The sequence below is a fragment of the Carassius gibelio genome, chromosome A3 (assembly GCF_023724105.1).
Source record: "Carassius gibelio isolate Cgi1373 ecotype wild population from Czech Republic chromosome A3, carGib1.2-hapl.c, whole genome shotgun sequence".
Taxonomy (NCBI): domain Eukaryota; kingdom Metazoa; phylum Chordata; class Actinopteri; order Cypriniformes; family Cyprinidae; genus Carassius; species Carassius gibelio.
The window spans coordinates 16,017,752-16,306,109 of NC_068373.1; the positions used below are offsets into that span (position 1 = coordinate 16,017,752).

The following is a 288,358-nucleotide window of genomic DNA, read 5'->3' on the forward strand; positions in this document are numbered from 1 at the left end:
GTGGTAACCACAGCAACAGTATGCTTTTCTTAAGATCAGTATTATACAAAATCTTGTATCTTTTTACATTAATATATTTATTTACTTTATTCAATATTATTTATACAAATACAAAAATCTGTTTTTAAAAAGTCAACTTAATGATAGTTGACAATTAGCAACGTGATCTTGTGTAGATTTCCTGCAGGCTGTTTTAAAATGCAACGTGGCCTATTACAAGAAAAAAAGAAATTTCTGTCAAAAACTTGATTACATAATCCACATAACATGTATTCTGAAACAACCCAGCGCCTTTAGTCATCATTTCATCGATTCGAACCACTATATTCGTTCAAGAACATGAGTTAATATCTGTATGTTTCGCTCTGTTTAAATAAGAGTTTTAACTGCAGCCTTTTCTGTCGCCGCACATCCCTTCCCTGTTGTATAATTCTCTCTCTCGCTCGCTCTCTCTCTCTCGCTCGCTCTCTCTCTCTCTCAGCCACCGCACGCCTGCCTACATACATCTCCCAAATCTTCACTAGCACACTAGCAAAGGGGACAGAAGCAGACCCGTATCCTCCTTTCCCAGCACACCACGTTCCTCATTCTCAGGTCTTTTTGTCTTTTACATGGCGCAAGGGCTCTGCAAGCGGGACGGTTCTGGGTGCGAGAAAGCCAGCGCGGATCTGGATAAGCGAGCATCAGTGGCGGGTGTAGAACACAGCAGTTCCGGTGCCTCCGCCTTCTCGGTCTCTTCTAGCCGGCTCTATGTCGAGTAATGGTCGGCTCGTTCTGCTGGAAGCTCCCTGCTCTAACCGGATCTTCGACGGCACCATATTCAACAGCAGATTGCCATTTTCGGAAGAGACCTTCATAGAGCTAGGATATACATATGGAAACTGGGGATCAGAATTTTAGGAAAAAGGATATATAGTAGTGCTTTATTTTATTATACCATCTTGCTAATTTATTTTTCATTCTCGATTAGTTTTCTCATTCCATCGTGACTGACTTGATTTTTCAAATTGATGCGAGAGCGGCAGCAGATTTAGATTCACCTGGACATTCTTTTTGTTGGTTTTAAACTGGACTATTCTGGCCATCCATCCATCTATCCTATATTTTTTTCTGTTTCTGCACTTCAATAGAGCTTTTCTTGTGCACCCCCCCCCCCCCCCCTCTCTCTACGTTGATTATAACAGACTAGGGTTTTCTTAGCCATATTAAGAGAGGACATCTTGTTTGTAAAGCAGCTACGTAGGTCAACAGTTGTTGTAACACATCGAATTGATATATATTATATATACATTACGATCCGAAGCAAAGCCTTCCATTACTCCATCAATACCAGTCTGAATCTCACATTCTTCCTAAACCAGTATTTATCCTCATTTCCTAACACATCAAATCTAAGCGACTAAATTGTCATAATCAAAACCGAGTATTGTTCAACGTTGGCTTAATAGCTGTGGCGTTTGAATGGCATACTCAGGCCATTATTAAAGGCCTCGGCAATTAATTATCTTTAATTAGTGGCTTTGCAGCGTGAATGTTCGTGTAAGTTTAAGCTGTAGCACTAGCTGCTGCATATCTTACCTTGTTTAGAAAGACAAGGACAAACGATTTAGAACGGTAAATTGCTCTTTGTTGGAACAGTGCGGAAAGCGTACCGTTCCACTCCGAAAACAAACGAAAAAGCCAGAAAGGCTCACCTATTTCTTCCTTAATCGGTTCTCACCCAAACGCAACCATAAGGTTCCTACCGCATCCTCCCTCTTCCCCCTCCTTTCGCTCAAGTATATCCCATTTTTTTAATTTGGTTTGGTCCCGTAAATTTTCAAATATTTATTTCCTATACATCAAGAGGAAAGGGGGTCCCCCTTTCATGGAATGCGGCAACATGGGTGTGTTTGACCGCGGAGTTCAGATGCTATTGACCACGGTGGGCGCGTTCGCCGCCTTCAGTCTCATGACCATCGCGGTCGGCACGGACTACTGGCTGTACTCGCGCGGCGTGTGTAAGATCAAGAGCAACAACGAGAACGAGACCAGCAAGAAAAACGAAGAGGTGATGACCCATTCGGGACTGTGGAGGACATGTTGCTTGGAAGGTAAGACAAGTCTCATGCTCTCTTTCATTCACCAAATGACATTAAGCGGTCCCCCATTTGCATTAGAGGGTCCATCTCAGCATGTGCACACGTGTTCCTGTCGGTTGATACGGAAACGCAACTTAGGCCTGCTTCTCTCATGAGGGTTTAGCGACTCAGCATTCAGGACCACGGACAGCGACAGCGGCGCACAATCATACAACTCAGGCGTACTTTGCCAGATAGTCCAAACACAAGGACACAGGACGTTTTGTAATAAGACAGAACTAATTAACATATTTCTTGTTTGTCTAAGAAACCCATGTTCTAAAAGCCGCTTTGAACGCATTAATCTATAGTATTAACTCACATTAGCTTGTTGTATATATTCCTGCTGCTGCTCATGACCAACTTCGACCAGCTAGAAACCATCTACCAGGAATACCAGCTTTTTTGGGTTCAACCAAAAATAAAAACATTTTCATCATATGCTCACCCTCAGGTCATTCCACACGACTTTCTTTCCGTTTCCTTGAAAAATGTTTTTGTCCATACAGTGGCAACACATATGCTCTTTGTATGGACAAAAAGTACTTTTTCAAAATATCTTATTTTGTGTTCTGCAGAGGTCAGTCATTCATACAGGTTTAAAATGAACATTTAAAAAAAAACATAAAGGTATTTTATTGGAATCTATGGTTCCTTGAAGAATATGGGGTGTGGGGTTCTTCTAGTGCATTGCTGTGAAAACCCCCTATTGGAACCATAATTTTTAAGAATGGATGAGTAAATGATGACAAAAGTAACACTGAGTTTAACTACCACTTTAAGATAGATTTAAGCGCAGGGGGAAAGTTGGATGTAAAAGCAGATAAACGCATGTGTGCACTACTGGAACCTCCACTGGGGGAAACCTGGGGAAAATCGCTACTCATATATGCACCATGTTCAGAAAGGCTCTCTGTCAGGTCAACATACACTGACTGTTGATTGCCTGTCATGCCTCAGTGGCTGCACTGACTGTTGAATTTGGCCTAGCAATGTCACCTTGTGAGGTCACAGAGCATAACATACAAGATGGCCTGGGTCTGTGAGGCACATGGCCAAATGCTATCTATACACGTCCTTTGCTGAATCTAAAGCATAGGAAGAATTATGGAAGAAAATCTATGTAGCATTATATACGGTCAAATGAGTTAAAATACAAGGCATATAGACAAGAGAGACTGGGTGCTAACCTTGATCATCATTATGACAGCATGAGTTCTCATAGCCATATGTTGACTAAGGCAAGATGAGTGACTGACCACATCTGTGAGCGTATCCTTAACATCGGCTCTTTCATTTTGTCTGTCAGTTTAAGATTTGACTGCCAAAATGACCTGAAAGGCTCAAGGCTTACAACCTTAATGTGCAGGAATCTCTTGGATCAAAAGGTGCTTCATGAGAACCATCCAAGTGGGGCCTGATGAACATTTCCATGTAAAATAGCTCTTAATAGCTTCTTTTGTAGTGCCCCTGTGTGTCATTGGCACCACAAAATTCCACATGGTAGTCAGTCATTTGTAATTTGTGATTCATTTTAGCTCTCAGTTACACAGATAAAGCAGACCGAGGTCAAATTCTTTGGAATAGCAATGCGGTTTAATTCAGTTCAGCTAATAAACTGATAGTACGCTAGTAGAATTAAACTCTGAAGAATGAAACATTTGCCTCTTTGTGTGTCACAAAATAAATCTAACCGTTTATGAACAGGCAAAATGATCTCTGGATAAACAGCACACTTAAATAGTAGAACTTAAACTTAAATTGTCGATTACAGCCAGCTCATTTGCAGAATTAGGTGTAGATCTATGATAAGTTTTAATTAGAAGAGGACTGTGCTGCTTAAATGTGAAACATCTATTCCTCCTGTTATCAGTTCAGGCTCACACAGATCTCACGCTCAGACTACGACAAAAGCAATTAGCTGCAACAGTAAATAACACTTATCCCTCAACCTACACGGTTGTATCCATCAACCAGGTACTGCCTCTCAGAGCCCGTCTTGCACTGCCATCTCATAGACTGTGTGTTGGCAGGCCAGGATGTAAATCTCAGTGGTCTGTGCAGAAGATGATTTGCTGGGGAGGAATAGATTTACAGCATGCAGGTGGGCAAGAGTGTTATAGTGTAATCTGTCCCTGGAGTGCTCCAAACTGATGAGAGAGGGAAAACACCCTCACTGGACTGTTCTCAGCAATATTAGCAATGCTTCAGATATTTAAGATCTACTCCCCCACCCACCCACGTATTAAGTACACTATAGACCAATTCAGAGAATCACACCTACAAAAAGACGTACATATCTTGAACAGCTTGGCTCAATCAGATGCATTATAATTTCCTGAGCAACAGAAAAGAACTAATGTATATTACACTATCTACATGAAAAAGTTATTTTCCAATTGGTGTCATTATTTGGAAAGCATCTTTATAGTATTTTTGGTTTACTTAAAAAACATGGGGTCGGTAAGTAGTGTTTTTGAAAAATGTCTCTCATTATATATTGTGTAGTATTATTACAATGTACAACAACTGTTTCATATTTTAATATATGTTAATATGTAAAGTATCTCTGCATATGGTGTTCATTTTCAGCTTGACATTTATGTGGAATATATTTTTTTCAGGATTCTTTGATGAGTAGAAATTTCAAAAGAACAGCATTTATTTAAAATTTATTTAAAATTAACATATGTTTCTTATGTCAGCCGATCTACTTTGTTCTTCATTAACTTGAAGAAAATAAACATGATAAAATTGTTTTAATTGATAATATAATAGACACAGACACAAATGTACTCTGCAGAGAAATTATTAATATCCTGTTAGAAAATTAACAGTACATTTCCATTAAGATTTCCTTTATTTACAGGGTACAATGGGCCTTTTCTTTTGAGTGTCAAAGCTTAGTTGTCAAACTAAGTGGATTATGTTTATAGTTAATGTAATGAACTACACCCGTGGTTAATCTTGAGCTAAACTGACAGAAAATGATAAATTACTATGAAACCAGCTGATTAAAAGTAATTTTTTATAGTAAGAAATGAGAAGTTATTCCTGCAGAAAAAAAGCATCATTTGTTTGCAGATGCCACTTAGTTTGACATCTTGTTATCTAATACAATTCATAAACTTTTAAACCAGGCTTAAATGTCTAAATACTTTTAATGGCCACTGCAAATTTTTAACTTAGGACTTTTTTATTTCCACAAAGGAAAACATTTTTTTTTATCAGATAATTAGGGCAAAGTTTCTAAAAAAAATGTACAACACAAAAGCAAAGCACAATGCACTTGCTGTTATCGCTCCTCTCAGTGAAAGATGACAGCTTGTTAAGGTCTTGTTCTGGACACCCACAGAGCCATTATAGTGCCACTGCAGATTAGAATGTGCTCCTATAGTGAGTGGAAGCAAATATGAATCAGCATGACATTGCAGTACATGCATGTACACAAGAACAAACATTGCCATGATAGAACACAAGCAGGTATAAGGTGGGCCGTCATAACCATAGTGACTCAGACCCAAGAGTACTTCAGCAGAACTACAGGTAATCTGTGTTTTAAATCTTCATTACGCTAACAATGAATGTTAGGGTACAGCACAGCAAGAACACAGCAACAGCGCAGCAAAGTGACAAAGGAGATGCAGTTATATTCCTCGCACACCCAACACTTATCATTCTGAATCTCTGTGACAGCAACTTTCCTAACAAGACTGATCATTCTCCTGAATGCTTTGAGTCGTTGTGAATATTTGCTGGGCCACAGCGGGCTGCTGCTAATGAATGGACTTCCTGTGCAAGTTTGCCATTTGCATGTGGCCAAAGTGTGTGTTTGAAGACATAACCAGCGCTGTCTCAGCAGGAGGGGTGAAAAATACTCTTGCATTTTTCTCACCTCTCGCTAGTTCATGCTTGCAAATCTGCTCTTTGTAATCAAGTGTGTGTGTGGTCTCATACCTGGCGTTCATCCAGTTCGACTGAACCAGTGTGGCAGCATTGTGCTGCTATTTGTAAATCATATTTTGGGAACCTGTGTGATCAAAATGATTACATGTGAGACTTTTTGGTTTAAAATTTGATATTTTTATATGTATACGTGTGATATAGACAGACAAGCTGTGGGTCTTCGTCGTGTCTGTATAGAGATGGATTACACTCATAAATTGATCAGATAAGGATTACCAGCCTGGCATGGATCTGTCCAGCTAATGACACAAGTCCAGAGTGGCATTGCACAGTATTACAACACTACTGCATGATTCAGTTCAATCACACAGGCCTCTGGCCGCAAAACAATCTCAGTTCAGCTTAACACTTACCAAAGGAAAAATCCAACCATTTTTTCTTTGGCATACCCACTCTCTATAGCACTTTACTACTATGATCCACTTATCCTATAAACACCAGGGATGTGATGAACAGCAAGGAACAAAAACATCCTGGAAGCCAGCATATACACTGCCAAAACACCCTTCAGGTTAACCTACAGTATAACAGAAGAACGGCTTCATTCAATGCCTTTTCTCATTGCCTTGTCAGATGATCATTAGAGATTTGAGGTGACATAATTCTTGCTTGATATATTCAGCTGTGATTTTAAAGGGATTTTCAAAGTGAATAAATGATGATAGTTGATAAAATAATAAAAGTTATCACTGGAGAAGATAGCAAGGATTTGTTGAATTGAACAGCGTGATACAGAAAAGACATTTACATTGCTATAAAAAGTAAAGACATTCATGTTGTTCTAGGATCATGTGACACTGAAGCCTGCAATAACGGCTACTGAAAATTCAGCTTTACAGGAAAGAATTACATTTTTAAACATTACAATAGAAATCAGTAATACTATTTCACAATATTATATCAGTTTCAAATAACTCGTGCAGTATGTTCCAATTCTTTTGGAGCCAGATGATGGTTTACATTTGCATTTATTTGTTTAATAATTAGAGAAGTGCAGCTCTAACATTCTGCTATAAATATCTCTTTTTGAGTTCCAGAGAAAAAAGAAAGTCATATGGGTGACATAAGAGTGAGTAAATGATGACAGAACTTAAATTTTCTGTCATTTCTGGGTGCACTGTCCATTTAAGGAATGATAGAAGCCATTTATTTAGAAGAATAATGATCTAATTTATAGCTAATGTACTGGCAAGCCGGTTCTCATTTTGAACTTCTCAAATGCAGGACATGTATTCAAAAAAAAATTTTTTGTATTTTTTTTAGAGACATCTAGACAACCTCTGCCAGAATCAGAGGACAAAATTCTGCTCTGCCGCTCAGACAGGAAGGAACATAATGAGGGTCTCAGGGGCATATTAATATTGGATTGGGAGAAGGCCCAGGTGGAATACCACTTGAATCATCCTCATTCTGATCCAGCTCTGAAAGCAGGTTGAATGTGACGGTCGTGATCAGAGTGTGACAGAACAGTCTGTTCCACATCTCATTTCTCACCTTCTCTCTTCTCTATCGCTTTCTTTCTCTCTCCTGCTTTTCCTTCTTTCTACCTGAACGCTGGCAGGTGCGTGTGTAGGAGTACTCTTGCTATTCTGGAGCTTCTGTCTCCTCCACTCAGATGACCCTCTACTGGGGATGCACATCTGCATTAGTAATATCCTTTTTAAGAGCTTTCCTGCATTACTTTTATTTTGGTTCCTTCTTTGCAAACTCTAAGGGAATGCTAAATGATCACAGAGTCCCTGCAATAAACTATACATGGCGTGGTGAAATTAGAAAGGATCATAAATGTAACTCTTTGTCGGTCCTGTCGGGGGTAGGAGGAGCCGAGTGGTGTTATTCATCATTCCTCCAATCATCTTCTCCAGAGCTGCAGGCTGCCTTCATCAGGGGAATGATTGAGTGACACAGGCTTCCTGGTTGCTTTCGGTCCTGGCGCACTGTGTGATTTTCTCTGCACTTTGACCCAGGAAACAGATCAATAGAGGAAGATCCCAGGATCTGTGTGTGGGGAGGTCCACAATATAGTGTAACATCACTGATTATAACTGATGAATGAATGCAACTTCAGATAAGTGGAGGCACATTGAGTTAAAAAGAGATGTTCAACATATAACATTTTGAGCTACATAGCATGTATGCCTTTCTTTCCTCTGTGCAACACAAAAGGAAGATGTTTAGCAGAGTTTTGAGGCTGCTATTTTCCATTCATTGAAAGTCAGTGATAAGAAACACCATAGAAATGGGTCACCTGACTTGTGCGCTAGACATATGCTAGGTTTTTGTTGTTTGTTTTGGTGAGGAAGAGAAACATATGTTACATTATATATTAAGACATAGTACATATCATACTAAAATGATATACGTACAACTAACATTTAAAAGTTTGGGGTGACTAAGATTTATCTTTTCTTTTCTTTTTTTTAATTTTCATTCATTTAATAACAAATCAGCAAAATCAGTGATATTGTGAAATATTATTTAGATAGTTTAAACTGTTTTCTGTTTTAAAATGTAGTTTATTCCAGTGATGGCAACATTGAATTGTCAGCATCATTATTCCAGTCTTCAGTGTCACATCATCCTTCAGAAATCAATCTAATATGACGATTTGCTGCTCAAGAAATTTTTATTATTATCAATTTTGAAAACAGTTGTGTTGCTTTTTTGTAAAAACTAAACATTTTAGGATTTGATTAATAAAACGTTCATAATTTATTTGAAATATAATTTATTTTAACGATGTAAAGTCTTTACTTACTATTAATTAATTGAATGCATCATTGGTTAGTATAATTATTAATCTCCTTGAAACAATACAATCTTACTGAAGCGAAACTTCTGAATGGTAGTCTATATTTGATCTAGTTATGCTTCTTTTTAATGCATTAAAATATATTCAAATGTGGTGCATCAAAACATCTTATGATGCTCTTAGAATTAGACATTGAGATTTAAGCCCAAAGGTGTAAGAGAAGATTTGTCTGTGTGTTCATCACTGATCTCATCACTTCAGAAGACCTGGGATATAAATTATATAGATTATTTTAATGGTACTTTTTGTAAAGAACCAGAGATTAAGAGCCTTTGGTCTCCGTCTAATAATTGTATTGAATAGACCATCATGAATTTCCTTCTTATATGATGTACTGAAGAAAAAAAAAAAAAATGGGTTTGAAATGGCATGGTGAGAAAAATGGTAGAATTTCATTTTTGGGTGAACTATCCCTTTAAAGAGATTCTGTCTACAGCACATAGTAAAGAGTAGTTTTGTTTGAAATGTTTGGTAAAGATGCAAAAAGGATTTGATTATATCGCAGCTCATTTCATGTCTCCAATTACCACAAACCTCTTTTTGCCATGCAAAACTCGACATGCACATCTACACAAAGAGGTCTGTGGTGATTTAGAAATTCACTCTCTCGCATTCAGTGGCAAAATCTCTGTCATACTATTATACTGAGCAAAACCAATTATATAGAATTGATCTCATTTCCACTGTTGTAGACTTTGCAGTCGGCATTAGGCCAATTCTGTGATAACGTTTAAAGGGGATCATTCATTTATCCCCCACGCCCCTTTCTCTGATGGCCATTTTGCAGATTTAAAGCAGTGAGAGGAAATCCCACCATAAATGCTGATTAACTCTATATCTGCTCCATTCATTTTAAGTCAAAGCGTTTTGCTGTTTTTCCCCTGAAAGCAGCAGTGGAATCTGCGGCCCTCTCAGGTGTGATGAATTGGTGGTGTCCTTGGCACAGTTCATTTGCAATCCATTACAGCGCATTAGCTTTGTGTCAGAGAGGAACCCAAACACCATGCATCAGTAAAGTGAGGGGATGCAATCAGATACCCCAGCTTACACCCACATAACATCGATTTGCAAAACACGTTTGAATTTCAATTTGTTTTTATAAAGTATGTTGAAATTAGGCCAGAACTGTTTAAAGGAATTGTGAAATATATAGAATAAATAAATAAATAATGCTCAAAAAGTCACTCATTTATAGTTTAGGAAATTTAATGGAGATTTAATTGATGTGTCATCTAAGTATCACCTTTGTCTTTGACTTTAGGAAACAAGTGATATTATTTTTGACTTATAAAGAAAAGTATATACAGTATAGTATATTATATATACTGTAGTATAGAGAGAGTATATACTCCAAATATATACAGTACAGTTAAAAACTGTATGGTCTGTAAAGTAGTTTTTTTTATGCTTCGAAAATAATATTTTATGCACAACAAGGCTACATTTGATCAACAATATATTACTAAACCACAGTAAAAACATGAATATTATTAGAATTCAAATTTTCTTTTTTAATTTGTTTTCTTTTTATTACATTTTCAGCAGTCATTACTCCAGTCTTCAGTGTCACATGATCCTTCAGAAATCATTCTTATATGCTGATTCATTTTTATGTATGCATATATAGTGCTCAGCAGATGCTGCTATACATATGCATATTATCTGCTTAGTACTATTTTTCTCAATTTTTGTCTTGTTCATCCATCCATACATACATATATACACAAAATACTCATATACTGTTATTGCATTTAACAATTTTTATTTTTTTTTCTATTTTGTGTAAATGTATATGTGCGTGTGACAATCTCAGCGCAGTGTGTGACATTTAAATCTCTTGTGAGTCTCTAAAGGAGATGTGAGATTACTTGAGTCTTTTACTCAAGAGAGCAATTTAAGAAGCAGTAGACTCCATTTGCTCTCCATTTTCTCTTATTGCCGTTGAATCTCATTGCTGTCAATTGAGAAGTTAATGAGATCTTTTTTTCTATCCTATGGGTGAGTCTCATCTTGGAGAAGATCATATCTTAGCACATGCTGCTTAGCGTTTGCTTCAGTCCTGATATATTACAGGTCTCAAGTGTAATGTTTCATATAGAACAACACTCCGACAGTCCATTTAGATGTCCCTAAACATTATCGTCTGCAATGTAATGTTAATTTATTTATGTTCTTATACGCCATGGGTCCCCACGTAATGAGCATGTGTCTTTTCTGGCTCTGTGGAGGATGTACTGAGATGTTTCAACCTCTGCAGACCCTGGTGAGGTAGCAGTAACAATAACAGCCCAGCCTCACGTTGCATTCCCTTGTCCCTCTTGAATCTGAAACCACATGACCAAGTGCACTTAGTTAAATTATGCGCTTGTTTAGAAATGAATTACCAAAACTACAAGATGCGCAATCTGGTATCTGGTTTCATACAAATATATAGTCATCTTACTCATATTTCCTTTCCTTCTCTAGGTGGGAGATCAGGTATAACGGTTCACATTGTGACTGTATTGATTCCAGCTCTGTTAGGGACTTTGAAGACTATTGATGAGAAGTAAATGGTGCCCTGTGTCTCATTCTGATGGAACGAGCATCTCCTCCCCCATCGTTTTTGAGTGTGTGTGTGTGTGTGTGTGTGTCCCACATTGTCTTTTTCTCTCGGGTAATAACACCCAATTCAGTGCTGAAATTTTAGTAGCAATTCTCAAAGCCATTGTATGGTGATCTAGGTTCAAAGGGGCAAAGCAGTGCTGTGGTTGAGCAGAGCTGATCAGATGGCTGTGTTTACATCAGGCACCAGTGCTGGCAAAGCTTCCAGTCACAGCAAATGGTGCTGTTGGCTAAACATACTGCTGTCAGGAGACTCCCACTGTCAACTTCATCTGGAAGAATTCAGCAAGACTGGCTATCTCAGGGAAGCCAAAGTCTTGCGGTGCACTATATATTTCAATGCTCAGCCTAAAAATCAAGCTTATATCTTTAGACTGAAGGTTTTCAGAAGAATATCCTATATAGATGTATATATTTGTGATTGGTATGGAAGTTTGAGTTGCATTGAACGTGTTGCTTTTGTAGTATTTCTTTTGTAAATGTAGTTTTCGTTTGTAAATTTCTATGTGGTTGCTAAACTTTTATGGTATTTTTGAGTCATTCTGTGTGGTTGCTTAGGTGTTCTGAGTGGTTTAGAATGTTTCTATGTGGTTACTAAGGCTTTTGGGGTGTTTTTAACAGGTTTAATTTGGTTTCTAAGGTGCTCTGAGTATTTATGCATCTTTGCATGATGTAGACATATGTAAAAAAAAAGAAAAAATAAACTTTATCTTTTTTTATTTTATTTTTTATTTTACATATACAGTATGTGTTTGTATTTATATGTTTGTGTGTGTGTGTGTGTGTGTGTGTGTTTGTGCATAGTTGAGTGCATAAATCATTAGAAGAGTATAAAACCAACACCATGAAATCAGAAAATAAACAGTTAATTGGCATGAAGAACATTCATTTGATGTCACTCTGAAATCAGAAGCTGTTCTGAGTTTATAGCAGGAAATGATGTGCACCTGGCATCATCATTTTGCAGACATCAAATAATTCATGTGTAAAAAACTATTCAGTGCTCCGTATGTGCCAGGACCCAAAGGTTAACGCTTGCAAAAATAGCTTACCAGAAACCTGTCTTCTGAAGATAACCTCAGGAACAGGTTGCATGAGATGTAGAAAGAGACTGCTGTTGTAATAAGTAGATACGATAAGATATGCAGTTTGGGTCATGGAGCTCATTCTACATCTATCAGCTGTGTCATTCTTCGCCCTCATACGCCCACGTTTCTCCACCCGTCTTGGATCTCTGCTGGGTTCTGAACTTGGAATAGGCCTTTGTGTGTGTGTGTGTTCCTGTTTTTTTCTTAGCGTAATAAGGAACAATATACATTTTTAATGAAGAGCAGCATGGCTTCTCTTTACTCTCTCAGATCACTGACAAGGAGTCTCTAATCTTCACATTGCCTGTATGTATGTGAATGCATATGTGAATGCATTCACAAGCTCAAGAGTCAACACAGACTGTGGATCTTAAATTTGAGGCATGTCATAATACATTCAACTATCCCGGTTCAATGTGCAGAGTCAGCTATAAGCCATTCATATACTGATTTCCTGAAAAATATAAATACAGTGGCTCAGAAGTATAGAGCACAATAGGGTATTTTTCTCCAGAGGCATTTCAAAAACTTCAATAACAAGCAAATACCACAACATTTGATGCAAAGTTGAAAACTATTTGAAAATGTTAAATAAAAGATGAAAGATATTCAACGAGCACATAGCGGGACCAGCACAACCTATTTCAAAGCTGAATTTTTGAGTCTTCAGTGTCCCAAGATCCTCATTAAATCATTGCAATATGTTGATTTGCTACTCAAGAAACATTTCTTATTATTATCAGTGCTGAAAACAGTTGTGCTGCTTAATGTTTTTGAGGAAATGGTGATGCATTTTATCATGATTTTTTAATAAATAGGAAGTTCAAAAGAACAGCATTTATTTAAATTAGGAATCTTTTGTTACATTATAAATGTCCTTACCGTCACAAATGATTAATTTAATGCATACTTACTGTATTTGCTCTGATTTGTGGATCTGTAGTTAGTTTAGCTCTTCCTCTTGTAACTAAGTAATTAAAAATAATAATAATAAAGCTGAAACCACACTAACTTATGGCTTCAATTCTTGCTTAGTCATGGCACTCATAGTTTTGTCCAGAAGGCTTTATACTTAATTTTCAGCATAGATTGTTTTTGTTTGTTTGGTTTTTTGTGCAGAATGTAGCTACTTCTGAAAGGCTTCTGTCAATCTGTGCTGGGAGAGGAATAGGAAGTCAAAGGCAGATGTAACAGGGGTCCAGGGACACTGACCTCTGACTGTCCACAGTGCTTCTAGATGCAGTGCATCTCTGCTCAGCCCTGCATGAGCCTAATTAAAGCAATTAATCAGCTGAATTATGCTGAGATCACACACACCACTCCACCAGCAGCTCCCTGGGGTCCTCTAGAGAGACCAGAGCTAGCATGGAAGTAAACCGCTGCTTCACTGAAATCAGGCTTTTTTGGGGGGTTAAAAGTAATGAGGCATTCTGAGTGAATGTTTTACAAATCGAAACACGAACACATCCATAGAAATGTCGGGCAGTGTAGTGTAGTGTAGTGTAGTAGAGCACTAAGGCTTGAGAGACAGGCAGCCATCTTGGATTCATATCTTTCTCTATTACGCTCTCATATTTGCTCAATCTCTCGCAGCCCCACAGCCGTACACATGGACCCAGACACAAATGCTCTGAGGGTCACAGTGGCGGCACTGACACAACACATTCTAATCTCAATACTCAGTTTGTGTGCGTTGTGTCTCTGCGTGACTTAGACATTGTGTCTCTATGTTTTGGGGGGGGGGGGCAATGGTAGACACACTAAGTCAAGCTGCTTTGTGTCACTATCAGGAAGTGATAAGATAAGTTGACAGCATCACAAGTCATGGGCTCATAGCAACAGTAAGAAGACAGACAGAGAGAGGAGGGAAGGGGGGAGAGAGGGAGAAAGGGAGTGGGGAAGATGGTTTGAGAATGAATTAACACCTTTAACGACAGCAGCCTATTAAGACTGCAGAAAAGCAGACAGCCACAAAGAAAGAGAGAGGGAGATTGAGACACAGCGTAATGATGGATGAAACATGCATACTGATAGTAGTGTAGAAAATTGTACAGCATATGTATGGCAGATGTGGGGTGGCTTTTTGCAATGCAAATCTATGCATGCAATGCAACACATACATCAGAAAGACGTCTATTTGACATCTGCAAGATGTATTTTTTAGAGCATTTCCTCATCTGCAGTACGTCTATAGGACATGTCCCGTCAGACGTTAAACAGACAGCTAGAAAATGTCTTCAAGATGTTTATGATTTAGAATGTATGTAATACTGACATCTTAAAGGCATTTATCAGATGTTTTTACACAGCAGATTATTTCTAGATGAAGTGATCTTAACAGACATCTTGCAGACATACTTGTGATGGGTTATGTCTGAGTTTAGTTAAAAAATAAATGTAACAAGTTACAATAAGGTCCCATTAGTTTATGTTGCTTAATGCATTAAATAATGTTACTACTGGTGTGTTAATGTTATTAAAAGATATATCTTTTATTTTAATAAAGTATAACTAAATTTCCAAATGAACAAATGAAAATGAATTCATATTGTAGGACTATTTTTAACTAATGTTAACAGATGAAACCTCATTATAAAGTGTTGCCACATTAAAATCACTGCATTTTATAATACTGAACTATTATTTTTAAAGTCTAATATCTTATCTAATATTAAAATTATTATTACAGTTATTATATCCACCTTTCTCCTGAGTAACAGATGAGCGCTGGCATGATGGATTCTGACTTCCATTTGGATGCTCTCATGTTCTGGTCTCCATAGAAGTCAATGTTAAAACGGGGTAAAAAGATTGAATTAATTAATTAAACTGAAACTCTTTAAATATAACTAAATATAAAAATGTGCGCATGGTAAACTGTGCTGTTGGTGGCTGCCCCAGTAACAGCAATAAACCTAAGGAATTCCCATAAAGTACTTATTTTGTGCACTGAATTGGGGAAAAAAGGCATTTCAATTTATTGCTCCCTTTGCCTGGAATAATTTGCAAGTTTAGTTGCATCTTAGGGAGCTAGTTTCATTGGACGTCTTTTAAAAAGATTTTAAACAATTTGTAGACAGAAACATCAGGTTGCAGATGTTCTGACTAGTTATGTTTTGATATTCCTTTTTCATTGAACAATTTATTTTGGAATTTGTTTTTAACTTCCTTGTGTGTAAACGTATGGATGGATGTTATCTTTTAAACCCACGTGAGCTGTGTTGCTGTCAATCTTGGTCAGGACAGTCTTGTAAAATTCATTTTTAATCTCAGTGGGCTTCTTTTCCAGGTACAAAATAAAGGTTAGAACTAGCAAATCAATCTGTGTTCATTATATTATCGCTTGAAAAATATGTTTATTTGACTAGAAACATCAGAGACAGGAAATGTAAAGGATCGTTCCAGTATAAATCAGGTGAGAATTCCATGTCAGGAAAAAGGTGGATATATATATATATGATATTAACTATTATAAATATGTGTGTTAATGTGTTAACATATTTTTAAAAATCTTAGAATATAGATAAAAAAATTAAACCACATTAGCAAATAGTTTTTTTCCTTGTATTCAGCATTAAACTAGCCAAATGTAGTGAGATTTATTGTTAAAATCTATTGGCATAGGTTCAACAATTTGCAGATGACCTTTGCACTGTTGGTGTAGACGATTATATGAAATCTGAGAATTTCCAGTTGCCAAAAAAGTGAAAAAAAGAGTGTTCAAAGGGGAAATATGGATAAAAGGAGGTAGGAGAAAGTGGAGTGGAGAAGAGAAAGGCAGAGGGGAGGTGGTTTGACGCATCCAGACTGCAACCATTGGCTTTTTTCTTCATTGGGGATCAAAGAAAAGAAAAAACTGCAGCGAAGCAGTGCTCTGAATCCTGGATACATTCATCTCTCTGTACTTCTATTAATTCTTCACACCCATCCATGCACATCCATCTACTGTCATGACTAACATTTTCATTTCTTTGACTCTGTCTTTGTCTTGTTCTTTCAGCCCCCTATTTCTCTTTACACACTCCTTAGATAGTTCATCAAAAAAAAAAAAAGTGAACATTCTGTCATCATATACTGTACCCACCCTCATGTCATTTCAAATCGGTATCTTTATGGCTCTGTTTGAAATCCTAGTGAGCTGTTTAAATATGCAAGTTAGTAAGATTAAGCTTGTTTAGACCAATTTCTAAGGCCAAAACAAATGTCCCCATGCAGAATTCAGAGTGGAATGGAAATATATATATCCAAAAGCAAAAATATAACTTGTAACTTGAGAACTTTTGGAACACTGTGTTCTTTGTGAGACACTGCAACAGTTATGAGCACAATGATCCAAGATGTCCATCTAGCAAATGTTTGCATTCCTGTTCTGAGTGAACATCCCATTAGAAGTGAACTGCCTATGTAGGCAGCAAAGTAGCACACTAGGTTTTGGAACAGAGATTCTTTCATCTTACATCCACCTTACAAGTGGATGGGGATCGTCTCGGTTATGTATGGTAACCCTCATTCCCTGAAAGAGGGAACGGAGACATTGCGTCAGTGACTGATGAATTGGGATCTCACTAGAGAGACAAATCACCTTCGAGTGTTAACAAAACAAGCCAATGAATGTTGGTGTACAAGATTTGAATCACACACTACGCCCCGCAGCGCGGGTATATAAGGAAAGTGCGTGCAGTCGCACATTCAGTTTTACACTGAGGAGCCGTGACAGTGTGCCTCGGCCGTACAGCGGTGGTACAGCAACTGTGGTTACCATACGTAACCGAGACGAAATGGTGTCCATATGGAAAACGCCATTATTGCTGACACCCTCCACCCTCCAAAATCCCCCTACACCAGTTGGGGCAGAAGATAGGACAGGGCTTAAGCAGGGGAACCCGCCACTGCTGTTCTGTACAGTAAGATATGGATAACACTGGGAAAGAGTACCCAAGTAGGGGAACGCTACAGAGCCACATCCTGCGTATAGGAGGTAACGTGGAAATCACATATATGGACTGGTAACAGGGCAGTGCTACATATGGAAGTCCCTGCGGTAGACTCAGCCTGTCTGGGGTGAGATCACTACCTAGCAGAGATGGCAGAGAGATCAGGGAAAGACATGGGCTTACCGTGATGGACGCCGTACCTTGGAGGAATACACATGTGGGATCACCCGAAGGGGGAATCACTACACACGGGCACTTAGCCCAGCACAAGGGCTAACCATGGGCATACACACAAGTGCTGGACCTGGCATCTGGTGCTCCACCACACTTGACTACGGAGGGTGAGGGAGGAACTTTAACAGTGTTCGCCAAAGGGAAACTGAGAAGCACTCAGGTGCACATATCCAGTCACTGAGCGAGTCTGGAGCTACTGACCACCTAAGGTTCTACATGCTCAAAAGCAGACAAAGAGCTGGTCTGAGGTCCTGAAGCTCTGCGTGCGGTCCATGTAAATGCACAAGGCGCGAACAGAACAGAGCAGAGCAATGGCTGGGTCTGCCTCCTCCCGGGGCAGCACATGGAAGTTGGCCCGAATTTAAGGCATGTATCATTGACTGAAAATGCTTGCAGGTCCCAGACCCTCTTGGCTGAAGCCAATGCAGTGAGGAGCACTGTCCTTAGTGACAGAAACTTCTCATCATTCAGCATCGATTGAGAGCGCTCTAACGAGAGATGCATGTCAAATGCCATACTGAGAAAAGAGATCATCTGCACAGAAGACAGTTTGCTCTTTTCCCGGTTGACCTGAAGCCCCAACCGGCTGAGATGACTGAGTACCACATCCCTGTGTTTGCATAACTGAGCTTGGGACTGGGCCAATATGAACCAGTCGTAGAGGAAGTTGAGAATGCGAATGCCTTCTTCCCTCAATGAACAATGAAGTAGGGACTGTAAAACCCGGACTTCATCTCCGCTGGAGGGACCGGCTCTATTGCGTCCTTTGCCAGCAGGACTGGGATTTCTGCTTGCAAGATGGGAGCATCTTTGTCCTGCACAGAGGTGAACCAAATACCCCTGAACTTGGGAGGATGTCGGGCGAACTGAATCGCATCGCCGAGTCTGAGGGTTCTCGTGAGCCAGCTAGACAGTTTGGGGAGTGCTAGCCAGGCCCCCAGAAACCAAATAAGTGGAACTAGGGGTACCACCGACGTACCCAAAGTGAGGCAGCAAGGTGTAGCAAAGGGACTCGACCAGGAAGGCACAGTATCCCGGAGTGGGGTCTGAGGGACTGTTGAGGCTGTGTCTTGTGCACTGCCATCCTGGCCCTCTTGAGACCCATAGAAACAGGAAACTGCTCTTTTACTGAATGTTTGGGTACCGCTGGCTCCCCAAAACAAGACTAAACTAAAAGAAACACAAGATTCTCCACCCTGCCCTCCTCATTCTCCGGGTCGCCCGTCTCAGGGGCACCGCTGGCACTTTACGGGCTGCGCCCGTTTCCTGGTGCCAGCTCCACGCCACAGCCAGTCTGAAGGCTGCTGCTGTGGCCAGGCTGGAGCGGAGGTGGAGGTGGAGAGAGCAGGAGGGTGCCCTCAGTGATGAGAAGGCAGAGGGGCTGTAGCCGGCGGCGAGGTGACGGCAGAAGCGGGCCGCTGGGACAGGATGTGCTTAATCACCCCCATCTGCTTCTGTGCGGCAGAGAACTGTTGGGCAAAGCTCTCCACAGCATCGCCGAACAAGCCAGCCTGGGAGATTGGAGAGTCCAAGAAGCGGTGCTTGTCGGACTCCCTCATATCTGCCAGGGTAAGCCAGAGGTGGCATTCCTGGACCACCAAAAAAGACACCGTCTGACCCTTGACAAGGTCTGTCGCAGTGCACAGCTCCTGGATCACACCTGGGTCAGAACTACCTTTGTGCAACTGCTTTAGTGCCTTGGCCTGGTAAATCTGCAGGAGGGCCATGGCATGCAGGGCAGAGGGGGCTTGTCCAGAAATTCCTTAAGCCTTGGCCATCAGAGTGGGTGAGAATTTACAGGCTCTGAATGGGAGGCATGGATTATCCCTCTAGGCAGCGGCACTCTGCGGGCAAAGCTGCATCACAATAGCATGCACGACTGGGGGGATCTCCAGCTACTCCTTAGCCACCCCGCCATCGAGGGTAGTGAGGACGGAGGAGGCACTAGATCTGCCCTCCAGGACCTTGTAACCTCCTCATGCACCTCCGGGAAGAATGAAACCAGAAGTGGCTGCCGGCAATCAGCGTGTCGCATTTCCAGGAATCACCCCCGAATCCTAATCTCCAGAGCCTAGCTCATCCCCGATTCAGTGATCGACATCTCGTTATCTGCTGGTGGACTGGATGAAGTGCTGGGCCCCGCCCTGTCCGACGCCTCAGCATCCGCATTCCGGTATACCAGAGGGTACGTTGAGCTGGAAGAGTGAGGGGCCCATGGAGACTTGCTCGGCGGGGAAGCCCTCACTGTAATCCTCAGATCAGCCTGGCCATGAGCCAAACTAGTCCGGGGCATGGAGAGGGAGACTTCTCCTCGTTTGATGAAGAGGAGCCATGATCACAACATCGCAATGGTCATATTCCCGCAGGGAGAACATGACTCATCCAAGAACACTGCCTGCACGTGCTCGAGGCCCAGGCATGCTATGCATCGCTCGTAACCATCAGATGTAGCCAGAAAACTACCTCACCCAGAAACGCACGAGTGGAAGGCCATCTTTAAAAGCTCTTTTAGTTAATTGCTCTTTTAGTGAAAACACTGAAGAGTTGAAGTGCCCAGGAAGAGTTGCAGCATGACCGCAGAATGGGAAGTTGCAGCACGCTGAGATCAAAGCACCACTGTCAACCCCCGCTGACATGCCGTAACATCAACACTCACAGTTTACTTGGCTGTCTTGAAGAAACTCATGCTTGGCAGCTGAAAGGCTCGGCTACGAAGTGAAAAGCTGAATGTGCGACTGCACATGCTCTACCTATATACCCGCGCTGCAGGGCAGGGTGCGCAATGCAAATCTCGCACGCCAACATTCATTGGCTTGTTTTGTTAACACTCAAAGGTGATTCGTCTCTAGTGAGATCCTGTTGAATCAGTCTGACTTAACATCAAACGTGACTGAATGAAAAGGAAAAAGCACAGTCATGGTGGTTAAAGTGGTCTCTTCTATTGCAAGAAAAACACAAAAGAAATTGATATGACTTTGAATGACATAAACTGATAGAATTTTCCTTTTTGAGTTAACTATCCCTTTGATATCTCCATTGTCTTCTCATACCTGTACATCTCACACACAGTCTCTCTTTAACTTGTCAGTCATTCCCGAGTCACTGTCTGTTTCTCTGCTTCCCTCACATACATGCATACAGACTCTATGTGCTCCCTTGGTCACTCTCTCGGCTCAGGAAGAGAAATCAATAGCAACAAATTAATCATTCTGCCTAAGGCAATCCAGTAGAAAGGGGAGGGTTGGAGAGGTGTGCATGTGATTGAGTGAGTGAGTATGTGTTGCTGAGGAAAAATTGTAAGTAGTACATGTTCTAACAATTGATTTAAGTTCTCCTTATGGCTAAACCAACATTATTTCATATTGGGGGTGGAACTGATACTGTTACCCTAATGGTTATTTTGCTTGCTGTGGTGTTTTGTTATTGAGCTCATTTTTCTTGTTCTGTTCAGATCATTTCAGTCGGCATTATTTACAAATGCAGGAACCTGTAAGAAAGGACAGGATACTTTGTTTTTTGTTTGCTTATTTCCCAGTTTGGTCTGATCTGCTACTTTTTAAAGGGTTTTGGCAAGCCAATTTAGGAGATTAGTTTGAGCACACTAAGGCAAAAAAAAAAAAAATATTATAAAAATAATAATTATAATAAATAAATTTAAAAAAGGGTGCAAATACAGCTTGACAGCTTGTCACTTGGCATTAGTTGGCAGTACTCTTAAAATACAACCTTACAACTTATCCACCCCTAAAAGGTGCACATTAGTAACTTAATGTACACTGGTTAAAAGAAATGGATATAATCTCATAATTAGCAAACTATAAAATCTAAATATTGAAAGCCAGTTTTAAGTAAATGAGATATAAACTAAACAAGATACAAGAAGAAACAATGAAGGGAAAAAATAGCTTTTGTGTTTTTCATTTAAAAATGATTAGTAAATATAAATAATTAGAAAGAAACTGCAAGTGAATTTGCAAGTAATTTTGAAATAGAATGACTGAAGTAGTATTTTCGGTAACACTTTCTATGAAGCCTGTATTTATGATATATTATAAGGGTATTCTTAAAGCATTATAAAAAACCTTATAATATGTTTTATCAACAATTATAATACATCATAATACTTACATATATGTGGTTATAAGTTTAAGAGTATGATTATTTATAAAACACAATGAACGCCATATTACAGTAAGTCTACTTCATACAGTATAATGGACTGTATCATATCTTGACATTGTTCAAGATCTTACTACAGCTTGTGAGTGGTTAGATGTTGAGTGTTATTTGAGTGTTTCTGTGAAGCTAATGTTAATTAACTGATGTGAGCTTAATACCCCAACTGAAAAAAATTCAAAGTTTTATATGGTTACATTTTATTTTGATGGTCCCCTTAATCAATCGATTATAATAAGGCTTATTATAAATAAAGGCTTCATAGAAAGTGTTACCATATTTTCTTTTAAAATGTACTCCAATAATGTTTTATTTACAACTTCAATAAAAACAATTTTACAATGTAGAAATATGTAACCATAAGGTACTGTTATGAACATTTTAGTGGTAAATAAGGTACAGGTTGGTTTTCAGAAGTGATGGGGGTGGGGGTGGTATTATATAAGTATATAGCAGGTAAGGTTTCCACAACTAATAATTTTTACTAGTCATCCAGAAAAGAGTCTGACGCTCAGTATTTTCTGTCTGTAAATAACTTATCATATACCATGCAACATCACTGGCCTTTGCTGTTTCTGGTAAGTCTGTTAATGGAGAGTGTGTGAGTGGAGAGAATGAGATGAGAAACAGAAACATTCATATCTTCACTGCCAGATTCATTCTGCTTCCACTGTCATAAACAGAGTAAAAAGTCATATCCCACTTATAGTTTCTGTCAGGTTGTGGGCGACACTTGATTAGTTTCAGAGCAGTTTGCAAGAATTTTGGCTTGTATGTGTATGTGAACACTTTAACTTCTGTCCACAGCCCACATGTGCGGGATCCTCATAATGTGCTTTGTGAACTCAAAGAATTACAGGTTTACTCTATTTTCACTTCTGCGTAACTCCAAACATAAAAACAACAACAACAATAATAATAATAGTATTATTATTATCATTATTATTATTAGCATCATCATCATCAATGGGTTCACACAGGGATAAAAAAGAGATGATGAGTTATTATGATATATTATGATATATTATTATTATTATTATTATTATTATTATTATTATTATTATTATTATTATTATTATTATTATTATTATTATTATTATTATTATTATTATAGAACAAATTTTCCAGTCAATACATCCAGCATTTCTTTCTCATCATCATCTCTTTTTTGATCCCTGTTTGTGATCCCATGAACTATATTTTTTTCCTATAGGTAACACCTATTAGTTGCTTATAAGCATGCATATTACTAGAATATGAGCCATGTATTAGTGCTAATTAAGAACATATTAATGCCTTATTCTACTTGACCTTATTCTACATCTCTAATCGTACCCAATACCTAAACCTAACAACTACCTTACTAACTATTAATAAGCAGCAAATTAAGAATGTATTGAGAGAAATGTCGTAGATAATAGTTAACAAGTGTTACCTGTTCTAAAGTGTTACCGATATTATTTATGGGTATTACTAAATGAGTGACATCATACAACACTCATATCTGTGTGTAGACACTGTAAAATTGTACAGTACATTTTACAGTAAAATGTGGTTAAATGTACAGTTGAGGGAAGTTTTTTCAATGAGGAATCATAAACTGACAAATTTATGGTTTTGCATAGGAATGAATGAATGATTATTGTTGTTGTTATTGTACATATACACTACGGTTTTATGTTATATGATACGTTGTTTTATGCTGTTATATTCATTTTTATTGCATTATTTTAATGTCACGTGTGTTATTATGATAGCTTGTGGAAAAGCTTGTTATGCATTTGATTAATCATGTGTCTGTCTTCACCACCTGTGTTTTAATAAGGTTGTGAGGTAATGAAATATACTTTTTTTTACTTTAAGGACAACCTACAAAGTTTAAAATGCTGCTACTGTATTGTTTACAGTGAAGTTCTGGCAACCACAGCTGTTGGTTTTACTGAGGATATGTATATATTGTGATGTATAGTACTATAATCAATGTCTGCTCTACAAGAGGAGGACTCTTAATTTGTGTTGCTGCTTTAATGGCAGTGGTCCTTTCCTTGCACAGGTTCATTTATAGGATATGATTTAATGAGCTTTTGAATTGATTAGAAATTACTGGCACATTTGTATCTGTAAGTTTGAACTCCAGGCTCATGTCAGTGATTGAATTACTGCTAAAATAAAGTAACTTTTGTGAAATGTGTGTGTTTGTAGTAAATGTACACTAATGTAATTAATTATAATTAATACACAAGCTCACAGGTTACAGCAATTGCATGTGAAAAAGTTAAACACGTTCCACTTTAAAAGCGCTGTGATGTAAAAGTGAAAGATGGCAAATTAGGTATTCTACCTGAGAGAATTACACAGGAGGCATAAGAGCAGATATTATTGATTCCTCTCTAGCCCTCCCTCCCTTCTTTCTCATTCACACTTGCATGATTTTTCCCTTTGCCCCTTTTCCCTCTACTCCTCTTTTTCTCTGGGCATCTGCTTTTTACAGTAAACTTTATAATCTGGGGACAAAGCCACATCGATTGCCTTTGATTTGTGATCTTTTATGGTCACTATTGCAAGCAGTCCAGCAGATCCATGCTCCAGCATACACCTGCTGCTATTAAAAGAGGGCTAGATATCCAGCTGATTTACATGTGAGTAGAGTCCTCTGTGTGATCCAAGGATTGCTGTTTGAAATGGCAATTTATGGTACAAAGTTGGCGCCTGTGCTAACTGTGCACATTTTAACGATGATAGCTCAAGCTATTCCTCACCAATATGGTGTATATCAATATTTGTAATGGCCGCAGAGATTCCTAATGCTTCCAGCACTGTATGGAAATGCTTTCAGAGGCTGATTTTAATGAATGGAGCATTAGGTACTCAATCTCTTCTTCATTGCAGGACAATCAGTGTTATTTTACTGAAATAAAAATAAAAACACTCCAGTTACTAATGTAATCTCAGTTCCCTGAGATAAGGGAATGAGTGTTGTGTTGACATTCTTATTGGCAAACTCCTGTTTACTCTGATCCCAGACAGCAAGCAGTTTCGGCCCAGAACCTGCCCACATCTGGCCCTCATGGATTTCACGCGGGCCAGATGCGGGCCGGTTCTGGGCTGAAACTTCTTGTTGTCTGGGATAAAGCCTGATTTGATCACATTCATGTAGCTGCATGAACCAATGGTGCTTCAACCCACCAAAACGGGAGGAGCTGACCGCTATATAAGTTGGCTCTGAGTGGCATTTTGTCCGAATATTTCAACTAAAGCGACAGTCATCGATTTGCGTGCAGCCTTATAGCAGCCTACGCAATCCTTGTTCCATTATCTCAGAGAACCAACATTACGTTAGTAACTGGAGCATTCCCTTTTGAACAGTCTCCTGTTGCTCTTCCAGAGGGGGGAACTTGCTATAACCTATTTTTCAGTGCCATCAACAGTGGTGAGAGTAGAGGGATTAACACACCGAGTAGGGGGTGAGCCACGTCCTGGTGAGTCCCTCATCATTTACTGGCAGGATTGGAACGGGCCATTGGTGGGATGAATGTTGACATCATCCCTTTAGGTACCACTCATCTAGAAGGCCATGGATGGGCTCGAGGCGGAGATACAACATGAATCAGCTTGCTGTCTAAGTTGAGCCATGTTGTTTGTGTCAGAGGCATGGTTTCGGGCTCTTTGCTTGAACATGCCGACTGGATGACTCCAGTCTTCCTCCTCAGATGCTGGTAGCCAATGAGGGGTGCTGATCCTTGCATATGAAGCATATCGAGGAATTGGGGAGAAAGTGAAGCATGTAGGAGCTGCGCCGACCTGAGTTCACTTTAACCTGTTGTTAAAACCCCGCTGCTCTGCTGTTGGGAAATGTGAGAGCAAAGTGAGGAGGCAAGACTCATGCTCTCACAGTGAAACCATTCGAAAGGGAACTAGTGTAATGGGAGAAACTGAAACCAAACTATGCATTCCCAATAGGTTGGTTAGATTTTTTTTATATATTTTTGAAAGAAGATGTTTATGTTCATCATGGCTGCATTTATTTGGCCAAAAATACATTAAAAACAGTAATATTGTTAAATATTATTGTGACGAGTGGGGCGGGGCTGAGAGCCGTGGGAACGGAGCGAGTGATTGGAAATGAACAACACCTGTGACACTCACTGCATTTGAGTCCCACGGAGGAGATTGGAAGGATACAAAAGAGGAGCGACAACAGTGAAGGACGTGAGAGGACAAGGCCTGGGCTTTATTTTGTGTTTGGTTTTTATTTGTCATCCGCGAGGGGCTGTCGCGCTGTTTGTGGTTATTTTGGTAATTAAAGTCTTTTTTTGATTGTCTGCCGGTTCCCGCCTCCGTCTTCCCGATGATCATGAAGTTTGTACTGCGTTACACTGGTGCCGAAACCCGGGAACCGGCGGACATTCAAATAACAACTTTAATTATAAAATAAACACAAAACAGCGCAACAGCCCCTCACAGACGACGGTCGTGCACAAATTAAAACCAAACACAAAATAAAGCCCAGGCCTGGTCCTCTCTCATCCTTCATTGTCGTCGCTCCTCTTTTGTATCCTTCCAATCTCCTCCGTGGGACTCGAGACCAGTTCATTTCCAATCACTCCACCGGCCTCACTCCATTCCCACGGCTTTCAGCCCCGCCCCACTCGTCACAATAATATTTCAATAGTCCTGTAATTTTGTACTTGAATATATTTTAAAATGTAATTCATTTCTGTGATGGCAAAGCTTAATCTTCAGTGTCACATGATTATTAGTATTATCAATGTTGAAAACTGTTCTGCTTTTTTTTTACAATCACGCCCTGCTCATATAAAAAAAAAAAATGCAAAAGTTAAGCAAAATAACGTAATGCATTACTTTCCATAAAAAGTAACTACTGTAAGTAATGTAATTTGTTACTTTTTTAGGTAGCAACACACTGTAATGCATTACTTTTAAAAGTAACTTTCCCCTAACACTGGATATTTTCTTGTTCGAAAAAGTTTAAAAAGGGAGGCCATTATAATAGGTGTTATTTATTCAGGTCCGTAAATGTGTAAGCATATTATTTTATATTGCCTGTGTATTTGTGATATTAGAATAGAGGAGCAGGTTTGACGGCCTGTGTCTCAGTGGTACAGGAATGGCTGCTGTGAGCTAAATCAAATTAGCACCTGGTCTGTGAGGATTTTTGGCTGGTCAGTGGTTGTGTTAATGAGAGCAGCCTAGCCTCAGTCACTCTGTGGGTTTTACAAAGCATGCACCACAGTGAGCCTGCACACACGTGCACACATACTGTGCAATGGAAGTGTGAACACCCCCCCACCACCACCACCACCATGAATCGTGTATTTGAAGAGCTATGCATGTGTTTTTTTTTCTTTGGCTGTCTCACATCTGCATTACAAAAATATAATATTACATGTTTCTGTAGAAAAAGAATAGATGGTGTTATGTGCAAATATCAATTACAGTGAGTATAAGATAGTACTGAATTTATATTCCTCAAACATTGTGGTAAGAGTTGTGTGAAGTGTGAAACCTCAATTAATTCAGGCCATTTTGCAAAGAGACTTTTGTTTCATAGCAGATTTTTTGCCTTTTTCTGTTTTAATTTTTCCATAAATTTTTTACTATTCAAGATGTATTGACAGATTATTGATAGTAGACATTCAAAATGTAGCCAACAGAGTCACCATAATATTGCCATACTGAATTCCTATTAGTCTTTTATTCTACTGCTATTTGCATGCTTAAAGTATAACTGATTCATGATTAAAGTAAAGCTGATTCCTCATACATTTTTTTATAAAAAATACATAACATAAACTTAAAATACCTAAGATTACTTATCTCATTTTTTTTACTCTCTTTTTTTTTTTTTTAGCAATTCGTAGTTTGTATTTCAAAGTTACGAATTTTAACCTTGTAAAAATGTGAAATATAAAGTCAGAATTGTGAGATATAATCTCACAATTGCGAGAGAAAAAATGCCATTGTTGTGAGACAAAAAGCAGCAATGACCTTTTTAATTTTTTATTCTGGTGTGAGGTGAATAAATTAATAAGATAAGTGCAATTTCATATCTCACAATTCTTAATTCTAAGAACAATTCTCAGATCTATGTGGAAAAAAGAAAAAAGAAAAAAGTTGCAATTACCTTATTTATTTGTTTGTTTGTTTACTTCTATCTATCTAGCTATCTATTTATTTATTTATTTATTTATTTATTTATTTATTAATTATCCTATAGCGGAAATGGTATGCCATATTAAAGGGACAGTGCACACAAAAATGAAAATTTCAAGAAAACAATTGTCTTTGTAGTCGTGGCCTAATGGTTAGAGAGTTTGACTCCTAACCCTAAGGTTGTGGGTTTGAGTCTTGGACCAGCAATTCCATGACTGAGGTACCCTTGAACAAGACACTGAACCCCAACTGAGCCCTGGGTGCTGCAGCATAAATGACTGCCCACTGCTCTGGGTGCTTGTTCACAGTGTGTGTGCACTTTGGATGGGTTAAATGTAGGGGTGCTCCGATCATGATCGGCCGATCGTTATGCGCATCTCGTCAGTAAAGCCGGTTCTCTAATCAGCTGTTAATTCCATCAGGTGCGTGATTTCACATAGAGCAGCTGTTACTACACAGAGCCATTGTTAATAGAGAAGATGCGCAAATCCACTTCATTTTCAGCATTTTTTGGCGCATCTTCTCAGTTAACAACGGCTCTGTGTAGTAACAGCTGCTCTATGTGAAATCACGCACCTGATGGAATTAACCGCTGATTAGAGAACCGGCTTTACTGACGAGATGCGCATTAACGATCGGCCGATCGTGATCGGAGCACCTCTAGTTAAATGCAGAGCATGAATTCTGAGTATGGGTCATTATACTTGGCTGTATATCACTTTCACTTCACATTTAATCGCAGTTTTTAAAAATATGTGATTTTCCTTCTTCTGTGAAGGTTTGGTCTGGTCTGGTCTGGTCCAACAAATGTTTTAGTTTTTTTGTGTCTCTGTGTTTCTCAAAACAGAATATAAGGGTATGTAAATGATGCAGAACCAGAAAATAAAACAAACTAGCTAAAAGTAAGGTATTCCCTCAACGAAATGTAAAAGATATATCACATAGATGATCATTGATCAAGTACAGATTTAAAGTTTGATCAATTAAAGCCTACATGACTTGTCACATCATTCTTCTTGTTGGCACAGTCAAAATTCAGAAATATGATGAATCAGGACTTGTGTAATGTGCTGCAAAAAAAAAATTCTTAATCAGCATCAAAAGCAAAGCTGGATGAGATATTTGCATGCATTTGCATAAATTTAAGGAAATTTGTGTGATTTATTCTTAAAACAAGAAAAAAAAATCCTTTGGAGAAAGGAAAAAAAATATATACTTAGCTCAAGATTTAGTTTCAACCAAATGTATTTTGTTTTAAGGAGGTTAAGATGTGTTTACTGGAAAACAAGACAAAAATACAGATTAAGAAAATATCGTTTTTCTAGTGTGTATGTGGGATTAAACACCTATCAGGCGACATGAACATGGTGTGCCACAGCCTGATATAGATACTGAGAGACGGAGAAAGAGAAGAGAGAGGCGAGAAAAGAACAGCACATGCAGATCTTTGACCAGCTGTTTTTAGAACGCCCTCCAGTCCTCATTCCTCACATCTCTATCCTCCTTTTCCTCTCTCTCCATGTGCTCATTCACATGTTTTAACCCCGTCACCCCTCACCCTTTTTACTGTGTATTGTCTTTCCCATAGTTTGTTGAAGAACCATTATAGTCAATGCCTACTGCCCTCTTTCCATGCGCTGTCAAGGAAACAAACTTTTGCACTACTTTACCTTTTATTCGGTCTCATTCACATGTGTGGGTCCTGTGGTCCTTTGTTTAAAGAATCTGTCCATATCATTCATTTGGAGTTCTGTTCTGTTCTCTGCGCTTTTCTTGAAGGTGAAAAATTAATCGAGGATGACCCAAAAAAAAGTTTGCCTGGAAACTAGGATAAGAACAACTGTTGTCCTACTAGTGACACCATGTGCGGTAAATAGACAGGGTGACATCTAAAGTGTAAGCTACTCACAGTTCCCACTTCCCTTATTTTTATTTATGTTCAGAAGAAACAGAAAGAAATACGGTGGCTTAGGAGTCACTGACCAGTGACACAGTTCACGTGCCTATTTTTGAGGGGCACCAGTGACCACCCTGGCTCACTTGGTACCCTACATGAGAGGAGAATTGGAAAAATCACTAGAGTTTTACCATAAAAGAACGACTGTTCATATTCTGCAAGCAAGCAAACCCATATTTAAACATGTTTTTATAATATGATCAAATAAACATTTATATTATTGTTTTTTTTAATAATATATGTACACACGGTACATTATATTAATAACAACAACAAATGTACTATATCATTTGTTCATTTATTTAAATTATAATTAATTTAAAAGATTATATATTAAAGAAATATTTATGATAATAAAAAATATAATGTAATATTTATTTATAATATACAACAGATAGATATACTATTATTATTATTATTATTATAGCTGTGTGCTATATAATTTTATTATACAAGTAAAAAATATAATGTATTTGGGCACATCCCGCCAGTTTATGTGGGAATGACTACAGTTGACTACTCCCTTGACACTGATTGTCATCTTTCATTTGTGAGATCTTTTTTACTTTTCCCACTTTGTCTTTTGCTCTCTGCCATCCAGTCTAGCATACTCTTCTCATAAACATTCTTTCCATCTCTCATTCTCTGGCCATCCTGTCAGTTCTGATGACCTGGTTCTTGGTAACGGTCTGGAGTCTTAGATTAGCTCTCCAGTGGAGGGAAAGAGTGAAGGATCATCTCTATAGCTTTGCTGTGAATTTTCAGCTGGGTCAGATACTCTTGACTGTAGTCTCAGAGTAGCCCGTTTTGTATTTGCTGGACAGCGGTACCAAAGGCATAACATTTTAGGAATTTATGAGCTTTGGTTAAGATAGAACATCAGCAATTCACACACTTCATACGCTGAGAGAAAGCTGATATAAGTGACATAACTGAAAACCAAAGGAAGGAAAAGATTTTTTAAAAAGAGGTCATATGAGAAAGTTCTGTCAGGGTAAGGGGGATGGGTAGACAGAGAAAGAGGTGATGTGTGTGTGTGTGTGTGTGTGTGTGTGTGTGCTCTTGTTTTTGTGACATATCAGGACACAACCCTATATAATGACATGGGTATGACAAAGGTATTACAAGGAGAGGGTGACTTATGAGGACATGACCCATGTCTCCATTTTTCAAAATGCTTATAAATCATACAGAATGAGTTTTTTTGAGAAAGTAAAAATGCACAAAGTTTCCTGTGAGGGTTAGGGTTAGGTGCAGGGTTGGTGAAGGGCGATAAAATATACAGTTTGTACAGTATAAAAAACATTACGCCTATGGGATGAACACACTTTTCACAAAAACAAACATAATAAAAAACATATATAATTATTACAGTAGTCGATTTAAAAAAACAGAATGGCAGGATGAAGGGAGAAAAAGACCCATTTAATATTTTTTAACCGTGAAACAAAAAGAACATGAAACTTGCTACAGTGGCCAAAGATGTCAATTTGCATGTATGCAGAGATGAACAATTTATAAAAATAAAAAAATATAGGAATACAACATGGTGCCCTGTCTGAAGTCTAGTTTAAGAAAGTTTAAGCTCTGTTCTGGAACCTTGTATGGTCCAAAACACACACCACCTTTACACCAATCTAGCATCATTAGTTATGCCAGGGCTCATGCACACACATACAGAGCACCTGCTGAGAATGGTGTGAGCAGAGCTCTCCTGGCGATTTACTCCAGCGTGTACCTCACCAGCAAGATTATTGAGATTGATAACCTGTGATTATTAAAATGAATACACCGATTATGTCTGTTGTGCCTTATGCTGCCACTATCGTTAATTAAGGCCAAATCGTAAGCAGACCACCGGCAGATACTAACCCCATACCCATCCATCCCCATCACTGAGGGCAACAGTAACCACAAATTTTTCTCTACACCTCATTGTGGTTTTGGTATAAAGTATGTGGTTATAAAGACACAGTACCAACATTAGAGGCACTTTAGCCAAAACAACACACTATTTAAAATTGTTCAGTAGCTTCCCTGCTGACAAAAACATCCTCAAACCAGCCTAAGATGGTTAGATGGTCTCCCTGCCTGGGCATGCTGGTTAGTTTTGAAGGTTGTAGACAGGCTGAGAGCCAGCTATACATGCTAAATACTAGTTTGGAAGAATAACCCTAGCTTGACCTGTATAAGACAGTGCTGGGTAGTAACTGATTACATGTAATCTGCATTACATAATCAGATTCCCAAAATTGTCTTGTAATTAGGTTATATTACATTTTTAAATACTTATCAGATTACAGATTATTTGATTATGCGATTGCATAATATTGACACAATAGCAATAAATAATTCATAATTTATTGATTCTTCCTAATTATAATTCTTCTTTTTTATAATTTATATTTTTCTTTTGAAAAGCATGTGGCTTATATATATATATATATATATATATGTAATTTCATTATTTATATGGGACATCTGTTTTTTCTCATGTTAGGCTTATACATCCATTTGATATAACCATCCAATAGGCCTAAACTGTAACCATGGAAACTAATAATGCATGGCTCACGAGGCTGCTGGTAAACTTTCTGAATCTATTACACCCACCTGCAGCAGGCTAGTAAAAATGATGCGATTGGGAGGAGTTTGCTGGAAAAGCCAAGCTTTCCCTCTCGCAGAGAAAAAATCTGGCCTACTCCTCCACGGTGCTGAACTGAGCTGATTGACACCCCCTACACATTCATTCACACACACACACACACACACACACAAATCCATCAAATACATACACACATTAACCCTCTTCAGCTCTGTCTTTAACTGTGTGGGCAACAGTATTGATTTTCTCTTGAGCTGAAGGGATGACATCACTGTTACAGGGGAGCAGCATGTGGGCAGTTGCTCACATGCCTGTCTTTAGTTGAGTGGACAATGATAGGACAATGGCCGCAGAGGGTTTGAGGACTGTGTAAATATCCTTGTCCAGCAAGAGAGAAAGAGAGCTTTGAAAGGGGTCAGTTATTGTTTTTCCAACCATTAACGCATACATGCTCACATAGCGTAAGCGAGAAGGGCTGTGTAGTGACACTGACTTAATAGGGAAGGCGACTTCAGATGAGCTGCATGAAGGGTGGAGATGAGAAGAGAGGAGGACTGCAGGAGAATGCTCCCAATTATTTTTAATAATCCCTCTGTAATCTTTCACACTGAATGGAAATTGTGCAGAAGGTAAAAGCATGGGAAGATAAAGATTACAGTGAAAGTAACAAATCATTTTTTTTTTCATGCAGTAATCTGCCATCGTTAGGCAATGAGCTTCATGGTTTTTCTGTGGTCATTCATCTCTGAGAAGCTGAAAGAAATAAAAGGGAGAATGAAATAATGAGGCCAAAAGAGGGAGGACAGGTACCAAAGTTGGGTACAACGCGGTACGCAGTGACGTATTCTAATTACTTTTCCTGATAATGTAGTAATGTAATGCGTTGCATTTTTAATTTATGTAATTTGATTATAGTTAGGGATACTGATGTCAATAAAATTACGGTACTTAAAATACAAATGCAGTGTTAAGAAAGGAATATGAAGTAAAGGGATTTTAAAATCATGTTTTGCACGTCAATATGTCCTTGACATGATCAAATCACCAGAGAATGCAAGCTAAAATGCAGACGAGTCAAAGAACATTTAGATGCAATGAAATGTTGCCTATTATATTTCAAAATGTTTTACTCGATTTCACATATTTTAGTCTGCCATTATAGATTGTTTTCTTTATTTGACAACAAATTATTCTTTTGTGTGATTGTACTCAAATAAAAGCAGACCAGTTTCAAATGATGTATTACTCTTATCTGTACCTTATGATCAAAAATGACAATACATTTTAGATTATTCAGTAAAAAAATTTGATCGTTGAAGTTGCTGTTTTGATAGGTCTTTTTTTTCAATATTAAATTACTAAAAGAACTATGAGTTTCACTTCGTAGTATATTTTTAAGTTTTATATTTTTTTTATTAAAAAGTAAAATGAAGGTAAAGTAATTAGTAATCTAATTACTTGTTAAATGCAGTAATCAGTAATGTAATCAAATTACAATTTTAAAGTAGTAATTAATCATTTGTAGTGCATTACTTACCCAACACTGACACCTACTATAGATATACATATAGTTACTGACTTGATATTTTTTCAGTAGACATCCTGAAAAGACCAGCTTTAATCTGGTTAATGTTGGTTAGTGATGGTCCAACATGTGGCAATACTTAGTTGGCGAAGCTGGTTTATAAGCATGGCTTTACAAATGATACTGGTTGACCGAAGATGTCATATAAATGCCTTAAGGCTTAGTAGCATACCAGGTCATATCAGACCATACTTGTCTGCTCAAGCAAAACTGCCTTAGCAGTTGTGTATGTATATATATATATATATATATACATTTTTAAGAAATTTGTAAACCTTTATTTTGAACTGAATTGAACTCTTTTGAATTAAATGAGTATAACTGAGAGAAAGGGGAAGAAAAAGTGAAGAAATGAATAGCGAGGAGTTTCAGCAGGGAGAAATTGTCCCACTTTAACCAGCAGTAAATCCCACGCAGCACAGCCTTACAATCCAGCATTTACTCAGAGAGACGGATGAGAGAAGACTGGGGGGAAGGTGCGTAAATGCTCCAATGGCCTGAGCACAGAATGAAAACATTGCTGTAGGGAATTAACTTCACATCTCAACATCAACTGTGTTCATTAATAAAAATGCATAATCTCTTCATCTCTTTTTTGACATCCAAAACAAATTTTATTTATGTGTGTTTCTTCAGCTATCTGCCCTTATCCTGTGTACCCAAAAAATGCCTTTTACACTCTCACTAGTTAAGTTTAATTTGTCCACTAGCAATATCAAATAGTTGATGTGAATAGACCATTAAAGGAGAATTTTCTTTTTCTTTTTTTTTCGATTAGCAAATTATGGATTTTGGATTTAAAAAATGGATTAAATTGGCAGACATTTTTGTATGCTAAAGCAAATTACATAGCTAGCTCTTCGTGTATCCTAAATACAACTATAATTGCAATATTTTTCTACAATTTGGGAACATGTAGTTTGACTGGAAATCTGCACAAATCTACACAATAAAACAACAGTGTCCACAAATTATATTCTCCCAAATTTTTATTTTATTCCTTTAATATAATAATATTTCCTCTCAATAATTAATACAATAAAAAAAATACAACTGGGACAAAATTGTCATGGATGGATAGATGGAATATTTGTATTTAACATTTTGTTTCGATTATTATAATTTGAAAAATGTAATTATGATGCAATATATAATTATGTAATACTTATTTTAAATTGGAAAGTCATATTTACGGCTTAAATTGTGGGTCTGGGACAAGAGTAAAATAAATAATTTCTATATAAAAAATTGCATTTGGAAAATAATAAAAAATAAATCCATGATGAAGTTTTCAAGATGGTTACTGTTACAAAATATCTGATATTGTAATATAAATCCACCTCTGGGACATAAAAGTGCATGCAGTTGAAGAAACACCCACATACATGTGATTGTTCCCAAGCAGCCTCAGTTCTCAGGCAGTGTCTATGGAAACGAATATCCACTGACATGAACAGAGAGAAATAGCTAGGAAATAGAGAACACAAGACACGGAGGTTCATCGACTGATGGTGACTGGGAAAGCCTGGTGTGTGGGCTGAGCGGGGGTTTCTGCCGCACAAACACTCATAAATTTGCTGTCTTCCCTCCATACCAATCCCTCTCTCTCTCTCCTCCCTTCTTTCCTGACCCCCTCTCCTTAAGCATAATCATAATTGCATACTTTATGAGGAACTGAAACAGGAGGGCAATGCATAGCTCATCTACACGTCACGTGATGGGATGGGTATCACAAACCCTCTCAGCCATTACAGTGATTAAATAAGACAGACTCTGTCCCTATATCAGTGATGCAGATTTTGGGCTTCTTCAGCCCTTGATACAGGAAGGTGAATAGATTCAACTTTACTTCACCATATGTATGCATTTAGCAGATGCTTTTATCCAAAGCGACTTACATTGCATTCAGGAGAACAATTTTCTGCATACAATGTTAATTGCACCAGGCAAATAGCAAATATAATTTATAAAACTTTGATTGTGTGTTTTGTGAAGTCACAGTCTTTAATGTGCCCTAATTTATGCACAAAATGGGTGTGTTTGCCTTGAATACAATAACTTAATTTAAATAGACCACAGTGCATTTTCAGCACATAGTAATAGCACTGTGAGTGGCATGTAAATAAGATGCAGATATTTATAGTTGGCATACCATATGCAAAAGTGGTGAAACCATTTCATGAATTTCCCCATTTGTCATTATACTCCAGTACTGCAAAAACATGTCTAAATATGTCTAAACATTCATCGATAAAGACAAAAGCAAAATGACTTAAGATGAATTAAGCTTAAAGTAAGAAAGAAAATATATTGCTAAAGGTTAGAAAAATAAATTTTATTCAAAGGGAAAGGAAGTTTATTAATGTGACCCCATTGACATTCTTATTTTGAGCTTAACATTTGACAGAAAACAAGATTTAATATATTATGACATTTTGTTTCTCAAATATATCTTGATTTAACAAACTTGATTTAAGTTTAGAGATTTGCACTGGAAAACAGGTACAACTGTTTTTTTTTAAGTGAACATTTTTCTATGTGAAAGACACAAGCATAGCTGAATTGGAAAATATGAAAATGTTTTAAAACTCTGAAAAAGTCATATTTTCAAGTTTCTCTTCTGATATTAAAGTTGTGGAATTTGAATATAATGGAACTATATTATCATATGTATTTGGGCACAAATAACCTACAGTACAGAACATTGCAGACATTAAACATTTGTACTTTTGAGATATAACTGTTTACATTATCAATACACACTGTATCGTATTCTCTGTTTTACCTTAAGGATACATTTTCCCTTTCATTCTATGTTTGTTATCTTTGTTTGGTTCATCCTTCTCTGTCCTGTTCTCCCCTTTTATCTTCACCTTCTGTCTCTCTCTCTCTCTTCTCCCACACCTGCTCCAGCTAATTGCCGCAGAGCTCACTGATAGAAATCAATGTGCAATGTCTGATTTTGAGCCAAAGCACAGGAAGGTGAGGTAGAGGAATGGACATCATAAATACACAAATATACATACTCAACACTTGCGTATCTGTTCCTCGAATGATTAAGAGGTGTCTCACACAACACTGTGTATTGGGCTTCCCACAGATCCCAGGACTAAAGCCCCGAATCAGTCTGACCATAATAACATTAACTATATATGATCATACATATTATTCATTTATTGCCTTAAAGTGAACCCCAAATGGCTTTGACTAATAAATAACTAACAAATTCAACAGAGTAAAAGAGACTGGTACTGCTATGAAAATCTATCAGCAAACCTTTTCAGCCTTTTTACATTGAGGATAGTTCACCTGAAAACTGTCATTCTCTCATCATTTACTTGCCATTATATCCTTCCAAACCTGTATGAGTTTCCTTCTTCTGTAGAAACAAAAGACAATATTTCTAGAATATCTCGATGTTGTATTTGACTTCAGTGACTTTCACTATATGGACAAAAACAGATAATCATCAATCAGATTTGTAATGACTTTGAATGTGGATGAGTAACAGCATGAAAATGTATCCTTTATGGATGAAAATAATTCTCATCCTTATGGGAAAAAAATGATTAAATCAATGAGGAGGTCAGGGTTCACTTCCAAGGGGCCTGCAGTATGAAGTATAATTATTTTAATTAATTATTAAATGAATTACCAATTTAAAAAAATATATTATTAATATTACTTTTAATAAACTGAAAGAACATAACAAATGTTATAATGCCAAAAAAGCATAAAACCTATTATTTCATTATTTCCCCCTCAAGTTTCCCAGTTTCTATTTATAAAAATTGCTTTTGAATATTGAAGGGGAGGGGTCAAAAAGGTTAAGAACGACTTACTTGTCATCTTATTGCAGTTAGTTAGTCTAACACAGTGCAGAATTTTTTTTTTAAATAAATAAGCAAAAGCAAACATTATAGAATAGAATAGAATAGAATAGGTAATCACTGTATTAACTGGTCATGTGCTGTTAAAATAATATAAGTCTTTATCTCTTTATCTCATTGAGATGTCCCTGCTCTAATAGTAAGGGTTTGATTTTCCTATTGTTGCATAAGGGAAATCTACAGGACCGGGCCGTTGTACCAATATGATCTGTGAGGCTTAAATTATCATCAATCACAACTACAAGGTTCCTGGCTGCCCTGTAAGGAGTTATGGTTGAAGAACCTAGCTGTATAAAGAAGTTGTGATTAAGTACTAGGTTGGCTAAGACCATGAGAAGTTCTATCTTAGCAAGGTTAATTTTAAGGTGATGGTCTTTCATCCAGCCAGATATGTCTATCAGACAGGCTGCAATGTGAACAGCTACCCTTAAAGCATCTGGTTGGAATAAAAAGTAAATTTGAGTGTCATCAGCATAGCAGTGATCGGAAAAGCCATGTTTCTGAATGACAGATCCTAATGATGGCATGTAGATGGAGAAGAGAAGTGGTCCAAGCACGGAGCCCTGAGGAACGCCACTAGAAAGAAGTTGTTACTTACAGTAGAAACCAGGAGGTTGTACTGTGTGAGAAACATAGATAATTGATTGAACACCACATGTTCAAGTGTCTTTGCAATGAATAGAAGAAGGGATAGGAATTTATAGAGTGTTTATTAAGTAGTGAGTTTACACAATCCTGCTTAAATGCTGTGGGAAATGTACCAATGTGAAGAGAGGTGTTGATAATGTGAGTGAGTGCAGGTATAACTGAAGAAGAAATGGTCTGAAGGACATGAGTGGGAATAGAATCAAGAGGACAGGTGGTAGGATTTTTTGAAAAGGATAAGATTGGAAACATCTGCCTCTGGGAGTGGACAGAAGGAGAGGAGAGTGTGTGTATTTATTGCTATGATGTGTTTGTCAGTTTGTGGTGTGGACAATTGGCCACTGATGGTTCTTGTTCTATTTATGAAGAATATTGCAAAGTCATAAGCTGTAAGAGTTGATGAAGGAGGGAAGGAGGAGGACAAAGAAGAGAAGGTTTTGAAAAGTGTGCGAGAGTCAGAGCAATTTTGTTGTGGTAGTTTGCCATTTAGAGAAATTTGCAGAGAAAGAAGAGAGTAGTAATTGATACAAACTAAGGTCATTAGAGTTTTTTTTATTTGCACCACTTCCTCTCTGCAGTCCTGAGCCTAGAGCCATGTTCACAGAAAACATTGGACACTGAGGGGACAGAGGTTTGGTGTGTGCTAGTCTTGATGAAAGGTGGCAAAAGTTATCCAAGCAAGATGTTAGAGTGGAGCAAAGAGTGTCCGTAGCATGTTAGTGTTAGTGTCCAGTGCTAAAAACTGAAAGGATGGAGGAAGTGAGAATAGGCGAGAGGGAGAGAGTGAGCGTAGGTTACGCCAATAGGTGACCTGCGGAGGAGTGTGTGTTGTGTCAGGAGTCAGTTTGTGGTTAAAAGTGATGAGGAAGTGGACTGGGGTGTGCAATGGAGTAACTAAAGTGTTTTCAGTGGAGCAGTATTGTCCAATTGGTTACCTGATTTGTGAGTAGCCGTAGTAGACACTTGCTTGAAGTCAAATGAGGCAAGCAGAGTGTTGAAGTCAGCAGCCTGGGGTTTTTCTATGTGGACTCCTCCAAGAAGTTACCCAGATGGCTCAAGGGATGATAAACAACTACAAAGTGGATTTTAATAGGGTGGGTAATAGTAATTGCATGTGATTCAAATGAACTGTTGCCAGTAAGAGATAGTAAAAGATCAAATTTCCATTCATTTCAGATAAGTAGACCAGTACCTCCATTCCTCCCAATCGGTGTGGGGAAAAAGAATTAATGGAGAGGGCTGAAGGAGTGGCAGTGTCCTCAGGTTTGATTCAAGCCCCAGTAAGGGCCATGAGGCTGAGACTTGAATGAGTAGCAATAGATGAAATAAAGTCTTTAGATTTGACTAAAACATGTAGCTGAGAACAAAATGTATAAAAATTAAGAAGGGGGGGCGGTGTCAATATTCAAGTGTCTTTTCTGTGTCCTTGATAGGTTGAGTCGTGCAGGTAGAGTCGCTGGTCTTTACAATTGTCGGTCTCCACACGGGGAGGGCTTCGCACGAAGGCAACCACGGTGATACTAACCAATTATATCCTCACCTGATACCTCGTTATTAAATTCAGCACGCCAAGACTTACTGCTTAGCAAAGCAAAATCAGAAAGTGACGCAATACATTCGAGAACAAACATAACTTATGGACACGTTTAACAAAGTAAGGAAAACAATGTTATAGCAATGACAACCACACTAAAATTTGAAAATTGAGAAAAGAAACAAAACTCTGTAGCTATAGTCAGTGTTCAACCAGTGACCAATTCTTTTTGAAGACCCCACCACTCAGGACAGTCACTAGTAAAGGATATGTGACTGTGCACATTCTTGTGCTGCCTTCAGCCAATCAGCATCGTCATGAAGTTTTTGTTGTTGTTTTTTCTTTGTTTGTTTGTTTGTTTGTTTTTTCAGTTCTACTGTGATTAGTCACATGACATTTTAAAACTTAAGTGATTGCTCATGCCTGCTCAGTTCGGGATGCAATTGTTTTTGCAGATTTTAAATCGCAAACTTTCAGCCCCAGCTAATAAGCAACCATTGAGATGAACAGCAATGCTAATGGATTGCTTTCTCAAGGTATTACGGATCTGCTCATTTTGACAACAGTCATTACGCTTGGCACAGAAATTACACACTTCACCTCTAAGTATTCTTTTACAATGCATTATTCTATTATCTTTAAGCCAAAGCTGTCATCTTGAACAACAAAACGGAAACCAAAAATGACAGCCAAAAAAAAGACCCCTAATAGACTAGCCCTATAAAAGCAGAAGGTACTGCTTGCCTGGTGAAACAGACTGCATGGAGCAGAGAGACTAGTGTAAATCTGTCTCCTACATGAAAGTGTCTTTGATAGGCCTCTACTCTCATCTCATCTCCACAAGCATGCCACTAATGTTCTGCCTCCCAGCCAAAATATCCCTAGCAACACCTGGCACCATGAAGCAGAAAAAAAAAACTAATTAAATCATTAGAGAAACACATGGGAGGATGGAAAAGAGAGAGTGGGAGAGCAAAGAGGTAACGGGGGAGGGATGAACAACTTCATAAGCTTGGCACTGCGATCCTGGTGTCGTGCCCATTGTTCATGTCCACACACATCAAAGGCTGCAGTAATCGCTGCTGTTTGTGGGCCCACATCTCCAGTTCACCTTGCCTGGCCTGTTGTATGCCACAGGCAAGAGCAGTGCTGGAGGATGGCATTCCTCGCTGAGCAGGCCAAGAAGTGCGTGAACCTGGGAATTAGAACCCCTGTACGCCCAATGAATGAACGTTAGGAGATGAGCTTCTCATTACAACAGCATTCGGAACTCTTGTTTACAAGCCACCGCTTGCTGGTGGAGTGGCCTCATGACAAGAAGAATGTGGAAATGTAGTGTTTGAAATCACAAACCTAACTCTGCAACTATGTTTCTCTGTTACAGGAAACTTCAAAGGAATGTGTAAGCAGATAGATCACTTTCCAGAAGACACAGATTATGAAGCAGATGCCTCAGAGTACTTCTTACGTGAGTGCCTCCTTAGTGTTTCCGTGACAGTATTCATGTTCTCACCATCTTGTTCTTTCTTGTTCAATCTGTGAGGCATTTCAAGTAGTACCAGATATGCTATTTTTGCCCAAGTGCTGTTACTGCTGAAACAGTTTGGATAAGGTCATCACCAGGCCTGCAGAACTCTGCAGATATCCCATTATTCATAAAGTTTTACACATTCTTTGCTAATAAGTAAAATATTAAAAGGAGATATAAATTGTCCCTTGATCTTTTGACATATAATAGTCAGTGTTCTAAAAAAACATCCTGTAAGTTTCAAAACTCGAAACTTTCTCATTAGTTTAAAAGCAGCTTTTATTGAAACCAAGCTCAGAAAACTTTTTCAAATGTGCCACATTATAACATGATATTGTGGCTAAGCTCCACCTCCACAGGAGAAGAGCCTGCTTCTGCATCACTGCCTCTTTAGCTCCGCCCACTGATAAATGCCAGTAGAAGGAGGGGAAATACTAGAGAGGCAAACACAGGATAACTCCATCAACAGAACCATACGGATGACATTAAAAGATTACAATACACTGCATATACAATACAATACAATACACATAGTGTAAGTTGGGAAAAATAGTCTTTGAATTGCCTTTCTTTTCCTAACACATCTAGATTGGATGTGAGCACATTTTGCATCACGTTACAAATAAATTTTTCTTTCAGGTCAGATGCAGCGTGGATGCTTGAATGTCAGAAATAGAGCAGGACATCAGTTTACTTTTGGAGATTATTTATGTCAATCCAGTATCCAGTGTAGACAGAATCATCGATTATAATGGGTTCTGTTGTCTATAGTTGCGTTGCACTGCTTGCGTCTGATGTAAACACGGGGTCAAATTAGCAAGAGCACTAGATCACATCAGTGAAACACTTTTTGTTTGCTTGCTTTACTTTGCTTTGGATTTGACTCTGGTTTTAAACAAGACAGTGATGCAGGCTTTTCAGAGAGACTGTAAGTAAATGATGATGCAGTGCTGAGTCTGACTAGAGTGGATCTAACAGTAATGTCGCAACACATAAGTGTGAGTAAACATGCTTTTACAATTAGATTAGATTAGATTCAACTTTATTGTCATTGCACGTGTAAAATAAAAGGCAAATAAATGCGGTTAGCATCTAACCAGTAGTTCAATAAGCAGTAAGTACAGAATATAAGGTGTCTACAATATGTTATAAATGTAGAATAAATGTACAGATAAGGCAGTACTATGGTGTTGAGTGTGATGGTGGTGGAGCAGGTGTGGCCTGACCTAACATGTTGAGGTCTGTTGGTCAGAAAGTCCATAGTCCAGTTGCAAAAGTAGCTGTTAATGTCCAGGTCTCCAAGTTTTGTGGTCAGCTTGGAGGGAATTTCAGTGTTAAATATTGAGCTGAAATCAACAAACTACATCTGTACATATGTGTTGTTATTGTCCAAGTGTGTGAGTAACAAGTGCAGCACTCTGCATACTGCATCCTCTGTGCTCCTATTGTTATTGTAGTTAAATTGGTGTGGCTCCAGTGTGGGTTGGAGGCAGTCCTTGAGGTGTGCTAGCACCAGTCGCTCAAAGCACTTCATAACAATAGATGTGAGTGCTAAGGGCCAGTAGTCATTCAGGCACATCTGGGAGGAGTGTTTCAGGACTGGCACAATGGATGTTGACTTAAAGCATGTTGGGAAAGTTGCTTGGGTGAGGGACAGGTTGACCATGTCTGTGAAGACCCCTGCTAGCTGCTCTGCACATGCCCTAAGCACAAACTCAGGAATGCCATTGGGGCCAGCAGCCTTGCATGCGTTGTTCCGGCTCAATGCAATGTAGACATCTGTGAAGGTGTTTTTTAGGGATAGGTGGTCTGCTGAGAGTGTGATATTGGTGGCCCTCTCCTTGCTGTCACTGTTGAAGCGAGCATAAAGTAATTTAGCCTGTTAAGGAAGGAGACGTCTGAGACCGTTGGAGTGGAGTTGCTTGACTTGTAGTCATTTATGACTTGGATGCTCTGCCATATGCATCAGGAATCAAAGTTGGAAATGTGTTCCTCTACCTTTAGCTTGTAGCAGTACTTTGCCTTTTTGTTGCAGCTTCTCAAGTTAGCCCGCAGTTATAATGGTGGAAGTGAACTCCTGTGGCAGATAAACAGGTCTACACTTAACCAAGAGAAACTCTTGCAAAGCAAGCTTTGTTGACATGAACGCACAATCTGCCGCCTCTGGTCTTGCTGGAGTCATGTGCTGTACTATCTGCCCGGAGCGTGCAGCGTCCGGCTAGCTCAATAGCATTATTGGGTACATCTCTGTGTAGTCATGTTTCTGTGAAAACCATGACATTGCAATTTAATTTTTAATTAAAACTGCAATCAATTATAAAAATAAGAACAGATAATGAAAAGTAAAAAATATTGTGGTTTGTTTTACCTATCAGTTACAAATAGAAATGTTATACTCTAACCACTGTTTAAATGAATAGTTATTCTTTACTTTTTTATGTAAAACTTTAATAAAATATACACATTTTTATAATAATAAAAAATACTAAATATTGTGGGCATTTTTAGATTTTAACTAATGTAGAAATGTAGTGCTGTTTATAAAGAATTATTCTTTATCTTGTAATGAAAATGTAATATAAGTGTTGTATTAATAATAAAAAATATGAAATAAGAATGAGATTTTATACACATTTTACAATGTTTACTGTAAATTATTTTTAGAAAATTCAGCAGATTTTCTCTAAAATAAAAAAAGGCAAAAAGAATAAAGGAATTGAAAAAAAAAAACTCTTACACTAAATGAATACAACAGAGCTGTATTTCTAGTAATCCCCTAGTCTTTACTTTGTTCAACCTATCTTTGGTTTTCTCACACTGTTCAGCTGTGTAAGGATGGTCTGTTGTCTCTGCGGGAGGGTGTGAATGTTTCCTCACTCTGTTTAGACTCTCAGCAGCGGCAGACTCTCTAGTTCGTACAGTACGGCTCAACTAGGCCCGATTACAGTACACTGGCTCTCTCATAAACACATAGCATTGATTTCCACTCTTTTTTCGTCTGCGCAAGCAGAACCGGGAAGTGAGTGTCAAACAAGTCACATGCATCAGTCCTAAACTCACAAGCAGGACTATCAGTTACTGTCATCAATACAAGGGCCTGAATTGACCAGAAACAACAAGGTAACAATCAACAGTAATTAAAGATTCTGAAACCATTGCGAAGGGAAAAAATGGCAGGAGAGAGAAGGAAAATTTGTCTAAAGCCTCATTTATACAAATTACATCTTGGTTTTTGGATTGTTTAAAAACATACTGCAGCTGTGTTAATGTCATCAGTGAAATGACTGACGAACAATAATGAAGACAAAAAAAATTACAATGCATCATGATAATAATTCCTCGATTTTTAATTAAAACATATCCACTTTTTTCTTCAATGCGGAAGTAAGCCTATGGGTGAGACTTCCGGTTCATGAGCCGCTTATAGGTAAATAACGAGGAGAATAACAACGTGCAGTAAACATAAGAACAGTTTGCAGTACAAACCAGTATGCTCATTATTAAGATCATATATTAAAATTAGGGCAATTAAAATGTGTATTCTAATTAATTACATGATGAGGTGATTAATTAATCTAATTAATCGCACATCAGATTTGGAAAAATTAACTCTGAAAAGATAATTTAAAGTCATTGTTGTGCAAAGCATCAAACAGAGATTACAAAAAGTAGGTTCATCAAGAAATATTTTGTTTGATAAAATTTATTACATACTCTTTTGGACCATGTGAGTAAATGATGACAGAACTGTCATTTTTGGTTTGGTGAACTATAACTTTAATCATTTATTTTCTTCATTTTATTATTATTACTATGAAAATATAAAATTATTTCTTTAATGAAATGATACTCTAAATAATAAACTAAAACTGTCAGTAGGTGGTGTTAAATGTCTTATTGATTAAGTCATCGAGTCATTTATTAATTCATTTGATTCGTTCAAATGCCTGATTCATTCAGGAGTGAAGTAAATGGTTCTTTATGAATGGTTCATTGAACAGTTAGGCTTGTTCAACTTGAAGCGGGTCATCACCATCAGACCGATCGGTGTGTGACATCAAAGTACCCCAAGCAGAGCAGACGACTCCTTGTGCTTTTGAATCGCTCTCGTGGTAATTTGATGTAATACACCGATCGGTCTGTGCAGCGCCACTTCAAAGCCAACGCATATGCCAAACTGCCAATGGTTCAACACGCAAAAAGGTTCACCAAATTCGTTCAAAACATGGATTAAAGAAATGAAATTCCGCCGTGGGATGCTCAGTTATGACACAATCTCAAACTGCCGTTTTGCCTCATATCTTGAATTTTAGGGGACATTTTCTAGGCTCCATCATGCAGTGAGTTGTTGCCCTGCCTCATATTAGTCATCAATCGACATTATGAAATGGCAGATGATCCACATAGGTCAGGGAGGGGCAAGTGCGTTAATAATTTTAACATGTTATTTTTCTCCATAATTAATTAATCGAATTAACACGTTAAATCACCAGCCCTAATTAAAATAATATGATAAGACACACCAACTTTCAATATCAAGCAGCAAAACTAACTGTTTTGGTCAGCTAACTTACTGGACGGAGTGCAGTATACCCATTTTTACGACAAGAAAAAGGTGGATATGTCGGTCCTCTTAGCAGCATGACAAAGACACAAAAGAACCACTAGGTTTAAATCAGCACAGCCAGCAGTATCAAACGCAACTCTTTTGAAGAGCGCACCTTTTTAACAACCTGAAAATGGCTGTCGTTGTCTGTTGAGGAAGTACAGACATTCCTCTCGTTGATAGCAGAGGAGCGGATCCAGTGAGAGCTTCATAGGGCGATGCGGAATGAAAAAGTTTTAATAAAGAGGCAGCGCAACTGTAAAGACATATGAATAATCCCGCCCAATCTAATGCGGTACTAAACGGCAGTGGAAACTAATAACTAGCCGAGTCGAGCCATGCTGTACTATACTGTACTGAGCCGTACTGAGCCAAGTCGCACCATGCAGTGAAAAAACTGCCATAAGTGATGTTGTTGAGATCTCTTTTAAAGCTTTAAAGGAGACCATTGTGAGATTTGAGAAGCCAGGAGACCAGTTTGAGAAGCAAGAGACTCCATTCAATCTTAAAGTAACCTAATTTCTGTTTAGGATAAATATTTGAGACGTTAAAGAGATTGAATCAGCTCAGACTTTAACATTTATCAGTAATATGTTCAGCCAAAAGTCTTAGAATCACAGCTAAGGAATCAGGCTTATCCTTCACAGCATTTGCCCATCCTGTCAGAACCGTTTAAAACTACTTAACCAAACACCCATTGTTAAGATGATGATATCAGATAAAAGACCATACAATTATCCCAGTATAGATCCTTCTTCGGTATTAAAGCTTCATGCATCACCCCAAACAGGTGGCTGACCTGCTGTAATAGACTATTCACTGAGTCTGTGATTATAGCTCACATGGTTAAACAGCGAAGGTTATGCAGTTATGTGGCAGCACTGACCCCATTGCGGTTCATTGTTAATTGGCACTGTCATTATGATGCATTTGATTTCTGAGCACCCAGGCCTCAGTCTGAACGACTGAGTCGGAGCTGTTCAAGTGTTTCTCACAATTTGGGCTGCTAGGTGGGTGCTGAGCCGGTTACATTGCGTGCAAACTTCACAGATAAAGCCTTGCCAGTGGGTCTTGATGCTTTGAGCACTTGAGCTGTCGCATATGCAGCAATAAAGACAGCTATAGTAACAAGCTCAAACTGCTCAGAGAATAACACCCAGACAAAAAAGGCTCTGACACTGGGACTAATGGACTAGCCAGGTCATAGAACTACAGCAAACCTCACAATTTAAGTGTGTGCACACATATATGAACGAATGTGTGTTTGTCCTTTTCCTGAGCTGCGATTGGACGAATAGGCCACAACGCTCCCAGTGGCTTGTAAATTAGGACATTCACTTCCATAAATATTTCAGCCTCTTTCTTATATAGGTCAGCTTTCTGTCTCTCGCACTTTTTCTCCTCTTCTTCCTACTTCTCTTCTCTTATACTCTCAGACATCTGTTCTGTAATACATTGGTCACCAACTGTGTTCCAGGTTAAATTCGAGTGATAGGAGATCTGCGGAGTGAGCAGATAGAGTGACATAGGTTTCAATGGGAAAAAAAAATCTGTTTTTGTTTTATCCAGCTTTATTTACCCAGTACAACTTAGAACATCCAAGTGAAAGATATAACACTAACATGTCATAAAAAAACAATAAAAAAAACAGAATCACTGAGTTAGAAAAAGGATCAGCTCCTAAAAATGACTTGTAAACTCAATCAATTTCATGCAGAGCTGATCAAAATGAACACATTTGACTCACATTTCGAACACATTTTGATCAGCTCAGCATGAAAATAGTTTTCCTGGAGCATTTCAGTCCTTGGTAGTGCAACTGAAGCAAACAATCAACTATGGGTGGCAAGAGACTAACAAAAGATCTCCAGGATAAAGTAGTGGACAGGCACAAGTCAGGAGATGGATAAAAAAAAGTTTCAAAGGCTTTATCAATGTGTGCATATGACAACATCACAAATTGTCTGTAAATGTGGCTTGTATGTGAGGACTGAATGAAAAAAGCCACTCCTCAAGAAAGACCATGTGCAGTCATGACTGAATCTGCTAAATCTGCAAGAAAGTTGTCAATGGGAAGAAGGTTTAACTTCCAACATGACAAAGATCCAAAGCACACAGGTCGAAGGAGAAAAAGGTGAATGTCCTTGCATGACCTAGTCAGCGCCCAGACTCAAACTCTAATGAAAAAATCTGTGGAAGACTGCAGTCCACCAACGCTCATCAAATTTACCTGAACTTGAGCAGTTCTGCAAAGAAGAGTGAGCAAATAAAGCAGTGTGCATAGTAGAGACATATCACAGTATTTCAACAAATACTGACACAAGGGGTGATCTTTATATATACAGTATATAATATATGTAATTTAAAAGACATTAATAGTTAACTTTTTTTAGTTAACTTTTTGTAATGTTTAAGACTAAAGCCCTATTAGCACGGGATTAGTATTACCTGGTGACCTCCAGTCATTTGTAATAATTGCGGAGGTTTAATCCCGTCCATATTGGCCATGTCTGTAATTTGTAAAGTAAAAATTCCCCCGCAAATGACCTACCATTTTTCGACGAACACAGAGGTCCTGTGATAATATTAGTCCCATGCGAATCGATATCTCTGTGATTTGGCAAGTATTTGTATATCTTTTTATCCATCTTTCGTGAAGAATGGAGCTGCATTGTAGTGTTTGATAAGATTTTGGGTGCTGTCATATTGCAACACCATACAATTTGCAGAAAGAGAAAGCTGAAAAGGTTTTGAGGTTCATGTATTACAAATAAATCAAGTGTAAAGCTTGAGATATTATTTTAACCTGGTGAAATGTAAATGACACAGCGCACTAGGCTATATTAGTTTCTTTTTTTAAATCCATCTAACCGGACCATAGAACGGGACTCTCAAAGTCAGTAAAATCGAGTAAAATCACAGGCTTTGCTTGTCCCGTGCGAATGCACCACACAAAATTCAGATGTGGGGGGTAATTTCAAAATCACACAAGTTCCCAAGATAATACTAACCCCATGCGAATGGGGCTTATTGCTGAATTCGGAATAGCACACTACTGTTATTGATTCTGCAATATTTACACTTATATTTAGTAGACACTTTTATTCAAAGTGACTTACAAATGAGAAACATAACAAACAATTTGTCATAAGCTCCAATATCTGTAGTACACGACCCAATGGCAGACATAGTAAGAGTACTATACATGTAAGCTATTCAGCCAGAATACAAGTTAAAGTGATTTCCTGTCATTTCTAATCATGCAAGTATCCATAAAAAGTTGCGTCAGCCAATAGAGAAAAAGGAATATGCCTTTGAGGGGGAGAACGCCATCTCATACAAAAGTCTTGTCAACAATACTCCCTCTTGCATACATTTGGGGATCTACAGTACGCCTATGAGCAAATATACAAAGAAAGGCTGGAGATTTCAGACTAATTCTGAATAGGAGGGGTTTATATGCACCTCACATATATGTTAGTATCATGCTTTAGTAGACACTGTGGTTTGGATGCTCTCATCTCCACCACCAGTAAAAGAGTTATGTAAGAATTCTGAGCCTCGACCGAGGAGCCACATTAGTGAAGTGACACATAAGTGATGTCATAGAGAGCGTCATACAGTTCAGTGATACACCAAAGAATTGACTTATATTGAAAATACACACCACTCTAATGAAGATACAGGAAAAACCAGGGGAAATAAAAACAGGTCGGCATTTACATCCGTTCTAACAACTGCACATAAAAGGGTATGTATATTCATGCCTGTATTTTTAGAACCAATCATTTGCATACTTGCATGCAAAATTACTGTATGGATTCATGCACATTTGAATATAAAGGAAATTGCAGGCTGATTCTCAAGCACCCTAAGGCATTCGCTCACAGAGGGTTATATATGAAAAGAAATAAATATGAAGTAGTAACAGCACATCATCTGCATGCACAAACACACATGCATGCACACACATTCACACAGGCCCTATCAGTGGAAGGCTTCTCTTTTTTACTGGAGTGATCACGGGTTGAATCAGGCAGTTCACACATCCACACACAGTTATATAAGAGTTCTGAAGCATTCTGAAGCGCCAGTGGGTTTTTAGATCATGCCGTGTCAGAGCTGAAATCTTCCACAGAGCTACTGAGGTCCAAACAATGCTGGGAGAGGGGGAGGGGAGGATGAAAAAGCAGGAATAAGAGGGACTGAGAGAATGAGATAGAGAGAAATTTTAAAAAGAGAGCCTTGGAATATGTTGGAAGAGAAAGACGTTGGTATAATAAGATTAAAAACAATAAAAGAGATAATAGCTAAATTCATTTCACATGTATTTTTATTATGCCCTTTATTAGTTCCTTTCCTCTTTATCGCTGCGATTTTGTTTTGCCTTCATCCAGCTACTGGGAGCCACAGCATTAGCAATTCACTTTTAAAATACACTAGTAACAAACACTGACCCTGACCAGTGTGTAATGATTTTTTTTTTTTTTAATGTAAAATATATTTTTACGTCTACCCAATGTAACACGCAAATTTCATACGTATATATGTATGTATGTATGTATGTATGTATATATATATATATATATATATATATATATAAATTTCAGTGTAGCCTTGGTGAGCATAGAAGACTTTTTTCAAAAATATTTAAAAAATGTTCCCAACCCCAGAGTTCTGAACTTTAGTGTGTGTGTGTGTGTTCATCTCAGATAAACTGTTTTAAAGTTTGAAAACACCTGCTCTGACTTAAACAAATAAAGTTTATATATTCAAAGCCATGTATCAGCAGTTTGAATGAGAATGACACTTCTGCATTAAAATACACTGACTAAAATATTTAAATGTATCACAACAACAGTACACCACAGAATTTCACACAAGAGACACAAACATTTCATAAAGACAAAGAGTTTGCAAGTTTCAAAAACAATGTGTTTTGTAGTTGTCATAGATGGTGAGCTCTGAACAACATGTCGACTCTAACCAGGTGCTCTGGAGTATGAGTGTCTGTACGGCTCTTACCCTCATGGGCACGTGGTGTGGCCAAAACTGGCTGTGAATGGATGACTCAGACACACACACACAGACACACACATTCCGAAACGCTGGCCGATAAAATCAATGAGACTGGCCGAACAGCAACGGGTTTGCATGTGCAGAGGCTGCAGGAGGTTAGCTCAAGGCAGAGGGTGGACTGATGCGATAGTAGACAGCAATAAAAGAGCAAGACACCGTACGGCATCACAGCATATAGCCTGATTGCTGGGACAAGCGGGGATTTAGTGAATCATCAGTCCCTCGCCACCTCTTGTTCAGCCACTCTCTCTTCCAGTCACTATCTCTCTCTCATTTTCTTAGTCCAAACATGACAATCCATCATAGGGCTGGCAGGGGGGAGGTGGGGGGGGGGGGGGTCACATGCCACTGAAGCCTGAGGCAGTAGGGATAGAGCACATATACACAAACACACACATGCACACACACATGAGAGTCCCGGCCACTAACTGTGTCACCTGATATGACATCGCTTAGCCTATAGAGAGGCCACACACCCAGGCGAATGGCCCACGATCATAATAGCAAAGGTCATGCTGGGCATTATTGATATATTTAGACCACAGTTGTCCTGTAGTTCATGTGAATTGCATCACTGTGTACTGTACAGGTAGCTAAGCAAGACCTGCTCCTGGATCAGCATCTTTTGATGATCCTGGATCAACATTACTGTCCAAAAATACAGATTTAACCCAATACCTACCCTAAACCTAACCCGACCCATAATTCATATTCCTAAAATCAGAGGGAAATGATAGCTGATTAACAAGGTTGTAAAAGCACCTAATCCTGGTTTCAAGCCTAAAACAGATATTTTCTGAAAATGTATATCTCAAATCTGATTGGTTGATTGGAATGTTGTTCCAGGATCAACAAGGATGTTGATCTAGGAACATGTTGTACTTGGTGAGATCACCAAGCTTGAGAGGGGTGAAATATATGGGACGATCCTGCATATTGTGATACAGATCAGTGGAGCTCAATGGGAACAGGTGAAGGCTTTTGTAATAATTTTGTAAAGGAGACTTAAATTATGTATAGTGCGCAATTTGAAATTATATGGGTGTTGTAAATCATAAGTGGAAATGTAAAGGTCTTGGATGGACAGATAAAACACTTTATAACTGAAAGAGGTAAACAAACAGGATATGATTGTGACAGGGGCTTAAAGTAATTCCAAGTTTATCTATTAATTTAATGAATACTAGGCTAGTAATGAGAAAAAAAAAAGCTCTGTAAGGCCCGTTTCACACTAGCCATGTTAGCAGCACATTTTTTCACTGCAGTGTCTATTTTTGCTGGCCTGTTTATGCTGAATTAATGTGACAGTGCATTGTTCATGGTCAAAATAAACATGGTTGACAAAAGAGGAGCAATTTCACCATGAAAAGTATGTAAGGGAAGTCTACTGTGATTCACAGTCACCATATGCATGAAGAGAGAAAAAAAGTACGGTGACTGAGAGACCTCAACGCACTGCAAATGAAAAAACACATCAATATAGAAAATCTTCATCAATTTGACAACACACGCGCTGCAAATGCTTACAACACAAACAAATAAAGAAACCTACTGCAAATACTCACCGCACAACCAAATAAAGAAACATAATGCGTTGAAATGAAAAACACATGCAAATAGAAAAAATACCTGCAAATTAAGAAAACATCTTCAACAATTTGACAACACACATGCTGCAAATGCTCACAACGCAAACAAATAAAGAAACGTGCTTCAAATAGGCACAGACCACATCGGAAATGTTTAAGAGAAATTCAAAGTGATGAACATGGCTGGGACATATTTAGTAATGTTTGCTCTGAAAGGTGAGATTGTTTATTTTAACATCCTGATCATAAGATTCCTTTGCTTCTTTTATTATTTTTTATTATTATTTGCCTAAAGAAGCTGAAGAAATACACAATTACGCAAGAATTAATCATATTGTTTTACTATTAAAATTAATTAATAAATACATTTATTATGTAAAAAAAAAAAGGTTACTATAGTTATACAACTGTGGTTATACAAATGGTAATCAATACAAAAATAAAAATAAAAAAACAAGGTTAATTTTCATTTTGTTGGGGACTGTACTTTCGTAGTCTGTACTTGCGTTTCTGTATTTGGTTGTGGTGTGAGTATTTGCAGCGTGTTTCTGCAGTGAGTTTCTTTTATTTGGTTGTGTTGTGAGCATTTGCAGTGTATTTTTGTATTTGATTGTGTTGCGAGTATTTGCAGCCCATGTGCTGTCAAACTGATGAAGATGTTTTCTTAATTTGCTTGTGCTTTTTTATTTCCATGTGTTTTCTGCAGTTCCAGTGCATTGAGCTCTTGCGGACACCGTACAAAAGGCACTATTGTACCAGTAGTAGCAAAACTCATAAAAGCATGTTTAAATGATTTAAACTACAAGTACAGCTTAAGCTGAAGACCTGTATTCACATACAAACTACTACTTAGTGGTTCTCAGCTGTTGGCTTGTGACCCAAACATGGATCACAGCTCTGTTTAATAGCTGGGGGAAAATAATGCTAAATGCAAATAATAAAATATAGCTACCATATGACAACATAAAAAGGCTTTCAAAAGGAAGAAGAAACTGCTTCCAAAATATTTTATTGCTAATGTCACTGACAATGCATCAAATCAAACTCTGGTATTTTGCTGAAAATTTGTGTCTGAAAATAACATACATTTTATTATTTTAAATTATTTTGTAAAATTATTTTGAGAAGATTACCAAACAGTCAAATTTATACAGTAACGTGAAAGTTGAAAATACAATTAATTATATTAATAGTAAGTCATGGCATGGAGCACAGGTTCCCGAAAATGACCATGCATGAAGCACATTTTAATAGCATTTATTGATGTTTTTGGTACTACTGGCAGGGACCAGTAGATTGTGGACCAGATCACGTGATATAGAGCTGAGTGATGTCAACATGCATACAGGGACTACAGATGCACATCAGCTTCTGGAGCTGTTACCCTCATGTGCAGTGTGTAGTGGGTTGTCTTGCAAGCTCATAATTGAGATAGTTCCTAAAGGGTTTTCACTATAATTGTGCTTTCTCAAGTAATTCTCACCGCTTGTTTAAAATGAACTGAAGTGTGGACTCCTTTAATGCACAAGTACTGTCACTGTGATTGTATCTATTCGCACTTACTCAGAAATAATTGTGACAAGAGCTTAAGCTGTGTTGAGACAAATTGCACGTTCAATGACAAGAGATTTTTCTATTATATATATATATATATATATATATATATATATATATATACCTGAATGCACTAAGTTGCTTTGTATAAAAGTGTCTGCTAAATGCATAAAATTAAATTTTTATTTTATTTTATATATATATATATATATATATATATATATATATATATATATATATATATATATATATATATATATATATATCTATATATCTATATATATATATATATATATATATATCTATATATATATATATATATATATATATATATATATATATATATATGAAAGATTTAAAGAGTTTTATGTCCAAAGTACATCAAAGCTAAAGCACAATATGCACACTACAATCCCATACAGCACATCTTAAAATAATCATCATCATCAAAATAATATCACAATAGACTAAGTATACAACCAACATGACTCATCTATCTTCTCCTAATCCATCTATCTTCTCCAAACAAATCTTAACATTTTTTGCTTTTGTTTTTTGTTTTTGAGTGTCGTGCCACAAACATTGCAGGCTATTTCAAGTTAAAAACAGTCCATATTTTTAAAATCCAGTCCCAAAATCCATGATTTATGTTCCCCTCTACTGTAACCTTTCTAGATGCTACTGAATGCAAACCATTCAGGCCCATTTAGGTTCAGATGAACCCAAAATCTACCTAATTATAGAGTCCTGCCTTAAGACTGATTCATTAACTAGTTTTAGAAAACCCACAGACTAGTTTTAAAAAATATGTAATTTTGCTCACCGTTAATAGGTAGATGGGTGACGATCGCACTGCAGTGTGTGTGTGTGTGTGTGTGTGTGTGTGTGTGTGTTTGTGGAGAGAGGGCAAGATGCTGGGGCAGGGCTGGATTAATAAGCGTTTGTAGTATTCAATCAATGTGCCTGCAAGCTAAAGCACCTGATTAGCATGACCCTGTCCTGCACATCAGCACATTCAAGCCTGTGGGAGGCTGATTAAGTGTGAATGCTAATTTTCTTCCACAATGCTGTCAATGAGCATGAGAGAGAGAGTGAAGGAAAGACCGAGAGCAACGGATAGAATGAAAATTCAAAGACATCCACTGTCAAGAATCACTTTGTGATTCATGTGAATGTGAGAGAGCACTGTATATGCCCCATGTGTAGCAGCTCAAGCAGTTGGACACATATTTCATACATGCAGCATTATGAAATCATATCCGTGAGCTGGTGGGTTAAGCTGCATTCAAGGGATAAAAGTTTGATTGTTCAGCATAACCCAGTTTACCCCTGTAAAATATCAGACCTTGATGTGAATGGGAAATAAATAGCTTTCAAAACAGAAAGTTAAACCTGAAGTCCTGTGCTTAAAAAGCTGCTCATCGTCATGTGTTAGGCATGTCTCTGAACAGATCTCCCTCTCTTGACTGATATGGGACAAGAACTTCTGTTCACACCCTCTCATCCTCGCTAGCCATTAGCAGGACAAGATTATAAACACATTTTATTAGACTGTTATGAGACATTCGGAACTGAATTGAAATGAAATTGAAACTGAAATGAAAAGAAATTGTAATGACCTTTTTTTTTTTTTTTTGTGGCCAAACTTTCAATGCTGGCATGACAAAGCCTTGTTTGAAAGTAAAAAAAAATAATAATCATAATAATTTATTAGGACAGGTGGATAGGCAGATAGAAAAACACATGGATAAACGAAAGACGGATGGATGGTCACCGTGGTATTTTCTGATAGCACACAGCTCAGGCCCAGTACTTTTTTTATAAGTGCCGATTCATTTTTACAGTGACCACTTTGAAAAGCATAAATTAAAGAAAATGGACTGGTAATATAACTTAAGCAATAGCAGCTCTGAGACTGAGAACAGCCTCTGATAAAAGCCCCAGTTCACCAACACAGCGCGCTAATAGAAGACAGCTTAACAAAAAACCCTTTCCTCTCTTTTCCTTGCTTCAGGCTTGACTTGCCCCTGACTCCTCTCTTCTCTTTGCCTGTTCCACCATGTTAATAACAACCCCGCAGGCAGTGTTTCTGCCCCTGACAGACCCTCAAACGCTACACAGGGCTTGTGTGAAAATTTCCTTGTGCTCCTTGCCAGTGTCATGCCTGGGGAGTCTGGGCAGATTGCCGAAAGAGACACGCTTACCCTGGGGCATCATTATCAGTCCAGCTCCCCAAGAAACCTCCATCCTAAAGCCCTCGGTTCACATAGCCTCACAGACTCACGTGCAGAGTGTAGATGACAAAGAAAATGCACATATTCATACATACTGTAAACTGAGAAGCCAATGCCAAAGCCAAAGCCAAAGCCACAACAAATGTGAAACATGCAGTGGATCACAGACAAAAAAATATATGCATTACCAGGATTAAACAAATATTCACAGGGCTAAATTGTAATGAAATCCACCCCTTTAAACAAGGTGGCACTGATGCAAAAATACATTTTGTCATACAACACGTACATGCACCTTTCAGCATAGGGAATTTCAAAGCGAACATTAACATGCCTAATGGAATTATTTTAATACCTGTGAAAAATACGCAAGATTACCTCCATAAATTGCTGGAAAACTGATTATCTTAATTGCTGCAGATATACACTTCCCATGCAGGGGAACATGAGCACTTGCAGGAAACATCTCTGTCTGGTATTTTTTAATTCAATGCATTTATTACTTACACTATTTATACCATTTAAAACCTTGGGGTTGGTAACAATTTTTAACACTCTAATGTTTTTTAAGTTATTATCACTAAGTCTGCATTTATTTGACAGTAAAAACTGTAATATTGTACTATCAGTTATTACAATTTTATAAAACTTCTAACTCTAATATATTTTAAAATGTAATTTATTTGTTTAATGGCAAAACTTAATTACTCCAGTGTCACAGGATCCTTCAGAAATCATTCTAATATACTGATTTGCTGCTCAGGAAACATTTCTTATTATTATCAATAGATTTTTCCAGTATTTGATGAATAGAAAATTTGAGAACATTTATTTGCAATAGATTCTTTGTAACAATGTAAAGTCTTGTCACTTTTGATCAATTTAGCTCCTTGCATAATAAAAAATATATATATATTATTGACTGGTAGTGTATATCAGCAAACTTTGAAAAGAAACCAGGTTTACAAAGCGTTCATGAAATCCAGCAGAAAGTCAGTTGCAACTGTTCTACATCAAAAGCACATATTTCATTGGTCAGTCTTTTTTCTTTAATGGACTAACCCCCTAAAAACGTTTCATGACTGACGAATGTTTGTGCATTATGTAGCATATAAACCCATTGTATCTATTCAGTATCTTGTTTGCAGTGTAAATTTGCCAACAAATGTTGGGTCTGTGTGTGAAAAGCCCTCAGGCTGGTCAGTCTCCGGCTATGATCAGTGCAGGCAGCCCGGGGAGAATCTGCTAAACTCTCTTCCTCCTCCAGAGCCTCTGCAGCCAGTGATACAGCGCTGCTGCCTGATCTGAGAGCTCAAAGCCAAGGTCACAGAGCTGCGAGTGTGCCGGCTGAGATTTTTATGAGTGAAAGCATGTCTCTATGTGCCCACGTGTGTCCACAGGGCTGATTAAGAATGTATGAAGTCTGTGTGCGAGATTCACTCCATTTCTAGGAACATCTACAACCTGTCCATCTCGGCCTCCCAATGACTGTACAGATGTCTTACTCTAAGAACATATTACAGATTATTATAAGTATTCTGTTATTTATGTAAAGCATATTCTGTCTATTGAAAATATCTGTCACCTTAAAGCATGAAAATGATAGATGAGACTCTCATTCACAGCAGATGAAAATCAACACAGCATCCTGGTCTCTGAGGACGCTTCTGTCCCCTTCAAGCCTGTCGTTTTAAACGCTTGTGTTAACAATCAATAGATTTAGGTTGTTATCTTTTCCTTTCCCACTTTCATATCCTTTCCTGCCCCCTTTCCTCTTGCCTTTTGGTGTCTCTGTGAATGAGGCCGACGGATGAGGAGTGGTGCGTCCTCTCTGTGCTGTGACTGGTCATGTCAGTATCCCCGGGTTAATGTTAGATTGGGGAGAATGTGTGTGTTTGTAAGAGAGAAAGAGAGAGATTTGCGAGAAGGTTGTTAGAGGGCAAGAGGACCGGGGTCAGCCCCCAGCACACCTTAATATTTAATCAGACCATTCCCAGCAACTCTACACCCTACAGAGAGAGGGATGAGAAAAAGAGAGGAAGACAGGATCAGGAGAACTCGCAAGGACATCCATCTAAAAAAAATCCACCTTTATTTAGTTGCAGATAGGGTCCAAAATTAACCTTTCTGCCAATGGCAACGGAATAGAGAAAATTTACCAGCCATGAAATTCAAATGCTGTCAGCTGATTGAAATTGTAATCAATGCAACTGGATTAATAAAATAATATCCTGATGGGTTTATCAAATCAATCACAGTTAATTCCATATAGTGATATTTGCTAAGCCTAAGCATCCAAATAAAGCCAATTTAAAAGCATTACCTCATTTTGGCATAGAAGTAAAATTTACAATAAATATTACAGAGTATTTATTAAGTTTATACACTCAATATATTTCTATTCAACTAAAAAAGCGTCATACCTAAAAGGTATGAAGATAACTAATTTTAGGAAGTAATATGAAGTATGCAGATGTTCACTATTGTTATTTGTATGCCTAATATTTTACAAATGCAAAATTATTTCTTGTCTCATCAAATTCAGTTATGACTTAAATAAATCATGTTCCTCCTAGCATTGTTTACATTTTAAATGATGAAATTTAAGGGGAGGGAAAAAAAGTCTAGTAGTTTGTAAAACAACATCCTTCCTCACACTGTCTCTGTTAAAACTGAAGCACTGCACTCGACTCAACAGTAAACAGTAACACCAGCCTTCTTTGACATGATAGACCAGCTTGGTGTAGATGTCACAGTCACCTCGCTTGCAGCTGCATGTGCATTGTGGTGGCACTGGTAACAAGTGGTGGGAAACAGGTACAATCCTTGGAATAAGATAATCTTTTTTATTGTGCAACGGGAATGGGAATGCAAATCACTTGGAATACTGTCATCAAAGACACCATTTGAAGTTCAACACAGACTATGGATGAAACCTGCTATGATTACCCTATTTCTAAGGCCTGAATTTGATTTAAACAACAGGTCTACATAATATTCACATGTGCAGTTCATTCGGGACATATTGTATTAGCTACAGTTACAGCATAAAATACTATTTAAACCTATAACAATTTACATAGCACTTACCTAGTTAATCTCACAATTCAGACCTTTTTCTTGCAAATACACGTTTGCATCTCATAGTTCGGACTTCATAACTCGATTTAACTCAACAATTGCTAGTTTGTCAATTCTGAAGGGAAAAAAAGTCATGAAACAAGTGTGGGATATCAAGTCATGATTCTGGGCCCAGGGGAAAAGAGAGAATGATGATTTTTATTTATTTTTTATCAGCATTGTGAGATATAATCTCGAAAATGTGTTGGAAAAAAAAGTCAGAATTTTGAAATATCAACTCAAAATTACCTTTTTTTATTATTTTATTTAATGGATTGAACAGACTGCTACTCTAAAATTGTCATTTTCTGCCGCCAAATAGGCTCCGCCCACATAAACATCATCATTGTTTGTAAACATCGAAATTGGTCTATCTACATGTCATACATTTTGACATTGATGAGTACTGATAGACCACTGAGGCAGACCGACCGAAAATGTAGTAATGTTCCATTTACGGTGATTGTTTTAAACCAAATTCTTATCTGAGGTATCATATATTCTGTGGGTTATGGTGTTTGTATGGGCATATTTTTTATATATATATATTTTTGTTGTTGTTGTTTTAAATGATTATTATGACAGATGTGATCTATTATTGTTGTATGTTTCTCATGCCAATGTTAAATATACATTTCTGTCCAGGAAAACTTCAAATATAAATAAAGTAAAGTAATGTAGTGTAGCAGAGCAGTAATATCAGAAATATCCAATATGGCACTTTGTACCTTTCTTCTGAGTGTGTGTTTATATATACACACTCAGAAAAAGGGTATATATATAAAATAAGTCTATCACTGACTACGTTTACAAGCTGTTAAAATTCGGGTTATGGTCGGGTTAAGGTCACTATTTGGGTTTCTGAAACATTCGGGATAACCCGTTTACATGCGTGAGCAGAGAGAGTTACTCCTGTATACATAGAATGTGTAATCAGTCGCCAATATCCCCATGTAAACAGCGACGCACGGTTAGCGTCTGGACGTAAGACGCAATTACCAAGATTCCTTGCGAATAGAACATGCGCAGAACACACATTTTGATGGGGATATGCCGAATTGCGTTTACAAGAGCAAATATTCGGGTTAAAAAAGGGGTACCCCAGGTATAATATCCCGGTTTTTGCCGGTGTTTACATGGCCGTGCGCGACCGGGTTATTGCTAATATCCCGGTTTTGAACGGGTTATTGGCTGCATGTAAACGTAGTCACTGACTTCTACCAAATTTGTCAGTCCATATTCACTATTTTCTCTTGCATAGCTGTTACAAACAAACCATTCTCAGAATGGACCTTTGCTTTGGTAGTAAAGGAAGTGATCACAAACAGATTTAGATGTACAATTCCTGGCCTCATATGGTTTTACTAGTGGAACATCATGGAGGGAAAAGATAGCTGAGAATTAGGGACTAGATTGAGTGAATAGAGAGAAAAACAGAGAGAAAGTGACCGATAAGAGAGGATGGAGCAGAGCGCAAGAAAATTAAAATGCTGTTCATCACTTGAAGTGAAGTTTCATTTAGGTTTCACAGAGAGGAAGAGAAGAACTGCAGCAAGTAACCTTATCTGCAGTAACATGCAGCATATGAGATATTGTCATTTAGCACAGTGCATATTCAGTGCATTTACAAAGTTAACATTTTCATAAATTAACAGGGCTGAAATTCAGCATAGTTGTTTTTGCTGTGAAACAAGCACTTTTGTGGCAGCTTGACTTTGGCTTCTCATGTGATCTGCAGCAAATGGCACAAGTGCAGTGGATTTAGGGTGGAGGTGAGGGCAGGACAGGAGGGCAGATGACCCTCTCAGGGGGTAACTTCACTCCCCACTTTAGCCAGCAAGAGTTCACAGTACTGTCGTGCTGTCCACACATCAGCGTTTACTGCACAGCCGGGAAAGACAGAGTAAAGCGAGAGAGAAAAAACTGCTGAGCTTGCACACTAGAAAGAGTGGTGAAAATTTAACTAGCCTGATGAAAGCATAACTTTCCATGAGAAGTGTTTTAAAAGAGAAAGAGAGAGATTAAGGAGGAGAGGTAAGAGATGAGTAAGCAATAAGAATTGAGAAAGACTGGTAATAGGAAAAGGACAGGAGAAAATGACGAGACTACTATATAATGGGAGCAGAGTAAAGTTTAAAGTGTACTTCAATTCTGACATGAACACAGTATGCGTACTGCCTTTCAAAGCATTCTCCATGAACACAAGCACTCGATACGTGGAAAGTTTCAAATTTTTCTGAATTTCTTAAGCACTTGTGTCAATGCAGGTGTCTTTTGTTGTTGCCATTCCTAGTAGTTTGTTGTTGTTCTTTGTATAGATAGAAAAATTTGTCTGCAAACATACAGTATGGGTGTACTGTGCCATGATGAAATTACGTAGCATACACTTTAGGCTTGAAATGGAAAGTTGGAAAAGCCTTTCCTGCTTTGAAATGAGTTAAAAGGCCAAAGTTTGAGCAGCTACTAAAAATGTTCCTCTAATCATGTCAACTTAGAAATAATAATATGGCCCCCCAACATCGCAGCCCAGAATATAGGCATCATATTTGAGTCTTATGATACTGACAGTATTAACGGGATTGTTCACTCAAAAAATTATTATATATATATATATATATATATATATATATATATATATAGTATTTCTAACCCATGTCATTCCAAAATGATCTGATGTTGATCACAAAAGGAGATATTTTGAGAATATTTCTACCAAGTAAAACATTAGCCTGCACCATGTTTGATTCTAAACACCAATAAACACATGTCAGCACTATGGCAGAGGAAAGATTGCAAATGAAACGTGTTTGTAATTTCAAACTCACACAAGGTTACTGCATAGCTTTATAAGAATTGGAATAAAGTAATAACAACAATAATAATAATAATAAAAAGCAGGAAAAGTAAGAAGATTGGAACATTGGTGGTACTTTTATGGATTTTTATTTTTTTTATTTTTGTTCATTATAGCTTTCCTGTAGCTCAGGAAAAATCGAGGAAGAAGCAGAGCATGGTGATATATGCCAATGTCATGAGTTCAATTCAATTCCCATGAGAAAGCATGAAAATGCACACCTTGCCTAATGTAAATATAAAAAAGTAAATTTGGAGCTTGACACCTTCAAGTCACTCTGTGCTTTCAATGTATGGAAAAGATCTGCATTAACATTCTGCAAAATATCTCCTTTTGTGTTCCACAGAAGAAGGAAAACAGGTCTAGAAAGACACGAGGATGAGACAATTATAACAGAATTATCATTTTTGTGTGAACTATCCCTTTAAGCTACACAAACATCGAGTTGAAGAACTAATTGGTGAGTTGAAGGCTCGGCAGTCTGTCCTAAAAACATTCATTAACACGTTCACTTGTCATTTCATGGCTCGAATGAAGCCAGCTCTTCTTGAGGTCTCACTAGGAACATATTTTGTTAAAGCGTGTGAATGGCAGCATCTGTAAATGTCTCTGGTCCTGTTTATTCTTGGAGTACACAAGTGTTTGGTGAGACTCTTGCCCTGGGATTGCTCTTTTAAAGGGTGTGGGAGCTGTTTACTCTCCTGGAAAAGTGTTGATAGGCTGTACTCCGTGTGCTCAGAGAACAGCTGCTACAATCACCACAAATGACAGCTTTCTTCATCCATCTCGTTCCCTCTCTTTACACAGATTCATTCAACAAGTAACAGTCTGGAACTCAAAACATCTTATACTCATCCCACCTTCTCTCTGTCTCTCTCTCTCCATCTGTAGGAGCCGTACGAGCATCTAGTATCTTCCCCATCCTCAGCGTCATCCTGCTCTTCATGGGTGGCCTGTGTATAGCTGCCAGCGAGTTCTACAAGTCCCGTCACAATATCATCCTCAGTGCAGGAATCCTCTTTGTGTCTGCAGGTGAGTCTATGGAATGAAGGAAAGAAGAGATACAAAAGTCCAAGTAAACATGTAAGACCCAGATTTTTGTCGTTGTTGTTGTTGTTTGCTATGCAAATACCTTGTACACCTGATTTCTACTAAAGCATTCTGATTTATTATCATTTCTGAGCAGTATTTTACCAGTAAATTTCTCCTTGCCTGCCATTTAATAATCTTGAAATAACAGTTTCTTATTTTAATATATTCAAAAATGTAATTTATTTATGTGATGCAAAGCTGAATTTCCAGCAGCCATTACTCCAGTCTTCAGTGTCACATGGTCTTTTAGAAATCATTCAAATATGATGATATGGTGCTCATTTTGTAGTATTATAAACATTGAAAAGCTTTGCTGCTTAATATTTTTGTAAAAACTGTCATAATTTTTTTCAGTATTCTTTGATGAACAAAGTTCAAAAGAATAGAATTTAACATAGAAATCTTTTGTAACATTATAATGTCTTTACTGTCACTTTTTTAAATTCTAATGCACCCCTGCTGAATAAAAGGATTAATTTCTTATAAAAAATAAACTTACTGACTACCTAAGTGTGTGTGTGTGTGTGTGTGTGTGTATATATATATATATATATATATATATATATATATATATATATATATATATATATATATATATATATATATATATATATATATATAGTTTTCTTTAAAGATAAAGTTTGCATTAGTTGTTGGAAATTATACAGTTACACAGAAATTCCTAAAACATTGAGAATTCATAAACATTGTCAGAATATAATGGTATACCTGGAAAAACTAATTCGTTTGTCATTTTCAAACCCGTTTTACTCAAGCTACCCCAGATTATTTTTAACCTCATTTAGCCTGTCAGTTTTACCAAGGTTACGAGTTGACAATCAGAATTTGCAACTAAATGTAAAAGAAAACCTGATGTTTAGGTTTGGAAGACATAATTCATGCACATGATCAAACTGATTAAGGTGATGTGCTGATCCAATAGAGTTAAGTGACAGTTCAGTCAACTAACATAAAAATCTCTTACAAGGGTCTCAGTATTGTTTAGCAGTGCAATTCAGTAGAAGAAACATTTTCTGAAACCAACAGCTTTGGCCTTGATGCCCAGATCAGCACAGTATCACTTAGACACACCTAGCCTTGCACAATACTTGTTTTTGCCTCAGTGCTATACAGTAGCCAGTTAGCAAGTCGATTTCTTTTTCTCTGTATCTCTTCGGTCCTGATTCTGTTGCTAGGCTTAGAGGGGCCATTTGGGATTAAACTCTAAAAATATGGTGTCCCTGACACACTTTCCCAGTGATCCATCATGGTGGTTTCACTCTGTCACAGACAACTTCAGCAGAGTGTGACTGAAGTCAGCAGTGAGCCACAGATCATGTTCCTGTGAGGTCACCCACTCCAGTCTCTGTTAGAAGCTCACTTCTTCACTCCTATCTCCTCATTTACTTGCTCACTCTGACAAATTAAAGCACTCAGCATTTAGTTTATGGCTAAGGGGTTAAGGATATTGTGAAACTGGCTGTGTTAACCTTACCATTTAGAGGGCAGTTACACTTTATTTTGTAAGGCATAGAGATGACAGTAAAGTTCTGTCATCCTCAGCTACATCCAGGGTCTAAAATGAACTTTTTGCCAGTCAATAGAGAATTAATCAGCTGTGAAAATGTATTTCCATGCTATAATTATATATTTGTTTCTTATTCAATTTAGCTAAATTAAGCAATTTCATCAGTTTCGTCCACAGTGCAGATCACAGAAAGATAAAGTCTGATGATAAACTTAGAGGTTTAATCTAAGACACACAATGTATTTTAATGTTTTCCTAGAAAACAGTTTATGTATCTTTATATGACTTAAAACATGTATGATACTGCAAAATCTTAAGACCTATTCAAAATCACAAAGCATGCATACCAACATAAACAATTAATTCAAATTAATTTCGAGAAAATTAATTGTTAAATCTTCAAAATTGTGAACACAAAAAGCTTATTTGTCTTTTTTTTAACTCAGTGAACAGCTCCCATTAACCTTAGTCAGGGACTTTTTATTGTTGTAAAATGATGCCATTTTTAGCAAATTTTTATAAAGGGCAGATGACGTGTTGCATTCCCTAAAAAAATGTATTGTTATTTTTTAATTTCTTTTTAAAGCTGTCACTGTGGCAGTAACCTTTCAAGATTATGGGATTCAAATATCTCCTCTCTTCCCCACAGGCCTCAGTAACATCATTGGCATGATCGTGTACATATCAGCCAATGCGGGGGATCCTTCAAAGAGCGACTCCAAGAAGAACAGCTACTCGTATGGCTGGAGTTTCTACTTTGGTGCTTTGTCCTTTATCATGGCTGAAATGGTGGGTGTGCTGGCCGTGCACATGTTCATCGACCGGCACCGGGAGCTGCGGGTGGGAGCACGGGCCGCAGATTACCTGCAGGGCTCAGCTATCACACGCATCCCCAGCTACCGGTACCGCTACCGGCGCCGCTCCCGCTCCTCATCCCGCTCCACAGACCCCTCACACTCCCGCGACGCATCGCCGGTGGGCTTGAAGGGTTTCGGGGCTCTGCCTTCCACCGAGATCTCCATGTACACACTCACCCGTGGGGGCGACACCCTAAAGGGTGGCCACGGCACTCCCACCACCACCTACAATTCAGAGAGGGACCACAACTTCCTGCAGGTCCACAACTGCATCCAGAAGGACCTGAAAGACTCATCTCATTCTAACACAGCCAACCGACGCACCACCCCCGTATGAGGCACAACCTCCACAGTTAGCAGAGGGGGCGGAGGCCCAAAATATTACAGATCAAACTTCATGTACCATGCGTTTTCACGATTTGGAGGATTTTTTACGCTTCGATCAAAGACTACACATGTATGCACGATTTTGCCATTGACAAAATGAGGCTGGTTTTTAAATGGAGAGAGGCTATAAAGGTATGCAGAAGGGTTCTTTTGGCCCGTGACACAGGAGCTGTAGCTTGTGGGATTGATTTGACATATTTTTGTTAAGGACGCATTTCACCACCCTTCGGTCGACATGGATCAGCAAGCTACTGCTCCCTCATAAGTCTTCTTCCTCTCTTCACTATATTCATTGTATTTATTTATTTGTTCATTTGTTATTTGCATTTTAAAAAAAACTGTGAACTACTGCAGCAAGGTATTCAGTAAGAAATAGCCCGGTCTGCAATCTCTTACTAAAGGTACTATATATATATATATATATATATATATATACACACACATACATATATATGTATGTATGTATATATTAATTTTATAACTAAATTAACTTAATAATCAAGATTTTTCTGAGGCCAAAAAGTGAAACCGCTGTTTGCTGGGTAATGATCTGTTGGAAAAGAGACTCTGTGTCGCTGAACTGTGACTGTAGCCAGACGATGGATGAAATCACAGAGAATCTTCACTGCAAAGCTGCTGTAACACGAGACTGACAAAGACGTTCAACCTTAGACAAAATTTTATTCTTTTAAAAGAACCTTCTCATCTTTTTCTCAGTCCGTTTGCTTCCTTTTTTTCTCTCTACTCTCGCATTCGGTTGATATGAGTGCGAACGACAGAAAAACTAACGCAAACCCCTTCACTGGCACGAGCGACAAAAAGGGGTCAGAGTTCACTGAAAGACTTCAGAAATGACTGCCAAGATGGGAGGAGGGGGGAGGAAAAGAAGAGGATGCTGAACTCTAAATAAATACTTGCAAAAATGCAAGCGACAAATAAAGTACGAAATATTACAAGAAGCGAAGCTAAGTGACTCACGAATACAAAGATTAAATGCATGCTATAAATTAACAGCAAACCTGCTCTTGAAACTTAAGTTTTAAAAGATAATGATAATTATAAAGGGAAAAGCAATGTTAAGAAAAAAAGTTAAATATTAATGTTTTGTGTACTCTTTCTGTTTTGGGTTTTATTACTATTAATTATTATTATAATTAATCATTATAATAATATATTTGGGTGATAAACCAAGCAAACAAATAATGACAAAACTGCTTATTTAATTCTGAGTTGTTTCTTTGCCTCCACCTGTATTTCTTTTGCTCAGTTTTCTCAGAATCACACGCCTTAGCCATTTCGTATTTCTTTGGATTCATTTGAAACCTGTCGTTTTATTTGAAATGAAATCTAAAGGTGCCAAAACAGAATGATCCTAAACTTGGATGCATTAAGTCCTGATGAATAAACAGACCAACCCAAGGGGGAACGAACTCGCTGCTTCTCTGTGTTTGCAAACCCTCACGCACCTGACGAAGTCTCGAGCGCCATTCAAACCAGCAGGAAAGCAGGCTGTGTTGTGAGGCTTTCCAAATGAGTCAGACGTGAGTAAGTAACAGTAGGGAAGTGAAGCAAGAGGCCACGTAATTACTCATCTGTTCCAGGCTCATCTATATGTGGGAAACGGTCTCTTAAGTGTGTAATGTATCTGTTGCGCTAATAATGAGTGTGAGTGACTCGGCATGTTTTGCTCTGCTCTGATGGAGCGAACCCAAAAAAATGGAGGGAAAAAAAGGATGTGGTGGGAAAGTGTGCCATGCACCAGAGAAACAGAACACAGGTTTTGTAATAAAACCTGTGACCTACTCAACTGTTCTTCTACAACGAGCATACTAAAAGCATCACTTTCTCTCCTGAAGACCTACACGTAACAGCTTCAGAGAGCAGTAAAGGGCTTGAGTCTTACTTTGGGAATTAGTTCATATAAGCATAAATTCATGCTCAATAAGAGAATGTGTCAATCTAGAACAACAAACGTTCCAATGAGAAATTAATTTTCTCTGGCCGAGCAGTTTTTGCTGCTTTGCATATTGGATTCATGCTTTCTTAAAATATTTTGAAATCTTGACTCGCCGTCTATAAGCAAAAGCCATTTTGTGAGTCTTCGCTTGACCAAGGAGGCAGGGAGAGTATGAAATTACAACCACACACAAGCAGTGTTTATGCCTTTTTCAGTTCTCTGAATTAAAATGCTTCCCTCATTCTCCCACTTCATGTATTCCCTCATCCATCTCCCTACGTCTTGTTGGGCCAAAATGCTTGTCCTTAATTTGCCTCCCCTGCACAATCTTTCGTTTTTCCCTCCCTCTGTGAATCATCTACTTGCATGCTACACCCCTCCCCCCATCTTTCGCTCTTGCTTCTTTCTTTTCCTCTCGCTCTCTACTACATCTATCCTCCTCTCCATTACACATTCATCACTCGCTCTGTCCTTTTTCTCCTTCACCGCAGTCCGACGTCTCTCGCATCAACTTCCCCATCCTTCTCATCCGACAAATCAAATTCTACCCCCCAGCTCCCTCTCTCCTCATTACAATATTGTGGTGAAAGGCGAAAAAAAATCAACAGATTTAAACAGACAAATCAATCACCAGGTAATAGTCTCTTCGTCCCTGAGATCAAGATTTCTAGTTTCCTCTAAATGAGCCGCTGTCTCACAAACTATGCAATGGCTATACATATTGAAGCAGCATGCTAGCTGCCCCTGCTCATTATTTATTCTGTGCTTAACATATTTGTGTTTAGACAGATATTAGTTCTCAACCGAGGGGTAGGGAGCCAATAGGGGAATAAGAAAACATCCAAGGAGGCAGCAGAATTTAATCAAACAACCACAGTCATGGGGCCGTTGAATATTGTTGTGGACAATTAGGGGCTATGGAGTCAATAAGTTTGAGAACCACTGGATTAATATCTATTACAGTTTATGTGAGTTATATTTTAGTGACACTACACAAACTATAGAACCAACTTACTAATTTTTCTCCTAAAATTTCCTTAATACAAATAGAATTATGACACAAATTAAATGACATGTAAAAAAAAAGAATGTGGCATTATTTATATCTATTTGTTCTAGAAGAATATGATGAGAAATAATCAAGAAAATATGAGACATATCTATATAATTTATTATTTTTTAAAAACAACTGAGACATTAGAGGGGAGCTCAGTACATTTTGTTACTGGCCTTTAATGGATTTTTCAAAAGGATACTTCTTTTTGTATGGTCTTTTTTTTTTTTAATGAGGACTTACTGAACTCATACATTTGATTTATTTTTCGGGGGTGGGGGGTTGGATTTTACATACACAATGCAAAATTAAGGTCTGTGTGTGTGGACATTGGTGCTGTGGCGCTGGCATACAGTGAGACCTACATTTCCCTCTCCAGTGATCCTCATCTGTAGCTGGGAGGCACAAACTGTCAGCCCTTAAAAAGAGTATTAAAAAGAAGGAGAGATATTCCATGTCTAAAGTGTGTCTTTTCCCCCCTCTATATCAACCTTACAGAGAATTAAAGCAACTAGTGAACAGAAGTTGTTTATTTTGAATGATCCTTTTCTAATTCATGAAGGAACAGTCCACCCACTGAATGCAAAATCATATTTTAGTAAATTGCATATATTTATATTGTAAAGGATATTTTGCCAGTTTTGGGAGGGCTTTTAAAGGAACAATTCACCCAAAAATGTGAATTCTGTCATCATATGCTCATCCTCATGTTGTTCCAAACCTGTATGAGTTTCTTCTGTTGAACACAAAAGATGTTTTGAATGTTGGAAACAGTTCTGTTTGCCATTGACTTCCATTGTATGGACAAAAAAATACCCTGGACGGCAATGGGAGCCAAAACTTTTTGGAATGACATGAGGGTAAATAAAGGATGGCAGAATTAAAATTTTCAGGTTGACTATCCCTTTTACAGTATTTCTCTGTTCTATATGATTCGTCTCTGCCCACATATGTCACAGGTACAGAAGGAGAAGACTCGGAAGTAACGTCAACAACAAAGTCACAAGTAATTTATATAATTCACTGAAGATAGATAGCACTTAGCTTGAGCATAAGCAGTACTTTGTTTGTTGCATGTGCTGGTGGGTGTGCAGTGAAGGCTTAGTGAAGACTGGACACTACAGGATTTAATCCCGATTTGCAAGTCAAAGAGCTCGCAGACAGGTTGGGCTGTGAAAAATAAAAATAAACATTAGCGGTTGATCAGCGCTCCGCAATCTTAATGTGTGAACTACTCAACGATGCATCAAAGAGGGTCGCAGATGCCAAACAAATATCTAGCATGCTAAATATCTGGACTGGTCGGCTGAAACAACATCACGTGATGTCAGGTGTCTCAACAAGTTACAGCCAATGATAAGAGAGCAATGCATGGTTTGAGATCAGTGGAAGAGAATCAGCAGTAGCAATGTGGCTTTAAGTAAAGTTTGGACAAGAAATGGAGCTAATCTTTTCACTTCAGATCATCACACAAACAGCTTGCAGCACTAATTTCTTCCTGACGTTCATTTTCATTTGTTGTTTTTAGTCATTCACTTTCAACTTCTTGTGCGTGTTTTTGTGACAAAACATGGTTTGAGGACCATGTAGAGTCATTGGGTGCCAGAGTTGTTGTCAGCTTGTGTAGCGTGTGACCCCCTGTTGCAGATCGTTTACATAATGTCACACAATGTGAACACCATTACAACTTCAAGACACACAGCAAGTCATGTAGTCTGAACAGCACAGCGATCTGCCGACGTTTAAAGTCGTGTAGTGTGAACTTGGATTAAGTATCCAAGGAAGTGGCCGGGTAAATCCTCACAAGTGGAGAGACGAGACCACTCAAGGTAGTGTTTGGGTTTGAAGAGATCATCTGTGGCAGGTGTTGACCAGAAGGGATGCTGGGAAATGTAGTTCCCAGTGGACTGGGCTGGTGATGAATAGTGAATGGACTGGTGACTGTGATAGAGGATAGAGGAAAGAGCTGTGAATGGACTGGCATAGGTGTAAAGCGTGCCTGAAAACCATACTTGAGTATGGATATCTAACAGTAAAAATGACTCCATTACAAGTTACAAGTCACCAATTTTAAACCAACTTGAGTAAAAGTCTTAGAGTATCTTAAGTATTTTACTTATACTAAATATAGGCTCAGAGATGCACTAGTCAAAGAGAAATGCCAGTGAAAACAAGAAATAGTTGATTAGTTAGTAAAGCAATCACAAATATTATTTAAACCCCCCCAAAAAAATCCTTCAAAAAGGTCTCTTCAGTATAACAAATAAATAAAATAATGTTATTTGTTGCTTGATTTTTTTACTGAACTTTTACAAGAATAACAGGAGAAGAATACAGGAGAATACTGAAAAAATAAGTCAAATTAAAAAGGCCAAGCTTTCTTGCACTGGTTTCAGAACTTGCATTCTCGTAAAGTAGCCTTGTTGACAAGTTTGGTTGAATAAGGGCAAGATATTGTATTTTCAGTGCCCTGCAGTTGCTGATATCCCATGAATCGCTTTTGTAACTGAAATAAACTGCTGCAGAAAAAGCTAGGTGCCATTAGGGCTGGGACAATGCGTCGAGGTCATCGATGACGTCGATGCAAAATATGCGCATCAATTTGTCGACCTGTTTTTATTTCTCTAAAAAATGTTTACCTTATGTGAGCTGAATATATGCGATGGCCAGATCAACATTCTGTCCAATGTTATATAACCAATCCAGGGGTTTTGCTGCATTGATCTCTTTTTTTTTGGCGGCTGATCGGTGAGTGATGTAGAATAGAATGACTGCTGTGCCTGACAGCAGGGCGTGTACGAGAGACAGCCCCGGCTGCGCACTCACAGTCTTCAAACAACACGAGCGCTTCTTGCTCTCTCTCTCTCCCTCGTGCATATTAACCAAAATCATGAGACACGATAGAAAAAGGGCGGAATGCCAAAGTTTCACGTGGAGCATTCAGAGATATTTTTCTCCATGACAGGCTGCTGGCTTGAATGCTAGACATCAAGTTGTTGTTATTTTGATCTGAAAGAAGAACTTTTTTTCAGTAAGCTAGGCCCTATGTGTTCGGTAAGCTTGTTTCAGTAAGCTATGTGTATTCAAGACTTCAAGGTTTTATTGAACGCTATCTCTATCTCTATACAAGTGCAAAGTAATGCATTGTCAGTCTTTTATTTTGTCATTTTAAGAGCAATAAACGTATATTGCAATGTTAAGGAATTCAGTTTTTTTCATTCAGATATGAAAATCAACATGTTGTTAGTAGTCAATTAATGGGGAGATAATCGAAATCAAATCGGTCTGAAAAAATGAATCGTTAGATTAATTGATGCATCGATAAAATAATCGCTAGATTAATCGTTTAAAAAATAATCGTTTATCCCAGCTCTGTGGACTGATGACTGGGAATTGTGACAACATATAGAAACCATGTCACAAAGTTTTATTTTTGTTTATAAAATGATAACTGTTCAACTACTCCACCAAATGATGCATTATTCACTGCTGCAATTTATATACAGTTTTTTTATGCAAAAAGTTAATATCTAGTAGAAAGAAAAAAAAAACATTTTTAAGAGCAGTAAATTTGCTTTCCGTCAGGACCACTTGTTAATGTCAGAATATTGTAGAGGTCTTGAACTTATGTTTGGCGAAAGGCTTGGCTCTGAAGGGTTCAGATTCTGAGCTATCCGCAGGCAAAACCTCACTGAGGTTTGAACCCCCTGAAGCCTGAACAATTTCCAGATATTTTTATATGCACAGTTATATGCCAGTAGAGTAAATCTGTTCTGTGAAAATATTGAACAATCTGAGCAACATGAGCTGGATAGATGATATATCTCTGTGGCGAGCAGTTAGAGAACATGTATCTGCAAAGGAGTAGCTGGGTTTGGAGGAGGGTAAGTGTGTGTCTGTGCGACAGAACTCAAGGCGGACTAGTGCATGTCTGTGCGACAGACTGGCAAGTGTGAGTACGGATGGTCTTACAGTATATAGCTCATTAATTGTAGTGGGAGGAGTTATGCTCAGTTCTGCCTGAACTACATTGAGCTCCATTCGTCGCTCAAACTTCATTTGTGGTCATCAAAAGCTATGGCCAGTTATACAGCCCTCCAGCAAGAAACAACAGCGACTTATTGACCTCCAGCAATAAAATCACTTTCAGTATAAATGAGGATTAAATCTGCAAATATTGCTTTAGCATCAGATCTGTTTTGGATCCATCTCTCTCTTTCTCTTACCCAAGTGTCAATATCTGCATCTTGCTGTGAGACATGATGTTAGGTATTAGCCCCTTGCTGTGTACCTGTCAGTCTCTGTCTACCCATCTCCAGCCTTCTCTTTCCTGCTACCTCCCCATCTGACACCTTGCTCTGTCTCTTCTCTCTGTCCATTCTTATTCCCCATCAGTCTGTGTGTCTCTCTACTCGTATCTGTTTCCTTTCTCTCTCCCTCCTCCTCTCTCTCCTGTTGTGGTGATCAAACATGCCTTGTGTGTCTCTCTGCAGTGCTGTTTGATCAGAGTGGAGAGAGAGAGAGAGAGAGAGAGAGAGAGAGAGAGACTGTGTGTGTGGTTGGTTTCTCAGAGACCCGAGGAACATGCTGTCCCCTTCTGGCTGGGAATACTAAAGGCCCGATCCCACAGCTGCTGCCTTTGTGTCTCCAGCCCCTGACCACACTTATATAAGCCCAGGCCACACAGCCAACTGTCCAGTAAGCATAAAATTCTGTGTATCTCTACCATCCTTTCAAACAGTAGGCAGGGATGACATGTGACACAGAGCTGTGTTGTGTCTGTTTTTGGGGGGTATCTCAAGCTTGTGATGCTCACCTGGGATCTGAGCTCAGCTGACTTCACCCGGGTCAGGCAAAGTTTAGAATAAAATAAGACTTGAAGTCTGAAACAGAAAAAAAGAGTGGTATACTGCCTTGAACTGTAACTGAAGCCTTTTTTAAGTATTGGTGATTATATATACAGTACAGACCAAAAGTTTGGAAACATTACTATTGTTAATGTTTTTGAAAGAAGTTTCTTCTGCTCATCAAGCCTGCATTTATTTGATCAATAATACAGAAAGAAAATGTAATATTGTGATATATTATTAAAATTTAAAATAATTGTTTTTAAATTTATTATGCAGTACTTTAAATTATCATTTATTTCTGTGATGCAAAGCTGAATTTTTAGGATCATTATTACATGATCCTTTATAAATCATTCTAATATGATGATTCATTATCAAAGTTGGAAACAGTTCTATATATATATATATATATATATATATATATATATATATATATATATATATATATATATATATATATATATATATATATATATATTGGCTGTGTGTGTGTGTGTGTGTGTGTGTGAGGCCTGTAATTTTAATGCACGGTTCCCTACGCAGAGTGCATTAAAATAATTTAATTCACAGATAGCCGGTCATTATCCTGCTTATATGGTCATTTGCCAGCATTGACAAGTTAAAGCTGTTAAAGATGTTGCAGCGTGGTCAACGTGTTTCTGTGCTCTTTAATGTTTCTGTGTGTGTGCAGCTCCATCTCAAACATCAGAAGCAGCACATTCATTAATATAAAATAGTGCTTAAAATGACTTGGAATTAGCTGTGCATTATTTTTCTAATAATGCAATGGAACATTTGTCAGCAGATCAGATTCAAGTTTTCAACGGCCCGGTAGTATAATACAAAATACTCGCCCTTTTATCATTTACTGTTATTAAGAGCTTTTGCTTATCTTTAAATTAAACTGAAAGCACTTGCAGACTAATGCAAACCATTCGGATGAAGGGTCATTCTTCAATAGCGGTGACAAGTGGTGTCCCTCTACTTTACTACAGTTGAATTAACTTTAAATACCAATAAATTAAAAAAAGTTTACATATCTGTATTCAACACAATTTGTGCACTATTAATAGTTAACTTTTAGTTTTAAAATACATATTTAATTCAGTTTGGGAGATTGCATTTGTAACAAAATATGCATGTTCCCAGCATACCTTAGAGCGGTATCATGGATAACACAAATAAGGTGGTTATAATGTGGATAACACAAATAAAGTGGTTATAATGTGAATATAGGTTTTATTTAACGTACAATTTAAAAAAAAATACATATTTTGTTTTATTTAAGAAAAAAGTTGTGTCCCCCAAATTCATTTTTGTGGTGTTACCACAATGGATTTTGCCCTTTTAAGAAAAGGGGGAAATCTATTTAGACTACTTCCAGTGTGCAAAGGTCACTGCAGGTGCTGGTTGATCTGAGGGGTGCATGGGGAGTACATTCTGTCTTATTAATTTTCTTAAAGTCAGCTTAATGTCTGGCAATTTCAGGTGTCGTACTTGATTAGTGTCTGTGGTGTTATGTTAATAACTTGCATATTTTTACATATTTTAATCAAAAACTTGATAAATACATACTTATTAATATTTGCAAAATGTCCCCTGATCTTGAAAACATCATGATTGCAGCCTCCATTTTAGAAAAGTCTGGATTTAGGCTGATTTGCCTTTGGTGTTACTGTCTTCTTCTGGTAACACCACAGAGCCTATGGTAACTTGCAATATAAAGTCTGTGGTGTTACTTCAAAATGACATAGACATAAGTGGCTGTGTCACCAGTGTTTGATTGAAATCATTTAAAAATCTTTTGTTTTTGTTTTTCATTTTAATTGATATCACATTAAACTAATTTGAAATGCATAGCAATATATTTTATTAGAAAAAAACAAACAAGCATTTTTATAAATTCTGCCTCTCATTTGCCACCCCAACTGAAGAATGACCCTGAAAACCGCGAGGCAAAGAAACTCTGCGAATGACAACTGAACTGGCTAATGAGCTAATGAGGCACTGCTCATGTAATAAGAGACTTTGACAATGTAATGAATGTAAATTATGACACAACACCAAGAAATTCTGCTCTCTCACTCACAAAAATGCTCAGCGCGATGACCAACCATTTCCCTGCGCCCCTTGCCTTTCCACGTGCAGACAGACGGTGGCCTGTACTGCACCGCCACTCGCCCTCTAGTGGTTAGTTGAGAAAGCGCGTGCTGGGCCTGTCTTCGGCCCAGGAGTCTGTCTGGTGATGCTGTTGCTGCCTTTTAGAATGCTGTGTCCATAGGAACCAGTTCAGAATACTGATTCCACAGTGCAGCACTTGTGCATCAGAGGGCTGCAGTCAGGCAGATTCTAAGGACTGTCCACTGTCTCTACCCTGTCTCTCTTAAAAAATAAATTAAATAAAATAAAAAATACAAAAAACAATGCATGTGTATTATTTTCTGCAATCATAAATGGCAACATAAGTTTTTTTTTTCATACTGTGCTGTTTTAATGCAGTCTAAAAAGGATATGCACAAATAAATAAATAAATAAATAAATATAGAAATGGCTGCCTTAGACTATAAAAACATGTATTTTAACAGTATTGCAGTTTTCTTTACATTTAAGTTTTTCCTCCATATTTTTATTTATTTAAAACATAATAAAGAACAAAAATAGTAGTCAAATAAGAGTTATAAATACAAATAAATAATAATGAAATACATAAATATAATATTTTATTATTACTATTATTATTAATTCATAAAATGTCCAGAGCTTGTTTCTGCACATATGCTCTTGTCCTTAACAAAACATCTGTGCACTTTATGACGCTACAAGGTGCATTTGGGCATTATATTATCCTCCTGAAATCTAAACCAAGACAGTCAATGAATAACATTTGTTAAATATATAATAATATGTATAAAAAAATAAAATAAAAAAAAAACTATCCTTAAACATGAATCATACACTATAGAAGCAATGGTATCAGTGAGTGTGTTAACTGACTGTAGCATGTTTAGATAGCATGGATGAGGGGTGGAGAGGAGAAGATAGGATAGTGTGGGGAATAGCTATGCCCTGCCAGAGATCCTTATGTAAGTGCACAGCACAGAGAGGAGACCAACACAGACTCGCCCTTCAGCCACAATGACATACCGCTTCGGCCCTTTAATCCCTTCCAATCTCTCTTTTCCTGCACACTCCATTTTTATAATTGAACAATGTTACATTGTTCTTTTAAAAACTGAAAAATCATGTAATTGCATTAAAGATTGTTGTAAAAACATGTAGGATGAATTCGGGTTATCTGGGACACTGTTTGCAATTTTGAATTTTGTGATTTATTTCAGTATCGATCTAACACATTAGATTGGACATTAGACTTTTCCGAAATCCCTAAGATTTTTTCTAATCACACCAGAAGAAAGAATGTATAATATTCCCAGTGGGCACATGCCACACCTATTAGTGGTTTTGTGCAACAAAAAATTTTTAACAAAATTATTAATAAATATATAAATTCTGCCTGGGATATGGGACAGGTCACTTTATAATCTGGGACATATGTATTAGTCCTTAAAAAGCCTATTACAATCAGGACCACTTCCGTCAAGTATATTTATGACAATTATAATTGCATACAGTTAGTGTTGGCGGTATGGTTATGTTCTGGGCAACAGTCCACACGCCTGTCCATGCAGCCATGCTGGGACGGGGCGGGGAGAGCAGCAAGACAAACCCCCCTGGGGTACAGAACAGAACCATTATAAGCATACATAATTACAATTCACAATTACATGAGTTGTAAACAAAATGTGATAGAGACTGCTTCCTATGAAGAGACTGTAAAGAAAGAACAAAGTTAGATCGGATTACAGGTTCAGTTGGTGGAGTTGGGGTTGGAGGAGGGAGTTAATTGCAAGCAGTTTAAATGGACCGCAGGTGATAGGTGTCAAGACTGGATTGGTACACGTCAGGAACAGCTGACTGTCAGCTGATGCAAGCGTGACTAACGTGGCCTGACTGAACTAACGTGATGCCCGATATTCACCATACTTTATTCATGCTAAACACAATATCACAACTTTTTTTTAAAGCATCATGAAAAAAATTACAAGCGCAGAAATCTCAATAAGAAAATGTATATACCAAATATCGGAACAATTATTTCTATCTCTACACAATATTAACGATCTACTGTGTTAATTCATTTAACTTAATTTAAAACTCTATTAAAATTGTTTAACATTGTATTAACGCACATCTACCGGAATTCAACCAATCTGATGATGACTTTAACATTCTTTAACATTCCTGAATAGTTTGCACTTTTGGGAAAAATGTGCATCCAACATTTTTCCAACAGTCCGTGGGCATGACATCTGATGTTAACACATTTATGCATTTAGCAGACACTTTTATCCAAAGTAACTTACAGTTCATTCAGACTATACCTCTTTTTTTTTTTTACCATTATGTGTGTTCCTTGGGAATTGAACCAACAACCTTTTTGTGCTGTTAACCCAATGTTCTACCACTGAGCCACAGGAACATACTTTGCTTGCCATTGGAGTATGTTTCCCAGATTCCATCTCTGTAGCATCTCTGGTTTATCTACCTGCCAGCTACTGTGAACTTATGCTGATGTTATAACCTCCAGTAGTCCACATTAACACCCATTTCTCATTATGGCATATATTAGCCCGTGTCATTTCGTGGCAAAATTTAAATCAACTCTCATCAGCATAAGAGACAGACTCATTCTCAGGTATAATTAAAAAGAAAGCTTTTATTCTTTGCAAAGAAGGTCAGACAGTCATACAGCAACACTGAGTTCCTGCAAAGTGAAACCTACCCAGGAGGAGGGCAGTCCTCCACCTTATATCCCTTTGCTGCATCAAGGTTACAGAGTCTTAGCAGCTGTAAATTTCCACACATAACAAGGAACACTCTCTATGGGCTGTTTCTCACACATTTAGGACTTAGGTGACCCCTTCAGGTCATCGTCGGGCCTCGTTCCCCCACTAAATGGCCCAATGACCCTCTCAGGTCATACTCAGACATCTGTTTCCCCCCCAGGTGTCGCTCTTCTGAACCCACACAGCAATTCTAATAAAACACACGCATATAGGTATACAGAAGCAATGTTCAATTAATTTTTCCACCACAGTCATTAGACTTATAAAGTCCCTTAAATGTACATTTCCTCCATCTGAACCGTCTGTTCCAGATTACCCAAAGCATGCTGTCCCACATTTTCAATCATATCTGATAATGTGAAGAAAAACAAATTTTTGGAAGACAAAAAAAAACTCTTTGGAAGAGAAAACACATTTTCAACACTTTAATACATACTTTGTTGCTAGAATAGATCACAAACATAATTTGACAACAATTAGTCTTATTTATGACAGATTTATGCCCTTAACATTAATCTAGTCAGAATCCAATGTCACTGACCTTGTCATGCAATTCCCAGAGGAGCTTCTTGATTGACAAGTGCCCCGCCCCTTTCTGTGGAATCGTGACATATAGATGACATACATGCTAAAATTATAGCAAAAAATTATAGCAAAAATCCTGTTGACTAACCCTGCATTCCATTCTGAAGGGCTCATCCCTATGCCCTAATCCCTTCAAAGGGTTAACCCTCTGGAGTAAGAGCTTCGAAGGGATGAAGAGTGTAGGGGACCAAACAACTGTTTCTTGAACTGCCCTTCTGCGTCATAATCACGTGCACACACAGAGACGCCGTCATCATGCACAAGGGATCATAAGAGCCCTAAGTGTCCATCAGTTTGAAGTGGCCAGTTTTGAGCACTTTGGTTTGGAACAATCCTTCAATATGGTGGCCATGATTGTTTCCACTCCGAAGTGCCCTTCAAAGGCTGATATATCCCGTTTAGAATGCATAGTACCTTTTGTTAGAACAGGAAATGAACACAATTGAGTTTATGTGTCCCATTCACCTTACATAGTATATTAACTAAACTATCAGGCAAACCAGTGGTTGGTTGCATAAACTGAGACTAGTCTTAAAAAGTTAGTTATCAATTTTTTTTTTCAATACTGCTCATAACATTTTAAAGTCAGTCAAATTAGGCATTTAGAAAAAGTCTCAGCATAGTGCCTATGATTATGCAGCTGGATCAAAGTAATCTTTACACTATGATATTAAGTAAGCTAACTAAAACATCAATGATTCTTATAATGTAGTTTAACCTCCAAATAGAACTTTTAGGAACTGTAATCAGGGACTAGACATAGCACCTATTAAAAGGTACTTCTTTGAGCCAATGGGATCGCTCCTAATGCAAACCCAGTGGCAAGGGGGGATCCAAATTGTCATGACACAAGTACAAAAAATTACCATCTTTGCTAATCTAATAAAACTACATACCTCAGCTGCCATGTCATCAAGCTTCATTGAAGGTCGCTTCAATTTAAAGTTTCCTTGGAAAGCAACATTGTTTTCATGTCCTTTGATCACTGTATTTTGAAGAATGCATCAAGTGTATAATTTGTGTCCTCCTATCACTCACGATTCTTTACACACATTCCAATTCATGAAAAAAAAATGAGTCGGCAATGAATGTCTAATTTCATTCTAAAAGTATCTATGTACATCTTCAGTAATACATTTTTGTTCAAAGGACCCTGAACTCTGCATTTTTTGGTGTGCATATTCCTTTATATATATATATATATAAACAAAAACAAAAAAAAATTATATATATATATATATATATATATATATATATATATATATATATATATATATATATATATATATATATATATATTGCCAGAAGGATGGTGGGTGAGGGGTGAAGGGATTCTACAGTGCGAGGAGGAAGAAAGGCCTAAACGGTGTTTAAATGGTTCTTACGATGTGAAATGGTGGGGGAAGCAGTTTTGCAATGAGTCAGTAAGGACAAAGAGTCTTAATTAGATGAGTTCCCATCAGACTATCGTAAACAAAAGCCTCAATCAGAACTTAATGCCCCCAATGCTCAGAGGGATGCTCGGCTCTCAAAGACAGAAACTAGAGGCATTGGGAAGCTTTAACCATTGTTGCTTGAGATTGCTACAGCAACATTTACACATGAAGAGATCAGGCAGAGTGCAATGAAAGTCCTCTGTGGTCCTCGTCCAACTCTGACGTAATGGTTGGATGGGGTGGGAGGCTAGAGGGAGTGGTGAACCAGCTGTTTCTTTGGTATGGACATCTGGTCATGAGTGCTGTGGGGTGTTGCGGTTGGACGGATGAACATGAACAGGGAAAATGGGTAGAATTCCTGACACTGCCCTCGTTAGTCCTATCATCCCTCATTACAATGAAACTGCCTTCAGATTGTGAGCTAATTAGAGCTATTTGAGAAATAAAGTAATTTAACAGAATATTATATGAGAATTGTGGACTAAACAGTAGCACATATAAGCGTTTTGAGATTACGGTGGACTTTCGTTTTCTGCAATGTACTTTTGCTCTAGAAGTCTCTTGAAGTGCCTTGTGAATGTACAGTACCTAAGGTATACAGTAATAATAATTTGAAGTTGTCCTAAGACAAGAAAGGGTATTGTTCAAAATTAATGTACAAGTATGCTATTAATCAATGTTGTCATCAATGGAATTTCATGCCTCATCACTTTTGATGGAGCCCAGACATGATCGTTTGTCACAAGGTGTGAAGTGTCTTGTCACATTAGTGAAGACAAGAGTGCATCAAAAGACTTGTTCACCTCTGACTCTAATCAGACTAGCATCCCGTGTGCGTGCTTGAAATTAGGTTTTGGATATTCTGTTGAGGGATGGCTTGGGGTTTGCAAATCCACATGGGTTTCTTGAGGGACCTGGCGTGCTTGCACTCTTGGCTGTAGCTGCTCCCAAATGTGTTCAAAGGGGTCCAAGTCAGGTGACCGGGCTGGCCACTCCATCCTTAAGATCACCAAGCTTCATTGATATTGGCTGACACGGTCATCCATAATGACAAAATCTTGCCATATTACAACAGGTCAGAATCCCGCAGTCCCACTCAATCGATTTTCTATACTTTCTGACCTCAAGTGAAGCTTTCAGAGTCCTGAAAGAGTAGTTCTCAATTACAGACACTTGTGCTGACAGGGCAATTAGTACCCAATGACAAACAATCATGTCTCTGATGATTATCAAAAAAAAGTATACGGATGACATTTCATTAATGACAACATTGACTAATAACACCTCCATGATATGCATAAATTGCGAAAAACACATTTTGGTTTTAGAACAACCAATGAAAGGTTTGGATCCACTTCAAATGTTGACTAGTGTATGCAGCATTCATTAAATCAACCAAACACCTGTAATCCAGGATTTTTACTTAGTCAGGGGAATCTACAAGACTGCCATTGATCCGATTCCTGCAGCATTGCTTTCCTGAAGCAACCTTTCCACAGAGGTCATGCACACATTAGACCATGTTTCTTAAACCATTTGGGTTCAATCTATACATGCAAGATTAGGGTGACTTAATTGTATAATTTGGTTTCAGTTTTGATGTACACATTTTGTAAGCAGTTGACAACTTATATTTTTAGTTACTCAAATTATGTACAAACTGTAAAGTCTTTATTTTTCAATCCAGCAAACAGCCAAATGACTGAACGTATGCATCGCAATCAATGTAACCCTAACACTTTAGGGGGGGGGGGGGGGGGGACACAGGTTGAGAACCAATGCAACAATTACTTATTACTCATGTTTATATATTGTAGCTTAACATCAGCCTGCCCAGGGACTATGGGTGAAAATTAGCTCTTGAGCTAAAACCTGGTACTACGCATCTCCCCCTTTGAGGTTAATGTTTATTGTACACTGTGTCCCGGTTTCTTTAAATAAACCAATGAGGATTAAGAATAGTCTTCTATTCTGAAATGCAGAAAAAAAACGCATTGAGAGTTCATTTTGTTAATTTTTATTAAATCAAGCCGCAGTACTGCATGACAACACCAGACAGAGCAGTGGCATAGTAAAATTATGAAGTCTCCTTGGCAAGGCGGTCTTTCTTGAGGGGCCCCTGTTGAAAGAAAAGATTGGTTATTAACCGATTTAACGGACTACACACACACAAAAAAAAAAAAAAAAAAAAAAAAAAAAAAAAAAAAAAAGTGATGTCATCAGAGAGTGAACAGGGAGAAAGCACAAGAGAGGCACCACTCCCCTGCCTCACTGTTTTTTTTTATCTTGCACTGGAATGGAACCCAAATCTCAGATTGATAGGCTGAAACAGGTTACGAACAGTGCACTGATCTGCAGAGGCAGAACCCACCAAAGCAGCTGTGCACTCACCATGAAGCTTTTCTTTTCCTCGATGGTCTGGAAACGTCCGTGACCGAATTTGGATGTGGTGTCGATGAATTTGAGGTCGATCTTCTCCTGGGCACGGCGACTGGTCTGGACCAGAAGAGATTTGCGTAGAGTCAAAACCCTCTTCCTGGTTCCGACCACACAGCCTTTCAGCATGACGAAGTCGTTGGTCACTTGACCATAGTGTACAAAGCCACCCTAATGTGAGAAAAAAAAAAAAAAACAAGTCCATTAAAAACCTTAAAGACTACACAGCCTGAAGTCACTGAAAAGCACATAAGGCAGGCATCTGCACACTCACCAGGGGGTTGATGCTCTTGTTGGACAGATCGTATTCAGTAGAGGCATTGTTCATAACTACTTTTCCATCCTTTGTGTGATAGCCAGCACCAATCTTGTAGATCTAAAAGGCAAAATATCATGAGAAACAAGACTCCAGGAGGAAAGAAACGCTTAACACCAGTCTTCCAGGAAAGCTTGGGTCTAATTCAGAGGCCTCTTACCTTCTTGTTGATCTCAGTGCGGTGGTGGTAGCCCTTCTGACCAGCACGAGCCACAGAGAAAGCCACACGAGCAGGATGCCAGGCTCCAATACAGGCCACCTTACGCAGACCACGATGGGTCTTACGGGGCAGCTTCTTTGTGTGCCAACGGCTTGTCACACCTACAGTAAAAAAGTTTTTGATCAGAAAGTGCACTTAGAAGCTCATTAGACTAAAATATGGCAAGTGTGCTGTCAGAAGGAAGGCAGCATGGGAAATTTCCTCATGTGTTTCGGGCGCCATGCCTGACGCGATTAATCCATGTCTTTCATCATTATGTGCACAATGCTTGTCAAGATTCATAAAAGACGGGTTGAACAAAAAGCCATCCACTTACCCTTGTACCCATGACCCTTGGTAACACCAATAACGTCAATCATCTCATCCTGACCAAAGACGTTAACGATGGGAATGGCCTGCTCAAGCTTCTCTCTGGCCCAGTCAACCTTATCAGCAATAGAGCCTCCATTCAGCTGAATCTCCATCAAGTGAGACTTCTTTTGTCTGAGGGGCAGCAGGCGCATCTACAGAAAGTTGATAGTTAGTAAAGCTCTATTAGAAAAAAAAGCCTAAGTATACATTAGAAAACACACAAGCCATACAACCAATATTTATGCATAAACCATACTGTATACAAGTCATTTTGTACACTGCATGGACAGTGCAATTGTGTAAAATAGTTATTAGATTGTCAGTGTCTCATTATGAATTTTAAGGATAAGACATGTGACAAGTTACAGAAACCACTTTGATAAATTTGTAATTGTGAAAGTTTCTGAAAGTTATTCCAGGAAAAGAATTTATAGAGGACTGAAAAAATATGGAATTTCTTCACAGGACCCAAAATTAAAAGCAAAGTCTGTGTTGACTTGTAATCAAGTCACTTACATTCATATTTTCCATCAGAACATGTGGAATGAACTTGCTTTATTAAATGGCTAAAACCAATAAAGTGACATTCTGAATGAGACGTCCATAATCTCCCAGCCTTTCCAACACACAAAGTGGTCACCGAAGCCCACACTTCTGTGAGATGCAGCTTGTAAGCTCACCTGCGTGTGGGCAATGATGCGAATGATCTGGCAGTACTTCTTCATGGAGGCAAAGTCTTTCTCCAGCTGCTTCTTGCCCTCTTCATCTTGCCACCTCTTGCAGTACTTGGTAAAAGCCTTCTTCTTGGATTTGTACCTTAAATTGGAAGATGGGGGCACAAAGAAAGGTTGGCACAGTTCCTTCATAGCCCAGCAGGCCAGTGGAAGGAGACTGGGCATGGCTGCTTGCCCATCCTCATGATAAAGGGGAGGCGTCAACAGCACAAGGTCATTTCGGCTCATGGCATGGTTTCTAAGGAGCCCTTTCCACCAGCCAGAGGAGCCCGGAGCTCATCAGGGCACTAGGCACCTGAGCGGAGCTGCACCACACCGACACGTTAGACTGGCTCAGAGAAACATGACAGTTCAATCTGGCCAGCAACTATCAGCTCCAGACTAAACATGCAACCAATCACAAGTCATCAAAACCAGGCCTTACCAGTTCTTATAGAAGCGACGCTTGCACTCATCACTAATGTGCTCAGCAAAGATGGTCTTGAAAGAGCGCAGGCCACGAGGAGTCATGACGTAACCAACAACACCCACCACAATCATGGGAGGAGTCTCCACAACAGTCACGGCCTCAACCACCTCCTTTTTGTTGACCTCTGTTAAGCACAAGCAGCACAAGTTAGAATAAAAACCCAGAATGCAGGTTTAGGACCAGGAATTTATGAAACTGCACTCAGAACTCGACATTCAGCAAGGGCTAAAGGCCCAAATATGTCCGCCCGTCGAGGATATCATCACTGGCAGACACTCTAAACTTTAACAGATTTTACATTTCTACATGCAACAAAATCAGAATGCTTAAAACTTTAACTTACTTGAGCCAGGTCTGTCAACCTCACGGACAATGTGGGTCATGCCAGCCTTGTAGCCAAGGAAAGCAGTCAGGTGAACGGGCTTGCTGGGATCATCTTTAGGGAAACTCTTCACCTTGCCACGATGGCGTTTGCACCTCTTGCGGGGCAGGAAGCCCAGAGAGCCGTGGCGTGGGGCCGAAAATTTACGGTGAGACTACACACAAAATTTCAGATTATTAATCTACTCTTCTTTTGTAACAATGTAATATTGTGTAAGAGAAAACTTGTTAACTTCACATTAACCTATAGGTTACCACAACTTTAGTAACAAACTAAAAAAATAAAAAATAAAAGTAAGATTCAAGTTGCAACTCCTAACAGAAAAACACTAATGAACAAGAAAGTACCAAAAAAAGTTAATGGGTTAAGTTACTCTAACGGTACTTAAGGTGAGACACTGCAGGCAAAAACACTTTAAGCACCTGTCAATTTTGAGATTTTGGTTTTTCATAAAGTGCTTTTTCAAACTAGTGGAAGGAAAACATCCAAAAGACACTGTTAAGTGTTTCTTTTATAGCACTTTATCTGTTTGTGTCAATAGATTTCAATAACAATACATATTTTTAAAGGCCATTTTCTCAAAATTAGTTTCTTCAACACTGACCCATAAATCTCCACTTCAGTAGCACTTAAACACCAAACTTGACATTTTTATTCCGGTCTATATTCTGAAGGTTTTTACAGAGGGATTTGTTCATATAACGTTATATTTTCCTTGATTATAAACATTTTATTCCCCCCAAAATTGTGAAAATATATTGTTTTCTGGCTATTCACAGTATTTTCTGTATTATGGAGTGATCAAAAAAGATAACCAGAATTCACTCTGTAAAAACATAGGACTCTAAAGTCAAAAAAAGGTAACAAATTTTGAAACGGACTTCATCTAGTATTTTTGTACTAGACATTTGTGCAAATTAGCACATATTTCATTAAATAATGCCTCATTTGCATATTTAAACATAACATTTTTGAAAGCTTGTAATACAAAAAATGTTTGCAATAATCAGTGTAATCAATCAACTAGGCAAGTGTTTTTTTTTTTTCCTTTTTTTTTGCCCCATTCACCTGCAGTGTCTCGCCTTGTGTGGCCTAAGTTGCATACAAGATGTTTTCTTGCACGTGTAAAGTTCTCTCGGTAACTTGAACCAAAAAGAGGTCAAGTCAACTTACAGTTAAACGGGTCGCCACATGTTAAGGCATGCCGGACAGCATAAAAACGACTAACGTTAACGTTGGCCCTTTTTCTAGCGTTTAATTCTAGTGTAAAGTTGAACTTCCTACACTTCACGTGATAGGCCGTAAAAATACGTGCAAGCATCGTTCATAGCGATACTAAAAACAAAAACAAAAACCACAATTTGACAGCCATAATGGCTATAATATCTTACTTCGATCTTTGTGCTTTCTAAAATGCATTTAAAATCGTTTCTGTGTGTTAAGATCTCAAAGCCGAGCAGAACGTTGTCATTTTCTCACGCGCCATGCGTTAAAATACTCAGACGCGGCGGTTACACTCCATAACCACAGCAAAACACTTGTTTACCATCTATGTCTAACATACAGATTATTATACATTTAAAATCATATGGATGACTCTGATTTAGATTGGATTGTGAAAGAGAGTCGACCACTCACCATTTTGTCCCCAGACCGATTGAAAGAGAGCGACTGAAGGGCGGCCCTTCCTTATAAAGCAACATGCGCGTCACCGCACACGTCACACGTACGTGATCCTGTAGTGGCGTCGCCCTCCATTCGATCTCGTGCTCTTTCTTTTCTCTATCTCGTTAATTCATTTGAATTAATCTAACAAATATAATCTTCGCCCTACTTTATTTCACTAAGGAATTCTACCTCTAACAAGCTGTATAAAATAGCATACCAAATGAAAATCCGTTATCCGTAAGATTTTGAGCTACAAAACATCCATGGCAGCCGTTTTACATGCTGGCAAATGGACACTCGACGTGAATTGTATAAATCATTTTAAAAGCACGGCCATTCAAAACCCAAGGATCTATGTGCCAGCACTCACAATCATTTTGGGCGAGAATTATGAAAAAACAGATATCGCTGGGTACCAGTCGTGTCAAAATTGAAGGTAAACAGACGGGCCAAAAAAATCAGATATGGTCAGAAGATTGGATCTGTGCATTATGACGTGCACTAATGATTGTACTCCACGTGTAGCTTAAGACATGATAAATATTAAATCTTCCACTGTTTCAAGATAAATGTCAGGTACATGTGTAAAATACTTTTGTAAATCTAAGATATGGAAGTTAAATAGAAGTCATTTTAATCTTAATGTCTCGTTTCTATTAACATTTTTCTTATTATAATTATTGATAATGAATGGCAAGTCTGAACACAGAATCGAATCAGTAAATAATATGCAAGTTCAAATAAGTTATAAAATGTAACCCACCAAACCAAGAATAAGAAATATGCATGCTGATGTTTATATAATATTTATTTAAATGTTTCTTACTTTCAAGTGTTATAAATTACACATAAAAAATAAATCATAACACACGTAATATTACAAATAATTACAAACAATCAAACAAACAAAAAAGTTTGCAACTAATTTCTGTATATGCTTCTTGTATAATGTGGTGATGCACATAAAGTTGTCTTAAAATTAAACTTCTTAGATGAAGATCTTTTTTAAATGTCTTTTATTTAATAAAATCTGAGAACTGTCTAATAATTTCAAGTCAGCATTAAGTTTTGCAGCAGTTCATATCTGAATTAAATGCAGTGAACGTGTAGATAACAGGACAAGATTTGACTAGAACAATCCTTGCCTTAAAAAGGGGCCTTACATTCTCAATGCACAAAACTTAAAATAAAAATGGCTTTTCCTAAGTTCAGTGGCCACACAAATGACAAGTCATATACTTTAGGTGAATCAACTATTTGCAAAAAAGAACACAACTGAATAAAATACAAGTTTTTTTGTTACTTGCTGAAAATGAAGACAGTAAAGCTCAGTTTTGAGCAGTTTATCCGTTCAGTCTGAGGTTTCAACATGAACAGCAGAGGGCAGCACTGTGTCTTTAATAAAAGGGACTTAAGTCATGCACTGCAGATACTACAACCTGGAAGTCACGGTCAACCGGCAGCCATTTCACTGAGTGGGGCATTATGGGGAGGTAGTGTTTCTGCCAGCATGCTTTGGTACTGTTCTTTAAGGCATCACAGGGTTTTTGGGGAAACTGCATTTATTGATGCATCATAACGGAAGTCTTTCATCTCAAGTAGTGGTTTACGTCTCACAGCTTTTATTCCTTGTGTCAGTCAGTGGACACCTCACCCAACAATCATAGTTTCTTTTTCCCCCAGAGAGCTAACTCAAAGCTTTGTTAAAGTCCTCTGTGTTGGCAAGGAGTCTCTCTCAGCTTCCTCATTATCCTGGACAAACCTCTGTTCCTCCCGCTCATCTCAAAGTCCACATCTGGCCCGATTCAGATTACGCTCCTGAAAGAAAGTCTTCCCGAACTCATAAGTGCTGATCATGACAGCACAGGCGGGAGCAACTTTGATCACTCTTGGAAGAAAACCTGAAAAAAGCAAAGCAGTTACCTGAATGTATACAACATTACTGACTGTTTAAACAATAAAAAGGCTATAGTCTGTAATTTCAGATCCAGCTTGGGCCTACACAAATCTTACAACACCGTTCTATGCATGCAATATATTATATGTCCAAAAGATTACCATAAACTATAATATTATATGACTATAAACTATTGCGTTTATTAATCCAGACTAAGACAGCATGATATAAGAAAAACTGACATCACAATATTAAGATTTTCTGTGCTATATTGTGATATGTAAAGGTAGAGGAATTTTACTCCAGATGATGGAAGTAGCTATATTTGGAAAGAATGACTAGGGTGATTATTTGGAGAGTGCATAAAAACATACCACTACACTTTACCGTACATTTACAATACTAATAGTTACGACTTAATTTGTTAATTTTCAAATGGTAAGCCATCAAGCTTTTAATTTGGACAGAAATACAAACAAAAATATGTGCGGCCAGCTCCAGGACGCGCTGCTGAACATGAATTGCACGAGTATAAATGCCGCACTTCACTCTGAAACCAGTAGTGCATATGTTTACTGAAATAGCAGTCTGTGCGATTTGACAATCACAATATTGTTAAATAGATCACAATATATATAGATTTATTTCAATGTATCGTGCAGCCCTAATCCTGACCATAACAAACAGGTCTCTTTTAACTGATGTCAATTTCTAGTTTGGCAAGCTGAAGTTACATAACTACTCTGACGTCACTATAACTAGATGTTAGAGCTTACCTGCAAACAAACCCCTGTATCCCATGTCAATCCAGATATTCCTCATCATGTTCCATGTGGAGGATGGTTTCTTCACAGAGACTGCTGCCAAAGGTCAAAATGTCATGAAATCAGATGCCTGATAAATGTAATTAAATCTAGCTTAAGTGATCAGCCCCAGATTGTTTTTAACAGTGAGCCGTCACCTAATGACATCATATGTCACTCAACATGCAGGCTGTATTACTTCACTCTTTCTGACGTGTTAACAGGTGAAACTACAGAAGCTGCTGTACCTCCAAGAGCCTCCATTTCTCCTAACTGGATTTGCTTGCGTGTTTTCACCACATCAAATGGCAGGGTCAGAATTGCAGCAATCTGTGTAAAAAATAAATGTATATATATATTTCTGATAACCTAGGATGGTATGAAAGACATTCATTTTTTTATTAATATATTTTTTAACCAGGTTTTAAACCACATTTAAAAATGTCAGTAAATACATGCATGTCATATAAAAAAATAAAAGAAAAAAATTCAAATAAATGCTGTTCTTTTGAATTTTCAATTAAAAATAAATATCTATCTATATATATATATATGTGTGTGTGTGTGTATCAAAATTTCCACAAATATTAATTTCAACATGATATTCCTTGTGCAGCATATCTGAATGATTTCTGAAGGATCACGTGACACTGAAGACTGAAGAAATTACTGGTGAAAATTCTGATTTGCATCACAGAAATAAATTATATTTGACAATATATTCAAAGTGAAAACAGATTGTAGTAATATTTCACAACATTACTATTCATTATTGAGTTACGGTTTTTACTGATACTTCTTGTAGAAAAGAACAAACAAAAACTGTCCTTAAACATTCTATATATAATTAATTGTACACTTAATGATTATTCAGTTGTTTTATATTCACAAATCAATTCTATTTCCACTGCAGAACCAATTCATTTCAGTAACGCAGTAATGTTATGTAGTTAGAATGTACAAAGATCAACTTGACCATTAGTTAGATTTCAGCTCAATTCTACTCATGTCCTAAATTCATCTGGGACAGAAGCTGACCCAGCATTTGTTCTCATGCACAACGCCCTTATTGATAAACAGTCAGGCCAGATAAGGTTTCACGCTCTATTTGTTCACACTGTTATTTCTAACCATAGCATAATGTAATCATTCATAACCTCCTCTATATTAAATTAAAGCCATCAAATTCCTTCTTTTAATGCATCACTTAAAGTAAAAGTCATCAGTTATATTTGGCTTTTGTGAGTATAGGCTACTCACTGCTCCTGAGACGGCCCCTGCTGTAAAACTGATGCTGAATGAGGTCTGTGGTGCCCTGTACTGCTCACACAGCTGTGCCTTCACTAGCTCATAGTTAAACCAGTACAGGGCTGAGGGGAAAGAAAACATAAAAACAGTCAAACATTGCATCTGGGGAACATCAGTTCACCATCACGCCGCCAGAGAGTGTACGGGTCACTGACCGGAAAAGGGCACGTCCCGAAGAACAGTGGGTCCCCAGCCTCTCCAAAGAGATAACCAGCCGTCCTGAGCCACAGCCGAGCGGATACACACCATCAGCTCGCTGTACGGGAGCTTGCGGGACTGCATCTTAGTCCGAACTAACTCCAGAGGGCTGATCACAGACACCGCTCCCACTGAGCAACACAGAGACGTCAATAACTTGACAACAGAGATCACACCACAGCAGAAACGATCGAACAGTACACTGGGAAAAGTACAACAAAAGTATGGATGCACTGATATTAACATTTAGCTTTTTTTTTTTTGACTAAATGCATTTAAAATAAAATTTAAATCAATCTTTCTAAATACTAGAAGTGGATTTAGAAAAATATATTTTCATTTTGAGATTTGCAAAAGATAAAGTGTATACACGACCGTTCAAATGTTTAGGGTCAGTAAGATTTTTCTTGAAAGAAATTCATTCTGAATACTTCTATTCAGCAAGTTTTAAACTGACCAAAGTGACAGTAAAACATTAATAATATAAAAAAAAGAATGATAAATTATTTTCACCTTTCTATTCAGTATTCAATTGTTTCCAAAAAAAAAAACGAAGCAGCACAACTATTTTAAACATGTCAGTATATTAGAATGATTTCTGAAGGATCATGTGACACTGAAGACTGGAGAAATGACTGCAAAAATTTGCCATCACATGAATAAATTACACATGAGATATTCATAATATATTCAAATAGAAAACAGATTTATATTTACTAATTTATTAGACGCTTTTATCCAAAGTGACTTACAAATGAGGACAATGGAAGCAATCAAAATGCAAAAGTGAAATGTTTTCAAATATAATAATTTTACATAATTAATAACTGCTTTAATGTATTTTGTTCAAATAAATGCAGCTTCAGTGATCATTAAAGAATTCTTTCAAAAATATTAAGATATCGGTCTGAGCCCAAATGTTTGTGTACATATGTACTAGCTAAAAATGTTAATATAATATATAATATATCTACAAATGAGTGTTAGATAGCAGCAAATGTAAATGTCAAATCAGGAGAAATGAGAACCCAATTTATATCCAAAGCTGAGTGATACATTAAATCAAACACCTCTACTTTCAACCAATAACCAATATCGTATCCATGTATTCTGTGGTTTTCAGAGTTATGTTTAGGGACACATGTAATATTCTTATAAGATCTTCATAATACACAGTACAATGCAGCAGTTTTGTGAAAGATGCTTGGATGAGACAGGACGTATAAGTTAATACTCACATCTTGCTAACCCTCCCGCTATGAGGGGGATATAGTCCCCCTGATAGCCCATGCTGTAGCGCAGGAAGTCTCGCAGCTGGTCATAACAGGTGAAATAGATGACTGTGGCAGGAACCGCCATCACCCTTCAAACACAAGGGTGAGTTGAAAATAACTTTTGATTTTGCACCAATTACAAATGTGTGTCTTTTCAAAGATTCCCATTTATTCTCATTTGCTGTTTTGTCAGGCCATGCGCTCAAGGGATCTGACCCCAAAAAAAGATTACAGTGAACTTGATCCAGACGTTCAATCATTAACATGTTATTTATACATTTACAAAGACAAAGGGTCATTTGCTTGGACAGTAAACAGCATGAGTACGGTTTTCTTACTGACATATAATGACCCATATGCGATAGATCGCTTCAATACACCCGAGTCATCTGTCTGAATCAGTCTACCGAATCCTTCAATCAGTGATCTTTGAATCTATCAAATAACTTAATGATCTACAAGTCATTACTTTCAGAAAAACACTAAGAATCAAAGTCGAGAGTAACAGTGCACACTTCATGAACAGACACACACATAAAAGGACTAGACTAGATATGTTAGCACCTGTTATAACTGTACACTGGTATTATGATGCTGGACTTACAGTGTGGGAGGAAGTCCGCTCCACAGAGACCTGAGCCCCTCATTACGAGTAATCTTTACAAATGCATCCTGACAAACAAGAAGTGAGTTTATAATCAGTTGTGTGATTACAAAAACTTGGATTCCCAGTTTGGAAAGATGCAAATGATTTCTCACCACGGTCCCGCTGAAGTGGGTAGGGGTTTTATACCAGCTGGAGCAGCTTGACATATTCTGACACACATAGACGTGCTCCATCAGCCCGTTACAATAGAGGAAGCATTTCCCTAAAAAGACAGACAAAATGCAGTAGCATGAATCTAATTTGTAATACTTTTCCACATGTTTTTTCAATGGCCACAAGCACCCAAACTACGTAATTGACTGCAGTGATCAATTGTGAAAAAAAAAAGATAATTTCTTTGTGAACGTTTATTTTAGATTTCAAAACACTTGATTTTTAAACCGTGCAACTGATTATAATAGAATAGGTTAAAGTTGTACACCATACATATTGTATGGGTTAAAGTCAGCATGAAATGACAAATTCATATATGTTCTTAATGCATTCTATTGAACAATTCATCCATCCATAAGTGCCTTTTTAAAGTTGCTATCTTCCAGAGAAGCACCAGTTTTCTCTTTGGTGGGTTAGGGCTAGTTTTCTCTGATCATGTAGTGCTCTTGTAAGCCCTGTCCCTTTCTAACACAGAAAGCTTGCATTCAGATCTGCCTCCATCTAATAAAAAAACGATGAACAGTCAATGAATTGTCACCACCCTACATATGTCACAATGTAGCAAGAAAAAGATCCATCACTACTTCTGTTAGCTTGCAACACTACCACAATATGGTTTCAAAAAGCAAAAGGAAAAAGAAACAAATTGCACCCTTAATAATCTTGGATTGTTGTTTTTACACACCTACAGTATAGCAACCATGTGATGCTTTGACATCGGGGGTTTTCCAATAATTTAAAAGGATTTAGTGATTAGGACTGAGGTCTTAGATAAGAGGTTCTATAAATATTAGTGACCATGGCATTGACCGTGCTGTGAATCCAGCTTTGGCATAAACAAGCAGTCTTCCTACTATTTCTGGATAGTACACAAGACAGGTTCAAGGTAGGTCTACCTGGCATGGATTTTAGTTTGTCCCAATGAGTTCTTTTAATGGTTGTCTGCTATAAACATGCTGAATAAATATTTATATACAGCAGAGCAGACCTCTGAAATGCATTTACTGAAAGCATTTTTTTTCAACTTGTGGTATTTAGTGCACATTTGTCATGTCTGTTTGCAATGTGACCTTGTGTTTAGCCCTTCAGAGACATGAGCCAAGATGTTGTCCACACTATGTGACTTAGTTGTTTTGCAGAATGTGTTTGTAATTCTTGTGGTAGTTAGTTAGTGTTAATGAAGCGAACTGCTTGGTTTTGGATGGGGACTATGAGCTCAGATGACAGTTCATGCAGTTCACATACTCACATTTTGAAGGGCGGATGACCCCAGCCCAGGGCCTTGACTCTGGTCCTAGGGCTACGAGAGAGAGAGAGAGAGAGAGAGACAGCTCATAGGTCTTGTGCTGCATTTTGCATTTGCTATGTGTGTACTGAACTAAACTATACAAATATTTCACAATATTACTGTTTCGTAAAAAAAAAAAAAAAAAAAAAAAAAATTATCAAATAAATACAGCCTTAATGAGACTTCTTTCAAATACATTAAAAACATCTTAAGAATCTGAATGACAGTATAGCTTCATTCTTGCTGGTATGACAGCTGAAATAGATCAAATTATGCCAGCGTGTACGTCAATGTCCTAAAAACATTTAAACACTGTAGTGCCATAAAAACTTTGCTTTGCTTGGATAATGACCAACTCAACGCACAACTAGTGCAATACGTTTAGGGGAAGCACTGGAAAACAAGGGTGTTTTTAAGAAACCTGTTTGGAACCAGTCACTATTTTTGCTATTCTGGTGATGCTATTAGCACAAAAAAAAATCTTCATTTTACCTTCAAGAGACATATTTCAGCTAAAAACTTAATGGGAGCAGTACAAAAAAAACAAGGATGTTGAACTGGTGTGACTTGTATCATGTCTAGGATAAATGCAAGATGTTCACAGTTCAATCATCTTTCATTCTGTCTGTGAAAACTGAATAATTTAATATCTGAACCATAGGCTTGCGGCGATAGATGGTGCTGACGGTGATACCGGTGTTAAGCCACAACACCGGTTACGTCACTTGCCCACCGCAGCACCGACCCCCACCCTCGTTTTGATCATTTCTCCAGTGAGGAAGAGTGAAGTAAGACAGACAAGAACATGCAGGATCATTTCGTTTTAAAACTAAATGCAAAAGCACCTGTTTGCCAATATTTTGGATTTTGAAAAGCCTGTTGACTTTTGCCATTTATCTAAGGTGATTTTGGATGTTTTTTAAACATATTTTTCTTTTTTAATTGGTTCCACATTGTTTGCTGATTTTTACGTCATTTAACATTAAGGTGTTTGCCGTGGCTCCAAGCTTTCTTACTCGTTTTGCTAATAAACGTTCTACATTTCTTATTTATTTGGTTATATATTATACATGTTTACTAATCCTATTTTCAGTTTTGTATACCGATTTAAACTTTATGCAAGTTATTTGTTATTTTATACTAGGCAAAGCCTGCCCTATAGCATGGTGTATTTTTATTTGTTTTGTAAAAAGTTCTTTGTTTTATACATAGGCTAAAGTAAGTTTGACATTGTATTTTGTTGTTCCGGTCAAGCAATTGACACTTAACTGCCGTTAATCTGAAAATAAAAGAGGGAACGCCCCCACCCCCGCGGTGATACGGGTATCACCGGTTTTGTCACACATCGATTAACCAGTGGGAAAATGTCCTCAGCGTCCTCAACTGACCTTGATAGAGGGAAGTTTGCTGGGCTTGAAGTCTGATCTTCACTACATCCAGTGGTGTGACTGAAGAAAGAGAGAGAGAGAGAGAAAGAGACACATTTTCCAATGTCAAATTAAACTAAGTTACTTTATGATCACATAATTATATTCCTGACATTCAGCATCGTACCAAAGTTTTTTTTATGTTTTTGAAAGTCATCACTTAAGCTTACCGAAAGTCATCACTTAAGCTTACCAAATAAAACAATATTAAAAACAATAATATTGTGAAATATTAATACAATTTAAAACAACTCAAGAAACATTTAAATTTAAATGCATCTTTGATGAAAACAACTGATTAACCCCATACTTGAAGGGTAGTGTGTGTGCATTAAAAAGAATCACATTATTTGTTTTCCCACACACACACACACACAAAAGAACATTATGCTAAAATCACACAAATGCAGGGAAGATATTACAAAAATTTATTTTTAATTAAAACTGAAATGATGACATGATGGTGCTGATTTTTTTCCTCACCAAAAAGAGATGTTAGTACAGCCCCGGTGCCAGACGCAAGCATCTGCTGCACAGGTGTAATAGCAGCTGAAGGCCCTTCCCCCATCCTGCCGGTCCACCTGAAAAACAGAAAAAACAGGTCTACTGCAGACATCAGTATAGACACAGATGTCTAGGTCAGAATTATTTTCACCAGGGAGACCTGCTGACCACCTCGTCATCTGAATGACAACCTAATGCAATCTGCTCTTCAATAATGACATTTATGCAAACATGGATGCAGATATTAAAAGAAAGCAACCGCTAGAAGTGGTGATGATCATAATGGCTAAGCACAGCGTTCTGATAACTTATCTATTGAGCACCAGCTGTGGGTGGGTCACCCTCCTCGTACCCTACACTAGTCCTGCAGAAGCCAGCAAACTACTTTACAAAAACAATTCAGCGTGAGACTGACCGACACAAAGAGTGCAGTTTGGATGCATTCAGTATATGCATAAAACATATACATAAAAACAGGATTTTTGAGACATTGGGGGGGGGGGTAGGTTTTTTTTTTTTTTTTTTACAATATCCACTTTGTCTAATCATAATTTCTAACCTTTTTCCCCCCTTATCCTCCAATATCAAAATATTTTACAAAATAAAATTTCAAGCATATTAGATAACTTTTACATTTTTAATTTTAAAATTTAGGAATAATTATATGCATGAAAATGTTATGACTACTATCTTTAAGCCAAGAAAAACAGCAACAATTAAAAAACAAAGAACAAAACGTGCTGTCAAACACTAATGACGGAAGTTGATCAAATCATGGGTAGCTACAATTTTGCCTGTCCAGAAAAACAGAAAATAACTGGCCTGGTTACTACTATAAGTTACAAATAAAATTAAACGATTGTACAACATGGCGATCAGATATCCCTCGATTATCTGTGCGGTAACGACTCTCTGCCATCAGTCTAGTTTCAATAGCTGTACGCTGATCGTTTAACGCATGGCGCAAGAAGGCACATTGTTATACACGGAGCAGTGATATAAATTCAGTGCTTTTGAGGGTAATGGAGCAGAAAGGGTAGGGTCATTAAGCAGTAATAGGGCAGATAACTCACCTTTCTAAATCGGAGGTTTTTCGTGCATCGGTTGTGTTCGTTTCATTGTGAAGTGAGACTCTCCTCTCCTCCGCCGACCGAGCAGAGCGTCTCAATCCCCCAGAACCGCAGCGCAGCGGGGCTACATCAAAAACACTGCGCCCCTGGCGGACGATCAGAGGGCAAACGGTTGTTTTTGTCAGGAAGAGAGTCTATGGAAACAAGTGGCAAGTGGTGTCACGTTTTACTGAAGTTGCCCTAGTCTAGGCAGAGATAACTATATAATAGAAGTGGTTAGATGTAAATTTAACGCACTTATTTAAATTTAAGGATGTATCAACTGAAAACAGACAGCATACACCGACAGAAACATGATATATATATATATATATATATATATATATATATATATATATATATATATATATATATATATATATATATATATATATATATATAAACGTAAGATATATAAAGTAAATATTTCTTTACTATATACATGTATGTGTGTTTGTGTGTGTCCACACATATATTATGTAAACACAAACTTATTTTGGATGTGATTAATCGATTACACAGCACTATAGAAAGATAGATAGATAGTTCCCCATACTGTAAGCCCACTGAGGTGTTTGTCAGGGCGATAGCATCCACTATCCAGCAAGATAGTCTTTGTTTCGTAACCGACAGTTCTTTAGAGCTGCCTCGGAGTACACAAAGAAAATGAGTGTCTAAACAAGCCAGAGCTCTCGACATACACTCAGAGCCAGCACCGGGCAGAGTGGATTGGGAAAATGCTCTTCCTCTGAATTGGGAAGAGCTATAAGAGTGATGACTTGCTCTAAATAGAGCTTGCACATAGCCGTGTCTTGGTTTGAGGACAACTCTACAGTCATTAGGCCCAAACTCAAGGCATGAAGCACTGACTGAAAGTTCTTGCAAGTCACAGACTCACTTGACCAACACTAAAGCCAAAATGAGGGTGGTCTTCAGTGAGAGGGGATGTAAATCATCTGACTGGAGTGCCTAAAAGGACTATAGATGAGTCCCATAGCACAGTATGAGGACAAGGTGGATTCAATCTCCGAGCTCCCCAACGACAAGGTCATTTCTGTCAACTGACTGCCCAGCCACAAGAGCATGATTCACCGCGATGGCTTCCACATACACTTTGAGCCTTGGAAGGGGTGCGCCCCTTGTCCAGCAGCTCTTGTAGAAAGGTTAGCACAAAGGACACGTCACAAGAGGACAGGTCCTCGTTCTGTGCTGCACACCACCCAGAGAAGGGTGTAGGTGTCTCGTAAATGGGGCTCTAGCCTCACACTCGCAAGGAGTTACTGTAGAAAGACACCTGGCAAGGAGCCAAACATGAAGGCTCCACTGCTCTGGATGTCAAATCATGCCTCTCACTTGAGAAAGGTGGTCTGTCTTCAGTGGTATCGACCAGGGGTCAACTTGGGGAACCATGGAGGCCACCAGGAGGACCAAACATCATGAACGTGAACAAATCAGTCTTCAGTATTAGAGTAAACAGGAGTTTACCCCATTAGCATGTAATGCAACACTCTTTCCCTCATCTCAGAGAAGGTTACTAGTAACCAGAGCGCTCCTTTTATAATCACTAAAAAAACTCAGTCGCTTCAGTTTATCATGATGGCGCAAAGTTCCATTACAATATTCAGTGAAACTCTCTACACCGCACAATGAATCTCTTATTTGCATTGTGTCTATGTTTACACTTTGTTTCAATAAGAGGATTTACAAATGTGCAGGAAAAATATCCGGCGTTTTGATGGGTGAGTGAATTGGCCAATCAGAAGTCTTCAAGAAATCAACAGATATGTCTGTGTGTGATTGTCTATGATTCTCAACAGTGCAAAACACATTGTAAAGACACTTTTCATGCTTTCAGGAGCAAAAATGCAAATAAGCACTGCCATTTACCAAATCTGTTTTGCCAGTATCATATTATTAGTTTCAACTGAGGGTGCTCTTGATTAATTTGAGGGTGCTTTTCACATTTTTTTTCTTCTTCTTCTGCTTATTAGTATGCCTATGCCTAAAATATTGTTTGTTTATTAGTACTTATAGCAAATTCTGCATGACCATATTCTACATCCTTAATCCTACCCGAAACCTAAAACAGAACTACTATTAATAAGCTGCAAATTAGGAGTTTATTTATTTATTAATCTAAATCCATGACTCATTACTCGAGTGTTACCTTGTCAGTCCACAGGAACTACTAGTGATCTGGACCATTATTTTAAAGTGAAAAACATGTTAACACCTCAACATGTCACTCAGCAAGAAATATATACAACATTGACTGACAAGGTAACACTTGAGTAATTCGTCAGGAGTTAACTTGTTTTTCACTTTAAAATAATGGTCCAGATCACTAGTAGTTCCTGTGGACTGACAAGGTAACACTCGAGTAATGAGTCATGGATTTCACAAGTAATTTACAATAAAATTATCTGACACATACTGTACATATATTTCTGTGAGGAACTAGTGATATTCTACCAGACATTGTAATCTGGAAGATGTTGTTTTGTGCTTAACACTATAAAGGCAGTCAATGTTTTCATGAAGGATGCAAATATGTTTTGACAAGAGAACATCATTATTTATTGTCACATCCTAAAGAGAAGCCCTCCCCAGCATAATATCACTAACGTTAAAGTTATTAGACATTGAGTTATTGGAGACATTGAACTTAATGGAGCTCATAAAATATATCATATGGATAGGCGATATATATATATATATATATATATATATATATATATATATATATATATATATATATATATATATATATATATATATACATATATATATATATACACGTTTCCATAAAGAAGCTAATGGTTCACTTTATAGACGTAGCTGTTGTGATTAGTAATTAATTGGTTATTCTTCATTAGTTGGCCATAGTTCCAAAGTAGTTCTCAATGACGATATTTTTCTTTAGTAATTATCAAATTCCTAATAAGGAACTACTTATGTCCTAAATGAGCTATTACTTACTGCTTAGTTAATCTTGCTTCTATATTAGTTAATAGTATTAAGTTAAGTGTTAATGTAGTACTACCTATTACTTCCTGCGTAGTTACTTATTAATAATGGACCATTATTTTAAAGTGTTACCATAATATGCTTCCCCCTCGCAGTTTCCCCAAACACAATAAGAACATTTTTACCAAACTGTGAGATTCATTGCTTTGTTAATAGATCATTTTGTTGGAAAAATCCTTAATAGTTTTCTATAAATGTTGTTTGCCTTTCCATATCCCTCTTATGAAATCTGGCACCCCACTTCAGATTTTTCAAGGAGACCAATGCCATCCCAGACCAAGGTCCTTGACCAAAGTTGTCAAAACTTTAGGGTCTAGTAAAAACTACATATTTTTATAGACTGGCAATTCAAAGTAGGGCTGCACGATTATGACAAAAATCATAATTGTTTATTCCCTTGAAATTGTAATGTTTGTATCATTGTTTAAAACAACTGCATGCCATATTTTTGAATAAGCTGAAAACAGACCAACTGAATTTTTTTAGTGCTTTTCTATACTAAAGCCTCAAACGTCAACCATACATCGGATTGGGTTATTCTTTAAATTATATACATATAAAAAAGTAAAAATATGAATGGTATTATAGTGTTATACTAAAACTCAAATTAAAACAATGGAAAAACACTTAAGATAACATGAAGGGAAAAAATGCATATTAAGCATACAGAATAGCATAAGTGGACTTTGATATTTAAATTCAGTTACAACCCATCAAAATACACAGAACAGAGACAAAGGCTTGTTTTCAGTCATGCAACCTCAAGAGGTTTATTAAAAGGTTTCCCTCTAAAGTCCCTAAAGATTACTTCCCTCACACTAGCATGCAGTAAACTCATTAACATTATAAGCTTGTCTTGTTTTTAAACACAGAGAGCAATCACAATACAGAATTCCAGAAAGGAGGTTTAATATACTCAGAGTTAAAACTTGAACTCAGAGTAGACTTACCCTGAGATAGGAAACTCTTGAGTTTTCAGTTTAAGAACAGAATTAGTTCATTCAACTCTGAGTAGACTGCCTTGGAGTTAACCACGACTATGAAAAGCCATCATCAGAGGATCTCTGAAATTACAATTAACCATTGCAACAACACCAAAGACTTTATACAATACACCCAACAAAAAGATTGCATACTTCTGATTCAATATGTAACTTTAATTCTTAATCACCGTGACTGTTATAATATCAGAGATGAAAATTGGCAGAATGGTAAGTTATCGAACTAATGGTATCCTACAGGCAAAATAAATTAAAATAGAATGTGGCTGCAGAAAAATTGAAATATAAAAACATAATTCAATGAGGAAGCTTCAAGCTCTTTTCACATAAACATTCTCCAATCCAAAATGTTGCATTTCATAATTAGAGTAATACACACAGACAAACTTCTTTGCAAATATTTTTGTGACCTCTGAGAAATAAATTGTATAATACTTTTGAGCTGTATTTTGATGAGGATCTCTGTCATCGTTGTATCTAGAGTGATGAAATTAACATTCGACTTCAACTCAACCAATAGCAAGAAGACTTCGCAAAATAATGAAGAACAGAAAAAGGACACAATACCAAGTATTGAAAGAATATTAGAATCCAACTGAATAAAAATGATAACTGTTGCTTATGTACCGTTTTTCCAGGAAATAAAGATGACCAAGTTAATTTAACAGCTGTGTGGGTGGTTATGGCATATATCTCAAACTACCCTTCCATTCCATACAGTAATCAGATTCATTTTAGATGGGTGGGTGGTGTCCTTGATGATGTTGCAAGCCCATTTGCAGATAATATTTTTTTTTTGGTATATGGCCCAAAAAAAAAAAAAAAAAAAGTGAGTTTGGTTCGTTATCTGGCTCGGCTCGGCGTTCATCTTCAGTTCTCTCTTCACAGCAGTTCAGTCAGTGTACTGTTTGAGTAAATAAATTACTCCGAGATATTGGTTTGTTTGAACTCAGAGGGAGTGTCAGCCACATTAAAAAAGTTAACAGCTTAAGTTATTTGTAGATTAATGATTATTGGAGACACGAACCGTTTAAAACGATTCAGTTCGATTTGGTGAACTGGTTCCATCGAATGATTCGTTCGCGAACCGGATATCAGTAAACTGCTTTGTTTTGAACTCTCTCACAACAGACACAGAAGAGAAGACAATGCTGAAGACGTAGTTTTTGCTATTTTTGGACCAAAATATATTTTCAATGCTTTAAAAAATTCAAATGGACTACTGATGTCATGACTACTTTGATGTTTTTCTTACCTTTCGGGACATGGACAGTATACCATACACACACTTTCAATGGAGTGACTGAGAGCTCTCAGGCTAAATCTAAAATATCTTAAACTGTGTTCCGAAGATGAACGGAGGGCTTACGGGTTTGGAACAACATGAGGGTGAGTCATTAATGACATAATTTTGCTATTTGGGAGAACTATCCCTTAACCGTCTGGGTCTGCAGTACCTCTTGGCTGTTTATTGTAGCACTTATACAGTTGCTAATATGGTTTACAAATGGGTGAAAAATGAGTGATGCTATCAATTCAAAAATTAATATGATGTCTCAAGTAATAATAAAAGATACCAAAGCCAACAGAAATAAGGCAAGGACCACCTAGTGAGATTTTTACAGATTTATTTGCGCAAACAATGAAAGCTTAGAATCGGAGCTTCTGGAAGAACCACTTGTTCTTGCCTGTCTTGTACCTATAAAAGAAAACATTCACTATCATCAATGTATCACCACATGTAGGACAATACATGCTTTTCTTATTGAGTGCATCAAAGAAAACAATGTCCAGTGCCCAACAAGATCAAATTTTTACTACAATCATCTCTGAACAGAAGCTGAAGTCAGCAAGACTGTGAGTAAACTTTCCATGATCTGCATCAAATTTATGGCTACACTAAAAGCACATTATAATCTAGCTTTTAACGTAACATGCAAGCATTAACAATCAACAACGTACAATTTAATTGTAAAATGAAGTATTTGAGATCTGGTGACAAAAACATACCTCTCCTCGAACTTAACCTTGGCCTCTCTCCTGGCCTTGCGCTTCAGAGCAGGATCTCTGAACACATCCTTGTTGACAACAGTTTTGTCGAGAGGAATGTCAACAGAGTATCTGAGGAAAGATGATGCACTTATTAGACAAATGTGCATAATTAAACCCTGCTGTTTTAAAGTGGTCAAATTAAACCCTTAATTTATAAAAACAAAAATCAATACAGGGCACCAAATAAGCATCTATTAATTAGTATCTGCAACTGGATAAGTTCCATTAAGAAAGCACCCCATACACAAAACTGTGTCACTCTGGGTATCCTAAGACAAGTATAACCATAATTCAATCTGAATCAGTCATCAAAAGTTGTGTCTATCCACTACTGTACAAAAATTAAGGGTCAGCAGGGCGTTCTTTGGAAAAGTGATTTTATTCTCCATGTTCTCAATTCATCCAATCACAGTAAAGACCTTCATAATATTAGGAAAGATTTGTTTCAAACAAATACTGCTTACTTTCCATTCATCAAACAAATAATAAAAAAAAAACCCAGCACAACTATTTCCAAAACTAACAAGAATTGATTCATGAGCAGCAAAATGATTTCTAAACGATCATGTGACACTGAAGACTGGAGTAATGATGCTGAAGATTAAAATTTACCATCATAGGATTAAATTGTATTTTAATGTTACAGTAGTAAACTGTTCTTTTACATTTTAGCAGTATTTCACAATATTTACATTTTTACTGCATTTCTGATCGAATAAATTGAGCCTTGGTGAACGTAAGAGGACTTGTGTCAATAGACAGCAAATGTTTCCTCTGAAAACATTAGTCAATAACAAGAGAGACCCTGAGTTAATTCGTGCTCTCTGACTGTTCAGGCTCTGCATACCTGGTTGGCATCAGATGGTTGTAGTTGAACACCTTCACAAATGCCTTGATCTTGGACCTCTTGGCAATCTTCTTCTTGCCCATGGTTGTGGTGACTTTACGAGGATAGCGATCGATGCCTGCGACCAGAGCGTGGCTGTAAGGACGGTCCGAGGTGCCATCATCAATGTTCTGAAGAGACCAACACAGCACAACACGGTCAATATACCAACACTCAACGTGTTATACTCAAACATCATCTCCTTGATACTGTGAAACATGAACAATACCTTGACGATCACAGCCTTGCGTCCGGCATAACGTCCAGCCAGGACCATCACCACCTTACCAGGTTTCATAAACTTGCCCATCTCTGAAAAACACGAGTTTGAGCATTACATTAGCTCCAAAAACAAAACCAGAATACAAGACACCAGTAGCACAATACACTCAATTAATGTAGCCAAACATTACAGTGAGAAAAACAATAATAACGCAACATAATAACTTGTCGTAGGTAAAAAGTAGTGATATAAGTTGTTTCTTCTGGGCAGCACGTTTATTAAACAAGATCCATCTAGGCATAGCACTGTGCTAACTCGTAATTATACCGCTGTATTACAACGTTCAAGTCGGAATAAATAGCCTAGCCCTTCCGCAACGGAACTTTATTCACATATTACGGTTTCTTGCACACGTGTAATAATAACCGTTGCTCCTCATCTATCGTGGACGAACAAGAAAGCAACAGGGACGGAGCGAACTATAAACCCATTATCTTTCAAAACATAGGACATATTTAGACAATAAACACTTTAGATAGTCGTCAGGGGTACTTTCTCTGTAAACAACATGAAAGGAATCCAGCAAGCCTTATTTCTTTATCGATGTTCATGGATTATTTTCTCGTGTGTGAAACTTACTGATGGTGCTCAATGGCCGACGATAACGGGAAAGGAAGTAGAAAGAGCGAGCGTGACCCTTGACACCGACAGCCAGTGACGTATTTCCGTCGATTTGTTAGTAGACTGAATCAAACTGTCTCTGACTGAATGTACCACACGAGACAGTAAAATATGTAATAAATAAATATTAATAAACATAAATATTTATGTCTATGGAATGTAGCCTTCTACTGCAGAGTCTGTGAGCAACGCGTTAAAGTTTCGCATATGCGGTCACGTGTATTCAGGTTTGGCAAAAAAAAAAAAAACTCCTTGTAGTTCGTTTGTGCTATTATGTTGCTTTAAAATGACAGAAAAAAATTTATTCAGTAATTAAGTTTAAATTCGGACGACTTCAACAAAAAAATAATAAATAAATAAAATTAAATAAACCATAGCAAAGGTGTTTCTTAATGCACCAATATACCCACCATAATATTTTCAGAAAACTTAAATATTGTTTAAATGGAATTGTTTTACTGTAATTTATTGAATCTGTAAATACCTTATGTGTATGATAAAGTGTATGGACTATTTATAATAAAAATATAATTATAAAAAAAATAAAGTTTTTCATACGCTATGTACTTTTGTGAATTTCTTGTCATTTTGTTCTATTTTAATTATAGCTGCTTAATTTTAAACTCAATTTACAGTTCTACACTGTGCTACCACAATTCAAATTCAGAACTGAAATCGGAATTTCTCTTCATTCTACTTCCTTAAGTTTACATTCAATTTGCAGTTTACAGAAATTCAAAAACTGAAATGGAATTCAATTTGATAGAAGATATTTCTCTATCTAATTACTATAATGAATACTAATCTGTAAATCATACATATATTAATTCAATTACATTGTTTAATAGAAAGAGCTGATGAGAAGTGAGAAAATATGACTGCTTTATATACACAGACCATCCAGTATATTTAATCCATGAAATCACTGAAGTGAGACCATCATTACATCCAAAAATGATGGCACACATTTTATAAAAAGTAGTGTTATTGACACTGATTTGAAATCACCACTGAAATAACCGAAAGTCTTTTTCTTCCCAAGAAGAGGTACAAAGAAAATAATAATTTCTTAAATAGATAAGATAGGACAAAACAAACGGACATCAAAATATGCCAAGCATATATATATATATATATATATGTTTGTGTGTGTTTGTATATATACATATATATACACATATATATATATATATATACATATATATATATATATATACATATATATACATATATATATATATATATATATATATATATATATATATATATATATATATATATATATATATATATTAATATAAGAGAAAAAAGCAAGTGAGAAAAAAAATACATTAAACAAGGGCTAATAAATGCATCACAACCATTCCTTCATGTTCTAATGGTGCAGAGAAATACACTGAATGCTGAATCCATTTCCATGATGTAGTAACAAACAACAGGGTGGTTTAATGAATCAGAACAGATACAGTAACATGGATACAGTTTCTTGGATTGTACATTCAATATTTCAGAGCAGTAAACAAGGATCGACAAGACGGAAACAGCAGGTATTCAAGCAGAGTCTCTGAATGCTGGCATAGCATAACAGGCCATAAATAATTCAGCCAGTGCCGATGCACAGCATATCAAACTCATATTCAGCAAATATGCTGAATGACCTCAATTTAATTCAGTTCACTCGCTGTGCATTTCCTTCTGCAGCAGCAGCGAATGAGCAGCACTTACACAAGATACAGTATTCTACAATCATTTTTAAGGTGTGAACTGGCTGTGGAAAGGAGTTAGAGGATAGAAGTGGTTTTCCAGTGGTTTACAAACACCAATAAGCATGTCTTTGTTTGTTCAGAATGACCTGAGTGTGTTGACTAACCTAAGTGAGGTCTCACCAGCATGCATGGTCTCCTCAGAAAGCGATACAAATGCACAGAGCAGCACAGACCAGGACATGATATGCACTATATCCCAGTGTTTGAAATGTAATGACCCTTAATAAATATCTTAAACGAAAAACACCTTTTGATTTGTCTGTAAACCGCTGTACAAAAATGTAGAGCAAGCTCAGAAAATGAGTGCACTTGGCTACATAGGTTTATAACAAATAATGCAAGTAAACCATTATGTCAATGTTTTGTAACTACCCGTATTTTTCGGACTATAAGTCGCACCTGAGTAGAAGTCGCATCAGTCCAAAAATACGTCAGGATGAGGAAAAAACATATATAAGTCGCACTGGACTATAAGTCGAATTTATTTAGAACCAAGAACCAAGAGAAAACATTACCATCTACAGCCGCGAGAGGGCGCTCTATGTCTTCAGTGTAGACTACAGGAGCACTAAGCAGCATAGAGGGCCCTCTCGCGCTGGAGACAGTGATGTTTTCTCTTGGTTCATGTCAAATTGATTTTGATAAATAAGTCGCACCTGACTCTAAGTCACAGGACCAGCCAAACTATGAAAAAAAGTGCGACTTATAGTCCGGAAAATACGGTATATAGTAGTGCATCTCAATCAAAAGGAATGGCCCTTGAAAATATTTCAAGTAATAAATCATTTTTCTACATAGTGGTTGATTTTGGTAAAAGCTTAAAAGGAAAAATCCCCTCAAAGGTTATGTGGAGGCAGTTACACGCTCAGGGTCACTAAACTGAGCACATTTCCTTTAAGTTGTGACCAGTGCAGCATATTAAAACCTGAAAAGGCTCATCATCATCCTCTTCAGTTTAGAGACAAGACCCAACAGCAACACAGAGTCTCTAGAAAGTGCAGGAGTTTCCTCATTTCAGATTTTTTAATTCCAGTGGACTTGTTGATTTGGGAGTATCTTTTAATTTGATTTAAACTTTGTGTCAAGCTATATATTAGTATTATATTGTAATTATTGTTTTTTTTTTTTATCCCAATTTATGGATTATGAGGATTGGGAGGGTTCCCTTTTTTCCTCAACCTGCCAAAATGCCCATAATTTCATTCTGTTTAGAAAGCATCTTGGATATTTTTAAGCTGCCTGACAGCCAGGTCTACAGGAAGGCTGAATTTGAGATGGCTGAGGTGGCCCAGGATGCGCAGGGCACCTTCAAAGCCTGTTTGGGCCATGTAGCTCCAGGGCTGGTAGTGTGAGTGGATGAGCGTCCCAGACTTACACAGCAGGTTGAGCCAGGACACAAGCCTCTGCTCATTGAGTGCCATGCACACTAAGGCCTTAAACTCAGAGTCCGCGCTACGCTTGAATCGTGCATGCTCTTTGAGAACTGTATGGATGGCCCATAACAGAGACTGCTTGGGAGTGACCGTCACAGGACCGTCCCCTACAGGTAAACTGAAGGATTGAGAGAGCTGCCGAGCGGGCGATTCTACAAATGCCCGGCCATTTTTGGAATGATAGTAGTTGATGAAAAGTTCCCAGGGATGCAGAGTCTGAGGAGAAGAGCTGAAGGGCAGCAGGCAGGAAATGGGGGCAAGGACCAAGCTCATACCCTGGGAAGGAGCATACAGTCCATGGGCTAGCAGGTCCCGGAGTGCCAAAGCCAGTTCTTTACGCACAGAAGAGGTGAGTTCATCCCGATGTCCTCCAGGCAACAGGCAGGTAGAGTAACTGACCACGTGTTCCTCCTGAGAGTTTGGTTGCTGGAAGGAGGCTTCCCGACGTACGTGCTCCACGGCTCCTTCGAGTTTCTGCAGCAAGGGGGCGTAATCTTGAGCCTCGCCACCCTGAGACCACAGGTTCTGGGGAATGTGGCCCGCAGCGCAGCCAAACTGACTCAGTGCAAAGATCTGGAGCACCGCTAAGGCTTTCTGGATCAGCTGAAGCCCGGTTTCCCGCATCCTCTGGGCCTGTTCGGGATCCACTTTGGACAGAGAGAAGGGATTTAGCTATAAAATTCAAGAAAAAAAGGTATTATGAAGCATAATTACCTCGCTTCATCCCTCCTGTGGCTCCAGTGTTTGGTCCGGTAGCATGGGCCTGCTGGCTCTTCACACCATCATTTAACAGAGGGTTCCCCACTTCATCTGAGATGAGCAAGATCAGGATGGTAATCTAAATATATTTAAACTCAAAACTTCAAACTCAAAAGGTGACAGATGAGATATTATGCACAGTAAACTAGTACAGTGGGCTCTGCAGATAGTGGCATATCACTGATAACCACTACTGTTCAAAAGTTTGGGGTTAGTAGGATTTTTCTAAAAGACATTTTTTTTATTATACTGACACTTTTATTCAGCAAAGATACATTAAATTGATTAAAAAATAAAAAAAACGTACTATTTAATGAAGAATCCTGTAATAAAATGCATCGGTTTTCACAAAAAAAAAAAAAAAAAATTAATAATATAACATAATAATATGTTTCCAGAGCACCAAATCAGCATTTAAGAATGATTTCTGAAGGATCATGCCAATTTATATTCAGAAAATATTACTGATCTGACTGTACATACACTATCAAGAACACAAACAGCTGAGACGTTTCATAATTGATGAACTTTGCAACACTGTCATTGTTATTAAACTGAATTGATTCAACACTGAATCTGAATAAAGCTGGACAATGACACTATTATCTGCTGTAGAGCTGAATTAGAGCTGAAGCTGAATGTGCTCCATAATTAATGAACATTAACACTGTTATTTTCCTGGTTATTACTGTGATGCTGCTTTGAAACAATCTGTATTGCATAAAGTACTATTTAATACATAAGACTTGACTAAAGACTGGAGTAAAGCTGCAATTCAGCTTTGACATCACAGGAATAAATTATATTTTAAAACATAATAAAACAAACTGTAACTGTTAAATTGCAATAACATTACATTTACTGTATTTGATCAAATAAATGCAGCCTTGGTGAGAATAAATTTTTTTCAATGATTTGCATCCCATCATTGACCCATAAGCAGAGCTCCTCACCCTGTATGAAGTTAATGAACATCTCCAGGTCTCTGATTTGGGTCTTGAGCTGCTCCACCAGCTGCTCTTTGACTCGAGCCGGGTTGACTATCTGAGCTATAGCGGTGTCCACTCTCTGTCGCAGCTCCTCTGGAGTCAGGTTCCCAATGTCTTCATTCAGATTCACATCCAGCTTCTTAATCAGCTCATCAATGATCACCTACAGCATTCAGGTGGACAGACACTAAATCAAATGCCCCAACAATGGTTTTAAGAGTAATTAGACCATTACATCTTTAAATGACTTTCAGACTAATGTCAACAGCACGAGAGTATATTATCAGATGTACCCTCTGTCTCTCCATCACCACAGACTGAGGCAGGGAGTCATAGCTGCCCTCCTGGTAGGCGAAGCGCTCCAGGTCATCAAGCTGAGTCTTCAGCTGGAGAATCAGCTCCTTCTGCTTGTTTCTCTGAGCTTCCAAGCGTTCCCTCTTCTCTCTTTCATTCTGGATATTATAAAAGCACAATCAGACAATCAAATGAACAGAACCCAGGGACTGCAGATGCAAATTAGCTTTATAGCTAACTCTGGCACAACACTGTTGTTGTGCGTTGTCCCTGTACAAATAAACAAACAAATAAATAAATAATAAATAAACTTAAAAAACCTAAAGCCAAACTTAAAATATCCACATATTTGCACATGCTCTGGTAAAGGATAAGTTTGCTTCATTTGGTTTAGCTTTGCTTATATTATTATTGAAATGCAAAGCAATTCTGGATAGACATTGCTATACACACAACATGGCTATAGTTTGACTATATTCTTGCAAAGATTTTATATTTAATAGTCTCTGGGAAACACAAATGTAACCGATTAATATCAAAAAGAAAAAAAGAGACCATACAAAACAAAATCAAGTATGAACTCAGTCGTATCAGGAATACTTAACAAGGGTCATGCTCATAGTACTCACCAATTCATCCTGAAAGCAAAGAGTGCAGAGGAAAGAAAAGGAAATTAACGCATTTTAATGACAGCAACAAGATACTCCAGCAGGAAGAAATACAGGGAAAGAGTGACTTTCAGATGTTACTTGTATAGAGTTTACTGTAATTTGTGTGACTATACTGTGTTGATTATTTTTAAGAGGGTGTTGATTAGTTACTTGAATGACACAAAAACATGCCTTTCAACAATAAAGATACAGACAAATTGAATGCTGATTCCTGAGGGCATCACACAGGGATATTGTATAGGCTGATCATGTGTAAATGAAAGGGGGTTTGTGTTATAATGGGTGGGTGTCACAGGTGCATATTGTTACAGGAACTATTGAAGACTGTTGAAGCAGGCCTACTGAAAACAAAATAACACTGATGACCCTGTAGATCAGAGGTTTTCAAACTGGGGTCCACTGAAAAGTTCAGAAAAACAGCATAAAAAATGTGAAAAATGTATAATTAATAAAAGAAATAAGATAACAAATAAATAACTAAAAACTAGATTAGAACAGAATAGAAAAAAATAAGTAAATAAATAATAAATATAAAAGTACAGGACTATATCAAGTAGGAAACAAATTATAATGTAACTTAATAAAAAAAAATATATTTTCCCAAATAATAACTTAGACACATTTATAATAATAATTTGTCCACAGTGTAATTTGGGTCTTTATACAAGAGATGACATAAACGTCTTTCAAATTTAGGATGGGGTCCTTCACACAAGGATGCTCATATTTAGGGCCCATGGTGTCTAAAAGATTGAAAAGCCCTCCTGTATATTACATGTATTAGAAACGGTTTCATGCCACTCTCCTACAAGCACTTGTTTAGAGTCATATCTAAGCTGGACCTCAGTGTGGCCAGGCTGGTATTTAGATGGATTGCCAGCTGGTTCTTGGGAGATCTTGGGTTGGTTTACTACGTTATATTATTATTATTATTATTATTATTATTATTATTATTCCCTACAGGGTAGAGATCACTACTACAGAAAACAATGAAACTCACAGAGTTTTCCATAATCTGAGCATCCTGTGCCCTGCAGCCTATAACATGAGGGCATCCTTTGAAGGCAAACTCTTCCAGCTCTAGCAGCATCCGCTCTTTCTCGTCGCTCTGCGCGTGGACGATCTGTTTCAGCCGAAACTGCACTTGAGCGAAGTGAGACGTTAACGCGAGGAGCGACGAGTTCAGCTGCTCCTGCTCATCCTGCAGCTTCCTCAGCCTGGATACCAGGTCTGGATCGCTGGACGAGACAGAGCCAGCTCGCGTGCCCCTCTTCAACCGCTCATCCTCCGGGCTGGCCACGGCTCCCACCGGCGCCCAGCGCTCCCCGGCTCCCGCGATGGCAGCCTCGCTGTCGGAAGTGGACAGATCCTCCGTCGACATGTGATTGGTAGCTGAGGCAGACAGCCTGGCTGTCCTTTAACTGAAAACGACCTCGACCGACTCAACTGATGCGCAGTTTTAACGTAAACTCACGCAACCACCGCTTTAGCAGGTGCAGCGCAGAGTAACACTTGCGCCTTCGGAAAACATTGCAACGTAATAGAAACGACTAAGATCTTGAGATAATATGGAACCAACGCACCACAACACAAACAAACGCGCGTTCCATCAAAATGTTCTATGTATCAACGAACGAATGAATGTGTGGGCAGGATGTTGTTTACGTTACTGCGTAATGACGTCAGAGAAACGCTCTTAAATCGACGGCTTTACAGTTTGTTAAGCGTTTCTGTACATATTTACGCTTCCTTCCGTTCTCTGTGTGTTTGTTTTATATTTTCCATAAGTGTCAGTGGCTTGGACTGCGTGCAAAAGACACCATGGGGCTGTTCTGGCCCAGCAGAGATTTTTATTTGCACCATCGACCGACCAGGGGTACTTTTCTAAAAAGCATTGTTAGATAACTATGGTTGCAAGTTCCATTGAATTCTATTGGTAAACTATCAGTTTTGTTTTGGGAAACGCACCCCATGTTGATTTGGTAGATCCCAGCTGCAGCAACAGTTTGAAGGGTTCTTTGTTCTCTGTGTTCTGCTGCCCTCTGCCTGTGACTGTAGTGTCTCTGAACAGGTGAGACCAAGTGTGTCCTAAAAAGAGTAGGCCTCTCCATGTAATGTAATGGGACCTGAGACAAACTAATCAGTCAAATTACACTTCAAATGTATTTGAACGGTTACTTCTTTTCCCAAAGACATTTTCTGTCATCTTAGGAAGTTCTTAAAATGCTGATGTATGTTCAAGATTACCAACACCTAAAATTTTTACTTTCTTATATACAAAATTGATACACATACCTTCATTTTTGGAAAAAATGTGTACCTATTTGTAATTATTATATATCTTTATAAAATAAATATTACTTTTTCTAACAATTGTACACTATATAAATTTGAAATGCATTTAATACATTTGAATTTGGATCAATTTGAAAGTGAAAAGAAGGTTCAAAAGACAGACCATTTTCATTTCTCTCATTTATTTCTTTATTAGAGCTGTCAAGGTTTCAGATTGGTCACATTTTTACTTAAGATATCTTTTAGTTGTCTTTCACAATGCTCTATCAACATAACTGTTAAAAAACCAGCACTTAAATCAATAAAGAAGACAATTACACAACTAATGGTAAAGAGCTGCAATAAGGAAGTTAAACAGAAAAGGTGATGTTCGTTATCTAAAGAAGACCAATTTGATATGTGCTCATAATCATGAGACACAAGATCACGTGATGTCAAGTCTGAAAAAATTTAACCTGTAAACCATAGAGAGAGGCCTGTGATATTTGTACATGACAAGTTAAAATGACAGAAGTGTGAGTTAAAACTAGAGATAATCTATGCATATGTGTTTCATATTTTCATCATTGCATAATCAAATTATTCTTCAGATAAACTGAGCAGTTACCAAAACCAAATATTATGACCAGTTTACACTTATAATGATCCATTCTTAAAATGGACAGTATTAGTGTAAATGTACAGTGTAAAATGGCTCCGTTGATAAAATGTAGTTGGTATTACTGATGATAGACAATGGGAACAGATATTAACCATCACATACAGCCCTAATGAAACTTTCTCCTACAAATAAAACATCTGAGTGTTTCAGATTATTACTTTGATAAATTATTTTTTTTCTTAAAATCTGACACTGTAGGTAGTTTTGGCCATTAACCCCACTGAGTGGGAACAACCCAGGTGTTTTTTTTTTTTGTTTTTTTTTTGTTTAAAGAGTACTAGCTCGTTTCTTCTTGGAGAAGAACACCCTCCAGTTGTTCCAGTTGTTCCAGTTGTTCCAGTTAAAGCCTAAGACTGAAGTACAAATTCCGCCCTCGCCGCATTTGTATCCAGCAGGGCAGCAGTGTTTCATATCATCACAGCACTCCGCCTTCACAGAGAGCAATAACAAAGGGAAGAGAGGAGTGAGGGAGAGTACAAGAACAAAAACTGGAACCTGACTAAGATAAACCTTTACAATTTGACTGTCATTTGAATATACATAAAAGTCAATAGAACTAAGATCACAAGACAGTGTGGCCATTAACATTCGAAGGAAATGTATTGTTTGATGCAGCTTTTATTCACTGGAACATCTTCAAACCATTTCCATGAATTTAAACTTTGAGGATATAGCGTTACATGTAATATTTAAAGTGATAGTTCACTAAGAAATGTAAATACTGTCATTATTTACTCATCCTTATGTTGTTTCAAACATGCACGATTAAAAAAGATACCCCAATGGTTTTTATTGTATGAATAAAAAAATACAGATGGAAAGAAAATTCTTCTTTCGTGTTCCACAGCTGAAAGAAACTTTGGAACAACATGGATGCAAGTAAATGATGACACATTTTTTACCTTTCTATCCATATAAGTATGACAAAGCTAAGTAATTTAGAATAAATGTGTAATTTTTGGGTGAAGTATTGTTTTAAGGTTTAACGCATTACCTTTGGAGATGGGCAACAGCCCCAGGTGGTCTGGGAGGTTGGACAACAGGTCTCACTGTCTTTGCAACTATATCCATCTCCACACTGAATGTCCTTTTCTGAGATGCTCGACTGTAGTGTTTGGCTGCCAATGTGGGCCAATGGGACTATTTCCACATGCAGCCAGGTGGTTTTAATGCAGGAGCGTCTACGCAGATCACACTTGTAGCCTTTGGGACAGCAATGCTCCTGGTCTGGGCAGCAAACAGCCTATGGCATATAAGAGGTGTATTAAATATATTTAATGTTAATAGATTTTTTGTAGCCAGTCCATTTACACATATTCTTACCTCAGGAAGAGGGCAGCAGCCCCATTCTGCCATGGATAGATAACAGCAGGTTGAATCTGCAGAGCAGCTTGACTCCTTGTCACACTCAACAGCACCGAGATCCAAGCTTGGAGCCGGTGTGCTTAGAGCAGAAATTTTATTGTACCAGGGGATCACCACATCTCCCTTGATGCAAGACACCCTGGTCACATCACACTTATAGTTAACCGGACAGCAGTGTTCACCATCTGTGCAACATACAGCCTGTGGAAAAAAACAAAAGAGAAAAATATACGAGCTGAAAACTTATGGGGTATCTGACCTTCACAACATGCTCCTTTAAAACTAGATTTGTTTAAAAATTGCAAAACAAATTTCATACCATTTGAAAAAAAAAAATGGTCTGCAATATTTTTTTATGTTTTTAAAATAAGTTTCCTATTCTCACCAAGACTGCATTTATTTGAACAAAAAAAAAATTACAAGCAAAAGTTTCAATTACTTAAACAAAATACCTGTAGCAAAAAAAAAAAAAAAAAAAAAAAATATATATATATATATATATATATATATATATATATATATATATATATATATACACACACACAAGCTTTATCTATTGAGTTTAATAAATCTAATATAAAAGTAATGAGGTTTAATGTTTAAAAAAGACAAAAACTAACTTAATTACATACACTACTGTTTAAAAGTTTGGGGTAATTTGTTTTTTTAGAAATTAACCAAAAGTGTCAGGAAATAAATGTATATTTTTACTAAAATTTTCAGTTTCAAATAAATGCTGCTTTATTTTTTTGGACTTTCTATTCAAAGGATCCTTTAAATATTTTATCAATGGTTTCCATTAAAATATTAAGTAGCACAAATATTTCTAAAGTGCCAAATCCACATATTAATATGATTTCTGAAGGATCATGTGACGCTGATGCCTGGAAAAATCAGCTTTGCCATAACAGGAATAAATGACATTTTAAATTACTGTATATCAAAATAAAATTAAATAAACAGTTATTTAAATTTTTATAATATTATTATACAATTAATATTCCACAATAGTACTGTTTTACTTATTTTTGATCAAATAAAGGCATCCTTGCTGAGTAAAAGAGGCAATAGGGTAATTCTCTGATAAGAGGTCTTACACATTTGGGTTTCTCAATAAAATTTTGCTGAACACTTGAAGGACATCATTGTGAAAGAGGGACTGAGGGATATCACCAGAGTAATAAAATTCAAAGTTGTAAGTGCAGTGTGTATTTTCTCATTTGGTTACTCATGCAAGATTAGATAGAAACATTTCTCCTCTGAGATATCCTGTACCTCAGGCAAAGGACAGCAGCTCCAGTCTCCATCGGTGTTCTTACAGCAAGTGCTGGAGTCAGGACAAACGTGGCTAGAGTCACACTTCACTTTCCCAGGTGACCTCTGACCTGCTTTAGGGAGAGCAGGCACCTTCTCCAGCCAAGGCTTAGAGCCGGAAGACCCATCACAAGACCCGGCAGAAACATTACATGTCGTACCATGAGGACAGCAGTGGATGAAGTCTTCACAACACACGGCCTACAGAGAAAATGAACACACCGCTTTAACTTAACTCAAAACACAACTCTGCATCAGGGTTGGTTAGTGTCAGTGGGTGACTTACCTGTGGTAGAGGACAGCAGGCCCATTCTCCTTCTTGAGTTATACAGCATGTGCTTCCATCTTGACAGGCCGCAGTGTCATTGCACAGAACATCACAGGCTGAATGAACAGAAGGCACTAACAAAAACCATTTAAGAAGTGTTATTATTTATATGCACATAAAAAACATGTATGCATTTACAAATGTGCACATACTCTCTGGGACTGCACTAGCCAGTGTAGTCATTTGGATGCCAGCAGTAGTGATTTGTCTGTTTGTGGTGGGTTCAGCTTCAGCCCTTATTTCTGCAGCTTTTGAAGAATAGGGACAAAGAAAGAAAATGCTGAAATATATCAGTGAAGGTTTTAAGAAAATGAATAACTCCCTCGGACAATAGCCTACGTTTGTGATCTTCCCATTCAGCTCTAAGACGAGCAGGGAACTTGGCCCACATTGGCAGCTCCTGATTGGTGGACATACATTTGGAGCCTTCAACATCACAGACACTGTCCTCAGGACAACAGTGGATTTTATCATCACAACATACAGCCTACAGAAAGCACAAAGGACACAGAGAGGAATGCAAGCCAATACATTCATAAATAAATTAAGAAAATAATAATTTTATTCAACAATGATTCCATAATTTGATCAATATTTCTATACTATTTATTTATTTATTTTTAAATAAATTGATAAAAATGCCTAATATAGAAGAAATTCAGTTTCAAAAATGCATATCGATTTAAATATGTTTCTTTGATTGTGAAAAAAACTGCTTCATTTTCTGAACTGAGAACTGTGTCTGCATGTCTCTGCACATATTACTGTATTTGAACTGTGCCGCTACCTTTGGCATGGGGCAGCATGCCCACTGACCATCTTCTGTCTCACAGCATGTGGTGTCCACGGGACACTCTGAGGTCCCATTTCCACAGAGAACAGTCTCGACTGGTTCTAAGAACAATCACAGGACAACACCATGAACTACATGTATATCCTATCATAATGAATACAGTTAGTGTTACTACTGTAAACCGGTAATACATTTATATGGGATCTCCTTTAAATAAAGGAATGAAAGTCTCTAGTCCGCTTTCATTCCTTCAGACTCTTCCATACCTTTTAGTTTGACACACAAACTGCTGTCTGCACTGCATTCGTGGTCTTTTGGGCAGCAGTGTTTCCCGTCTGAGCACACAAGGCCCTGAAAAAGAGAAGAACATAGTATATATTCTCATAACAAAAAAAGTATAGAAAAGTATATATCTCGAAGGGTCTATGTTTTAGCAGCATCACGCTTCTTTTGTGACCAGGTGAGAGGTCATTCAATACACCATGTCATGGACAAGAAGCTGGTGGTTTTGGGCCGATATTCCTGTGATAATGTAACTTACCTGTGCTACGGGACAACAGCCATATGATGAAGCCATCAGCAGACAGGAGAACTCGGCAGGACAGAAGGAGCCATCAGGACAGGTGATGTCGTCTTCACTTGCAGGTAATGAGGGAATCATTCTGAACGACTGAGGAACAAGGGACAGTTCACCCAAAATAAAAATTCTCTCATCATTTACTCACCCTCATTTTTCATAGTATGGAAAAAAAATCCTCAATGGCTACCACTTTGGATGGGGGGGGGTTAATTATTACAGAATTTCTCAATTTTTAGGTGAACTTTATATCATAACAAACCACTACTACAAGTACTATTATTTAGACACTATTATTTAGACACTTTTTATCATTTCTCACTTTGGGAAGGTCGGTCTGTTTAGCCGGTATCCTCTCCTCTAATGGCAGTGTATGTGTGCTGTTTATACACGTGGAGTCCACAACACTACACAGCATGCCTTCAGGACAGCAGTGCAGGTGGTCCTCACAGCACTCTCCCTACACACACACACACACATACACAAATAAATATACACATGTATGTAGACCTGTCGCAGTAATCAATATATCGACTTATCTTGCAATATATGTACATGACATCAATAATTTTGGGTGACACAATACATTGCCCATTATATTTACTTAAACATTTGTCACCATGTTTTGGACATTCCACTTTTGCTTGTGTCTTTTGCAGCTTCTTGTACATAGCATGGTATAGTCATGAGTGAGGTGCTAGTTCAAATTAAAAAAATGCTTCTACAAAACAAAAAGTTTCATCTGCAGATATGGTCGTGTTTAGGGTCCTGTGCCTTTGTGCATAGACATCTGCTGAGTAGTTATTGTGTTTTTCAGCAAAAGTGTGCACCCTTAATTTACAGAGAAAAGAAGATCAGGGTAAGATCTGTAGATGGAAAAATCTCCATTCAAGTTCTCATTCAATGCATTTGTATTTTTTTCTACTTGTTACTTTGCTATTTTTGTAAGAAAATGCTTACTTACTATTTAATCAGGTTTTATAAGGTATCTAGTATTTTGATACTTAATGTCCATGATCTAAATATTCTTAAAATTAAAAGTTGGTTGTCATTTTTAAGTGTGTAGGCCTTCTTGCATTATTATGCTTTTACATGATGATTTTATATTTAAAATGGTCTTTAAAAAGACAATAATATCGCTTATTACTATTATTTCTGGGGCAATATATCGCACAACAAGAAGTTGTTATCGTGACAGGCCTACATGTATGAGCTGATTATTCACACAAACATACTGTAAACTGTTCATTGACCAATACTGAAGCTGGACATTTGACACAACCTCCTGCATACAGCTTCATTTCTTTAAGCTCTTTGAATAGCAAAGTCATCAAAGAGCAATTTGCATGTTGATACTATACAAGTGCCTTATCATAACGCTTAGTACATGAACTGACAGTGTGAATGTGTCTAAAAAAAAGGGTGCTATTAAGGAATATCTGACAGAGCATAAAAAACCAGTGACCACGGAACAGTCTTCCATATCAGTTTACAATTTACCTTCTCTTGTCTTGTCTGATCTACTTTCTACAACCTTTATTATATTTATAGAGGAGTACCTGGCACTATACTCTGAAATGAAACTGTCTTTATGTTTCTGTCACTAGTTTAGTTGCTCACGTGATGGTAAGGACAGCAGCTGAAGTCTCCGGTGGGATCCTGGCAGCATGTCTGGCCCGCATCACAGACTTCATTGTTGGGACACTGCGAGCAAGCAACCAGAGTCACCAGAGCGAGGCCTAATGTCACTTTCAACATCTGGATGGAAAGACAGAGAGTTATGTGAAAAGTGTCTCAGGTGTTTAAGCAGAAAATGCAAATTCTAACTTTCATTAATTTGGAATACTGTTAGCATCAGACCTTCACGTCTCAGATGCAGGGTCACAATTTAACAAACCTTTTCAGATGTATAAATCACTGTATTGTAGAGCTACAACAGTGCAAGTTTATAATTTTACTTAGTGTACCACTTCCTCTTCCACATATAGAAATTTGAAGCAAAAGCTTTCCAGATAAACTACGCTGACCCCAGAAACAATAACTAAAACTCAGGTTTATAAATGTTTGAGAAAAAAAGAGTTTCAAAGCCAGCAAAAGAAGTGTTGTTATACAGTTGGTGTGTGTCTTATTTTCTTATTTCTGACTGAGGGCACACCAAGGGCACCAGTTAATTTAAAGTGTGCCATGTCCTTATGAATTCCAAGCCACATTGTGACTGATAGACTGGTTTTAGCACCTAAACTTCCATTTAACAAAAAGGGGTAACTGTGAATGTGGTACTTTAAATTTTTTTTTTTTTTTACTCACTGATTAATTTATTTAGCTATTTCCAACTGAGAATAATGCTCAAATTAATTAATTTCAGAAACAATAAACCTCTTCTAAAGTAAAAGAAAGAGAGAGGATGCACTTCAATTCAACTTACTCTGAAATGTTTAATGAACAGGTGGATTTGTGGATCCGTGGGCTCCAAGTTACAAATCTGTCAAAAGAACATTTTAGATCAAAATAAAATAATTGAGAAACTTATTAAATTCATCATTCCATTTAATTCTCTTTTACAGTTTATTAACATTAAATGCACAACATAAAAGTGAGTAAGTTCATTATACGAAAAAAAAGTGACAAAAAAGGGCGTCTGAAATGAATTATGGAAATACAAGACCTACCGTGCTCCCTGGCAACTTTCTTGAACTGCTGGAGTTAATATGTTTGCCTCTTAAATATAGAGTTCTCTCAAACTCCGCCTACATTAGAGGACAGCATTATGATAATGTAACTGTCCGTTAATACGAGGCGTCATCCGTGTTTGATTCCTTGGAAATGTAAATGGCATCTTTTTCCGTCAGAAAATAAATGAATAAATAATATATATATATATATATATATATATATATATATGACCATTCTATATGAAAGTTGTATAAGATGTCAAGTTTTGATACATTTCTGAATATGAAAAAAAGGAAACCTGGCACCTGAACACATTACTTAAACAACGTTTTGGATAACCTAGTCCCGTAGAAAACAATATTCGACTTTTGGCGCCATAGTAAAAACAAAAGACAAAAAACGTCCCTTTCTCCAAGAGCCTAAGTATGCATGCAACTGCTAAACTGTCCTTAAGATTTAGGTCTCAGAGTTATAGGCATACTTTAAGACAGATTTTTCTAACTCCGAAAAATACCAAAGATGCCCAGAGTCCCGATGACCTGCACCTGCCATTGACCCGCTGCAGGGAAGGACTGCATGTAGCCAGAGCAAAATGGCGATGTTTGAAATGTAAATAACTGAATACATAATTGTACATAGGCTAATTATTGGTCCCAGTTAGGAAATAAGCTTATAAATCATACAGAATATTCTTTTTTGGGAATCAAAAATTGCAGAAAGTTTTGTGTGCGGTATAGGTTTAGGGGTAGGGTAAGGTATAGAAAATACAATTTAGCCTACAGTGTAGCCTAATGTCCCCATAAAACATGGACACCCAACGTGTGTTAAAGAAACCTTGCCAGAGGCTACTATCGACGCCACCACTGTGAACATATAGGCCTAGTAAATAGATCACATCATACTTGAAACGAAAGCGAAACTTATTACTACGTGTTGCTTCGTCACGGTATGTATTTGTCTCATCTGTTGATTTAGTAATATTTGGAAATAAATGAACATGACAAAACAAAAAAGTATAAAGTGGTTGCTACTAAAAGTTATAGTCACGGAAGTCGCTTTATGGTTTGTTGTTAAAGTGGTTTGTTGTTAAAAAAAAAAGTTGTTGGGACAGGCGCAACGTAGGCTATATGACAAGTGAAAGTGTTTAAAGTCAACATATTCCTCAACATTTTACAAAACGAACAAAACAAATAGTTAACACAACAAAAACGTGTCTGCTGGCTTTAATACATGGTTGAATATTTTTTCTATAAAGCAACTTTTTGCGACGTTAATAACTCAAGCGGTCATGTTTGACAGGCTTAAGTGAATTAACTAGCTCAATTTACACGAATGAAATGTCCAAGATTTGATGAAAACCAGCTCTTAAAGGTTTTTATATTGGTTGCAAAGACATGTTATGTCTTATTTCTGTTTAAAACAGTGTTGTCTGTTCACAGGTTCTTGCGTAGGTATAATGTCTACTGAGGTAAAGGAAGTGTTCTGGCTAAGACTTTTTTTTTTCATTCGATTCTCTATTCAGTACAATGACCCTGTTTGTCATTTTGTCTGTCCACTCAGGATTATAGCCTTGTGGATGGTGAGTCTTTGAGAAGTCTGGACCATGTACTGAGGGAAATCAACAAATACAAGGTGTGTGAGTGGCTCGTAAACCAGGATACTTGTCAACCAGGATGCAAACCATTAATCCTTATGTCCTCTCATCTGTCCAGACACAGCATGAAGCATTGCTGGCAGAACAAAAAATATTGAGAGATGGCATAGATAATAACAACGACTTTGCCAAGAAATTTAAAAAACGTTCTGAGGAGAGGAAATCGTCAATTGAGGATGAAAAAAAGAAACGTAATATGATAATTCAGAAAGAGAAAGTATGTATAAGTAAAAATACAGACAATCATTTTATATCCTAATCTATAGACTTTAAAAAACAAACAAATCTGTTGTAATCGTTCCCTGTGTGCAGGCGAAGTGCAGAGCTGTACAGGACCAGAACGCAGACCTGCAGACGGAGATCCTGAAAGTGAAGGAGGAATTGCATAACCTGGACCAAAGAAACACAAGTCTGAAAAAGCAAACTGAGGTTTACAGAGTCAAATATATTCATGCCTATCTTAGCTTCAGTTACTGGCTCTACAATATATCAGTGCAATACATGTTGAAATACTTTTTAATATTTATCTAAACTTTTTAAATATTTTCCCTTACAGTATATTCAATAAATTTGAACTTGCTTAATTTCGATGCTTAATTGAGACACATTAGCAACTGTGGGATTAACACAGGCTCCACACTGACTCCACAGATCTCTACAGCGGTGCCTGAGAGGAGGGTTGTGTTTCGAGGAAATACAAAAGAGGGAGCGCATGCTGTGTGTTTTGATGTGAAGCCCTGCATAGTTTATCCAATGGAGGGTGGGACAGCACTGATCACCTTTGAGGAAGAGGATGGTATGTAATGATCCAAACTGAAACAACATCAAAGGTGCTTAAAGGTTCAGAGAACTCAGAAAACTGAAAGGTTTAAATACACTGAAACAAAGGAGATGTTCAACTAAACAACAGGTGAATGAAATGAGTAATTTAACAGAGGTCAAATGGTAAAACACAGAAGACAGGACCAAAACACAATGAAAACATGAACAAAACAGGATATAAGTGTAACAAAGTCTTTGGCACCAGAAATAACATTGACCTCAAGGCACTGCAGTGTCCACAAGATATTGATACTTCATAACCCTATAAGTTAAGGTCCCCATCTTAACTTATTTTAATATATCACCGTTCTTTAAATTAGTAACTAAAAGTAACTGAAATAATTAAATTAAAATGTAAAAATGTAATATTTTTATTTAAGTTTTAGGACCTGTGGCCAGTAGCACGAAGCAATATGAACAAACTCAGAGTTTCAAAGTAAATTTAGAGTTTACAAAACCAAACAAATCTAACCTAGTTTAGATCAGGGGCCCATTTTTGTATGTCACTAACTCAGTTAGCTGGATTTGATTGTTGTTGATTTGGCTTGATCTTGGATTGGTTGGTTCTTCGAAGCTCATCCTGGAGTTGCTGTCATAGCAACAGCTCGGGAGCAGGCTTATTTCATGTAAACAGTATTATAATGCATCTTTTTAAGCAGAATTGATACTTAAAATCTGTCCCAGCCACTGCTACTTTGTTGCAAGAGCATCCTACTTATCCATTAACAATAATAATAATAATAATAATAAAAAACAAAATGATCTTGACCCTTGAAACTTTAATTAATGCTGTCACGTACCAAAACCTGTTTCAAAGATAAAATTAAAATAATTGCTAATTGCTACATTGAAATAAAAATGTAAAGTCTGTACAAATATTAGAAATCGTGAATATAAGTAATTGGGAATCATGTAAAAAATGTAATAAAATAAAAACAGTGCACATTTCATTTATCTATTATAACATTTATTTATATGGTGTTTCCTTATAAAAGTCCTTGTAAAAGAATTTTGTCAAGTATTTCGTCAGGTGTCTTTTTTAATTATATGATGTCATTACGTGGCTGTCCTGCCGCCAGCCAATCACTGCATTGCTGATCGTGGTTTCGAGTATTGACATATAGCCCCTTTTAAACCAACCCATGAATGCGCAGTTATCTCAGATAACTTAATCCAGCCATACTAATCATCAACAACAGATGTGTTCGAAGAACTGAATTAGCCAGATCCTGATTAGCGTGATGATATCATCTTAGATGTGTCATTTCGTCTTGGATGTATTAAGCAATGTATGAAGAACAGGCCCCTGGTTCAGCAGGCTCATAAAGCTCGATATAAATGTTCTCAGTCAACTCAGAGTTTGATCCAGAGTTTGTGATTAATTCGGAGTGGATGATTTCACCAAGTACAACATGTTACCGTGGTGACGAAACCCACTTAAAACCAGTCCACCTTCTTGAGCCCGAAAACTCTGTTCAAACTAAATGCAAACTTACCTGGTTTTAAACTGAAACCACTTTGTGCTACAGGCCACTGGTCTTCAGCGATCCCATTCATTTTAACCAGTGCATTTACATGACTCTTCCAGTTGTTTGTAAAGTATAGAAGTATAGAAAAAAAGAAAAAAAAAACTATTCTAAATTTATAAAAATATTTTTTTGCTTTTTGCTCAGGATTTCTACCTGATTAAACATTTTAGAGCTTGGCATAGACAGAAAAATGTTTATATATTTAAAAAATGCCCATCACTTTTAAAGATTTTATCCAACAAAAAAAATTATCAACTGTAGAAATCACAGTTTTAAAATTAGGCTGCCTCATATATCCCAAGTAGAAACCTTCTTTCTGTAGAAACCTTGGTTCCTCCAAAAAGAAAAAGTTGTTGTTTAGAGGTTGTAATAAAATAAGAAAATTATCTCTTTTTTTATTGTTTTTAATATTATGTTTTAAGTAGATTTAGGTCATCTTGTGTCCCCACTGGAGTCGGATGTTTGCTGAGGCCCCCAAGAGGGTCTCTTGGCTTATGAATCACTTCCATAGATTTTTACACAGAGACACTTTTCAGTATCATTTAAATGACTGTAACACATAGGCCTACCAGGGCTTCTTGTAGCTTATTGCTTTATTAACTTCTCTTCAAATCTCTTCTGATACTACATCTTAGTGGCTCAGAAAATCTTGAACCTAAAGGATCATTCGGTGGAACTCGGGGACTGTACCATCACCATCCAGGCTAAACCCATTCAGTTTCTGGTACCTGACTATGTTGAGGTAATAGAGACAAGCTGACATCTGTTTACATTGATGGATTGTGTATGAATTGCTCTGGACTAACAGGATATAAAACAACCCTCTGTTTCTCTCTCCATCTGTTAGATGGAAACACAGGTGTGCCCACGCAGAATCCTAGTCTCCAACCTGCCAAAGGAAGAACCTGAGGAGAGAGTACTAGACAAACTGGACATCCATTTCTCTCGGACAAGGAATGGAGGCGGCGAGGTTGAGGACAAGGACATGCTGCACGACTCTGGCACTGTGGTCATTACTTTTGTAGATGATAATAGTAAGTCAACTAAATTCATTCAGTCTGGCACATCTCAGTGCAATATGGTTGAAATGTTTCAAAATTCTGTTTTCATTTGTTTTCAGTTGCCAAAGGTCTCTCTGACAAACAAGATCATGAGGTAGACTTTGGTAAGAGGAAGTACAGGGTGAAGGTCACTCCATTCCTCAATGGCGAGATTTCACAAATGAGTGTAAGAAGAATAGAGTATGTCACAATACTGTCAACCATTAATGCTGGGTTGTTTATGATGTGAACTGACTGTTGCTCCCTTTCAGATCTGTGACTCAGTGTGTCTGCGCACAGTGCTGCTGACGGGCATCCCTGACATCATGGACAAAGACAACCTGCAGGACAACCTGGAGATCCACTTCCAGAAGAGCGCCAATGGTGGCGGAGAGGTGGAAGGCATCATCTACAACCCTCCAGGCCACACCACCCTGGCTTTGTTTGATGAGGACTGTCCTAAAGACAGCTAGAGTGTGTGAGGATGCTACAAAACCTCTACAGCCCAGAAATTGAATGCTGCCTTCAACTAAACAGATCATTCATTCTTAACTGACTCTATAGAACTGCTGATTTGGGTCTATTGTCATAAAGTTATATAGTATGAAGATCCCTTCACCTCTTATTTTCTCTAATCGTGACATCTTTTTCTATTTTCGAATGTACTTTATATATTAATATACTTAATGGATAGAAATTTGTATTATTTACAATTCTTAGCTGTATTTCTTGTCTTTTGATGATGAAAGATCTATTCATATTGGGTTATGGCTTATAGAGAACGAAGTCTTCAATAAATGGTAATCAAAACTATCATTGTGATGTTTATGATACACTTATAGGAATCTCATGAAGCTAAATCCAAACACAAAAGAAAATATATTCTGTACGATGAAAGAAAAGGTTATTTTTAAGACCCTTAAGCATATTAGTTCTCAATATGTTTTTATTTTGGGTCAGTCATGCTCACTGGTGAATCTCACTACTGTAGCAAAATAGTTTTAAGTTATAATTTATATTTAGAGATTATTATAAATCTATTAAAATACATTACAATTTTATATTTTAATCAAAACACTATCATGATGATCAAAATGTATGCTTTTTAACCACACATAAAAGCAAAGTAGACCTTTATAGGTGATTGAAGCAAATAGCTTCACTTTATAGGTGATTGAAGCAAATAGCATATTACATATTGGATGCAAACTGAATTTATTTGAAAAAATACAGTAACAGAAAAAGTAAAGACATCTACTTTGAAAACCCTTTGGATAAAACAAAGCAATCATGTGTGCAGCAGTAGCCCCCTCACCACAATAAATGACAAATGTGAAAGATACAGCCAACTCCATCAGGCACTTAGACAGAAGAGATGTGGAGTGCATGAAGGGAACAAAACGAAACAAGGAGGGTTCACAATGAGCCGATAGCTATTCTAGCCATTAAAACAACACCAGGAATAAGTTAAAACCGATACATTCTACATGTTCAGTGAACATTACATATTTCACAAACACATGTACATATAGGTCACATTGTTGTTCCAAATATATCATATAGATAACACACACAGAGCAGAGTAACGATCACATCAAGACTTTTCTAGTGGTCTCTAGAGGTACTATGTCCAGGCCGTCCTGAAGCCCCTTTGTGCGTGCATAAGTTCAGCTCATGGTTTTAAATCATCTATATCTGGTGATAACACACTGTCCTTGTACTTCTCTACATAGACAATCATTTCAAATCAATTTAGTGTCTTTAAAAAAAACAACCGTTTAAAACTGATGCAAAATGAATGAATGTCTGTTCTCTTGCTAGTAAGAAAGAAAATTATGACATCTGTTCTCGTGCGTTACACAAACAAGCAGCTCATGAACATCAATGAACATTTACATTAAAATGATTACGTGCAGAAGTCTGATCCTTCTCAACTGTCTGATTTCATAGCACCATTCCCGCTATATGAAATTTGAAATGTTAATACACATGAAAGTTGTAGGAAAATAACATTTTAGGAGACAAAAGGGAAACGGCAAGACTTGTTGGTAAAACAAGATAAAAAAAGTTTAAAGATTGAATCAGTAACTATTGCAAGAGCATATTTGCTTATGACGCTTGTGCTCAGGTTTAAGGACGATCTCTAGTGCTAAAATTGTACCTTATGAATATGCAAGCAAGCATGTAAGGTCATTTAGAAAGACTGCATACATGTAATAGGTGGTTTTCTGTTCAGAAAGGTTGATACTGTAGAATAACACCCCTGTCTATTTAGTCTACACACAAACACTTGAGATGAGCTTAAACATGAAACCAACTTCAGATCGGTTAGACGATCACAGGCGCCCAGTCCCTCTGAGTGCGTCCATACTGTACACAGAGAAACAGGACAGAGCGATAAGACAGTGTGATGTTGGAACGAAAGGAAAATAAAGAAAAAATAATAATTTAATATGAATTCAAGGGCCTTTCAAAACCCTTCTCTACCTGGATGTCAGTGAGCTCCTTATGGAATCTCTTAGCAAGGTCCGGACCGTTCTTCATTGTGGGAATTTGGTAAGTCTAGATGATTTAAACAAATAAAAAGAGCAGTGTTTTTTTTAAATAAATGTACAAACGCTTATTGCAAGATGCTGTCAGATGACATTTGCATTAGAGAAGCAAAGTGTGCATTTCCTGGTTACCTGTCCTCTGTAGAGCAGACTGCCAACTGGACACACCACGCATGCCGTGCCTGAACCGAACACCTCCAGAATCCGTCCGTCATCTAAAGCGTCTATCAGCTCCTTCATTAAAACTCTGCGCTCTGTCACTTTGAAGTCACCCTGAAGAAGACACACAACCCTTACAGTACTATGGCAGAACTGTGAGACAGGCATGGCAACAGACATCTTGGTACTTGATGTGTAACACGTTATTGCACAATTACCGTTTTCATTTACCATAGCATCACATGGTGTGTCACTGTCATGTCTTTTATTTGAATATTAACATACAAATATGGTTTTGCAGTCTAGCAAACCTTAGATAGATATTAATGTTTTAGAGAACACATGAAGTTGAGAGTTGAGAAACTTCCCCTTTTCCATTATTGTTTCTCACCCATTCTCTGGCAAGGTCTAGAAGTGACTGTCTGGTGACTCCTGGAAGAATGACGCCATCAAGTGGAGGGGTGACCAACTCTTTCTCTACAAAGACATGCAAATGTCAGTAAATACAGTGGGTATAGAAAATAAATCACCCCCATTTAAAATAATCACATTTTTTTGCTTTGCAGCCTGAAATGAAGATGGACAGAGTTTTTGTTTTATCCAGCTGCATTTACTCGCTGCAATTTATAACATCCAAGTGAAAGATATAACGTCAAAAAAAAAAAAAAAACCTCAATCACTGAGTTGAAAAATGTTCGTAATGGGTCTGCAGTTAAAAGACCTCCTATTATCACCATCAAATGCTCTCTCAAGCACTTCAGTGAACAAGACTTTTTAATAGATCTTGCCCAGGTATCCTGGAAGGACATTGACCTGATACCATATGTGGAAGGTGCCTGGTTATTTTTTAAGGATTGCTCTTATTTATATCCTGAAAAAGCATGCTCATTTTAAAAAGTTCAGAACTAAAAACAGATATAGTCCTTGGTTTATTCCGGAATCGACCGCCCTCAGCAGGCACAAAAACATTCTATGGGTTAGCTAAGGTTAGCTTCTATAAACATAAATTTGCTTCTTGCAGTACCAATTCTAAAAAGTTTTGGGACATAGGTCAAATTGATGGAGAACAAGAACACCTCCACCCACCTGCCCACGGCTTTAAAGATAGGAGACAAATCAGCTAGACTTGATCATTTGGACCCCTCTTTTTGAAAATATCAGCTGCAATAATTGCTGCACCCATTACCAGCCTTTTCAATCTCTCACGTGTTTCATCAGACACATAAAGACTGGAAAGCTGCTGCTGTTGTTCCCATATTCAAAGGGGGGGACCCTACAGACCCAAACTGTTAGCGCCCTTTCTCCGTCCTACCCTGCCTTTCAAAAGTTTGAAAGTCAAGTCAACAAACAGATAATAGTTCATCTTGAGTCACATCATTTCCTCTCTGATATGCAATCTGGCTTCAGAGCTGGTCATGGGTGCACCTCAGCAGCACTAAAGGTCCTAAACAATGTTATAACAGCTCTTGACCAAAAACAACATTGCTGCTGTTTTTATTGACTTGGCCAAAGCTTTTGATTCTGTCAATCACAGTATTATTATTGGAAAACTTAAGGTCCTTGGTTTCTCAAACACGTGCCTTTCTTGGTTTTCTAATTATTTCACTGACATATTTCAGTGTGTTAAGTCTGAAGGTCTGCTGTCTGAGCCTTTGGCTGTATCTATGGGGGTGCCCCAAGGCTCGATTCTTGGCCCGATGGTATTCTCGGTTTATATTAATGATGTCGCTCGTGCTACGGGCAACTCTCTTATTAATCTCTACGCAGATGACAGCGTTCTGTACACTTCAGGCTCAACACTGGAAAATGTTTTAGAAAAACTCCAAAAGAGTTTTGAAGACATTCAATTAGCCTTCTGTGATCTTCAATTGTCTTTAAACTCTAGTAAAACAAAATGCATGATTTTAAAACGGACACATTCTGTATCTTCATGCCCAATTAACATCACCACCCTGAATGGGTCTAAGTTGGAATATGTGGAGAAATACAAATACCTAGTGGTCTGGCTAGCCCCCTCGCTTTCCTTTCAAACCCACATAAACCATCTCCAGTCAAAGATCAAGTCCAGGATTGGGTTTCTATTTTGAAATAGAGCTTCATTTACACTTCCTGTAAAACAGGCCCTTGTGAAAATGACCATCATCCCAATGCTTAACTTTAGTGATGTTGTCTACAGAACTGCTTCTAATTCTTTACTCAAGAAATTGGACGTTGTTTACCACAGTGCTGTTCGCTTTATTACTAAAGCCCCATACAAAACCCACCACTGCACTCTTTAGTCACAAGTAGGATGGCCTTCATTACACAACCGGCACCTAAATAACTGGTATCAATTAATTTACAAGTCCATATTAGGCCAAACACCATCTTACCAACGTACTCTAATAACCATATCAGTGCCTGTATTTAACCTGCGTTAGAGTAAATATATCTCTCTAGACCCTGCAAAAGCCCGCACCTCTTTTGGCTGCTCTTCTTTTAAATTTTCTGCTGCAAATGATTGGAACACTTTACAAAAGTCTCTCAAATTAGAATCTACTGTTTCGATCGTTACTTCTAAAGTTTTACTCTCAAATTTACTGACGGACCACTGTACATGTTGATGCTCTTTGTGAACAAAGCCTTATGTATTTTTTGCACATATTCAACTAAATGGCTGTCATTGCATTTATTTGCACATTATCAGTTTACCCATGTTGGACTATAATTTACCCATAGCATACAATATATACTTGCACTGCCATTTTACATTTTTAAACTATTAAGTTTTTCAATGTTTATTTTTATACATTGTCCAGTACTTTTAACGGAATCTGAATGTCTTCTATATTTATGACGGTGTATTTGAATGTCAGTATGTTATGTGTAACTTCATGTTGCCTTGTACCCTGCGTCTTATCTTGGCCAGATCGCAGTTGCAAATGAGAACCTGTTCTCAACCGATTAACATGGTTATGTAGCAGAAATGACTCGAACCAGACAAATTAAAGAGTCGATCAGGGCTGTGTTTGAAACACAGGCTGAATTCCTCAGGAAGTGATAAATCAGTTCTAGTGCCACGCAAGTCCCAAGCAAGATGACCAACCAACTTTCAACATTAACACCACTGGAACAATTATTTACCATTTCAATTGGAAGAAGAGAAATTTGGTGTCAAATTTGTTGTTCGTGATGAAAATGCAACGCTGGACCTCACATGTAAACTCATGAGAGTTAAACACTTCCATTGACTTCCCCCACCTAGCAGAACCAGACTGAAATTCCTAAGGGGGAGGTTCAACCTCTGGTTTCCACAGAAATATTTGTCAAAAGAATGGCAAAGAAACTGTCTTTTCTACATATATATGGACCAGAATGAACTCAAAAAGACTTATAAATGAAACAGTCCATCGCTTAACTCCATATTCATTTATATGTAACCCACACATTTGACTATCATGTTATAATCACTTATTGTGTATATCTTTTAATAACTATGGGATAGCCTAAGGATACATAGTCATGTATAGTATCTATGTAATTGAATCTGCTTGCTTGAAATAGTCCTGACAATCATTTATTTGTCACATGTATCATATTCTGGTTATAGGAATCATGTCCAAAATTAGACCCTGCAAGAGCGGGAAAATTCGGACCACATGCCCCCGAGGCAAGACAATATCTGATTGGTCAAGACAACATTTGAGGTGTGGCCAACAGGCCAGTTTAAATACTCAGGACACCATAAAATCTTGCTTTTAGTTGCTAGCTTTGCTTCTGCTACTAGTCATGCCTGCTTTTAGTTCTAGCCTTGCTTTTGCTATCAGTCATGCCCAGAGCTGTCAAATAACGAAGTACAAATACTTTGTTACTGTACTTAAGTAGAAATTTGGGGTATCTATACTTTACTTGAGTAATTATTTTTCAGCCGACTTTTTACTTCTACTCCTTACATTTTCAGGCAAGTATCTGTACTTTCTACTTACATTTTAAAAATAGCTTCGTTACTGCTAATCCATTCTGGCTTGTCATCATTCAAAAAAAAAAAAAAAAAAAACCTATCCAGATAAATTGCGCCAATCCGGATGGAGTGAATTTGATTGTGGTTGGATGAGAAGTATAAACAAATACCATTCCGACACCCTATTGGTTTGTACGCGATCCATCGCACCTGCACGTGACACAAATCACATCACAGTCCAGCCAGGACATAGACAGTTTTGGGTTCGTTTATCAAAAAATATATTTTCTTAAAAGTAGGGTTGGGTATGGAACTGGTAACCGATTGCCTCAGAGTCAGTCCGCTTAAATTTCAAATGAAAGCAGCGTCAGACCGGTGTCCTCCCGTCTTTCAGCGCGCTCTGCAATCCGCAGAGGCGCAGAGCGAACGGAGCAGCGCATGCGCACTTAAACAAACAGAGGACACAAGGTATGTGTTTATCGATAGAGTGTTAGAATATCCGCATCTGTGCAGTTCTTTGTCATAAATAAAGTTTACAAAAGGTCACGAGGTAACAGTCGGTTTCTCATCAACTGTAAAGTTTTCGCTCATCACACCACAGCCGTTTCCTCCAGCGAAAATCTAGCCCTTAACACATATGAACGAACACATACTTTAATTACACTTATTTAAATATACTTAATGAACATGTAAAATGCTGTGCAAAAGTCTTAGACACGTTAGTATTTTCACTTAAAAGAATGGTGTTCGGCCAGTTATTTATATATTTTGCTGTGTGTCAGTATAAAATATCAGTTTACATTTCCAAACATTCAAAATCGCACTAGATTATTACTAAAATTAATGGCAAACTGATATTTCCTACTGACACACTACAGCAAAAGATATAAATAAGTGGCTTAAAACCCTTTTTGGGGTGAAAATACTAATTTTTTCCATAAGACTTTTGCACAGTACTGTATTTTAAAAACGACCTTGTTGCTACTTTATAAAGAATGACCATACAGTAATTCACAGAACTGATAAAAGACAGTGACAGACAGCCCTCATCTAAACTAAATATCAGAGTGATTGACAGAGATACAGTAGAAATATTACGTGTGGTTTTGTATTAAATAATGACCCAGATTGTGGAATACATTTATTAGCCTCAGATTAAGGGAAGCACAACTTGGGAAATGAGAGCATCCAAGCTGAAAAGCTATGGATTTATTTTAAATATTTGTAATGTTCTTTAAAGTTATCCATAGTTTTTTTTTTTTTTTTTTTTTAAAGTATCGGTTCAGGCCCCGTTTAGGAGCCGGTACCATTTTAAAAGTATCGAAAAGGCACTGGACCCTACTTAAAAGTTATTATTTCTCACTGGCTCATTTACCAAATGAGTGCTTTTCCTTCGTCCTCCACAAATTAAGCTACTGTAGGTAGTTTGGTAGCGAGACGTTTGAATAAATTAGCGTTTTCGATTGACGATGCGATTGACAATGTTGTGATAAGTAGGCTATACCAACTTTGTAACTCGTTACCCTCCGAACACTGGACATAGCAGACGTATGCACCAAATACAAGAAGCTATCAATCAAGAAAGTATCAGAATTATGATTTCTTTTTCAGTTTTAGTTTTTGATTAATCACTTGGATTTATCATTCATTTTGACAGCACTATAATGTTTACTGTAAATAGACAACCATACAAGTGTAATTGTCACTAAGCCTGCACCAATGTTCTTGTCCATTGCCCTCACAGATTCCTGCAGCTAAGCTTGGATGTACATTTACATTCCATTAAAGGTTATTGATGACAAGCCTCTGGAGTTTGACTTTTTGCACCATAACAATACTTATTGGCAACTAGTCATCATATCTCTAGTCCTTTAATGTATTTGCATTGTACTAAAGTGCGTTCATTTTAAATGGGCATATATGAGGCTGATGAAGACCTGATGGTCGAAATGTTGCTTGATTAAATTCCTCTGGAGCAGTAGTTTTCAGTGTTCAGACTTCACTTCTTTATTTGTCTATATCATTCAGTTGTCTTGCACCTGCGTCCTAATTGGATGTTTGGGATGTGCACACCATTTTTGTATTTTCATATATGCGGCTGAAACAGGAAGCCTAGTGCATCCCAAATTTTTCAACATGAACATTTTAATACAACATTATAGTCATTATGGCCTATGGCCTTTAGAAAAATGTTTTTTTGAGGAGATGGGGTAGTGTACAATAGGCCCCTGTGGTGGTCTAAGCTTTTGTTCTTAATGGCATTTTTTTCCCTTACATTACTTTTACTTTTATACTTTAAGTAGTTTTTTAAACCAGTACTTTTGCACTTTTACTTGAGTAAAAAGCTTGAGTTGATACTTCAACTTCTACAAAAGTCTTTTTAAACCCTAGTATCTATACTTCTACTCTAGACTTCACTTTGCTTCTAGGCATTGATAAAGCCTTTGAAACTTTATTGTATTCGTCTCCTGACTTGCGCCTGTCCACAACCTTATCCTGGAGATCTTTTGACAGTGTCTTGCCACCCATAGTTGATTGTTTGCTTCAGTTGCAGTAACAAGGACTGAAAAGCTCCAGGAAAACTATTTTCATGTTGAGCTGATCAAAATAAACAAAGCTTTGTGTGCCATTTAGAAGGTGTTTATCTACACCTGATTGAGTCATTCTTAGGAGTGGGGTGATCCTTTTTCTAACTCAGTGATTCTGTATTTTCTTTCTTTTTTTTTTTTTTTTTTTTACATTTTGATGTTATATCGTTCACTTGGATGGTATAAGTTACAATGAGTAAATACAGCAGGATTAAACTAAAACTGTGTCTGTTTTAATTTCTGGCTGCAAAGCAACAAAATGTGATTATTTTAAGGGTGGGGAGGTGATTTTTTTCTATATCTACTGAACAATAAGATGCATTAAAATGCATCTGATCACCAACAGAGGGAGACAGTCATTATTCATGGAATAACAAATGACTAAACATCACCATCTTGATGAACTGTACAGCAGGCCACACTGTACAGTGCAGTGCACTTGACTTAATCTTGCTATTTTGAGAGTGAGAAATGAACCGCAAGCAATATATACTGTGACTTTTTTTTCTTGTCAGGGCTCCCATACCTAACTTTTTCATCAATAATTTTCCATAACTTTTTTATTCCTTCATGATTATTAAATAAGGATTTTTAAAAATCACTTGATAGAGGCTACACACACACACAAAAAAAAATTCTAGTCAATTAAATATTTTACAGAATTGTTCAAGTTTTAAATTTGCATAGCTTAAAATGTGGTTCAAGACATTTCTAGGCCTGCAAATCATGATTCTCTCATATTGCCAATTGTTTCATGACCTCACTGAATCCCTGTGAGGTATTTTTACACACCAAAAATAGCATGGTGCTGTTTTATTCCTAAAATAACCCTTGTAAAAAATACTGTCTACAGTAACGAGAACCACAACATCAATGTGTGTAAACAAAGGCACTTAAAGGATCCCTACATTTGGGTTCTTTTTATATTAGTTCCAAATTTACTACATTAACATATCGAGCAAGTAAATGATGAATACATCTTTCAAACTGTGTTTTTATCTTATCCTGAATCACTTCAGAATACCTATAATAAGGGTTTTTATTCAGACTATTTTAGATCTATTTGGACGACAACCTCTGCAGAGAAGCCAAGTGCCTGCGTGATCGTCATTTCCATGAAAGGAGAGAAGTAGCTCTGGCTACAATGTTTTTTCCACAAGGCACATGCAGTTTTGTTTACTATCCGCTAGAGTGCCAACAGTTATAGAGTGTATCTTTAAATAAGCACATTCTGGCTACTACCACACAGTTTTGCACCTAAAACACACAGAAGCAGAAGCTTTTAGTTCAACATTTCTAGAAGCTACTCCCCCTCTCACCTCCGTTCTCTGTGGTCCAGTAGATGAAGAGATTCATGGTTCCGACCTCCGTGATCTCCTCATTCTCTCCGTACAGCCAGAGAACCTGCTGGCATCCCTGCCTGGCCGCCTCGCTCTGAACAGCAATCGTCGGCCCGTAGTTACTAAGAAACATACAGCCACAATCACAAGAGGTGCATTCAGGAGATAAAACACTGGCATGGAAAACATGGATTATTACACTGAAACCAAACATTTTAAAAGAAGAGGTTTATAACGAATAGCGAAAGCACTTCAATTCATAAGATAAACAGATATCAGATAATCTGAACACTCAGGACAGCAGCACAAGCTTTGCTAAAGTGGGCTTTAAATGCATAATGTGACAGTAAGATAAGGACTGATAAGAGAGTAGGAAGAGATACGGCACATAAACAGAAACCTGAGCTGCATTAGTGTAAAGGGTTTAGTAGATCGCAAAGACTTTACCATGATCACAAGTTGCAACATGACCAGTCTACTGCAGCCTGTGCAAAGTACAGAATTTCTCTGAATAACCAGAATGTGAAAAGCTGCTCATAAGACTCCAAAGTGGCATAATAATGGTAAAAAAAGGGCATTCAAAGGTCAATAGAGTGTGACAAACAAATAAAGCAGAAGCGTAATTGCTCTTCTGACATTCATGATCTCACCATTAAAACGCACAGGAAAATGCATCACTATCCTGCAACAGGATACCAATGAAAGGCTCAAAAAACACTTGCAATACTACAGAACGATTAACGGCATACCCTTATGAAAACTATATAACGGACAAAATGGTTCTAAAGAATTACAGTTTATGTTTCCATTTTAATTTTTTGGGGTCAAGTTTGGATCTCTGGGCAAGTTGGATTGAACTGCAGTGCTAATAGATGAATGCACAGAAGACCAACTGCCAAGGTCAGGATTTTAACATTTCAGTTAGTTTTTCCACCAAACCCTGTTGTATAACCCCATAACACTTGGAATATGTAGCAAGTGTCACATGTGACCAATCTGACACATTTGCAACTGCCATTTTTTATAAAAAAAAATTTGTGATCCAAAAACAAAAGAAGGGCATATGGTATTAGCACAACAACAGGGTAAGTAAATAAATCATTTTCATTTTGGGAGGAACTAACTTAAACAGCAAGAACATATTACACAATTTATTGCAACAATAACAAAAGTAAAAGAAGGAAAAAGAGACAAAAACAAAATGAAAATGTAAAAAAAAAAAAAAAAAAAAAGTTTTTTAAATTTGAGATTCAAAAGGGACTTTTTTTTTGCCAACAGTAAAAAAAATATTTTCATTATAATTATTATTGTAGAACAGTTAAAATGTATGCTATAGAATGTGACCAAGCTTTTGTGAAAACTCACCCTCCCATCTTGTATTCTCCAACGCCGCCCCTCCAGGCCCGGACATATCGAGGATCTGCCAGCAACGACACTGGACTAAAGCCTCCAGTGGCAAAATAAGGTCCAACAGGCCCAATGATGACAAAGAGCAAAGAATGACCCGCTCGAGACACACCTAGAGAAGGCTGCAAAAACAAGACGGGTCACCAACAAAGATCAAAATCATTCAACAAATGATATTTTAATATCTAGAGTCTCTTACTTCAGTTCCTATAAAGGTTGGTCTGATGTACAGGCTGGCGTCTGTGGAGTAAGGAACCCATTCTTGGTCGACCTCAATCAGCTTATTGATACACTTTATCAGTTCGTCCTTATCAAACAACTAAGAGAGATGAAAGAGAGAGAGAATATGCTGTTGGAGATAGGAGAGGATCGGTCACACAGTTTGGCTAAGTGGAAATGTGATAATATCCCAGAGCACCAGTCAATAAACTGAAGTAATGCCCAGAGGAATAAGATAAAGACTAACAGGCAGGCAGCTCCTCTCCGTGCTCCGGTACATGCGCTCCATATTCAGCATCGGCCTGAAGAGACGGATACGGTTATCTACTCCCCGGAAAGCCTTCATGCCCTCAAATAGCTGAGAATAAAACAGAATATCAGAAAAAAACGATTTGATAAAAGAAAGGCATGAATTTTAGAAATTAGTCTTAAACATTATCAGCAAGCCCTTTAGTTCAGGTCAGTTTAAAATAGATCTTATTAAATAAACCTATATTAAGACAAGGAAACAAGATGCTAGGAACCATGAGGCTCACCTCTATGGAGTAATGCAGGGCTGAGGAAGCAGGGTGAAGGGACAGATTCTGGAAGGGCTTGATCTGAGGTGCCTCCCATCCTCCTGCTGCAGACCAGCTGACTGTCAGCATGTGGTCTGAAAACTGCTTGCCGAACACGAGGGTCGAGGGGTCTGGCTTTGGCTTCAGGACAGGGTTCCTCTCTATGGTAAGATCTGCAGCCTGACACAAACAAACGGGGAGAGAAAGACAGAAAAAGAGGAAGGGAAAACGGACAGACAGAGAAGGGCGGGGAGTAAAGCGGGCACGTGGAGAGGAGTTTATTCATTATCATTGATTGCACATGCATTTGAAAAATTAATCTGGATTCATCGTGCCAGTCAAGCTCTTATTGAAACTGAATTGAATTAAATTAAAATTGCGGTGAGAGGGGAAGGGGGTGTTGGAAAAAGGAAAGCATGCAAGAAGGCAAAAGCACAAGGAAAAGAGACGTCAGATCCCAAAAGGTGACACCGTGGCCTACTTAACACTTCAGAAAATGCAACTTCACAGGTCTGGAAGACCTGCATTTTCCCAAAACTGTAACCGTAAACTCTGAACCAACTGAAACAAACACACATAATCACAAGACCTGAAGGCCCAGGCTGACCTGTGGTGGCATGGAAAAAAAGCGGTGCATAAACCTGGCACAACAGGTTTGTTTCAATACCTTAAAGGAAGAGCTGACGAACCGCAACGACCCACATGACAGGGAGAGAGGCTGAAGAAAGCGTCCATTCAGTGCCTTAAAACACAGAAACAGGGGGTGACTTCAACCTTTTACTTTCATAACCCAATCAGACACAGAGCACGTTCTTCTCGACAGCTGTTGTTTAGACCTCGTGAGATGTGAAGGTTGAGTATGTACAAGCCGTATATACCTGCATTTGTGCACAAGGAGACAGCTGCCGCTCACAGTAACAGTGCTTTTAATAGCTATAAAACCCTGAGTGAATATGTAAAGCATGAAAGGAAGTGTGTGTTTGCCTCTTTTACTCTAAGACACAGTAGTACTCTTATTACGGTTTTGTTTTCGTGCTTTATTAGACATTTGTTTACAAAATAAATAATATAACAGGGCTACAGGATAGCTCTGTCAGGAGACCTTGCCAAAACTCTGTGCATAATTTGGGAGGCAAAAGTGTTTTATGGCAAGATGTTTAACCAGTAGTTCCTGAAAAACTAACTAGCATATAATTTTGCAACTAGTATTATTTTAATTATTACTAAGTAGTGACTAGGATCAGTTTCAACTTCACTATAATAATTATTCATTTAGTTATCTCTTGGCTACTAGTCACTGCCAAAGTCGTTGGTAGAAAACTTAAATCTGAAAAGAGTTCAAAGACAAAAACGGCAACAATTCACTTCCAAGTAGCATTCCAGAATTACTAGTAACTATCATTTAAGTAGTTCTTACATATTTTTAGTATTAGGACACTACTATGAAACTGATGTTTTTATCTCACAATTTGCAATGCCTTTAACTAACATATGTAATGACTAATCAAAATTTTATAGTACCAACACTGCATGACAAGTTACAAGTGAAACAAAAAGTATCAGCAACAACTGGATTACAAAGAAGTGAGTTAATATCACAGATCTCTACTGATTATATTTGCAAACTGTAACAAGCTAGTGACTCATTAACATTGAATACTATTACTGAAAAGAATACTAGTATCTATCTTGCTGCAAGTGAAAGTTAAACACAACAAGTCATTATAATAATATTATTAATAATGATTAATTACTCATATAATTATATATTTTTGGTAGTTTTTTTGTTGTTGCCTGGAAACATTGAAAAAATAAATTAGTACATTTTTATGAATTATTGTTACAACGGCCTGCCATATGCGCGTGCGTTCGTACGGAAATACGTGGAATGCTGCTCTCATTCATGACGCAAGCGTTAATCCGAGTTACTGATTATTAACAGGCAGATTTGCATATGAACATCAATTCAGAGTCAAAATCAACACATGACCCTCTGATGTTTTATCCATATATAAAATACAACCCTTAGAAATATGCATCCCGCTCATGTGATCATTGAAACTTGCGAGTTGTCGATTTGCAACGACGATGATCTGCAGGTTAAAGCTGCTTAATTCCGTTCTGTTAAATAAACTCCATCTACGTCGAGAGAATTTAGAAAGAGCCGTTAATTATTGACAGAAGAATTTGGAGATGTGGCAGGGGGGATAAGCCAAATGATCTTTGAACTCACCGTCCTGACCGCTGCCATCGCTGCTGTGCTGTGCTGAGATGAGATGAATGGTAAACTAGTCCGAGTGGGAGCAGCAGCCCGCGACTCGATGAGCTCTGCGTTCCGGATTTAACCCTTTAAGAAAATAGAAGCAATGTGCCCAGGGTTTGAATCTGTTAAAGTTTCTTCAATTTTCATGTAAGCCCATTCGCATAATTTTCAACACAGGCCAGAGTGATATTTGCATCAGAAGGTTCGTTTGAAATATCTTAAATGTTATTATGTCAGCCTTAAAAAATTAAATGCTGGATATTTCAGGCTTTCTAAAATTGGTGAGATATTTTCTCAACATTCATAAAATATGGTTTAATTAATAGTTGGTTATATTATCATAATATTTATTGTCTTTATATGAATTTTAAAGGTCATTAATGTTACAAACAAGACTATTCGCATCCATCAAAGGGTTAAGAATAACCCGAAGGGTAGGCGTGACGGAGATCTCGCATCTGATTGGATAAAAGAGTAGGGGTCAAATCTACGCAATCAGCGGGGTTAAACGGGTTAAAGAAGGTTATGAGGAAACACTCCAGTCATTGGCCAGTTTATGAGGCGTTGGTCCGATCCTGTTAAATGATTGGCTTTTGGACATTTGAAGAAATATGTTTTATGTCAATACCTTCAGCTGATGAAAATAAAAATAGCCTATCACCTGTGTTGGTCGCTATTGTAAACAAGCCTGTGTAGCTTTATATTGCACAGAAACCTAGTTTACCATTTGCACATTTAATGGATTTAGTATATTTTTTCTTTGAATTAAATTTGTTGACTTGAATCTAAATTTTCATCAGTCTTTATTATTAGATAATATAAGCTCTCCAGTAATTATTATTTACTGTCTTTCAACTTGCATATACCATAAAAAAGCAGCACATTTCCAGCCGTCTAATACAGTTAAGGACTTTTAGTGGCCACAACATTTAGATATCAAAAGATTCACAACAGTATCAACACTGCACATGTTTTGGCTTATATTATTATCTCAGAATAAACCCCATAGATGGCTTTTTAAAGAAGTTCTGACATACTTTTATAATTAGCTAATATTAAATAATCAGACAACAATGTAAATTAAGCTTTTTAATTATTACAAATCATTTTAGAAATACAATGTATGAAGCATATCACAACCTGTAAAGACTCATGAAAAGATTTGAAAAATCATCACATCACAGTTCAGATTGGATCATTGTCCAACAAACTGTCCAGGGAATGTTGACATGTAAACATCAGTAAGTCTTTGCACTTTCATTTTACTGTAATTCACAGAGCAGGTCCCTTTCATATAATATTTAACTAATATTTGCATTAAAAAATGAAAATCTCTAAGCATTTAGATTAATTAATTAAGACATAAGCCATATTGCTATTAAATATAAAACAACTGGCTTAAATTTAAATTGAACTATTATTGCACCATTTACCTGATCATGAAGCAGCATGAATTTATGAAATGGCAAGAAAAATCTATTTTTTTTTATGGCTTAGAAGTTAAGTAAACTTGTGTGATTGTTTAATATTAAGCTTAAACATGTACAAATAAAAGGTTTTGAAGATCAGTTTGCACAATGATTTGAAATGGTGCAATGATGAGAAAAATCTGCAAAGTCATTTCATGAACCTTTCCATCACGGTCTTGTTATGGTATTTGGCTTTTGAAGCCGTAGTTCAGTTCGGCCCCTCCACTTAGAAACAAATCTATCCCAGTGCAGAAAGTGGCATCAGCTGCCAAGAAGAGGGCAGCTAATCCACTCTCAGTCTCCGTTCCCATTCGACCAATCAGCTGTTGAGTAGAAGTATGTTACTGTAACATATTCAGCAGAACACCATTCTTCAATTGCACATTTAGCCTCATGAACACTTACCTGAGCGTTTTCTCCTCCCTTAACAGTTGCAGCAGCATCTTCTGTGTTGCCTGCAAGCTCCTCCCACAGAGGCGTCATTATATTGCTTGGAGAGATGCTATAAAGAGTTTTAATGTTAGTAAACAGCATGTTCACAGACAGAAATTAAATTGGATAAAAAAAAAAAAAAAAGATAAGATATAAATAAAGTAGTAAGGGAGAGCTTTAGATGTCAGGGGGACTGGCACTCACCAGTTCACTCTCACTTGATAGCGACTCTCGTCCACAGCCATTGCTTTAGTCATGGCAGTGATGGCCCCCTTGTGGATATATGTGAGCATTACTGTTACTTCCAACTTGTGAAATGAACAAGTAAAGCACTCAGGACAAGCAGAGAAACTCACCTTGGTTGCCACATAGGGAGCCGCGTCTTTCTGACCTATTGAGGCGACAAGGCTGGACAAATTGATGATGTTTCCTTGGGTTTTACGCAGATACGGCAGTGCATACTGACCCGAGGTAATGAAAAGAGGTTAAAAAAGAAAGAAATCTGTCATTCTGCACGAGTAAATAGACCAAAGTTTTTTTTTTACATCACTTCCTTACCTTTGAAGCAAGGAAGTAACTGATGAGGTTCAGATTAAGCAGGTCTCTAAACTCCTCTGCAGTGGTTTCATCTGTGGTCTTGTGAGGGGGGTCTGATGGAGGATTTCAATAAAAATCACCTTCTTTATTAATTTATTAGACAGTTTATTTAGAAAGAAAATTGTTTAAAAAATTAAATAAATAACCAAATAAATAATATGAATTTTCTCCAAACAGATCTAAAAGTCTGTGGTTAAAATAAAATAACACAAATAAAAAGTTCAAAGTACAATAAAAGGAATAAAAACTTTTGACTTACGCCACCCAGCATTGTTCACCAAACAGTCTAATTGTCCAAATCTCTCAATTGTCACATTGATTAATCGCTTCAAGATAAGATATGACAATTAAAATGAATGAAACAATACATTTAGAATTATGACAAATTTGTTTTGAAAGTCCTTATGTATAATAAAAATAAAAGAAACATTGTAATTCTAATTATTATTTCAAGCCTAGCCCACAAAACGGCACAAAAAACGTTTTTACATTATTATATTTTTAAATAATACAGATCTCAAGTTTTATATGGAGACCCTTTCAAAAATAAAAAAACCCTTAAAAGTTCAATTGTTGATTACTTATTAAGTATTACTATTATTGTATCCGTTTCCTCTGCATTATGTATTTGCTCTCATGTAAACACAAGTTTAAGAAGAAAAGGGAATGATAAAAGGGTTATTATGAACGCCTGAGGATACCTTGATGTCATCCTCTTTTGTCACGTCACATGACACAAACGAGCACGATCCCGGTCCTTCCTTATTCAGCACAGACTCAAGAGACTGACCAGCTGACAATTGTGCTGACGATTACAAAAAAAAAAGGAAACGTTATTGCATTTACTGGTGAAAGAAACGTATAGTTAAAAGGCTATTGAAACCATATCACATACTCTCTTGTGCGCAGAACACAACTTTGGCTCCGTTTTGCACTGCAAAGCAAACACGAATTTCATTTTACTTGCTCACAATTTTCTTTCGATAACTTAATAGAAAGATAAATATTAAAAACCCTTACCAAACACTTTAACGATGCCCCTTCCGATGCCTCTAGTGCCCCCAGTAACGATGACAACTTTGTTGACATAACGCTGAGCACAAGCCATGCTACTGCTGTACGTTATACGCTCAATTATGTGCAAGTTACTTATACAGCAAATGTCGATAATGTCAGATTTCTGCACGGGACTAACGAGTCTGCTCGAGTAAGCGGTTCCTAATGTATTGAAGTCATCTGATAGAGTAGTAAGTTACCGATGTCGTGTGTGTGTGTGTGTGTGTGTCAACTAGAGATGATCTCTTCCTGGACGAATCGTTATTTTGAAGCTATTCAGTCAACTTGAGGAACCAGTTCGCCAAGTCCGACTGAATCGTCTGTAATATGATCCAATTCCGGGTTTTCCCAATTCTTTGGTCCATATGACACTGAAGCTTCTAAGCAATCAGCGCAATTTCTCAGGAAGCTCTGTGCCGGAGCGCGTGTTGTTTTCAGAGAATCACGTGATCAGCGAAAAACGAAACCTCACTTTTGTCCAATCACGTGCGCGTGTCGCAATGTTCGAACCCACAGATCTTACTTTACGAGTAAGTTTTCATTCAAACTTATTCAATTACATTTTTTAAATACCCAGTCATACAAATATCATGAAGAATAAAAATTATTTAAGAAAAAAATAAATATTTGGAAATATGCCATTCAAATATGTGTGCATTATTCTTCAATTACATCATATTGATATTCATAGTACCGCCGCTCCCTATGTGACACCAGCTCCCAGAGGGGCGCCATCCCAGTTGTTAAAAAAAACACAAAAAAAACCTTCCGTTCTATATTTATATTAACATAGTAAACGTAAACTAACATGTAAACATGAAAATACCGTATATGCCATATATAATAAAAAAAAAAAAGCATTTTACGGTGAAGACTGCATGCGTGTAAATTACTGGGGTTGGAGTGTGTGAGGATCGCAAAGCTGGATAGCTGTATTTTGAAACACACTTCTTTAATTTCATAATTGATACAAAATGTATTAATTTTGTATTTTATATACTTTGTCCCAACAGTTACTAAAAAAAGTGAATAAACCGTCGACTTAAGCATCAGACTCTCAGTCATCACAATGATTAATGGCTTCAGTGTAAGAAAATATGAAATACTAATAAATAATACATTTAAAACTGTGACATATTTGTTTTGAAAGTCTCTATGTATCATACAATGAAAAGTATACATCATAATTCAAATTATAATTTTTTAAAAATAAATTATTATTATTATTCACAAAATAGCACAAAAATAGCTACATTGTATTTATAATGCTGATTTCAATTTTAATATGGAAACCTTATCAAATATGGAACAAACTGAAATTAAACCGCTTAAGCTATTTAAATCTATGTATTTTTTATTCTATCGCTAATTATTATCTCCTCCTTGAATGGCAACCTTATCGTGGTGGAGGGTTTGAGTACCCAAATGATCCTAAGAGCTGTTGTCCAGGGCTATATGCCCCCGGTAGGGTTTTCAACTCCCACCTCTGGCAGAGCTTCGACCAGATTCTGAGGGAGACTGGAGACATGGAGTCCGAGTGGACCTTGTTCTCCACCTCGACTGTCAATGCAGCCACTCTGATCTGTGGCCGTAAGGTCTCTGGTGCCTGTCAAGGAGGCAATCCCCAAATCCGGTGGTGGATACCAGAAGTAAGGGATGCCGTCAAGCTAAAGAAGGAGTCCTACCGGGCCTGGCTGGCTTGTGGGATTCCTGAGGCAGCTGATGGGTATCAGTTCGGGTGGTTGTGGAGGCAAAAACTTGGGTCTGGGAGGAGTTTGGTAAGGCCATGGAGAAAGACTCGAAAAGTTATTTGCAAACTGTATGGTACCTCACAAGGGAAAAGCAGTGCCCTGACAACACTGCTTACAGTGAAGGTGGGCAGCTGTTGACCTCAATTGGGGATATCGTCGGACAGTGGAAGGAATACTTTGAGGATCTCCTCAACCCCACCGACATGTCATCCATTGAGGAAGCAGAAGCCGAGGGCTGTCTTGGCTGCAGCAATGCGTGGCAGTCGGGGACAGTGCCTCTGCAATGGCAGACTGGGGTGGTGGTCCCTATTTTTAAGAAGGGGGACCGGAGGGTGTGTTCCAACTACAGGGGGATCACACTCCTTAGCCTTCCTGGGAAAGTCTATGCCAGGGTACTTGAGAGGAGAATTCGGCTGATAGTTGAACCTTGGATTCAGGAAGAACATTGTGGGTTTTCGTCCCAGTCGTGGAACACTGGACCAGCTTTATACCCTCGCCGGTCTGCTGGAGGATTTTTTGGAGTTTGCCCAACCAATCCACATGTGTTTTGTGGATTTGGAGTAGGCATTCGACCATGTCCCTTGCGGCCTCCTGTGGGGGGTGCTCCGGGAGTGCCCCCACATCTGTCCCTGTATGACCGGAGCAGGAGCTTGGTTCGCATTGTCGGCAGTAAGTTAGACATGTTAGACTCCAGCAGGACTGCCCTTTATCACCGGTGCTCTTCATAATTTTTATGGGCAGGATTTCTAGGCACAGCCAGGGGCTGGAGGGTGTCCATTTTGGGGACCACATGATTTCGTTTCTGCTTTTTGCTGATGATGTTGTCATGTTGGCTTCATCAGGCCAGGACCTTCAGTGTGTGGACAGTTTGCAGCAGAGTGTGAAGCAGCTGGGATGAGAATCAGCACCTCCAAGTCCAAGGCCATGATTCTCAGCTGAAAAAGGGTGGCTTGGTGGAGAGCTCCTGCCTCAAGTGGAGGAGTTCAAGTATCTTGGGGTCTTGTTCATGAGTGATGGAAGGATGGGGTGTTAGATTGACAGGTGGATAGGTGCAGTTTCTGCAGTGATGCGGTTGATGTACCTGTCTGTTGTGGTAAAGAAGGAGCTGAGCTTCAAGGCAAAGCTCTCGATTTACCGGTCGATCTACGTTTCTATTCTCACCTATTATCATTAGTCGGCCGAAATGTGCTTTCTCTGTAGGGTGGCTTGGTGCTCCCTTTTAGATAGGGTGAGGAGCTCAGCAACTCGGGAGGTGCCCAGAGTAGAGCCACTGCTCCTCCACATCGAGAGGAGCCAGCTGAGGTGGCTAGAGCATCGGATACACTTCGCATCGGGTCCTGATCACTCTGTCGGGATTTATTCTTCAAGAACAACCGGCTGGATGTACATTATTCCTTACTTAATGAACAGGTAGTTCCAAGTCAGTTTAATCCCCATTCTATATCAATGCGCTGCTTTAAATGATACACACACCACTCGCACATAAACACAGTGAGAGAGAGAGAGGTCGGGGATTGCAGATTGCTACACATCGGGTGATTCTTGGCCTCCACGTTGTGCATTTAAAATCTTTTAATGCACAGCAAACCATTGATTATCCCTTACATATATATTTTTTATTCATAATCATGAACTAAATGACTAATGTACTATAAAAAAATACACAAGTGACTTGAAAACCTTTCATTTTTTTCTTTTTTTATTACGATATATTTTCCTTTCCAATACACGTTTTAAATATAAACCTTAATTTTGGTCATTATTATGTATAATAATATTTGCAGGTTTTTTATATTCGGAATAATTGATTATTTTGTTTCCTGGCAGAATTGCTGGGGTGGGATAAAATAACAAAATGCAAAAACCTATCATTCATACATAAAAATAAACAAATATGAGAATAACAAATATAAAAGAGATAAAATGAGAGACAGGCATTTGAAGATGTTTCAGACAGTGAGCCGATGAGGGCACGAGGGGCTCTGGATTGAATTTCAGCACGACAGCATTCCCCAGTGCTGCAGTGAGCATGAGAGGGAGTGAAGACAGTGACCTACAAACAGGTTTAAGTATCCTTAGGGCACTGACTGAGCGGAGGACAGGGTACAGGAGAAAACACCTCCTGTTGGACTCATAGGGTAGACCGTCTGGCAGAAAGGGGGGACACTAGATACACAGCTCATGGTGTGGTGAAGGTTGGGAAGAATTACGGATAGCGTGGGGTAACTTTTCTGGATTTACGGACACTAGCGCCAGAGGGTAAGTGGAGGGACAGTCTTTTCAGAAACTTTTCAGAGACCCAAACCTCAATACCAATTTTCAGATTTTTCTGAGATATTTACTTGCAAGGGAATGTGGCACTTTTATTGAACATTTTTGCCCCTTACCTTCATTTAAGTCTTGTTTTACAGTTGTTTTATACTGAAAGGATGTTTTGGTGTCTTTACATAAACTGGTTCTGTTAACAGGGAGGGTTTAATAGTCTTGATTTTTTATTTTTTTGACAAAAGTATTTATTTAATTATTGATTAATATTTAATTTGATTTATTTGTCTGATGTCATGTAGTCTTATTCTTAGGGTGAGGTTCAAAGTTGTAATGGATCTGTCTCTGGGAGTCAGCACAGGGTTCTGATAGAGTACATGAAATGTTTGTATATGATTTCATGGAACGGCAGGAGAAGTACCATCTTCAGTTACATAACTGGAACGGGACTGTATAAATGTCTTGTTGTAGAGCAGATTATTTTTCTATTACACAGTCTATTTCACATTTTAATTCAACTGTACCAATTATAAAATAGATAAAAGTATTTAGCATTATAAACGTGTTTTTTATTTAAATGTATTAAATTAAATTGCATTACACATAATCTGTAAATATTATTTCGTTGTAAATGAAAAAAAAAATTGGAGTATGTTTTTCAGTTTTTCTACTTAACTCATGAAATTCAACATGTTTTCTGTTATTTGTATTTGTAGTTATTCACATTTTTTTTAGCAATTTACGAGTGTAATGCAATTAATACAATGTAAATTACATTTAATTTAAATATGCATATGCTAGATTGATTGATTGATTGATTGATTGATTGATTGATTGATAGTTTCGATCTAACACCCATTTAACAAACCTTTTACCTCTGGGTTCATGCTTGGCTGAAATGATTGTGTTTCTACTCAATAAAACAGACTGAGTGAACAAGAAAGATGGACAAAGGAGAAGGAGAAGAACCGGACAGGGAAACAGAGGGCAAAAAACAAGAGGAGGAAGAGATCAGTGAAATTGACAAGAATCTCAAGGACCAGCGCAACAAGGCAGAAAAGGGTGACAAAGAGAAGGTTGAGAGGAAGAGAGAGAATCGAAGATCTGGCTCAATGTGGAAGGGAGGTTGGGCCCTGTCTGAACGTCTGGCCATCAATGTGTCAGGCATGCGCTATGAAACACAGATTCGAACCCTGGCCCAGTTCCCTGACTCTCTGCTCGGTGACCCTCAGCGGCGTCTGCGCTACTTTGACCCACTCCGAAATGAGATCTTTCTGGACCGCAACCGATTCTGCTTTGATGCCATCCTTTACTTCTATCAGTCCGGAGGTCGATTACGGCGGCCTGCCAGTGTGCCTCTAGATGTCTTCCTGGATGAACTGCGCTTTTATGAGCTGGGAGAGGATATCATGGCTCGCTTCAAAGAGGATGAGGGCTTCCCCAAGGAGGAGCCTCGGCCCCTGCCAGACAATGAGATCCAGCGCAAGCTGTGGATGCTCTTTGAGCACCCCGAGTCCTCTGGAGGTGCCCGTATCATCGCCATCATCAGCGTGATGGTGATTGTGGTCTCAATCCTCATCTTTTGTTTGGAGACGCTGCCTGACTTCAGAGTAGAAAAGGAGCAGAGAGAGGTGAGAAGAACAGTGTTTGACCAGGTGTCTGCACTAGCAAACTGATATCAGCTCATATTTCCATACAGAAAATGCAGGATTCATTTTTTTCATTAAAAAGTACACATAATGCACAAAACATTAATATGAAATAATGTTAGAATGGCTGTTTGCATGAAGCAGATGGGTCGCTGCGCATATAAAGATGAATGAGCATAAATAAAATGTATTAATATTAATATATTATTTAAAGTTAGCATGAAAAGAAAATTCACCCTATCTCTTTGCTAAGAATGTTATTAGAGTGCATGTCATTGATCTTACTGTGAATCGATGCATCCATGATATGTTTCCTTTTTTTTTTTTTACTTAATTTTTTAATCAAAATTTTATAACTTGGGGAAAAACTAAAGACTTCTGTCTGGTGATGTATTTCTCCAGTTATTAAGTCCACATAAATCCTGAACTTCTTAATTACTGACCTCATTAAGATCCGCCTTCCTCCAATCAACAACCAACTAACAGAACCAAGTCCCCGACATGTTTTTTTCTTCTAAATAATCAATTTAAATTCAATGTACATCACAATATGGAAGAACGGGTCTTTTGCTACTTTGGTTATGTTGAAACTTTAATATTACAACATTTATTATATTTTTACTATTACTATACTATTAAAATATATCAATAACTATTTTAATTGAAAGCCTATATGTGTGGTCACATTTACTGTTGTTCTGTGAATTCCAGCGAAATTTTGCTAATGTGTCTGCACCTCAATGTACTTGACTGAGATGTTTACATGTTTAATGGTTGACTTGTTCTGTTGCCACATTGAATTTTAGTGCAAAAATGAATCCAAGAAGTGTGCTATGTAAATGTACACTGCATACTGAATTTCTATCAAATGTAAAAACAATGCTTAATGCTAAACGCTAAACTATTTTGAACACAAAGTTTAATTACTGACTACATATAGTTTCATATACAAATGTAAAAAATGTGCACACATTTCAAATCGCACAAATAAGGGAAGTTTAAAATGTGAGAGGTTGCATAAAAAGAAAACAGCAGATGAAAAGTTCAGGAGCAGAAGAGAGTGTAGGTTTATTGCAGAGATTATTTTAGACGTGTCGTTAAATCTGATACACAGATTTGGAGTAAAGACACTGGGGGGTTGGAAAACAGTCAAGTGACGTGTCCTTGGAGAGATGCAACCGGCCTACACAGATAGAAAAAAAGGGAAGGAGATGAGAAATGACAAGGTGACAGGTGACAGTATGAAAGAGCGTCTGTGCTTGATCGAGTGAGGGGATATAGAGAGACACAGGGTGGGTTAGGAGCAAGGAGGGAAAGTTAGTAAAGAGTATCAAATTAGTTTCCCAACTGCTTCGGCACAAGACTGCAACCTCAACATGCTGCCAAAGCAGCTCAGTAATTCTGCATGGCTCAGACCAGTAAACTAAAGCAGATGAGAGAGAGATGGTACATTCTCAAGTTTCACCTTAGAGATCTAAGGCGTTATTTTTAGAGTAAGGACACCCCTTCAGAGCATATTAACACAGACACAGGAGCTTGCATTAATAAACAGACACCCTCAAATGCTGAAATAGGAATGGAAACACACTTTCACAACTTATGATGACTTCAGCTAAATCTAAGTAAGCACTACGATAGGGAACATTTACCAGCCAGCCAGCCAGAGACAAGATTATAGACCACACGATCATACGAGCTCACATCTCACATGTCATATCTTCTAATCTCCTGTCTTACTATTTAAAAATCTGTTTTCTATCCAAACATATGTTTAGCTTTGTTATATGACTGGAAACTTAAGTTAGGTTCTATGTGTTTATGGATACATCGAAAATGCCCCTACTATGGTTACCTTTTACATTTTTTTATGGAGTGATAAAGATCAAAAATGATTGACCTTTGAGTGAAAGGTCATGTACTGGGACATTCAGCTTCACTCAAGAAGTGGGTGTCAAATGGGCAAACAATTTGTTTCAGTCGGGCACTTGTTAGGCAAAACATGTTTGGCCTTAAAAGTAGTTTCAGAAATTAGCTTTCTACTAAACAGTTTTATCAACTTAAAGATACAATGTAACACTTAAAAATAAATAAAGCTGCATGCTCTGCTCCTCTGAGTGAATGTGGTTTGTGGAGGAAGCATTAAAATCTACATTGAATAAACTAAGATAAACAAGGCCTCATCATTATGCTGTTGTTTTGACTTATTGCAAACACTGCTGTTTTTAAATAAATTATGTAATAAAAGTTACAAACATGACAAGTTGTTAAAACTAGACAGTGAGCAGGATTGCCCATCTAATAAGGTCAAATGTTATAACGAATTCACCCTACTGTTAGAGAGCTACGTGTAAGTCTATCTTTTCGATAGAGATTCTTAACTGTTTGTTGAGATTAAATAAAAAAAAAAAATAAAAAAAAAAATAATAATAATAATAAATCGCTGGGTCAAGTTTTAACCCTGTGAGTTCTCGCACCTCTGAAAAGCCAAGCCAATATTGATTCAGGTTTTATTACAAACTCAATTGCTTCCTCTTTGCTTGTTTATTTATTTATTTGTTTTATCTTTTATTTTATTACACTTTAAGGATCATACCTTAACATACCTTGAATACAGAAAATGCACTTTATACTCTGGCTGTGCTTAATATGTTTTTCAATGTCATAAGTTTCTATCCAGTTTCCATATCTATCCATGTCTTTTTTCTTTTCTCTGTCTCTTTTGCAGCAAGCGTCATACCAGGCTATCCTGGCTGGAAACAGTACCTTGCACAGCCTAATGTCCTCTCCCTTTCAAGATCCATTCTTCCTGGTGGAGACCATGTGTATCTGCTGGTTCTCGTTTGAGCTAATGATGCGTTTCTCCTGTTCTCCCAGTAAGATGTCCTTCTTCAAGGATGTGATGAACATCATAGACTTCTTCGCAATCATTCCCTACTTCGTCACGCTCGGCACAGAGCTGGCCAAGTCTAAGGGAGCGACGCCGTCCATGTCGCTGGCGATCATCAGGGTCATCCGTCTGGTTCGAGTCTTCCGGATCTTCAAGCTGTCTCGCCACTCCAAAGGCCTTCAAATCCTGGGCCAGACGCTGAAGGCCAGCTTGAGGGAGCTGGCGCTGCTCATCTTTTTCCTCTTCATCGGAGTCATCCTGTTCTCCTCGGCCGTGTACTTTGCTGAGGTGGACAACCCTGGAACGGCCTTCACCAGTATCCCAGAAGCCTTCTGGTGGGCTGTGGTCTCGATGACGACAGTGGGCTATGGCGACATGTACCCGATGACGGTGGGTGGAAAGCTGGTGGGCTCCATGTGCGCCATCGCCGGCGTGCTCACCATCTCGCTTCCCGTTCCCGTCATCGTTTCCAACTTCAGCTACTTCTACCACCGTGAAACGGAGTGTGTGGACAACCAGGAATACACACACGTCAGCACTTCCCTTTGGGAGGAGGAGGAAGGTGGGGAAGAAGGAGAAGATGCTGAAGAAGGGCCTGGGGAACAGGGAGACCGCGTTCCTCTTGAAGGAGGCATGGCCTATAGGGGGATCTGTGCCCCTCTAAATGGGACTCTCCTTTCTGGGCTTTGTGTGGGTCCGACCGGAGTGCAAAGTGTAGGGAGCGTTTACCCGCTGGTCACTCAAGTCTGAGAGACTGGAGATCAAAGAAGAGGAATGAGAGATGGATGAGGTTTAAAGGACACTGCCTCGCTGTGACTCACTGAACATATGGGGATGATGGGAAGGAATTAATGCAAGAATCAGAAAAAGAGGCTGAGAAGAAGGTACAAAATGCAGATGCAGCATCCAAATGAAAGGTATGAAGAAGTTACAAAAAACATTGCCTATCTATCTAAAAAACATCTATGAAATGTTTCCTAACTTTCTGGGAACCAAACTTTTATTTTGACTGCACGATCTTAAACCTTAAATCACTGAATGTATTTATTTGTGAAACTATTTGTATCTATTCAGAGAGGGCCATCTCTGAAAGAATAGCTGAGGATAAGCTGAGCTGTGTTGTGCAATAAAAGCATTTGAACCTTGCAATTGTCGACATATATATCGGACTTATTCATAGGAAGAAGAGCCATGCGGTATCACTTAGATGGCATGAACTTTGTCACCCGGGTTGCAGCCATGAATGTGCCAGGGATTTTTTGTGCAATGAATGGATAAAGTCTTAAGCATCATTCATCTGGAACAGTTTTGTGTTACTGCTGTTCTGACATTGTTGAAATGCTGTGAATAAATGACGTGAGTGTGTGTGTTCAAAAACTTTTTAGGAAAACATGTAATATATAATGTGTGTGTGCTCTATGTATTGTATAACGCTGAGCCATGTTTGTGTACTATTTATTAAAATTTGTAATCACACAAAAATCATACTGAAGTTGCGCAGTGATCTACAAAGCGAACAAACAAACTGAAAGTGGAATCTTCTCCAGCTGATATCTCATGTCTTTAAAAGAGTCATATTTTACATAATAATCATATGCTGTTTCATATTAACAATATTTAAGGTAATTTTAATAATTTTAGACCATAACAAATAAATAAATAAGTTCAAATAAATACAGTTTCGGGCAAAAATAAAAATACAGTAACAAAACATTTTAAATCTGGCAGTCCAGTGATGATGTAAAGCATGCCTCCATAACCAATGTTCTCCAGACCTCACTTCTTAGTATGCAGACTGGGACTGAAGACAGTCTGGATTTGAGAGTGATGTCCCATTCCTAGTGGGTCATCAGAGTCCAGATTTATGTCCTTAATATAATGTTTCACCTCCTGTATGTGGCTGTCCTCTCTCACCGCTAACAGATAATCCATAACGGGGAGGAACCGAGAAAGTGGGGCACTGTGTTTCTGCCCAGACTGCTTTGAGTGGAGCGACACAGGACGATCGGAGTGTGGAGAAAGAAAATAAGAATATCCATCCTCCAGTAGCACTTCGTGGAAGGTGCAGTCTCCTTCAGAGTAATGCAGCTGAAAAACAAAAACAAAAAACAAACTCAGTACCAAGTTTGCATTTAATTGGTCAATTTGATATTTTATATAATTATTTATAATTAAAAAAATGCAGTTTGTTTCTGTGATGGTTAAAGCAACATTTTCAGTATCGTTATCTGATAATTATTATAAATTTTGAAAACAGCATATTTTTTTGTAAAAACCATGATACATTTTTTTCAGGATATAATAATAATAATTAAAAAAAAAACATTTATTTGAAATATTTTTTGTAATATTATAAATGTCACTTTTGATCAATTAAATGCCTCACTGCTAAATAAGAGTATTAATTTCTTAAAAACCTTAACTATTTAAGGTATTCTTTAAACAATTCTATATTATAAAAATTCATATTTTGCTTGTACAATTTGCTTTTAAAATGGAAACATAGTAAATGCTAGTATCCATTTTATGTATACACTGCTTTCTGCTACAATAGAATGGTGTCTTTTGAACTAATTGTCATATTTTCAGATTTATTTTTCTTAAAAAGAAACATAATCTATTGGATATTTTAAATCTGTGAAGACGTTAGTATGTTCAGACCTGTCCTTTCAAGTTGTCTTCATCATCCACGCAGAGGAAGAGAGATGTAGCCTCACTCTGGATGACCGTCTCACCCGCTTTGACCGAGCGCAGGCTCAGCACACCTGCAGAGCGCAAACAACACCACACTTCCATCAGCGCTGTGAGCATTCACACATCACCTTTGGACCTCTATATTAACAACCGCTGCCACTATAAAATATTCTCACAACATCAAACCAAAAGGGAAACAACTATTGTTATTATTGGCATAACCCTTGCTATCACAGGTATTGTGAATCGTTATCTTTTCTGATAAGGTGTTCTGAGAAGTAAGGCTATAATGATGGTTACATGATTACAATAGTACTCTTACAGTAAACTGTGCTCTATAACTCATGTTTTCAGCACTTGCTTACAGTTGCGCTTCTTTGCTGGGGACCCTCGGACGGAGCCATCAGGCTTCATTTCAAGGAACAGCCCATGCTTTCTGTTCTCTAAAATGGACAAAAACACACACACACACAGAAACATGAACACACTTATTGACTTTACCTCAAGGCAGTCTTTGCTCTTTAGGAATTAAAAAGCATAGTACAGTTGCAGTGCAAAATAAGTTCCCTGAAATAAAAGGTTTTATTGTCACATCACCACACCAAGTAAAAAGATTGACTGATTCCAGATAGCCTTGTTGACAGAAGAAAGCACCACATGTCACAGTTATCCACAATAAGCGGATCCTAACATCTCAACAGTGCAGCTCAAAAAAAAAGAAAGAAGCAGAAACCAATCTGCAGCTACTGAAACAGGTTAAAGGTGAAGATTACCTGTGAAGAGCAAGCGTTCCCTGACTTGTGTGCCGAACGGCAGAAGCACGTTCTGTTCAGGAACATACATACACCAATGAAGAGGAGGAAACAGAGCCAAAAAAAAGAAAAAACTGGTAAAAAGCATGATTGACCGAACTGACCAGGTGGGCTTCAATACAAACAGACGGGATGAAAAAAGTAAAAATTTCATCAAATATAATATAATGTAATAATAAACTGTAAAACTGACTTAAAATGTAAATGATATATAAAAACAAAGAGGATAAATCCCATTTGTGAAAAAAAAAAACACTGAGTAGCGATATCTCTAAGCCCACCAGATGCTGAGATGGTCTACACCGAAGACATGTCCCTGTAAACTCGTATTTATATGAGAGAGCGACAGAGAAGACATGAGTCACTCCAGTACGAAAAGGAAAAATGATAACAAACTTGTTTTCAGGAAATGAAGGAGGATAAACTGATGGTAAATCTTCACACGGCTATGTCAGTCACGTCTTTGATCTCAGAGGACAGGGAACCCCGACTTCTGGATCAAGAGGAGAACATACAGTCAATTAGTTTGCATAGTACAGATTATTCATTATTTATTTAATATAAAGTCCTTAATTTTATTTCCCAGGATTAAGAGGAAATGGGAGTGGAGGTGGCAGTTTAAACAGAACAGATAAGAGACAATAAAAAGCACTCAATGGGGGTTTCGTGCTCATCTGTGAGGACGTGAGGACACTACCGTCCCGCCAGCTAGAGAGGGCAGTGTGGCATCAAGTTAGGATCAGAAAAAGTGTGCAAGTTTTATCTTTACAAAAGTTAGCACACACATGCTAACCTGGTCTCTCAATCTTTGTTAGATGTACATGATTCAAGATATTTGACAGCTCAACTCCATTAAGTTTTGACTGATGTCTTTTATCATAGAATCAGAGTCCCTGAAAAACTCAAATCCTTTTCCCCAATTGCAATTTTGCTCTTTCATCCTAATACAACTCCTTTAAGCTTTCGCATTCAGTCTCTGTGACGTCCAGGGTCCCTTGTAATCATCTGTCTCCCGCCTCACTGTTGTCCTGGGACGAATGAGGAGGACTGACGTCTTTCTGGCCATCTGCCGCTCTCTCCCTCACTCTTCTTTGAGCGGATTAAGTGTTTTGATGTCTTTGTCTCATCAATGTGTGGAAACTTTGACTCTGTGCATGTAGGGATTTCTATTCGCCCAATGGTCTTAATACGAGAGCGAGACAGGATTTAAACGTGCCTCGTGGTTGACATCGACTCTTACACAAAAGGCATTAAAGGACAACCACTCAATAAGTCAAATAAATCGTTAAGATTTTATTATCCACCCCACAGACAGCAGCAGAATTCATGGGAAATGAAGTCTTTCAGACATGAATACATAAGTCAGACAAAACACACGCTAATTTTTACTAGTTCAAGTGCAACACTAGACAATAATAACTCCATAATAGCAAATGACAACAATATTAACATCGAAATAATTCTAGAATGGTAAAGGAAGGAAAATTTTGTTATTTTTATAGTTTAAGAGAGAGTTTTTAGAACTGTCTCAGCAATACTAACCCAAACAAATGATGTGCAGTAAGATTACAGAGCCATAATATCCATTGCTTACAATTGGGGAAGGATTTGATGAGGAATTTGAGAATTCATACTGAAATCTAAGATGGCAAATCTGAGCACAATTTGAGACATTGTAGGATGTGTTCCGAAACTCTTTACAATAAATTTGGCTCTTCTTTTTCCTGACTTCAGCTATTTAAGTCTCTGTTTGCTCTTTATTTTATTTCAAAGGAGACACTATTAAGCTATCAATCTTTTCTGTTTTATCGTATTACACTACCATTCAAACGTTAGGGGTCGGTAAGAAGTCTCTAATGCACACCAAGGCTGTAATTATTTAATCAAAGATACATTAAAAACACTAATATTGGGAAATATTATTACATTTTTACAACAGCATCATTACTCCATTCTTCAGAAATCATTCAAATATCCTGATTTTCTGCTTTAAGAAACTTGATTATTATTATTATATGTTTTTTATATGTTTAAAAGGGTTGTGCAGTTTAATACTTTTGTGGAAACATAATACGTATAATAAGTCAAATGCAATTTCAGGATTCTCCGGTGAATAGAAAGTTCAAAAGAACACCACTTATTATGTCACAGAAATGTTTGTAACATGCTGAATGTCTTTAGAGTCAAAGAGAGCTGAACTTCAGATGAAAATGACTCTTTGTTATTGTCTTCCTGCATTACTGACCAACTATTTTCCAGCTTAACACCGTAAAGCTGCTTTGATGCAACCATTATTGTATAAAGTGCTATACAAATAAAGCTGGCTTGACTTGACTTTTGATCAATCTAATGCATCAATGCTGAATAAAGTATCAATTTATACAAATTAAAAATGACTGACCTCTGACTATTTAGCAATTATAATTTAATACTATAATAATTTATAATGTGTAATTTTACAATCATTTACAATTTAATAATTCAATAATCTTTATTTAAAAGAAAGTATTGCAATTATCTGGCTATATGTTCTAAAGTATGTAAAATATATTTGATAAAAAAAAATATTTCATTTTTTTTATTTTTATAACTGGATGTGAGTAAGAACTACACTGACGTTCACACAGTATGAGAGTGGACAAGCTGTGCGAGGCCCAACAGTATAAAAGTATTACGCCAGGTTTGTGTAACTGCACTTGTCCTAGTAACACTTAAGCCTGATGTCACACTCACTAATATAAACAGTGTATTGGTAAATCTGTTCATCCAAATGATGTTTTTGGTGTATGATTCACATTTTTAAGACATGCAGATGTGGAAAGAACATGAGGGGTACGGGAAGAAACTACCTCATGTTACTCACAGCTGCTTGGGACATCCTTGCCACCTTCGAAAGAAAACATAAAACGGAAGATTTGGAAAAACTTTGGACTGTTTATAGGAACCAACTGCTTGGACTCATTTGAACTGCTTGTTAATGTTGCACTGGCAACTGAACAAAGTAAATTTCGACTATAAAAGTAAACTAAGGCAACTCAAATGAGTCAAGGCTGTCTTTCCCCTGAACTACTGAATAAGTCTGAGTTTAACAGTGTAGTGCAGTGACATCCAGTGTTATAACCATTGCCCCAGTAGCCTAGATAAATTATATGATAGGGAAGTCAAAGAAGAAATTAAATCAAGACTGGCAGAGCATGTGCAATAAATGCTCAAAGCCATTCATCCGGTTTATTACTGAAATCCTGTAAAAGCAAATTAGCTGTAAGTTACGAACAGCTGCTGTTGCTAGACTGTAAAGCTGAAACTAAGAGTCATAGTGAAGCCCAGTGAACACTCCATTCACTTATGTCAAGTTTCTCAAATCACGACACACATAGGTACTCAACGTCTTTGCCAAACAACAAAAAAATGCCAGCTTTCATCCAGAAAGGTGGGTTCTGAAATACAGAAGAAGTATTGTGAAAATGTGGTAGAACTTCGTCTGTTTCGTTCAGGGCAGGTCACAAGGTGGGATGGTGTGGCGTCTGTCATACGCTGTGTCGTCGCTTTCTTCTCCGTCGCTCACCTCGTCCATCATTCTTTCTTTCTCCTCATCCTCCTCAGTCTCGCTCCCTTTATCCCGTTCCTGCAGTCTCTCTCTTTCTCTTTCTCTGTCTCTTTCCCGATTTCTGCTCCTCTCTCGAAAACCTCTGGGAAGAGTGGTAATCTGAGGGATGTGAAGTGATGAGTGTCAAGGACTTTTAACAGCATATTATCCACACACACACACACACACACAAAAAGTCTCAATATAAGTACATCGGAATTAGACTGAAATGCATCGTTTACTCACCCTCATTTCATTACAATGTCATTTTCACAGAAAAAGATGTTGCAGTAAATATGCTACAGTAATACATGTTTATTGAATAACTATGTCTTAAAGCTGCAGTAGGGAACTTTTGACGCTCTAGCGGTTAATAAACAGAACTGCTTGCGTCTTGCGGAAGAACATCGTAGCCGGAACTACTTCTCTCTGTTTATGTCTATGAAGACTCACAAAGGTACTGGGTTATTCCGCCGCGGTACCCCTGAAGCAATTTAAAATAGTCTGAATATAAACACTTATTATAGTTGCACCCTAGTGATTCAGGACAAGCTAAAAACACGGTTTGGAAAATGGATTCATGGTGTACTCGCTTATTATATAAATTTTGTAAATCTTGAACACAAAAAAAATTTACGGACCGCAGCTCTGATTGGTTATTTTTTACAGGGAGCAATGTATTTCTGCAAATGGCAATACGACCACTGGGAGGAGCCAGAGGAGCTTAATTTTTTCACAGATTATCTATCTATTTTTCTACTGTCAGGACATAATGACAGGTTTCACAAATACATTTTTACAAAAGTTACCTACTTCAGCTTTAACATACTGTATACAGTGACTTACGATTGTGGTGAAATTACTATCAGATTTATGGTTGAAAGTACACCTATGATGTATTATAACTAGATTAAATGATGACAGGCATTTTCATTTTAGGTGATATATGTCTTTAAGACCTAAAATCTAAGTGTATATTTATATTTTTTGAATGAAGCCTCACCTGGTTGTCGTGAGTGGGCAGGGCGCAGTATCCAGGCTCCGTCCTGCATAAAAGACGAGGGGAATGCGTTCGGAAAGGCCTCGGGGAGTGAGAGCACACGGAGCGAGGGGAGGGCGAACGAATGGAGTGTGGTGACGGGGAGCGGACGGAACGGGGCGAGTGTGGGATAGAGTGCGATTGAGACAGTGAAGGGGTCAGAGACGGGGCGTGATGGTTGAGCTTTGGGGGGCGCGGGGAGCGAGGGGGCAGTTCGGGTGGTTTGAGAGGGTCTATGAGGTCTATTTCAGTGAGGAGAGGTGGAGGGGGGACAAACTCCTCGTCTGAGAGAGGGATGTCCCCGTCGATCACGGCAAGCTCTGCCCGTGATAGGTGGTCCACAATGCCTGCCCCGAAAGAGTCACCCACGACGTTAATGGAGGTGCGCATTCTGTCGCTGAAGACAAACAAAAGACAGCTCTAAAAGCTGACACAAAACAGCTCAGGACAGCTGTTTATATTCATGAGGACAGCTGATAATCAGTCAAGACAAAACCAGGGCCGTCTTCAGGGGGTTGTAAGTAATGGCCCATGCATAACCCAAACAGAGAGAGAACTCACAGTAGCCAATCGACAGCGACGAGCAGGCTGATGTCTTGAGTTGGAAGGCCCACAGCGGTCAGGATTAGCAACATGGTGACCAGACCCGCACTGGGAATACTGGCGGCTCCCACACTGGCCAAAGTCGCTGTCATACTGCAGAGAAAGAAAGAGAGGGGATTATACCACCCTGACTGAGACGGTATGGGGCGGCACTGACAGATATGATCTATTGAGGGGTTCAAAAAAAAGATGGAATAGTAAGACGTTGCCAGCTCAGTTAAAGTAGGAACATCTATGATGTAGCTGCTGGTTGACAGTGGAAAAGATGCTTTTGAGTTAGACCTATCGGACTGCACCCTCAATTTCATGCCAGAACTCTGTATATGTGACTCATAAGTCAAAACTACTCACATGCTGTCTGTGAGAACTAGCAGGCAAATATTTAAAAAAAAAAACAAATGTCATATAAAAAATTTATTGTACAGAATAAATTCTTATCTAAACAAATACAAATATTTGTAGTCATTTAAATGTGAATGTGCTAAAAGCTGAACGTTCATCTGGTAAATATGGAAAATGACATCAGAGCAAACCCCATTCGAAATAATTCCCTCCACTGCAAAAGCCACAATTTGTCTGGTTTAAATTTCACATCTCCTTACCTAACAGTAACAATCTGTCCTCCATCTAGAGAAATGTCATTCATCTGGGCAATGAAAATGGCTGCTACAGCCTCATAGAGTGCAGTGCCATCCATGTTTATGGTGGCTCCAATGGGCAGCACAAAGCGTGTCACACGCTTGTCAATCTTTAGATTCTCTTCCAGACAACGAAACGTCACTGGCAATGTCCCAGCACTGAAAAAGAGAGAGTTAAATTGATTATAGTTGTCTAATAAATTCTAATTTGTCGTTTGAAAAATTACTATGATAAAAAAGTTGATAGGATTGCATTGCATGCATATTCCGTGCCAAATTGACAATTGGTTTGACTTTCAGAAAATGGTTTGCCCCAACAGATGTAAACCCAGATTTATTCATAAACAACTCTCTATGACATGTTTTCATAATTTCCCACCCATTAAAACAGATATATCTTTCCCCAACAGATGTAAACCCAGATTTATTCATAAACAACTCTCTATGACATGTTTTCATAATTTCCCACCCATTAAAACAGATATATCTTTCTAGAGTTCTATTCTGGATAACATCAGAAAGTCTGTTTGGCCAGATTAGTTAGTGTGGATGATTTGTGTGGTGTCAAAAATATGTCATCTATCTGATGAGTCATCTATCTGATGTGTTTTAGTTTTTTTTCCCATTATGTTGGAGTTTATAGTCAAATTTCCACATACCAGTATAAAATATAGTTTTTAACATGAGAAAATATTTTGGCTGTGCTATATGTAAAAAAAAAAAAAAAAAGATATAGATCTTGCTTCTCAAGACAATATTGTTTAGCCAAAAGTGGCCTTTAAATATTCAGTCTATGCTGCCAGAACACTTCAATCAGCGTATCAGCATGAAACACATGAAGAGTGGTCTGCTGTCTGTACCTGCTGGCCGTTCCCAGAGCAGTGATCCACGCCTGGAAGATACCAGAGTAAAATGTGAAGGGGTTTTTCCGAGTCACTGCGAAGAATATGACTGGCAGGATGAGCGCGCCATGAATAATGAGACCGACTATGACCGTGACCATGTACATGCCTAGCTGCCTCGCCACCACTTCCAAGTCACCGATAGCAGCAATTTTCCCACAGATGAGGGAGGCAATGCCTACTGGAGAGTACCTGAAAACAGATTCATTGAATGTATTTAGTGTATTTTTTTTTTTTTTTTTTGTAATGTTGTTAAGCCATAACACTTAACACTTAAGTTCTCTAATTGTGTTTATCAAACATTAACAGTATATATATATATATATATATATATATATATATTTATATATATATATATAAAAAAAAAATGAATGAATGAATGAATGAATGAATCAATCAATCAATCAATCAATCAATAAATCAGTTTGTATTTGTTGCAATTAAAAAAAATATATATATACAAAAATATATTAATAAAATAAAATAAAATGAAATATGTAATTGTGGCTTAGCAAATGGGGTTGGGGCAATATTTTAAATATTGCTTTGGGAAAATATTTATTTTTAAAAGTATACAAATATGAATTAGAAATCTAAATTAGAAATCTGTAAATGTTTTTCTTTTATATTTCTTAGAATTATATTGTATGAATATATATGTGTGTGTGTGTGTGTGTGTGTGTGTGTGTGTGTATATTTCTTATTTTATCTTTAATACAAAGGTGTTATTTATTTTTCATGTTTTTTTTATAATCACACTTTTTTTCTTCACACAGGACTTCTTTATTAATTTACAGCTGCCTTTAATTAGCCTTTAAAGGGAGTCCCTTACAAGAGGATCATCATATTAGCCCAGATGATGTTACTTCTCTGGTCTAAATTTAAATCATCTAAAATGCTGGTTCTAAATATATCCTCAGCAACAGATCATGTGTATTGTACCATATAAATATTTTACATGCTGTGAACGGAAAACACAGAACACAGTTACAGATGGGACGGTCTCAGGGCTGAGCAGAGAATGACTTTGTTTACCATATGCTTTTAATTTTGGGGTAATTTTAACTTATTCCATGTTTGTTCTTCCTTCCCAGCGTCTCACTCTTTTTGTGCTTGAAAATGACCTGTTAGCATTAGTGTTTCATTTCTGCAGACATAATTCATAAGTTCAGTGCTCTAACTGTTTTCTGCTATGTCTGTCTTTGCCAGCATGTGGGTATTTGTCTGCGGCCTATTTGTCATCCAGAATAAAACTCCCACATTTACTCATGGGAACACAAATATGATGGTGCACTCTCTCAGATTCCTGTTTTATTCTCACCCTCTTCCTTACATGCCATACATTTCTCTCTGTCCAGTTCTCTCACTCTACTGAACACTCAAACTAAATAATGCCTTCGACACTTCTGTAGCCTGCTTTATTCCATGCTTCAGGAGTCAAAACATACAGAGATTATTGTTATTTATGACTGGATGACACTTGCGAAATGGCTCAAACAAATTCATTTGTTTCAGTTGCAACAGATTGTACACACTCGTGATGAAGGCAGAATACTGACCACATGATCATGGACACCATCTTCATGATGATCTCATTAAGGATGTTGAAGAAATCGCACATGAGCTTCCCCCTCTCTCCCATTTTCCCCATGCAGATCCCAAAGGTGATGAAGAACCCAATCAAACCTTACAACACAGAGAGGCGACAAAAATGACTATTTGGAAATAGTAAAATCAAACGGAAATTCATCTATTTTCTATTGATAACTCCTAACATTATTTAGTATTCCAATAATGCATCACAAATGTGCATGAAATGCCACTTTCTGTAGTTGCTGGTTCTTAAAATTACATTTATGATGTATTTTGAGTTTCAAGTCCAGTTTTTTAAAGAAATTGAATATACTCTAACCTAAAACATTCATTCCCCACTTGTGTTCCAGTGTTTTCCTATTGACAAGGATCGGTTCTGTTTGGTTCTGGACTGGGACCGATACTTTTTTCATCACTGTCTGAACCTGAAAAGAGAAGCAAGCAACAGATGATGATGATGCCATAAAACTTTAAGTAAAACTATTTTGGACAGAGCAGATAAGTGTAAATATATATACATTATTATAATTATTAATTAAATCATTATAATATCATTACTGTACTATAAGTGTTATTTTTATTATATAGAGAGAAACCTTACAATGTAATTTATGGTGAAAATATATTATAGTCAACAAGATATGTCTATAGGAAAATATTGTTTTGGAAGTGTTGTTTTTGTTTTGTTTTTAGTCAGTCATATTCTTGAGTCTCTATCCTGGGCAGAGTTGCTCTCATAAAATGTCTTGACCCATTACCATTTTTAAAAAAAGGTACTTGTAGTGTAGTGTTGCTCAATGAAAATGTGACGTGCAATGCGTTCAAAACAAACTAATGATCATCGGAGAGAGTTTATGTTCCAGGTGGATCCGCCTTGAAATGGTGTATATAAAGCTCTGCAAACACAACAATTAGAAGGAACTCCTCAGATGAGAGCTTGGTTATCTGGAATCAGCCTCATACACACCGCAATAATGTTTATTATATGCCCTGTTAAGAATAAATGGAAGAACACATGTGTCTGCAATGCTAAATATAACCCACAGTGTGAACATAAGATAACTTTAAATGAATTTAACAGGAGTGAACATCACAAATGAGTGATGCCAGAAGTCCAGTTCCAAAACGAACAATCGAAAAGCACTAAATGCAAGTAAAACGTGGCTTTAGTAACTAAGTTAGCTGGTAACGTTCAACATAACACAGGTCAAACTGCAATATATGAAAGATGACTGGAAAACGACTATGCCTTGTTAAGCAGACAGCAGGAAAAAAACTATGCTTAAATGAAAATGATCAAATAAACATTCATTGTTAGGACTTCAAAATAAATAGGCAGCTTTAAAAAAGAAGAGAAAACTATTCTAATATTGTTTTCTGGCTAAACTCTACACAAATTCATCTGTCATTTGTTAGAAGCAAGTAAAATTAGGCAGATGGACAGGAAAAGTTGCGTGACATGTCCTCATGCTCAAAAACCATGAACAAACAATGTAAAAAACAACTGCTGTGAATCACTGGCCACAGACAGCATGAACCATTGGTCAATTTAGATATGACCCCAGGTTCTCATACGCACAGCCCTTATACATAACAAGCAACCCACTGCGCCACTGTTTTAAAAGATTCACATTTTCTAAACAACAGAAATGCAAAAAAGCTAACAAAAAATGTTTCAGCAGAGCACAAATATAGAGAAAAGTCCTGAAGAGAGAGAGAATAAAAAGTCATCAGAGACATAAACTCTCATCCATGATGTCTCTGTTTGTGGGCGGGCCCCGCTTTCATCGTAAACCACTGACCCCAAGTGCATACTGGGTGACCTTGTGATTACATTTAAAACTTTTCAGTGCTCAAGCACAACTTTTTACCTGTTGAAAACAGGCCTGGACCAGGTTCTCTGGGAAAAGGTTTCGGATCAGATCCAGAAAGGCATCCATACTGCTGACTTCTTGGTTCTTGGGGGCGGAGCTGGACTGACTGGACCTGAGTTTTGGGTTCCCAGGGTGTATTCCAAGCACCAGGATGACCCCTAGAACAGCAGCGATTACTGTGGTGGACATGTAGTACACCATTGCTCTGGAGCCCATTCTTCCACTGGAGCGAGCATCCAGACCGGCCAGGCCTGTGGGGCCAGAAGAAGAGAGAGATCTTGTATCAACAAAGATAAATGTGCTGTAGACACTCTGTTTCCATTAAACAATCATAAGACACAACACGTGTGCTTGAGAACTGACCTGTGATGAGACTGGAGATGATGAGGGGCAGGATGAGCATCTTCAGCATTCTCATTAGGATGTCTCCCGGAAAGGAAACCAGCGTGAGAGTGTCTGTGTCCAGATCAGGAACATAACGCAGCATCATGCCCAGCACTGTGCCCGCTATAACACCTGTGGGAGTGTTGATTACACCGGTTATGTTCAGCCTCCTTATGAAAAGATGTATGGATCATTGTCGGATTTCTGGGTATTTCACATGCACCACTGCATAACTGTCCTGTATCTGCAACATCTCAAACTACTGTTGTATAAACAGTGTCACTGTGTTGGGCCAAAGAATTTGCTGAGAACTTGCTGGTTTGGTATTTGTCTGCGGTTTGACCGATGATCACAGTTATAAAACCACAGACAACGTTTATCTTTTATATTTTTAAGAATGTAAGTATAGGGAAAGAGTAGAGGAAAGATAAAAGCTGCCAAACTGAGATTAAATTGGTCTTATATCATACATTTTTGGGCCCGAAACAGAAGTATTTTAGTTTTCATGACCATTTTTTCATCATTCTAGCTGCTGTTCCTTTAATAAACACCCCCTTTTTGGATTCAAAATTAACTGATCTCTTCCCGTATATTATCAACATTTATTTATGATAATACCATCTCTCCTGCTTTGTCCTTATCACTTCGTGTGGTTTGCTATGCTTTATTAGTTTATGACCACCAAACAGGCAATAAAATCATGAACTGGCAAACGTATTTAATCCTCTGAACTTCCAAGGAAGGAGACACAGACAGATCTGAAGTCGTATACAAACACTCCCACACATTCATGCATTCACACACAAGCACACCTAGCACGGTGAGGGCAAGGAGCAGATTGCGTGAAAACCAGCCGCATTGTTGATTTGTGTTGTCTTTTAATGCTGCTTCCACTCCATCGTCCATCTGCAATGCTGCACTTGTCTGGTTTCCCAAATGCTTATTCGTCATTCTATCTGTATAAGTCGAGAAAGAAAGAAACAAACAAAGAAAGAAAGAAATTCCACGGTAAATAAACAGTGATGATCACTTAAACATCCTACCCTTCACTTTATGCCTCCAGTGAACTCAGGCCTTTATGTAAGGCGTCAGGAGGTCAATGTTTCACTGGTTAGAACGGTCCAGTAAGACCCTGCTGGTTGATACCAAAATTACTACATTCTACTTACAAGAAGCATCTTTCTTCATTTACATAATGCACTATGTAGACTACCACAGGGCTGGTTCTAGACATTTGGAGGCCCAAGGGAAAATTCATGTTGGAGGCCCCCCACCCCCAATAAAGCATTTAAAACAAATATTATTCCTAAACTTTCTATTTATACAAAATTTCATTTTAAATTTTGTATATTTCTTACTTATACAGTACTGGTCAAAAGTTTGGACACAACAATTTTTTTTTTTTTTTTTTTTAAAGACTTTAATCAAACATGCATTTATTTGATCAAAAATACAGAAAAACTGAAATATTGTGAAATATTATTACAATTTAAAATAATGGTTTTCTATTTTACTATGGTTCAAAATATCTATTTCTGTGATGCAAAGCTGAATTTTCATCAGTCATGCCTCCAGTCTTCAGTGTCACATGATCCTGCACAAATCATTCTAATATGCTGATTTATCAATGTTAGAAACAGTTGTGCGGCATAATATTTATTTTCTAACCTGCGATACTTTTTCAGGATTTTTTGATGATTAAAAAAGGTGTTTAAATATATATATTTTTTTAATTAATGTTTTATAACAATATGAGTCTTTACTTTAACTTTTTTTTATCAATTTAACACATCCTTGCTCAACAATACTTTTTTTTCTATTGCATTTTTGATCAAATAAATGCAGGCTGGATGAATATAAGAGACATTTCAAAAACATAAAAAAATAGTAATGTGTCCAAACTTTTGACTGGTACTGTATGTACATATTAGTCAAACTTTATCTAAACGAAACTCTTTTTTTTTGTTAAGAATGTTATTATAGCCATGCTATTATTATTATTCATTATTATTACTATTATTTTGCAGTAATTTGTTCACTAATTTATTCACATTTCCTGAATACCACTTCAGTAAATAAAAATCAGTGCTTTATCATTTTTTTCCTTGCTGGGTATGGGCAGGAATTTCCCCTCCCTGTCAGCACACAGGAGACACAGGAGTTTTATTGAGAGGCTTTGTAAGTGATAATAGTTCACTAACTCTATCTGAGATTTAGCTGAGCAGTAACACTGTCCTTGATTTGCAGGATTGTGGGGAATCTGGAATGAAGGTGAAGGGATCCTAGAGTAGATCAGGTAATTAGTCGGGTAAGTTGATGCAAGAAGAAACAACATGACCAGAATGAATGAATGAATGAATGAGTCCAAAAGGGTAAGTCATGGGATTTATGGCATATAAGTCCTCTCTTCTCTACCTCCCGGTGGATCAGATTCTCAGCAAGTTGCTTCTGTGATCTGGTTGTCCAGAGACCACTGGATGGGACTCATAATTAAGGCTGGAAGGAGTATGGGTTCAGGAAGATAGCTATTGTCTTCTGAGTGATGGATTCAAGAGAGTGGTTCTGCTTTCTGGTTCTTGGAGCCGGGACGTTAAGTGACTGTAAAGTTGATCCGTAATCAGTGTTACCACTCCTCTTGAGCTACCTTGATGGGTAGAAGTTCTCTGTTGCCAATGTCATAATTCTGATCCACCTGCGACAGCTTTTTATAATAGAAGACGCATGGATGGAGGATAGGAGGCTCTCCGTGACATTGAGATAATACAGCTCCTACCCCTACTGTTGAAGTATCCACCTCCATGATGAACAGGAGTTTGGAATCCGGGTGTGCGAGGGTACACAGGACAGAGACTTGGGCTTACTCCAGAGTAGCGAGGTGTTTGGTGAAGAGACTTGTTCAAAATTGGAGGTGAAATGGAGATTGAAGTTGACAAAGCCCAGGAATAATTTAAGTTCTTTGATGGTGCTTGGTTGTGGCCATTCCTTGAAAACTTGTACCTTCCCCTGGTCCATGTGAATGCTATGATGGTCTATGACGTATCCCAGAAACTGGATAGAATAACAGTGAAATGGTTAAATTCATGGACTGTCTGTTTCCTTATTTGGGCTTTTTCCTGCTCTTGTTTAGTTAATTGATTGATCCCCACCTGTCTCCAGTTCCCTCATTACCTCCTGTGTGCTCAAATACCCTGTCTGTTCAGTTCTTCCTCGTCCGTGATTAATGATGTTGGTTATGTGATGTTGTATCCTGATGTTAGTTAATGATGTTAATGTGTTGTATATAGTCTGTAATCTCCTTTGAAGTGAAACTCCTCATTTGATCAAGACCCTCCTCAGGTGCATTATTCCTGCACTAGCTAATACCCAACTGAAACAGAAATTCACACTTCTCCAGTTGGAGGTACAGGTGGTGTTCTCTCAGCTTCCAAAGGAGATGCATCACATGGTGTTGATGTTCAGCCGATGTACACTATGACAAAGCATTGGAGGTACTTTCGGAACACCTCATTTATGAATCCTTGAAGACCAAGGGTGAGCTGGAGAGGCCGTATCGTATAACCTGCTATTTGTAGTGGCCAGAAGGTGTCATAAATGCCGATCTTCCATTTATCATCCTACCGGATCCAAATGAGTTAGTACACACTATGCGGGTCAAGCTTGGAAAAGATCTGAGCTCCTTGCAGCAGTTTCAAGGCGGCATGGATCAGGGGAAGAGGATAGCGATAATTGAGTGTTTGGGGGTTAAAAGGATAATTCACCCAAAAATGAAAATGACCCCGTGATTTACTCTCCCTCAAGCCATCCTAGTTGAATATGACATTTTTCTTTCAGACAAATACAATAGGAGTTATATTAAATAACATCCAGACTATTCCATGCTTTATAATGGGAGTGGATGGCAGCCCAAAACTTGAAGTCCAAAAAATTGTACCCCATCCATTATAAAAGAAGTCAAGGCTCCAGGTGGTTAATAAAGGCCTTCTGAAGTGAAGTGATGCATTTGACTTTGCATACAAACTTCTTTTCTTTTACTTTTGTAGCTATTTTTCTAATCAGCACCCAATGTGACATCATTCATTGTATGAGCAAATTCAAAGCGTTGCGTCTGGGCGTCAATGAAGTTTGTGCTGTTTTAAACTCATAATAAACTGTTGAATGATCTGTCCAGAAATGACGCTGATCGACAGAACATGTTTATATTTATAATACATTGCAATCACTCCAAAATAGATGAGGACAACTCACACACTTGCATTAAGAGCTGTACTTTTTTGTGTGTTCGCAGCATTTGAAGAATGTGTTTGTTACGGCAAACATTCAGAAGGCGAGACCCGCTTTGAAATAGCAACATTAATTGGTTACATTGCAGGTGAAAAATACTATCAACGAATCAAGCCTCCGTAATCTAGGCTAAAATTGCATTTTGGAATTGGCAACGGAGGCTGATGAGAAGCACAAAAAAATTAATCCTACATTCAAAAACATGATGAATGTCTTGAAATACAACATCGGAACAATATTTTGAGGTGTGGTAACTGGAATAATTGACTATGGTCTGTTAAATTATTAGAAACCTTGGGTGTGCAATGCATTATTTTCTAATAATTCAAAGAACCACCATACATTATTGCTGAAAACCCACTGCTTGTCTATTTCTTTACTGTGTATTTTTCTTGTCAAAACTAGTGCAATGAAAAATTATGATGAAAAATGTATTTCCCAAAAACCTCAAGCTCTCTTTCTATCAAGCTAATGAGCAGTGACTAAGTAAAACAGTTCACAAGAATGACAACATACTTAGCATGTGTATAAAAGTTGTATTAGTAATAGAAAAAACACAAAAACCACAGAGATAGATGAAGTAACCGTGATGTCTGAGACAGATGAATTGTATGAGATTAACACCCTTGCGTGTAATAGACTGGTCACAAATGTTTCACCTCAGCAACACAGGCCTATATTACGGCAGGAGTGTGAAGATAGGGTCATGAAACTGCATCTGAAAGCCTTGAACAACCCTCTGCAGCGTTTATGTGAGCATGCCAACACATAACACACCACTTTACCATAATTGGTCATTATTATTTTTATCTGTCGTCATCTATACTCATGACATTGGAGGCCAATGTATCGCACAGCCTCATTTGATTAAATTATTTTTCTTAATCTTTGAATGAATTATTTATGACTAAGTATGACCAAGTCTTTGTACTCACAATCCAAAATGCATAAATAAACAGTTTATTAGAAATCTTCCAAGCAACATCTGCACCACACAACATGTTGCTTTTCTCATCAGCATCAAGCAGTTGGCAATTCTGTGATCCGTATGATTTTCCAAAACAGTCAAGCAAGAGATTTACTTATTCACCTCCTCGCATCACGTGAATCCTACAGCTGTTTTCCTGTAATGCTCCACCTCTTTTATAAAGAGAAATCAAATGATGCTGAGATGGTATGGCTCGGTTTGGAAGAAACAAAACCCATAAAGCCTTGCAGGAAAACATTATAACCCTTTCCAATCTCTTAATCTTCTAAACTGATACTTTTCAAGCGCTCTCTTACACGCACACACAGAGACAACTGTTGGGGGGTTGGTGTATGTGTGTCCTGTAGCTAATTTTACATAATGATTACAAAATTTGTCTACTTTTTAAAAAGGTTTTTATTTATTGAAAAATTTGCCTTTTTAAATGAAACTTTATTTATAAGCTTTTCTTTTTTCTTCTTGGGTCTAAAATGGAGGAATTTAGGTCGATACTGATAATTAAACAATTATTTGCTAAATGTGCTTTTGTGCTGAAACTTTGGCTGGTTTAGGTCTGTCATGGATAAATAATAATGACAGTTCTGGTGACCCAATTGCCGTTACTCATAAATAGGTTCTAGTTGGCCAATTGCCGTTACTCATAAATGGGTTCTAGTTGGCCAATTGCCGTTACTCATAAATGGGTTCTAGTTGGCCAATTGACGTTACTCATAAATGGGTGCTAGTTGGCCAATTGCAGTTACTCATAAATGGGTGTTAGTTGGCCAATTGATGTTACACATAAATGGGTTCTAGTTGGCCAATTGCAGTTACTCATAAATGGGTTCTAGTTGGCCAATTACCGTTACTCATAAATGGGTTCTAGTTGGCCAATTGCAGTTACTCATAAATGGGTTCTAGTTGGCCAATTGCCATTACTCATAAATGGGTTCTAGTTGGCCAATTGCAGTTACTCATAAATGGGTTCTAGTTGGCCAATTGCCGTTACTCATAAATGGGTTCTAGTTGGCCAATTGCAGTTACTCATAAATGGGTTCTAGTTGGCCAATTGCCATTACTCATAAATGGGTTCTAGTTGGCCAATTGCCGTAACTCATAAATAATCTTAAAAAGCTAATTTTAATTAAGAGACATTAAACCGAGGTCCTGACTCTCTGTGGTCATAAAAAATCCCAGGATGTCTTTCGACATCAGCATCCTGGCCAAATTCAACCATTGGCCTCCGACTATCATGGCCTCCTGACAATCCCCATATCTGCTGATTGGCTTCATCATTCTGTCTCCTCTCCACCAGTAAGCTGGTGTGTGGTGTGTGGTTCTGGCACACTATGGCTGCCATCGCATCATCCAGGTGGATGCTGCACACCATTGACAGATGAGAAGATACTCCCTGACAATGTAAAGCGCTTTGAGTCCCCAGAAAAGCACCATTTAAATTTAAGGAATTATTAAATATTACTTAATATTTTTATAATACATGTTATTAATCCAAAGGGAACGGTAAGGGCGGATGGTGGTTTTAGTCTTTTTTTCAACCAGGGGAATGCCATCCCCCTGGAATTCGAGCCCTGGACACACCCATATATACACTGTCAAACCTCCATATGGGAATAATACAGCTCTTGCTCCTTTACAATAACGTATGACTGCCAAGTGGGGCCAATACACATTTCACCAGCCTTAGCCCATTATAAACATCTGCATGAAGCCGGACACTGATTGAGAAACTGAGGGTTGAGTAATGAGACATATAGAATAAACACACGTGTTCAGAAGAAAGCAAGAGCTGAAAGATAGAGCCACATTTATATTTATGAACAAACATTAGGGAATTGCATCATGATGAAGAATAATTAATTTTTCTTTAATCTTAAAATAACTAGAAAAGAGAAATACTCACCCGTTTTGGCCTTTTTGCCCTTTCTGCCCGGTTTTGAGCTCCATTTCTCTTTCTTTTTCTCGATGTTCCCTGTCCTGTGCATCTGTGTGTTCTTCATCTCAGATTTAAACTAAAACAACAATTGCTGCTCAGACATAAAGGCGGATTGGCAGCATTTCTGCAATGTTTTTGGGGGGTATTTTTTTTTTTTTTGAAGGGGATGGAGGGAAGTCATTTGTCAAGTTTCAATTGCACAAACATAATCCTCTGTGAAGCCTCATGGGAGAAGAGAGAGAGAGTGAGAAAGAGAAGCTTATGACCCGTGATTCTGCATCCCTTTTAACAGTACCTCACAATTTTACCCTTAAGTCATGAGCTTAAACCTGTTTTCACAAAGGTCTCCGCATTCAAACAGAGGCAACATGCCAGAACTGCATAAAAATGAAGTGCTACTACATTCTGCTAATCCCTTTTTTGGAGTGCTGCTTTGGTTTCCAGAGAGGAGGTAACAGGTTGTTACCGAATAAGTCATTTCCAGGCACACCGCTGGTGGGAGGTCACAGTTTTCAAGAAAGGTCAGGATGTTATAGCCAGTGTCACAATACATCCCTCCCCCGATAAAGTATGTGACCTTTTTCTTTTCCACTAATCCAGACTGATTATGAATAAAAACATGAACAGGATTGGCCACCTATAATGCAAGAGCTTTGGCTGTCAGTCAGAAGATGATATTAAAGTGGTAGTTCATCCATAATATCCCAAAATATCTTCTTTCATGTTCCAATAAAGACAGAAAGTCATACAGGTTTGGAATACTGTACAGAATCAGAAAAGCTACTACTGGTTGTCTGCTGAGTTTTCATTAATATATTTGAGCAAAATTTGCGATACTGCAATAATATATTAAGATATCTATAGAATACTAAGTTATTGCACCATTATTTGGGTCCAGTGCTGCATAAAGTGTCGTTCACACAGGATGAGAGATTTAACACAAGGGAATCTCGAGATGTGTGTTTCAGATGAACTTCTTTTAACCTGACAGTAGCATCTAAAAATGCAAGACAGATGATGTGAACCACTGAACAGAACCAGACATTTCGCAACAGCCAAAAATGTCCATCTGGCGAATGTGTAAAGAGACAAAGAGGGCATATGAAATGTGTAAGGAATAGTGCATTCCAAAATGATTGCAAACTAAACCCTACAGAGTAATCAGGGCCCTGAAGCGGAGCGGAGATTCTGCTTTATTATCACCAATAAAATCAATCGGATTAGCAACAAGACAATTTTACAGCAATACACATGCCAAAGTCCTCTAAGGTCTTGCTACAATTGATCAGACACAAGATGGTGCCATTTTCGTTTATATGAAACACAGAAGATTGAGTCCAAGGTGCCATAGTAATACCAGAGACAACAGAATAGTGCCAGAGTGGTCTGATATGGTACGTAGCCACTGAATTCCAACTGACCAATCGGAATCAAGCATTCAAAAGGGACCTGTAAAAATTACATGAACCCTAATGCACGGTACATTTTTTGGGTAGGGTTTGGCGGATTTTAGTGGCACTCACATTTGTTATTGCAGACATGACTGATTCTAATAATAGCTTTAGGGGGTGCAAAGTCTTTCTACAGCTTACTTTGAAAATTAAGATTGATGGGTTTAAAAAGAATACATTGCAACTCTCAACGCTATGAGGTCAACTGAACACCATCAATGAAATCAAATGATAAATGATCACAAAAACAAAATAAATTTAACTCTTAATTTGGTTGCTACCATACCTTGAGCCAAAGACCATCTAGTCTACTTAGACACTATTTATTTCCTCCACTTACTGAACATTACCCGAGATCGTTCCTTAAACAAGCAATCAAACAAATGCCTAAAGCGTGGCCTAGCTAAGCTACTGGACTATAGCCATATCAAACAGAACAGGTTCGATTTACAGTGGCAAGCTCTTTATGACAGAACAGGATGCTCAGGAAGGGAATGGATGAAATGATTAGCCACAGGCAAAACTACAGCTTCCCAAACCCCACTTCTGTGCCAGAGGATGTTAGATGGAGTGATAGTCAGAAGACTTGAAGTTGCAGTCAAACCTAAATCTCTGGAAGACAGAAAGGTCTGGGGGAATCCCTTTAGAGAGCTAGCCAAGAATCACAATAAGCATTAAAAAAGTGAGAAAAAGATTAGTGTAATGGAGCTAAACCTGGGCCAAGCCAAGATCTCCAGATCTTGTAAGTGTACAGGTCCTTCTCAAAAAATTAGCATATTGTGATAAAAGTTCATTATTTTCCATAATGTAATGATAAAAATTTAACTTTCATATATTATAGATTCATTGCACACCAACTGAAATATTTCAGGTCTTTCATTGTTTTAATACTGATGGTTTTGGCATACAGCTCATGAAAACCCAAAATTATCTCAAAAATTAGCATATCATGAAAAGGTTCTCTAAACAAGCTATTAACCTAATCATCTGAATCAACTAATTAACTCTAAACACCTGCAAAAGATTCCTGAGGCTTTTAAAAACTCCCAGCCTGATTCATTACTCAAAACCGCAATCATGGGTAAGACTGCCAACCTGACTGCTGTCCAGAAGGCCATCATTGACACCCTCAAGCGAGAGGGTAAGACACAGAAAGACATTTTTGAACGAATAGGCTGTTCCCAGAGTGCTGTATCAAGGCACCTCAGTGGGAAGTCTGTGGAAAGGAAAAAGTGTGGCAAAAAACGCTGCACAAGGAGAAGAGGTGACCGTACCCTGAGGAAGATTGTGGAGAAGGACCGATTCCAGACCTTGGGGGACCTGCGGAAGCAGTGGACTGAGTCTGGAGTAGAAACATCCAGAACCACCGTGCGCAGGCGTGTGCAGAAAATGGGCTACAGAGAAGCAGCACTGGACTGTTGCTCAGTGGTCCAAAGTACTTTTTTTGGATGAAAGCAAATTTTGCATGTCATTCGGAAATCAAGGTGCCAGAGTCTGGAGAAAGACTGGGGAGAAGGAAATGCCAAAATGCCTGAAGTCCAGTGTCAAGTACCCACAGTCAGTGATGGTCTGGGGTGCCATGTCAGCTGCTGGTGTTGGTCCACTGTGTTTTATCAAGGGCAGGGTCAATGCAGCTAGCTATCAGGAGATTTTGGAGCACTTCATTCTTCCATCTGCTGAAAAGCTTTATGGTGATGAAGATTTCGTTTTTCAGCATGACCTGGCACCTGCTCACAGTGCCAAAACCACTGGTAAATGGTTTACTGACCATGGTATTACTGTGCTCAATTGGCCTGCCAACTCTCCTGACCTGAACCCCATAGAGAATCTGTGGGATATTGTGAAGAGAAAGTTGAGAGACGCAAGACCCAACACTCTGGATGAGCTTAAGGCTGCTATCGAAGCATCCTGGGCCTCCATAACACCTCAGCATTGCCACAGGCTGATTGCCTCCATGCCACGCCGCATTGAAGCAGTCATTTCTGCAAAAGAATTCCCGACCAAATATTGAGTGCATAACTGAACATAATTATTTGAAGGTTGACTTTTTTGTATTAAAAACACTTTTATTTTATTGGTCGGATGAAATATGCTAATTTTTTGAGATAGGAATTTTGGGTTTTCATGAGCTGTATCCCAAAATCATCAGTATTAAAACAATAAAAGACCTGAAATATTTCAGTTGATGTGCAATGAATCTAAAATATATGAAAGTTAAATTTTTATCATTACATTATGGAAAATAATGAGCTTTTATCACAATATGCTAATTTTTTTTAGAAGGACCTGTATAAAACCCCTATGAAAACCATCAAAACAAACCACATCGGGACACCTGCTAAGCACATAGCTATTTTGTGGTTTCAGCAGGTAAGTTGGAGGAGATAAGAACGCATTTCTTGTGGTTTTGCTGCCCTTATTTGCTGGAGCTTCAGTGACGGTGTGGAAGATAGCAATGCAAACAAAAAGAAAAAGTTATGTTATAAGTTTGAACAACTCTGTCACATTACAGAGACCTAACTAAACAGGAGAGCAACTCAAGAATAAGAACTTAAAGCTATGTTTATTTGTTTCAGGATACATTCTGTTTTCTGTTTGCTTGGTTTATTATTATCTAGTTTTTAGTAACTGATCTCATCATGATAAAATACCTATAGTGAAATCGCTACAGCATTTCATCATAACTGGGTAATTATGCTTTTTATATGGATGAGAGAGTGATGAGATGTAAGGTGTGTTCGGAGGTCTGAATGTGAGGTCAGTGTGTGTGTGTGCCGTGTAAGAGTGTGTGTCTGAGGATTATTTTCTGAGGTTGATTGTTTGGTGTGGGCTTTGCAAAGGGATAGAGATATAATCCCATAACTCCCTGCCTCAGTGAGAAAATGGAAGCAACACAGTGACAGACTGGACACCACAGTTATCTTTCAATGTCACACATGAATGATGCAAACTAGACCCACCTATAAATAATCTCATTATACATGGATGGGTTACATACATTTTAGATTAATATTTAAGCCACTTTGAATTTAAACTATATATTTGATCAGTTGCATCCTGCATTGCCTGGTTATCAAACCCAAGATCTTGTTGATGTTTCTAGCACTGTTCTACGGTTTGAGCTATGGGAATTCTTTTTTGCTATAGGAAAATTATCACATATATGAGTTTTTTTAATGATCATACTGTACCACATTCCAACCATCACATGCAATAAATTATTTCATTAATCAGTACTTTCAACTTGCTTTTAAATATCTACATTACATTTACACATTTGGCAGATATTTACTGCACATCCAAAACTACTTCCCTGGGAATCAAACCAATGGCACTGGTGTTGTCAATGCCATCTACTACTGTTTGAGCTACAGGAATACTTAAAAAAATAATTGAATACAATATACAGTATATATTTTTTATTTTTTATTTAGTCTGAATTATATCTTAAATATACTTTGACTTATATATTGACTTTTTTAGTCTACTGGAATTTTTAAAAGCATTAACCAAACGGAATTGTTACATTTCCAATGGGACAAAATAATAATAATAATGATAAACTTAATTCAATAAAAAAATTCTGTAATGTCCTAATATAGTATGCAATTTCTATTCTTGAGTAAGAAACTTGAATTTAAGTAAGTTATTTTAACTGGACAAACAGATAAAACTAAATGTTATATTTTTTTTATTGGAGTCTAGATAAAAGAATGTATCTCAGGTTCACACACTTTCTAAAGAACTTTTTATTTTAAAACCATGCATCTCAGCCTTTTGCCAGAACGTGAGCATACACAATCAAAATATGTTTAGAAATACAGTCTTAGACTGAGATGTATGTTTACTGTAAAGTAAGAATGTTGTTACTTATTTTGCATGTGGTTAACTTTGAAAGGGTGATCAAGCACATCTGGGGGCTTATTCCTTTGCATATGCAGATGTGTTATGGGTCATCTTACTTAACCACACACACACTCGCACACACCCTTCCCCCTCTATCTCTGACAATAATCTGAATGTATTAATCTGTTGTTTGAACTCCTTAAGCACAGACTGTCTATCACATCTGCTCGCCTCACCCTGCTAAAGCTTTGCTATTTATAAATCCCCGTTTTCCCCCCCCCATCTCTTTTTTTCTACTGCTTTTAAGTTTTCCTTAACCGAGCTCCGCCAGAACCCTAATTTTACCTTCCTAAATCCTTGTCAATCTGTCCTTAAACTCAATGTCTGCAGAATCCCCTCTTTCGTTACTTCATATTTGAAGCCCCCCTGGTCTCTACTCATTGTGACAAATTTTCTCTCACTGATATATGTCTCAATCTAGCGATCTATCCTCAGCTGATTGACTCCTCTTTCAGGAGTGCCTCTTTTGTAGCATGTCTCATTCATAATCTGCACTCTTGAAACCATCCATCAGCTCTCTGACACTTCCCACTACCGCTACGCTCAAAGAATGCCCAACCAGGGCTATTTGTTAACTGATATGTGCTGTTAAGTTTGCAGCAATGACATGTGCAATAACAACAGTAAGAATTTAAAGGCAAAAAAGGAAAACTGTGCACACTCAAACAATAATGGATGGCTGATGATAATCATCTGCAAGAACTCATGTAAAGGATTCATGTCCACTATACAGTGTTTTCTGATGTTATAATATAACAAGCCCAATTAAATGAAGTTTTAACAAAAATATAATTAAAGTTCTATGGCATACTGAGAAGGTAAGGGACCAGTTTAAACAGAAACAAGAAGAGTAATGTGCAGTAGTTCATAATCTTACCTGTGCTGTTGTGCTGTCTTCCATCCAACAAGATTTAAATATTAGGAAAGGGACATGTGAAAAAGAATTGACAGAGGGTGAGAAATGGAGTGAGAGAGCGAGAAAGAGATGAGGCAAAGTCACAGTCTTTGCGTCATCTGAGAAAATTCTCAGATTAATAAAAACGGTTTGATTCCCTGAGCCTGGCTTGCTCGCTCAGTCTCTCTCTCTCTCTTTTGCTCTCTCGCGCTATTTTTTCTCATTTTCACACTGACATATTCACACTTTCCCAATCAAATCTATTGTATTAATCCTCCAGTATCAGGTAACTTGTGTCTGCTTTCACCAACTAATACATAATTAGTCTAATTCACTGAATTATGGCCAGATATACAGATAGATAGATAGACAGGTGATAGACAGACAGACAGATAGATAGATAGATAGATAGATAGAGAGACAGACAGACAGACAGACAGATAGATAGATAGACACGTGACAGACAGAGAGACAGACAGACAGACAGACAGACAGATAGACACGTGACAGACAGACAGACAGACAGACAGATAGATAGATAGATAGATAGATAGATAGATAGATGGATAGATGGATGGATGGACAGATGGATACACTTATTAGTATCATACACACATAGAAAGATAGACAGACCTATTTTTTTGTGGGGGGGGCACTTCCATACTACATGAATGCCATCTGAATTTGGAGGATATGTAAATGAAGAGAAAGACGGAAAGATAACTGTGGCATTTCTGAATGATTTAAGATGACAAGTTTAATCTCAACATATCCCACTTTTACCCACTGGATGGCGATGTGGCTCTGTTTCCCTATAAGTATGTGATGCTGAGGGAGGCGGGGCTTAGGGTAGGTATTTGCATATGAGGAATCACATTAAATGCCTCACAACTTAGTCATACGACTGTGATTGAGTAACTGTCATCCTCTGTCACCTGAAATCTTCACTTTTATGGCTGTGTTTGGCTGCTGAGAACCACATAAAAAATGTGTGGTGATTGATGCATCACTCAGATTCACAACAATGGCATGAAAATACTACACACAGACTCATTAGATCTCCTGGATGTAATGGTTTAAACACGTCCAGAGTCACTGCTGAGAACTCGACGTGCTCTGCTGAATCATCACTCACTTACTACATACTCTACCCAGAAGGCTTTAATCAGAAGCAAACCAACTCTATTAGATTCAACCACTCACCTCAATTTATTTGATGTGGAAAGAAAAGAATACATAGGAACTCTGTGTGCCAAACTGTATCAAAACAAACATTGCCGCAGGTTGATTAAGGTTTTCACAATATAATATCTGCATGGAATCTGGTAACATATTTAACGAAAGACATCAATTACTCAGTATGATACTTTTTTTGTGTGTGTGAGCAGTAAATGTCTATATGAGCAAAGGCTTTATTGACTTTTTTCTACTTTTCACACATTATTAGATCCGTGCTGTCCCTTCTGAATGTCATGGAAAACAAATTCTGAATATGTTAAATGACCCATTACAGTGTCAGCTGGTTTTGTGTGTCCAAAGAGTTAGATAATGTAACTATACTAATGTGATAGTGTTTCTCAGCCTCAATACACCTCTTATAAACACCTGGCTTTTGAACGGATAGTTCACCCAAAATTATAATATTGATTAATTTGGTCACATTTATTCACCATCCCACACTGTAAAATAAATTAAGTAAAATTTACAGTAAAAAAAAACGGCAGCCGTGGTTGACGGAATTTTAACAGTAGAAAATATGGTAGCAACATTTTACATTTTATGGTTTTAACTTCAATTTACAGTTAAATACTGCAATTCCATTAACTGGTATAATGTAATAATGAAATCTGTTTTGTATCTTTGTAGGGAATTTTGGGAATGTAAATTTACGGTTATTCTCTTCCAGTCTTTTTCACTTCCAAAAACAGTATACTTCTGTAATTACATGTAATGTCCAATAAAGTTTCACCGTATATAGTATGGGAATTTACCATTAACCATTTAACAGGTTTTTACTGTAGCATTTTTAGTCTTTTACCATAAAATTCATGGTCATTTTTTACTGTGTGAAGCTAAAAGGGAAAACTGCCAGTACACAGAGTTCTTTTATTAACATGAATAGAATTTTCGTTCAAAATTATCTTGTTGTTTAACATTTTAACAACATTCAGAAAAACATGATGGGAATATTAGCAAAACATTCTTAGTTCTTAGAAGGTTCTTTGGTCAAGTTGTGCTAAACCTTTTTGAATTTCATAATAGTAGTAATAGTTTTTGTCCATACAATGAAAGTTAATGGGATCCAAAACAACACCCGTCCCCACTGACTTTCATTGTATGAAATTTTTTGGGCAAACTGTGTTAAGACAAATGCTCTCACACAAAGTAATGCAATGACCAAAAAAAAAAAAAAAGAAAATTCTTAGGAGAACCTCTGTCCACACACACACAAAATGTACAACAAAAACGTACATATAGGTATTCCAGTCACTATCACACACCCTGTCCCACAGGACTGACAGATGGAGAGGCAGAGGACAGCTACAGAACTGGATCATTCCCCTCTCTCTTCTGCTGTCTATTGTGGGCTGTAAGTCTATCTCCTGCTAATTGCCACAGTGGCTCAAACACAAAGTCTGCCTCTGAAACAGTACCCAACAGGGTGTTGTATAGTGAGTAAAATTTACAATGCTACATTTCTCCTTCGGCATACATCAATGTGGAGGGAGAGCTCATGTCTAACGCATCAGTCAGAATTGAAATGCTTAAAGGCACACACACATTTTGAAGCACACAACATTAATCACTGAAATGTCTATATATCTTAACACAATTTTGGCTACTTGTGACCAGCGATGATTCATAAACAGGCTCTAATTTGACATCTTTGCAGCAAATTAAATTTTTCAGAATGCACTATAGTGACTTTGGTGACCATTTCGACAGAAATTCCTGTCCATCACAATGGAAACCACAACAACTGTATGTCCCCGGTGAAATACGGTTTCAGTATATTATATAAAAGTTGCAGTATATTATACAACTTCTAAAGGAGTCCCAGGAGCTGTAATGAATGGTTTGTATTGCACAGAAAAAAGGCAATAATGTCAATGCTATTAAGACACTGCACAGGTACAATAACATAAAAGGTGTTATACTTCCTGTGCAACATGAGCCAATTATTATTTATTAAAGAAACTTTGACAATCACTATTTAATCTGTTACATTCATGCAAATTCTAAACCAACCAACAACTTTTGGAAATGGAACACTTTGTAACTATATTAACTTTGTTAAATATACTCACTTTGTAACTATGCGGCTTTCTGTTCCATTTTCCCACAATATTTAGACTGTCGCACAATAATATGAAACAGATTCTGTGACCACAGGAGTGCATGTAAAATGGTGCATGGTAAAATCGTTGCCACACAACTATTCTTATTCTGTGGTGTTTGACATTTAAAATCACTTTTTTCTCCCCATCTCCAGATGCAGTTTAATTATGGGAACATAGGGTGAAATGCTATTTCATGCATACTGAGTTTTTTATATTGTTAAAGAGTTGGATTCCCATGCTGAACATGGACAAATATTCAAAAATTAAGTTGTACGTTTGAAGGAGTATTTTCGGTTTGTCACAAGTTTCGGAAAGTTTTTTTCGAGTATGGCTCTGTGTGACGTTAGATGGAGCGGAATTTCCTTATATGGGTCCTATGGGCACTTCTCCCGGAAGAGCGCGCGCTCCCGTAGAGCAGAGAAGAGACATTCACTGATCAGAGTGAGAGCGAAATGTCACAAAAGAAGTGTGTTTTTGGTTGCCAGGGCAAGACAACCCTGCACAGATTACGCCCCCCCCCCCCCCCCCCCCCCCCCCCAAAGAAAAAACAGCATTAAGGGACCAGTGGATGGAGTTGTGCAAGTGTTTGTGTTTGTTCCCTGCATTTCGAAGATGCTTGTTTTACAAACAAGGCCCAGTTTGACGCCGGATTTGCACATCATTTATTTCTTAAGGATAATGCAGTCCCAACGAAAAAGGGTCACGATCGTGTGTTGGGAGTAAAACTGCTTCAAATATCTCTGTGTTGCAAATATATACAGTTTCATTACATACCACATAGAGACGTCCTGCTGTAGTCGTTGCTGCCTCTGCTCTTGTTCAATTTCAGCCTCCGGATCTGATTCTGGATCATAAATATATGCTGAATCTGACTGTTAGCCATGGTTTGTTTTGGATAATGTTTTTTTTCCTCACGGTAATGTCACAGCTTCCAAACGCTCTCAACGCAAAAGCCTACTGGCGCTCGTGATTCTTTAGCTCCGCCCACACGCCATGCCTCCAGCCGCTCGGGTTTTTCCGGGAAAAATCGGTACAGACTATCTTTCTCTTATAAACATAATAAAACTAAAGTACTACTCTATAGGTACTCAAGATTAACAGGATATTGAGTGAAAACGAGCATTTCAACCCCCCCCTTTAAACCCTGTTCATCCTCATTCCATTTTGACAAACTGTTGTGATTTTAATATCGAGCATCGCGTTAGTTCAGTCAGGCCACGTTAATCGCGCTTGCATCAGCTGACAGTCAGCTGTTCCTGACGTGTACCAATCCAGTCTTGACACCTATCACCTGCCGTCTATTTAAACTTCCATTCTTCAGTGTCTCTTCCATCGCATCGCTGCTTGCAATTAACTCCCTCCTCCAACCCCAACTCCACCAACTGAACCTGTAATCCGATCTAACCTTGTTCTTTCTTTACAGTCTCTTCATTGGATGCAGTGAATTGTGAATTGTAATTATTTATGCTAATAATGGTTCTGTTCTGTACCCCAGGGGGGTTTGTCTTGCTGCTCTCCCCGCCCCGTCCCAGCATGGCTGCATGGACAGGCGTGTGGACTGTTGCCCAGAACATAACCATACCACCAACACTAACTGTATGCAATTATAATTGTCATAAATATACTTGACGGAAGTGGTCCTGATTGAACTATGCTTTTATTAAGAAAACAAGACTTGGCTGATTACTAGGTGGCATAGGCCAATTTAATTTAAGGTACAAAAACATAATTAGTAAAACATGCTATTCTGGATAAATAACTTTCATCTGTGTAATTATCAAATAGTACACATCATTACATTACCTCCTTTATGCAGACCTCAGTGACTACAGACATTGACAGAGATGGTCCACTCATGTAACATAATATCAACTAACAATGTTTCTTCATTCAGATTTGATAGCAGCTTCACTTGCACTGCTGGATGTAGATGCTAGGGGGTGTTCCCAAAATGACTTGCCTTGACTTTGATATTAAAAAATTTATTTAATCAAATACAAATATACAACAATAAAACCTAGGCTCAACTTTAGCCAAACCAGAATCAGCTGTATAAAGGCCTATACAGATCCTATTTTCAAATGTCCTCTGAATTTTTCTGCAGTTTTTGGTTTAGATTCTTAAGGGAAGTTAAAATGACCCAACCAATTCGACCAACAGCAGACGGTGTTTCTATGAATTTTAAAAGTGCAAACATTCAGTGGTTCAGTGAAAAAAAATTGAAATGTTTTGGAATGCAGACATTTGTGAAGATATTCTTTAATAATGAAAGAAATGCAAAAACTCAAAAATTCTCTTCTTATAAAAAATGAACATTTGAAATAAATGAAGTGAGATTTTTTTTGTTCTTTGTTCATGTACTTTTAATTAATTCTAAATTAATTTCAAGAATAACAAGAACAACACAGAAAACTCATCTTGAGGTGTGGATTCATGTTTCTATGGCCTTTTAAGCTGTCATAAATTATTGCACCCTTATATAAATTCATTTGGTTTTACTTTGTAGAATCTTTCAAAAGTTTTTACTCAAAAAAACAAATTGGACCCCATTAAAGGAATGCAAGGTCTGCCTCAAAGACAATCACAGTCTATGCTTATTTTCTCAAGAACACTACTCGTGAAGTGAAGATAAACTCAAGGAGCATAACATAAAGCCTTTAAGATGCCATTAGAGCCCATTGGATGCCTGTGGCGACTGCGGTCCACCACACTGCGCTCAACCAAGACCCATTAGGACTGGTTTGCCCCATTTCCATACTCAAATCAATGGTGGAATATATCATGCAAGTTGCTTGTTGAATGTATTTCTGTTAATGGCTTTCCCTCTATTGCCATTATGAGGATTGTAAAGCAAGGCTGAGGGTGAGATTATAAAAAAAGTGCTCCGTATGAGTTGTAATAATATTGGTTTACAGCAAACACACAGCGTGGAGCCACACTTTTACGTGCTTTATAAAGCTGACAAGCTTTCCTTTGCGAAATATAATTCCTTTTAAAGTTCAACCGTTTCTTCTGCCTCCCTCCGTTCCATATAAAGCTGTTTCTCATTAAGGATTAAACAGAGAGTTAGGTTCTCTCTTCTCATAATTAAGACATTCCTAAAATCAGTTTCTTCTCTTAAATCCCTTGGTCTCTCCCTCCTCTTTCCCATTAGCAAGGCACTCCACGGATCTGATACCTAGTACCTATCATCTCAAGGTGTGCGAGATTGAGGATTATGTACTTAAGTTTGTGTGTTTTGTTAAAAACATGACTCCTGTATTCTTGACCTCCCCTCTTTGACCCTTTCATCTTACTGTGAAATCCAATTTCAGGCCTGAGTAACCCTCTCTGATCCCAAATACGTTCATACAAATACAGCAGTAGCACTTTTAAGGTGGTCACCATCAAACATGCCCATAATGCTGCAGGACCTGACACATCAATCAAAGGCGCTGCCCCCTTATCTGATCTGTGCTCCCACCTATGACCCCTGGCTTTTGACCTCTAGTCTGTCTGCTATGGTGGGTGCTGTTGAGGGCAGATTCACAAGAAGGGGGCTAATTAGGTCAGATTGCGGCGAACTGTGCATTACAGCTGAAATTGGAAACACATGCTGCGACCCAAAGCAGGATAGAGAGAGAGAGAGAGAGAGAGAGAGAGAGAGAGAGAGAGAGAGCACCAGAAAAGAGTTAATAGTGGAGCTGGGGGTGAAGAAAATGGGGGTAATGTAAGGTGGAGTGGAGGGGTTCAAGAGGAGCGGTAATGGAGAACATCTATGAAACTGATGTGCATGAGGGAGGATGAAGAGAGGAAAAAAATGATTTAATCAATTAATGAATAATACCTTTTTGAGACCATAAATCTAACCTAATTTTTAGGAGAGCATCTGTGGGCAGCATACTGGTTTCCTTGACAGCTCCGCTGTTTTCAATAATTGCTATAATTGCTATGTAACAGATTGTAATTGCTTTGATATTTGAGGTTTAAGGTGGAATATCCATTGGCATGCAAATAAATCTGAGACACACACTATGAGCAACACAATGAAAACAAAAATGTACTGCGAGTAACAATTATTAAAAAAGAATTAATTAATATTAACATTTAAATAATAAATAATATGACATTTGTTCATAACATTTATTATTAACACTAGCCTATATATTTAATATTATTATTTTTTTTTTTTTAAATATAATTTTTTTATTTGAATTAGATTGTATAATTTCAAGATTTAAAGCAAAAATAGAATGGTATGACTGCAAATTTGGGAAATCATGCTACATAAAACATACAGTATCTGCACAAAACAAAAACAGCAGACGGACTGAATGAGAGCGCAATTTCACTGGTGGCAGCAGGTGGCACTTCTGGAACAGCAGCGATATACTTTCCTTGGTTAACGCTGTAAACAAAGCCTATAGCAAATTTACTAAAATATAAAAATTATAACTGAAAAAAAAATATTATATATATATATATAGGCTATATATATATATATATATATATATATATATATATATATATATATATATATATATATATCATAGCTAATATAATGATAATAATAAGCATCTGTTTATTGAGTGTCTTTTGCAAAGCTCAAGGTCGTATTCTGTGAGAAGGATTGTCTCTTATCTGTTTCAAAATCTGAAAGACATGCAGCTTCATCAAAAGCGCTCATCTATGACAGTGTCAGACTTGCGGTGTGGTCCTTGTATGATGAGTTGCCCTGTATAGGTGTTTAGGGTGTAGGGTAGTAAAAGTTATTTCACAAAAACAAGTAATGCAGGTTCTCCCTAAGACCATTTGCTTAACTGATATTTAGAAATGTATTTTCTTCCTTCAACGATAAGCTGTCAGAGCTCTCTGTGCATGTGCATGTATGTGTGTGTTAAACCATTTGAGTGCGAGTGCGTGAAAGAACTTTTGTACCTCAGTTTGAGTTTGTCCCTTCTTTCCCTTTCTACCTTTGTTTGCCTGTCATCTCGCTCAATAGCTCAGTGACTCCGCGCTCTCAATCATTCTCTGTTCCTGTGGCTCTCGCTCATTCTCACCAATTCACCCTGGGGTTGAAATATCTAAGTGCATACAAAACAAGTTCAGACAAAACCAGAGAGACAGAATAGTGCTAAGGAGGTAAAGACTGGGAGTGAATGACACTAAATGCCAAGAGGGAGGAACAGCATCAGGAGAGGACAGGAGCAAAGATATGAGGGGGCTGGACCACATTTTAGACCTCACTGAGCTTAGTATTTGTGTGTGTGTGTGTGTTTGTGTGCGCTCACCTGTGTTTGTGTGTGTTAAATATGAAGTTCCACACCGGTTCCCCGTTCCTCATTTGAAAAACTATTTTCTGTACCCCTCTCGTTCTCTTATTCTCTCCCCCATCTCTCTCATCCCCTGGCTCTTTCACGGAAAGTCTCACAGGGGCAGGGATGTAACAGAACACTTCTCTCTTTTGTCTCCTTTCTTTTCCTTATCCTTTCATCTTTTTGGGTTTTGGTGGGATGGAAATTTCTGCTATAGGTGAAAGGAGGAAAGAGGAGGGGAGCACGGGAGATGGAGAATGAGAGTCTCCTGCTATAACGCTGACGCAATATACGTCTCCTGCTATAAAAACTAAGGGCTGGTTGGCTGTAGATGCTGTAAAAAATCTCCAGAGGAAATTGCTTTAACAAATTGCCCCCTAATTCTAGAGCTGCATGGTCCCAAAATCCATTCTGTTCACAACAGCATGAACTGACATGAAATAAATGAAATTCTGCTGTCCGCAACTTTTTACGGTACTGTTATTAACTAAAAGGTCACAAGGTGTAGGATGCACTTGTTTGGGGTGATTAGTTTGGACTTTAACTCAATTAATTGACAATAAATCAGTTAAAAAGACATTCTTCTATCCATTATTCTACATTTAAGCCATTATCAACTCTTTTTTTGTTTTGTTTTGTTTTTCATTATGAGAACCCTCACACCCACCGCCAGCAGATGGTCCTCGTCCTTCTTTTTCCTCCACCATAATGTCTTCTTTCAGGACTGTGTCCATTCCTCTTCTTCTAAACCAGCCCTCTTTCACTCCCACTGGCTGTTGTCCCCTCACCGCCTTTCGTGAAGATGCCTTACCGCACGACTTGAACACTCAGACCTCCCCGCCGCGGGAATTTCTGCATCCACTTAACTTTTTAAATCTTTTGTTTCAGATTAAACGTCTCTCGTTTACAGCTCAAAGTCGGCTAATTGTGGTCTCACTGCTGGAAAAGTAGAGCTGCCGCTCATACACGCAGAGTCAGAGGTGTATTACTGCTCTGGATGTTCACCGCTTGCATGCAAATCCTCCAGAAGGTCGCGCGTGAGGAAAACAGATAAGCGTGGAAATACAACTCGACGTGGACCCTCTCAGACGGGACTCCGGAGATGATGTGGGAGACTTCTGTAGTCTGAAACATGTGAATCGAGAGTTCTTCTGGAAATTTCGTTCATTTTTGCTTGAGACTGACGGACTGTAGAATCAATGTGGTGTCTGTCGAAGATACGTGTGGTCCGAAACTCACCTAAACGGTAGGTGCTGCGTGTTTTTAAAGATAGGCCTTTTAACATGTTAGCGTACAGGTATTCACTAATCACACGCTTCCGATGTTGATAACATCTAAAGTGGTGTAATGACAGATTCATTTCTTTTGGCTTCATTTTCGTAACAGTTAATTTAATTTTAAGCAGGTGTTGATCGGACTCGTTGACAGGTTGTCAAGCTTTGGAATAAGCCGAACGCCAATGAATCGTTCAATTGAGTCGAATGAATCAGGTGATTCGGTTCTCTTTCGATACGAACTGATACAAGTAGGTATGAAAACAGCTGGTTTTAACAGCATTTTATCTAAACATCCTTTTTAAGCCAGGTGATATTGATACATTCCAGTATTGTTTACTGCAACATAGGACAATTATGTAATTAGCGGAATCATGGCTGCAACAAACTGGACCACAAACCGCACATTCTGTATTAAAAAAATAATTGCAACTTCAATAAATAGAAATTTGTCTGGACATGTACAGTTTCTGGTTAAGCTGTTAAAGCATGTAACATGAAACCCTATCATCACGTACTGTAATTGAAACCGCTTTTTTTTTTAAATGTTTTTATCGGAAACCAATTCTTCAAAAGAACCGATTCATTTTAATAAGTTGGACTCATCATTACTAGTCGAGTTTGAAACGATCGTGAGAAGCGCTTACCCCGGGCCTCGAAAGAGTTCTGGAAAAACTGTTCTGGCGGAAGACCAAAATATGCGTGATCTTATATTTTTCAGCCGCTAGCGAATTGACAAGACTATTGTAGTCAACGGCGCTGTCCCGTCCCTCGCGTGCAGTGTGCGGTTTATATGTAAACCTTCTCTGTCCGGTGCGTCCGCGTTCCGCTCTCGGTTCAGGTGTTCACCAGGTGTTTGCGTGCAGAGGTCAGCAAGTATTGTGACATTTGTTTTCCTGTCTGCCTGCGTACCTCGGAAGAAGGTCTCTGAAGTCAGTCCAACATGCTGTTTAAAATACACAGTAGGTGTGTTTGTGTTTTTAAATTTACTTTGTATCGTTCCTCAGAATGATAGTTTAAATAATCCAAATCGTTTTATCGTGTAATAGCCTATTAGAAGTACTTTGGAGGAAAAACAAATTGATGTAGACCTTCACAGGAGAGTAGTAGTTTGTCAGTGCTAATGTGTTTACACAGTAAAGGAGTTAAAGGGTGGGAGCTAGCAGCCATTGAAAACAATAATGAACACACATGCACACCCTTTCAGTCACCTGTCCAGCTAGCCCATGAAAACAGAAGCTCACAACCATTGTTTACTACATAATGAATGTTTATGTAACTATTTTCTCACCCCTGTAACACATAAAGTGTGGGGGGAAGACATTGAGACAGAACAAGTGAGAAAAAAAGCTACAGGTATTTATGAGAGACGTGAACTCTTCCTCCATTTATCCAGGTAGGATCTGAAGCAGACCAAAGTTCTTTCTGAGAAAGAAAGTGTGGATGGAGATTATCCTAAAGTGTGAGGAGTAAGTGGAATGTGTCACTCACTGTGTGGTAGCCATTTTCCGATGTGTTCAAGCTACTGATTTCTCAACTGCAACACAGTGCCTTTGATCAGAAACATCTGCACAGCATGCTGATTTTTTATGTCAGTGATTTTATGAGTCAAGTTACGGTATGTTTGTCTTTGAATAATAATCCTTGTCTGCCAAGATTTTTTTTTCCACAGAGGGAATTTGTGCAGCGTTTTTTTTCTTCCTTTTTTAAAACTAACATTATAATATTAATGCTATTATGTTTTATTTTACCCAAGAGTTTTATTTACAACTCATAATTTAGTTTTGAACAACCATTGTGTACCACCATCTGACCAACCCATAATCAGGCGTTTTTTTTTAGTTTGTTTGTTTTTTTGTTTGTTGTAAACTTATCAACATATATTATATAGTTGGCAGTGCCCCATCCTTCAATTAAAGCCTTATTGCAAAGCCTGCAATAAAGATATCTTCTTAATTCCACATAAACCACAGTGATGCAATTAGGAAACTATACAGATGTACTCTTTCTTTACTTTTTGAATAATTTGGAATGTTCTTCCGTAATATTTGACTGGGATTGGGCTCGACAGATCGCTAAACACTTGAGTACCAATGTGTAATTGGGCTGGTCAGTTATAACCGTCTAATAAGAAATTTGTGGACGCTGGAAATCAATGTTTAATAAATGGTCTTTTTTCGGGCTGGATGAAAAGTTTTGAATTCTGAAAGTTATAATGAAACTAAATAGAAAAGATAAAAGTGTAAATATAAAGTGGGAATGTGTCATGACACGATCTGTTTAACTTGATTTTAAGCCGTTTTCATTTTCTTTCCAATTCTTTGTGGCTTGATATGAGAGTTCAGACTGTGCTGCGTTGGACGCATATGGCCAAGTGTATAGGGTTGAGTGGGACGATGGGAAAATTCCAAAATTGTCAGTCATGTCAAGTCTGAACAGGGGGATTGTAGAATGTCTATCATGAGTCACGCTTTTGTTCGGATTGGAGAGGATAAATAATAAAGGCCATACATCTGCTGTAATTGATTTGACAGGCTTTTTAGCGTGACAGCATGAAGTGGTAGTGGATCCTCTGGCTGATTTCCAGTGAAAGAGGTTATTTATTAAGTGGGTTTAAAGTTTTCGGTGTCATGAAGCTGAGAATTGAATGAAGTGGAAGAGCCAAAGTGTTTGTCTGGCTTTTGTCTAGAAGATGGCAGATTACGCTTGTCATGGAGGTGGGAGCAGTGGGTCAGATCAAAGATACGTGTGGATGTGTGTGCACAGGTTCCTGTGAGGTAGAGTGTATAAGATCGGGTTAAACATGCGGGTTCATTGTGTTCAGGAGCTTGGTGTTTTTTATGTGAGGCTGCAGGCTCATTTTTGGTCTGTGTGTAAGGTGAGGGGAGAAAGTGCAGCAGAGTTCGTGAAGCATGTCATTGCTACAAATGGAGCGCACTGATTGAGTGGTTCTGCATATCGCCCCGCGTCTACAGATATGCCTCCTGCACGTGTGTCTGCCTGCCTGCTGCTTGTGTTCCCGTTCCAAAGCAAACATGCACATTAACCAGCAAGCCTTCCTCTCAGGTCACACACATACGCATGCACTACACCCTTTTTCACATACAGTAGGTGCACACTCACACACACACACACTGCCTTCAACCATGAAAAATGCCTTTACTCATAACTTCTGTTAGTAAGTCATTCTTTTGGGGGACAGTAGACCCTTTTCATTCATTTGTTAATTTTAGGCAGTAAAAATGCACTCCATATATAAAATTATTTGAATGCAGTTGAGCATGTTTACTTTATGAAAAAAAAAATACTAATGTGTTTTAAGGTCAGTAAGTCTGTTAAAACGTCAATTTTAGTTTTTTATGACTAGGCAAGATCGGTTCAGGTTGAAGAATGCCATGTTAAAAACGGATTTTGCTATGAATATACACATATTAGAAAAGGGGTAAAATTATAATTACATTATGATTAACTAATTGAAATGTATTTTAATATAGATTAATATGTATAAAATCACATATTTAAGCTGTTTAGAACATAATTTAGTACTTTTTATTTGATTGGTTACATTACATCATTCAATTTAAACCTTTTTTGAAAATGGAGAAAAAGTGCTTCGAAACCATCTGAAACCACCGTGAGTGTAAAGATTACATTTCTAAGAACTTGCCCTGTGCATTTTAAACTAGATTTTTCCTTTATTGGACTCATTTGTCATTGAATATAGTCTAACTATTGTAAAATAATATCTAAATATTGATTCTTTCGTATGGTAACTTCATTTCAGCAGTCAGCAACATGCTGTGATTTAGTGACTCTTGTTTTTATATTTTTGCATTTTGTTGTTTGTGAGACTGTATGAAGTGAGACTGTATGATTTTGTCAACATTAGAGGTTGTGAAAGAACAAGACTGTAAATCTCGCTGCAAAAATACCACCATCTTACACACAGCCCCAATTATATTTGCATTTAATAGACAAGAGCCTCATTTGCACATAGCACACCTGTTCCTATGTTGAACGTAAACAGGAAGTAAGCATTTATGCATGTAGAGCTCTATGTCCCGGCATGCATATGTATGGACTCAGTGGCATTCTTTCCCTGCTTGTGACCGCAGGCTTACTTGTGCATTGAATGAGAGTGTGTTCGTTTGGCTTGAGTGTTATTAGAAAACTGTGTCCGGGGCGGAGTGCTGTTATTATGAGTATCGAAAGTGGTGATTTTGCACTTCACACACAAATGTCTTTCCTCCCACTCTCTCCCTATGAGTCTAATGATTATCTCTTCTTCACAAACGAACAGTCACTTGACTGCGTACACTAGCTTTACTCGCCCTCGCCCCCCTCCTTCATTCTAGCGTGTCCCGCCTGAGGAAACCACATCACTGACATTCTGAGCATTCTTCTTTCTTTCTAAATGCCTCTCCCTCCCTCATCTCTCAGCACAAAAGCAAAGGACTGGTGAGTAATTTACACCTGGCCTTAACATTGGACCGATCGACTACATCCCTCACTGTATCATCCACAAGTTGACACACTCTAGGTCAGAGTAGGTCACATTCTTCCTGTCAAATACTTGCTAAAAAGCTAATTTGATAAATTTTAAGAAGACATCTTTGAGTTGTGTTGCTGTTAAGAGCATCACACCTCATGCCTTATATGCTTTATGTAGTTTGCGCTCATTTTTGTATATATTTAATATAAATTGTTTCTATATACTCTACTGTCCAAGAATTGGGGTTATTAAGGTGTCATTTTTTGCATTGATGCATTAAATTGATCCAAAGCGACAAATAAATGTTACAAAAGATTTCAAATAAATGGTTATAGTTTAATTCTTTCAATTGATCAGAGAATCCTGAAAAAAAAAATATGACAAAACTATTAAGCAACACAAATTGAGCACAAAATCAGCATATTAGAAAGATTTCTGAAGGATGATGTGACACTGAAGACTGAAGTAATGGCTGCTTTGCCATCACAGGAATAAATGACATTTTAAAAAACATTCCAATACAAATGTTCACAATATTAATACAATATTGTATTTTTGATCCCTTAAAGCAACCTCAAGGAGCAGAAGAGTTAATCTTTTCAACCCTCTCCTCACAATGTTCATATATAAATATTATTTTGATTGTACAATGAGACAAGAAAACCAGTGATGAGGCACATTTATCATTTTCATGTGGTGGTTTTGCTTCCACCTGGTGGTTGACAGTGTGCTGAGAGTAAAAGGGAGCGAGTGTATCATCCATCAGTGTAGTTTTACTCGAACCCCCTCTAAATAAACACATAAATCACCTCCACTGGGCCAGTAACCGCCCAGGAGCTTGTCTTAGGTGGAAGACTGCTGAAATATGGCGTTCCTGTCAATAAATAACCTAAATCTCTAAGGTCTTCTCAGTACTGCTGAGAGTCATGTTACAGAAGTGTGTGAATATGGGATCATCAGGTCAAACGTATGGAAAAAGTATATAAGACAAAAACGTACATATAGATTATAAAAGATGATGAAATGAGCATTTATTTGAAGCCCAAAGCAACATCGCCTTCTTTTATTGATTCATTCTTTGGCTCAAACAGTAAAGTGGCATCTTTTTGTTTGCCTCAGTCATGCTCTTAATCTGTGAAATTTACAACCTTTTCCATACATACCAGAGTTGTTTGTGGTCTCGTGTGAAACTAGGCCAGCACCAGACCAACACTGTTAGTGGTTTTATTTCAAACAGAGCTTTGCCAGACGTCGACTAGCCAGTGACTTCTTGTCTGTGCCGACCAACCGGAGCAGGCAATGGTGAAGCTAGTTTGTGGCTCCATTCTCCCTCTACACAGAGATATGAATCTGCTGCTTGCAATTTTGCATCTTTATTTCCACTAGCAAATGCTAAAGCTGTAAAGCTATAGTTTTACAGTTTTATGCTTATTTTACTTTATTTTTATGAGTTGGCAATGAGGAAACCTCTTCCAGAGTAAAAAAGTATACAATGGTAAAAGTATGCATTTGCAAATGATCTTATTTTGAAGTCAGCATAAAATGAAACCCTGTCTATTTTCAAAATGCATGTTATCATCAATGAATGTTTTTTGTAAATAAAAAAATACATATATAATTTGTCATTTTTAATCAAAGATTCAAATGATCTTCAGTTGAAATGACTTCTCTCTGGTGACGTATGCTGGACTTCTCCAGAAATTGAGTCCACAGAAACACTTTCTTACTGTTAACAGCGAGCTTGTATTAAAGATCTGCCTTCATCCAATCAACAGCCACTGGAAAGAACGAAGTCTTGCCCTACATTTTTTCCTAGCATTCTAAACAGTCCCATGTAAATATTTGTGGTGTCTTATTAAGCTCCACTGTTCTTCCTCTTTATGCTCTTTCTAATTCTAGCTTTTTCTTTTTTATCAATTCATAGTTGACACGTCTTGGGAGTGATGCACTGGCTTCCCCTGGTTGCCATGGTGATTGCCTCGGCCATGCCTTTCTCTCAAAGTCCTGTGCCCAGGCTTGTTGTCGCGGCGATAGAGCCTGGCAGAAACGACAGCAGCAGCGTCCCGACAGCGAACATCAGCATGCCGACCAACACATCAGTGGACAACGACTCCCCTGATGCTGTCTCTCACAACAACTACAGCACACATGACATAGCTCCTCACAGAACAGTCGAGAAGCAGAGCACGCTTGAGGAAGACCATATATCCAAAGATAGAGCAAACCGAGAGAATCTTCTAATAGGTGGAGGTAGGACTACTGGAGCAGATGCCTCCAGGCCGCACGAGCCTAAGAAATACAAATCACAAAAAATACTGACTGAAAAAAGCCATGGTATTCTCAAGGACTATCAGCTTGAAAGTAGCCAGTTTCATGAAGAAAGCAGGATTGAGGCAGAGACTTTTCTTAAAGATGACAGGAACGCAAGAAGTCCTATGGTCTCTCTGCAGAGTTCTCCAGTGCAGGAACATCTGGACGAAGCTCAAACGGTTGGGAGCACCAATGCTAAAGAGTTGGTGCAGCAATATGGAGGGTTTGGAACAGAACAGGGCTTTAAGTTTGATGACATAGGCCTACAAGAAGAAGATCAGCTGCTTTTGCTGGACGCCGATCCTCAGGTGCTTTTCTCCCCGGCCCTCTCCCCACCCAAACAGCCACCTCTGCTCTTAATGCTGGAGTCAGGCTTTCTGACCAATGACGTTGAGGATGAGGAAAGCCACATGATGGACGCTAACACCTCCGCTCACAGAGGCGACAAAGACACATACAGGAACTTACTCTTGGGCCTCTCTGATTCTGATGGCCACATCCCAAGGGTCCGCCGCAAGCGTCAAGCCGCCCACAGCGCACAAGGGATGGCACGCTCCGTATGTGAGGCCGAAACCAGGTGGGTGACCAAGAAGACCGCGGTGGACTTACTGAGCAACACCGTCACTATTCTGCCAGAGATCCCGACCCAGACTGGGCCACTCAAGCAGCGTTTCTACGAAACAACGTGCCGTAAGCCAGATCCAAACAGGAGAGGTGAAGTGCAGGCGGTGGAGGGGGCCAGCTGCTTGGGGGTGGATAAGAGACACTGGATGAGCAAGTGCGAAACCAAACAATCGTACGTACGCGCACTCACCTCAGATGAAAACAAGAGGATAGGATGGAGGTGGATCCGTATTGACTCCTCCTGCGTTTGCGTGCTGCTCACTAGAGGGACGTACAACACTAAGAAGTTGGAGTGAGGAAGAGAGCGAGAAGGGACAGCTGGCTCGGACTGTCTGAACATAGGATTGACACGAGTTGATAGTTCATGTGAATTCTGAGTGTTTGAGGGACTGTGTCTGTTCTGGTCCACTGTGTGGGGGATATTTCGTTTCCAGATGTTCCCACATATCTATAGCTGTACCCCAGTGTCTCGCTGAGGACAGCCATGGAAATCACCCTTGTGTTGCTCAAAACCTGATGTTTGTCACTCTTAAACGTGTTCGAAAATCATTGCATTAGATACTGGCAAAAAAAGGCATCTGCAAACAAAAAATGCCAGTAAATAATTTTCACTTTTCCAACCAGTAAGTATGAAGTCAGTTCTCCTCAAGTTTATGCAGGTTTCCTAGCACAATGACTGCCTTTGTAGTTCATTATAATAGCATACGAGATGTTACACACAGTTTGACTCCCAGAAGGACTTTGTCTTCATTTTAAACAATATTTATAGACCGATAACAAAAGTGTACGTATGCTGATTCTTTTAAGGAAATGCCTCACGTTTTGATATTTTCACATGTAATGCAGAAACCTTTATACACTTTTAAATGTTGCTTCCAAGTTTCCAAATATTACATATTTAGTGCATTTCACACAACAAAATCTGGTGACTTGCACGAAAGTGAGCCATGGTTGAATGAACTATATCAAAGTCCCTCTTAAGGAAATTCAGATCTTTGCAGCCACATTTGCAATGCTTCCAGGTGGCTATTTAAGAAATGCAAGACCAGCTCCTATCAGTGTGAATGGGGAAATACTGAAACCCTAGAAAATAATGGCAAAACTCACAATGAAATAATATATTTCAAGTCAGAAATCAAATCTGACATTACTCATTGCCCATCAATGCTGATTCTTAAGCTCAAAAAAGCTTATATTTAAGGTTGATCCTGCCAGTGTGCAGTCCCAAGAGCAAGTCTCAGATTTATGTGAGAAATGGAGATTCCAATGGCTCTTAAATCTCACTAGAGCTGTTGCAGTTTTGCCCATTCTTAGCAATACAAGTGAACTGTCTTGGGTAATATATAGTGTTTGACAATAGTCCTCAAGTCATGTGAGGATGAGGTTGATTCCCTTTTTTTTCTAGGTGCATTCTCTGTAACTTATTTGTGTTTCATAAAACAGTATACGGGTTTGAAGTGATATGAGGTGACGATGAGATCCTCCGCTCTATTGTCAATCCTCCATTCCACACAAACAAGAAAACCTCAATACCGAAATCCTTTTTTTCTTCTCTTACTTTTCATATATTGTTGCATTTTGTTTTATTGTATCTATAGTATACAGACAATAAGTTATTACTTTTGAACTAGTATGTAAGTCTAAGTACTTGATATTAATATATTTCTTTATAAATGTACAATAAGTGAAACATATACATCATGCAAATATATGTTTATTTATAATAAACAAAAATTATCCACTGTTTAGTGGTCAGCAGTGGTCCTTCAAATGCCTGACCCAAAACTAGAGCCTCTTCGGTTTTCGGTGTCAGAAACGATGGTTCACCCATGTACTGTCCACTCAGCAAATGTTACAGAAATAGTGTTGGATGAAATGAACTGTAGTCCAGGTCCCTGGTTACTGTATTAAGAAAGCTGTGGAAGTCAGTGCACAGGGTTTGATGTTATTTTTCACATTGAGTCATTGTAATAAAGTATTATGCAATCTTTGTAAGGTAGATACTTTTGTATATGATTTTATTTTTGAAGTAGATGGAAGAGCGAGAGGTGCTTTGGTAAAATACAAAGCGGAATATATGATTGTATTTCTCTCTTTTTTAATATATAAAAAAAAAACAGGAAGTACTTTGATTTGCAGTTGTCGAATATAAAACATAAAATCTGACTTCACACACAAATTAGCCTCTCAAAATCACGAGCACGCCGAACTCTTTAGTACCATTAGGAACACTTTATTTTATTTAGATTTTCATCATCTTCATTATCATTATTGTTTATTTTGCAGACATCATTTTCATTTTGAACCACTGTCATCCTCATCAACAGTAATGGTTTGTTTTCAAATCATAACACAATTTTGTCAAAATGTACACATACAAGTAGCATATTTTAATGACCGTGTTTTTAATATTTCATATTTTACGCTTTAAACTAGATCAAATGAAATTACAGTCAGCATTATTAAATGAACATGTACATACAGTTATTCAATACATACATACAGAAAATAAATAGTTATCATAAAAATAAAAAATAAAAATGAAAATACACACATTTTACAAATTGTTCCCCAAGCTCTTAACCTCATATGTTAATGTACACATAATTTTTACTTTTAACTCCATATTGTCTTGTTCCCCGGTAGGTTTAGTTCGTTGTCGTCTTGGTTGTTTGACATGCATCGCAACACAGAAGCTAAACGTTTTCTCTCACTTGTTTTTCCCCCGGCCCTCCCCCATTTCTCCTCCTCGGTTCACCTCTGCTCATCTTTTATGGCTTGCGTTGTTAGAATGATTCTGTCCATCAGGACTCGTTTCTGCTGGTCACTTGCTTTGTTCGCAAGCATCTTCCCTCGCGCATCGGTCTCTCTGCCACCACCAGCTTCCCTTCGTTTGCTGACTTTTAGTCTTTAATCGAAATGTTCGAAAATGTAAAAAAACACCTAGTAGTAACTGAGCAAGAATTGTGCCCTTTGCAGTCTCATGTGTAGCTCTCACTGCTCAGCTTGTGCCGACTGAGAAACACATCCAGCGAAGTGTTGGCCTCACACAGCCTGGCCCCTCCACTGTGCTCTGAAGTACTTCCTCTGAACCTTACCGTATGTAAACATCCCTGAAGTCCAGGTCGAGTTGCCACAAACATCCTTTGCTATCGAGAGACTCAAGAGACCAAGTGCAGGCAGTCGACGAAAGCCATTCTGAGGAACTAGGGCTGCGGGCAGCGCCATTGAAACGAAGGATGGAAAGACGAGAGAGTTCATCTACAGACGTCCCATCAGCACAGACACAGGAAGAGAGAACGACAGAAAGAAAGAATAAACAGTCATCCGATTCCTCCAGCCATCCCATTTCTTACCACTCTCTTGTGTCATACATTCTTCATGTCTTTTGTCGTCCTTTTTTTTGTTCTTTATTTTTGTCTCTTTCTCCATCCCTCTTCTGTTATTGCAGAATGGTCAGACCAGTAGAGTTATATTTATAAATGTATATATTCATTGCTTTTTTTCTGCTTATCCCCCCTCCTCCCCATGAATGAAATGTAAAGCCGGTTCCAGCTCTCTGACAACGGCGCCTCCTGTGTGCGAGAGACAGAATTACAACACATTGATAAAGCATCAATAAAGACCAATTTATGGAAGCCAATTTCCACCAAATAAGAAAACAATCATGTTATAACTGAGATAAGTCGTATACGAGATAAAGACAAAATGGTGTAAGTAAAAACTGAGATAAAAAGTCATAATTATGACATGAAAGGCAAATAATAATGACAAAAAAAAAACTCATTTATGAAGCCGTAACTGACAAAAAAAAGGACTTAAGAACTCTACAAGATTCCCTGTAGGCCTGATAATGATTCACACACAAACACAAATCCAAAACACACGATGAATCGCAATAAAAACAAGCAAAGCAACATCCTTTCCAAAACAGGTTTAATGACACAGACATTTAAAGAGCATGTCTTACTGTCTCATAGCAACTCAAGGAAACCCAACAGAATGCTAAAAGTGCATCGGTCAAACTTCTGCTGACTTGTGTATTTACATGCATCAGCATGCAGAGGGAAATCAATAACAGATGTGTACTGCACATCTTGGGGCCCCTGCCCACACATGGTCAGTAAATACTTTCGTTTTGTTCAGAAAAGAAAGTAGCTTTTTATATTTACAAAGTCTGGTGGGCAAGTCTATTTTTATTTGTTTTGAATAATTTACAATAATATAAAATCTCTCTATATATAACAGATTTAAAAAAGGTGTCTCACCGGCAGTCCCTCAACAGGAGTAGGTCCTCACTGAGCCAGACTCTGCCCTTGAAGATGCTAAAGAAACAGACACGTGAGAAAATGTATTTCGAAACAACATTATACAGCATCCACTTCTGCATAAGATAAGGAAACGATGTTCTTACAACGTTTATCTGACAACTAACACAACATCCCTCTGTCATAAAGTTATTTCAGACTTCATTGCCGGGATTTCCACAAAGCCGTGCTTATCTATATTCCTCAGTCCTGGGTATTTTTCGACTAGTCTTTCCTCTTATTCATCATTTCTTATCTGAATTATGCTATATTCTATTCTTCCGACTACCGTGAAATAGTAAAATGTACTATACGTCTTCTTACTGGTCATGTGTGTGTTGTATTTTATATGTTGCTATGCTATATTTTTCATGCACGCACACACACACAGCCATCAAATAAAATTCATGCGGTCCTATAACTGAAAATATCTCGACATCTTGTAGCTCTATCTAGTTTTGTATAAGTTATCTGTAAATTAATCTTATAATATTCAGAGTGCCATTCAAAAATGTCACAAACCCCAATCCTTCGAAACAGTTCAAAGCAGCAGATTTTAATGCTTAGCACACGTGCCCTTGACACGTCTGAGCTGCAGTGCTCCTGGGAACTTGGCCTGTGTCAGTCCCTTCTTTCCATCCAACTACTTGCTTGTGAAATCAAAGCATAAAAATCTTGATATTACAGTTTCTATTTCTCAATATTTAGATCACTTTTTAAAAACTCTTCACACAGTGAGCACGAAAGCAGTCTCTGCTTGGGCACAAAATACATTCATTGACTACATCTTTCAGTTTACAGGAATTTCTTTCTTACTCGGACATAATCGCCACAAAACCTAAATTTGCCTGTATTGTTAAACTTCAAAGTTTTAACACCTAATTTAGTTCATTTTGAGTGTGTGATTTTTACAGCTGTGCCAAGCTGAAGGTTGTTAAGGAATAAAAAAAAAAATGAAAAAGTTGTCCTAACGGAAAAACGGTAGTGTGATTCTTAAAACAAAAAGTGTGGGGAGGACGTGTGGTCTCACCTTCACTCTGGACCTTCCTCAGGGTGACTGAGGGGGTAGAGATGGCTGAGGCACGGAAGTTAGCAGGCAAGGTCTCTGAGGAGTCAGAGGTCACGCCCCTCAGATCTTTCTCCCGGAACATCTTCCTCCAAGAAGGGGAGCGGGTGAACGTCTTGGTGCCATCCTAGAGCACACAAGAACAGAAGAAAAAAGATCAGCAGTCTGAGGAACAGAATCGTATTAGTCGCTCAACAGAGAATAACTATGAACTCGATTATCAGCCGTGTCACTTTAATACAAGAAGAAAAAACTGGCTGCTGAATCAATCTCCTGTAAGAGGAGGGTCATTATACTGCCGTTTGTATTTCAGTGGTGGGAGGTAAAGGATGATCAAAATCCAGCTGTGCTCAAGTCCCATGGTGCTCACCTCGTCTGGCCTCCTCTCTGTTCCCATGGCGATGAGCGAGTTATATTCCTTCTCCAGAAGTTGTCGTGCCTGGATGTGGAATAAACAGACTTTACATGTCTGGTCAGGGGTAATGAGTAGGTGCTGCTTTCATATAGAAAGCTCTTCATGTTTGGAGACTTGATGAATCAACAGTGTTTGTTTTCATGCAAAAAAATTACATATGTAATAATGTATTAAAAAGACTAACTGTATATATAAATATAAAGGTTGTCAATATCTAAATATTTATTTGTGCCCCCCACACCCTTGCAAGAAAAATGGTTTCTTGAGAAAAAAGCGTCTGGTGAAGTAATACATGTAAATGCAAGGTAATGTGTTGGAGATATATAGGTCATGTGAAAGTGTGTAAAACACAGATGTATATTTGTGAGGGGTCCTATCACTGCACCTGTGTGTTCTGATTGGGTATCTGCAGGAGCAGGGCGAGGTCAGTGTAATCAAAGGTGTCGTCCAGGGCGAGCAGGGCTCCATGCACACCACTCTCGGTCAGATTATCTGCATACTCCTTCAAGCCGATGGACTGCACCCAGCACATCACACGCTCGTTTGACCACACCATCACATCTAGACAGGAAACACATGAACAGCGTTCCAGGAGGGTGTTAACCACTGATCATTAGCGCTGGATAATGATCGATTTCCATCTTGGGTGATGCCTCTGGATTTCATCTTTTGTTTCAGTTGCTCCTGATCTTTCGGATGGACCTCTCATGGCCAATGCACATTTAGACACATGTGTTTCTGTTTCAGACACAGTCTTTGTCTCTGTTTTGTGTTTCTAGGGGATTCCAGGGATTTTGCATTTGTTTTGTTGATTCAGCTTTTCAAAGCCAAAGTTCAAAGGAAGGAATGCAATCATGGAAAACAGTTAAACCGTTCCTAGCGAGTCATTTACAGTATTGATATCAGTGTCAGTATTAAAAAACACCCTCACAGCTTCAGGTACAGTAACTGCATATTCTGTAGATTTCTGTCTATAGATGGCAACATGCCCTGTACTGGGGGCCAGGTTTAGCCAGATTTACTATCGTTAAATAAAACTAAAACTTCTACAAATAATTGTCATTAGTTGAAATAAAGCTAAAAAAGAAAGAAAGAATAAGAATATATATATTTTTTTAATGAAAACCTTAAAGTAAGGAAAATGTATAAATGTTGCCTTGGTAAATAGTGAAATAGGTAATAAGAGAAAGTGCTAAAATTACAGTGCTAAAAAGAAATATTAAAAGACTAATAAAAAAGATAAAAGCACATAACAAAATTACTAAAATTAAAATATACAAATAAATCTAATTTCAAATATTAATAAATGTTATTATAGTATAGAAATAATACCAAAATAACACTTGGTTGCATGTCTTAGTAAACCACAGGTAATAATCCATTTCTATGTTTAAAAAATGATAAATATCCAACAGATCTCGCTATTGATTGCTTAGTGTGTTTTCATGAACTGTAGTTGGAAATGCACTGATTTTAAAAGAATAAAATGGCAATAAAAGATAAATGTTTGATATAATAAAATTCTACACTATCTTCTAAATATAAACCACTAAAAACAATTGCTTGGAACAAAGCAGGTATATTTAGGTCTCAAAAAATTTGATTGCAAAGTATGAAAAATGGAAATGAATTTTTATACTTAAGATTACAGTTAACTGTTTTAAATGAATAGTATTTTTTTAAGACTCACTTTGCATGTAGCAATGCACACAAAAGTGTCCCTGCACTAATGAGCAGGGAAATGTAATGCATGCTTCATATAGTCTGAAATGGCACGAATGTATCTGTGTTGCCATGCGATGAATAACTTCTAGATCAGCAAAGGCATCTGTTTCTAATCAATGGTCCTGAATGAGGCGGTAACTGCACCTTTAAAACAACTCACAACTGTGAGATTAATAATGCAATCTGTGCATTGTGCTTTGATCAGTTTCTCTACAAATGTGAACTCTCTATTGTACCATTGAATCCTGTGCATAATGGAAGGCTGGGCTGCTCAACGCTTTCCAGACGTCATTACTGATAATGTATGTTATTATTAACAAATGCATTCTGTGTAAACACCCTTCCTTTCTCTTTTTGCAGTAATCTCATTCACTGTCTGATGTTTTGATGAACTGTACATTCCACGGGTGACTGTTATTGCTTTTTTTCCTTTTTGTACACTTTGTTTATCAGACTGTTCTGCTGTATGACTTGATTGATGACGCAGAGCAAAAGATTAATACGATAAAATCCAAAGAGGACTTGGAAAACCACCAGAAAATGTCCTGAAATTCATGCTATACCAAGTTAGACCAAGTTTTGAAGGACATTTTTTCTGGATGAACTAGTAAAGGAAAGAATAGAAACTGTACACTAGCAATCAAATGCTCTGGGTCGAAAAAGATTTTTAGTTGTTATATATTTAGTAAATTTGTATATATTTAAATTTATATACATTTAGTGTTAATATTATGACCAATTAAAATAATGTTTTCTAGCTCATAGAGGGGTCATATGATGTGATTGACATTTTTCTTTCTCTTTGGATTGTTACAAGCTCTTGGTGTATAAAGAAGATCTGTAAAGTTGCAAAGACTAAAGTCTCCAATCTTTATAAAAGTTAAGACTCATCAACGCCCCCCAAAACGCCTCGATTAAACACACCCCACATGTCTACGTCACGATGTGGGACGATTTGCATAACAACGACCAAATGTTCACGCAAAGAAAGAAGGCGTAACTTTTATTCTCTCTGTTGCCACAGTGCCATGTTGTGGAGACGCTGTTTCATTGTGAAAGCGAAGCTACTTTGTCTAGCTTTCCAAAAGAGGACACGTCTAGAAATCAGTGGTTAAGTTTTATTTACAACACTGTTTCAGAACAGTTCAACCCAAATATTCAGATGTGTGCAGCACATTTTTTGGAGGACTGTGTCCTGTTCCTGGGAGACTATAATGCAGGTTGTTCTGACTCACAGTCTGTACAGTAAGTGCATTTACATATGTAAAGGATTTTCACTGATGATTCAAAAGCGAGTTTTGAGCAGTGTAAGCAGCTGTTCTCAATTCCAGTCCTCGTGCCATCCCCCAATCTGCACATTTTTAATGTTTCTCTTATGTCTTCAGACGTTTGTTCGAACGTAAGTGCCCTATGAAGTGGACATCACAGGCCATTCCACCATGATTCCAGTTCGAAGTGAACGTCTATGCTCCATTCAAAGTGCATTGAAGTGTGTGAGACGTGAATTGAAATTGAATTTATTTACAGAGGTATATGATGTCACACTTGCCTGTTTGTGGACGTTGCGCAGCGCAAATAAATGAATGATCCCAAGTGAGGTAAACTTCAACAGATTTCCCCTGCCCAGGCAGTAGGGAGCAATGAACACTGTGTAGGGACCATGTCAATGGGAACACAGTTCATGCATGGAGCTCACATCTAACGAGCTGATTATCTGAATCAGGTGTGTTGATAAAGAGAGACATGCAAAATATGCAGAGCAGTGGGGCGCGAGGACTGAAACTGAGAATCGCTGGTGTAGTGCTTGTAATTTCTCCAATAACAAATGCAGGCATGGATTTATGTTTACAAAACACGACACGACAGTAAAAACTAGGCATTGTAAAAACACAGTTTTAGTCATTATAATCCTTAATAATGTCCCCACTCGATGCAACAAATGGTTAATTTGTAATGGGTTTAATTGTTTTTGTCTTGTAGTGCGGTGTTCTGACCGGGACATGCGTCACAGTGTTAAGGGGCCTAACAAGATCCCTACAATGACAGTGCACCCTTGTACTCAATGTTAGGCATCTCTGTCAAGCTACAGTAAGCAGGTTAAAAAAAGAGATGAAGGAAAAGATTTAAAAAAAGGAAAAGAGAAAACCTTTATTCTGGTGCTGGCTCTCATCTCTCCTCCTCTCCAGCTCCTTGCGGTCATAGTTTAGGCGCTTCAGGCACATGATGCCATAATGCAGGCTCACCCTGTGGGGTCGAAAGGTCACAAGGGTCAAGAGAGAGGTTCTGGGGCTATCTAAATTCATTAGAGCACTCCACTCTGACAAACTGTTACAAGAGCTGACTCCAGGCACATTAGTGATTAGGAAAGGCCCTAAGACACACACCTGCACCATCAGAATAACTGATTACCATTAACAGATGGGGAGAGGGAGACAGAAGATACCTGTGGAAACTGTCCACCATTTTCAGCTGCCCACGCAGCTCTTTCTTGGTCAAATGGTCCAACATGCGGGCGTCCACCAGTGACTCCATGAAGTAGCTTCTGTACTGGGGCAAACCCAGACTGGGCAGCCAATCATTGCCCACCCACTCATGGTTCATATCTCCATAAGCCAGGATCTACCAAAAACAACAACAAAAACCTTAAAACACACTTTATATCACAACTGTATTTCCGTTTATTCCTTACAATGTGTAACAAACTTTAGGGCTTAAAATTCAAATTCTGGGCCAGTTTATAAAACTATCACTTGCCTTATTTGATCAGCACTATATATTTTCAATCTTTTGATCATGTTCATGAATTTTTGAATAAAAAACTAATACAAAATGACTTCAGTTTACTAAAAACTAACCTAAAATGAAAATGATAACTGAAAATATATCAAATAAGCACTAATTCAAAATATTAAAGTATACTTTAATAGTAAAAAAAAAAAATACTAAAATAAAACTGGCATAAAAAGCAATGATTGCTATTACATCTATTACTGCACATGTTCTTTTACTTAACTAAACTAAGCTTAATATTTAATAGAAAATTGTATATATTTAAAATAAACATGAAATAACAGATATATTATTTAAAATGTTCAATTGTAAACAATACATTCATATTTGTTTATTTTTAAAATGTATTATACATTTTATTATTATTCAATGCACATTTAAAAAAATAATTGAAATTGAAAACCAGAAATTTTAATTCATAAAACAGATATATTAATATTTTTGGTCTTGAAACCAGAAAAAAAATCCTTACTCTTGAGCTCTGAACTACCTTCCAGTTATCAAAAAGTTAACAGCACTTAAATGATTCTATGTGATTTTGATACAAATACACACTTCTTTACTCTTAAAGATAATTTAGTCTCAACAATCTGATAGCACCAGCATCAGCTTGAAAGTGTTTAATGGATGTATTGACGTTACTCACCTGATCCCAGCTGATCTCTTTCAGCTCCTTGTGTGCGGAGGTGATAGCATGATAGGAGAGAGGTGAGGAAGAGGAGATAAGGAATGCAGCAGAGGGGCAGCGGGAAAGACACATCGATGGACAGGAAGAGGAAAGAAGAATAAAGAGGGAAAGCAGGAAGAGAGGTACACAGGGAGGAACAGTTTGTTAGTGACCGGGTCATTAGTTGGAAGCAGTTCACACTGAAACAGAAAAAAGAGGGAAAGTTGAGGATGTTCAACGCTACAGTCTAGCCAGACACACAGAGGGGGAGACAGAAAGAGAGAGACACATCAACACATGTCTGATCACTCCACTCTTCCTTGTGCTGCCTCTCATACTGTCCACTAGGGGGCAGAGCGCTATATAATCTCGCCACATTGAAATGTTCTTTTTTTAAAAAACTGGAAAACAGTACAGTATAATTAATAAAGAAAAATTCACAAAACGAAGATAGGTTCCAAAACAACCCTTTCGACAAATAAATTAATTAAAGAAAGTCAAGAGCTATACTTGTGCTCCGGGAATCCATGATTTCATTGTTATCCAGTAGAGGGTGCTATTACACATCTTCTGTACAGAATTTCCAAAACACAAACGAAGAATAAACCGAAACAACAGATGCTTCCACATATAGATATGTATAGGTAGATTCCCCATTAGACTGCACCAAGCCAAAGTCTATCTACGTATATATCTATGTGTTTCCTCATGTAATCTAACATGATCATCAGACATATAATTTGGCATCAAACCTGTTTAACATTGTGGAATAAAATGTTGACCCATGAAGAGGTAATGACTGTCAAGCTTCGGGGTGTTGATCGACTCCATCTACGTTTTGATTTTCACTCTGAATCTAATTCAGTCTTTTTTCAGCTTTTTTTTGTTTCAACATGTTGTTTGTTAATTTATTTATTGTTTATTCATAAAAGTTACATTCATGTGTTTAAGAAAAAAAAACATGCATGATGCTAAAATAAAAAAAATTTGTTTACAAGATACAGATACCCTGTTCTTTCTTTTGTTGTTTTACATGTTCAGATATTAATTTAACAAAACAAATATAAATTAATACCTAAATAAGGACATAGTAGTATAGTAGTATGCTTAAAGTATGATGTAAAGTTCACTCAAAGAAACCTTACAAGCATAATGGCAGTATAAATCTACTAAACTAGTAGTTCACTGAGATTATACTTAGTATTAAGTATTTACTAAGTATTTAATTAGTAAACTATCAGTATACCTACAAGCTCACTTTTAGTATAACTGCAGTACAAACTAAAAACAGAGACGTAAACTAGTTCTAGTAGTTGATGTCTTCGACACACATTATTCGGATCTGTTACATCTACTTCTCCCCAACTAGTAATCTAATCAGAGCATCAATAAGTACTGAGAGAATACAAAAAGAGTGTACTAACTGGTTTGGTTGCTGCGGTCAGGGACTCCATCTCAGCATGGGTCATCCACACGTTACTGGTTGACTGTGGTAAAAACAAAATTACTGTTTATTAGAGATATGTAGAGTGGGGTGAAAATCATTCTTCAGTCAAGCTGGAGAATATGAGTTCATACAGCTCGAATGCAGCTGTCAAGAAAACAAAAATGGGGGGAAAAAAACATATTACATTACATTATTACATTTTGACATTTACAGTCTGGGATCTGCAAGATTGCTTTTTTTAAAGAAATGAATACTTTAATTTAGTAAGGATGCATCAAACGTATATATTTAAATGTAAGCAGTTCCCAATATTCAGTTTTTACTGTATTTTTTATCAAATGTGTAAATTCAGTTTTGGTGAGCAGAAGAGACTCCTTTCAAAACCAGTTAAACATTGCACAGACCCCGAATTTTTGTAGTGTATGTTTATGTGTCAATTCGACTTTTCACTCAAGTTGTTTTGCTCATAATATTATGTGCAGTAAAAATGTAAATATAAATGATGAGAAGCATTTTGTTTTGTGGTCTCACATATTTGAACCCCAAGAATCCTAATTCTTTTATGGTGCATTTAGCATATGTGAGTGTGTGTGAGTGTGTGTGAGCGTACAGAGCGTGTGCTGGCCGGGGCCGAGGGGCTGGTCAGGGACACCATCTCCTGAATGGCCAGTCTCAGTTTGAGGCGGTGCAGAGGGTTACTGATGCCGATCTCTCTCTGGATCTCTGTGTCTGACAGGTTAGCCATGATGGCTCCACTCTTCACGTTAGCACGACAGGCTGCCACGTACCATGCTGGCATGCCCACCCACAGCTGAGAGAGAGAGAGAGAGAGAGAGGTGACCTCTAGGGAAGGTGCAAAACAAAAGAAAAAGTGCTGACAGGAAACACCTTTTCTTAGAACATCAAAGTAACAATAATGGAAACAATAATGCCATATTTTCAAACATTATAGAAAATATCAATGTAAAGTTAAACAAGCCCCTTTTTATCCATTGTAATACTCAGATATGGAGCCATACTTCCAGCCAGGAGACAACAGTAGGTCCGTCCCAGGATGCAAAGGGTAGCCCCTGTCGGCATGCCTCCTCCAACAGCTCATGCCTAAAAGAAAGGGAGAGATGTTTATTCAGTACAAACAATGACATAGAGTCAGAAAAAAGAGAATACACTTGTCTGATTTGAGTAAAATTACTTCTTCTTGCTGCGACGGTCCTTGTCCACCGGACCGGCCATCTTAGTGAGTCCGAGGGGATCCACGGAGCCCAGGTCATCTGAGGGGGTCGAGGCTACAGAAGACACACAGAGGACAAGGGTGGCAGGTCAATGAACAGGACTGAAAGAACAGTGGATATGAAACATTTTACTGTCCATTAAGAAACATTAAGTTGTCGAAAACAGTTTATCCTGATGCAGTTAAGAATACCACATAGATTATCATTGTTGCATTGTAGTATAATAATATTTGCTAATCAGTTGATTTCTGAGGAAACATGCAACATTGGAGCCTGGAGCAATGATGATGAAAATTAAAACAGAAAACAGTTATTTTGCATTTAATATAATAATAATATTTCACAGTATTACAATTTTTACTGTATCTTTGATCAAATAAATGCTTCCTTGGTGAGCCTAATATACTTTTTTCAGAAACATTAAACATTTTGCCAGACAGGCTTTTAAATGCTAGTGTACATACAGTATGCAAGACATTCAGTTTTTCTTTTCCAGGAGAATGAATCAAACAAATATTGATGACTCGTGTTGTACTATACAAATTTTTATCTAATCAAATGCTCTCTTGAATGAGAATATCCCTCCCACTTATGCTAAAGGAAACACCTTTCATGTTGCAAATCATGTTGAATGACTGTGACATAAATAAATGTTATTCTTTACTTAAAAAGGCAATGAGCCCTTTGATATTTTTCCTATGCAAACAAATGGTTTCATTAGGAAAGAAGTCAGCAATTTCATAGGGGCCTTAAGGAACATTTCTGGATAATTAAAGTATATCCCTCTGATTTTGTGCAGTGTTCTTTTTTTATTTTGTTGTCAAGCACTTTTTCTGTTTTTAAGTATTTTTAAGTAGGACTTACCCAGAGATGCTGACTCACGTCCGGGCTGACCCATTCTGACCTTATCCTTCTTCCCAAAGAGCCGGCCGATGGAAGACTTGATGCTTTTCTTTTTGCTGGCCTTGTGGAGGGAGTCCTGGCTGCTGTTTGAGCTGCTGCCATCAGCTGAGAGACTGGAAAACCACAGAAAGCTCTCTTAAAAAATGTATTAAGATTGAAGAAGGGTTAGACATTTTCTATAGTTCATTCTCAGAATAACAGTCCTATGTAAAGAGGGATTACGGGCCGGGCCAGTTAGCGCACCTGCGGAACTCACGACTGTCATCCAACAATGCACCAGGGTGGGTGTGCGTCATCCTGTCCAATCGCAGAGCACGAGGGGTGGGAGGAGGGGTGGAATCCAAAAGGGCCAGGGACCTGTCGTCATCTTTGTTGTTCTGATGGCCAGAAAAGAGTCAGGTGTTTGCACGTTTATTCAATGTGTGATAGCAATACTTATGAATGATGACACGCATGCTCTTACCTGTCTGTCTGTCTCGCGTGCAGGTGAGTGGGGCAGGCGAGGAGTGGAGTGCCCGGAGCTGGGCGGAGAGGGCGATGCCAGGGTGGAGGATGTGAGGGATGGGGGGATGAAGCCACGCCCTGTGCTGTCCCGCCCCAGAGAGGTTGGGGGGATGGGGGGGCCGTCCAGAGCCACGCTGCTGACTCTGCTCTCGATTTCTTCAGCACGAAGCTCTGTGCTCTCCTTCTCTTCCTGAATCAGCCTGAAGAAAATATGAAAGGAGGGTAAGACAAAGGCTTCTGAAGGTGTCATGAGGCAAGCCTGTTTACATAAAGAATGACTACTATACAGCACAAACTATACAGATAACTACAGTATATGAGCGTTAACAATGGATACTACTGTTCTGTTTATTATAAGCATGCACTGCAGTTTTGTCAACTACTGCTTTAAATGGCTGAACTCTTTAAACCAGGATGGATTCTGATTGGCTGTCAATGTTTTAATAGTTCACCAGCTGTTAAAAATTGCAATACTTTTCCCCTGTCTCATTATCAATATATATAAATATATATAGATCACAAGTGCTGTATTCCCTCATACAACATGAAATATTAATATAAATTTGAAAATAACACACTTTTGGCTCCAATTTAAGGCCTTAAATTGAAAAAGAACATGGATTTTTCATATTTACAAAACCTAAAGAGAGAGAGAATGAAACAAAAAGTTTGAGGTTAGGAATTTTTTATACAGTAATACTTTTATTCAGCAAGGATGCATTAAACTGATAAAAAAATAAAAGTAAATATTTTTGATACAAAATGGGGGAAGGTGGAGGGTTTCTGAAGCAATCTGCAGCTGCTACAGTAAGTCCTAGTCATATATTTGAATGATATCTGTGCCATGTGATGATGTCATTAGGTCAGATTGAGTTAGACCTATCGGACTGTGCCATCTAGAGTTTCGTGCCAGAACTCTGTATATATGTATATTTTTATATTATGTGTTGTGTAAAAGGTCCAGTCGGAGTCAGGTGAACTAGGGTTTTCTTAAGATTGAGTTCAAGCAACCTACCAATTAGTCGATTTTGAAATCACTTTTATGCACTGATGCTCCCTGCCCTATACTCTCTTTATCAAGTGTCTCTCCTGATCTTTCCCATTAACCTCCCTTTCTGAGCACTCTCCATTTCAAATGTCTTTCTCATTAAATGAAAGTTTGTTTTTTCAAGCGGCCTCAAGGTCCCTCCGTCTGGAGTAAACTCACTTAATCTCTTTGTTGATGGCCTCCAGCTGCTCCTGCAACATGATAGCGAGAGTCTGCACATCTGTCTGACCGCTTGGTGACAGCAGCTCGGATTCGAAGAGCGTCCCGCGATCCTCTTCATCATCAGAACACCTGTCCTCCACACCACCCTCAAACCCAGTGCCCACCATAGCTCCGCTGTCCCATTCGACGTACTGAACAAAAGAAATGTAAGAAACGACTAGTATAATTTCATATGAATCCATTTTTATCAATTTATTAGTAGGTTCATACAAAGATGCTCTCACTTTGCTAGCGTCCTCCCTTGCCCCGCTCCAGCGTCCACGATGAGCCCGTCTGACCACGCCTCCTGTGCCTGTGTTTCCATAGTGATCTAGGTGGGTGGTGGAGCCCGCAGGAAGTGACCCACCTCCCTGGGAGTACCTCAGCTCCAGAGCACTTCCTGGCAGAGACCTAATAAAGAAGCAGTGGAGGCCATGGTTAAAGTCAACATAAAATCGAAACTGGTCAGTGTCTGCCCATTTTTCACAATGCAATTGATTCCTGATAGATAAAATCATCCTGTCCAATGTTGTTCTCTCAATAAATATCCTGCTCCACTGAGAAAAACAAAGACTGTTCAAAAGTTTGGGGTCAATTAGATTTTTTAAATAAAACATTAATATGATGAAATATTATTACACTTTATATAAGCTTTTAAAATGTATTCCTGTGATGCCAAAACTGAATTTTCAGCAGGCATTACTCCAGTTTTCAGTGTAAAATGATCCTTCAGAATTCTGTTTAATAAGCTGATTTGCTGCTCAAGAAACATTTCTTATTATTTTCAATGTAGAAAACAGCTGTGCAGCTCAATATTTTTTTTAGAAATCAGGATATTTTTTTTTTTTAAAGTTCCAAAGAGCAGAGTTTATAAAAAATATTTGAACAGAGTTTATTGAAATATTTGAAACATTTCATCCGATGTCCCCTTTTTTTGTGCTGTTTTTGCATTTCAAAAGGTGAAAAAAATGTGTGATGTTAAAGTCTGAAACTATGTCATCTAGCGAGATGTTTCAGTTTGCAGCTGGTTTCTATGAAGATAGCTAGCTATTTGAATAAGACCACTTCTGAGCCATGTAAGCCAGCAACTCATTTGTCTTGAGTCAACACAACCAAAAAGAGGAGAAGGGCGGGGTCAGTAGTAGCTCATTATCATTTTTTAAAGAGACATGCAAACAAATGGTTTGCTTTGAACAGAGCTGGTTTTGATAAAGTAAAAATGGTGTTCTTTTACATGATCACTGAGGAATTTTAACCAAAGTATGTAACAGACATTTGATGAAGACCCTAAAGAATCATACCAACTTCTGGAAAATGAGCATTCGATGTCCCTCTTTGAGTATTAATAGTAATACTGATTTCTAAAAAAATGACTCCAAATTTTGAATGTTACATACTGAAGTAAAATTGATTGTGAATGTTATATACTTCCTAAATGACTTTTGAAGAGGACAGCAGCAATGTTATGCATCTTACCGTGAGTAAGAGGAACCAGGTCTTCCTCTCAGCTGGTCCAGCTCTAGTTGAAGCCTCTCCAGCTCTGCAATCAGCTGATCCTGGGAGGAATACGATTTTAGTATCAGATAATGTAGCCATCTGGACTCAGGTCAAGTGAACAGAACCTTCTTTACTTTGTTTTTTACAATACCATTATAGTTTAAAGAGAAACGTACCTTGTTCGCTAAGAGATCGTCTTGGATCTTCTTCATGTTAGCGAGTTCCTCAGAGAGAGCGTTCTGTAACATATAACACCAGATGCTTACATATCATTTCATTCAGTTGTAAGGTGTTCTTATCCAAACTGATCTAATGTGTGTTTCCTGGAAATCAAACCCATGACAGTGGCGTGGTTAGCATCATGCTAGGACGGCTCACAATGGAGAAACCGTTGTCCAGTCAACAAACTAGGCAAATAAAGTTGGCTAGTTAAGATACTCTTTTCTTTTTTTAGGTTTTGATATGTTTTTTCTTAAATTAGCATACTATCTGAGTGTGCTGTTTCTTAAAAAACATATATATTTAATAATCAAATAATCAATAAAAATATATAACAATAAATAAAAATAATTACTTAAAAATGTAAGTAGAAACAAATCTAGGCTTTTCTATGATGTTCTAGACCTAGAAGTCATGCTTTTAAATTCCCTTCATATTTTCAGGACCTTAGGATCCCTGAGCATCATGTGTTTTTAAAACATTATATTGAAATAGTTTTCCTAACTGTTAAAAATGAATCTTGAGACTTGCGCTTCTTCAATCTGTTTTTGAACACACCTTTTTAAAAGGCCTCTTACAAACACATCCAGGTCAGAGGAACCAGAAACAGCCTAATTATGCTTCCTCAAAACTGATTAGTTAACTACAGTGGTTGTCCAGACATCGTGCAACAAGCAGATTCTGAAAATATGTCGTTTTGCACATGCCTACACCATTCCAGTCGCATGTCTTCCGTCTCATGTCTTCTGTTTCTGACATTAAGCGCAAATTATTGTTTCAGCTATTCATCATGGATTCTCTGATGAGAGATGCATTGGGCATGAAACACCTGCTTTTGTGCTAAAATAATGAGTGAGGACACATAGAGGAAGCCTGGAACTCCTATTAGACATGAACAGAACTGAGGCAACATCTGGATTTGGAGGTTAACATCAAAGACGTGGTGACATGTCAAGGCTATTTTTCTGTTTTCTGGATGTGTGTGCAACGTTGCCAAAGAAACCAAATCTGAAATTGTGGAGGGCCCACACCTTCTCCTCCAGGGCAGCCATTCTCTCCTTCAGGTGCAGCTGCAGTCTCTCATTGGACTCCGACAGAAGCTTGTCCACCGTGTCAGAGAGACGCTTGTTGTGTTCGTCATTCATCCGCTCCCTCTGCCTCGCCTGGGGGGAGGGAGGGAGAGAAAAAGAGAGGGAAAAGACACGGACAGAGAAAGAAGAATGATGCATATTGAGTATATACTTGACTAACAGTGAATAAACGATACGGTACATCAAAGTGATGAGAGATGATGCTGTCTGGTTTCAAGCAAATCGAAGTAATATAACTGTTTCTCGTTAAAATCACACATCCCATCAGAAAGAGATTCGCTTAATGATGGCAAAAGAAGCAAAGTGCTAAAAAAGAAACATGGTTGCTTCTCAGATCAGAACTTTAAATATAAATGAACTACATAAACTAAGTTTTTTTGTTTATTTTTGTTTCATATGTGAAATACTCATACAAAATTGATTTCGGATTCTCCAGCTGAATCTTAATTATCTTTAATTGTATTTAAAATATTCTGAAACATGTTTAAAATGTATTTATGTAATGCATTTCGAAGATGTCTAAAGCAAATATTTTATTTACTTTTTTATTTTAAATGAAATACAGGTTGCAGATATTAGCTCGTTTAGGAATGTTTGTGTAAACTCAATATTTGTGCATTTTAATAAAAATCCCATCCATAGTGAAAATACTTCACTATATTTGAGTCTAACATGCTGAACAAACGGAAAAAGAGCGGATGAGTCACCCTCTGTAGCTCCTGATTTTTCTCTTCAAGTTGTGCCTCCAACTGTCTCAGTCGCTCCTCAAAGTTGCCATGACGCTCCTCCGCCTAAACAACAGAGCAAGGATAAAACGTTTCTTAACATTAGTTTGGAGTTGAGTCAATAGCACAGCACGTCAAACAGATCTGAACCTGACAGCACACACCTTGTTGAGTGCCGCCACCCTCTGGGCGAGCTGAGCCTCGATCTCGGGCAGCGTCTCGGCCCTCTGGAGGGTTTGCTGCAGCTTCTGTTTAGCATCGTCTAGACGCTCCTGGAGCTGCCTGTTCTTCTCTTCACTCTGAGTGACAGAACAATGAGGCCAAACAATACAGAACACCATAACGAACACATTGTCTTCAGGAAAAACAGTGCTTTGTTTTTGGTGGAGACTTGGTAAAAACCCAATGGAACTTCGTTTTGTCAGAAATGAAGCCACCAAAGAACCAAAAGAAAAATCATGAACAAAAATCAGGTACAAACCTAGGCAAGATGTAAAGTTTAGTCATTACGTTATCTATAACTAGTGATCATTTCGATACGTATGAACAGCAAAGACATGTTGCATAAAGCCAACACGTCCAGACATAACACAGAGCCTGGAAACTAATTCTAAATTCTTGTAGACACAATAACAGATTTCAAACCTCTAAAACAACAAAATAAATTCACTTTGATTTAAATGCAAACAGTTATTTAGGTGCATTAACACTTTCTTAGGTTCCATAGTTAAGAATGTCTAAATCTGCAGTCCATCTCTATTTACTGTGAATATATAGTGATATATTTCCATTGTGGGGTTTGTTGAACTTACGATTTGACAGCAAAAAAAAAAAAAAAAAAGTTAGTTTCTTATTTTATTTATTCATCAAAATATCAACCAGTTTACATGTCCACATTCATAACCACTACATTATTTTTGATTAATAATTAATTTAACAAGGATTAATTTAAAGGAAAGTGACAGCAAAGACTTAAAAAAAAAACAAATGGTGTTCTTTTGAACTTTCTATATATCAGCAAATCCTGAAAAAATGTACCACAGTTTCCACAAAAATATTAAGCAGCACCAGTAAAACTAATGCTAATACTGATGTCAATAAAATTGTTTTTGAGCACCATAAATAAATCAACACATACAACAGTTACTTTAAATTGTAATAATATTTAAGAATATTAAAAAAATGTTTTACTGTATATTAAATTAAATTAAATTTAGCCTTGGTGAACATAAGAGCCTTTATTCAAAACCATTAAAAAGTCTTACCAACCCAGAACATTTAAATACTAGTTTAAATTATATTTAATAAAAACCTTAAGAATAAAATTAAGAACAAATATCAAGTTTGTACTGTCTATTCTTTTTCCTAAAAAAAACAAAAATAAATTTGGCCTTGTAAAGATTGAAAGGCTTTAAAGGAACAATAATAGTTTGATGCTGTGGTTAGTAATAAAGAGTCTAGGTCTATCTATTGACCAATAATCTGAATATTGGACCGGGTCCTCATGGTGGTTATGGCCCTGAAACTTTAAGGTGTTAAAATACAAAAGACATCTTAAAAAACTGAAAAGAAAGAAAAGTCTGGAAATGTTTTCAGATTAAATAAAAACAAAACCAAATCTTCAGGCACAAATGGCGCCATACCCTGAGAATAAGCCCCAGAGACTGTTAATGAACACACTGTTAAATGTTACACCTTTCATGTGTGTCTGTACATGATCTTTCTTTTGTACCTGTCTGTATAAAGACTCTTTGCTGGCAAGCTCGTTCTCCAGCTTGTCTTTGATGTCATGGAGAGAGGTTGCCTCCCTCTGGGCGCTGAGGTACCTACAGACAGAAACACACACCGTGAGAATCCGCAGGCTGCTTGAGAAATCAGAACGGCAACCCTATCTGTGTGTCATTCCAGAGTGCGGTCACAACAGTGAGTGAGTGTTTACCTGCGCTCTAAGGTGGTAATTCTTTCCTCCATGTCCTCTCTTTGACACAGCGCCTGGGAATGAGGGGGTGGAAAATTATGAGATAAAAGAGAGATGATGTCAAAAAGAATAAAAGACAACAACATATGGTTAACTGATTGCAGAAACACAAACACACACTAAACAGTCACAATCAGACCATTTGGTAACATTATTATGGTTGGGCGTCTGTCTAGACAGCAGTTCCACCGTAACTGTTTACTTCAAATGGAGCTGACTATTAACATTTATTGCGAAACAAAAAAGAGCAGTATCAAATATTACATAACGGCTAAGAGGGAGAAAGAAGAGGCAATGGAAAATCAGTATAGCGAAAAGAACGACAAGCAGCATGTCCAGGGAAATGAAGAAAAAAAAAACTTAATTTGCTATTATCAAAACTGTACTTTATGACTTAGAAGCAAAAATCTGCTCAAGGCATTCGATGTAAATAGGACGCCAAGCCACGGTAGCTACCGGCAATTCCGGAAAATTCCGTAAGTGGCGAGTCGGTGACATGAAACAGACGCCGTTGCCAAGTCGCCGAGTCTTTGTGTTCCCGCAGGAGAATACAGCATGCTTCTATTATACAGAAAATTAGACCTCTTCCATGAGGAGCGTCAGACAGACAGCTGATTATTTTGTTGGCAGTTTGATTGATCTCGCTTTGGCCGACAGACACACCCATCAACAACTAGAGCACTTTACCAGCAATTAATCACTGCATCGTGGAAGGAAACCCTTCTGAATGGGAAGGGAGGCGGGATGACAGCTGAACCACGGTTGCTTGACATGGGGCTCTTGATTTTGTTTTGAAGAGCCCTTGATGAGAATTTAACTTCTGACCCACCTCTTTCACGTCCCTCTGATGCTTCTGATTGGCTTCCTCAGATTTAGCTAATTCCCTTCTGGCGGTAGTGAGCTGCTCCTCGATCTCTCCAACCTGCACATTGGAGACAAGGAACGCATGCAAACATGAATGCATGCAAACACAAAGACCAGCCAATGAATCCTGGATACACTCCAGTAGTCATTTCTCCCTCCGACATTTCTTTTTTTCTTCTTCTTTTTTTTTTTTGCAATTAGGAATGCTGCACACATCCACCAGAGGGCAGCTGATGTGACACAGTCTTTCGCTCAGCATCTCCTCAGATTCTGTATCTCTATGGCAACCAGAGGAATGCCCGACTAACTGGAACCTTCTCATCCAAAATGTGCTTTGAGTGTGTCATACTATAGGTCTTCTCCCACCTCGCCTGCCTCGTGTTTCCTTTCCTGTGTCTGTGAACATTATATATGCATCATACACACTTAGAAGCTATGGCTCAAAACCCAGCTGTCTTCTAAGGCAGGATCCTAACCCCATCATGAAACCTGACAAGTCACTGATTTGGCACAGTCCACACAGACAGGAGCACACTTTGTTTTCACATTATTTCAGTGGAGCTGCCTCTATAATAGACATACACTACCATTCAAATGTTTAGGGTTTTAGTTTCATTAGTAGAAGTAGAAAACATTATTTAAAATAACTATTATTTTAGTAATACTATTTCACAATATTACTGTATTTTAGTGTTTGTGTGTGTGTGTGTGTGTGTGATTTTCAAATATATAAAACCATTAAAAACATCTTACTGTACCAACCCCAGACTTTTGAACAGTAGTGTACATAAATTGGCAAAATACCTAAAATATATATTTTTTTAATGGAATATTTTTTTAATGAATAATTTATATCCTTTTTAAATTGAATATAAATATGAGATATGGATATGACCTTCCTGCAGAGTTTAGCTCCAACCCCAAATTAAACACACCTGGAGCTGAAAATCAAGGGGTTTTGGTATGACTAGAGACTTCTAGGAAAATACGCTGGGTAAGGTTGGACACCCTTGCATTATGGGATAGCATTCTCTCTTTGGCTAGAATTTGGCTTCCTTTTGAATCATCTTGTCTTGTTCAAAGTGTGCCAATGATGCCTTAAAATGCTCCCTCTATAAGCAGCAGTGCAACACTCACCTGTCTGCACATGAGCGCCAGTCTTTCTTTTAACTGTGAAAGCTCTGCTCTCTGTCTCTCTATCTCTCCCTCTCTCTGTCTGTCAATCTCGCCATCATCCAAGATGGAGGAGGGGCCGTTCGGGAGCCGCTGTGTGAACAACAGAGGAACATGAGGGGAAAAAAGATTGAAAAGATTCGAAACATTATCCAAGTAGTTCTGACTCACCTCCTTTCCATTGTCCAAACCCCGTTCTCTCCTTTTAATCTGATCCCGTAAAGACAGAACCTAAGTGTAGCGAACAAATCTAAGCATGCAAGACCAGCGTGCCACATAAAGAGAGAAAAGGAGGTACAGAGATACATTGCAAAAGTATGATATTCACCTCATTTGTGGAAGCTCCCAGCTCTTCCTCGAGAACGGCAACTCTCTCTAAAGCCACACGCAATCTCTCACGCACCTGAGGGAGAGGAGAACAATACACGATGAATCAACCGGGAGAACCAGTCCAAAAAAACCTCACCTCCATGAAGAGACGCAGTAATTCTGTAGATGTCTGACTGTTTAAACACTGATAATCTGCTTAATGAACTCATAACGTGCAAAATGAGAAGGTGTCCCGCTTCACTGATAGCTATGCCTTAAAACAGAATTATTAGGTTTTTTGAAAGGACCAAATGAAACCATCAGAGAAGTAATGGTTTGATTTTGTTACTTCCCTTCACACAAAGCTATTGTATAGCTTAAGAGGACTTTAAATACAGCATATGAGTCATATGGGTGCTTTTCATCATTTTTGAAACTTTAGGCCCCTGTGTTTTCATTATGAGCAGAACTAACCAGAAAAACAAAATGAAAACAGAAACTAAACAACAGCTGTGGTCACAAAAAATTCAGATATTTGGATTTATCATCATGCCAAAATATCGTAGGACAGGAGAGAGCAGGGAAGGGCTGCTGACCTTTTCGTCCAGGGCTTTATGGTGTTCGAACAGAGACTTGAGGGCCTTGAGCACCTCCACCTCGCTGGAGACTCCAGCCGGAGACTGAGCCTGCCTCTTCACCACAGTCATCCTCAGAGAGCGCTCGTGACGAGACACCAGACACTCCAGATGCTCCAGCAGCAGCTAGACGGCACAGGGAAGAAACTGAGAAAGTAAGAATTTCAAATGGGAGACGGAGATAGTTATTACCCCTTTCTTTACTCTAGTCAACTTTTCCCAGAGTAGGCCTGACTCCCAGAGAACAGTCTTAGGGGAGTCACATACATTACCATTCAAAATGTTGGGGTCAGGAAGATTTTTTGTTATGTTTTAAGTCTTTTATGCTCAATGGCTCAAGCCTGTATTTATTCGATCAAAATTCTAGTAAAAACAGTAATAATGCGAAATAATATTACACTTTTAACTGTACAGTATTCTATTTTAATATATTTCACATTTAAAATAATTTATTCCTGTGATGGCAAAGCTGAACTGTCAGCATCATTACTTCAATCTTCAGTGTCACATGATTCTTCAGAAATCATACTAATATGCTGATTTGCTGCTCAAGAAACATTTCTTATCATTATTAATGATGGAAACAGCTGTGCTGCTTAATATATTTGTGGAAACCGTGATACACTTTTTCAGGATTCTTTGATGAATAAAAATGTCAAAAGAACAGCTTTATTTCCATAAAATAGAAATCTTCTGGAATATTATAAATGTCTTTACTGTATTTTTTTTAATCAATTTCATTCATCCTTGCTGAATTAAAGTAGAAATGTATTTTCCCAAAAAATAAAAACAAGAATCAAGCATGAACTAACAATGATTAATTTTATTTCATTAACTCACATTAACAAAGATTAATAAATACAGTAACAAATGTATTGTTCATGGTTTGTTCATGTTAATTAATACATTAACTAACATTAACTAATAGAACCTTTTTCTAAAGTGTTACCAATTATATATACAATGTGTGTGTGTGTGTGTGATGTCTGTTTCACCCGCACAGATTATGGTTATGGAGTTACTGACCCGTGTATTGTTCCTCTCTGCCTTGAGCTCAGCAATCTCCTCTTCTCTCTCCAGCAGCTGCTCCCGACATACATTCAGCTCTTTGGTCAACACGGCAAACTCCTGCTCACACACACACACACACACACACACAACAGAAAATTAACTCTGTTCTGAACTTTACAGGCTCATAGCAATCAACACAAATAAACCAAAGAGTGTGTGTCCAGTGCAGTGGTCAGTCTCAAATATATTTACGGATCACTCAAACCACACACACACATAATGTAGAAAATAGAAATAAACACATACACCACATACATGTGTGCACCATGTAGTCTGGGGTTCAGACAGCCTGCCCACAGACCACCCAACAGACACACTGACCGTCTGAGACACACTGCATACACACAACTGAAACACACACTTTCTCAATCCGGCAAGCTCTAATCTGATTGGCTGAATTCAGAACATTTCACTAGGTGTAAGAGCCCACAGGGTTTAATATCAGACTGTCTGAAAAGTTGTGTTTGCAGGCTGATACAAGAAGTTCAGCTGTTTCGAAGATGAAATAATCACTGGATTTGCTTAGTAATTTCAATACCTTTATATATATCTATATCTATAACTAAAACTATTAAAAATGCTGTTGATGAAATCAAAATAAAATACAAATATTGGATGAAAAACTTGAATGAGAATTTGAAATGTCTGAAATTAAAGCAAAATAACAACAAGAAGAGTCACAACTATTATATACAGCAGTAACCACCCAACAATGAAACCATAAAAATAACAAAAGACCAGAACGTTTAAAAAATCTACTGCAATTACAACATACAAAAACTTTCAATGACACCAGCTTAACACAAGGTGAGGACAGCGGTGAATGTGTGTCTGTGTGAGGGTTGCACAGTATATAGTAATAAAGGAAGTACAACAAAAAAGGTACTGTGGGACAATACCATCATTTGGTCATTACTGCTCTCCAGCATAGTTCAGCAGTTTGGGCAGGGAGATGTGAACGTCTCGTGGGTTAACATGAGATCATTAAAATCACTTGTTGAAATCATATTACATCATTTTTGTTGAAACATAGAGAAACAGAATTTTCACACAATGTGTCATGTTTAATAATTTTACATATCAGCATTCCAGGCTGCACAAGAAAAGTAGGCATTTACACTCTTTGAATAGAGAACTTACTGATCATCGAAAGTTAAAATGTATTTCTGTTCTCATCAATATGAAGACCATCAGACGACAGCAGATGGAAACACTGTGTTACAAAAGTGTAAAGAAAGATTATTAAATTACTGCACATTTGCCTTGAGTTGAGAGTTTGTTTGGACTTCCCGTGTGTTTTGTGGCAGTTATGTTTTTGCTGTAGCCTTATAGTCTGTGAGAAGTGTTGCAAAATTTCAGCTCTTTACCTCCTCTTTTTATATACATTCTGCAAACAAACTGCCAAATCCAACAACTGAACATGTTAATGCATTAACTTTTAAAACATGATACTATGCTAATTACCAACATTGACATTGCAGCATCTTTTCATAAGTAATACAAGGCTGTTGATTAGTAACCGAGTTACTGGTATCAATGTTTGTATCGTGCAACCAGCCCATGTTTGTGTGTATATAAGACTGAATCAGCATTCGTTACTTTTACTGCTTCTGTGTGAACAGATGACAAAGTCCACATTCTGAACACTCCAATGAGCAACTCTCGGGTGTAAGGTCTTCATAGCACTATGTTGTGTAAGATGACATATGGCCTCACATGGCTGCCACTGCAAGCCTAAAGCCACACCATCTTTGTCCAGCTGCTTATATGTGATCGGGCACCTTCCTCAAGAATCACGCACCACAACCCTTCCCTGTCTTACGCAGACAAAACTGCTATTGCATGTGTAGTTATGTACTCGGTGTGTCCATTTATTTAAATGCAGAGCAGATGTTATTTTTTTTATTTTTTTAGATGATGCTAAATATGTTTGCGAGATGACGTAAAGAAGCACTAATAACTTAATCTAAAAAGTGACTCAAATCCTGGATCAATCAAGTCGGCGACTCAAGAAAAACAAAAGGAGATTTGAATCCGAGCCAATCTTACGAAGCAATCCCATTCCCTCCACAAACCAAACCCCAATCAAAAGGCCTTTTACAAGCAAAGCACAATTCTCGACTAATCACGCTGCATGTACCTTCTGAGCTCAATTCGGCCAATCATGTTTCCTTTCCTTCATGATGAATGCGTTTGGTGGGTCACGTCGCCATCCTGTCTATATCTAACTGCCTTACTTTCTGCCAACATGCAAAAATAGGGGAAAGAAGCTGGAGCAAGGAGGAGGAGAGGAAAGGAGGAATGGGGGGGCTGAGCTTAGGAGTGGTATAGTGGTACACAGATGGTAACTCAGTGGGCCCATAGGACTTTGGCATTCTGGAAATGTACCTTGCTGAGATTGGACTAGAATTATGTTTGGCATAAGTACGCCAAACACAACTGCGTGATAATGTCCTGCCTTATTTCACTCTCTCATTCAAGCTCCCACTACGGCTCCACTGACTCAAAGGACCTCAACAATGGCTTTACATCCTCTTTTTTTTAGCTTTTGCCTCTTTCTCGATTCATTTTCCTCTCATATGCTCAATGCTGATGGGATGCACCGACTGAACCCTGCTTAATGTATCTCTGCTCTCAATATGTGTCTGCTTATTTCAGTGTTAACTAATGTTTGTGTGAGAAATAGAAATACATATTGATTCTCCCTATCTCTGTGTTGCTATGCTCCTTAAATATCCAGTCATTCCCACCGAAAATGGGTCTCTCTGTTATTTCAAGCCACATGTCGGTACAGACGTTGATTTTTAATTGGTATAAAAATATGGAGTTAGAATTGTATAAAAATGAATATGTTCACAAATACAGAATCATAAATGTGTAACCTAATTCACATGAACAAAACAGGATTCATAAATATCCAAATGCACGGACGATTTGTTCAGTTATTTTGAATTAAAAAATGTATTGTTCAATCCGCATTTGCAAATTGTACCACATCTGTGGGTCGCCTTGGAATTGTGACTTTTCTTACAGGTTATGATTCACAAATTCATTAGTACAAGTCATTGGTCTTAAACTCAATTCCTGGAGGGCCACAGCTCTGCACAGTTTTGCTCCAACCCTAATCAAACACCTGATCCAGCTAATCAAGGTCTTCAGGATTACTAGAAACTTCCAAGCAGGTGTGATTTGGAGCTGGTTGGAGCTAAACTCTGCAGAGCTGTGGCCCCCCAGGAATTGAGTTTGAGACCACTGGTACAAGTATATTTTCTTCAGACTTTAAAAATTACCTTTGTTAAAAAAGTATTTTGTTTTATTTACCTGTGAATAAGATGAAATATAGTTAATGAAAAACTGCAGAAGATGTTGTTTTCAATGAATATATGTTAAATTAGTTTCTTACACGATTACAATTTAGTTTTTCTTGTTTCTAGAAACAATGTAATAAAGTACATGACATTTTGTTCAATCTATGGTGAAATGAAAAAAAATATGTTGATGAATTAATACAGTTACATTCAACTCAATGTTGTCCTTCTGCTGTACAATGCACTTTAATGGAAAAGGAGTGATGTTGTGCTGAAATGTTACATTTACACAGGAACATTCACATCTCATCGCAACCAAATGAACAACCTGAAAATTCAGATTGTGACAACTGAATTTGATTGAAATCCACACATTTTACAAAGAGCAACTTTTTTTCTCTGCAATAGGAACATATGGTCCAGAGAGATATTTGAAGCAACTCCTTTATTTTGTACACACACAACATAATTTAGAAGATTCACTTTACTACAAATCAAAGTCGGTGTCGCTCTCCAAATTTTCCAGTGTACTTGTATGTCTTTGAGCACTAAATATAATGTGACAGGCAGCAAGGAAGCCTGCAACGAAGTGAGTGACTCAAATTACTAAACTAAAAGTATTACTTTGAATTTTGTTTCTGTGTAATTGTAACATTTAAACATGACACGACTCTCCAATAAAAAGACATATTGCAGAGACAAGATTACTTGAGTTGATCATTTGTGAAATGTATATGTGAATCTCAAAATCTGCAAACAGGAATCTAAGGTGACAATCATAATGTGAAGATTTGCATGTGAAAAATTTATTTGTAATACAAAATCATTTGCAAACCTCAATTTGAATAAAGTCATGCATTTGTACATATATTCACTTTAATACTGTTCTGACCCCATATACAACCGTTATGCCTGACAGATTTATCCATTGGCCAAGTTCATACCTCACCGCTGCTATGATGTCATTAAAGCATTCAAATTCATTATTAGACAAAACCTACCAATGAAACAACCAGGACTGTTCGAAAGATTATACTGCCTTGTAAAACAAGTCACAGAATCATAGATAAGCAGAAAATCTAAAAAAGTAAGTGTATATGTAACACCTTAAATTAGATCAGAGACAAAACAGTTCAGGACCTGATGCAAAAATGACCAGAAAAGCCCACAGCGATCTAGAAGATAGTCTTTCTTAAATGTCAGCCAAAATCAGACAAATATGAATACACATTGCCCAATGCTAACAACGGACATGATACTAACCAGACAAGCTCAGTTCTGACCCTTTAACATTCTTTACACCCGTCTGTGTGTGACATCACTTATACGTCACTGGCAGCTCTTCTTTAGACATGGTTCATCTCAATGACCTGTTTTTCCATGCAAACTATTCCATCCAAATTCTTAAGGGAATATTCCAGGTTCAATCCAAGTTAATGGATAAGATCTGTGTTACGTGCAGCCAGATTATCAGTGATAATTCAGCAAAAGCCAGCACCATGACCATCAAGACCTCCAGACCTTTGACAGCTCCTGAGCTTTCGATAAAACTTAAGACTGAACTTCTGCATTTTCATATTCCCATCCACAGACAGTCAGATAATAAGGGTGACATCAAAATCAAAAGTGCATTATGGGTTTTCCCATTTCTATTGCATATACAGCCACTTTACAGCTGTAAATTCCCCCTTTAAGCTCAACTGACAGCATTTGTGTCATAATTTTCACCCAAAAAAAGTTTCAGCCCTTAACTTAAAAAATAAAAAAAACAATGTTATGGCGTGCACACAATTTGTGCGCAAACTAGTGTCATTTTAATCAGAATCCTTGTGGATTTTGCACAAGGGGGATGAACGTGAATGCAGATTTTGCTCATTTCCAAATTGGTCACATGCATTTGCCGTGCTGAACAAACAGAAAACTGCTTGATTAGAATGTGACTTCTGTTCATCTGTGCTTTATACATTCCTAGGCTACTGAAAACAAACAGTGGATCTTTTTGTACACAGAATAATGCTAATAGGCAAGAAACTTACAATGGAAGACAACAGGACCTAATTTTAAAGCTACATTTTTGCGAAAGCGCTTACATCAATTCCTCTGTTAAAAACTTGTGTATTACTTGATTAGTACTGTAAATATATTTAAATCATCATTTTTGTAGACATTTGTTTGTTTGTGATGTTGTGCTGTCATGGGAACATCGTAAAATTGGATATAACTTTACACAATAAAACCATGTTAACATCTTGTGTTTTTGTGTTTCTCAGTAATCAGTATTTTAATGTTTACACTTACTTCCACTGTAAGTCCCTCACTAAGATTTTGCTTAGTTTTTTTTATTTTTATAAAAGTAGCATAAATAATTGTTGTAGCAATCAATAATATGCCCCAAACGCTGTCATTTGAGCAAACAATGTAACTTTGACTGAACCCCTGGTATTCCTTTAAAACATGTTATTCCAAACAAAGGTGGTACTTATGATTTTAAATTACAATTAGCACAATAAATATCAATATGATTACAAAATATACACATTATGAATCTCTTGAACCTTCCAATAATGTTTTGAACACCAATAGAGGATGCGTACCTGTGGCAGTGCGATGGAGAGCTGTCTCTGTAGCGAGTCCTTCTCGTGACCCAGCTCTCGCAGACGTAGCTGTGCCGTGCCGAGACTCTCCTGGGTCTCTCTGAGACTCTCTAGCAGCCGCTCTCTCTCCGTCAGCATGTTCACCATCAGAGACTCCAGATTTCCAGTGCTCCCCCCCTCGTCTCCACCGCGGGCTTCCCGGCCCCCATAGCCACCACCCATGCCCCCTGCTCCGCCCCCCATGCCCCCACCACCTCCAGCAGGAGAGGACGGGCCTCCACCACCACCCCGGCCGTCCTCGGAGATGGTGGGCATCACCTCACACATCATCTTGAGGCCGTGAACAGGTGCGAGAGTTTAAGGGCGAGTGTGTGTATGTATTGGCCCTACAAACAGAGCAATTTGCGAGGATCACAGTGTGGGACTGTGAATCTGATGGTGTTTGTGTGCCGGAGAGCCTACGGCACACAGATAAACAACTTGTCATTCACATGCGGGTGTTTCGGGTGGTTTAGTGTGTGGTCTATGGTAAGAACGTGTACATTAACAGTCTGTAATGTGTGTGGGAATGTGAGTATTGCAGATATGTTAAACTATGCGTGCAGTTGTTCTCTCTTTCTTTTCCTCTATTTCCTGTCCCTCAGTGAGTGTCTGTTTGAATTCAGCCTCTATTCAAGCTTTCCGTCTGGAATCTCCTAATTGCTGTGCTCTTCTTCAAGGGTGGACATGTACTGTTAGAGTTGTTTTCTTTACAATGAGTTTATTATCCACAGCTTTTCCTTTATTTTTCCCTCAGTGCTCAGGTAGATTCATGAGTTGTGTTGCTATTTCCTGATTGGCATCAAGGCTCCTGATTGGCTCTTAGTATGTGCTATTCAAAATCCTTGGCTTGGGTGCGTTTGGGTGGAGCAGCAGGGCGTGGTCTCAGGTGGGACATAAGTGGCAGGAGAAAGTAGGAGGGGAAAGTCACTGGGTCGCAAGGACTGGATTGGGGAAAAGGAAGGGTGGGCATGGAGGACAGTTTTCTACCCAATGGGTTCGAACTTCAAGTAAAGGAGAGCTGAAGAGGGAAATAAAGGAGAGTGACATTAGCACAAATGGTCAAAGCTGGGCAAGATATGAAGAAATAAAGCATTATCCATCCAATCCAGTGAATTCACAGTCTGAGCAAACCATTTTAAAACAGCAAGTTTCCCAGTAGACTTTTTTTTTTACAATAGCACTTTTATTGACTCTTGGGATCCCAAAAAAGGGAAAGACAAGACAGTATACATGGAGAAAATAATACAATAAACAAAACCAAAAAGAATTTGGAGAGCAACTTTTATGACATTTTACTTTTGTGATTACAAATGCTTTTCCATGCTTTTTTAATGCATTGGGATAGATAAGTGGGGAATGATCTGTCCTGTTCAATTGCAGATGTACCTTTATGAACATTTAAACATGGGATTACCCTACTATAAAAAAAGGAAGACAAGTTAAACTAAAGAAACCACACATTAACATGGTTTAGCTATACTAGCCATTTAGTATATATTGTGTAATAATACTAATGGTAATCAATCCGAAAGAATATATGCAATGCACGCACATGGAACGCGTGATCTCTGTGATGCCCAGATGCACAAAACAGACCCTCCCACCTCTGTAATAAACATGGAGATGTTAGTCCCGTCCGAATTGGTATCGCAGACTTCAGGTGGTACAAAATCGAAACTCAAATGTAGTTTAGAAAACTAGTCCCGTCCGAATAGGGCTATTGATCATTTAAAGCTTTAAAACCTACTGTGATTAAAGACACTGAATTGAAAACAGAACTGCTTAAAAGTAATATGCCAGTCTTGACCGTGACATCATTGACATGCATATAACTTTTTGATTCATATTCCGGGTAAGCCTTTATTCTGAAAACAGATTTCCATATGCTCCAGAAATAGTGACATATCAGCACATCCTGAACATTTTTCTGTTTTCTTGAGCCATTTATAGTGCACTTTGGTCATTTTGAAGAGTAATTTAACTCAACTCTAAAGCTACGATTTGCGAAATAGAGGTCACGAGACTCTTACAAATATAAGCCATGATGATTCTTTCAATTTTATAAAATCTTCTTTAGAAAAGAAAAAGGGTTTGATTTCTCAAAATACTTAAGTTGTTTATATCTGATATCAAAAATTACCTTTGCATGGATTTAGTTAAAAAGGAATGTTCAGTTACAGTCGATATTCCGAATACGACCCACAAATCTTAATTATACAAGCATGTGCTATCTAATCAAGATTTCCAGAAGCCAAAACACTAGATTAATCTGCTTATGGCAATCAATGTGTTGGCATGACCCTTGCCTAATCACAATATGACCACATTTTGATGCACATCAGAATATCCCCGTGCATGTAAAAGCACCGAGTGAGAGACATGGACTTAGCACTCAAATCACTCGGCTCTTCGACACAGGAGTCAGCACTAGATGGTGGCAGACACATTGGGGAGCATCAAACTAAAAATAACATTGTAACCATCGGGTTTCCCCCTCACAGAAATCTGGGAATAGCATGAAAGAGCGTCCAGTTCCAGTGAATGTCGACCGGAATTTGGAAGAATCAATAGGGCAGTGATTCCTCGCGCAGGCCACAAATCGTGCTAAATACACCCAGTCTTGAATTTTAACGACGTCGAGGCGAATAAACACAATGTACCAGCCTCGATTCCGCGACTGTCATGCAGAACATTCAAATCTACACCCAATCCCGTTTGTTTTGTCTCTCTGGCTGTCTGTCTGTCCGTCCCTCCGTCTTTCTGTCTCCCTCTTTCTCCGACACACACCTATTTCAGAACCGTTCAATATAGACCACAACCGTTCCCTACAACGCTTTTATTTTACGTTCGTCTTCTGATAATGTTACAGACTCTGTAAAGCCTAATAGTCGCGAGGCTAATGGATGCGCATGATATACGGAAATGAAATCATGGTGTGTAACGATCATGTAGCCGGGCACCGCTTTTTGTGTGTCCGTGGACGAGGAAGAAACGGGTGTCGTTTAAAGGGAACCCGTGCGTGATTGGATCCTGCTGATCTTGTTTATTCCGCACTAACATGAATGGCTCGATGAAAATAATAAAAATAAAAAACGCCGCTCAGCGCTCAAACTGGGCTGGTGTGTGTGTTGACGTATTCCTGCTCCACCATGATATATATATGTGCCGTCTCTCTTCTGCAGATACGCGACTGAACGAAATGATTACATTTTGACTTGTCTAACGAACAAAGCATCGTGTCATTTCTTCAAATGTTGCTGTTTTATTCTATTCCTCCCATCCTTTCGCCTCGCCCCCTCCTCCCAAGTCCTCCATCCCCCTCCTCTTCTCCACAGCTGGGCGATATCACACACACCAACATGCGAAAATACACAAGAAAATGCATGCGATGCTGAAATATGCACCGCTCACCGTTGTCATCGTCGAGAGTAAACGCTAGACATCATCATCATCATCATCATTTCATCCCCGTCGACCCCATCGGAGCGCAGCGCTTTCGGGTGCCGAATTCGCCCAGTTATCAGCCTCCCCCCTTCCCTCTTCCTCACACATGTAACGACGGCACCGAGCGAGCAAACGTTACACCTAACCACAGACAACTCCAGTCCCTCTCTCTCTCTCTTCCTCCCTCCCTCCCTCTCGATGTAAAGGTGCTGGCTCTTAAAGAAACATTCGCGCCTGCTTCGCCACCACAGCCAGCACAAACGCGAGCTGTTGCTGGGGCTGCTGTGCTCCAGCACCTTTCCGCACATAAGAGGATGAACGTGTTATTTTAAGAGCGGTGCATGAGCATTCATGGGCGAAAGGTCCAACTGGTTCAGCGCTGGCCGGGTACCACTGAGAGCTTCAGCAGTCGGTCTGCTCTCTCTGTGCCGCCACATCCACTCCCTCTAGCGGCTGTTTTCAGTACTGCGCCTCTCTAACCATCCGCACTTGTTAACAATCACATCATTTTTTTTACAGCGTCTCATTGCATCATCACTCAAGTGCGGCTTTTATTGGGTCTTCAAATGTTAAATTGACGATAACTGTGTTTAGAGTGAAATAATATTTTGCATCTACTCCTTGTCGAAATAATTATTTCTAGCCAAACCAATTAGGCTACTCTATGAAACTAAATGTTTATTAAAAAAATATCTATTTAAATACAGGCTACACATCTTACAAGAACACACTTGAGTAGCCTATTGCACCAGTGGTCAAACTGATGTAAATATAAAGTGTATATTATATAAAGACTTCGGTTTATTACGTTTATAGACATCTCCATCAGCTTTCATTTGCACAGTAGCCTACTCTAGTGCATGTTAAATTGCCTTTTGTCACATCTAGCATAGCTAGCTAACCGTTAAACACCTCAAAAGACATTTTAAACAAAACAAAGGATTTCTACATTTATAATTAGGCTACAAGCTATTTTCCCGTCCGATATCAGAAAGCGCACGAGTGCTAGAGATGTGCGTTTGTTCACATTTAGCGCACACTAACTTAATTTAATAACAAACTAAATTATGTTTAGCCACTGACACATCTGAAAATGCAGTCGAAACATTTATATTTAAAAAAGTAAAAATAGCCTAGTAGTCTTGTTTGTAACGCCACCTTACTTTGACTACATTTGGAAAAGTTTCAAACTCTGCTCAGACACCCTGTGACTCGTTAGGTGGAGAAAAAAAACTTTCTTCTACAAAAATGCAAATAATTTGTGATGTAAGCTATATTTTATATCTAGTCATGAGATAATCACAATAACAAGCTATCCGCATGACGTAGTGCGTGCGCTTGGGGAAAATCAAATGACCCGCGAGACGCGCCTTGAGTCGAGGAGCCCCTTGAGTGGCGGAGGCCACGGCCATAAATGCTGCAAGCAAATAAAAAACAGACACCAGAGACTCCTCCACCAATAAACCAAACGACGAGGAGGGCTTCTGCATTGATAAAGGCCAATAAAACAGGGGGAGAGCAGGGTGGCGCTATGAGAAGGGTCCCGAAAGGGATGACGTAATGTGTTTTTAGAGGATGATGTCATCGTTGTGCACAAGGAGAGGATTTAAAGACACAGTTATGCAATGGTATAACTTGCAGCTGGAGCCATTGCTGCACAAGAATAAAGTGTGGGATTTCTGCTTTGAAAAATGCCTCAATTAATATTTTCTTAGCTTTTCTACTTCTTCTAGCTTTTTACTTCTCACTTTGAAAACCCCCAAACCATGGCAAGATTTTATATGCCATTTTTACATAACATACCCGAATATACCAAGGTGTTAAAATTGATGTCTTAAGCATAACACTACTCTTGTGCATTACAGCGTGTCTGTAACTTGCATAGCTTGTAGTACTAGCATCTCTACCCATGCACAGTCGGTCACCATGGCAACAGAGGCAACATGGTGTTTATCAGAGTGTCTTTTGCAGCTGCATCATCAGAGCCTTCCGAGCCAGTGTGCACTTCGGAAAAGAGATAAGGAGAGGACACTGCTGAGGTACACTGGAATATAACCAACCCTAGTCCTCATGGGTAAAAGAAAAGTTCAGGATGAGCAGATGGTCACAACAAAGCCTCCAATTTAAGAAAACCATAACGTTTAAAGATTTTTTTAGGCAAAGTTCACCCCCACATTTACAGTTCTGCCATCTTTTGCTCACCTTTGTGTTATTCCAAATCTGTATAACTCTATTTTCTTCTGTGGAACACAAAAGAAGATATTTTGAAGCAAGTTGGTAACCAAATAGTTTTACTATTGATTTCCACCAAATGACCCCCCCCCCCCCAAAAAAAAAGAGAAATTTTTTCTAATTATCTTTTACATTCCACAGAAGATGGTTATGATGCATGTTTTCATGTTTTAACTATCCCTTTAAGAAGTTTGATGCTTTAAAAACAAAGGTTTTCTTTAAGAACATTTAAACATTCATGGAATCTTTCAGTTCCACACAATGTTCTTTACAGGCTCTTAAAAATAAAGGTTCTCTGCATTTATGGTTCCATGGAACTTTTACATTCCTCAGGAGGGTACTAAAATAATCTTTGCACTAAAAAATGGTTCACAGAAAGATTCTTTGGGGGAACAAACAAAAATAAATCAATAAAAATGTTGAACCTTTAAATTTCAGAGAGCACAGATGTCAATTTATGTGATGCACCAAAAACCAACAGCAGATTAATGACCATTGTGCTTTTTTTAACATTCAAACTATTTATTAGAATTCTGTATGTTATGGTTCTTCTTGGCGTACAATACCCTTGTCTCCACGTCTTGTAAATGACTCTAGAGATGACAATCGCAGTGGGAGACTGTCGTCTGTCCATGTGAACTCAGCACATTTAATTTCTCTCTCTCTGTGTGTGTGTGTGTGTGTGTGTGTGTGTGTGTGTGGTGGTGGTGGTGGTGGTGGTCTGATGTGCAGAGCGGTTTGGTTCTATCACACAATAGCAAAGTGTTGACCCAAAAATCACCTGAGCATTATCAGAAAGTACATCAGGACCAATGTTTTATGCTCAGGATGCAATCCATTGTCTGCAGTTCCACCGCCGTCAGACCGTACGGCTCAGAGAGTGATAAATACTGCGCATAATGGTGCAGAAGCAGCAGAAATTTCTCAAATGTGGATATCGTGATTAAGGGGATGACAAGTACGTTTGGCACAGAGTTAGAAGTGCTGAGGGAAGTTTTATGAGCTCTTAGCTCCCTCTCCTGTCCATAAAGGCTATTGCAATATGGCCCACATATAAACACTGAGGTGCTGTAGTGTTGAATAATAGTGCTGTGTTAACTGCTTAGTTGTCTCTTATCATCACTCACAGGCGGAGAAAGGACAAGCGGAGGGAATATCATATACCTTGTTTATTAAGAAATCAGCTGTTGTACGATTCTAATGGTCGCTTTCCTCCACAAGAACCACATCTGCCTCAGATCTGCTTCTGCTGAAACTACAGCACAGAAGTGAAGATTTTAAAGGGATAGTTCAACTAAAAATAGGAATTATGTCATCATCCTCATTTTGTTCCAGACCTGTATGAATGACTGACTTCGGTGAAACACAAAACGTCTTCGTGCACCATTCACTTTCATTGAATCGAAAAACACAAGAGTAAATGATGGGATAATTTTCATTTCTCTGGTGGAATAATCCATTAAAACACCTGAAAAACTTCATAATAGTGGATTATGTATGATAAAGAGGGTCCTAACATAAGCAAGAGAAATCGTTAGGGGCCTAACATAAGCAAATGTGAGAAACAGGATGTGTAAACCAGACAGTCCATGCTCCAGAGACACAGTAAAATACCTACCGACTTCATATATATATATATATATATATATATATATATATATATATATATATATATATATATATATATATATATATATATATATGAAAGAGGCATTATGAAAAGTGGATGATTCAGCAGTCAGCCCACTCGCTGATGCAAATGACTCGAACAGAAGCCCTCTTTCACACTATCCAAAGCAAGTACTCGTTTCATCAGACTCTTCCCACAGTCTCTGAGTCATCTTTCTTGGCTCTATTATATTCCTCTTGTCTTTTACAAGCTACAGAATTCAACAAATAATTCCTTCCTCCGTTTGCTGCTTAACCGAGTTCCCTGTCCTTGTGAAACAACACCAAACTGAAACAAAACCTGACTTTGTTTGTCACAAAGGAAATTAAATGAATTAAATGCATGAAAACAGATATAAGGGTTGGTTTTTATTGCCAGTTATTTTTGAGGTCTACATGATATCATAATGGACTTTCTTAGAACTTATTTTTGATTAATCTCACTCATTATTATTCAGTTTTCATTTAGTATTAAATTATTATTTAGCAACTTTTGAATCTGTAATTAAATTATCTTTTTTTCTTTTCTTTTTTTTTTTCCAAATCAGCATTGGACCTCACTGGCTTTCATTGTACGCAAAATAAACAAACAGATAAATACATTAAACACATTGTTTTATGTTCCACAGCGAGAAGTAAACTCATAAAGATTTAAATTTTGGGGGGTGAACTAGCCCTTAGAAAAATTATAGTAGCAAAAGCCCTCAAAGTAAACAATCCCTGTGCGAAATGTTTAAATATGTGGACAGCACTTAGTTTCAGATCGCTGCACTGATTGTGTGGAGGGACATTATTTACACACCAACAGTAGCATCATTAGAGACTAGTGGAAGTGAAAGGTGACAGCTGCAGCAGAAGAGGTGGAGCTTTAAGGTCACTGGGGTTAGGCAGTGTCTGACTGAACTGGAATGGAATTTACAGCAAGTATGTGCCATGTGGCAAGGAGTGTGAGCAAATAACACTCAACACAGGTCAGTGAATACTTCAGAACAATGCCACTGTCACAACCAGCTTTCACAGAGATGGAAAAAAAACTAAAACAAATTGATTTATTGAGAGAGAGAAGCAGAACAGCTCTAACTGACATTTGGAGCCAAGGAATTTAGAAACAAAACGGGCTGAATCATTATATGAATGGTTTTGTTGCAGATCACAATTTGAATTTAAAGTTCATTGTCATTTATCAACCCAGTAATTTGGATTTTTGCTATGTTACACATGATCAAACATATTTAAAGCAATGCATAACACTATAATCTTGAAATATCAGTTGCGTTAAAGAAAACAAAAATTTTACCCAAAAATTTAAAATTGTATCATTATATACTATTACTTATTATATATATATATATATAAAACACACATTTTTGGAGGTTGTGAATAAACTATATCAGAGTTTGGAGTATGTAACATTTAAAAAATGTGTTACTTGCAGTTTCTTTGCAGTCATTTGACAAATTTAAGTTTTTGTTTTTCTCCATACATTTCAATGTCCTGGCAAAAATCAATGGGGTTCATTGTTGTTTTGACTTTTACTATACAGACAGATTGTTTAGCCATTCAGTTAGTAAATGATGACAGAATTACAATTCTTTAACATCCCTTTAATACAAACCACATTATTTTACAGGATTTAAAATCCGACAGTTGCATATTTTCTTAAATATCCTTTATTAAATGAAAAAAATACTGTCACGGAATCAGTGAGATTGAATATTACACAGAAAAAAGTAGATTCATTGCACATTGCTGTATGGGAATATGTTTGATTTACAGTTCTGTACCCGTCCAGAGTCTATTTGAAACCTTAAATCAGAAAGCCTTGTCTATAAGGTTTTTCTTACATAATGTGAACCACCAGTTAAACACATTAAACTTTGAAACCAGGGCAAAAGTAACAAAACCCAGACTACCCGCATACAAAGCCACATATCCAATATTAGCCATTCTTTAGAAGGAAACAAGTGAACCATCTAGATTGATGCCACTGCATTTAAGATTTGAGCATATTTGGTTAAATATGAAGCAGAAAACACCACGAGTATGTATTTGAGGAGTGTATCCTGCTAATTGTTGTTCTTGTCTGGTTATGTAAAGCTAAGAGAATAGAATAAGAACAGGTTAAGTCAGTAGGCTTGTATGAGTATGTGCTCTGAACAATTCAAGAGGCGGGTTGTGGACACTTTTAGATCAGGTAGAAGTGCGTATGTGTTAGGAGGTGTGCTGAGGCAGATTCTGTGGTGGCTCAGCTGGCAGGTTATTCTGAGCGACTGGGACTTTCACCCCTAAAAAAATACAAACAGGCAATGTTCACCATACTGAAACATTCACCTTCATAGTGTAAACAGAGTCCGTTTCAATGTTCTCACCTTGACTGTCTTCATTTGCGAGTTTCTGCATCTCTTCTTGAAACTGGAGCTCTCCATTAGGACCTGAGGGGGGCTGTCTGTTCACTGCCTGTTGCTCCATTTGTTTTTGTGACATCTCCTTTACGGCCTGATTAGAAATAAAACAAGCTCTCAGTTCTCTGGCATCAAAATAATCTATACAAAAATACAATGAACTTAAATTCATATAAAATGTATAATATAAATAAGTGTGATTGTTAGTTACTATTACATAATTCATAAACATAACTTAAGTTTTTTATATTATACAAACATTCTTACCAAAGAAAATTTGTAATATTAGCAAGAAATGATACAGCTATGCAAATTATATACAGGCAACCCAAGAAAAGGGTGGGAAGCATCTGAAAGCAGTCTTTTACCTGCTGATATTCTCGTTTCTGGGCTTCTAGAGCTTTGCTTCTCTCTTGGAGAAGTTCCTGCTCCTGTCGTAATTTCTCCGCCCTTCTGCCGAGCTCCATCTCCTTATCCTGAAGTTCTGCCTCAAAGCGCTGCAGCTCCTCTTCGGTGTACACTGGCTTTGTATCATCCAGTGTCTTGAAGTGTAGAAAGATAATGAGTTGGCACAAAACACTGGCAGGTAAAGACAGTATAATATAGTGGGACATGCATCTAACCTCCCATTCGTTTTGGTTGTTGAACTCTTTCTTCTCCGTAGATTTGAGGAACTCTTCCAGGCTGACCAGTCGATCACGATTGAGATCGACCTGCAGTGAGAGGAAGCAGCGAGCGAGGAATAAGCTTATTTTAAAAGTCAACGGTTTAAAGGTAATTAAAAATTAACTGAAGCAACTAATAAAATATCAAAAGTAATGCAGTGAACATTTTAAATCAGTTAAAAGAACGGTTATTTCTTCATCTCGTGAATCCTGAAAGAACAGAACGGATGGAGTCACTGCTTCTCTACACTTTGTGAATGTGTTAAAAAGCTGAAGGTGAAAGACACACTCATTACATTCAAACATCTTATTCGGTGTTCATTCTGTGTTTTTTTTTACACTCAACACACTCAAAAAGAGTTTTACGTTTTGCATGACATGTTCCCGCATCCTTAGCCTCTCTTCCTCCATCTCCATCATGTCATCCTCTTCATTCTTAGGATCATACACCTTCTCCAGCTAAGACAGTAAAAAAAGAAAAGATGAACACGTCGGAAAGAGAGGAACAGTTTGCACCTTTTCAGGTTTTGCCATTCGCTCCTTTTCTGCAAGTCAAGGACAGCTTTTATGAGCTTCATCAAACATGCCATTATGGATTTCTATGTTGATGATGTTTAACTCAGGACAGCCATTAGAGCCCACTAGAGTCTTAACTGCTGACTCAGTCACAGCATAAAGAGGCTTCCATCCCCGTCAATAACAGATTGTAGTGATTCACCGACCTCAAAGGTGAAACATTACCTCTTTTGTGAAGAGGGCCTCCAGCTCTTGCTCATCCAACACTCCGTCACCATTCGTGTCTAAGAGAGAAAACGCTATTACATTTATTTTCCTTGTGAAACAGCTGCTTGTGGACAGCTTAAGGATGAAAAAGACTCACCGTGGAGCTTAAAGAATGTCTTGGGATTGAACTCCTGTGGGTCAAGCCCATCTGTCTCTTTCCAGACCTCCCGCAACTGATCCACGCTACCCTGAAAGGATGAAAAGAAGAACGTTTACTTAGCAAATGTGCTAAGCAGCTCATCTCAATCTATCTATCTATACATCTCCCCTTCTTGCCCCCTCACCGGAGCGTTAACTTTAGGGTGTTGTCTGTGCTTTTCTTTCAGCTCCTGGATTCTCTTCTCCTCCTCCTCTCTCTTCTCCTGGTCCAAACTCTTCAGGTACTCCCTCCTCTCATGCTCTTTCAGCATCTCGTAGCGCTTAAACTCCTCATGACGTTCTGCATCATAATTCTCAAGATCTTTAGTGGCCTAACAAGCACACACACACAAAAACAATGGGTATGACTCTTCACTTTATTTTTATTTAGTTGAATTTATTATTTATTATTATTATTATTACTTCCAAGTTTTCAATGCAGCACACCCATAAAAAATTTGCATTTCTTGAGCCGGCCTCAAAACCAGTTTTTGAATGTGAAAACCACTTGAACGTCATAAGTGGACCTCAGGCAACAGTATAAAATTATAATTTAAAAAAGCCAGCTCAAAACCCCCTTTAATGTTGTTTTTTTGCTAATTCACATTATGGCATGTTAGGAATGCATGTTACCGTAACGATAAGCAGCTCCAAGTCTTTGGCCTCAAAAGTGTTCTGATTATGAGGGTCCAGATGTTCAAACTGCTTCAACAAGGAGGCATGATCCATCTGGACACCTGCAATCACAAAGCATTTGTGTGAACATGCAGAGTCACGTCAACAGATTTTCTTGCCCAGCAGAATCACTCGAGTAACAAACACACTCACTCTGTGCGTTGGTGCTGTCCAGTTTAGCCTTCAGCAACATCCTGAGGCGGGACACTTCCTGCCTCTTCAACTCATCCAGTCGCGTCCTCACATGGTGGCCCACCAAATCCAACTCCTTACTGAGGCGTCCATTCTAAAACAGTATCCTTCCATTAAGGACTTCAAGTACCGATGAAATTATAAAATTATATAAAGCATGGAAAGTTAAGAAATGACCTACACATCTCAAATTACATAAAAATAATAAAAATATGAATGCAATATAAAATAGATAAAATGTTAAAAAAAAAAAAAAAAAAAAAAACATTAAAATGAATTTAAAAATCCTTCATAAAGAGTTCATAATAAAGTCCTTAAATAAAAAAAGAGCTTTTGAACCATGAACCAGCACAGATATGAATCACATTAAAAACTTTCATTTAAAGCACTGTGTACTTAATGTTTTTCATGAGATCTACGCAACTCAAATTATATAAAACAATAAATGATACATACAATAATTGAAAAATAAGTAGTTTGTGAGAGTATGTGACAAACTAGATTAAAAAAAAAGCTGAAATCACTCTTATTTGTGACTTCTAAAGAAGCATATTATAACTCACTCTCTGAGCTCCTGCTAGGTCTGTCTTGAAGGACACTTACACCTTGTCATTTTATATAAGGAAGAGGAATGGGATTCTTCCACCTGAGCCCTACTGTTGTTGTGCTTTACCTTGATGTCGTCTGTGTTGGCAGACTGGAGTTTTTCTCTGAAGTGAGGGTCTGTTTCCAGCACCTCGATCACCTCTCGGAGGTAACGGTCATAGTACAGCCCAGTATCCTGAGATATGCACATACAGCCAAAACATGTGAATATTGAGCAAAATGATTAATGCTCTAGCCTGAGCAAGATTTGAGACCAGTCTTACCGCATTCTCCTCTGGTTTCTCCTCCTCGGGAGGGTCCTGTTTGCGGTCTATTGGCACTGTCCACACCACGAGACACATAGACAGAAGCAGCAGCACCTTCACGCCCCCAGTCATCCTGGGATACCTGTGTATACATCGATTGGACAACATCTACTGTCACACTACAGATATACCACAACACGGAAGAAGCATCAGCTTATGTTTTTTATATACAGAGAGAGCGGTCTCTTTAAACAGACAGGTTTATTTATAGAAGTTCACATCGATCATGATAAGAGAGAGAGCAGCCGAGGAAAGGAACAGTTCGCCAAAAAAAAAACACGGAACATATTTCGCAACAGATACAACTTCATGAGAAAAACAGTCAAACACAGTTACAGACGCCTATAAAGTCGTCTGATCTGAACGTCTATAGTCTAAAACAAATAAACGGCAAGTTTTCTTACCACAGAGTGAGATCCTGTTTGAGCGGTGAGTGAAACCTCCGACTACAAATTACTCAGCGTCACTGGCTCAAAAACAAGCGCGGCCAGGAATTATGACGCAATCCAAACGCGACGCTTTCTGCCCAGTATTTTGAATAGACGGTATTTTGTCTCTGTGACACCGTTAGTTAATATATATATATATATATATATATATATATATATATATATATATATATATATATATATATATATATATATATATATATATATATATATATATATATATATAATTCCATTATGCCAATTTACAAAAAATAAATAAATGTAAGTGCCCCTAAACAAAACACTTTATTTGCATGTAAAGAAAATGCTCTTCCTATTTTTATAATTTACGTAATAATAATAATAAAGATGATGATAATGATGATCATAATTATTATCATTATATTTATACACTAAAACATTGTAAAACTCAAGGACCAAGATTGATTATATTAGTTTTTAGAAGATCTTGCAGTGTCTTTCTTTCTTTCTTTCTTACTTTGTTTCATATTTTAATTGTGCTAGATGGACTTTGAGAGTCTTAACTAATTACATTTTTAGAAGACCTTGCAGCATTATCTTTCTTTCTTTCTTTCTTTCTTTCTTTCTTTCTTTCTTTCTTTCTTTCTTTCTTTCTTTCTTTCTTTCTGTCTTGTCATCTGTTGTTGTATAAATGGACTTTGAGAGATGCACACTGTTGGCAAACATAGACACTTTATTTTAATTTACCTCTAAAAATAGATATTTGTTTTTATCCAACACTTTGATTACAAACAGGCTGAAACACTGACAAACGAAATAAATTAAATATAAAAAGGTGCACACACACAATAAATAACACGATAATACAAAACGTATGGAATACATAAATTCAAAAGAGTAAACCTGAAAAGCATAAGAAGTCACAATTACAGTTATGGCAACAGAACTTAATAAATATGGCACACGTAAATCGTAATCTTGCAAACAAATAAATACAAATTATTATAAATTAGATCACTTCAGAAGTTACATAAGACAAAAACATAAATGTCACATTGTGTTTAAATCAGTTTTACTGATAAATAAAAGTGAGACGCGATAAATATCCCTCATGAATTAATTAACCCTGTATTAAAAGTCTATTTCTCTTAGGTCTGTGGGTGTGCTGGCTCTTTCCTCATCATCATCCTCATTCTCGTCTTTCTCCTGCTGTGCTCCGCTCCTCAGTCTCTCGCGGAGAGCGCCCTCTATCTGCTCAGTGCAGCACTGCAGCAGCACCTGTCGGCACCAGCAGCAGAAGTTATCAAGCAGGAACTCAAAAATAATTTTCTATTTCTCTCTAAACATGATTATATTATTGTTGTTTTATGTTACGCTATCTCAGACAAATATTCACTCACCACATCAGTCTGACAGAGTGTGGCCAGGGCAGAGGTCATGACACTCATCTCTCCCGCACTCTTGGTCCTCAGACCCCGCAGGGCAGAGTTCAGTGCAGCAGCAGCCACCAGTGATGGAGGGGTTCCCAGAAAGCGCGAGTCACACACACACAAGGCGACAAGTGTATTGCTGTGGCGCCGCAGCGTTGCGACGAAGTCTCCTGTGCGCGCGTCCCCATCCCTGAGCTCCCCGAGAGTGCGCAGGAAGTGTGGGATAAAGTCCTGAGGGGTCACTGCTGCCACATCCCACCTCAGAGTCGCCAGCACCACACGCTCCATTTCCTGTTGGAGTGAGCATACTGATTAGTACTGTCTGTGTATATGCCAAAACAATACACTATTACACAAATTATTTAATTTATAATGGAAAAAAAAAACACTCACCCGCAGGTTTGATGAGAGAAAGTGGTACTCTGCTGCCGCACAGAGAGTATCTGCACTAACTGTGTCAGTTTCGGTCAGTTTTGAAGCCACCAGGACACAAGCTGCAGCCAGACAGGAGGGAGACACAGGCAGGGACAGAGTGGACGACAGATATCGATCCAGAAGAGAGACAGCCAGGGGAAATACAGACTCATCACAGTCACATTCACTGCACACCTGTGAAAACACAGAAGAGGAAGATTTAAACAGCAACACAAAAAGCCCTTATAGTCAAAGCAAACATAAAAATGACTGTAGAAACGTTGCCTTTGGCATTCAGTTAGTATGTTTCATCTTGATCTGAAGTCCTCAATTAATTAGCTATTTAAAGTATATTTGTCTTTAGGGTTATAAATGCAGGTAATATTGACATTATCATTATATTTAGAACTAGACTTTCATATTTAGTATTTTTTGTAGTGCTTTTGTTTTTCATGGCTTTATGCTATTTTTTGTGTGCTGTTATTTGTACAAAGGCATGTGGGTTTAAAACTTTACGTTTTAAGGCCTGTGTGCTCAAAACGTCACTCGGTTATTACATTTTTGGATTTTTGGAGCCTAGGTGTGATGACTTATTTTCTGTTTCCGTTACAAATATATACTTTTAAGCCATTGCAAGCAGTTTACAGATCTTCATAAAGCTTCAAAATCTTCAAAATCTAATAAATTATTAGATATTTCAGCAACTCACATAAATCTAACCACAATTTGGCAATCCCTAGTTTAAGGGTTTCAGTCCCTACACTGAGATTTTTTTAAAATATGTTCCCCAATAAATTTCTAGTAAAATATTAAATCAATACAATATAAGAATTAAACAGAAAAACGTAAAAAAAAAAAAAATAAAAAAAAAATTGTAAAACTCTACAAATCTTTGTTTTAGAACTTTTGTTTATAACTTAAAAAAAAAATTGACCTTGTATTTTGTATTGTGAAAAAAACATGAAATTACTGATATTAAAAACATGAACAACATATTTGACTTTTAACACTGGATTTTGGTGTTTAGCATGTAAAAACTACCTCCATGGTCCACTTGGCCAGTTCCTCTCTGCGCTGTGGTTCTCTCTGGATGAGAGAGATGTAGAGAGGAGACGGCAGGTATCTCTCCTCTGACTGCAGAAGTCTCTGAATAACCCTCAGTCCGGAGGCGCTGGGGTCCCATGGGGCTCGGACCGAAGACTGAGTCCTGTCCTGACCCTCTACCTCCTCACACCACAGAGACACAGACATCCTTCCTGCCAGCAGTGTGTCTCAGAAGTCTTGGTCCCAAGTAAAAGAGTTAGTGCAAACTTCCTTGCCCTCTTGAAAGTGCTTGGGTTTTAATGTGTGTTGGTGAGTGAGTGAGTGTCTGTGTGCGTTTCTCAACTGCCCTCTCTCTTCTGTCCGCTTATATATGCTGTGAGTGAAAGGGTGGCTGCTGAAGAAAAAAAGTGAGGAATAAATGAGGGGTGTGTAAAATTAGTGGAGTAAAGAAAAAAGTCCACAACGCTGGCTGAGCAACAATGGCATCAACAGGTGGAGAGAGGGAGAGAGAGAGAGAGAGGGAGGAGAGAGGAGCGCAGACAAGAGAGGGAGTCGCCCAGAGGGACACAGCAACAGCTTGTCACCGTCACTGAGAGAGAGAGGAGAGAAAGAGGTCATCATCGTGCTGTGACAATGGGAATGACTAACAATAAGACTTGGATGTTTGTTGACAGTGAAGGGTATCAGATAAAAATGGTGGGATTACATTTACACATCTATTTATCAAATAAAGATTTAAAACTGCATATGCAGTAGTTCATGGACATTGATGTATTTGACTCTGGAAAAGTCCTGCTAGTGGTTGAGGGTCATGGATTTTAAGGCATTCTCCACAAATGTGTTCTCATAACTTTATAGCATTAGAGACGTAAATGCCATTTTTGTCTCGTGACACCCATCAGAAATGTTAGATAAACTATTATCTAAACTAAAACTAACTTGGCATTAAAAAAGCAGCGAGTCTTTCATTTTTCAAGTTTATTTTTAATGATTAAGTCAAAGCTGAACCAATCAACCCTATGTTGAAACACAATCAAATTTCTTAAGTTTATGTAAAATAGAATTTTATCAATGAAAACTACCAAGTATTTTTTAATGGTTTAAATCATGCCTGTTTAATTGAATTGTTATTATATCATGCTATATATATATATATATATATATATATATATATATATATATATATATATATATATATATATATATATATATATATATATATAAAACATAACTCATATAATATTAATACAATTAGATCAACATTTTCTAAAGATTAAGCACCTATTTTCACTGACCTTTTAAGACAAGGATTCCAAAACATTTAGTCAGGCAGACCTTAAATATCTACATGAACAACCCTCTGAGATTTTCATTTAATAATTTAACAACACATGCACATGTTCACAGTTCTCAGATGTAGGTTAAGGTTCACATGACAAAATAAAAAGCTAGTTAAGTGCCTTATTTTTTTTAACATTTGATTTGAGTTGGTAGACTTTATTAATCCCACAATGTGGAAATCCATTTGCTACTGCATACTCCACAAGCAAGATGCATTAAATAAAGAAAAACATACTAAAAACATACAGTTTTGTTATTGCAACTGTTGGGAGGAAGGATCTGTGATAGTGCTCCTTCTCACACAGTGAATGTATCAGTGTATTGCTGAAGGAACTACTCAGGGACACCACATTCTCATGCAAAGGGTGAGAGTTGGGTTTATAGCACTGGATTTTGGTATTTATTGGTATTTATCACTGCAGTTTTTGTAGTAACAGCCTTTTGAGGCTTCATTTCAAATTCTAACCAATACAAAGTTTTTGTCTTGTCTAGAATATGTAATGAAGCCACAGAAGGCTGTTACTACAAAAAAAGTGCAGTAAGACTGAAACTGATAACCCAGAACACCTGATTTTCCAGGTCTGAAATGACATCAGGCTCAGAGCAGATGCAAAAGCTTTCTGAAATCTGATGCAGGAGTGTGAGACTGAGACTGATGAGTAGAGACGGAGAGTGTGCAACCTTTGTTTTCTTTGCACTCAAGTCACACTCGCTCACGTGCCACCTTGTCACTCCGTCACCCTCGTTTTGTGTGGTATCTCATTGTCAAAGCAACTAGTCTCCCATTATGCCTCTCCATCTCACACAGCACACACTCGTTCAGCCCCTCCCTGGGCCTGTGGCAATCTGGTGTCCTGTTTAAAGAGCGGTGAGTCCTCATGGGAGGGCTGGGCGAGGTATGTGCAACAGACAGTGGAGCCGGCAGGTCAATGAGCCGTATTGTCTCTCTTTACAAATCACTGTCAGACACCAGTGCCTGGCCTTCTGCTCCCACTCACTTCACACACACTTCCACACACTCGCACTCGACTCCTGGATGGCCCCTCACAGTCACAGCAGGACACGTTTAAGTGGAGACCTCAGGACTGGATTCGTCAGTGTGTCTACAGGTGGTTGAGCTTTTGTAAAAAAAAAAAAAAAATATAACTTTCTTCACAGCAACAGTTTTTATTTTATTTTTGATGTATAATTTAGTGCATTCATTCACAGGACATCAGCAATTTGTGTGAATTTCATTTTCTTCTGTAACTTTTCCAACACACCAGCAGTAAGACCAAAACATGCGCCATCACTACTGTAAAAATTAAGACATATACTGTATAATATATTAGAACATATATATTTACTTATATATACAGTATTGTTCAAAATAATAGCAGTACAATGTGACTAACCAGAATAATCAAGGTTTTTCGTATATTTTTTTATTGCTACGTGGCAAACAAGTTACCAGTAGGTTCAGTAGATTCTCAGAAAACAAACAAGACCCAGCATTCATGATATGCACGCTCTTAAGGCTGTGCAATTGGGCAATTAGTTGAAAGGGGTGTGTTCAAAAAAATAGCAGTGTCTACCTTTGACTGTACAAACTCAAAACTATTTTGTACAAACATTTTTTTTTTTCTGGGATTTAGCAATCCTGTGAATCACTAAACTAATATTTAGTTGTATGACCACAGTTTTTTAAAACTGCTTGACATCTGTGTGGCATGGAGTCAACCAACTTGTGGCACCTCTCAGCTGTTATTCCACTCCATGATTCTTTAACAACATTCCACAATTCATTCACATTTCTTGGTTTTGCTTCAGAAACAGCATTTTTGATATCACCCCACAAGTTCTCAATTGGATTAAGGTCTGGAGATTGGGCTGGCCACTCCATAACATTAATTTTGTTGGTTTGGAACCAAGACTTTGCCCGTTTACTAGTGTGTTTTGGGTCATTGTCTTGTTGAAACAACCATTTCAAGGGCATGTCCTCTTCAGCATAGGGCAACATGACCTCTTCAAGTATTTTAACATATGCAAACTGATCCATGATCCCTGGTATGCAATAAATAGGCCCAACACCATAGTAGGAGAAACATGCCCATATCATGATGCTTGCACCTCCATGCTTCACTGTCTTCACTGTGTACTGTGGCTTGAATTCAGAGTTTGGGGGTCGTCTCACAAACTGCCTGTGGCCCTTGGACCCAAAAAGAACAAATTTTACTCTCATCAGTCCACAAAATGTTCCTCCATTTCTCTTTAGGCCAGTTGATGTGTTCTTTGGCAAATTGTAACCTCTTCTGCACATGCCTTTTTTTTAACAGAGGGACTTTGCGGGGGCCACCTGATTCACACCTGTTTCTTCACAAAATTGATGACCTCAGTGATTGAATGCCACACTGCTATTTTTTTGAACACACCCCTTTCAACTAATTCAACTAATTGCCCAATTGATATGGGCATGTTTCTCCTACTATGGTGTTGGGCCTATTTATTGCATACCAGGGATCATGGATCAGTTTGCATATGTTAAAATACTTGAAGAGGTCATGTTGCCCTATGCTGAAGAGGACATGCCCTTGAAATGGTTGTTTCAACAAGACAATGACCCAAAACACACTAAACGGGCAAAGTCTTGGTTCCAAACCAACAAAATTAATGTTATGGAGTGGCCAGCCCAATCTCCAGACCTTAATCCAATTGAGAACTTGTGGGGTGATATCAAAAATGCTGTTTCTGAAGCAAAACCAAGAAATGTGAATGAATTGTGGAATGTTGTTAAAGAATCATGGAGTGGAATAACAGCTGAGAGGTGCCACAAGTTGGTTGACTCCATGCCACACAGATGTCAAGCAGTTTTAAAAAACTGTGGTCATACAACTAAATATTAGTTTAGTGATTCACAGGATTGCTAAATCCCAGAAAAAAAAAAATGTTTGTACAAAATAGTTTTGAGTTTGTACAGTCAAAGGTAGACACTGCTATTTTTTTGAACACACCCCTTTCAACTAATTGCCCAATTGCACAGCCTTAAGAGCGTGCATATCATGAATGCTGGGTCTTGTTTGTTTTCTGAGAATCTACTGAACCTACTGGTAACTTGTTTGCCACGTAGCAATAAAAAATATACTAAAAACCTTGATTATTCTGGTTAGTCACATTGTACTGCTATTATTTTGAACAATACTGTATATTAGAATGATATCTGAAGGGTCATGTGACACTGAAGACTACATTAATGGCTGGTGTTATAAATTGGTTAATGCTAATAAATGTTATTGTATTTTTCATCAAATAAATTCAGCCTTGTTTAGTCAAATATATAGGTATATAATTAGCTAGGGGGTAAAAGGGTTAGAATAAAAATTACATTAACTTGAGTTGTTGATGTTTCTTATGAATAGAGTTATAGAATATGCAGAAAGAAGTATAAGAAATGATTGTGGATAGAACAGAGTTATACAGAATTTAGTTAAGAATTATAAAGAACATAATTCAGATATTTTTTTTTTATAATTCTAAGAGCCCTTTTTTATGTTCATAATAAATGATTTGATTTTTGAATAAATAGAAATGATTACAAAGAAAACAGTTGCTGTCAGAGGTGAAGTTAAAGAACTGTTAAATGTGAATAGCATATGTTTTGTTTCGAGTTCATAAAAACTGTATTTCAAAAAGTTTAAAATGTAGAATTTAATTGGTTTAATGTCTTTGCAAATCAGAAAACAGTTTTAAGACCTTGTTTAGATCTATAAGACACATCTCTGATTGGCATAGTGCTAAGGGAAGTTATAGGTGGTTGCTATGCGATCGGTTGGATGTTTAAGGTATTCTGGCTGGTTGCTAGGTGGGCACTAACTGGCACAAGTCAAAGAAGCCCAACCCTTAGTCTCTATGATATTCAGATTTTCACTGATTTATAAACCACAGTTGAAAACTGCAAGTCTGGATGTTTGTAAAAGTAATAGCAAAAGTCTCCTGAATAAAATATTAATCTCTCTCCCATTTGTGTGAAAAGAAAACAGGACAGAACAATGTAAAAATGTGAAAAGTCTGATAAAACTCTCATCACACAACAATAACCCTCTAAAAACCGATAAAGTTCTCAAATGCACAAAAGGAGATTCACTTAGACACCACAGAGCTGCTTGAACTGCTTTAGCCCTTGAAAACTAACTAGAGCTTAACTCAGCGCAGATTGAGGTTGAATGAGACACTCTTCTTCTTTTCAGTTCTTCAGAAAAGCGAGGTCATGTCAGCCGTAAAAGTGACAAGATGAGTCTCCGGAGTAAAAGAGCGTGTTTGTGTACAATACAAAGAAGAGTGGCAGATCGCAGGGCTGTTTAAGTGCCGTGCTAAATTCATACGCTGCAGCTGTATTCAAACAAACACAGTGGGAAAATGAAGGGAGGGCAAGAGAGAGACAAACAGAGAAAAGAGGAGGACAAACAGCAAAAAGAGCAGTGAGCAGGATGGTGAGAAGGAGGCGTGGTTCTCCACCCCTCATTTTCCAGCTCATTTGGTAGGACAGTGGGCAACAGTGACCCCATTTACCCTGATCTTTTAACCCCAGTCAGACACCTGCTGATGGAGTGTGTGAATGTGTTTGTGTGTGTGATGCCGTCCTGTGACAGACATAAACATATATAACAAAACATGTAAAAAATGTTCTTGTTCGTCAATTCATCATTTTACTCCAAACATGGATTTTTGGTTTCCAATTAATTAGATAAAAAGGAGAAGAGGGAACTACTAAATGCAAAATAAAAGTGATCTAATAAGTTCTCATAATAATAATAGAACAAGAACAGAACCCTGGGGAACACCATGAGACACAGGAGATTATTTTCTTAAACTGGATGATCTGTTCTAATCCTCTAGTTGACGAAGTGGTTTTATCTGACTTATCCACTCATTTGAGTGAGAATTTGAAAGAGAGAGGGGTGGTTAAAAATTGCAAATAAATTACATATATATGTAGGACTTTGATATATGTTTTATTTATTATTGTTTTATTATTTTTATTAAAAATTTTATCCAAGATATTTTTTATCATTTGAGTGTACATTTACATATAATGTAAAGTACTTCTAATACATATAATGTTTTAACAAATGGTTAAAGAGAAAGCTTTTCATTACTGCATATTAGGTTATTAAGATAAAAAAAAAAAAAAGAATAAATATGTATGTGTATATATATATATATATATATATATATATATATATATATATATATATATATATAAATAATAAAAACATATTTATCTAGGGTGTTAATAATTAAATTTGTTTTTGTATTAACTTTTTTTTTTTTATTTATTAAAATAAAAACTAAAATCTGAATGAACATTTCATACAATGGATTTCTAATGTTATTTTGACAGGTTACAGAGAAAGCTTGTTATTGGTTTATTGTGATATTAAGATAAATAAAAAATACTTTATATATGGCCTAGATTTGTTTTATTGATTTATTAAAATAAAAACAAACATTTCCATTACATTTTTTTATTATCCGATTATGCATATGAATGTAATGAAGATAATACATGCATATAATATATAAAGCTAATGTTTTTAAGTTATTATGAAGTACTATTGAGAAAGCTTTTGTGCTGGAGGTCGAGGCTGTCAAGGTTAAATCCCCTTCCATGGGTAAGGAATGAGAACTAAGTGGACATTTGGTAAAGAACAAGACCTCAAACTCAAAATGTCAGGGACTATATTTCAATGTTTTATTCTTTAGCCATATGAAAAAGCTTCATGTTAAAAACTAACAAAAGAAGAAATATGAAATAGCTCTTGCTACATTACATGCAAAATGTTAGTGCACACCGTTATTTACTGAGTATAACAGTAAAGAGAGGGAAAAGTAAGTGAGGAGACACAGACAACATAAATAAAGACAGAGATAACAGAACAGATATACATTATCATACAATACATAATGAATAACATTGTTTGGGTACTGCGAGTATAGTAGAGTGATGAGTGCGGCAGGGCCGAAAGTGATAAGAGTCCCACAGAGCAGCTCCAGAAGGGTAACAGGAGAAGTGACAGTGAAGGACAAGAAAGGGCCAGGCCTGGGACATTTTATGTTGTTGTTTTATTGTCTTTTATGCAGCAGTCGTCCATGAGGTGCTGCCGCTTTAGTTTTGTTTTGTGTTAGTTTATTGGATAACTAAAGTTTTATGTTTATCTATTCATCGGTTCTGGCCTCCTTCTGCCTATAACTAACGACTTTGTTAAAAATGGATCAAACAATTACATCTAATGCTTACAAGAGCATAAAATACTAACAGATCAAATGTGAACCGCGACTATAATGCTCTCACTATACGCATCACGGGAGGTAAGCGTCCCCTCTCTTCAGTAACTCTGTCAGCAATGCCCAGTCATTTTAAACAGTACGTGGACAACACTCAGCCCTTTTTTTTAGGAAAGTACAGTATAACAGTCAGCTGAGCTCATTTTTATTAGATCTGGATTTCAATCTCTGAATTACATTCAACATATTTTATAAACGTATTAATCTTTTTTTGGGGTGAGGGGGTCATCATAGTTAAATTAAAAATAATCTGTTCCCCTTCTGCCAATCACCTTCTGGAATTAGGGGTATGTAGGAGGGGGGCGCTGTGGCGTCTGCCCATTAAACGTCTGGCAGGATGAAGGTCCTCTGGCCTCTGACTGGGTGAGAAGGGTGTGTGTCTCTTTAGGCTCTGAGTCCGGACTCTCTTCTGATGAGCTGGACGGGACACGCAGCCCAAGAACTTCTTGCACTTTCAAAGGCAGCTCCTGAGAACACAACAGTCAGTAAGCATTATGTAGTACGCATGACCACCACGGTTATTTTTCATAGCATATCAGCAGTCATATCTGTCCCGTCTCACCTTGCAGTGTGTCAGCTGCAAATAAATAGCCTCTGATCCACAGAGAACCGACTGCAGGTCCAGCTTCATGGTCAGCTCATTAATGTGCTGTAAACACACACACCTTTAGAATCAACTTACTATCAATCTCATGTTCCCGGTTCTGCTTTATTTTCCAAGGGCTGAAACTAATTTATACTCACCTTCAGTATAGAATTAAAATCATGATTTGAACCAATCAGCTCCTCTTTTTGTGACTCAAGAATGGAGCAGGCCATAAGTAAGTGGAAGTTTTCACAAGGCAGACGGGTCCACAGAACCTGCAACAAAAATGTGTTGTTATTGTTCAGTAAAACTATTAAAATAATTTCCATTAAACTGAAATAAAGCTGAAACAAAATAAATTATAAATAGTAGATGAAAAACGTAAACTAGATACATTAAAATTAATTGTAAGTGCATTATATTTAATGTATTATTAATGATCATGGTACATTTTATATCAAATGTTTTAAAAACAGAAAACGAACTTGACATAATTAAGAGCCAGTGACATCATCTGAGTTTACAAAAGTGCCAAGTTCAGAAGTTCTTTGCTAATGATGTGTTCTTTTTATTTTATCCATGACAAGATTTGTTGAGTAACATTTACACAGTCACACACAACATAGCAGAAAAACAATAATGAAAGTCATAGAAATTAATACAAATAACCGGTTTTTCTCATCTTACCTCCCACAGGTTCAAGATGTCTTCAAAAGAGAATTCCCTCTTAAACCAAATCAATAACCAGCGGAAACAGAAACAAAGTGAACCACTGTCCTGAGAGTCTAAGAGAGACAAATAAATACAAAAATACAATTGTGCATCAGCCAAAAGAGCAAAAACACCTAGAGAAAGTAGAGGTTAATAAAGAACGTGTTTGTGTTTACCCAGGTAGTCACACAGCTCTGGATCAAGTGCTCTCAGTAGGATGCTGAGCTGAAGCAACTGCTGTTTCATGGCCTCTTGAGACTCTTCAAAGTTCTGGTGCTAAAGACACATAAGGACTTTATATCCAGAGCTAATGCATCGATTGAATAACACAACCATAAAAAAAAGTGCGTTTACTGACCACTAAATCCATAAAGCCTGTCAAACACCAGAAGGACTCCACCTCATTCTGGGTAACAAAGAGGAGAGGAGACAGAAGGTCACTCATCCCCTGGACATAACCTGGAGAGCAAAGCGAGAGAGCGATAAGAGAAATAACAGCATCCTCTAGTGGCCAGGGGGAGGTGGAATTAAAAGCACATACCCAGATCGAAGTTATACATGCAGTACGTCATCAGTACATCATTAAGCAGCGCAAGACCTGGGTTCTCATTCCCAGAAAAGAAGGAATTGTGTCTGTCTGTTCGATTCACATCCCGTTCTGTCCAATCAAAGAGCAGGAGCATGTCAGATGTAGAAAGAGACCGGTCAAACTTGCTGTAAGATCTATGACACAGCTGAACGTACCTATGAGGCTACGGTAGCCTCGGAAGAGAGAGTTCCTCATCTCCTGCTCTTCACTAACGGACTTCCACTGAACCTTCATCCTGAAATACTCATCCCTGAAGAGAAAAAGAACAAATGTAAAGGGCACAAAAATTAAAAGAACAACTTATATAGATGTTCAGGGGGTAGTAAGTAGTTGTATAGTAGATTTAAACTTGGAAATTTAAGTATAATTGCTGTTAACAATTAAAAGATTGAGGTCAGTAAGCTTTTATTCAGCAAAGATGCATTAGATTAATATAAAGTGACAGTAAAGATATTCAGAATGTTACAAAAAATTATTTCTAATAAATTCTGTTCTTTTAATACTACAGAAAAAAGGTTTCACTGTTTCCAGTGTTGAAAAAGCTGCTAAAAATTCAGCTCTCTCATCACAGAATTAAATTACATTTTTAAAATTCATTCAAATAGAAAAAAAAAACAAATATTTTAATGGTCATAATATTTAACAATATGACTGTTTTAACTGCATTTTTGTTCAAATAAATGTAGCCACAGGGAGCATTAGTTACTTCTTTTTAAAAGAAAAACATACTGACCGCAAACTCTTTGAAAGCAGTACACATCCTATGCTAAGTTTTGGACTTAAGAAAAATGACACAGGAAACTACAACAGCTGCAAACCGCTAACTGGGTTGAAGGAACAAGTACACTATACAGTGTTTGACACTTAAATGGTGTGCGATAAAAAAAAAGTGTTCAGCTTACGTTTTCACCTGAAGGATGTCCTCTCTCTCTTTGGTTGTGCTGTTCCACGGGTAGAACCCCAGTAAGAACTTCCACACCTCCCTCCGCAGAGATGGAACAATGCCCTAGAAAAACAAGAAAGATTTCATTCAGTGGAAACTTCATTGCTTTGTGGGATGTAAGTGTGACTGGAAAAAGATCACTTAAACTTGCACGCACCCCTCTAAACACCAGCTCCTTGACCTTCTGTGGATCAGTGACACGGCCCTCTGGATCCAAAAACTGATCCCAGTTATCCAAAGGCTTCCCTCTTTTGACCTCCGGTCTGGGGCCGAGCTCTGCCCCCTGGTGGAATACACAATCTCTTATAATGTCTATGCACAATCAACATTTATACACAAACAGTCAGCCATCGATGCAACTCACACAGGTAATGAGTTCAAAGCCTGGCTCCTCATCAGCTGGGTGTGGGCAATGGGCGTCCTGAGGTGAGCGCTTACTGAGGGGCGACTCGTGATGTGTATGTGGAAGTGCTCCCCGGAAGAAGTTCGTCACTTTGGAGAAGCCCCCGAACGTGGTCGCGTAAGGGTCCTGAATGAACCTCTGTAGATATGACCAATCAGATGGCATGTTAACACGCTCTTGCTTATGGCTCTTACCACACTAAAACAACAACTAGGACTTACAGACACAAGATCTGCACTGGTATCATCAAAGAGGTGCAGCTCATCAAATGACTGCGACAGGGCCCCAGAATCATGCGGGTATGCCAGGAAGAGCCTACCATCCATGGGAGACCTTACAGCAGAATGTGTCACATGAGTATGTAAATATATGGGTACTAAAATGCAAAATAATAAATTAGTATGCCACTCACGGGGCTAGTCTGATGTAACGCTGCATGGCTTTTAGCAGCTCTCTAGCGCCCCCTTGATGGAAGTGCAGAGGAGGGAGAGGATCACCCCCTCTAGTGGTCAGCACCAAGAAGTTCCTGGCCAGAGAGAAGCGAGCCCTCCGAAGAGAATACAGCTCTGAAAGGGGCAGGGAGAAGGAGCCCCACTGACCTACAAAAGACATGAATGTATGTGAGCATGTACAGCAGGGATTCTCAAATCTTGTCCTGGAGGACCAATGTGCTGCAGAGTTTAGCTCCAACCTTGATCAAACAGTGATTTTCTTATGATCCTGAAGACATTGTGTAGCATGCTCAGGTGTGTTTGATTAGGGTTAGAGCTCAACTCTGCAGGAAAGTGCAACTTGTGGGCCAGATCTGAGGATCCCTGATGTACAGTATCACATCATCTGACAGGTTACAGTTTAGCCCAGTACCTGTTGCTCTGACTGGTGGGTGCTCATGTCGTCTTTCCTGCTTGACTGTACTGATGACAGCCCAGTCTGGTTCATAGCCCGGGTCAAACTTAGTTTCCTCTTCCCCTCCTTCCCCCTCCTCTCAAGAAACAGAATTTAAAAGGGACAGAAATTCAAGTGACTTTTTTAAAAGATGCTTTTAATGTTGTAGCGTTCAAGAAGGGCACATTCATTTGGTTAAAAATACAGTAAACAGTAATATTGAAAAATACTAACACAACTGTTTTCTATTTCAATGTATTTTAAAATGAAATGTATTCCTATGATGGTAAATTTGAACATTACTCCAGTCTTCAATGTCACATGATCCTTCAGGAATCATTATAATCTACTAACTTGGTGCTCAAGAAACATTTCATATCATCAATTATTGTTATTTTTGTCGACACTGTGATACTTTGTTTAGTAGTCTTTGATTAAAAGAAAAATAACATTTATTTGGAAAAAGAAGAATTTTGTTATATAAGTATTTGTATAACATTAATTTAGAAATTTAATATGCAATCAAATGGCAATTTACATTTTCCCATACATATGTGCAACGTTTAATGAAAAATTTAATTTCCATTATATAATTTTTATTTCCCATTTACTACACTAGTTTTAATATATAAATTCAATACATGTTTAATGCTAAGTTGCAAAATTAAAATGAAAAGTATTCCCCAAATTGATTAGATATGTTTAACATGTCCAAGCAAAAACGGTTGCAAAATATTTTTTCTTAACTTAATTTAGACTAATGGGTATGACACTTGGGAATGCATTTTTATCACAATACCACGTGATAATTGTAGCAAAATGCAGTGTGAATTTCAAAATGCATTCTGAACCAAAGTTATAGCAAAAGGGTAGCAAACATGAAGAGCCTACACGTTTCATAGATGATTATTCAGTGTGCTTGAGAATAGTTTACTCTCACTGACAATGCACTGCAGAGACACACTTATTTCACTGACAAACACCAGGTATGTGTGTCTGTGTGCAAGTCCGTTTGTGTGATCATGTTTACTCCATATTGTATTTATAAGAGCAGTTAGCCACATCCAGAAAAATGAATGGATCGCTGTGGCCCTCTGCTGGATGTATTTGGTAATTACACCTTTTTTCTTCTAAAGATTTTTCAGTTACCAACAGATAGCAGAATTCTGGCCCAGAAACAATATCCAGAAACAACTTAAATATTTCATTTTGATTATCATTAAAGATTTTTTTAAATATATAAATAGTGTAGTTGAAGAATTCTGTGGTAAATGGATAAAAATTCTTCATATCCCCCTAAGCACAGCATAATCTGTATCATAATAAACAAAAATATTGTTAAAAGTCACACATCATTTGTTGTTTGTCACATGTATCAGAACATTTCTGTGCTGTGGGTAATAGGAGGATTTTCCACCCGGCTACCACCACAAATATATTTCAAACCTGTGGGAAGCACTGACGTATTAAGAATTTCTCAGGGACTTCACCACTTTCGAGGCTGAATATTCATGACCTTTACAATTAGACATGAATGGTTTTATAGTATGTGTACAAATATCTTCAGTAGGACAAACAAGTTTTGATTTCTATTAATATTCAATGACGTATATTTCCATGACTTTCCCAGGCCTGCAAATCACAATTTACAAATTTCCCCTATTTTTTCTTTCTTCGAACATGTTAGGTTCAATATGTGACATGTGACAAGGGACCTTTGAACTCTGTTGAGCAAACGGAGTGGTCCACCCTCTACCTTTTTGGTGTAGAAGACAGCAGGAGCATTTCTCATATCCTCCTCAACAGGACTCCACTCCAGTGCCGGCTCTCCATCCTGCAAGAGTTTATATTTGATAACACCCCTTAAATACTGTCAGGCTTTGTAAAAAGTGTTCATAAATAGACAAAATGATTTATATAACACTTTATAACATCAAATGTTTATTAATACAATATGTTAATCATACCCGCTCAACTATCCGAATGAAGCCAGGGATGGTGGTGTCCTGAGTGCTTCTTTTGGCATTGGTGTGGAGGTAAACCCCCTCCTTCTCAAAGATCAGCTGATGAATGACATTTAAAACATCATACTTTTACACCAGGACCAGGTCAGGTCAACAAAACTACAGATTAATCATTTTAAACAAGATGTCAATAATATATAATGATTATCTTTCAGTTTAGATCGTATCAACAGCATTAAATAGCTATAATGAATTAAAAAAAAATTCTAAAAACCTAACAATAATTGTAATAACTGTAGCTTTAATACTATAGTGGACATTTCCTGATAGACTACAATAGATTAATAATTCAGCGGTTTACAAATAATTTATTTCAGGAGTGAGATAAGCAACAGATCATCATATGGAGGAATCTCATCTAGCTGCTAGTTGTAATCTATAATCTATAATATTGCTTTAGGTTATGAGCAAAGATCGCCAGTTAACCAGTCCGACCAGTGACGCCGTTCAATAAAATCCTCCAGGCTGAACGAGTTACCCAACGAGTGACAGTGGTATGTGAAATATCAAGCCATCACAAAGACATGACAGTGACTAAACCATCAGGTTTGAACGACATGTCAGTCATCAGCTTGGGCTAGCGCTAACTAGCTAAACCTGTAGAAATACTGAGAAAAAAAAACTTAACCTGACACATTAAATACGTAAAAAGGTTAAAAAAAAAAAAATTGTACATATAGTTTTATGTGGTGTCATGTCAGATGTGACATCGTTGTAAGTAAGATTAGTGACAAACTCTATCGCTCCTCACCTTGTGACTCTCTGGCTTCGCCTCCATTCCTCCTCCTGAGTTCACGGTGTCTGATCAAAACAATCACACTTCCGGTTTTTTTTCTGGATGACACCGCCCACCTCCGCAGCAGCCAATCAAAAACTCATATCATATGACGTTGTCTTTATTTTGTACATAAGATGAGTATCATGTTCTTTCTTAGCATATATTTGTTGATAATTACAGCAATGCAGTGATTTGTAATACAAATCAGATATCAGAATTGTGAAAGGGAATCATTGTTGAAAGTCATAGATTTACAACATTTACATTTTATAATGTCACATTTAGTTTATTTTTGTAATATCGATAACTTTCTCATCCATTTTTTTATCTAAAGAAAATTTGCCTCCCTTGCCTTTCAACTGATACAACAAACAAACATCATACATGCATTCATCTTAAATTATGATCATTGTGGCTTTGAGGTTATGTAAAATTTGGCAGATTATTTTAAATTAATTTCATGAATGCAAGTTAATAAAGTGATGAATGGAAATTGGGCAGTTCAATTAAGTATAGAATTTAAATAAAAATAGGCAAATGGGCGATTACTGAGGAATTAAATGTTTTTTTTTATTATTATTACAATTTGAATAACTACAGTTTAACTACAAATAGCATGTTTAAAGAGTGTAGCAAAACGTGTTACCTGTAATAACCTTTTTTTGTAATTTCATAAGTTTTTTTTTTCAAACTATTCTTATTGTTATTTTATAATGAAAAACTGTATATATTTATAATATTTATAGAAAACATTCAATGTTAGAAAATATCATCATAAATGGTGTACGAGTTTGAGGCATTAATTGTAACATTAGTGTAAACACCAAATATTTTGACCATACTTTTTTTTTTTTTCACAGCAGGAAAACTTTTTTTGAGAGACACCAGGACTGCTGATGACTGGAGTGGTAACAGAAATTGAAATGGATTTATATATTTAATTTATAATGTATTCATTTACAAATTCTGAAAGAGTAATACATGTTTTTATTACTACAAGGCTTGATTATTCCAATTCTCTTTATTTGGGGATGAGTCAGTCTTCCATAAATCACCTTCAGATGGTTCAGAATAATGCTGCCAGAGCCCTGACAGGAGATCTCAAATGGGAGCATATAACTTCTGTCCTCCAGTCACTCCATTGGCTACCTGTGCAATATAGGATACATTTTAAAGTACCGTTATTAGTTTTTATATCTTTAAATGGGTTAGCACCATCCTACCTTTCTGATTTATTGGTGATCCATCAACCTACAAGAGCTAGGTCTGCCAACTTGAGGCTCTTAGTGGCTCCTAGATCGAGGCTCAAGACTAGGGGAGATCGAGCCTTTTCCATAGCGGCACCAAGACTCTGGAACAGTTTGCCCACGGATATTAGAACTGCCCCTACTCTGTCCATTATAAATATAAGTTGAAAACTTTTTTATTCGATCTGTCATAAAGGCTATATGATGGGTGATGATGTTGTCCTGGTTTGATGTTGTGTTGTTTATCTGTGATTTTGTTGTTTTTAGTTTGTACAGCACTTTGGTCAATGGTAGTTATGTTTAATTGCATCTTTATAAATAAATTGAAATTGAAATTGAAATTGAATTGAATTGAATTATATATATATATATATATATATATATATATATATATATATATATATATATATATATATATATATATATATAGGCTACACCGTACAATAGTATATATATATATATATATATATATATATATGTGTGTGTGTGTGTGTGTGTGTGTGTGTGTGTGTGTGTGTGTGTGTTTGTGTGTTTTATTGTGTCAGTATAAATATCATTTTAAATTTCCAAACATTATTTTTTGCCATTAATTGTAATAATCTAGTGACATTTTTGTTTGCAGCGAGTGCTCCACATAGAGATCTGATCTCATCATCATCAGTCTGTCTGGAATAACATGAAGAAACAGAACAAACTGTGACAGATTCAAGCAAGTTTTGGTTAAGTTTACTCTTTAAACTCTCTTAAAACTCATTATTATTAAAAAAAAATTACAGATCACTATAACTCTTGGAAGTACAAGCAAAGTACCTGAAGAAATGTGACCGTATTAGTTTGCACAAAAACACTAGCCTACTGCACGTGGAGTCCAGTAATCATTATATAGCATTTATTATCAGCTTCTTTCAATGTCACATCAGCTCGTTTTTTCTTTTTGAACGTTACCTTCGCAAATGTGTTTACGCCTGTGTACGCGCAAGACCACGGCGCGTGCACCCGCTCTAATGTTGCCATGTCCGCTTATTTCGCGTATGCGGGGCTTATATTGCTATTTGAGTTTACAGCAGGCGATTAACAGCAGTGACTGTGTTGTTCTAAATTCTACACAGCGTTTTATGGAGCGGTTATGACGACAGAGATATGTACTCGTTTATTTCATTAGGCAATAGAAACGATTATCTTGCTGATAGTTAAAATGTAGTGTTGGTTAATCAAGAGGTTTTTAAACTGGGGTCCAGGGACACACAAAGGGTCCACTGAAAAGTTGAGGGAAAAACAGTGTAAAAAATATTAAAAATAAAATAAATAAATAAATAGCAGAAAAAAAGATTATATGAATAAAACATTGATTATATTAATTTAAAAAATGCACATTTAAATAAAAATATATCTAATGGTATAGAAATGAGTAGAAAACTTCAATAATGTTATGTAAAGAAACAATATTTTGCTAATATTTTAAACATATTTACTGTATATATATATATATATATATATATATATATATATATATATATATATATATATATATCGCAGTATAAATTGGGTCTTTATACGTGATATATGTAAACTATATACAATAGATGGATTTGACATTTTAAGAAGTGGTCTTTCGCACAAGGATGGTCATATCAGGGGTCTGTGGCACCTAAAACAATAAAATAAAATAAAATACTGGGTAAATCAAAAATGTTTTGTGTGTTTTCTATGCTAATAACTCATCAACACAGAAATATCGCATGAAAAAGAAAAAAAAGGTCGCTTGTTTTTCAGAACATTTGCGCGTTTCTTTCGCGCAATCTGGCAACACAGGTCTGCTCCGACTGTATCAGCGCTGTGCGCCGTCGCTGCGCTGGAGTCTAGGGGAGAGACAGGCACGGGTAACAGCCTCCTAACAAAGAGGGTTTAATAAAGTTTGGAAGTACGGACGATTGTGGCAGAGGCGGGAGGATATTGCGAGGGTATGTCTGCTACTTGTTTTTCTTTTCTCGAATCATCCTTATGCCGTTTAAATTATGCAAAACGATGAAATAGGTTTTTAGCTGCATTGCTAACGCTGGAGCGCACTGGCCTGTTTATTTCACTTGGCCACTTACCAATGAACTGATCAACAAGCTCTAAATCAGGTAACGTCGTAATGCAAACACACCGCTGATTTTTCCAACTGCATTTTAAAGCTGACAGTGACAAACAAATAAAGAAAAGAGGCAGAAATCATGGGTGACTGTTCGTCATGTTGTCCCGAAAATGCGAGAAACAGGCAGATGTGCTGCATGCAGCTGCACAACAGGCCTCGAATTTTTTTTAAAGCCTTTTACAAAGAACTGATCCTCGTTTTAAACGAGAACATCCCAAGCAAACGTGTACGTGTGCTACACGTGCGAGGGAATGGAGGCGTAGATGACCCTTCACAGTCAGTGGGGGGTTTGTTGCACAGCAGTTGATGAGCTTGATGATTAGTAAAACAAACTGGTTTCCAAGCTGTTCTGCAGTTCCGAATAAAGTGCAGGTGTATTTGCCTAAATGAGACTGATACTGCACTTTTGATGATCTATATTTATGCATATTATCTTTTCTTTTCTAGGTAACATCAGCGAGTTTGGGCATCCTCCCATCTCTCCCCTAGTTCTCTCCTGCACGCAGACACCATCACCCATTTCAGACGTGCCTCTTCTAACAGTCCCACCAGCATTAACTAAACCAAGTTCTCGTTACCAAAGAGCACTAACCACAAAACGCATTTCATAAACACGCGCACACACACATTCTCACAGACACACACACACACCAGCATTCCAACATTCCAAAAGAACCTATTCCGAAAACAGTTCAACAGAGCCATAGGTTGTTGCATAATCACATCATGGCCTCGGTCACCAAATCGTCTAACCCCGAGATCCCCGATAATCACAAGGAGAGCTGGCTGGCGCTGCTCGCGGCTGCTGAGGCTTACAGTCAGACGTCCGGTTGTGATTTGGCGATTTTGACCGGGTATAAGAAGTTCCGTCCTCCCGGGGTTGAGGTGAAAGGAACAAGGAATCATGAAGGGGGTGGAACTCAGGTGCAGAAGTTTGATTATGCTTATCATGTTTGGGGACCAGGGGCCTTAGCTGAGTCTTCACGGCGATACATGGATGACATCGCAGTCCTGCACTCCACCACTGTACTGACGGCTCAGAGACACACGCCTCTGAATAAAAAGGAAGGAGGAGCCAAGCTGGGTGTGGATGTGCCGTCTGACAGGCTGGTGAGTGCTGTGTTTTAAAGCATTTTTGATCAGAACACCTTTGTGATTTACTGTGTCCTCTTTCCAAAGAGCCTGACTGGAGATGGAGTCGGGACTGTTAGTCCCAACATGAGGCTCTATTCTCAGAGCTACCCGTCGATCTACAGCTCGGCCGCTGCTATTGGCCAGCCTGGCGGTCAGTATGGGAACGGAGAGCATGACCGGGAGAAAGGGGTGATGGAGGAACGTGGGAAGGGAAGAGAAAGGACGGAAATTGAGGACTTGGAGGAAGATGATGAGGAGGAGGAGGAGGAAGATTTGGATGGGAGGAGACGTAACCTAAATGAATCAGCAGGTAAATGCGTCTGTTTTTTTTTTGTCATATAAGGAGGAGTTTGTCATTTCTAAACTCCAATTCCAATTGAATGGATCTCTCTCTCTTTTCTCAGGTGTCTTTTCAATGGATGAGGATTCTCTGTCCCGGGACTGCGAGCCCTTCTTTGAGTCTGATGGGGAGGAGGAGAGCACTGATGGTGAATAATAATAATAATTATTATATTATTTTAAATGCTTAAGTGAAAGTGAAGTGACATTCAGCCAAGTATGGTGACCCATACTCAGAATTTGTGCTCTGCATTTAACCCATCCGAAATGCACACACACAGAACAGTGAACACACACACACACTGTGAGCACACACCTGGAGCAGTGGGCAGCCATTTATGCTGTGGCGCCCGGGGAGCAGTTGGGGGTTCGATGCCTTGCTCAAGGGCACCTAAGTCGTGGTATTGAAGGTGGAGAGAGAGCTGTTGGTGCACTACCCCCACCCACAATTCCGTCCGGCCCGAGACTAGAACCCACAACCCTTCGATTGGGAGTCCAACCCTCTAACCATTAGGCCACGACTTCCCGATATTTATATACCAATATTACGATTCTGGTAAATGGCAAAACAATAGATTACAAATATATAAAATAGATAAAAAGTGTCATTTAATTGTTAGTATTTTAAACTAATAACTAAGTGGCTGTTTAGGGATGTAAAAAAAATAGGGTAAATCAACATGTATACAAAATATTTTAGCTGGTACAGGTTCACCACTGTTCAGAAGTTTAAGGGTCAGAAAGGTTTATTTTTTTTATTTTTTTTATTAATGCATCCGTTCAGCAAGGACATGTTATATAGAATTTAAAGTAACAGTAATGACATAATGACAAAAGATAATAAATTATTTATAAAAAAAAAGAAAGCATCACTGTTTTCATGAAAATATTAGGTAATGATTTCAACATTGGTAATGATTAAGTAAATTACATTTAAAATGAATACTCCCAAAAACAGAAGTTATTTGGAATTGTAACAACATGAAACTATTACCGTTTTATTGTATTTTTAATTTAATAAATGCATGATTATTGATTATCTTATGCTCTTGGTGAGCATAAGATATTTCTTTCAAAAACATCTTACTGACCCCAAAAAATGTGCATTCTTATTTTAAAATCCTTATTCATTAACCACAAGCAAATAGGAAAAGTCAAAGAAACTGTTTCAAGCACAGTGACTGTTCATGTAGTCAGTGTTGATTTCATCAAAGAGATCATGGTCTGAATTATGTGTTTTTATTACAGTCGTTTGTGTATTTATATCTGTTTTATTGCTGCCAGGCTCTCTGAGTGAGGAAGCTCCTCCCCCTCCACGTGGCCTGGCTGTAGGTCACCTGGCATCTCGCTATTCTAAGCCCATGGCAATGGCTCGTTCACTGCCTGTCTCTATACCAGTGTGGGGCAAACACGCCCCTCAGGGCGACTCCCATAGTGGAGAACGGGTCAGTTACACACACCCTCCTACTACAGCTTTATAGAGACTGACAATTCAGATTACCTTTTTGCAGATTATGTATGCACTTTCAATACAAAGGATGTGTAAGATTGTAGGAAGCGAAATTACGCCACCTACTAGATCGCTAAATTGTACGCATCATTCATTGGTAAGACAATTTCATAATTTATGAAATTTGAGAGAAACAATCTTGGGACACCTTTTTTTTTTTTTTTTTTTTTTACAAATTTTATACAAGATGGAGGATAGGGCGAAATGAAATCTTGATTGTCAGTATAAATACATATACATTTGAATGTTTATGGGAAAACTTTCATGTTTGTCAGGGCTGGAAAAAGAGTCTAAAAACAATTTTTAAATACATTTTCTTTTTGGAAAATCTATACTCTAACATAAGTGCAATATTATTGTACTACATTATTGACCCAGTTATCAAAACAATATTTTGTTGCCAAGTCCTTCCTGATTAACACCTTTACTGCTGTTGTGACAAAATGCACTTGTACTGTGCTGCTTGAAAGTTTAACCCTTTCAATTTTTCTATATTTCTGCTTCAAACATGAGCCCCAGATATCATCAGATTTTCTACACAAATCCTGAAAGTAGACAAAGAGGTTCAAATCAAATCAAACGGCAAATGTTTGTGAATCTTTTCTTTCAGTATCTGTTGTGACCCACTTTTGCATCAATAACTGTAACTAAATGTTTCTTGTATCTGCGGATCAGTCCTGCACAGCTGCTCGGAGGAGTTTTAGCTCATTCCTCAGTACATGAACTTGCTTCAGGTCCTTTCACAACATTTCAATTGGATTAATGTCCGGACTTTGACTCGGCCGTTTCAAAACATTAACTTGGTTCTTCTTTAACCATTCTTTGGTTGACCGACGTGTGTGCTTGCGGTCAATGTCTTGGTGCATGACCCACTTTCTCTTCAGATTCAGTTCCTTTAGAATTTGCTGGTATTATTCAGAATTGTTGTTTTGTCAATGATGGCAAGCCATCCCAGCCTAGATTCAGCAAAACGGGCCCAAACCGTGATCTTCAAAACATTTCTCCATCCTCTGACTTGTCCACATGATCTTTAGCAAACTGCAAACGGCAGCAATGTTCTTTTAGGAGAGCAGTGGCTTTCTCTTCACAACTCTGCCGTATACACCGTGGTTGTTCAGTGTTCTTCTGATGGTGAACTCATGAACATTATCATTAGCAAATGTGAGAAAGGCTATTAGTTGCTTAGAAGTTACCCCGGGGTCCTTTGCAGCCTCAGACCTCCTTTTGGAGTGATGTTTGTTGGTCAGCCACTCCTGGGGAGTGTGACGGTGGTCTTGAATTTGTACAATCTCCCTGACTGTGGAGTCCAAACTCTTTAGAGATGGATTTGTAACTTTTTCTACCCTGATGAGGAACAGCAACTCTCTTTCTGAGGCCCTTCGTGATCTCCTTGATACACTTCCACAAACATTAATAATCAGACTTTGACAGATCCCTGTTCCCTAAATAATACAGGACTGGCAGTCACACCGGATAGTCGCCCCACTGACTGAAAACTCTCGTATTTCACATTAACTGCTAATCCTAGAGATTCACATACTTCTGCCGCTCACAGATATGTAATATTAGATCAGTTTCCTAAATAAGTAGATGTCAAAGTATATATTTTCATCTAATTGATTTGAATGAGAGGATTCACTCTGTCAACTTTCAGGAAGTGTGTGAAAATCCCATCACGGAAATCTGATCTTTTGGGTCATATTTATGCAGAAATATAGTAAATTCTGAAGTGTCCACAAACTTACAAGCAGCACTGTTTAATTAACACATTTAGAATTTAGTTTTTAGAAGAAAAATGGAATAACGGCCATTGTTGTTTTTATGATGTCACGTTGTTTTTAGCTTGATTTCAGTGTTCAGTTTTATTTTAGGTGGGCTGCACGGACCTGGACCACATAGCTGCCAGTATGAAAGCCCTGCTGGTCCCCGGAGCCACAGACGGGACGGAGATGTTCGGAGCACTGCCACGACCTCGCCTTAACACGGGCGACTTCTCTCTCAAGCACTGAGAGACGACCAATGTGTGCGTATGTACGTTTGGGCGCGAGTGAGAACGAACCATGAGCATGTTCGTGTGCGAATGTGATTTAAACCGAACCGGAGAGTTTGATGGATGTTTTTAACAAAGATGTTGCCAAATCTGACGCTTCTCCCACATATCATTAGTACTTCTAGGACACTGAAAGTGGCGAAACCTTTACCAGCCCTTCACATCTGCAGCAGAAGGGGGAGAGGTTCGATTAGCATGTCTTAATTGGAGAATTTCTTTTGACGGATGGTTGTGGCAGACTTTAGTTACATAGTGCATTTCATTGAGAAACACTAACAGAGCAAAAGTACATCATTACATTACTAATCATACCGAGCAATTTTCCTCTGAAGTGTGGGATTTACTGATAGTATATGAGCCTATTTACACGCTGAGATACTCGCACACCCATCACCAGAGGAGCATTGTACATTAGCAGAAACACTACTTGTGCTTGGATATATAGACTGCTGCATTCAGATGTGTATTCAGCAGTTTATATTCCATGGCAAGATTGCCAAAGCTGACTAGATGTTGATGTGAATGCTTGCAAATGATGTCACTGTCTGCCTGTGTGCACTCATTTTTATTTCAGATACTGTCCTGAAGACTTTCTGAAGCAATGCTTTATAAAGCAAAAGACAATGAGAGGACAAAAAGTTTCGGTAACCCGAATGTTTGGCATTTCTCACCCATAAATAACATGTTTCTGGATTATGGCTGATTAATGGGATGATAACTGATACAAATGCAAAATGTATAATTGTTCGTTTTAGTATGACAACGTCTCAAATCTTGATAGACTGAAGGACATTTCAAATGTGAGGGTTTACAACACTACAGATCTCAACCAGCTATGCGTTCATCTTGAACATTTCACAACTGTTCAGTGTTTAAGTAAAAACGTTTTGAATAAACAAATAGTTTGTTGTTGAATTCTGTTGCCCTGTGCATCTACCTGCATTGAAAGGTTCAGAGATTTTTGTCTAGGTGTGGATAAGCAGGCTGAAGAATATGTGTCAGTGCTTCCTGTGCTCTGCAGAGGGCGCTGCTGCTCTTCTGTAGTTTTTAATGTAAGACCACCCACAGTCTCAAACCTTTTACTAGTAATGGAAAAGAAGCCTTCATTTAAAATAAGTGTAAATGATTCTATTTCGTATACCTTTACATATATGCTGTTGCTCATAAAAAATAAGAAAAAAAACAACAACATACCCTTCATATATAACACAATACTATTTTGAACTAGTTTATTAGACCACAGAGATAAATATTCATTACAGTATCTGCATTTTTCATAACATGGAATATAAAATGAATACAGTGACTTGCTAAAATACTGTTTAATATTTTGAATCAACCTTGTGGTTCGTAACAGGCAGATTCAGGTTCAGAATGCAATTCTCCACTTACAGTTTCAGTAGTTTTATTCTTTTTTTTTTTTTTTGTGGTTAGATAAGTTTTGTATCTTACTCCCTACCAATGACTCTCTCAAAGTCTCCTGTCCTCTTTCTTATATCACCCTTACCCTGTTTCCTTCCAACCCCTCTCTCTTGATGTATTCACACCCCTACTGATCCTTCTTTCGGATCCAGCAGTAGGAGTTCCTTCCCACCCAGAAACCAGGGAAGAGTTTCTCCTTGAAACTGGATACAAAGCGATGAATCAGTCTGGTCTCCTTGAAGCCGTTCTCTCCATCTTCAACAAGGAAAAATTTGATGATGCCAGCTGGCTGGTCAGCGTAGATGCCGATGGTGGGACATAGGGGAGCCTGGAATTCGATGTTCTCTCCGTTATGCCAGACGTGGTAGCAGGATCCGGCCCAGCCCACACCCCATGACAGGTCATTCTCTCCCAGACCACATGGGCCATCCTTAGCTTTCCGCCCTGCACTTTCACACGCTGCCCCAATCACCACCCAGCCCTCGCAGTCCACCTCCCAGTACCCACGACTGCCCAGAAGACCCTCCTTACACAGCACCTTCAGGAGGATATTGGGAAAGTTATCCAAAAGCAGTTGCCTGGTTACTACATAGGCCATGACAGTCTTACACATTACTTTCTGTCATCATTTACTCGCCCTCATGTCATTACAAACTTGCGTAGCTGTCCTTTTGAGTTAAACTTGTGAGTGAGTGATTGAATCATTCAGATGGGTTTTGTGAACCATATCAACAGATCCATTGAAATATTACACTGAAAGATTTGTTCATGAAGCTATACAATCACATACATAGATTAATGGAAGCCCATTTCATAAAAAATATCATGATACATTAAAAAGAAATGCCAAATAATGTGAGATAAGCATGATTATAAAAAAAAAAATGTGAGACTTAAATTTAGCAGACGCTTTTATCCAAAGCGACTTACAGTGTATTCAGGCTATCAATTTTTACCTATCTTGTGTTCCCAGGGAATCAAACCCCCAACCTTGCGATTGATAGCACAATGCTCTACCAATTGAGTTACAGGAAGACTAATATAAGATAAAACTTCAGAATTATTAGATACAAAAAAAAATTCTACAAAGTTGAGTAATAATTAAGTTATAATTAGGAGATCGCAAAACGTAAAATGTCATAATTGAGAAAAAGAATAAATGAGAGGGTAAGTTATAATTATGAGATAAAAATTATGAGACTATTTTTCTCATCATTATCACATTTAATCTCATCAACCTAATTTAGAATGTCATAATTCTGATGTTTTGTCTCATAATCATGACCTAGCTTCCCAAAATTTTGATTCATTTTAAGTCATGTTTTTTAATCCGTGTTTGTCTTCATAAAATCTTTTCATCAGATTAAAAATTGAGAATTCATTTATATATATATATATATATATATATATATATATATATGTGTGTGTGTGTGTGTGTGTGTGTGTGTGTGTGTCTTTATGAAGTTTATGAAGCTTAAAAAATGTTGATTACTTTCAATCAATGGACAAAAAATGTTCTAAAGATGAATTAACGGCTTTTGGAACAACATGAGGGTGTTTACATGTGACCCTGGACCACAATTTTTTTTTCAAAATTGAGATTTATACATCATCTGAAAGCTGAATAAATACAAATTTCATTTATATATGGTTTATTAGGATCGGATAATATTTGGCCGAGATACAACTATTTGATAATCTGGAATCTGAGGGTGCAAAAAAATCTTTTGCCTTTAAATTTGTCCAAATGAATTCTTAGCAAAGCATATTACTAATCAAAAATTAAGTTTTTATATATTTACTGTAGGAAATTTACAAAATATCTATTGAACATGATCTTAATATCCTAATGATTTATGGCATAAAAGAAAAATTCTATATATTTTTTTGGCTATTGCTAAAAATATACCTCAGCGATTTAACACTGGTTTTGTGGTCCAGGGTCACAAATGATGACAACAGCTTTGTGTGAACTAACCCTTAAAAGCGTACATAAAAAGATAATATTGGAAAAGTAGATTTTTAGAAATCACACTGCAAAACTAAACAATAACAGCGAAACATGTAGAGACAGATTGATAGACTCACTTACATACCTGTGGTGAATGTTCATATCTCTCAGGCCTGTCTAGAACAGGACACACTTCCTCTGACATTCGTGACACTTTGGCTCCACCTTCTGAGAGCCACAACATTTTCTGAGCAGTCCGGTCATCCAGAGAGAGATTGATCCAGTCTGAGAGAGAAATATCATTTCAGAGGTCAAGTGCCTATTAAACTATAATATAGAACTATATATATATATATATATATATATATATATATATATAAACAAGAAACAAAACAGTCCCTGTAATCTTCATGCGTACATTTGATCAGATCAGCTCTAGTATTGGGCTCAGTGATGTTGGGGTCATATGGTGGTGCCTTTTCTGTGAAGAAAGAGAAACAGGTTATTATATTCTATAACATGACTTCATAACCCTATTTAAATGTCAGCTGTATAATGGAGGACCAAGCTTCATCTGATTTCCATTGTATTGTGATCCTCTCCCATTAACACTATTAAAACATGGAGGTGTAAAGACAGCAGCACTCACCTTGAAAAAGTCATGGCAATGATCATACAAACCATATTGTCAAATTGACATGCTGTTTTGATCTGAGTATACGTGTCTGTTCTATTATAAGAATGGAATGCTCTCCAAACCTTGAGTTACTTAAAATAATATTCTCAGGTGGTTTTAGTGAGCACTGGCCTCTGTGTCTGTGACCATCACGACACCTGCAGTGTTTACCAAGCTTTTATGAATGATCATGCAAAGTGAAGTGACAAGTATTAAAACTGTTACCACATTCTTTATAAATTATAATATGTAAAAATGCTTAACATTAAATTTAAACTTGGTTTGAATAAATATAACATTAAATACATGGTTAATGTAAGCATGAAAATACTATTGTAATGGTTGTTTTTGATAGTGTAATAAATGTTTTATTATTATTATTATGTAAATTCAGGTTCCAGCCCCATTTTGGCATTTCTGAGCAGTATGCAGGCGGACCTCGACACTATTATTTACTTGCCAGTCTACGGGACAGTCTCAAAGCATACCGGCTTTCATCCAAAATGTCTTAAATTGTGTTCTGAAGACGAACAAAGCTTTTACAGGTTTGAAACGACATGGGGCTAAGTAATTAATGACAACATTTTCATTTTGGGATGGAATATCCCTTTAACATTTAAATTTGAAATGACTTGAAAACATAATCTGCAAGGATTGTTTTTTTTCTTCTTTTTTTTTTGTATCAATCAGTTTGGTGAATTAAAGTTACATCTCTGTGTCTTTGACCATCATGATGTCTGCAGTGTTTATCAAACTTTCATGACTAATGATGCAAAATTAAGTAAAAAAAACAGTTGAACATCTCTTGAAATGCATGTGATATGACATGAAAATATGAAATTTGTTGCTGCACTCGTATATATTTTTTAACTAGGTGTAAAAATGCTCAAAATTGATAAACTACATTTTGCAGGTTTGCAGACATGCTTTTGGAGGGTGAGATTTTGGAAAGGGGGCGCTCTGATTAAGACATTAAAAGTCAACAGGATTGCGTAGTTTGCAGTTACCTGCAGGATTTGCTTCTGCTCTCGACCCTTTTCTTCCTGTAGGGGTGAAAATGTACATCGGTTAACATCAGAGGTTACCATTAAACCACTTTAAAGAAGCCACAGGCAGTTTGGAAAAGACATTGACACTGCACAAGCATTCTAGAGTCTTCCTTTTCCTTACGTTGCTTTTCTGATCCCCATTCCTTACCTCTCATGTGCAATATATATCATCCTATGCTATGCAATTCATCTATACCCCCACTGTTGTTAGCACTGAATCATATAGTTTACCCATGCCTGTCAGGGTTTAGGTTACATCCGAGAAGCATGCTAGACCTTAACTTACATTCACCATGGACACACATCATAGGCTCTGACAGCAGTTTCCAAAAATACATTTTTGTTTCTGCCGCGCTTCAAATTCATGGTGTTAGTGGTGTTGGCATGTTTATGTCCAGCTGGGCTGGGCATGCAGGTTTAACACTTTTCTTGTTACTATTGAGCTTCTCAAGCACCTTCTGAGAAATCCATCTGCAATCCTCTGGCTCATGTATTACAGCTCACACATTTCTTGCCTTCTTTTGTTACTGTGGGCATTAATATGTGCTGCTATCTTAGGTTACCATATTATCAGTGGCATTAAGTGCATTGGTGCAGTTTTTGTCAGTTAAAGTGTTAATTGCAGCAGCAGCAGACTGGTGGCAAAGATGGAAAAGGTCACAGTAGCAATGCAACACAACTATCCATATAATATCCTGCAAATGGAGGTTAGGAGGGCTCAGACTTGGGGCTGAATAGAAAGGGTTGCTGGTTTGAGCCCTGCAATGAGCATTCCTCAACGAGGAGTAGGTTTTGTATTGTTTGGTTAAATATCTGGAAATTTTAAAAGAAATTCTTTAAATGCATTAATTCACTTGACAAGTAACAATGCTAAAACAATGATTTGAGAGAATATATATGAAATCTTTAAGTGTATTTTTACTACAAACATAGATTTCATGTTGGATTTAATGTTAAAATATTTGCAAGGGTATTTCGTTTTACTGCAGTGAAATACTTTTTAAGTTTAAAATTGTTGACAAGAAATGTGAAACTTGTATTTTTATTTTAAATCTTAATAGCAGGTCTGTAATGCTAGTAAAAGCGGTTTGTGCTTCTGGCGATGGGCGGGGACAGAAGTGACTGACATCGCTATAATGGGTCTTCGTGACAGCGTCCCGCACCTCTAAGTGATCGGGTCAGCTGTGTTTCAGCACATATAGGACGGGGACTTCTGTACACCTGTTCAAGACCCCCACCTCTGTTTGTGATCTTGAGAACAAATTGTTCAGAGGTCACCATCATCATCATCATCGTCATCCTTAACATCTTTTATCTAATTTGTCATGCATTCTTAGAAAAAGGCACAAAGCTGTCACTTCAGCATTACGCTTTCAAAATGTGCACTTTAGGTATATTAATATGTACCTTTAATATAAATAAGATATGGAGATTTACATTTTTGCTTTTGTACCTCAGGATGCCACCTCAGTGACAACTTTTTTTTCTGAGAGAGTACATCTGTGAGTTGCCTTTATCAAAGACACAGATACTCTATGCACATTATGACAGGCAAGCTCTTACAGGCCATCATGCAATTATGAGATACAAAGCTCATACAAATGGAGGATAATGAAAACAAGCAAATGGCGCAGTCATTAATATTTCTGCAGTGAAACCTTAGACATAATCCTGGTGCACATATAAATTCCATCAGTTGCTTGGGACTTATAGAGGAATGGACGGTGCAGGAGCAAAGGGAACCGAGGTAGTAAAGGGATCAGGGCCAGAGATTAGCAACTGCTGCTGACAGCTCACTCCATCAGTCATAGCCTGTTTCACCCTCTCTTCGGGACCTCTCCCTTATAGGGGCTGGTATGGAGGGAGTCAGGATGAATAGGAGGGAGGGGTCGAACATAACAGCCATGGTCATGAAGCAGAGCTCCAAAATAAAACAAATTAAAGATGTGAAAATGCTGAGTCTGGGTTCATGCAGTTTGAAGCCACGCTGACAGCTCTTCAAGTCAGGGCTTTCTCCCTGGTGTGAGATTCAACCCCGGTGTTTTGTGAAGGATGACTTGGTGGAGATTGACCATGAACGGAAGAATGCTGTAAACAAGAGCCACACGGAAGGGGCCTGGTTTCAAAATCCCTAATGTCCGATAAGGGGTCATCCGACAAAACCTCGTTCACTCACATCTTTCACCAGATGAACACATAACAGTGAAAGCCTGATGGTCTGAAATAGATTGCAAATCAGAAACGGTGACGAGTACTGTGAATAATAATAATAATGATTTATTTATTGCAATCTTTCTCTTGTTATACATTAAAAAACGAATACATAATATTAATAATAAATACAATCTGAACACACTATAAGATTCAGTAGGAAAAACTCAATTGTATTACAAAAAAGAGCATTTTTTTTAATGGAAAATAAGACAAAAATACTTAAGAACTTTTACTTAAGTATAAGAACTTTTTTACTTACAAATATACTTAAGAACTCATCTGAACCACATTGTCAGTGTTTATCAAATCCTTTAAATAATAATGGCATCATATCAACTGGAACAACCGTGTGCTGTTGGGTAACTTTGAACTTCACCTCTTTTTAGCATCAGCAGTTATGTTGATGACCTCAGGGTCTTTGCTAGGCTTTGGTGTCTTTCACTTGTGATGACTACAGAAAGCAATTTGTTTGTGTTGGACAAGTCTTTAGGGTGCTTTGCCAACCCCTGCCATGCACCCAGCAGCTACGGGCAAACTTTTAGGGTTCATATTTGGAGTCTAGATCAAGGAGACGCTATGCATGATGATTTGAAAGGGAAGGCGATGGATATGATCCTGCGGCCCCCAAAGTGTCGAAAACCACATGCTGAGTGTCGGCCCTCTGTTGATTGCTTACTTGAAACAGGCCCGAAGGAAAATAACATGAACAGACAGATGCACACATAGAGGGATTCCTATCTGTAAAGGGAGATTTTAGAGGTGTGACCCATCACAGTCCTGGGAAAGACATTAAGCCCGCTTGGATAGGAGACGTTCTCAGATGGGTAGATCAGATCTCTCTTAACATTGATTGAGTTGATTTCCATGCTGACTTAAGTTAGAATTATGCACTCAAGGTGCACCGAGCACATGTGCTGTTTAATCATGCCAGATGCTGCCCTGTCCAGAAGTCAGACCCAACGAATCTCAGAAGGGAAAGATAAAAAGAGGAGGGCAGGGCTGTGGAGATGAGTTACCGAGGAGGGTTTTACACTTCATTACTTCTGTGATCAAGAAGGCCGCATGTCATCCTTGATAAGTTAATAAGAAACCGGCAAGAGCATCTTTTCATCTTTTAGTACGGTGCAAGCGGGTCCTTTTCTCCTAACAATGAGAAAAGCAGTACTAAAAATATATTATATTATATTATATTATATTATATTTTAAAATGTTAGTTTTATTTTAATTTGAGTAAATATAAAAATCATATTTCTATGAAAACGTTACAAATTAAAAATGAAATCACCAAAAGAATTAACCAAACATTTTCCAATTAAAATACAATTAAAATGACAATGATATTGAGATCGAGAGAGAGAGTGAGAGAGAAACAGAGAGATTTGCCGAGATAACAGATGAGGGCGACATAACTGTATACATCCAGAGTGAGGAAAAGGGCTCATAAAATCACTCTGGATCCCTCACATCCAAGTCACCCCATCTTTGAACTTTTGCCATCTGGCCGGCGTCTCAGAGCCGCAAATACCAGAACAGCAAGGCACAAAAACAGTTTCTTCCCCCAGGCAATCTACCTCATGAACAGTTAAATGTTCCCCACTTATGCTTATGCAAACAAAATTGCAACATCCTTATATTTATTTGTTACCCCTCCATCCTAGTACATCCCTGCATCTTTTTCAATCCTATCCCATTATCATTTATAGCACAATTGTTTATACACTTATTTATTTGGCTAAATTTTTTTTTTTTTTTTTTTTTTTTTTTGTCTGTGTGTTGGTGTCTCTGTGTACTGGAAGCTTATGTCACTAAAACAAATTCCTTGTATGTGCAAACATACTTGGCAATAAAGCTCTTTCTGATTCTGATTCTGATTCTGATGTGAAAGAAGAAGGGTGAAAGAGGTGCCTGGCAGCTATATTAACACCTGGAATGAATTCTGATGAATTCAGTCTTACTGTGTGATATTGAATTTGGAAACATTTTAATATATGCAATGGTTTATTTATAGTGTTGGGCAAGCACAATATACCTTTACAATATATGTAAATTCTGAGTAAAACACAGATATAAAGCCTTCCAAATATTTGTGCATTTGACTTCTTTAAAGAACTTCAAATAGTATGTTCGTTTAGAGGATGTTTCACCACATGCTTGTCTTAAAATATATGCAGGCTCAAGAGAATTGCAAGGTCTTGTTTGACCATCGTTCCTCTTAATAATTTGATGTCGAACGATTGAGTAGAGCAGCTGCTAAACTCTTTGTCACTGTAAAGACTATTATTATTTTCCGGTGAGATGTTAAGCTGTGCACAAAGGCCTGGAGAGTAACAGTATGATAATAATGTCCAAGGTGCCCTCTTCTCATCCTGTCTCCCATTAGTCTTTCCTGTGTACCTTTGATGTGGGCTGTCTCACACAAACTGTCAGAATAACCCTCCATCAAATCAGCATTGTGCTGACACTTTTAGTTTGTGTACTGTCACCAGCACTGTAAAATACTGCAGGTCTGTGTCTGAGGTGTCTAGAAAGATGTCTGGTTGCATCACCAGGTGCATTCCATAGACACTGCTCACACACACACACACACACACACACACACACACACACACACACACACGTTCATGTAGTGTTCATCTGAATGAGGACATTCAATATACCTCTGTTGTTTTCATAGCTAGTAAGAAACAGTAACCTAATCCTGATAAATACAGATTTTTACGCACTTCTGGGCGCATATTTGTCCTCAAAATATAAGTAAAGTGTATACAAAGTGTATGGTATTAAGTATTAAGTGTATACATAACCATGCACGCACACACACAACCACACATATATTTGGTCATATACCAAGATGGAAATGAAAATAGGAATTACTATAAAATGTAAAAATACATAAATATTTATACATATACATACAATAAAATATTTACAAAAAACAAACTTAAATGAAATGTTTATAAAATACATGACTTTTAAAATAAAATAAATGCAAGACATTTATAAAAAATAAAAATTATTATTGTAAAATAAAATTGTTTTAATGTCCATTTTTTAATCTGCATAAATATTATATTACCATAACCACATATACAGTCTTTATTCGTCACATAGATTTGCTATTTCTTCCTAATTATTAGGTTTTATTTTGCATTTCAGATTTATTTCTGTACTTTTGTATTTTTATTTTATTATTATTACTATGTCAATTTTCTCTAGCAATTTTCTTTATCACCTTCCTTGAACATTTTTGTAGTTTTACTTAATTTTACTAGTGCCAAATTCTTAAAAACAAAAAGCAACAGCCAGTGATGCATTGGTAGCAAGTTAGAGATCTCATTAACAAAGCGTCCTGGTACACAGGTGAGCCTGTGCTGCTGATAATGAACTGATAGAGGTGAAGCAACGAGAGCAGCCCTTACCTGCTTTCTTTACTTCAGGCATGATTCCGTTGGTGCTTGGGGTACTACTGGGCATTGCAGGGCTGGATGAGCGTCTTTTCGACTCCAAGTCTCTCTGTCTCTGGGTTCCCTTCTTATTCACACCGCAAAAAAGGGGGGAGGAAAAGACACTGCCTATGGGGAGGGGAGGGGGTCTGTAGGTGGTCGAGGTGCTGAATATGAGGTATATCCTGTCACCTAAACCACATGTAGCTCACATGTTCCATGAAATGAGTGAATAAAAGGATATAGGACTACACACACACACACAGTTATTATGATTATAAATCTATATGCAATACCATGATGATACGAGGTGCAGAGAGCAAAATAGTGGGGCCTTTTAGCTTATTTCACCAAATGTGTCTAGTACAAAACATTTCAAAAGTGTTTGTTTATTCAAGGAGAAGTCAGTCTGGGTTCTTTGACCTCAGAGTTCAGCAGGGGGTCTGACATTGCACTCACATTACTGTCACGTCTGAAGGACATCTTCACACACAACCCAAGGCGTTTTTTTGTTTGTTTATGTTGTGGGAAATGTTATGTAACCACAGCAACTTTGCTAATCGCGAGGTATCAGAACGTTTTGCAAATGAATCAGAAGGATGATTGAATGCTTTACAGAAATTGCAAGTAGTTGCAGCAAACCTTATGTCATAGGTCATGAGACCTCCCGAAATGACAACAGCATACGTTTCTTAATCAAATGGACGGATTGTAAAAACAGTAAAACTGTACTAATCTGTAGTGGATCCCCTTAACCGTATTACCGGACATTATCACCCAGTAATGAGGCATGTTTCTTCATCTCAAAGCTCTGAGTCTTAAATCACACGGTGATTCTTTAATGCTTCAAAGCAGACTGTCGATTATGTAAGTATCTGTCTTCATTCCTGATAAATGAGTCAGGTGTTTTCTTGTCCCTCAGCCACTCATTCTTTTCTCACTCTTCCTCTTAGCACCCCTGTTCTCTCTTTATCTTTGTAATGAGAAACGGCTTCCCTTCCTGGGAAGTGCTGTTTCATTAGCTCCTCGCGCTTTGAAGACTTGTAAGTTAGGCGGTGGAATTTTAATAGGTGGCAACTGTACGCTATGTTTAGCTTAAACACAGAGCATTGTGTGGCTATGTGAATGTATAGGATTTTTTAAGAGACACCCTACCTCTCTTCCAAATAGCATCGGCGGAGTGACAGTGATTTGTAGGCTAACTTGCACATAATTTAATACTGTTTGTGTTCCGCATAAATCAAAACAGACTATATATAATCTGCATTTCTTATTTCAGTTGTTGTGATTTAAGCCTAACAGAATAAAACACTGCATACATTATGTGCAATATTAATAATAATATCACAAATGTAATGTTACATTTTTATTTTTGTTATATTCTATATATAAACATTGCATTATATTATATAATATTATCATACCCCAGACAGCAAGCATATATATATATATATATATATATATATATATATATATATATATATATATATATATATACAGTCTTGTTCAAAATAATAGCAGTACAATGTGACTAACCAGAATAATCAAGGTTTTTTGTATATTTTTTTATTGCTACGTGGCAAACAAGTTACCAGTAGGTTCAGTAGATTGTCAGAAAACAAATGAGACCCAGCATTCATGATATGCACGCTCTTAAGGCTGTGCAATTGGGCAATTAGTTGAATTAGTTGAAAGGGGTGTGTTCAAAAAAATAGCAGTGTGGCATTCAATCACTGAGGTCATCAATTTTGTGAAGAAACAGGTGTGAATCAGGTGGCCCCTATTTAAGGATGAAGCCAACACTTGTTGAACATGCATTTGAAAGCTGAGGAAAATGGGTCGTTCAAGACATTGTTCAGAAGAACAGCGTACTTTGATTAAAAAGTTGATTAGAGAGGGGAAAACCTATAAAGAGGTGCAAAAAATGATAGGCTGTTCAGCTAAAATCTCCAATGCCTTAAAATGGAGAGCAAAACCAGAGAGACGTGGAAGAAAACGGAAGACAACCATCAAAATGGATAGAAGAATAACCAGAATGGCAAAGGCTCAGTCAATGATCACCTCCAGGATGATCAAAGACAGTCTGGAGTTACCTGTAAGTACTGTGACAGTTAGAAGACGTCTGTGTGAAGCTAATCTATTTTCAAGAATCCCCCGCAAAGTCCCTCTGTTAAAAAAAAGGCATGTGCAGAAGAGGTTACAATTTGCCAAAGAACACATCAACTGGCCTAAAGAGAAATGGAGGAACATTTTGTGGACTGATGAGAGTAAAATTGTTCTTTTTGGGTCCAAGGGCCACAGGCAGTTTGTGAGACGACCCCCAAACTCTGAATTCAAGCCACAGTACACAGTGAAGACAGTGAAGCATGGAGGTGCAAGCATCATGATATGGGCATGTTTCTCCTACTATGGTGTTGGGCCTATTTATCGCATACCAGGGATCATGGATCAGTTTGCATATGTTAAAATACTTGAAGAGGTCATGTTGCCCTATGCTGAAGAGGACATGCCCTTGAAATGGTTGTTTCAACAAGACAATGACCCAAAACACACTAGTAAACGGGCAAAGTCTTGGTTCCAAACCAACAAAATTAATGTTATGGAGTGGCCAGCCCAATCTCCAGACCTTAATCCAATTGAGAACTTGTGGGGTGATATCAAAAATGCTGTTTCTGAAGCAAAACCAAGAAATGTGAATGAATTGTGGAATGTTGTTAAAGAATCATGGAGTGGAATAACAGCTGAGAGGTGCCACAAGTTGGTTGACTCCATGCCACACAGATGTCAAGCAGTTTTAAAAAACTGTGGTCATACAACTAAATATTAGTTTAGTGATTCACAGGATTGCTAAATCCCAGAAAAAAAAAATGTTTGTACAAAATAGTTTTGAGTTTGTACAGTCAAAGGTAGACACTGCTATTTTTTTGAACACACCCCTTTCAACTAATTGCCCAATTGCACAGCCTTAAGAGCGTGCATATCATGAATGCTGGGTCTTGTTTGTTTTCTGACAATCTACTGAACCTACTGGTAACTTGTTTGCCACGTAGCAATAAAAAATATACTAAAAACCTTGATTATTCTGGTTAGTCACATTGTACTGCTATTATTTTGAACAAGACTGTATATATATATATATATATATATATATATATATATATATATATATATATATATATATATATATATATATATATCACATACATTATTACATTACTAAAGTACTATGAATATATAATTACTATGTATATACATCATATTTAGTATTACATATGATGTTATTATTACTTTCTACACAAATCACAATTATATAGAATATTAAATTATATTAATATATTATTATATACTATAATTATATTACTTATGTAGGGGAGGATCTAATAATTGCTTAATATAGTGTTATATTATTTTTATTATATATATATATATATATATATATATATATATATATATAGTAGCACTGACCACTTGACCAACGTCAATGTCCACTAAACACAAGCTCTGAATACTTTAAAATCACACTGGTATCTCTGGCGGGTGTACTCTGATTAACATGTTGTCATGGCTACACAACTGGTCACAGTGATGGGATGTGAGATTTACGATTGTCCACTGAGAGAGGCCTCTCCCAAACAGAGGTTTCCGTTTCCTTTTCCTGCAAACGTTCATGCTGTAGACTCATTTGTCATGCAGTTCTTCTTTTGGACACCCGTAAAGTGGATTGGGTTTGAGTATCAGATGTTATAAAAAATGCTGAGCAAGTGGCACAATGTATCTCCTGAAAAAAAAAAAAAAACTTTTCAGTTTTTATTCAGAGATCGTTGTTGTCCCAAATACAATACAATTGCAGTAAAACTGGCATATCAAATTGTGTTTGTTTCTCTAATTTGGGATTTTTGTGATTGTGTTCAGAAAAATCCAGCAGCAGGTGAAGAGCGAGAAAGTAATGCACTTCCTGTGGCACACACACCACTGTTCTGTCTCAGTTTCAACCTTGTGCTTCTTGGTATCCACACATTCATCAGAGCTGCGATGATACTTCTACACTGAATCGGATCTCTATGTAAAGAAGTTCATGAGTTACCTAATACCAAACATTTACCGAGGTATAAACGTTAGAGATTTGTAAATCCAGATGTATCCTTTTTTTCTTTTACTTCTCATTAGCTTCTCACAGCTAAAGCCTTTGAAACTAATCAAGATCTCCTGCAGCGCGGTCCTCTGACCTGGTACAATATGAGCCCACCAGAGCGGTTTACAGAGGCCTGTAAGCACAAAGGTGTCAGACCTTTGCATACCAGCAGATCCTTTTACTTCCAAATGACTGAAATTCATTCAAGCTCTCTTCTCCTTGCTTTAGAGTTTAACCATGACATTGACACTGGCCTGGACAGAAAGAGATCAACAGTGATTGATTGAGGTCATGGACTTGTAGATGTCCTGCTCCATGGCACTACACGATCTTTCAGAGAACATGGGTGGGTGGTGTAGTTAAGGATTTAGGGGAACACGATAGAGTGTTGTCGCACTGAGCCTCATTAGATCCAGATTTACCACTCACTGCCAATGTTACAGCTGAACAGACCCAAGACAAACAGACCCATGAGCTGAACATGACTGACGGATGACAAAGATAGCCTCAGGTCTGTTGGAGTCGGTCTAGAACATTCTCTCCCCAAGTTCACTTCTGTTTACAGCACACACACTAATAGCGGCTGGTTAGCAACATCTTTTTTTCTGAATCTCAAAGAAGAAAACAAAACAAGCACCAGTGATTATTTTGTCTAAAGCCCTTGAAATGTTTAAATACTATAATTATACCAATCAATAGCAAATAATTGTTTAAAGTCAAACTAATTTGAACTGAAATAAGATTTAGGATTTTGTATATGTTTGCCAGCAGGCTAACCTATCTGTTTTCCGTTTGAATATATTTTAAAATGTAATTTATTCCTGTGATGGCAAAGCTGAATTTTCAGCATCATTACTCTTCAGTGTCACATGATCCTTCAGAAATCATTCTAATATTCTGATTTGCTGCTCAATAAATGTTTCTTATTACTTATTATGTTGAAAACTGTGATACATTGTTTTCAAGCCTCTTTGATAATAAAGTTAAAATAACAAGCATTTATTAAATAGAAAAACTGCAACTTTTGAAAAAAAGTTAACAAAATAAGTAACGCAATAAAAAAAAACTTTTGACCCCAAACGTATATATATTATAATTATAATGTTAAACAGCAACTTCACTTTTTAACAGTTTATTTCTTTGAAAAAAAAAATGTCTAGCTCAATACTTCAGTCTAAGGACCAGGCAATCAGGATGATTTAAAAAGCAGTATATGGTATCGTTTTTTACTATTATGTCACATTGTGTTTCAAATACGTGTCGAGGAGGGCTGGAGAATGTGGTGGCAGAGAGAAATGGGAGGGAGACTCGGCACATTGCTCTGCTTGGGAGAAAGAGCACCAGAGGAATTTAATTCGTGCCATTGACATTGCATGAACGCGTTACTTTTTTGTTATTTTTATTTTTTTTAAAGTTAATAAACTCACCCAAGTCTCCAAACGCCAACACTGGTCACTTCCTTCCAACGGACTTTGTTACAACATACAATGTTTAAAGTCATGTGGCTGTACAATATGCATTGAAATTTTTAATCCGATTTAATGCCTAGTACCTTTGAATATATTACTGTCAGCTGGAAGGTACACTTTTGCCTTAATGATATTAAAAAAAAAAATATTTAGACCCAAGAGAGCCTAACCAGTCATTTTTGTGATTGCAGGAAATTTTTAGTTTATTTAGGGGTGAGCTTATACCATAACCATGATGAAAATATTTTTGGTTTATGGTAGATGACTAGGAGCTACAGATAAGAGCATGAAAAGATTTTAAAAGATTTTAGATTTATTAAAGCTCTCCATCCACCAATCACCCATTTCAAAATACCTGTATTATTCATCTGAACAGCATCACTTGTAGTACATAACCATTCTGACAACATCAATGGTCATCAATTTATTTTATTATATCAGTAGTAAAAACACAATCCAAGAATGCAGTTATAAGTTAGTTTTTCAATCATTATCTCTCTAAAACGATCCTTTGTTTGAAAATGTATGGGTCATAATACGCATCAATTAACTCAAAATCTTCTTTAAATGATTATGTACAACATAGGAGTTTATGTTGCCATGGGAATCATCGTCCTCCACCATTGGCTGCCCCACCTCCGGCTCCGCCTCCAGACTGATCCTGAGCTCCAGACATCATCAGGAAAAGAACGAGAGGGACAATATACATCCACTGGTGATGAAAGAGAAAAGAAAAACACAACAGAAAGATTTAACACATTTGTAAACTGTTTAAAATGCAACAGACGACGGTTCCTCTCCAGGGTCAATGATTAGGTGTAGGACAATCACAGGCCGTTGAATTAATTGGTTTAAAGTTTTCCCAAGCAAATCATTTTCAGTTTCATCCTTCCTTGCTCTCTCTTTGTCCAACCTCCACCACTTACTGCCTCTTACAAATGACTTTCCACTGGGAGGGAGAAATCGGGAGAAATGAGACTGAAAAGAAAAAAAAAATCAGGAAGAGTGAAGCAGGCAGCATGGGTCATGAACATCTCTGAGCTCGAGACTACAGTCACCTGCCAAAATTACCAGCCAACCTGACTGTGAGGCCAAAAGTCCCTTATTAATTAAAACACCACTGATCTGGTCATGACCCAGCAGGAAACTTACATAAAAAAGC

The 288,358-nt window shown here is 37.8% G+C and overlaps 20 protein-coding genes and 2 non-coding genes across 28 annotated transcripts in view; 5 read left to right on the top strand and 17 right to left on the bottom strand.

Moving 5' to 3' along the window:
- The first annotated feature begins 500 nt into the window (after positions 1 to 500).
- LOC127948971 (voltage-dependent calcium channel gamma-2 subunit-like) lies at positions 501 to 68,182 on the top strand. Its single transcript, XM_052545862.1, has 4 exons — positions 501 to 2,093; positions 41,709 to 41,792; positions 63,780 to 63,920; positions 66,158 to 68,182. Exons 1-4 carry the CDS (start codon positions 1,868 to 1,870, stop codon positions 66,700 to 66,702), a joined length of 996 nt encoding a protein of 331 aa, XP_052401822.1. The 5' UTR covers positions 501 to 1,867; the 3' UTR covers positions 66,703 to 68,182.
- A 15,360-nt stretch (positions 68,183 to 83,542) lies between these two features.
- On the bottom strand, positions 83,543 to 88,227 carry LOC127948978 (60S ribosomal protein L3). The gene is made up of 9 exons (XM_052545873.1): positions 88,088 to 88,227; positions 86,411 to 86,603; positions 86,023 to 86,191; positions 85,545 to 85,680; positions 84,830 to 85,016; positions 84,454 to 84,614; positions 84,252 to 84,353; positions 83,933 to 84,148; positions 83,543 to 83,660 (listed from the first exon to the last, which is right to left on the bottom strand). The coding sequence occupies exons 1-9, from the start codon at positions 88,088 to 88,090 to the stop codon at positions 83,619 to 83,621; spliced, it is 1,209 nt and encodes a 402-aa protein (XP_052401833.1). The 5' UTR covers positions 88,091 to 88,227; the 3' UTR covers positions 83,543 to 83,618.
- On the bottom strand, positions 83,753 to 83,889 carry LOC127966373 (small nucleolar RNA SNORA54). The gene has a single exon (XR_008155604.1). It is a non-coding gene; the product is annotated as a small nucleolar RNA SNORA54 (small nucleolar RNA).
- Positions 84,680 to 84,777, bottom strand: LOC127966383 (small nucleolar RNA U83B). The gene has a single exon (XR_008155606.1). It is a non-coding gene; the product is annotated as a small nucleolar RNA U83B (small nucleolar RNA).
- A 680-nt stretch (positions 88,228 to 88,907) lies between the features above and the next one.
- Positions 88,908 to 98,876, bottom strand: LOC127948985 (probable mitochondrial glutathione transporter SLC25A39). Of its 2 annotated transcripts, none has more exons than XM_052545891.1 (12): positions 98,710 to 98,876; positions 97,616 to 97,713; positions 97,094 to 97,153; positions 95,667 to 95,717; positions 94,357 to 94,466; positions 94,202 to 94,269; positions 93,562 to 93,686; positions 92,281 to 92,454; positions 92,078 to 92,187; positions 91,066 to 91,147; positions 90,791 to 90,871; positions 88,908 to 90,018 (listed from the first exon to the last, which is right to left on the bottom strand). In XM_052545891.1, the coding sequence occupies exons 2-12, from the start codon at positions 97,698 to 97,700 to the stop codon at positions 89,900 to 89,902; spliced, it is 1,065 nt and encodes a 354-aa protein (XP_052401851.1). In that variant the 5' UTR covers positions 97,701 to 97,713; positions 98,710 to 98,876; the 3' UTR covers positions 88,908 to 89,899. The 2 variants fall into 2 exon arrangements, with proteins under 2 accessions (XP_052401851.1, XP_052401843.1); XM_052545883.1 differs by having other exon boundaries at positions 90,791 to 90,874.
- A 5,508-nt stretch (positions 98,877 to 104,384) lies between these two features.
- On the bottom strand, positions 104,385 to 106,655 carry LOC127948998 (60S ribosomal protein L27). The gene is made up of 5 exons (XM_052545904.1): positions 106,574 to 106,655; positions 105,941 to 106,023; positions 105,673 to 105,842; positions 104,784 to 104,894; positions 104,385 to 104,472 (listed from the first exon to the last, which is right to left on the bottom strand). The coding sequence occupies exons 2-5, from the start codon at positions 106,019 to 106,021 to the stop codon at positions 104,424 to 104,426; spliced, it is 411 nt and encodes a 136-aa protein (XP_052401864.1). The 5' UTR covers positions 106,022 to 106,023; positions 106,574 to 106,655; the 3' UTR covers positions 104,385 to 104,423.
- A 1,372-nt stretch (positions 106,656 to 108,027) lies between these two features.
- On the bottom strand, positions 108,028 to 114,180 carry LOC127949007 (RUN domain-containing protein 1). Its single transcript, XM_052545917.1, has 5 exons — positions 113,528 to 114,180; positions 111,856 to 112,014; positions 111,527 to 111,725; positions 110,529 to 110,624; positions 108,028 to 110,461 (listed from the first exon to the last, which is right to left on the bottom strand). Exons 1-5 carry the CDS (start codon positions 113,906 to 113,908, stop codon positions 109,590 to 109,592), a joined length of 1,707 nt encoding a protein of 568 aa, XP_052401877.1. The 5' UTR covers positions 113,909 to 114,180; the 3' UTR covers positions 108,028 to 109,589.
- An 820-nt stretch (positions 114,181 to 115,000) lies between these two features.
- LOC127949015 (progranulin) lies at positions 115,001 to 122,645 on the bottom strand. Its single transcript, XM_052545929.1, has 14 exons — positions 122,530 to 122,645; positions 122,286 to 122,342; positions 121,481 to 121,618; positions 120,183 to 120,320; positions 119,825 to 119,953; positions 119,550 to 119,634; positions 119,278 to 119,384; positions 118,830 to 118,977; positions 118,643 to 118,738; positions 118,449 to 118,564; positions 118,124 to 118,363; positions 116,807 to 117,049; positions 116,478 to 116,726; positions 115,001 to 115,912 (listed from the first exon to the last, which is right to left on the bottom strand). The coding sequence occupies exons 3-14, from the start codon at positions 121,616 to 121,618 to the stop codon at positions 115,751 to 115,753; spliced, it is 1,851 nt and encodes a 616-aa protein (XP_052401889.1). The 5' UTR covers positions 122,286 to 122,342; positions 122,530 to 122,645; the 3' UTR covers positions 115,001 to 115,750.
- A 743-nt stretch (positions 122,646 to 123,388) lies between these two features.
- LOC127949033 (interferon-induced 35 kDa protein homolog) lies at positions 123,389 to 128,391 on the top strand. The gene is made up of 10 exons (XM_052545951.1): positions 123,389 to 123,479; positions 123,973 to 124,001; positions 124,094 to 124,165; positions 124,246 to 124,404; positions 124,500 to 124,616; positions 124,839 to 124,983; positions 127,174 to 127,280; positions 127,386 to 127,572; positions 127,659 to 127,765; positions 127,851 to 128,391. Exons 2-10 carry the CDS (start codon positions 123,990 to 123,992, stop codon positions 128,049 to 128,051), a joined length of 1,107 nt encoding a protein of 368 aa, XP_052401911.1. The 5' UTR covers positions 123,389 to 123,479; positions 123,973 to 123,989; the 3' UTR covers positions 128,052 to 128,391.
- A 385-nt stretch (positions 128,392 to 128,776) lies between these two features.
- On the bottom strand, positions 128,777 to 143,040 carry LOC127949023 (branched-chain-amino-acid aminotransferase, cytosolic-like). Its single transcript, XM_052545941.1, has 11 exons — positions 142,574 to 143,040; positions 141,008 to 141,082; positions 140,320 to 140,520; positions 140,031 to 140,141; positions 139,764 to 139,883; positions 139,523 to 139,686; positions 138,137 to 138,279; positions 130,681 to 130,766; positions 130,263 to 130,403; positions 130,066 to 130,140; positions 128,777 to 129,948 (listed from the first exon to the last, which is right to left on the bottom strand). Exons 1-11 carry the CDS (start codon positions 142,589 to 142,591, stop codon positions 129,907 to 129,909), a joined length of 1,176 nt encoding a protein of 391 aa, XP_052401901.1. The 5' UTR covers positions 142,592 to 143,040; the 3' UTR covers positions 128,777 to 129,906.
- Positions 143,041 to 143,679: 639 nt separating this feature from the next.
- Positions 143,680 to 146,607, bottom strand: LOC127949039 (17-beta-hydroxysteroid dehydrogenase 14-like). The gene is made up of 9 exons (XM_052545967.1): positions 146,122 to 146,607; positions 145,997 to 146,035; positions 145,803 to 145,906; positions 145,361 to 145,427; positions 145,063 to 145,154; positions 144,861 to 144,965; positions 144,709 to 144,776; positions 144,478 to 144,574; positions 143,680 to 144,395 (listed from the first exon to the last, which is right to left on the bottom strand). Exons 1-9 carry the CDS (start codon positions 146,207 to 146,209, stop codon positions 144,252 to 144,254), a joined length of 804 nt encoding a protein of 267 aa, XP_052401927.1. The 5' UTR covers positions 146,210 to 146,607; the 3' UTR covers positions 143,680 to 144,251.
- A 3,355-nt stretch (positions 146,608 to 149,962) lies between these two features.
- On the top strand, positions 149,963 to 156,194 carry LOC127949068 (potassium voltage-gated channel subfamily A member 7-like). The gene is made up of 3 exons (XM_052546010.1): positions 149,963 to 150,167; positions 151,100 to 151,804; positions 154,548 to 156,194. Exons 2-3 carry the CDS (start codon positions 151,118 to 151,120, stop codon positions 155,457 to 155,459), a joined length of 1,599 nt encoding a protein of 532 aa, XP_052401970.1. The 5' UTR covers positions 149,963 to 150,167; positions 151,100 to 151,117; the 3' UTR covers positions 155,460 to 156,194.
- Positions 156,195 to 156,228: 34 nt separating this feature from the next.
- LOC127949088 (fibroblast growth factor 21) lies at positions 156,229 to 159,338 on the bottom strand. The gene is made up of 4 exons (XM_052546028.1): positions 158,177 to 159,338; positions 157,769 to 157,846; positions 157,371 to 157,474; positions 156,229 to 156,797 (listed from the first exon to the last, which is right to left on the bottom strand). The coding sequence occupies exons 1-4, from the start codon at positions 158,367 to 158,369 to the stop codon at positions 156,486 to 156,488; spliced, it is 687 nt and encodes a 228-aa protein (XP_052401988.1). The 5' UTR covers positions 158,370 to 159,338; the 3' UTR covers positions 156,229 to 156,485.
- Positions 159,339 to 159,488: 150 nt separating this feature from the next.
- On the bottom strand, positions 159,489 to 182,402 carry LOC127949054 (excitatory amino acid transporter 2-like). 2 transcript variants are annotated; one of them, XM_052546007.1, is made up of 11 exons: positions 182,271 to 182,402; positions 169,647 to 169,790; positions 168,814 to 168,966; positions 168,448 to 168,701; positions 166,896 to 167,001; positions 166,543 to 166,669; positions 164,942 to 165,175; positions 164,046 to 164,240; positions 163,402 to 163,536; positions 162,805 to 163,237; positions 159,489 to 161,921 (listed from the first exon to the last, which is right to left on the bottom strand). In XM_052546007.1, the coding sequence occupies exons 2-11, from the start codon at positions 169,783 to 169,785 to the stop codon at positions 161,706 to 161,708; spliced, it is 1,992 nt and encodes a 663-aa protein (XP_052401967.1). In that variant the 5' UTR covers positions 169,786 to 169,790; positions 182,271 to 182,402; the 3' UTR covers positions 159,489 to 161,705. The 2 variants fall into 2 exon arrangements, with proteins under 2 accessions (XP_052401967.1, XP_052401959.1); XM_052545999.1 differs by lacking the exon at positions 182,271 to 182,402 and adding an exon at positions 176,004 to 176,253.
- Positions 182,403 to 191,736: 9,334 nt separating this feature from the next.
- LOC127949074 (uncharacterized) lies at positions 191,737 to 201,480 on the top strand. 2 transcript variants are annotated; one of them, XM_052546014.1, is made up of 2 exons: positions 191,737 to 192,169; positions 198,614 to 201,480. In XM_052546014.1, the coding sequence occupies exon 2, from the start codon at positions 198,633 to 198,635 to the stop codon at positions 199,917 to 199,919; it is 1,287 nt and encodes a 428-aa protein (XP_052401974.1). In that variant the 5' UTR covers positions 191,737 to 192,169; positions 198,614 to 198,632; the 3' UTR covers positions 199,920 to 201,480. The 2 variants fall into 2 exon arrangements, with proteins under 2 accessions (XP_052401974.1, XP_052401982.1); XM_052546022.1 differs by lacking the exon at positions 191,737 to 192,169 and adding an exon at positions 193,047 to 193,163.
- A 355-nt stretch (positions 201,481 to 201,835) lies between these two features.
- ppfia3 (PTPRF interacting protein alpha 3) lies at positions 201,836 to 235,051 on the bottom strand. 2 transcript variants are annotated; one of them, XM_052545978.1, is made up of 32 exons: positions 234,846 to 235,051; positions 231,393 to 232,452; positions 225,446 to 225,547; positions 224,381 to 224,545; positions 223,804 to 223,878; positions 223,647 to 223,706; positions 223,440 to 223,568; positions 222,268 to 222,360; positions 221,400 to 221,452; positions 221,193 to 221,286; positions 219,625 to 219,759; positions 219,443 to 219,526; positions 218,676 to 218,807; positions 217,602 to 217,664; positions 217,405 to 217,484; positions 216,174 to 216,339; positions 215,887 to 216,080; positions 214,639 to 214,879; positions 214,419 to 214,552; positions 214,137 to 214,288; positions 213,233 to 213,326; positions 213,060 to 213,141; positions 212,651 to 212,851; positions 212,018 to 212,080; positions 210,573 to 210,599; positions 209,580 to 209,755; positions 209,283 to 209,380; positions 205,797 to 205,972; positions 205,367 to 205,435; positions 204,961 to 205,123; positions 203,892 to 203,948; positions 201,836 to 203,198 (listed from the first exon to the last, which is right to left on the bottom strand). In XM_052545978.1, the coding sequence occupies exons 2-31, from the start codon at positions 231,720 to 231,722 to the stop codon at positions 203,902 to 203,904; spliced, it is 3,678 nt and encodes a 1,225-aa protein (XP_052401938.1). In that variant the 5' UTR covers positions 231,723 to 232,452; positions 234,846 to 235,051; the 3' UTR covers positions 201,836 to 203,198; positions 203,892 to 203,901. The 2 variants fall into 2 exon arrangements, with proteins under 2 accessions (XP_052401938.1, XP_052401946.1); XM_052545986.1 differs by lacking the exon at positions 223,647 to 223,706.
- A 5,316-nt stretch (positions 235,052 to 240,367) lies between these two features.
- Positions 240,368 to 245,088, bottom strand: LOC127949096 (nucleobindin-1). The gene is made up of 13 exons (XM_052546038.1): positions 244,949 to 245,088; positions 244,503 to 244,626; positions 244,307 to 244,414; positions 243,595 to 243,727; positions 243,400 to 243,503; positions 242,913 to 243,098; positions 242,726 to 242,816; positions 242,587 to 242,645; positions 242,212 to 242,304; positions 241,804 to 241,893; positions 241,549 to 241,722; positions 241,148 to 241,274; positions 240,368 to 241,063 (listed from the first exon to the last, which is right to left on the bottom strand). Exons 2-13 carry the CDS (start codon positions 244,614 to 244,616, stop codon positions 240,990 to 240,992), a joined length of 1,353 nt encoding a protein of 450 aa, XP_052401998.1. The 5' UTR covers positions 244,617 to 244,626; positions 244,949 to 245,088; the 3' UTR covers positions 240,368 to 240,989.
- Positions 245,089 to 245,816: 728 nt separating this feature from the next.
- Positions 245,817 to 248,164, bottom strand: LOC127942930 (G1/S-specific cyclin-D2-like). The gene is made up of 4 exons (XM_052538951.1): positions 247,840 to 248,164; positions 246,778 to 246,993; positions 246,355 to 246,675; positions 245,817 to 246,232 (listed from the first exon to the last, which is right to left on the bottom strand). The coding sequence occupies exons 1-4, from the start codon at positions 248,047 to 248,049 to the stop codon at positions 246,086 to 246,088; spliced, it is 894 nt and encodes a 297-aa protein (XP_052394911.1). The 5' UTR covers positions 248,050 to 248,164; the 3' UTR covers positions 245,817 to 246,085.
- A 6,725-nt stretch (positions 248,165 to 254,889) lies between these two features.
- On the bottom strand, positions 254,890 to 262,495 carry LOC127949107 (TBC1 domain family member 17). The gene is made up of 17 exons (XM_052546049.1): positions 262,397 to 262,495; positions 261,589 to 261,684; positions 261,378 to 261,455; positions 259,601 to 259,718; positions 259,149 to 259,335; positions 258,958 to 259,069; positions 258,698 to 258,874; positions 258,491 to 258,616; positions 258,293 to 258,396; positions 257,546 to 257,640; positions 257,343 to 257,459; positions 257,160 to 257,260; positions 256,978 to 257,077; positions 256,778 to 256,875; positions 256,249 to 256,365; positions 256,067 to 256,153; positions 254,890 to 255,971 (listed from the first exon to the last, which is right to left on the bottom strand). Exons 1-17 carry the CDS (start codon positions 262,421 to 262,423, stop codon positions 255,786 to 255,788), a joined length of 1,926 nt encoding a protein of 641 aa, XP_052402009.1. The 5' UTR covers positions 262,424 to 262,495; the 3' UTR covers positions 254,890 to 255,785.
- Positions 262,496 to 265,469: 2,974 nt separating this feature from the next.
- LOC127949116 (uncharacterized) lies at positions 265,470 to 271,753 on the top strand. 2 transcript variants are annotated; one of them, XM_052546058.1, is made up of 6 exons: positions 265,470 to 265,631; positions 266,255 to 266,917; positions 266,987 to 267,251; positions 267,346 to 267,429; positions 268,565 to 268,725; positions 270,662 to 271,753. In XM_052546058.1, exons 2-6 carry the CDS (start codon positions 266,534 to 266,536, stop codon positions 270,797 to 270,799), a joined length of 1,032 nt encoding a protein of 343 aa, XP_052402018.1. In that variant the 5' UTR covers positions 265,470 to 265,631; positions 266,255 to 266,533; the 3' UTR covers positions 270,800 to 271,753. The 2 variants fall into 2 exon arrangements, with proteins under 2 accessions (XP_052402018.1, XP_052402024.1); XM_052546064.1 differs by lacking the exon at positions 265,470 to 265,631 and adding an exon at positions 265,641 to 265,796.
- A 302-nt stretch (positions 271,754 to 272,055) lies between these two features.
- On the bottom strand, positions 272,056 to 281,680 carry LOC127949126 (tripartite motif-containing protein 16-like protein). The gene is made up of 5 exons (XM_052546074.1): positions 281,572 to 281,680; positions 275,897 to 275,932; positions 274,632 to 274,694; positions 274,359 to 274,498; positions 272,056 to 272,800 (listed from the first exon to the last, which is right to left on the bottom strand). Exons 1-5 carry the CDS (start codon positions 281,624 to 281,626, stop codon positions 272,390 to 272,392), a joined length of 705 nt encoding a protein of 234 aa, XP_052402034.1. The 5' UTR covers positions 281,627 to 281,680; the 3' UTR covers positions 272,056 to 272,389.
- A 5,927-nt stretch (positions 281,681 to 287,607) lies between these two features.
- The window catches only part of LOC127949134 (ER membrane protein complex subunit 10), a 4,212-nt gene continuing 3,461 nt past the window's right edge, over positions 287,608 to 288,358 (bottom strand). For both annotated transcript variants that reach the window (XM_052546086.1, XM_052546095.1), the window contains one exon: positions 287,608 to 287,908. In XM_052546086.1, coding sequence (XP_052402046.1) covers positions 287,804 to 287,908 — 105 coding nt within the window. In that variant the 3' untranslated portion in view covers positions 287,608 to 287,803. The remainder of the gene's footprint in view (positions 287,909 to 288,358) is intronic.

Bases quoted from the DNA above. Each gene is read 5' to 3' on its own strand.
- LOC127948978 (XM_052545873.1), bottom strand. The intron at 84,615-84,829 runs GTAAGTGGATGG...TTTTTACTGTAG, and splicing joins CAAGGGTCATGGGTACAAGG to GTGTGACAAGCCGTTGGCAC. The intron at 83,661-83,932 runs GTGAGTGCACAG...TTCTTTCAACAG, and splicing joins AGGAAAAGAAAAGCTTCATG to GGGCCCCTCAAGAAAGACCG.
- LOC127949054 (XM_052545999.1), bottom strand. From the start codon at position 176,100: ATGAAGAACACACAGATGCACAGGACAGGGAACATCGAGAAAAAGAAA. The intron at 169,791-176,003 runs GTGAGTATTTCT...CGACTTATACAG, and splicing joins GGGCAAAAAGGCCAAAACGG to ATAGAATGACGAATAAGCAT. The intron at 168,702-168,813 runs GTCAGTTCTCAA...CTGGCCCCACAG, and splicing joins CATCTCCAGTCTCATCACAG to GCCTGGCCGGTCTGGATGCT.
- LOC127949039 (XM_052545967.1), bottom strand. From the start codon at position 146,209: ATGGCTTGTGCTCAGCGTTATGTCAACAAAGTTGTCATCGTTACTGGG. The intron at 146,036-146,121 runs GTAAGGGTTTTT...TTTGCTTTGCAG, and splicing joins GGGCATCGTTAAAGTGTTTG to TGCAAAACGGAGCCAAAGTT. The intron at 145,155-145,360 runs GTAAGTCAAAAG...ATCCTCCATCAG, and splicing joins GGTGAACAATGCTGGGTGGC to ACCCCCCTCACAAGACCACA.
- LOC127949007 (XM_052545917.1), bottom strand. From the start codon at position 113,908: ATGTCGACGGAGGATCTGTCCACTTCCGACAGCGAGGCTGCCATCGCG. The intron at 111,726-111,855 runs GTACATCTGATA...TGAATGCTGTAG, and splicing joins TGGTGATGGAGAGACAGAGG to GTGATCATTGATGAGCTGAT. The intron at 110,625-111,526 runs GTGAGGAGCTCT...TGCTCATCTCAG, and splicing joins GTTCATTAACTTCATACAGG to ATGAAGTGGGGAACCCTCTG.
- LOC127949033 (XM_052545951.1), top strand. The intron at 127,573-127,658 runs GTAAGTCAACTA...ATTTGTTTTCAG, and splicing joins TACTTTTGTAGATGATAATA to TTGCCAAAGGTCTCTCTGAC. The intron at 127,766-127,850 runs GTAAGAAGAATA...GCTCCCTTTCAG, and splicing joins GCGAGATTTCACAAATGAGT to ATCTGTGACTCAGTGTGTCT.
- ppfia3 (XM_052545978.1), bottom strand. From the start codon at position 231,722: ATGATGTGTGAGGTGATGCCCACCATCTCCGAGGACGGCCGGGGTGGT. The intron at 213,142-213,232 runs GTAATTTTACTC...CCTTTCTTTTAG, and splicing joins GACCGTCGCAGCAAGAAGAA to GCATGAGCTGTTGGAGGAGG. The intron at 210,600-212,017 runs GTTAGTACACTC...TCCGCACACAAG, and splicing joins TGACCGCAGCAACCAAACCA to GAGCTGAAAGAGATCAGCTG.
- LOC127949096 (XM_052546038.1), bottom strand. From the start codon at position 244,616: ATGACTGGGGGCGTGAAGGTGCTGCTGCTTCTGTCTATGTGTCTCGTG. The intron at 244,415-244,502 runs GTAAGACTGGTC...TGCATATCTCAG, and splicing joins AGAAACCAGAGGAGAATGCG to GATACTGGGCTGTACTATGA. The intron at 242,305-242,586 runs GTAATGTTTCAC...TTACTGTCTTAG, and splicing joins AGGCCCTCTTCACAAAAGAG to CTGGAGAAGGTGTATGATCC.
- LOC127949068 (XM_052546010.1), top strand. From the start codon at position 151,118: ATGGACAAAGGAGAAGGAGAAGAACCGGACAGGGAAACAGAGGGCAAA. The intron at 151,805-154,547 runs GTGAGAAGAACA...TCTCTTTTGCAG, and splicing joins TAGAAAAGGAGCAGAGAGAG to CAAGCGTCATACCAGGCTAT.
- LOC127949107 (XM_052546049.1), bottom strand. From the start codon at position 262,423: ATGGAGGCGAAGCCAGAGAGTCACAAG. The intron at 259,719-261,377 runs GTAGAGGGTGGA...GTTTCTTGAGAG, and splicing joins CTGTCTTCTACACCAAAAAG to GAGGGGGAAGGAGGGGAAGA. The intron at 255,972-256,066 runs GTGAGACGGGAC...TTGTGTTCTCAG, and splicing joins TGCAGCTGACACACTGCAAG to GAGCTGCCTTTGAAAGTGCA.
- LOC127949015 (XM_052545929.1), bottom strand. From the start codon at position 121,618: ATGTTGAAAGTGACATTAGGCCTCGCTCTGGTGACTCTGGTTGCTTGC. The intron at 119,635-119,824 runs GTAAGTTACATT...TCTCTTTTTCAG, and splicing joins GCTGTTGTCCCGTAGCACAG to GGCCTTGTGTGCTCAGACGG. The intron at 117,050-118,123 runs GTACAGGATATC...TTTTTTCCACAG, and splicing joins GCTGCTGTCCTTTGCCTGAG to GCTGTATGTTGCACAGATGG.
- LOC127942930 (XM_052538951.1), bottom strand. From the start codon at position 248,049: ATGTCTGTGTCTCTGTGGTGTGAGGAGGTAGAGGGTCAGGACAGGACT. The intron at 246,676-246,777 runs GTGAGTGTTTTT...TCACTCCAACAG, and splicing joins TTCTCTCATCAAACCTGCGG to GAAATGGAGCGTGTGGTGCT. The intron at 246,233-246,354 runs GTGAGTGAATAT...TGGTGCCGACAG, and splicing joins CACTCTGTCAGACTGATGTG to GTGCTGCTGCAGTGCTGCAC.
- LOC127949023 (XM_052545941.1), bottom strand. The intron at 140,142-140,319 runs GTGAGCCTCATG...TTTTATTCTCAG, and splicing joins CCCTGCATTACTCCATAGAG to CTATTTGAGGGCATGAAGGC. The intron at 129,949-130,065 runs GTAGAGAAGGGT...CTCTGTGTACAG, and splicing joins AGGAGCTCACTGACATCCAG to TATGGACGCACTCAGAGGGA.
- LOC127948985 (XM_052545883.1), bottom strand. From the start codon at position 97,700: ATGGGGGAAGGGCCTTCAGCTGCTATTACACCTGTGCAGCAGATGCTT. The intron at 93,687-94,201 runs GTAAGTCCAGCA...TTGTGTTTGAAG, and splicing joins AGCGGACTTCCTCCCACACT to GGTGATGGCGGTTCCTGCCA. The intron at 90,875-91,065 runs GTACAGCAGCTT...GACCTTTGGCAG, and splicing joins AGAAATGGAGGCTCTTGGAG to CAGTCTCTGTGAAGAAACCA.
- LOC127949074 (XM_052546014.1), top strand. From the start codon at position 198,633: ATGCACTGGCTTCCCCTGGTTGCCATGGTGATTGCCTCGGCCATGCCT.
- LOC127949088 (XM_052546028.1), bottom strand. From the start codon at position 158,369: ATGAAATTTTTACTTTTTTCATCCCGTCTGTTTGTATTGAAGCCCACC. The intron at 157,847-158,176 runs GTAATCTTCACC...TGTCCATTTTAG, and splicing joins GGAACGCTTGCTCTTCACAG to AGAACAGAAAGCATGGGCTG. The intron at 156,798-157,370 runs GTCTGAACATAC...TTTGTTTTTCAG, and splicing joins AAGACAACTTGAAAGGACAG to CTGCATTACTCTGAAGGAGA.
- LOC127949126 (XM_052546074.1), bottom strand. From the start codon at position 281,626: ATGCCCAGTAGTACCCCAAGCACCAACGGAATCATGCCTGAAGTAAAG. The intron at 274,695-275,896 runs GTAACTGCAAAC...CTTTCTTCACAG, and splicing joins AGCAGAAGCAAATCCTGCAG to AAAAGGCACCACCATATGAC. The intron at 274,499-274,631 runs GTACGCATGAAG...TTTCTCTCTCAG, and splicing joins TAGAGCTGATCTGATCAAAT to ACTGGATCAATCTCTCTCTG.
- LOC127948998 (XM_052545904.1), bottom strand. From the start codon at position 106,021: ATGGGCAAGTTTATGAAACCTGGTAAGGTGGTGATGGTCCTGGCTGGA. The intron at 105,843-105,940 runs GTATTGTTCATG...TGGTCTCTTCAG, and splicing joins GCAAGGCTGTGATCGTCAAG to AACATTGATGATGGCACCTC. The intron at 104,895-105,672 runs GTATGCAGAGCC...ATCTTTCCTCAG, and splicing joins AACCATCTGATGCCAACCAG to ATACTCTGTTGACATTCCTC.
- LOC127948971 (XM_052545862.1), top strand. From the start codon at position 1,868: ATGGAATGCGGCAACATGGGTGTGTTTGACCGCGGAGTTCAGATGCTA. The intron at 41,793-63,779 runs GTGAGTGCCTCC...CTCCATCTGTAG, and splicing joins TGCCTCAGAGTACTTCTTAC to GAGCCGTACGAGCATCTAGT. The intron at 63,921-66,157 runs GTGAGTCTATGG...TCTTCCCCACAG, and splicing joins AATCCTCTTTGTGTCTGCAG to GCCTCAGTAACATCATTGGC.
- LOC127949116 (XM_052546058.1), top strand. From the start codon at position 266,534: ATGGCCTCGGTCACCAAATCGTCTAACCCCGAGATCCCCGATAATCAC. The intron at 266,918-266,986 runs GTGAGTGCTGTG...CTCTTTCCAAAG, and splicing joins ATGTGCCGTCTGACAGGCTG to AGCCTGACTGGAGATGGAGT. The intron at 268,726-270,661 runs GTCAGTTACACA...GTTTTATTTTAG, and splicing joins ACTCCCATAGTGGAGAACGG to GTGGGCTGCACGGACCTGGA.